The sequence below is a fragment of the Limanda limanda genome, chromosome 12 (genome assembly GCF_963576545.1).
Source record: "Limanda limanda chromosome 12, fLimLim1.1, whole genome shotgun sequence".
Lineage (NCBI taxonomy): Eukaryota > Metazoa > Chordata > Actinopteri > Pleuronectiformes > Pleuronectidae > Limanda > Limanda limanda.
The window spans coordinates 7,851,293-8,112,960 of record NC_083647.1 but is presented as its reverse complement, the minus strand read 5'-3'; the positions used below and the strand labels follow the sequence as shown (position 1 = coordinate 8,112,960).

Sequence of the window (261,668 nt, the reverse complement as noted above, 5' to 3'; positions counted from 1 at the left end):
AGCAGTCAATCATGATGGTTCCCCCCATTTTAGAGCATCATTATGTCCATTATGTCATGTCACGTGTGAACATGGGGAGGGCCTATGGGAGGAACTCACATTCACTCACATGCACGTGCACTAACATGAGCACTGGCTACAAAAACAAAGGACAGCTCAGGTCACAACACACACACACACGGAGGGAATGGGACTTCTTCTCTGTTTACGACGCCATTTCTCCACTTTATCTTCACACAGGAAGCAGTTGTTGCTTTTCAATTTATTCTTTAAAACCGTGCATGTAACCTTTTAATCCAAGTGGTCAAAATTGGCAAAATATTTACACCTATTGGCTTAACGATGAAAAGTGGCTGCATCTAAACCGGAGGGGCTGCACAAGTTCTCATGCACCCCCACAGTGTCACCCTCACTCATTCTTACCTGTATGGATATCGCACATTTCCCTCCTCGTCACGGTCACTGAAAGTGTCCATTCATCTGTCCTGGAGCTTTGTTCCACATGTGGACAGCATACCAGCTTCCAGCTTAAACTGCTCTATGATCAGACAGGAGCTGGTGAGAGGCACCAGTCCCCGGACACATACTGAGTCCTCATTGAACCGTGGCCAAACAGGTTCTTGTTGTACTACGGTCAAACTCCCATCTCTCCCACTCTTTTCCCCCTCATCCTTCCTATTATCCAGACTGTGGACTACAGCGGGAGCCAGGGGGAAGTTGCTCCTCTTTATAAGGACACATGACCATCCAATAAAAACATGATTTGATTTGATGATATTAACCGATTATTATATATCAGATGTCGTGAGATGAGCCTGCACCACCAGTCCTCTTTCTGACAAGCGACCTCTGGCCTTTGCAAATCAGAAAGTAAAATAATTCATTTATAAACTGTAGCACTCAGGAACTCAAAGGTGTATTTATTCCACGTGGGCGGGTGGATTAGTCAAAATTGCCTTTTTTTAAACCTTTATTACAGAAAATGAACACATCCGTCACGCTCCTTGTCGTTCTCTGTGCCTCTGTGCTTAAAAGTTGCGGCGACTACTTTTCTGTCTTCTTGTCATTTGGTTTATTATTAAGAGGAATAATGATGAATAAAAGCTGAGTCAAGTTATTTATAAATGTGACGTGAGCTCCCCATAACACCATGCTATAGTTTGCATACTGCTATAATCCATGGAGCAAGAAAACTTTTTACTGCTCTCAGGAATTTTGCACTTTCCCTCACACCCCCCCTCCATTTTTTTTGTTCAGCTATCCATCAATCGTTCCAGCACTTTCTCATTTTTCCATTCTCTTGTCCCTGCTGCTCGCCGTCTGTCTTTGTCATTCACTCCTCCACGGCCTCGTCTGACTTTCTCTCTGATATATGATCCTCAGGAGATGTTTGCAGCCCTGAGGACTTCGATGTGCAGTATGTGTGCAATTCTAGTGAGGGTCATTGTCAAAGGAGTAAAAAAGTTCATACAAATACACAACGAAAGAACTACTGAACACATTTCAATGAGGTCAGAAGTTCAAGAAATTCTATAATTCTATTTCATATTGTATGTATAAAGTATATTTCCTTTGAGTATGTGTTTCCATGATTACATCACTGTGTAATACACCGTGTGCCTGCTGCTTTGTGATTAGTTTGAAATGTTATTTTCGTCAGTGCTGATGCAGTAGCACCATCTAGTGGACATCAAGCTACTTGCAGCACAAATTAATCAGTTATGATGAACTAAAACGATGACACACATAAAAAAACAAAAAAGATCAACAAAATAACAAGTGCTTTAATATTTGTTACCTAAAAATAATAAATCAAATATAAAAACAGTAATCTCATTACATGACTTCCTCTGTTCTGCTTGAATGTTTTTCAGATTGAGTAAAAGTTTATCTGTTTCACAGATGTACTTCGTAATTTTACAATATTAATTGTTTACAGCTAGTGTTGAAACACCACTCAAAGGACCAACTATGCTGAATTTATAGGCACCTAGTGGTAAAGTAGCATATTGCAATCACCTTTAAACCCCCTTTCACTTAAAACTTGAAAACTTTTCCTTGAAAACCTAAAACCCCTCACTTAAGGCCCGCCTTCCAAGCGTGTACGAGAACAAACAGTGTTCATGTAGAGTAGAAACACAGAAGACCCCCTCTAACATGAAAAACAATTCCCACTATTTACATGTATTTGTGATTGCCTGTGATTTGGATTGCAAATGTCAGGTATTCACATCCCCTTCTATCGCTCAGATATCGGCTGCTAAATACCACTAAGTTGCTACATGGCTTTGGGGTTCATGATTGGCAGCAACTCAGTGAGAGGTCAAAGAGCAACAGATAGACTGACACAGATCACTGACCCACAGACATGGCACTAATCTCAAGGATTAAAAAAAAACTAAAAACAGTTGGATTACCAAGAGTCACTCAGAGAAGTGCTACGAGATCAAACAACATGACTCAACAAAAATGAGTCAGCATTTGTTTCACCCTTGATTACTCAGGTATTGGAGGCTTCTGGATCTCGTCTTCCTCCTCCACCTGAGATTCCGGGTTTTCAGGCTCTGCGCTGCCGGGCTCTTCCTCCGGCTGCTGCCCACCCCACCGCTGCTTGAAGTGGGTGTTGAGCCGCTCCAGGATGTCACTGGAGTGGTTGATGAGCAGGGCGAGCCAGGCCAGTCCGAAGAAGATCCACGAGGCCATGAGGACGCTGTACCAATCCGGGAATGCTTTGTCTGGATTACTGTCTGTGAGAGAGAGAGAATCATTTATTACAATGCATTGACATACGGTCTTAACACTTAGATCAGATCAGTGTTTTATTCCGACCTGCTACGAAGTCTCCAAAGCCGATGGTGCTGAGGGTGATGAAGCAGTAGTAGATGGCCTGGGCGAGGGTCCAGCCCTCATACTGCTGGAACACGAGCATGGGCATGATGAAGAAGAGAGCTGCTCCAGACAAGAAGGACACCAGGTGGACGGAGAAGCGGGTACACGTCTGCAGAGAGTGGTTGAAGGGAGTAGTGAGGACAGTCATTGAGACAAACGTTTCTAGAGTGCTCATAAGTCTTCTTTATGGAGCCCTCAGCAGGCAAGTGCAATTTCTCTTTCCAAACTCTTCAAGTTTTTAAAATCTTTTTCATATTAATCCTTGATAATGTGAAACCTGCCAAAACGCGTAGAGTTAAGTGTTATGTGTTTGTCGTTGTAATACTCCTTTCGGCCACAAAAGTATGATGTGCAACCCCGTTATTAATTTCTCCACGTATTTGAAACACAAGGTAGCGCATCTAACATTACTGTCTTTTGCTTTCAACTCAAACATCTTAGAAAGGTGTTAAAAGTGCTATATAAATAAAAAGGTATGATAATAATGATAATAATGGTGATTCAAATAATAATATTACATTAAAATAGTATAATTATTTCTTTTGGCTATAAATTTAATAATTTTAATAATGCTCTCTATCATAAATTTAGCCGAGATTGTATAAAGAATCCATATTCTGAGCAGGTTTCTGTGGATGAATGGTATTTCCACCCAGAAGAAGGGCTCCAAATGATCTCTTTTTACTAAACAAATGTATTGTTTTTCAGTTGTTTTTTCTTTTATTATATCTGGTAAAGAGGAAAATTAAATTTGAAAGTTATGTGTTTGATCTTGTCCTGCTAAATGTGTGAATGTGTGTAGAGTAAACAGAGAACAAAAAACATGAATGATTATTGTCCTGATCAAACCAACCAGGGGTTGCAGTTCACCCTCTAGTGGCTGAAATTATATTACAATGACAAACCCTAATAATCCAGAGTTAAAAAAAAAGATCACTGCCCTCTCAGGGCCTCCATTAACTCAGATATGAGATGAGATGATTAAAAATGTCCTCACCCTTCGCTTTGTCTTCCCCTCCAGGAAGCCAGAAATGTTCCTCTCTATAACCAGCATGTACTTGCCCACCCTGTTGAGCACCACCATGTTGAGCGGGATTCCAAACAATGCGAAGAACACACAGAAGATCTGTCCGGCCGTAGAGCTGGGACTCATGTTCCCATAACCTGCCAAACTGTAATCTGTTAGTGTCTTATGTCACTGAGGTGGAAGCAGAGGAAGAGGTGAACACTGAATAGGAGGGTGGATACGCACATCATAGAGTACAGCCCTGTTAAAGGTCCAGTGTGTAAGATTTAGGTGAAAGGGATCTATTGGCAGAAATTCAATGTAAAATAATCCTACTGATGTTTTCACTAGTGTGTTTCATCTAAATTGTACAAATTGTTGTTTTTTCTTTACCCTAGAATGGGCCCTTTATATTTAAATAATTTATATTTACATCAGGAGCGGGTCCTCTCTGCGGAGGCCACCATGTTTTTACAGTAGCCCAAACTGGACAAACTAAACATCTTTTGAGTTTTTATGACAACTGAAGGCTGCCACAAGTTTTCTTTCATGTTGGGAAGGGGAGGGTGGGGTGAGGGGGTATTCAGCTGCAACAAGCAACTTCACCACTAGATGACACCAAATGTTACACACTAAACCATTAAGACTATCAAACACATGGCAAGCATGGAAGAAAACAGCACCTGAGTTTTTAAATTATATTACCTTTATTTTGTACTAATACAAATATTTAGATGAAATGTATCTATTTGTGTTTCATACCTTTTTGAAGGATTTATCATCTATGTGCAAATTCATTTTTGGGACGAAATACCTTTTTTCTAAATTTGGTACCTACGATATTTCTCATCTTGTCTCACGTACCTTCCCTAATGTCCCATCTTAGGTTAAATAAGAGGCTTAGTCATGCTGAGAGGAAAACAAAAGGTAATGTCATTTTGGAATCAAAAATTGGTTTAAAACAATATGAAAATCCTGTTTAAGTTATTTCAGCATAAGAGTATAACTGGTTTTGTTAAAGCCTGACATTATCAAATCAAGTGTTTGTGTAACATGACCAGTCCTGTTGGAAATCTGTCAGGAAACATGAATAAAACTCTGTCGTCTTCTCACCTATGGTTGTGACCACAGTTGCAGCGAACACAGCTGAGCTGGTGAATTTCCAGAAGCCGTCTGATGTGTGGTTTCCTCTCAGACTCAGGCCCACCTTCGATGCATCTTGAACAACCTGAAAAGCATAAAACAATTACAAACTGGGCGAAAGTAGAGCTCAAACTTAAATGAAACAATGTCAGTTTCCATAGACGTGGGTCAGAGTCTCAGTTTTGTCCCTTTGGCAGTAGTCATCCTTGTTTTCAAGTTTGTTTTGGAGACCTTGAGGCCATTAAAGGTTCATACATGACGCACAAAATGCAACTTCTTGTGCCAACATCACTAAAAACAACTCAGTGGTTTCCAAGGAGACGACTGCAGGACAAGACACATACGCAAAGCAGAATAAGGATCAGTGGAAGGATGAGGAGGCTGATATTTGCATGGATGAAGAATGTTACATAAACACAAAACAAGCTTTCAAACAACACTCTTTGTTTTTCTCAGTGTGGCCCAATAGATGAACACCAATCTCCTGATTCCCTGCCTCGTTGGATGAATTAAGAATACAACATACAGACAAACAGTCATGCAATACATTTAAAACACTTCACAAGATGTGAAATCATCAGGCAGCTCTGATTTGTTCGCTACATATGATTTGGATATTTTGTTTCTTCGTAATCCTTTAAAAACAGTGTCTCAGTAAATCCATGAGGTTTTAACAAGTGCTACTGTAAAACGCTTCCCTCACATTTGCATATTTGATTGTCCATGACATAAGAAAAGTGTAACGCTGTGAAATCTCTGACTCAGTTTCCTGTGTTAACTGTTCATGGAACCGTTTCCTCTGATGGGCCTCACCTGAGCCACGGCCTCCAGGCCTTCTTGGTTCAGACACTTGTACGTCACGAGCAGCCTCTTTTTGTTCTGCAGTAGATCGCCGATGTCCTTCTCCCCGAGATCTCCCTCCAACTTCCAGAAAATCACCCCTCCGATCAGCACGTAGGTCACGTACAGCAGCCCGAGCATGAGGATGGAGGGTAAGCGGGACAAACACACTTCCATTAGTCTCATCATGGCTCCCACGTAGAACTCTGGACACCAGACTGGAACTCAGTGTCTCAGAGAGGGCTTCGTCTTTTACCTGCTCGGCTTCTTGTCTTTCAGTGCACTGCAGGCAAATGAAACTCCACCTACGCTACTGTTTTAATCACTGCAGTGGCCTGACATGCAAATCTGGTGGAAAAGAAGCAGAGGGAGAGACGCCAGCAGAGGTAAGGACTGAGGGTGAGGTCAGTTTTGTGAGTTTCTGTACAAAATGACGCATCATTTGAGTTCACGACAGGAGCCTTATCTCTATAAACCAGGTTCAGTCATTTGTATGTGGATTAAATAGCAGCTGCATGACCTTGAAAAACCCAACTACTCTCAGCGAGTCCACAAACCAAAGAGTTTCCTCATTTTAGTCTTTAGTGAGATATCATTTCACTTTCAATCCCACTTGTGTTTCATTCTTAAGGACAGTTTAGGTCAGTTTTGTTAAACATACAGAAAGAAGTCCTTCCCTGTTGGCTTCAGCTGCTGTTCAGAGATCAGTCAAGCGTGCTCTTTAGTGATGAATGAGTTTGTTTAAGATAACACTCTGTGCTCAAAGCACTGGAGTTTACCATCAGCACACACACACACACACACACACACACACACACACACACACACACACACACACACACACACACACACACAGAGAGATCATGTGTGCACACTGGCACGGTGTCAGATGATATTATTCTAAAAATAGAGTTTTATATAATACATCAAACACACGTGAAAAAGAAAAACATGGTAAAGTTCAGCAGTTATTTATAATTGTAAAATGTAAATTTTATGTAAATTAGTGATGTCATGTTATGTAAAATAATGTAAAAACAGGAGGACTATTCATAGATTTCCCTGAAGGACTTTTAGCCTGCGTCTGCACTTGTTAAAGTACGTGATTAGTACATTTTCAGAAAGATAAGTGTAAAAATCCTTCACTTTTATTCAATTTATGTATACAAATTATATTTATTAAGTTTCTCATGATTTACTCATGACCTCTGTGTTTTATTCTAAATAAAACACAGAGGTCTCTGATGACGGCTCATAATCTTGACAACTGCCGTGTAAAAATAGAGTTGAACACACACAGAATATCAGTGGTGATCACTAGTGTTATTCTTCATGACACTTGTTTCTAATCACTGTGTTTACTAAACCTTATTGTACTTAATGTTTTCCCTGATGTTCATTATCCAAGAACTTCACAATTTCACTCCAGTCGCTTGTCTGTTATAAATCTGTTTATTTATGCATCATAAATATATCCAGTTTATTTTAATTTCACATGTTAATTGCTGTTGAAAACAGTTTCACATTTAGAAGAAATGAAAATCATGTATTTGCAGAATGAGATAAAGGTTAAACCCTTGTTTCTAACTGCATTTTCCACTTCAGATCATACAGTCAATGTGAGTAAACACATATCAGTTCAGTTTAGGTGAATGAAAATGTCTTTGGCCACATTGTGATGAAATGTCTTCAGATTTCATCTCCAGAAATAAATTCAGGTTGTGACCTTCTGTACTGACTCTGGTGTAACTGAGGTAGAACTGTCAAACAAAAACCATGTCATGTATTTATGAGCCTAATGCATCAGGTAATACATCAAAACAATCATTGTCAGGTGAAACATGAAGCAAGGTATGTATAGGAAGGAATAAAAATGGAAACACAAATGTACAACAGTTTTGCTAATATATTAGATGATGCGACACCTGTTTTCTTATCACAATATGTACAGTAAACACAATCATACAAAATATGTTCTACCTAGTGAATATTACAGTCTCCTGTACAGTCCATAGTTAGATCTTTGACGTGTCCTCTAGTTTGCAGGACGACGCGTCCTCCTCCTCCTCCGGTTGCTTCTTAAACCCCGGGTGAGTCAGGACGACCACATGCTCCATCACTCTGGATCCCATGTTGAGGATGAGAGCGAGCCAAGCCAACGCAAAAATGATCCATATACCTGCGAGGCTCCGGTACAGAGAGATGTACTCCTTACCCGGGTCAGTCCCTATGAGAGAAGACATGTCAAATCCTGAAAACACATGGGTTACAGAGTCCAAAGGACATCTGGTGTGTAGAACTACAGAATACTGATTGTGTCAAAGCTAAAAGGAAGAAGAAACAGTATTTCCATGTGACAGCGGTGACCTCTGGGATCCTTCATTATCATCCGCATTAGTGCGTGTTTGCTCTCTCCACTCACCCACCACATAATCTCCAAAACCGATGGTGCTGAGTGTAATGAAGGTGAAATAGAAACCCTCGCCGAACGTCCAGCCTTCCACATAACTGAAGAGCAGGGGGGGGATGACCAGAAACAGCAGGCTGCCACTGATGAAGAAGAAACTCACTGCTAAAGCCTCCACTGTTTGCTGAGGGGGGAAAACAAACATGTTACAGTCGGTCACATTCACAGGCATTGCAAATTTTACATGACAATTAAAGAGTTTTTATTAACTTGTAGAACGCAGCTTTTACAAGTGAGACAAAACTAAATATGACCTAATGAAAGCACATACCAGAAAGGTTGAAGCAACGACAACAAAAGAGACAACACAACAGAAACGGACCAAAACTAAAACAAGAGCATGAAGCAAATGAGAAAAATGGGGGAAAACATGGATGTCAATAGGTAGCATTAATAAACAAGTTTCTCTGTCTCCAGAGAGCAACGTTTGCAGTTTTTAAAATCAGGTTGAAATATTTTTTAAGTACCATCATTGTATTTAATTGTATTTTATTATTTTACACAGTTATATCTACTTTGTTTGTGATCTGTGTGTTGTCATTGTACATTACCTTGAATCTACCTCTGTGTATGAAATGTGCTTATAAATGAAACTGCCATCCCACAAAAAAAACAGAAAAGATAGTTTCTTTTCTTAAAAAATAAATAAATTCTCCTCCAGTGTTTGCTGCAGTGATGTCAGTGGACCCCCATCATTACCTTGTGTGGAACAACTGAGATCATCCCCCTCTTCAGTCGACCCAGGTGGATGGTGAGACACTTCCCCATCTGCTTGAGGAAGGCCAGATTCAGCGGGATGCCACAGAGCGCGTAAAACACACAGAACACCTGACCGGACACGGTGCTGGGGGAGAGGTTACCATAGCCTGTGAAGTACATGATGAGGATGATGATGATGAAGATGTTGATGATGATGATGTGGATGATGATGATGCATCTTTAGCAGCAGCACAACCAGAATCAAACATGCAATGTTAATAATATATGTAAACATGCTCACCTATAGTTGTGACTACGGTGCCTGCAAAAAAGAAGGAGCTGCTGAAATCCCAGTTACTGGGGTTTGTAGAGTTGCCAGAAGGATTCACTCCTTTTTCCCAGGCATCCAAAATCACCTGCATACACATACACACACACATACACACACACACATACACACACGCACACACGCACACTCACGCACGCACACGCACACACACACACACACAGACAACACATTATATTTACTTGCTTTGATTTCCTGGACACGATGTAATGATTTACATTATAGGAACTTTTTTCACAAGGAAGACAAGTCCCCATAATAAAAGCATTTGCATCCCCACACACACACAATCACAAAAACACACACATACCCCGACACAAATATTAAAGGTCAAACTAACTTTATATTGAAACGTATAACAAAGGAAGTAAATGGATCATCACAAACTTGATATTGACCTATTAGGCCAGACTATGGTCATATCTTTTATTGCTCTGTCATAAAATTGATCTTTCAATTTCTCAGTATTGATGAGCTATTTCCATCAGTTTACTCAGTGATTTAAATCACATGTGTATATGTACACACATGTAACATGAGGGGCCTTTTGCCAACCATCACTGATAAAACCGGTATTATCAAACATGGATGAGGAAACTGGTGGTAAACCTTAACAAACTTCTCCAGGGCCGGTCCGTCCAGACACGTGTAATTGGCCAGGAAGTGCAGCTTCTCCAGCTGGAAGTGGTTGCGGTTCTTGCTCTCAGCCTCTCGCTCCAGAATCTGGAAGATGGTGGCCCCGACCAGCAGGTAGGTGAGGTGGGCCAGGGCCAGAAGCCCCGTCCAGCTCACTTTGACGTGGGCCAACTGGAACCTCGCCATCAACCCCCCAAAGCCCCACCAGCACCAGAGGCTGCTTACGTTCACACTCAGAGAAGAGAGAGCACTGGAGACGGAGCCATTCTTTTCCAAACCAAAGAAAGAGGAAAATGTCCAAAATTAGACCAAAATTTGAAATGTGTCGTTGAAATCACAGCAGCATCAGGAAAAGGTGGATGTTGGGTAAAGCGGTTTGTTGGGGTGACAGCCCGAACTTGGTAGGTTAAAAATGTCCCCACAATGCTCCGACTCTGATTGGCCAGACCGCCATAGATGCCAGCCATTGATTTACGGGTTGCTTAGGTAACGATCAAGCTCCTCTCCACCATTAGTGCGACATCTGGACACACACAAACACACACTTTCAACTGTTTGCACTAATAAGGAAGCGGTGGCAGCATCTTGTCAGCAGAACAAAAGTTAATGTTTTACCTGCACCGCTGTTGGTTGAGCGAACGCTTCTGCTGAATCTGGAAACCTGAGGAAAACCTAGTTCAGCCACAAATTATAAGGTTCCTGATGCACTGCCGTCTACATAAATAATAATTAAGTAATTGAATAATGACTGGTGCCCCAATCTGAGATCATGTCGAGAGGGGATACGTTTAATTCAATCAAGTACGAACACTTAAAAGTCTAAAAACTCAATCTCTCTCACCAAAAGGACGTCTGCTCAAACGCTCATCGGACGTTTTTACACCACAGCGAGGAGCCGAGCATATTTATGGTCAGGTGGAGAGGAAGGAGAGGACATTATGGAGAGGTGTGGAGAGCACTACTTGATCGTGGGCCATAAACCAAAGAGCTGCCGAAGCCTCAGGATAACAACCTAATGGAGTTCTAAGGTTTCAAGATAGCGTGTTAGCAACGGTCTGAAAGAAGAAACCATACTCAGGGTTACACATTATACTACATGCTGTGATATGTAATATGTGTCGTCAAGAATTATTCAACAAAAAGACATTTGAAGGTTTTATCTGCAAAAAAAAGTGGTGGAGGAAGTACTCATTTTACCAAGTAAAAGTACAAATAAATTGAAATGTACTCAAATAAAAGTACCACATTCACTTTTCTACTTGAGTAAAAGTACTTGGTTTTATATATTCCTAAAGTATTAAAAGTAAATCTTGCTGAGATGTTACATTTTGCCTGATGTGTCTACTGTATATTTTGTTTAATACAAGAATAATGGACTTTTTGAATATTAATAAAAATGCTGCAGATGATGCTACTGAATCAAATGCCGTATAATAGAATTATACATTAGAATATACTAATAATTATTTAATAAAATTGTATTATAATATTCTATACTATCCTGTAATTGATATAAATTGTCTTTTAATTAATAAATCCATTTCTGGTGTTTCGGAGGCGGAGTCTAATGTTACCTGCCCGCTCTGATTGGATAACAAAATCTTGTTATTGATCATTTAAAAAAATATAAAACATGTAAAGCAGTTGCTTTGTAAAAATGTACTGCAGTAGAAAGTAAAGATTTTTGCAAATATATGTAGAGGAGTAAAAGTACATGGAAAACATTTAAGTAAAGTACATATACATGACAATCACTGACTTTATTAACCTACAGTGAAGTGACCATCAAACATGAGCGGAGTCCATAATAAATGGATGAACTCTCTCTCTTATGCTTATCTACACACTCAACAGTTACAAAAGCAACATGATTGTTCCTGTGGAGCTTTGTTCCTGAGCACCTGCTGAAAGGTGAGTCCAATATTTACTCTCTTTAAGCTGCGTTTTGTCTTCTACCAACTCCCAAGAGACGTATCCTGCTCCTGCAACACTTCACTGGGTTTTTAGAGAGTGAACCAAATCAGGAAGCAGGAAACATTGTTTTCACATTGTTTTTTTATTATATTATATTGATCTCTCTCAGGTTACTGGCTCTCTGTGTTAAGCTACTGGGTTTAGGCTGGTAAGGAAAGTCACTGACAGAAATTACATTACATGTCATTTGGCGGACGATTGTATTTTTTCATTCAACATCTATGAGGGGCTCTTTATGGGTTCAGTATCTTGCCCAAGGACACTTTGGCTTGCAGATGGGGAAGACTGAGAAGTGAGTGAGGGGACAACCACTCCCCCCTCAGCCACAGCCGCCCTCATGAGGCAGAAAAAAGTGTGAGTCTGAGAAACGAAATATTACAACATCTCTGGAGAAGACACTTTCTACAAGGCAACTCCGGCTGGATGCAAATTGTGCAGCTGCTTGGCATCTGTCAAACAAATCAACTCAAAGTCATGCAAACAGGTTGCTCCTGCGTTTACAGGTCCTGTCTGTCGGGGTGGGTGTGTGGTGATGGATGGCAGGAGGACTGGATGGACCAGATTTAGATTTAAAATAATTATTTAGTCACAGAACACTGGGATGATTTCATTGCTGTCTGATGGAAGGAAATGATTATCCATGTAGTCAAGTATTGACTTAATGTCAATTAGTTTCACTGATATTATTTACACTAAAATATCAAATGAAAAACTAAATTGTGTGAGGATCACTAAACCATCATTCAGCTCAATAATCAATACTAAACGCAAAGAAATGCTCGAAACCCAATTTGAATTTCAAATATTGTATCTTGAGCAAGACCTGAACAGTCCTCTCTCGGGTGTTTCCCTGCATCTGCCCAGTGCATGCTGGGAAAAGCTCCACCTCCCTCTCTCCCTGGATGAGTGATTAGTTTAAGTAAAACCATTGGTGAAAACATTGCACGATCACAGATTTTGCTTATTCATTTAAAATACCTGCAAGTTTTAATCTAATATAATTTTACTTAATTGTCCTAATACCCTTAAAGTCTGTGAGGAATAACTGGAGGAAGTAGAGTTTCCTTGAATAATTTTTCTGTAGACTTCCATAGAAAAATTCACTAGCATACGCCTACTTCCATTTCCAAGAGCGTATCTGTAGAGAAAAGATCTATGAGAGAAATGTATCATTAGAAATTAAAGCAAAAAACATTTAAGTCGCTTGGCAACAGTTTCTTGCTGAGCACAGATGTAAAACACATGATATCACCTCACAATTCCTTTGGTTCTTTGTCATTAAGCAGCTTTATTTTTTTATTTTCAAATTTAGGAAAAAATTCAATTTTCTTTTACATTAAAGTCAGAATAAACATTTAAACTACTGTACATATATTAAATACAACTATTTACATTCATATCAAAAGTGTGACTGATCGTATGAAATAAAACCAGACAGAAATAGTCTTCATGTCGACCATTTGAAACGGTGTGATTCATTACATCCTTAAACACATACTGGAGCCAGATGGTTTCCTATTGTCTGCTCGGTCCTCTGATATCTTGAGACAACATTTGTTCAGCTCAAATGGCCGAGGCAGGCTGTGATTTATGTCGCTGTCCATTACATCAACGGCATCATCTTTGGGAGGTGGTCAACGTGTGTGTGTGTGTGTGTGTGTGTGTGTGTGTGTGTGTGTGTGAGGATTAGAGTTGCAAAATTCCGGGAATATTCAAAGTTGGAAATTTTCCATGGAAATTAACAGGAATTAACGGGAATATACGGGAATACACGGGAATTAACTGGAAATGTTGTGGGTAATTTATACTAACTGTATTTACCTTGTCATATACAGACATAAATATAAACATTTTGTTTTGTCATAAGCTGATTTGAGCCCTGAGGAAACTTTGGGCACTTGACTATATGCTTCTGCATCGTTGTGTCATTCTTAACATAGGTCTTTGTGTGATAGATAGTTAAAATGTATGAATAAAGTTAAAATGAATGAATGATTTCCATCTGCACTCTATTAGTATAGCCTGGTTGAATGATCTGCTGATCGATTAGTTTTACCTGCAGAGGCCGGATTAGGGGAGCTCTGAGCACGGGTGTCATTCTTGATGCAGCTACTGAAGCAGAAGCACCGTGTCTGAGTGACGTTATTAACATCTCCCCTTTTCAGGTAGGAAATTAATGTTTATGTGCTGTGAATACATTATTGACCTGTTTAGCAACAAGATTATAATGTTTGTATGGTTGAATTTGTGATTGTGTCCTGTTTGTGCAGTTAGTTCACACTTTTTATGTAGCTCTGCTCTGTGTAGTGTAGGCAGGTAGCACCACGTGGTGAGCATGAGTGCACCACATGTTGTGTGCATTGTTCACATGTTTAATTTAGCAAGACAGCTAAAAGAAAGTATTATATTGCTGATGTCTATGTGTATGATTAATGTTCAGTATGTTATGTTTGTAAATAATAAGAGATAAGGTATTTTGTTAATTATCAATAATTTAAGTTACTGTTCAAAGATTAATAGGCCATATATATATATATTGTTACCTGTTCATTTGTTGTAATGTTGTAAATTGATTTTGTGAATTATAAACGATTCTTGATGCAGCTACTGAAGCAGAAGCACCGTGTCTGAGTGACGTTATTAACATCTCCCCTTTTCAGGGCACAACATTTGCACAGTATTTGCAAATGTACACAGCCTTTCCTTCTACATTGGATGGGGTGAAATGTCTCCACACATGAGATAGTGCACGTGGCATTGTTCTGTAGAATAAGATGAGAAAAAAGTTTGTAGAAAAACACTAATGCAATGCCAGAGATATAAATAGTTAGCCAACCAATTGGAATCATCTGTAAACATATTTTACAATTGATGGATAAATGAATGGAAATAGGCTAGATGAACAGATGAACAATCCTCAATCAGCATGCTAATATATTTTCTCCAGTAATATCATCGAAACTTTCCTCTACTAGTCCTGCACACTACAGCAGGGCTATTGAGGCTGGGAATTATCTGTGCATGTGATGAAAGAATGCACAGTGGAGGGTTGAAATCCAACACGCAGTTTGTGCTGCATTCCATACATCTTTAAAATAGAGTTTTGAATGATGTTTTTATTGATCAACGTTTAATTTGCGTAGTTGTTTTTTTTTTCAAAATTCCCAAAATTCCCGAGCTAAACTTCCCATGGAAACTTTCTGCCCCTTTGCAACCCTAGTGAGGATGAGGCAGGATGTGTGGTGTGTGTTTGAGCCTTCACTGTCCATCGATACTCAAGGAAGTGTAAGGCACACATTTCCAGGATTATTTTAACACCTGACAGATGTGATGGTTGCACAAGTCGACGAATGACGATAACTTCAGGGCCTCATATCACTGCTGGGGGAAGCCTGAGAGAAATGAAAACACAAGACTGACTGATAATCTGGTATTGACCTTTGAAAAAGTAAAATATGACAAAAGGGTGTACTTTTCTTCATCTCAAAAACTCAAAGACATTTTCGTTTTCAGAGTAAGGACCTCCAGAATGAACTACAATAACAACCTCCACTCTGAATTTGTGTTGTGTTTGTATGTGCCAGGCTCCCTACACTTCCTAGCATGCACTGGTGACCTAAAAGCTGTTTAGATAGGAGGACTAGCACCACACAGGGGTTACCAAACAACCAAGGAGAGGGGCTCTCCTGTCAAAACAGAGTCCAGCTCAGTGATGCCAGACAGAAAGAGGCATGAAATGAGTTCTCTGTGCTCCGAGGAAAAGAAAAGAAAGATCTTAGTGGGAAAATGCAAATCCTCAGCCTGATTGTTTTTCTGCCTGATGTCTCTGCTCATTTCTCTCTCAGTCTTTCTGGATATCTAGTGGCAAACCACAAGATCACTAAGTCCACTTTACGTGTGTGCCAAAGAAAGCAGCTACACTCGGATCAGTGGAGGAAAAAAAGTGTGTGAGAGAGTGTTTCATGAGAGCTCTTCATGTGAAAAACACTGAGCTATAAATACATGTAGAAAAAGACATTCTCTACTTGGGACAGTAAAAAGCAAATTTGAAACTGAAATCACTGTCTACTTATCAAGTTTTATATTTTTCAGGTAAATTCTAATGTAAAACGTATCAAATATAAATTCAAAGCAAGTCTCAGAAGCTCAAAACATTTCTCAAAACAAGACATTTCAGCGAATATAAACCTTGTTGTTTGATGACATGGTGCAAGGCAGCAAACCACTAGAGGGCAGTGTTGATTGCAAAAAAGAAGTGTGTGTGTGTGTGTGTGTGTGTGTGTGTGTGTGTGTGTGTGTGTGTGTGTGTGTGTGTGTGTGTGTGTGTGTGTGTGTGTGTGTGTGTGTGTGTGTGTGTGTGTGTGTGTGTGTGTGTGTGTGTGTGTGTGTGTGTGTGTGTGTGTGTGTGTGTGTGTGTGTGTGTGTGTGTGTGTGTGTGTGTGTGTGTGTGTGTGTGTGTGTGTGTGTGTGTGTGTGTGTGTGTGTGTGTGTGTGTGTGTGTGTGTGTGTGTGTGTGTGTGTGTGTGTGTGTGTGTGTGTGTGTGTGTGTGTGTACCTGCTCTTTTGAACAGGTTTTGTCTGGCTCTGACAAAGGCCAGGATGTCAGCATCAGTCTGCTCATCTCCAGTCAGCGGAATAGAGGATGATGATGTGAGGTTGGTGGTAGAAAGGGCCCTGAAATGTATATAGATAGGTGCAATATTATCAGCATCAATTCAAATAATGACTTTTAAATACTCACATTCACAGCAAAAAAAAGGAGGTTATTTTGTGTGTGTATGTTGGGGGAATCCTTTTGAGCAAGACTCCAGTAAAATGTTTTAACTGTTCTAGTTCCATGAGCTTAAAGTTAAAATTGTAAAACCTTAACAAGTGGCCGTTGTATGACAACAGTATCTCTGTGCTGCTCGCACTCGGTAGAGATGAACAAAAGCAAACATATGTAACGCACTGGACGTTTAACTGCGCTTGTAAAAAGGTGGTTTAAGCAGGAGCACTCGACCGAGACTCTATGCCTTTGAGTTGTTAATAGAGTTTGGAGACATTACTTCACAAAGGAATAAAAATGTATGGCCACATTCATAAGTGGAGAGAAAACAGAGCTTGGCTGTAAAATCTACAGGTCCAGGCCGTATGTAAGGATTTAACAACTACTTCAGATTTATAAATAGGCTTCTGAATTATTTGTTTTTGGGCAAACACTTAAAAAATGTACACAGAGTACTAAACATACACAGAGATTACATTTTATTGAATCCATGTCCTGCTAAACCATATTGTGAGAATAAGAAATGATAAGTAGTTGATATAATGTTATGGATAAAATATTGATATTTTTTCAAGCCACTCATTCATTTCTAGTGAGTCTACATCATGTGTACCTCCACTCAGATGAAGGAGTAGATTCTGTTACTCTCCTGGCCCGTCCGGACGTATCATGCCAGGCGGGGACAGCTTTTAATGGAGGTACACTTATAGGGCTGAAGCTCCTGAAATACAAAACTCAATTGTTCGAATAACAAGACAAGTATCCTTTGGGAAACAAAAAGGAGATAAAGTGAGGCTGGACCGACCTGTGATCTTGAACAGAAGAAGTGGATCTGGTGGAACTGTCTGGATTATGGTCTCGGCCCGCTGGGTAGTCTCTCAGAGTACTGCTCAGACCAGGTGCACTGTTTGAGTTCAGAAAGCAGTTTAGGAGACTGTTCTGGCACAATCCCAAGCCTGTTTCTTGATTTGTTGGCGCAAGACAGCATAATGGCCACATAAAACCCATATGGTGGGTCTGCAGTAGGTGTCGCAGAGTTACGCTTTCATTGTTTTTTTTTTAGAATCATCAAAAACTGCACTTGTGAAATCACGAGAGAGCAATCAAACAGTTTATGTATGGGATTTCTGCAGAGTTCACAAAGTTAAATTTAAGACTTTAATATCACCGTTTAATACCTGTTTCAAACTCATACCATTCACAGCATGATAACATGGCGGAAAACCACAAGGGAAAATGTGGCCGGTAATAATCTATTAATGTTTCAGTAGTTCTCAGCAAAACCAATGATTCCTTATATTTAACAAAGTAAACTAATTCATCTAAACCCAGATAAGCAGGGGAAAGAAAGACCATCAGTCCCCTTTGTGAAACCATAATTAAATTCACTAGATCTGCACCAAATTACTTTCACAAATAAATATTGATATTTCATCAAGATCCACGAATCAATTTCTGAGAATTCAATGAAAATGTTGAAACATGCCCCATCTCACAATAAGTGAAACAACTCATGGATCCGCCCCCTGTCCTGGGTTTAATGGGTTCTTCCTTGACTCATGCCCCACCCCTCCAACAAAATTTTATGGAAATTGTTTCAGTACTTTTCTCTCAATCATAATGCTAAGAGAGAAAGAAACAGACACAGACAAAAACATTACCTTCTTGGCTGAGGTAACAATGAAAACGATTAAGTCAAGTTCATTCACGTTTTTGTCAAAAATAAACATAAACTTCTTCTGAGATGATGATGTTCTTGGACTCTGCAGCTGTAGTGACTATCCCACTTTAAAGTTTAGGGGTGTTTCTCCTTACATCCCACAATCACCTACAAAAACAGATTATAACTAACATTAAAGTATCTAACTATTGAAGTTTGCTCACAACCTGGACAAATATTCTGCTCTTTGTCTGTGAATATGTCATTGAAGCTGTTTGTGACAGGTTTGTGGTCGACATGAGATTGTCAAAATCCACCTCTACCATTGCTAAATGCTAAATGCTAAATAAGAGAGTTAATTAATATCATCAGGGTTGGTGAAGCAAAAGAACTGTTCCATGGAAACAGACCCTGAGGAGCTGCAGGGTGTTGGCCATTAATCAAGTGGCATCAAGCACAGATGGTGAAAGGGTAAAAATAACAGTAATGAATTCAGCAGGAATGAGTCACTGAGGAGAAGGTGTTTCTTGCTGTTGCATGTTACCAGTTGGCTGGGCTCAGCAGAGGCTCTAAATGAATTCTTTATGACATCCATTTTGACTACTCCTAAAATTAAGTGCCCAGTTTAATAGGTGTGCGTTTTCATATGCAGCAGCGATGGAGGGATGGACACAACACGGTCAATCACAGTGCCTCACCCGAAGCCAGGAGTGCAGGGTGAAGATGGCTGCAAGGTTCCTCCTGCGGACTCTGTGCGATGACATCTGGCTGCAGCCCCGGAATCTGATTCCTAGTCACAATTGTTAAAAAAATAAATAATAAAAATCTTCATCGACAGTTCAATGTTAATGACAGTGAGACACAATGAGGCCATGTGCAACTGCTAAGGGGAAGAGATAACCTTGTGTGTTTCACGTCTTCCAGCTTCATCATACCTCTTTCTCAAACTTTAATTCTTTGCACATGTGCTGTTTGCCAAAAACAGAACAATAAATACTCAAACCTGTTGCGTATGTACTGGCAAGGAAAACAGGCCTGCTTCCTGCTTGGAGGATCCAAACTGCACATGTAAGAGGTGTCTGTCAGACTTCCTCTTTGTCACTCAGTGATAAATTCCCAGGCCGTGCTCAGATGTGAGTGAGATATTGTTCTCCATTCATAAGATCAAACCCGTAGAGAAGAGGCCAGCAGTGTCTGTAGGTCAGATGTTGCTGCTTAACAACGTCTTTGTGGTTGGTTTTCCTGAAATGTGCACAACAGCCATCAACGCCAGGGTGAGTGTGTGAGGGTGAATCAGAGCCCTAGGTCTTTTTCAGACAGTGCTGTTCATAATTTGTGAATTTTACATACTCATCTCTTCCTCCCCAATTTTTTTACAAACATTGTCTTTCATCGTTCTGTAGAAGTCTCCTAAGTATTTGATTACAAACACAAAGTGTTATTTAGGACTGAAATAAACTCTGACTCACTTATTATTCCCCCACAGTGTTGCTGTGAAACCTCAACAACATGTTGGTCTTGTTAAGACTGTCTGCAGAGACCCTGTATTGATGCAGTTGCTGTGTTGCCTCTGAGCTGATCTCCAGGCTCTTGTTTGGGTCACATGGAAATCTTTGTTCCTGTGTATTTGCCTCCTACTTATCCTCCCACCTGGACCCATTCAGCGTGATGTTGAACAGAGGATACACGAGTCACACTGGTGCCATAAAAGCTCTAAAGCTGCAGACACATGTATGTCACCTTCCATCCAAGGTGTGGAACCTCATGCCTCTCTTCGCCGATGTGACAATTCATAAACTAATTCATAAACACCCAATCATTCTGCAGCAACTCTTTTTTTCTCTGATGAAACAAAAAAAAAGAAAAACATACCCTTCAGTGTAGCTTTCAAGCTGTTCAACAAACATAGTGGTGACTGCCAAGAAAAGTAAAGAGGAAATGTCACACTTCCCAAGAGAAATGGAAAAATGTTCTTTCTGTTGCAGCAAAAGAAAATCAGTGTTCCTCATTCAATGGGACACGCTCAAAGTTATAAAAGAAGTGAAATCTCAAGCGTCATTCCAGCTGTAAACATGCAGTTAGACTGGATGAGTTTCAAGGACAAAGGCACTTGGATAAAGTTAACGCTCTTCAGGGAAGCTTTCACAGAGACCACATTCTGACAGAGACAATGGTACTCAGGTACGTTTTGTGGTGAACGAGGTCATGCATCATTTTACTTTGTTTGCTGTGTACCAAACAAATTTAAATCATGCTTGACACCTGAATATGATGATGAGTCTGCAAACCTCCTTCAGACATTTGGTAAGAAGACTCAGGACATGAAAATTAAACAAACGGAACATATTTGTTAGGTGGTTTGATGTGGAACCAGCTGATGTGCCTCAAAAGCTACAACGTAAGAGCCATCGAGCTGGAAAGCAAAAACAAGCTTAACGCTCAGTACAACCAGATCTCTCTCTCAAGTTCTATAAACTGTATATACAGTAAATATTTTGGGTTCACTGGAGCAGGGCAAAGATAAGTCATATTGCACCCAATTGGAAGTCACCTGGCACTACAGCATTTAGACACTGAGCTAGAGAGTGTTTGGGTTTGGACAGAATCAGATATTCACATAAGGGTAAATCCAATATTTTTCTCCCCTTACAAAGCTTTTCTGGCAATGACTGATTTTTAACCTTTGTCCCCCATGGCTTTCATGTTTTTTTGTTGGACGAATTAACATTAAAAGTTATTTCATATGTAAATTAGTATAGTGTCCTTTTCATCTATGAGTGTTGGGGTGCTCCATCACACTTCCAGTTTGTGCCTCTGAGGGTATTGAGTGTATTGTATAACTGACCTGCTATATGATGATGTATATCATGTTTTTAAGTAAAGTCAGGACTCAAGACTGACTGAGCCATATCTGGAGAACCAGGTAATAATAACGGCACCATCATCACGACCATCTGACATCAGACGCCTCCACAGTGTGTTAGAGTGGGATATATGTTCAATAACTCTGTCCCATGACGAACATAGGTAATAAAATGGTAAATGGTCCTTGATATGAAAAAGGTCCCTCACAGTAACTTACACATGCTAACATGTCCATGGAGGCCAATATTTAGAAAACATACCTCGAATGAGAAGACAAGGCATCCTGTCTAATGTCAGAAACATATTTTGGACATGATCGCATGGCCATTATGTCAATATCACAGATGCTTTATGTGGTGTTGTTACATGATAGACAGAAGAAGATAAAGCCAGGCACCTGCACGCTGGAAGCCTCCTGGCTCCACCACTTATGAAAGTCCTTCTGCAGCTTGACCTTTGCCCTCTCCATCAACAGCTGCAGGTGCTCAATCTCTGTCCTCAGTGCCTTCAGACGGCCAATGATACTCTTGTACCTGACAGGAGATATTAACAGCATCAAATTCGTCTTTTGTTCACATTACACATCCTCTGCTGTGTCTCAACAATAAAAGCAGAGTCTTGGATAATACCATGAAAACATATGGTTGTACATTAAAATGCACTTTAACTTCACTTACGCCTTTTTTTCTTGCTCAATCTGTTTGCACAGATTTTCTTCCACTGGGTCCACCTCCTCCACAGCCTCTGGGTCATTCCCCATTACACCTACAGTAGAGTTGGACAAGCAGAGAGCATGGGTTCTTAACACAGATACAAATGTGGACATACTGTAGATAAAGACAAAAAACAAGGCATCATGTCCAGAAGCTGTAGGCCTGTGTTGTGCAGATGTGAGAACAATGACAGTGTTTTGAATATTGGCTCTGGATAATAGAAGCCAGTCTGCTGTGATGTGTTCTCTGATGCGGGACTCAAAACAACAAGAAAAGCCTTTTTGAGCCTGAAATAGAGGAAAATGTTTGTTTGTTTTACAACCAGATTTCCTCATGAAAGCATTTATGTCACTGATCAAAACAGTCAGGAACGAGTAAATGAAGGAGTCTTAAAGTTGTGCCGCCCAGTCTTTGGTCACCGAGCTTTAAGTCACTGAGGCCCACTCCAAAGACTTTGAAGTGGGCGCTGCTTCACAAGACTTAAGAGCGACCACAACGTGTTCACAGTGTTTACGGAGCCATTCTAAAGTGACCTCAGTATCAAAAGATGATAAAGAGTTTCCACTTGGGACAGCATTCATCATTTCATTTGATGTCGATGATGTGGAACGGATTGTCTGAATGAGGTAGAGATGAAACGTGGACTCGCAACTACTAAATGTGGAGATGTTGCATTTAATTGCTCACTGTTTGGCTGTTGGTGTGTGTAGATGGAGCTGGATATCATGCTGCTTTGCTGTGTGAATATTTATTGTCAGCTTGATCTTACCACAAGCTGCCCTCTGCTTCCTCCGCCTCCCTAACTGCTTCTTGAAATCATCTGAAAAAGTATAATGTATAAAATAAATAAAATGTCTTCATATTTTATTTTGCACAAGAAATATACATTTAAAATACAAATATGTTTTACTTTGAACAATGAAAACGTTTTTAGATAATATACTTTCTCCAGTAAAGTGCATTAAAGCAAATTCCAAAGTGTCATTTGACTGAATTATTGAGACTGATATTGATTTCTATTTTTTTTTTAATGTGACCTAAATACATTTAATGCGGAACATTTTGTGTCAAAATGTACTTGTCAGTGCTACACACTATGTGATGATGAAACTATTTCTAAATCTATATAGAATACCTAGCGTAACCTTTTGGCTGGTATACAGTATATACTAACACAGACATATTGAAATAAGCTAATATTAGAGAATATAATGGATTGGTTGATTCATTGGTCACAGCCCTGAGATTGTTCCTACAGGACACAACAAGAACTATGTGCAACAGCTGAACAGCTTTAACCATCCTTGTTGGGTGATGTTATAAATAAGCAGTTTCTTAGCAAAATACTGTCTTGTCCATAGGCCGTATATAAAAAGGTCTTGATATTAAATGTTATACTGCTGAGATACACAGCTGCATAGTTCTCACACCAGATGATCAAACTAATAAGAACATTCAGGACACATTAAGTATACAGCATAACAAAGGGAGATAATCTCTCATTCAGATCAAAGACAATGGTTGCAGTCAAATGATGAGTTAAGTGAATGACCAGGATAATTATGAGGCTATAAGTGACATTAAATGACAGCGTCTTCTGTGGTGAGTTCACATTACAACCCCCAGGTCTTACATGCATGTGTCTATTTCTGTAATACAATCCTGTCGCCAATCTAAAAGCTGAGATCCGAAAATGAGAAAGCCAGATGAAGTATCACTTTGCAGAGAATGTGGTGTGTGGAGAAACCATGCAACACCTAACATGGTGCCATACAACAGTGGTATTACAGCTTCTGCTTTGTCAGACAAGATGAAGACACTGAAAGTTAATAAGACAAACATCTTTCCTGCTGAAATATTATTAAAGATGTCAGACTTTCGCTGCTGAATGTTTTAAAACAGTTTGCAATTTGCCCTTGCAACAGGCCGGCTCGTTTTTTTCAAACATTCTTCTTTAAAAGTAGGCTATTATTTGAGGTTAGAGACGACAGTGGAGACGTGAATGGATGATCTGAAACGTAATAAATGACACACAGTGACATATTGGGCCCACGACGGCAGCGTTTTTCCTAATTCGATGGGATATGAACCAGGGTTTGGAAATCCCTCAAAAAACCATGTGTTTTCAGACAAAGTCAGTCGGTTGGGAAGCTGGAAATGTAAATGAACTGAGACGCCCTGTGGCTTCACATCGTGGTCAGGTGGGCAGGCCAAGTCTTCTCCAACAGAAACAATCCTCACATACGATGTGCAGTCACCAGCCGATGTAAAGTCTCTGTTGTTCATAGGATTAAGGATCATTTACACATGGGGACGGTGTTACCCATGTGGCTCACGTCAGTCACAGCCTGTAGGCAAAGCACTTGCACGGTATGAATGTTAGGGCAGTGCCCATTCTAAACCTGCATGTTTGGCCTGTGGTGATGCTGGTTGCAGCTTTCTTTCTGATAATGTATAAGTGACCCGCAGTAATTGAGCCACAGCAAGTGAAGAGCGCCTGCGGGAGTCAGTCCACAGAACCATGAAGCCACCGCTGCAGCTGCAGAAAGAACCATTCTCCTGTGTATTCAAAGTTCGGTGAAGGTCGACTCAGCACCCAGCAGTGATGTGCATGATCTTAAGTTTGTCTTTATCTAAATCATAATAATCATAACCAAGAAAACAGAACAAATGAACAAGTTCACGTTCATTGAAGTTCGAAGTTCTCAAAAATGAGCTAGGAACGTGAACTTATTCATTTTCATCACTATGAACTAGTTCTTTTAAAGTGTGAACTGGCACAACACTGGTACCCAGAACCTCTAATCAGCCAATTAGTTGTAAATGTTGATGTCATGAAGGCGCCCGTTGTTGTGAACCCGCTGTCATGATGCACGTTACTGATGAGTCCCAGCCAACATGGCTACAGAGCGCTGGGCCCCTGTTTACTCAAAGATTATTGTGGACTGTTGGAGAGGCGGTGGACTAGTGGCAGAAACTTGGACTACGGGCAGAAAAGGTCTCTGGTTCGACTCCACGGAAAAACAACAAAAAGACGAACCTGAATTGATCTGTCCAAAAATCCAAGAGGATTCTCCCTACCCTGTCTAGTGCCCCTGAGCAAGGCACCTTACTCCCTCAACATCTGTTCCCCGGGCGCCGTACATGGCTGTTCACTGCTCTGTGTGTCCTGCACCAGATGGGTTAAAAGCAGAGGTTAAATTTCCCTCCTTGCATGAGTGTGCTTGTGCATGTCATGTGTTTGGGACAAATAAATGTATCTTAATCGTATCTTAGTGTTTCCAATTAATTATCCAGACTGTGGTTTGCCCACCATTATGTATTTAGTGCAACCAAAGTTTTAAAAATCTCATAATAACATTAGTAAGTCAGTGAGTAACTAAGGACAATTAGCTTCAACAAAGCCAAACTACAGGTGCTACTTGTACAGTAAGTGCAATATATAATGCAAGTTTTTTTTAAATATATTTGAACACCAGAGATGACGATGGTTATTAGGCATCCTCTACCATTTAGGAGCCAGGACAGCAAAGAGACGCGATTTTGTTGAGTGGTTAGCTCGCAGTGAGGGAGAAGCAAGCCGATTGGCCGATGCAGAGCGGAGTGGACAGGCTGCGGTGTAAGGTGCGTGTGCACATGCACAATGTGACCGCTTTAGATTGCATTGATTCCGTGGGAACGCGTTAACATCCAAATTGTACAATATTCGACACTGCACTTCCATTGCACTTCTAACATTACACATACCAAGTGTAAGGCTGATAGAGATATTAGCCGGAAAGCATAATGACCTTTTGATGCATACAAGGTAATGTAGTGTGACATTTATAAATCACACGCACTCTGCGCTGCAAAATTTGAATCTAATAATCTAAAACATGAGTAATTGAGCAGACAATGTTTGTTGCTGTTGGACACACTATGACAAAATAACAAACCGAAGTGATGACTGAAGAGTTCAGACAACAGATCATTTGGTCACGACAGCCTGTTGCAGCCAAATCGGACTTCAACAGCTTCTCCGTTCTTCACTGACAAGAAGAATTCTGTTAAGATAAATTTGCATACGTGTCAAGTAATGGTGGTGTGCGGTGGGCTTGCTTCAATACTTCACTACACGTCAGTGCTCCAGGACAAGACAGCGGGCTCGACACCACAACTTCTTCCAAACCACGCAGGGTTTCACCCCACATCGTCAGGAGACATGCCGTCGTCTTTAAGGACCGGTTTCAAGCTACAAGCCTCAATAAATATTTGGTCATTTTTGTGGGCCGGCGGTTAAATGTGATATGCCGCACAAATACCACAGTGAGCTCCAGATCCAAGCATCATGCATGCTATCCAGCTTCTCAGTATCGGAGTGGGTGTCGATTCCAGTGTATATGACGAATTAATGCTTTGTTAAGTGTGGGAACTAATGTGAAAATCCGGGACAACAATAAAAACATTCACGAAGGTACGACTATGAAAGCTGCACATGGAAATCTATGAAAGGAGACTTATAAAAGGTTGTTAATTTGAAACAGAGAGTTGGACTCAGCATTGTGTGTTTTTATTGGACAGATGTGTTCAAAGACATTGTTGTCTGGGCCTATTAATCTATTATATTACATAAGCCCCTCTGATGAACAGCTGATACCATTAGCACTCAAAGTAAATCATTGAAAGAGTCATGTCAAATCTAGTGGCTGTTGGTTACAAATCCCACATTCAACACAGAAATGAGGCTACTGTGACATCTCCTCTCGAGTGCTATGGAACTATTTTCTAGCCAACAACAAACATTCCAGGCTCCAGACGATTTTTTTTGCAATCTATTTCGCTATCCCTGGGTCAATTCAGCAAAGGTGAGCAGATGAAAGTGTTCCGAAAGCAGATACCAGATGCTCCATCTCGGGCTGCACTGCATAAATCGCTGCACATCTGGCAGAGAAATCAAGAAATGTTGCTCATATCCAGCTGCCCTACACCTTTCATGCTCTAGAAGATGTGCATCGCTGATCCTTCTGAATAAATATATATGCTTGCGCTTTTTGGACCTAAGGGCTTGGAACATATGCTCCTCCAGTGGGATTGGATTCCAAAGCCATGTGCTGTGGCCAAAAACAAGACTGTAAACCAGGGAAATGTTTATACACTGATGTCTCCGTGGGCTACTGCCTCGCCTTTCTCTCATAGTGACCCTCATGCTGCGTACATCCATCAGAAAAAGCAGCACAACGCTTTGTGTCTATGTTATATGCTAACTGTTTCCATGTTCTACAATAAGCATGAGACGCACGTAGTGTAAAATTTCCAATCGTGGCTTCCAAGATGGCAAGGAGACCTACTGAGCTAAATATTATGGTACTGCTTTCCAGCCAGAAGAGGCAACCACCTTCCACTAAAAACACTGTCTCTCATCTCGGAAGAATGCAGATCCATGCACCTAACTATGTAATAATATTTGACAGCATCAAGATGTTTTTTAGGGATTTTTCCAGATTCGTATAGGCGGAGGAATTTGGTTTTCTGAATCTCATCGAAAAACTATGATGAATTAATGATCTAGTTCCACTAAACCCACATATAGTGCTGATGCCTGCAGAACACATTTTAAGAGTTAATATTAAACATGCTGTCAGGACGGATATTCACGTGTTGCATGACATGTCGGATTTATGGCTGTGTCAGCACATCACACGCTGACTCCTGAACGGGTGATAAATGCATGCTGGGATGTATGAGGGCTACAGGCAAACGTTACCAAACCACCAGGCGTGATCTGAGGCAGCTTTGATGCCAGGCACTGGTGGGAGGTAAACTTTTCAGTGGTGTGTGTAATGAGCCACAAACACACATAGTCCAGAGAAATTCATAAATGTCCCTTGCAATTGTAAAGGCAAACCAGATCGAGCTCTAAAAACACATTTTTTAACTTTACACTTGCGTGTCTTTTAGTATCTCTGTGGAAGAAAAAGATTATCGCACTTGATTATCCATTTTCAACTATGATGAGGCCTTTAGTAGGATCTTTTAAATCAAAATAATAAACTCAGAAATTCAAAAAACGTTTTACCAAAGCTGTAATCTCATTGTCTGAAGCTCAGGCTTATACCAGGCCTCATTTTGGCTTAGTCAGGGTACCTGTCAAGAACATTACCCAGAAGAACACAGGGGTGTGCTGAGGGAGTCGCTATAAAACAGCCTGAGACACGCCAGTAAAAAAGTGCAGGTTGGAGGACTAGGTGGGTGGAAATCAGAGTGCCTCTCTGTCCTGGAAAAGTTCAGGAATGTGCTGAACAACATTTCTACACTCCTGGGAAACTGAATATCCGACATTCGTTAACGTTTTCCAGGCAGGTACGTAGGCCGGTGTCATTTGGGACCCGGAAAAAAACTTTAATAAAAGTTGTCAGCATTCAATATTGGGCGTGTGCCACAGTCCTGTTCTGCCATTAGGATGATGATGTTGATAATGACAGTGATATGTAGAATTTATATGTGTTCACAGCTGCTATACGTGATGTGTTTTTTGGGAGACAACTTACTGATTCGGTTTCTGGCTTCATTCAGTTTCTCCCCGAGTCTTCTGCCCTCAGCTGACCTGTTCAAAAGGACGTAGGTGTTACTGGGCAATGGTAGCAAGAAAAATAAAATAAAGTAAAAGAATTTATGTGGTAACATAGCAAAAAGCATGCACAGATCCTTTTTTTTATTTTTGTAAGATATAGAACAAATGTATGTGTTTATGTATAATATATCATAACTATAATGGCAAAAAAACTCTACTATTATAATATTCATTGTTCCTAAAATAACATATTTCAAAGGTTTGTCATGGAAAAAAATCCCCTTATGTCATTAAATGGTTTAAATATAAATACTCAGCAATGGCGCTGACTGCATATTTCTCTCATTTATATGTCTTGTATAAAACGCACTAGGGGAACATGTTAACATGTATAATAAGGAGAGGTTATCCGAGGCTTTTGTTTTCTGAATGTAAACAAAGTCAATACACGTATGAAATCTAGCACCTCCCTCAGGTTCAATTCATCCTAATAGTAATTATCAGACTACAATATATTCTTCAGTAGCCAAGGGAGAATACATTCCAGCCTTATTGGCAGCTCTCACTGTAATGCAGCATTTCTGAAAAATGCTCAGAACTAGAAAGTTATTCTTTAACTTTATATATCATTTATTTGATTAATTCTATATTTTAGAAAAAGTTATGTTCTCATTGTGCTCGTTAAGGAATCTGCGTTATTGGATGTGTAGTTTATGTTTGTGTACGCAGGTTATTTGATTGGCTACTCAAATGTTCCTCTGAAATGTATGAGCGTATTGTACGGAGTGAGATATAAAACAAATATGTATTACAGCCTAAACATGCACAAACAATGTTCATTGCAAAACAAAAGTACCTTATTTTGCAAAATATAAAGATGTGAATTAATATCTATGTGTCCTGGTCTCTCACCTCTGTTTGAGCAGGCTCTTGTTGTCGTCAATGGTCAGATAGTCATCGTGATCTCTTATAAAGATCTCAAAGGCCTCCTGCTTGCCCATCGACAGCTGTGGACCTGACAGAGAAACATATACAGTACTGAGTGATTATTCTTTTATTCGTGTTTTTGCATTTCACAAAATTTTCAGGAAACCAGATGGCACTTAAATACAATAAACGGGCACAGTTCGGACAAATGCTGGATACAATTAAAACAACAAAAAAGATTTTGAATTTCCTAAAAAGAGAACCAGTTACTTGTTAATTTTTTAAATAAAGACAAAGTAATGTTTTTTTAAATAAAAACTTGAATAGTTGATAATCTATAGCTGAAACTGGAAACTAATAATCAGAGGCTACTGTTCAAATAATTTTGGTCAATCCTAAAATGAGCTAAAACAATTCTACCATCCCAACAAGACTGCATCATTATCATCCCTCTGAAATAAAACCACTATGTCCACTATCCTCATGCAGGTTTGAACAGATCTGAGCTGTTCCCACATGCACTGATACTCCACGTCTGGCAGCCAGATGTGATCTAGTGCCCCACTGATTTAGATGACCTCCCACCCATTCCTAATTACAAAACTGAACCACTATTATGCTGCCATAGAGTGAACATAACACAAATATAAACAGCAACTCTGAACGGGTCAGCATTACATAGTGGAAGCCCCCTACCTAACTTTGGCAACATGCCACATGTAAGTGCATCATTTTGGAGACAACATCCTGTTGTTTTTTTAACAGGCTAGGGATATTATCTAATAGGAATCTTTATATTCTCATTAAAAAGCTCTATACATCTGCTTCAACGAAACAAAAACATACAAAGGTTACATGTTTTCTCTTCTTTTGAACATACATTTTGGTAGAAAATGACCACATTTCGCGAACAATTAAAACATTACGTTAAATTCAGAAGACAACATTTAACTCCCTGCTGTGAAAATATTTTAAAGTACAAATACATTTCGTTGTATTTAGCTGATGCCCATATCCAAAGTGATATATACATGCTTTCAACCATGAGGGTACAAACCCTGAACAACAAGAATCAAGTAGGTTCAATTTGCTTCAAAAAACCCAAACTATAAAGTGCTACATGTAAGTGCAACATACAAGGGCAACTAAACAGATTATTTGTGTCTTTTCTTTTCTTTAATATAAACTCCAGAGTTGACTGTGGCAGTAAGGGAGCAACAAGCCGATTGGCCAATGCAGAGCGGAGTGGACGGGCTGAGGTGTAAGGTTTAACCATGTCCTGTATGTAGCTGGACCCGATCCGTTCACAGTACAGTACGCAAGTACTAGTGTCCTGTAACGGATTGGGGCAGCCACTGGTAGCCAATGCAGGAACAAGGAACGGAGTAGTTTGAGTAAACTTAGGTTAAATGCCAGTCGAGCTGCAGAGGTTTGATGCGCTTGTGTTTCTTTTTATTTCTTGGACTTATAAATAAAAAGATTGAGCCCCCTTGTAGATGATAGATATTTTCTCTCCATGTCCTGAGATATTCGAAGGCCATTCTTCTCACACAGCATGTTCAGGATCTAATCACAGATATTTACTAGATGTGAGGGTCGTTCCAAAAGCTTCAGCTTGTGTTTCTTGAATGAGTTGCTGATGTGTTGTGAGGTCTGCTTTAGATCATTGTCCTGATGTAGAACACAACAAACACAGCTTTTCTGATTGTGGCCAAAGAGATCAATTTTATCATTTGTCCACAGCAATCGTTTCCAAAACAACTCTGGCTTCTCCAGATGTTGCTTTGCAGGCTGCCGCTCCTGTTTCTTTTCAACCTGCAGGTCCTTTAGAGTCATACAGGATTTTTTCCCCTTTCTTTTTTGGCTAACTGTTTTCGTCATCTTCCACAGTTCACCTTAACTGCCTTTATTTAAGGACATGACCGGGACAGGGTAAAATTTAAACTTGAAAAAGCTTTAATATCTTCTTATAGCCTCCACCTGCTTCCTAGGCATTATGCATGCATCATTTTAAGATTCTCCTTCAGTTTCTTTTAGAAACCCATGAGGGTTGAGTATTAACACAAGCTTTAAAGAGTCAGAACAGTCATCTAGCTCTGAAGTTGTCAGCTGACAATATTTGCTTTATACAGCATGATATGTCCCACCAGGTCAATAGAATCCTAATGAGTCAGTGACGTATTTTACAAGTAGAGCCAAGTACAAACCTTTGAACATGCCACAATTACTGATTTATATTTAATTGTTTTAAGATCATGGAATAAAAGTAAGTGCATTAACATCTGAAAAAAACTCCATATAATGTTTTTACTAAATGGTACGTATATTTTCTTTCTTCTCCCTTCCATAATCTACTAAAAGTGTTGTCCAGACTACTTACATGCAACTGTCTCTGCTGTGAGTTAGATTGATTTAAAAAGAGGCCAACATTGTATATAGACCCTGAACTGCTGTGTGATGCTGCATATAATCAGGTTGTGTTGTCGTTTGTCACTTTTTGCATTCTCAGAGAAACATGTTTGATAAGTAGCATTGTCGTAAAGTGTGGATGTGCTTTTAGTATCTGGCGTTAAAAGCAACCACAGATATGTCTGGAGTTTTCTTTCTCTCTCACCCTGATAAATTCAATGTCCAGTAAAACTATTTTTAACACCCTTAACATTTTTCCCGTAAGCAAGACTCCACTGGATTGTGTCTTACCTAATCGTATAATGAAATAGTAACCATCATTGTTTTGTACGATTCCCTGAAACCCCGTGGCTTCACAAAGACTTTCAATGAATCCCATCCTTGTTAAAAATGAGTGTCGAAGATGTCCAAAGACACAAGGGATGGTAACTCATGTGAGATCAATTGTTGGACAGCCAGGAATGTTTTTTTTCTTTATTTTTGGAAAGTCCTGATTGAAACCAGCATCTCGCCGGCATGTGTTGCAAGAGCAAACCTCAACAAATCAGTCTGAGGGTTTCTAGGGGGAAATTCGCTCCATTCGCCTCATGTAAAGAGCAACATTCCGGAAATGTCTGAGAGTGATATGACATCATATTATGTTGTACTAAAATAATTTGTGGGGTAATGAGATCATAGACCTGAAGCCAGGTTTCCTAATTCTCCTTTTCCATGCAGACCACAGAGGTTTCACCGGGGAGGAATATGCTGTCAATATTGTTGCTGCTTCAACAAATTTTTGAAATCAAATACCGGCAAAGTGATGTATGACCACAGTGTTCCATCAATTTATTAGGAGAAGAAGAATGTCTTACTTCAGCTGTTGACAGAAGAAGTTACAATTTGTTAGCTTGATTGAAAAAGAGCAATACTTCAAGGTAACTGCATATGTGGCCTCCTACAGGGAGACGAGGGGGGGGGGGCAGTAGTATTTGACTTTCTGAGATGTCCCTATTGTCTCGGGCTTCTGGTGCGTTGACAGAAATGTGAGGAGTGCCTGCTAGAATCATCAGCGTCTCCTTACATGCAAGCAGGATTTATGTTAAGATCTAACTGTCCCTGTAAGTCTCAAGTCTCCTTCAGCCTGAATTACAACAGGAACACCTTGTCGATTCATTAGCCGTCTTTTAACACTGACAAAACAGTGGTAGAGAAAGAACACAGAGCATCTGTAACTGTGAAAACAGACGATAAATTGGCGTCCGAACAGCTCACAGAGGCATCGCAGACTCGGAGACGTCTGTTTGCAATTTACATTGCACATAGTAGAAAATCCACTATTAGGAAATCAAAATCCTGTAGCAGACAGTTTCAACAGAGACAGTGGTCATCAGAATGAGAAAAAAAACTCCCTCATGTCCACCGTTCACGTTGTTGGTGAAGCTAAAAGCCCAGTACTAAAAGACGTATGTGGAAAGAGTCTATCTGCCATTCAACGAACATGACTGGTTTCCATGGAAAGGTCATCATCATTACATTTACAGTTAATCTTCAGGGGACAGCGATTACCCTCACTGTAACCATAGAGGCTGCTGGCAACAGCAGGATGCTCAGATTAAACCTACATTTAAACATATATAAACATTCAGTGATCCATAAAGCATGAGGAAAATATACTTGTAGTGCATTTATTTTAAATTAGAGAGACTGAGAGAAATGATTCAATACATATATATTGTTTGGCTCTGAGTCTCCAAGTGGGTCACAGAAAATCGACACTCCAGATGTGAAACATATCAATGTAATGCTGTGCAGAGCACAAAACAACTGTGTCAGTTTTGTGATCCTACAACGTTTTGCACATTCAGAGTTTTTATGGGAAATTCAATATGTAATTGATTGTAATGGCTTGTCGCAATAAAAAAAGGTTGAAACCCCAGTATCAACTGAAAAGAATCCCTGACACCAGGTGTGCTTCAAAATTTCACATTGTTAAAGTCAGAGGCTCGTATAGTGTGTCCGCTGACCCTCTCTGATCTCTGGAACAGCTCGATAGGTTCTTAAAAGCTGTTGGTTCCTTGAGGGCATCGAGATTTCCCTGCTGGTTAACAGCTGATGGAGAAAGAGGCAGAAATATCTCATGAAGTATGAGAAAAGTGGAGAAACATTCCAGGGCAGACATGTAACAGCTCACAGGGGACACCAGGATCTGGGAGTTTAGAACGGGGAGAGCACATTTTCCACAACAAACTGGACAATAATATACAGCACCAACATTTTTGGCAAATGCACCTAATTATTGTATAGTCTGGTTCATGAGTGATGTCCTCCTCTGTTAACACCACCTCGGTTCATGACTCCAAAGCAATGTTGAAATTAGTGAAGCTGATTATCTCACATTTTTCTCAAGCACTTACGACCCAGCAACAAAGTCCAGTCATAAATACTTGGAGTTTGTCAGTGTCATATTTAAGGAATTTGCCTGTGTAACAGTCACATTCACACGCAGCCCAAGCAGACATCTTAATGACAACGCTGAACTGCCTTACATTATTATGTGTGGGAAAAGCGACCCAGTTGAGGAATTACCACAGTAAAAGCAAATGGGAGCAGACTGGAGTGATTCACTCACTGTGGGGTCAATGAGTCACTATGTTTAAAACTAATGGACTGGCACTATTTCAAACATTACAGTTTAGTATTTAGTCTTAAACAGAAGCTACTGGAGAAAAAAAGATGATTACATCATGAGCCTGTTTCCTAGTATAGACTGAGAGGAATCATCTCTGCTTCACAACTTGAAACTACTGTAAAGATTTGATCCTCAACATCTCTCTTTGACTAATTTCTCTTTGATTCTCCCTGCTCACACATGGATGTAATGGACCCCGTCTTTTTCATGATGGAAGGCAGCACAAAATGGTGCCAAAGTGTAACCGAAGTGTCTTTGATAGTTTTTTCATATTATGAATAAATGCTCTTGCACCCTGCTGAGCGATCTTAGGCTGGTTGCTCTTGAAGTAAGTTGTGGTCAGATGCATTGTTTGATGCACTGTTGTCTCGAGACAGTGAACAGCAAAGCTTTTTTAACCAGCAAAAACCTAGTCTGAAGGCGAAGGTGCAGTATTTCACTTTTCTTAGAGCACATTATTATGACGGGAAATGTTTCCTTTGCAGATGAGTGTTTTCTCCTCCTACCTAACAAATCCACTGTGGTACAGGTGCACCTGGCTTCTCAAAGAAGTGGGATATAGCACTCTGATTTGTTAGTTGCACGTTAAGCCCAACATACACCAGTGATGAAATATGTGATCCGATATTGACAAAGGTAATGAAAACGACTACATCACATGTGATGATACCTAGCGATAAAGTGACCCTCAAAGAACAAGGATAATGGATGGATGGTTGATGGATGGAAGGCTTATGATGATACAACTGGAAAACTCATCATCTCCACTGTTCCAGGTCTCAGAGTCTACAAATAAAATCTGTTTGGGAGGTGACATGCAATTGTTGCAAGCTCCACCTGCTATATTTCTCCATATGCTCTGGTATTGATCCAAACTTCACGTGGACTGGAATGTGACATTTGCAGGGAAATGGAAAAGGAAAAGAACAAAAAAAACAACTATTTTTGTTCATATTTTCTGCATGCAGTCAGCTGGGTATAGACAATTTAGCTGGCCAATGTCCAATCAGCGCCCGAGGGGCAGCTGGAGCCTGGACAGCTGCATGTGAGGACACAGATGGTCAAATGGAGTTAGAGCAGATTAAATGGACTGCATGCTAAGGTAGTGCTTATGCACTGCTCACATCTTCCTTTTGATGTGGCGTCTCCGTAACTCAAACTAATGGGTAAGTGATGATTCCAGAAACTCAAAGTGCAGTACTGAGATTTAAAAGACGATATCATACGTATGTGCTGTAGCTCTTCACTGGGAACACTGTCCATGTTGTTAGCAGTTCATACATCAAGTTGTGGTGATGAATATATGTCCAATTATCTCTTTTATACTAATATACAACCAAATATTTCAAATAAGATGTATATTTATATATGTAAAACTAAACTAAGCTAAGTCAGTGGATAATGATGTAGACTTAGCAGAGATTGTCCCTATGCCAAGATCATCTACGAGGCTATTTACCAGATCTTATTACAATTAATATCATATCATTTTGATCATTTAATTTGAGTGCAGTGTTACTAATTTATTAAGTGTTCTTGCCAACAATTTTCTGCATTATTTATTCAGGGAGTCAAGTTATAGGGTCAGAGCCCATACAATTATTCACAATAACGTTTTTGAGTTAGAGAGTAAAAGACTCGTGAAATCTCATTTGATTATTATCCAGCTGAATTATGAATACATGTGATATATATTATTATATTACATTATATAATAGTACATGTAATATTTCAATGCTTGGAGTGCATTTAGAAAATTGGAGAAATTCAACCTCCATAGATGGACATTCATTAATGTTTCTGGATTTGATTTGACAGATGCTCATTGTCATAATTTTCCACTAAATGTGCAGTAGAGTAAAGTATACCAAGGTAAACCATCTTTTAATATCATACTTTGGAGTGCACTATAATTGACTATATCTGTTTACAACTACTGTAAAAAAAAACACAGAAGCAGCTTTATCAAATTAGTCTCATCACTGTCTGAGCTTTCAGTGAATGTGGTCAAGAAGCATTAGATGTCTCACAACCACAGGTCAACAAGCAGAAGTTAACTCCATGAAATTAGAGAAACCTAATGATTCTTAATCTGGGTCATCATATTATATAACATATAACTCTGAGAGACTAATTCACATGGTGCATCATTTATCAGTTATTTTAGAAACCACAGCTTAATAGCCATCTATCACATTGCTCCTCATTGTCCCCTACGATGAGTGACTGATCCGCTTACTAATTCTGTCTGGACTGAGTTCAAACATGTGTTTGTTTTTTAATAGAATCTTCTTTCAGAGACCCTGTTTGCAATTACCGCTTCGCTGGCCTTATTACCACACTGGGCACCATTACGCAAAAATGTCGAGGAGGATGAGGGAGCTGTGGTTAGCGCAGACAGGAGTGCAGCCTCAGTCTGATGAGTAGCTGGCTCGTACTGCTGTGCCCGTTGGCTATGAGTGAGCTCGTTATGAGGGCTCAGGTTTATCATCACACTTTAGGCTCCACTTAACCAAAACTAAACAGGAAAAGCCAAATAAACACGGCTGCTTGCTAAAGGGGATATCATAAAGCTTGATTGGCTTGACTTTTACCAAACGCCACATTCAGGAACAGGAGTCCTGCGAGACCTGGATGTACCCACAGCCTGTGAAGGGGCGCATATACAACCTCAAACTCAGAAACCCAAAAGACCTGGATTGGACAGAGCATCCAAAACAAAGTCCAGCGTCATGTCTCTGCTACTAACTCAACAATCTCTGGGTCTTCGATTCTCCTTTAGTTCAGTGACTCATTAACTAAAACCTGCTGTGGCAAAACAACAAGATTATTTGACCAACTGCAACTAGTTTGCAATGATCACTTTGTAAGTAAGAAATCTTTAACCCCTTTCAGGGGTACTTTATCTCACAAAGATTCATGCAGGTGTAGATTTGTAACCATTAATAGGATAACAATGTGAAGCGGCTCTTGATATTGCAGAAAATTTCAAGAAAAACAACACAACAAATCATAAGTGCAAAAAGCCTTGAAACCTGAAAGATCAGCTTCTGGCTGAAAGCTGCAGTCAAGACAATGTGACTGTAGGAATAAGTGTCCACAGTTGATGTATCTGATAGTAGAAGTTTTGTTTCATATGGAGACGCTGCCATACGTGAAACCAACATTTTCGTAAACCTTGTGTACCCGAGTTAGTTATTCCAGAGACGAATGATGAATGGTGTCTTCTCTGTTTACTCTGCAACCTTCTTGGGCCCTGGTCCCTGCCTCACGTTCCACTGAGCATTAGAGGTTTTAAACTCATCAGCTTTTCATCAGCAACAACTAACAGGTTTAATTTACTTTACTGTCTTATGTGCTTGGCTGACATGACTATACTGGGCCACTTGAATGACCTCCAAAGAAATCTCCTAAACACATGCAATCCCACTGATGACATTGTTTAGAAATAAGCCAGAGAGCTCTGGGACGTAAGACTGTTCACCACTTAGTCAAATCCAGAAATCAAGGATTTGTCATAACCCCACAGGCGACCTCAACAGGCACACTGAAAATCAGCAGGACCACAATGAACTGCCCACATTCCAATCAAGAGAGATCACTCACTGTGCTCCTAGCACCTCATTTATCACAAACTCTTCCAGCTCATAGTGACGGACTGTCACGTTTAATAGAGACATGAAAATGTTTATGTTATTGGTACTTTATTATTCCCCATGCAATGTATTTGACCTAGTCTGAATAGCCTTACTTTTCAGTAGCAGTGAGAAGCCACAGTGCAGTATGATGGACAATGTAGGAGTATAAACCTTTACCTGAAACCAAGCACAGAGGGAGGAGATGCTTACTCCATACAGAGAGGCCATCAATAAAGTTCACAACTGGCATATTTCTGCTGTGAGATAAAAAAAACAACCACTGAGCCACCAAACTGCTAAATGCAATCGTTAAGAGGTTCTCATCCAAATTACAAAGAACAGTAGCAGCAGAAAAATATATGAAATAAGATAGAATCTGACCATTCCGATTGTTTCAGTTCTATGGGCCATGTGTTAGCCACCACCCTGGTCCAATAAAAGAGGGATCTGTGTTGCTCGACGACGAAATAGATTATATTTAATAGGCCTGCATTTTGGGGTTTCTGGCTTAGACAGCAGATAACCAGGCCAAGACTCCAAGACAAGTTTCTTTTAGAAAATAAGTTGGACGTTTACCCACACAAAACACAAACAGTGATGCAGGGCCAGGGAACATTTTGGCTAATCCCTGTTAACACCTATCTGCATATGAATGCAGAGAAATAAAAAAGCTGATATCCGATGCATTTCAGTCAATGTGTTTACTGCAGGCAACCAACGCCAGCTCACAATGTAATTGGTCAAACTAGAAATGGAAAGCAGAAGGATTCAGGCCTCAAAATTGTGTTCCTCATCTACAGATTATATGTATTCACATGCAGATCTGCTTATAAAGATTAGAAGTTTTGTAGAACAAGGGATGGAACAGGGATAGTTACCCCAAAATTAAACTTCATTCATTATCCACATACCACTATGCAAATGGAGGGGTGGGTGAAGTGTTTGAGTCCACAAAAAACTTCTTGAGTCTCAGAAGTAAACTTTGTAGCAGCTGAATCCGATACAATTGAAGTAACTGGTGACTGAAACTTAAGGCGTAATAAAACAATAGAAAAAACACAACATGCCTCCATACTGCTCGTGTGGTGTCATCTAAGTGTCCACAAGCCCTGACTTTCATATTGGATTCACAACAAGGTAATTTACCCCATGTTTTAAGCCTAAAAGTCCACTACCGGAAGAGGCTATGCTAGCGGACGTTGGTGCGTCTGATGGTCCGTGAATGCACCTCTTTGGAAGAGGTTGTAAACAAGGTGAAAGTAGTTTTTGAGTCGAATATGAAAGCCGGAGCTTGAAGTTTCATTTTAGGGTGAACTATCCCTTTAATGCAGTATTCTCATTGTGTGGCTACATACTCTAAAAACAACATCTGTTAACATCCTAGAGAGAGACACAACAATACAAATGGCAGCACCACATATCCGAAATATGTCATGATCCAATTTATAGAACATTTTGTATTGTTTTGAGTGATCCACCACATCCTCACTGCACCATCTGGAGCCTTTAAGAAATTGCTTTATATAATTTAAATTCAAAAAAGCAGACAAAAAGAGAAATCTTTGTATAGTACCTCTCTTCATGTACTGCACTGCTCGTCCTCCATGGTAGGTGGAAATGGAGTCTGTGCTGCCTTCACTGGACAATGGCCGTGTTGTCACGCTCGAGGCAATCTGGTAAGCCAGGGCCTGGCCACTGGTGATGTTAGCAAGCTGAGCAGCAGCATCCTGGGCCTTTTTCTTCTCCTTCTTCAACATCTTTACCAGGATACCTGTAGGCCATCAGTTAAGGCTTCTTCATGTCTTTCAACTGCACATGTCAATAATCAGGATGTACAATTAAATAATACTAAGCATTAATACTGGAGGACAATTTTCTCAATAAGATGAGGTAGCACAAAAGTAAGTAAGAAGGTCCATTGGCTTCCATAGTGATTTCCTACAAAAAACAGGTTTCATTGAGGTCTGTTAATAATAGTGGGGTGCTGACACAGCGTTTGACCTTACAGGCTCACGGAGATGACATGGTCTGTGATGGATCAGTGGAAAGAGGAGGAGCCAGGGGGGCTGCAGACACCGGGCCAAGATTCCAAGAAATCTTCTCCCACCCATGAGGTTGTATACTTGAGTCTGGCGCTTGTTCGTGTCTGACAGAGAGTAACTGAGTGGCTACAGTAGAAGCCTGACAAGAACTGCAGCTCAAATACTGTTCACACTTTTATTGCCATGACACGTCTCACTTCTCCATGCGCGACGTCTCCATGCATTAGGACAATTTACTATAATCGTTTCCTCTGCTCCACATACACTCTGCTTCCAACTCCACACAGTAATATTCTGTTTGATCAACTGCCTCCTGTTCAAACTGCTTTCAGCTGGACTCTCTTACATATTTTTTGGGCAATAACACAAAAGACCGAGCACAGCTTCGTTCAGCGCTTTCAAATTTGATTACCAAAAAGACGCATGGTTGCTATTCCTCAGCGCACCACTTGTAGAGTGACTTACCGGATAACAGAACCCACTGCTGCTGCCAACACTGATAGACAGGATAAGTCATTGCTGGCAAAGGTTTTTGGCTTAGGTGTTGAAGATTAGCGTAAATTCAATAAGTTAAATTCTCAATTCTCTTTCCTTCTCTCTACCTCATGTAATCAGCTGACTATTGGATGTTTACATTAATCCAATTTTGCCATACTCTCAATCAGCCAACCAGGTCTTTGCTGTATAACGTCCTCTTCATTCACCTACAGCCTCCATATTTAGAGCCCAACTAATCCCACACATCTCATCAGAATCTCAGCATTTTCTACATCCCATCAACTAGCACCAATGTCTCTGCACTAAATATCACTCTCGTCTCTTATTGTGCATGGCCATTGAAGAATTAATTATTCAATGGTAGCCTCTCCTGATCTGACTACCTACCAGAACTACTAAAAGGGGGAAATAGAATTGTAAGAAAAAGAATTTGATAACTGTACAAGAAAAACGTGATCAAAAGCTTAGTTGAAGTTATTCCTATAAGAAGCAGGCCTTTAAAAAAGTGGCCTTAACTTTTGATCATCATATACATGATATAAAACAATCCTCATACAATATTCATTCGGCTCCTGCCAGCTGTTTTTCCACTACCGATGGATGTGTGTTTAATGGCCTCATCATAACCCATAATTAAGAGTCAACACATTCGTCTGCTCATCGAGCATGGATCTATCATGAGATTCACAGACATTTGAGCTATGGCCAAAGAGAAACTTGGTGGTCAGCAGATAATTTGCTTAAAGAAAAAAGTCAGAGTCAGAATGTCATTATTTTGGATGATGAATGCACATCGTTTTGAAGGAGCTGGAGAAGTTAATTTATATTCCTGTTAGCCAGTACAAAGGAGATGTCAGTGGAAACAATAACATGAAGGAACCAGAGACTCCGATTACAAACCAACTATGCAGTCGTCTTAAAGCTGCCAAAATCTAAAACCTACACAGTTCCAAATAACCTACAGAGGCCAGGTCCTATGTCATTGTTTTATACAAGTCATTACTTCAGATTGTTGTCCAACAGGTTTTTCCATTATTGTAATTTCTGGCATCTGATATCTTCATTCATGCTGAACACAACCCTAGATCTGTATATAGTGCCTATTTTGTTCAGGGATGCATATTAGATCTGTAGACTGCTTCACATGCCATGTTCTCTTCTTTTGTCGTCCAACTCATGTGCATTCAATCTCTCCTTCTCATCCGTCTCGTCACTCTCTGTGACACTGTCCAATAAAGCAGACATCACAGCACAGAAAGAAAGTGTTGGTGAAATAAGCACAGCTGGCAAAGACACAATGTCCAACGTAGTGGTGCCACAAATGGGTCATTGTCCTCAATTTAAGAATTTAGATTAAAATTCAGCATAAGAGGAGAAATACAGTCTTAAAACCAAAAGGGGGGGGGGGGTCTTCAAGAGATGTGAAGTGTGGAGGTGGCTCAGTGAGCCATTTAAGTTATAGTTTATGAGTCTTGTTCTATATTAATAAAGATGCTGAAACTTTTTTGTCTCTGACTGCTGTGGTGAGAGACCCGTGGCATGGTCTATTGCCACATGCAGGTATCCATGGGTGGCTGGGCTTGAAGATGTTTCTTATGTGAAAAACTTAATTTTACACTAAATTTGTATGTAAAGTGCTTTGTAAATAAAGTCTAATTGGCTGAATGATTGATTGATTGGAGGGAAGCTACTATAAGCTACATTTTTGAGGATTTCTTTTATAACTAGTTATTAATAACTCCACCAGTGTGGATTGTAGGGTCACCAGATTAAGACGAGGCATACTGTTCAGTGAGAGTTATAGTCTAACCAGGAGGATTGTCTGAACCAGTATCTTTAAAGATCTTTAATGCTACATCTTTGCCTGTACTCTCAGGATTAAGGATCTGTGCTGGTCACTAAGTGCTGTTTTGACAATTTTTCCAACATTTTGGTTCACAACAAGAAATCTCCAAAACCACATGCCCGTTCACCAAACAAATTATCATCATTTGTCATTTCTGGAAAAAACATTAAATATATATACATATAATAATGTACAATAACATATATTTATGCTCAAAGCCCTCTATTGGTTGTAAGAATTCTGACCTCACAAGTTAGAAATGGACCCATCAACTTGACCTCAGTTCTATGGGCTCATGCTTCTTCTTCACAAAATGTTTACTTACATTCAACATAAACCACAATCCTTCCCCGAAGGGAGTTTTTGTTAACCAAGCCAAGACGTAGCTATCAATGTAAATCCCTGTCTGTGGTGTAGCAGCCGTGCACTTTCTACACCCGCCATACACCCCACCACCCCCACTGTCTCTGAAAACAACACTGAGTCGTACGTGCAGTATCGGGCTGTCCTCATCTCCAGCACTTCATTACACTGGGCTTATCAACACATCCACGTTTAACTGACAAGGCCATGAGGGCTGTAATCAGTGATCTCTGGCCAGCATCAGCTGTGGGCTTTACAGAGGTGATTACAAAAACACCTAATATTTTACAAGGACAGACGACAGAAGGCATTAACAAATCAACTTAATTTGAGCGCTCTATATTGTTTCCAAGAAAAAAACACCCCACTTATTTGGATGAAATACACATACAAGTCCAAGGCAGTTACTTGGACAATGCACAGAGATCTGAAAACACAAGACTAAAGCCAATTGTAAAGACCACTTTGGCATTCAGTAGCACAGATATAACTGCCAAGGCCCAACAATCCCCTTAAATTCAATCAAGCTGCACCAAATTTCACACACTCATTGATATAAATCCCTTAAATGTGTCTGAACTTCTCAAGATTGGCACATAATCAATCAGAGAAAATGTTGCCAAATGCCCTATCTCACAATGTTGAAAGAAAACCCTTGATCTGACCCCTGATTCCACCCCGAATCCATCAACATTAAATGGGTTCTTCCCTGTCCCATACCACATCCTTCCAACAAGATTCATGGAAATCTGTGTTTGTGAACTGCTGCACACTAACAAATGTCAATGAAACCATAACCTCTTTGGCTTAGGAAACTAACAAATGCCAATGCTAATGTCACCGTCTGAATCAACAGAGCACAAGTAAGTTTACAGCAGAAGTAATAATCAGTATTTTCAATCAAACTCAAAACACTTCACGCCATTTAAATTATTATTTGATTGTAACCAACAATTTCCGTCTGCAAAAAGACAGATTTGGGCAGTTTCGTTCAATCATCACTCATTTGCATACATGTAAACACTAATTGCAGCAGGCATCCGACCTTAATTATTGCCTGCACTGTTGTTTGCCAACATAAAATTATACAGATTTCTTCATGGATCTATGGCTCACAATCTGGATGAGCTACAAAGCTGATTCAAGTGATTTAATGGTGCATATTCATGATTACTATAATAGGTCCAGTGATGATGATTACATATCAAGTTTGTTGAATTTGTGTTGCATCAGACCAAGAGATGTATAAATTAATCTTTTAAAATTGTGAGGTTAGAAAGAGGACAGAATATATGAAAGGTGATTAAATATACTCAACATTTTATTCCTGCAAGAAATATTCTTTTTTTTCTGTAGAGGAAAATGTGGCATCGTTAAGAAATATTTTTGATGGTATACCTATAACTGAGTAGATTTTTTTTAAAGCATTTATTTCTCTATGTAAAAACCTACAATGAACAATGGTTTAAGTCATTAGGAGAACCCAGACAACTCTTTGCCACTGTGGTACTCACACTGTGAGTTACCTTGTGCACCAAATCAACTCTGCAATTGTGACTTGGTATTTCCCAAATCGTTCTTGAATACTTTCAACAGCCCGTGCAGGCCAAGAGGACATAAAACTGAATACTTAGCTAGTTGTGAATATGACCATTCATATTTTTCTACCTGAAAATTTCGTTTTTATGTCCTTCTTCCATCACTGCCATAAGAAAATATTTACATTTATGTTCTACTTCAGTCGTTAAATTAAATGAATGAACAGCTTAGTACAGTCGAGCCTCTTTATGTCACGACCGCAAAGCAAAGTCCAAGGTACTCAAATTGAAATGTATTCATCAAGACGTGAAATTTGGGCAAATCGTTTTTACGCAGCGTTACTAATGCACATGCAATGTAACTCCTTGAAGTCAGTAGAGCTCGTTAGTTCTCCGTGTTGCTCTACCAACCTGCGTGTGGATGTGCCATCACCCCAGCAGACTCCACTAAGTGTTACCAGCTGCCCCACTCCCGTGAGGAGTCAGCCATTAATGGGAACACACAGGGACAGGGGGTCGAGGTACACCCTTTTGTTTAACAGGGGACTCTCCCATAATTATCCCAGCGAGGACCCAGCGTCAGTCTGGCAGCAGCCGAACAGAAGCAGAGCTCCCAGTAAAGGTTTTAGCAGAGAGGAGCTGATGTGATTTAACTTGCAGATACAAACTGCAGTCAGAAATGATGTGATGCAGTTGTCAGGGATCTGTGTGGAAATGATGTCAGCCCTGAGAAGAGGGGGGGGGGGGGGGGGTCAACCCACACTATAGTGTTACATGCTATAGACAGACCACCTCCACCACCAGTTTAGGCTACTGCAACCTTATATACAAGCTTCACAGTGAAAGAACATAAAAGCGCTGCGGTGAGTGGAGTGTTTGCATTACGAGCTGAAATATGTGCTTTCAAACACGCACTATGGCAATTTTGGCAATTATATTTACATCATGTGAAAACCAGTGTATGACATTCTGAGAGGAAAAATCTGCAAAGTGCAGGATAATATTCAATTTATTTTGAAGAACTGAGGTTTTTGTGGCTGAATAAACAACCAGACGTCTCAATTTCCCAACTAATATGCCCCGATCTAATGACAAATCACAGCTAGAGGGGCCCATAAAGCCATTAGAAATATAATATGCAAATGCAACAAACATAATTATGATTAATAGTAATTATGATTTACTGCCGTCATTAGACGAAGACCTTGCACATTCAAACAAAATTTCATGTTTGCTTTGAATACAAGATTACTTGCACTTTCAAATGCATGTGTGTGAAGTGCTGAAATCCAACCATGCAATAACACAGGCGCTTTAGAATTAATACCTTTCTAAACAGTAAGTGTGATGAAAATGTGAGTGCAGACGCAAATTTGAGGTGAACCATACCCCACTCCATTTATTTTTGTAGATTTTTCTAAATTTTTCCCCTAATGTGGCATTTCAATCCCATGCTCACTGCATTCCTCATCCCTGGTAACTCCACCATTCATCTGGGGAGGTTGAGGCCTGAGCTGTGCTTCCACTGGTACACATGGCGTCTGTTGTTCTTTTAAATGTACCTTTTCACATTTGAGTTAAACACTTTTCACACTTGAGTTAAAAGCAATTACAATTTTTTCAAATATCTCATACAGCTACTGATATTTATTCTGATAAAAAATATAGACTAAACTATAAAAATGTATAAACAACTCTTAAAAATACTCAATTGATGGGACACAACATTTTCCAAATTGTATTAATATTAATTTTTCTTCATTAAAGTTGTTAAAAAACTATTCATTTGCGTTTTACCAATCAAAGTTGGTCCAACAATTTTAAAAAGAGAGCAAACCTCTACCAACCAAATTCTTACACCAATGGATCAGATCAGTTTCTTTGGGAAATTGGTGAAAACTATATTCCTGATATTCCAATGTTAGAGAAGGTTCAAATAAATCCTGGATCCTCCCCGATATGGATTCCACAACAATTTGTTACACTGCATCCTTTCACCATATTTAGTGGTAATCAGTCTTATAATTATTCTGACTAACTATATAACCCATTATATCAGTAGAAGCATGCAGAGATTTCCATGCCAATTATCACACCAAATGTCTAATCTGACCAGCAGATTAAACCTAAGAAAACAAAGCATCGTCAGCTGTACTATATCATCAAAGTTGACGAAGTTGTTTGCATGATGTCAAAGGATACTGATTTCATTATCACGCTGAGTCAGCATCTCCTTCAATTTGGTCACCTGTGTTGAACTGATGGGGGGGTTGTCTTGAATTACTTCTTCACTCACTGTTGCTGCTGGCGACGCTTTCCCATCACTGCGCTTGTTCCCGCCAAGCTGCTTGTCCAGAATCATTTCCTGTGCGAAAAATATAAAAGAAACTTTCACTCTTGGCCGGACCTTTGCCTCCTGGTTCACTTCCAATCTGTTCATGTGGAAGGACAAATAAAACATTTGCTTCCTGTGGTAAAGCAAATTGCAGCTTGTCCTTGCATGAGGTTCAACTGATGGTCGCTTCACATTCTTGTACATGTGACCAGATTGTAATATTTTAAAGAATTACATTTGGCCAAATTCACATTAAGTCTAATGATGGACTTAATATTACCAAAGATCTTTGCTCAATAACTTTTACAGGAAAAGAAAAGCCTGCTTTGAACTACAGGTGGATTTGCTCTAGGGAAAAACATCCAAACAACCATCAAATCTCAAGTATGTGCAGAAGCTGGAAAATGCAGCATGGTACCACCCTGAAAAGCAATGCTCTATGATATTCCATTAACATTCAATAAATCCCCCTCTTTTCCCTGTCTGCAATATAACTCAGTGATTTTCCATCTTTACACACAGGTGGGAAACGTGTTTAAAGAGTAGGTTTTTTTCCACGTGGAGCAGATACCACGGAGAAGAACGATACCGCTGAGCAGAGAGGATGGTCTCAGAAGTTTTAATGGGCATATATGGAAGCACTCTGACGCTCGAGTTTTGGGCTGACGTTTTCCAGGTTTGAAGATACATTTTCCGTTTCATGTCATCACTGCAGCTTGACAACTTTTTGTACGCACAGGGCTAAATGACAGAGGTCACACTACACATATAAGGTCACAGAAAGGAAGCGATACAACTGCCGGCGTGCACTCTGGTATTTGAACATCAGCCTGAAAAAAGGGACCAGCAGAGGACTGAGCGTGGAAGGACGAACCAGCACTGAGAACAAAGAAGAGGGAAATCAAATTTAAACCAGATCCAAATTCCTACAGAATCAGTGGAGTGTGATTGGGGTGATGCTCAGAGGAATGTAAACTGAACAGGAGATCATAACAAACTGAAGGAGAGATAAACAGGCTTTCTAGTGGGATCTGGAACTGCTTCTGGTGGAGGCTCCAACTTCAACCGAACCGTAGCCCAGGAGCAGTGGGAGCGCTGCAGTGTTTTCCCTACGCTCATTTAGCAGCAGTGGGTCGTTGGCTGCTGCACGAGAAACGCTGAATAAAATCTATAACCAATCAGACTTTGTCAAATAAACAAAAACTTTTAGGAACTGTTTTTTTCAACCAACATTCTGAAGACAACATGCAATTCCGAGGACCAACACTATTAAATACACCTGGACAAAACACGAACACAATGACCCTAATCAGCAGCATGTAATAATGTGTTTAAAAGTGACAAAATAAACTACACAACACTGACGTGATTACTAGAGTATTATTGCCAAATTATAAAACATTCATAATCAGACAAACACTCAAAATGCGTCTAAACCCTTTGCACATAATAGAGATACATGAATCTATGTATGTCTATCCACTCACCAAATCATAATGGATGAAAAAATCAGCTTACTTCCAGAATTATATATGTTGGGTTAACTATTATTTTTCTATTAATAAAACAATATTAACTCATCAATAAAATGAAAAAAATACACTCTCCACTCCGATGACTCAGCCTAATAAGTCAATAAACAGTTTGTTTACTCCGACACAGGTAGACTAAACTTTTTACGCTGTCATGCAAACTGTTGAGGAGATCTGTTTGAAATACGTGCATCAACAATAACTGTCAACATTACACCTTGCATCTAATTAGATGACACATAACTGCAAAACAACAAGTGTCTAGACTCAAGTCAGGCCGTGGGAAAATCAACAGCACTGGACAAAGCTGGGAATCAGTGGATCTTAAAATATGTCATTTTCTAGCCAAGCTACAGAGTAACACATATCTCTGAGATTTTGTCTGGACAAAAGTATGTTTTCACTGACTGGTAATGAATAACATCACACATATGATTTACAGTCATTTTAAGCTTAGGCCTGAGGATAGGATCATCAGCTTCTTCTGTGAAAGTAAAATAATACAAATGCATACTATCCATGCAATCTGACTAGACAGCAACTGGATATAATAGGATATAAGCACATTGAAAAAGGAAATATAAGTTAATTCAAAAGTGGAGTATCTCTCTGGAGAGCACAGTAGGGGGAGCTATTTAGAAGAAGTGATTGGTCAGCTGGTCACTGCTGAGCTGATGGATGGAGGGAAAGGAAAGAAATCAGCTCTGACACCTCAATGATCACATCTGTATATTTACTTGACTTCTTGTGATGCTGTTTTACAGTAAGAACAATCATGAACTAACCAACAGAACTAAGTATTTTTGATAAGCTAGCATAGCAACCTGTAGTGACGTCTGCTGTGATAGTAGCATAGTTGATCTTGTTATGAAGAGGTGAAGTAAGACCTGATATCAGGAAATATCTTCTAGATTGAGAGAATGAGTGAACGTGACTCTGAATGTCTGTCTCTGTATGTTGACCCTGTCCAAGTTGTTCCTATCCTCTCAACCAAGCTCAGCAAGACCCCCCCAGCACCTTAGAATATGCGGTATGGATAATGGATGGACAGACAGAAAGCATAGACACACAAAGAGCTATCCAGTGGGGACCTGCACACAAACCCTGTTTCATGAAAACACTGGAGTGAATGTTACCTTCAGCAGGGAGAAACAGTATTGGATTTTCCTCATGTCTGGTCCCAGTAACAGAGGCACGTCTGGTTCAGGGTCACCCAGAAAGGCCTTAGCAAGCTCCTCCAACCTAAACACACAGATATAGACAGACACACACACACACACAAACACACACACACACACACACACACACACACACACACACACACACACACACACACACACACACACACACACACACACACACACACACACACACACACACACAGACACACACACACACACACACACACACACACACACACACACACACACACACACACACACAGACTGTATAATAACACATCAAACCTTAAATTAATTACAAATTCTACACGACAATCCTTCTCCATCACACTTAAAACAGGCTAAACAGGCACTCACTCACTAAAATCTATATTTGAGAAGTGCTTCTAATGTTTGAAATGTGGCTCTGGTCAGAGAAAACTATTTACAAAAACATGTGTTCCAGCTCCACACGGACGGCCAGTTGATAAACTATCACTAGATGATAGTCCAAACATTGGTTCTTCACAATCTGGAACCAGCCACTGGAAAAGACCAGGAGGCAACCATCCAAATGGATCCAATGCACGCACAACAGCGTGCGGTTTTTATTTTCCGCTGTTACGTGTTCGTCGTAGAAACACGCTAGGTTTACATGACAAGGGGCAAAATACAAACATGGCATCTCGTTTCAAGCCCCTGAAAAAGGTTTGATTGTAGAGCATGCTGTGCAATGTCATGTTAAATATCTTCTAGAGAAAAACATTTTTTTTAATTCCACGTAGTTTTTCCAAAGTAAAACAATATGTAATGAAGCAAACCTATAAAACCAATATTTTAAACTTGAATTGACCTCAGCTTGCATGGTAACATATTGATCCAGCACCGAAGGCAGCAAGGTAATCTCCAGTAAAGAAAAAAATCTATATGCTCGAGGACATGCTGTATATGTGCTTGGACGTGAAACAATAAAATAAGCCAGGATATGGGCAATCACTCACTGGGGATGAGTCAAGACATAACATGGAGAGGAAACAGCAACAAAAAAATCAGCATGTCCAGTGAATGCGGTCACAACAGACATCATTAAAGGTTCCCTCCGGGAGTGTGACCACAAACAGGGGGGAGATCGAGGATAATCGCGCGGGTAGAGAGGAAATAATAAAAAGGCGGACTGAGGGGGCTGAGGCGTTGTAAATACATCATGCCTGGATGTGCCAAGTCCTCAGTGGAACCAGCTCTGGCCTGAACTCTGGCCCTGCTTGACAAATAAAGCTGGCTGAAGAGGAGCCCCGGGAAACTCCATTAGATCTGGTTAAGCTTCAGTGAAGGAGGTTTCAGCTCAGCAACGACGCATAGCCAACAGCAGAAGTTATAGAGGCGCTTTAAGTAACAGCCAAATACATCATAAATCACAAAATATATGGGCTCAATAAGAGACTCAGGGTTTTGAGTAGTGCTAAGGGGAGTCCACAAACGACTGCTCCGTTCCTGGGTCTGAGGTTCATTTAAACGTCCTAAGGCTGAAAAGGCCGACACAGCACTTTACACATCTGCACTGACCTGAGGTGACTGGCTCACTGAGGTCACAATACTATACTCAAATATACACACGTACATGCTATACAAATATACATGTTCCTGTGGCTGTGAGTTCCTCTAAAGCAGGGCTTCTTTGAGTCTGAAACTCGGGCCTCCTCTTAAACAAAGCTTGGAAAAGGCACACCCTCACACCAACTTTTGCTGAATTTCCCAAAACCTATAGAATTCAGACATGAAATAAACTCTCCTGATATCATCTGGAGGAACTGATTGTGAGAGCGCAAATGTCCGAGGGAGAGGCTCAAGAGGATTCACCATGAGTGGGTGGGCATGTTGAAGACATTTTTAACGCCAAGTTGCAAAACAGATGCAAAACTGAAAAATAATAAAATAATACACATATCTCAAGATGGAAAAGCTGAGCCACACTAATTGAAGACATGTGATTGTGAATTTATATGTTACAAGCTGCATGCATCAAGGAAGAAGAAGGGACGTACTTCTGAATCTCCTCCACAGTTAGCTGGCCATCTCTCTGCTGTCCTGTCACCATGGCCAGCTCCTCCTTCAGAGACTCGATCTCCCTTTTCAGACGTGCTATTAGCTGAAATAAACACACAACACAGGATTAGAGCTTCAACTCTTTGTACACACACATCGTGTAAATATGCACACATTTGAACAGTGCCCGACAGACACTCAGACACAAGCACGTGCAGACGGATACTATTTGGCTACTGCCAATTGGTGAGAGAATCCCTCTAAGAATGATTTTGTGGCTTATCTTGCAGATGCATCTTGAAGACAATTTTAAGTGGTTCCAGACAGCTGGATGCTCCAGTGAGAAAATGCAGGAAACAAAATATAAAATAGCATTAGCTACAGTGGCGGAAAAAAAGGAGCACATATAACCTTTCGCTGCTGTCTGTCTGCACGTGTTTGGTTGCAGCCCTGCACACTGAGCCAACAGGCTGGGTGCTCTTGGTAACCGCTGTCCGGATCTGGTTACTGTATATATTTATACAAAAATGAAAATATCCCAACAAGTCCAGACGCTCCTTTTTAGTACTAAGATAACTATATTTGCAGTAAGTAACATTAGCAACAGCAAGAGGTCAATCAAAGTCAAAAATCCTAATCAAGATAATAACAGGCTAAAGTATCATTGCACGGAATAATGTGCATGTAGTACTGTCTGCACCAGTGAAACACGTAGGTCTGAGACAGCCATTGTCACTGTACAGAGTATATGACCAGCTCTGGCCTTGTTTGACATTTCATTATATAAGCTAATCTTAAGAGGTTAAATGTGCCACAGCAGTGTGGGGATTTGTTATGACTGATTATCATCAATAAACGCTTTAGCTTGATTTCTCTGCAGGTTGTTGTTTGAGATGTTAACTGTGTATATGCCAAATCCAAATCTTCTTGGAACACTTTCCTTTTCTCCAAGAAGGGAACAATAAATATAAAAGAGAAATGTACAATTATATGTTAATGTCAGGGAAAAACAGGCCAACACCAAAATCAATGGTTGGTGTAGTTACTGAGCAGATGCCAGACCAGTTGTAATAAAAAAAATCACATCAAAAAAAAAATAACACACTCCACCACCAAGAAACAAGTGGCAATTGTTCTTTTTCTCACATGACCCACTTCTTCCTTCAGCTTAAATCCCACTTAACTATCACCTCTCAATTTGACCACATTGCGAAATACTAAAGCAGACTGATAGACTGGAACTGTCCCAGTAGGAAAGAGCAGATACAAAGGAAAATGGCGTCTGTGTGCTGGAGACACACAGTGACACTTCTGACACAAAGTTGCTAAGGAGCCAAAGGCCAGTGAAACCAAATCAAAGTCAACGTTGAGACCGAGTGATCCAACTGAGGAAAGCGCCGCCACTTCTAGCAGACAAATGGAAAGACAAAACCAGTCGTACAGTCAGACATTGTCAACTCGAGATGCTCTTGAGAAGAAACAGACCTACAGTGCGGTTTTGGGTGGGTGCCACTTAACTTAACAAAATTTCACCCTTAATCCGCCCTGTATCATATTTTTCAACATTGAGTATCATAGCTGACCATCCATCACCAGAGCCGCTCCCTGTATCTCTTTTTTGGAAGACACGGTCTGATGTAAGTCTCCCAGCTGCATCCTCCAGAGCTGACCACTAGTTGTTGGTCAGCAGAATGGTGCAGTCTATTTCAGAGCGCCAAGCCCAGACTGGTACCACAGCACCGCAACAGTCTCCCGACACTCTGAATAAAAACTGACTCAGGACATGTGACTGATGATGTCAGCATGTCCTATATGGAAAGCCATGTCAGTGCAACAATGCAACATGCAGATTGTTATAGTGATGGAAAACCAACACTGCTTGTTTGGTATGTAAACGTTCACTATAAACATGTTTCATCATTAACTTTGAAACATTGACCTATCTTGTAGAAACAGTCCTACCTTCAGATCATCCCTCTTTTTCTTGAAAACAGCATCCGCTCAATGCAATAAACAATCTACATTAAACTGTATACTCTGCTACTGACCACGGAAGCATACGGTCCATGTATGTTGAATGCCACCGACCAACATGCTGCTCTCGTGGAACCTTGAGTCTTATTTTTAAGCATAATTTCCCTTTACACTTTAACACATGGGCTATGTTCCATGCACGGAGGATTGCACTACACTGCAATACTTGCCAACTCCCTTCTTTCTTAAAGGAGACATATCGTGCTCAGGTTCGTAATTTAGTTTGGGTTTTTAATTAAAAAGGTTTACATTTTCTAATGATCAGGGAACTTATTAATAATTAACGTGGCGTTGTATGGGGGCATGCAAGACTAGCCACTAGGTGTGCTGTAGGCAAATGTAGTTTAACTTGGCAGAACGTCTAAAAATCTAAATAAAATACTAGAGGAAAGGGGGACACTGAAAAAGCACAATAGGTCTCCTTAAAAAACACTTAGATGAGATGTACAAAAACCAGCCTTCTATTACCCTCCACTTAACTGCATAATATCTTAAAATCAACTTGTCTGATGCCTTAAAGATTACAGAGACTTTGACAATAATAAAACTCAAATCAAAGCAAACTCCTGCACACAAACCTCAAGTTGATCAACTTGAAATAAATGCAAGGTGCTGAAAGTAAGGTGGAAGATGCAGTATCTGTTGACAGTTCTCCTCTGACGACTGCAGCCTGCTCTCACGGGAGGATTAAGATTGACCTCAGCGCTCTCAGAGGAGCTAGGAGACAGAACCATAAATGGTGTAGTCACTGTAGCTGAATTCCTTATGATCACAGGTCACTTTCAACACCTCATTCTTTCCACGAGAGTCTTGTTAAACGTTTCGTCCGGTCTGGCCGCTTTCCCATCAGGTTTGAAGAATTGCCATTTGTAGCCTGTAGGCTACAGCATTGGACCATTAAGGAAGTGTGTGGTCCGAATGATGTAGCAAATACTGACTGCAAGATTGTGAAAACCCAATTCCAGATTTCAAATCAATTACCACAGTCGGCGTGTCCAATAGAGAGTGTGCCTTTGGATGGCTAGGGCCAAAAGTAGGAGTCTAAGTGTCACTCCAAGCCACAAAAAATGACATCATTCTAATCTGTCGACTGCACTGCTGGCTTTGCCTTTTCTTAGCAAACCAGGGCGAGATATAGAAGGAGAGACAGAGAGACAGGAGCAATGAACAAAATGAGAAACACACTCAAAAGCCATAAACAGAGACAAGAAGTTTGCCCACGGAGTTTGGGTTTTCCTGAAGCTGTAACTGTGCCGGACCCAACTTGGAGCTACCAGACACTGTCACAATTACTGGGCCGGCCGCAGACTCTCTTAAAAATACCTCTGTGGGGTTTGCAAGTGGCCAGCCAAGTCTTAGTAGCAGTAATACAGTAGCAGTTGATCCTGAGGCAGATCTGGGTGTGAGGGGAGGAAGCGGATGTAAAGCTGTGATGGCTTATTACTATATCTCTCCCCAAGGGGCTGTAATAAAACCACCAGGTCTGATTTCTGGCATGCTTCAATACAGGAAGGTGATGGAGTTTATTTCCTATCATTATTAAAGTGTGTAGTCTTTCAATAGGAGATAAACTCCTTAGAGGATTTGACAAGAACTAAAGGCAGAAAGTGATGGAGGGAGGATATTGTTAAGGGATAATGTGGCTTAACTGCTAAGACATGAGATTTATGATATTATATGTAATAAAGAGGGAGATATGGAAACAATAAAAATAGGCCATAATAAGATTCGACCGATGTAAACAAGAAAGAGAACGCAAATAAAACCTGTGAGCAATCTAAGTAGCTCAAGACGGACAGAGGTCCATATTTCACAAGGTTGAAAACTGCTTGTCGCAGATTGTCTGACACTGGAAAAACTAACTAGGAATCTGAAACCTAAAGAGGACACTTGAGCACATGGTGGGTTACACTTAGTTACGTTTAGAAGCTGGATTCTCACTGCTATTCACTCGCTGATCAGTTTAAGGTCTGGAAGCTATGAGGAGGGTCTGGCTCTAATGAAACAGCACATTAAGTCATGCTCTTGCGGTGTGACTGTGGCTCAGCATTGGTATTTGTAGCCGTGTCTGGCTGTCTCACCAAGGCAGGATCCAGTTCTTCATTTAATATCGCCTCGTTCTTAATGACAGCCACGCGCTGAGCAAAGCGGCATGTAGAGATGGACTCCTAAGAAAAGAGATTAAAAAAAATGTCATTTTATACATTTTCCCCAGGGAATACAAATTTTGAATCAACTTCTAGCATGACATTTTTGGAATTTGCCCTTACATCAAGGTTCCTCCTGTCAACTGCCAGAGTGGCGATCATGGTGGTCATGCAGTTGCCCCCAAGGCTGTCTCTAAGCACAGATGTCAACATGGAGTTTCTGTAGGGGATGTGGGAGCGATGCTTCTCTGACAAAGCAATGATCACCTGAGGAAGAGAGGAATTAGAAGAGCAATGCCATGTAAATGAAGACAAAGGTGGTGTGAAAGAAATGAAAAGGAAACGATGCATTTATGCTTTCTAATAGCATCATTACCGTTAATACAGTAGTGGCAAGATGACCTTTTATCAATGATAAACATTGAACTTAAAGTGAATTCTGATTAACATGTGAGTTGAAGATATAAGGAAGCCTATATCAGCAGGGTATGCATCAAAATAAGTGTAATTTAATGTAGAGAAACATTCAGACGATCAAATAAAACATATTCAATGCCAAAACGTATTTCAGTCTTGCAATCAAAGCTTTAGAAGTATAGTACCTGCTCCAAGTAGTGAAGGGAGAGGTTGATGTACTTGGCCTCAGTGAGCTGCTGCCCATTCAGGCCAGTCTTGCTGACTCTATCTGATCCGGCCAGGTCCACCAGGTGGAGCTTGGAGCGGCGCACGGTGTCTGAGCCTGGCTCCCTTCTGCACACATGCACAGTGAAAATACAGTGGGAACGTGTCGATGCCTGGTTCATGGGAGTCTGGGGACGACAGAAATAGAGTAGAGGAGTGAGGGAACAGTCAGCAGAACAGGACAATACTGCAGATTTGTTGGGAGGCAATAAGGTTTGTGTTAGAGTCGTCTGAAATCCCCTGAAATTATGATACCCAAAAATAGGAAACAGGAATTTTATTATCCAGCTGCGGTGTCTCCATATTCAAACAACCAAAAACAGATTTCCTTTTAATCTTTTATTTTGGTGCTGTTTTGAAGATCAAAGCTGCACCATGTGTAGCTGATGAGCAGTAAACACATGGTGGCGGCTGAAAGCTGAGTTTGATTTTGACATGGTCACTGAAACAGCAGAAGTCAGGTTTGAGACCAGGAAGAGACAGAATTAGAGCATGAGTCATTCTGCACAAACAAACGATATTAGCTAGAGGAGGATGGATTGTTTACTCATTTGGTCCTCACTGAGAGAATAAACAGAGGAAATGACACTCAGTGAAAAAGCGCTGATCGTGGACTTCATTCTGTTTTCTTGCTTGTGCCACAGACGTACACACACCTGGTCACAAATAACACTTATCATGATGATACAGTACATGTATATATAAATAGGTTTTGGCGAGATTCTTTTCCCTTTTGTGGATTCGTAACTGATCAGATCTGGACATGTCTCACTTTTCCTGTCTGCAGGAAAACATCATCCTCATAGACATTCCTGGTCATTCATTCTACAAAGGTGCTCTGACCCTGACTTGTTGTTGGCATACATGTGCCAACACCTGCCTGTAAGGGTCATGACAGCTCTTGACAGATCTTTCACTATCTTAACCCACCGCTGTCATCTCTTTCCTCCATGTGTGCTCCACAGGGTAACTTAAAGTAATCTGAAGCAGCCCCCCTTAGACAGTAAAGGATCACATACCTAACAAGACTGCAAACAGGATCAAGTTTAGGGAAGATTCTATCCTATTAACACCGACTCACACCAAACACCATGAGAAAACCTTTGTAAATATTTTGACATCTTTAACATTAATCTGCTTAAGTGTGTTTTAACATTAAGAGATCCAGGTTGTACGCAATTCAGAATCTATTCATGCAAATATTTTTGTTGATCTTCCAAAAAACATTTAGAAAATGAACTGTAAACTGTGGCAGTAACATGACCCTATGACCCAAGTCGAAGTCAAGTGGTATTTCGAGAAATGTATACACTATGTACAGTCAGGAAAAGTAATACTAGTATATTGCTTGGTGGAAATACATGCACCAAGAAAATAAAGTCACATATTAAAATGCCAGTCTTTTCCCTGGGAAAAAATAGGGCCTATCTCGCAAAGTTCAGAGAGAAAACCCTGATAGAGATCTGCACCAAAATGTAATGGGTTCTTTCCTGACCGACACCACATCCTTCCATGGTAGTTTCATGGTAATGCATTCAGCAGTTTTGGCATAATCTTGATAACAAACAAACAAGCATACAAGCCAACTAAGAAATGGACAGGGGGGAAAGAATAACCTCCTTGGCGGCAGAATTCAGTGGGAATGCAAACCAGCACCCATTGATAACAGTCAAATACACACACAGTTGGCCTGTCAAAAGCCCAGATTTTAAGGGGTTAATGTGCACCAAAATAATTTCGTTTTGATATCACCAGAATGATAAGGATCTTTTAGGAGTCCTCGTATAACCCAAATAGCCAAGAGCAGATAAAATACAGTATGTATATTGAAAAGGTAAACATACTGTGTGCATGTCCACAGAGGGAACCGTATCCACAAAGGAGCATTAACATATGCCTTAGTTGTGGAAAACAACAGAACAAAACAACCTCCGTGGAGTCACTTCCTTCACTCTCGACACAATGCTGACCACACACAGTGATAAAGTGATGCAGCATAAAAGGGGCAATTTGTGCTACCGAAACTATTAGAGGTTTACTGATTCAAAAGATTTTGAGAGTGAATTTTCTGCCAAGAGGCTTTTAGGATGTAGAAGGAAGGGGAGAGGTCCAGGCTGTTCACCCGCAGATGTGAAGAGAAGAAACAAGGATGCAGACCTTAAACCAGATGAGGGGAACGTTTTCCCATGTGAGGCAAAAGGAAGGGTGAAGAGTTGAGAAGGTGCATTTTATTTCCTGTCCAATAAAAGTGCAGAGGGGATTGCCAGGTCTCCGAGTGAGTGAGCTCATGGTCTGCAGAGTGTGGTGTGAATGGATGTGTCATATTTTGTCCACATGGTTGTGAGCAGGAGAACAAAGAAAGTACTACTTTAACTTTATCGAAGGTCCATGAGGAGCAGGGACTTCTGGGAGGATTCTGGCAGTGCTAAATTATCCATCATGCTTCTTTGTTTGCTTTACGCTCGAGGGAAATCTACTTTTTTTGAGTTCACCAAAGTCTCTGAGTGGGTGGACTACGCTGGGGGCTCCCTGCTGAGCATTGCAACGCCTTGATAAACAAATGTAAGATCCAGGAATGTGTTTCTACTAAAACATTTTCTCTGGATTTTACAACAGTGGACTCTGTTGTAAAAGTGTATCCTCAAGGAAAAACAAAACAAGTGCAATGTTGTTTTGGTGATGGCCTGTGTTCGGTGGAATATGTGAATTACTTGTGATGCACGTTTTCATGCACTACAAGTACGGTGACAGGCTACTAGCTACTTAAACCATCTCCAAATTCCATCTTACATCCCACAACCACTTCTTTTGCACTGATTTTGTTTAATGGAAGAATCCTGCAGCCACAACAGAAACCGACTTGTCAGAAGTGAAAAAGCGAATCTCTGACTGAAACCTGATTATCCCGTTCACTTTTACTGTCTGCTATTTACATACAATCCGGCAACAAGAGTAAACAAGGTGAGCTCAGGCCTTTTGCTCCAAACCTCAGGTTGCAAAGCAAAAGCTGGCCCACCGCATGTCTCATCAGCATGGGGAGTCTGTGTGTCTGAGAGTAGAAAAAACCAACATAAACAGAAATTACAGAGAGAATGCTTGGTTTTACTAGAAAACACATGGTAAAAGGGACCACAGGGGACCAAAATAATATTTTAGAAGGGTCCTAAGGTAGCTTTTAGAATGTCCATTACATTCATGGCCAGAAACTAACCTTTATGCCATTTACCCTGGGAGTGGTTGCTGTTTAGGGTCCTGACTAAAACCACTGACGCATTGATGTAGTGCGACTTAAAAGCTGAGGTCATATTAAACATTTCTGTTGTGTAGAGAAGAAATTCTTACTTCTGCGATCATGCGATTGGTGTCTCCCAGGAAAAGTAGATTCAGAGCCTCCTCCTCATTGGATGACTGCTGCAGCGACAGGTTCCTTAGATGAACATTCTGGTCTGAATCCTCCATAATCATTACCCTTCTGGAAAAAGTAAGAAAAAAACCCAGAAACTTTACTACAGGAAATTCAAGCATAATAAATTAACTTCAGATTATGAAAACAAAAAGATGACAAATCACGACAAATCCAGTCAGAACCCAAATAATCCAACACCAAGGCAATTACAAGACTATTACTAATTATGTCTGTTATGTCATCTATTTTCCTCAAATTGACTTGGCCTCGCTCGGCTCTAAATCCAAACAAACCACATCTGCAATTCGGCGTGGGCTGCGACCCGGGCTGACACGTGCTTTATCTGTCCGGGGGTTCATAACGTGATAACAGACAGGGCTTGCTTTTAAAAACAAACAGGTGATTGAGTTGAAGCCGCAACAGGCCCCATGGAACACAGTGTGCTGGAAGGAGTTGGCTATGAATAGACTCCTGTGATCTTACCACATCACTTCTATCATACCACCAGGGTTGTGACAGTTTGGCTACTGGATGGAGATGTCAGAGAGGGCGGAGTGACTCGGGAACACATGTAGATAATTGTGTCAACATGTGTAGGTAATTGAGGTCGTTTGATAAAGCAGTATTAAGTCTCAGCGTGATTAAAGACTGTGTCCTAGGAGGATTATTTTCCCAAACAGCCCCATCAACCCTAAATAGGATCTAATTGTTGTATTTTTATACAAATGTAAAAAAATTATACAGATCCATTTAAATGTATTTACAAAACAGACTTTTGAACATACAGAGGGCGGAGTGCTGAACGCATTATGGAAATAGAGCACAGACGGAGACAATAAGTGAACCAGGGGGATAAAATGAATGCAAGAATATCAAAAAGAAGAGAATAGATTTTGAAGGCAGTGAAAGAGAGAAACTTTGTAACTGCCTCAGCTTCTCCTTGAATCAGCAAGTGTGGCCAGAGCATGGTTAACGACGGGCACTGTCTATTTGCAGCAGACTGTGATTTGTGGGCATCTAAACCTTGAGCTGGATTTTCTGTAAGAAGAGAGAGAAAACTGAAATGGAACTGGTACAAGAAACAGCAAACACCAAAAATGATGTACCGCGACGATGTCCTGCCTGGAGGTCCAAAGTCAGCTTTGAGATGAAAAAGCAATGAGTATGACAACAGGTAAGCTATGAATGACATCAAGATAATGGACTGACAAACCACCGGATAGATGAAATTTGTAGATGCAGAGATAGATTGATAAAAACAAAGAAAAAGCTGGAAATATAGCAGGATGACACAGAATGAACAGACAGACAGAGAAAGTGGCACAGACATGGGAAAGGCAAAGAGAGAATCAGAAAGAATGGCATGAAATTAGTAAAATAAGAGGTAGATGGATATAAAATTGAATTTCCCTCAGAGCAGCTGCAGCGGTGAGCGGCTATGAATATAAGCTATTTATCCACATGACCCATGCCCTCCACTCCAATGGCCTAGTCTGCCCAGGTTGACCACATCCATTGCTGTCCCACAGTCCCATTATGTCAGTTGGCAGTTCATAGTGGGGTGGTAAATACGAGAGTCTCCGTATTTCACCACACAGTGACTCTGGGCCAGGCTGACAAATGGCTGTGGGGGAAAAAGGCTCAACTAAACCCACAAGTGTTTGGGAGAATAATGGACCCAGTGCTGATTGGTCTCCTCAACTTTAAAATAACACACGCACCCGTGCATGAAATTATCAGAAGCGAAATATACACTGCACTGTAAGACTGTTGACATTTTCTGAGCTAATCGCATTCCTGAAGCGTCTGCAGCAAAAAAAGCAAAGAGAAAGAACACTGACGGTAGGTCTTCCAGTCGGGAGGCCTCCTGTCTGGAGTCCAGAAGGTCATATCCCGTGTCGTTGTAGATCTCCAGGTAGGAGATGTGTACGGTATAAACCATGCTGCTGTCCTGTGGAGCAAAAACATGCACATATAGATGAGACTAGGTATAACCAAATGTTTTTGATAATGAAATTATGGTAGAAAGAATCCAGTCAGATACTAATGTACAATTTGCTAGATTCACTGTATGTGGTCGGTTAATCAGTTAAACTGAAACATTCATTTTAAAACAACAGTCAAATCATGTTGCTGACCTGGCAGAAGCATTGATACAGGTACGAGAGGGTGCGTGGAATAATGCCTCGATCACTGTAACGCTCGGCCCCTCCTGTGATGGTGAAGGTCTTCCCACTGCCCGTCTGCCCGTAGGCAAATATGGTGCCATTATAACCAGCTAATACACTGTAGACCCACAAACACACACACACACACACACACACACAGAGAGACACAAAGAAACACATTAACACCTGATCGTTTATTTTAGGCGAATAATCCCATCGGTTGATTATGTTGTTGTGAGTTTTTCTGTATTTAAAGTCAAACATACCAATGACACAGATCTACATTTAGCACCTGCCTGAGATCAGTGGCTGATCCTTTTAGTCTACTACCTTTTCTACTGTAATGCTAGTGAACAAACATGCTTTTCCTGCTGTGTACCTGTTTCTTGTGGACATTAATTCTGGGAAATGGTTTCCTGCACTTCCCAGAATGCAAACTTTTGAGGGTGTTGTTCAAATTTAAAATACATACAGTAAATGTAGATAATCTAGCTCATGAACAATGAAAACATTACGTTCTTATGAATACAAACCACACCAAGAATATACATTGTATATCATTTATTTATCATATTTTATATAAACCAGATTTAATTATCTATAGATATATTCCTTATCTCTATACATTGTTCAAAATTACTATTTTCTCCTTCGTCCAATCTGTTCCTACTGCCAAGTTGACCATTGATAAAATAGAACATAGAATAAGAACCTTTTACAACTATGACATTTGATGTGCCTGGAACCGAACAGTGTATCACAACTGGTATTTAAAAGAAAATACTCACTATATGGAACCAGACAACAGTGAGCTTATAGATAAAAATCATTATCAAGAGTTCAAAGTAAAGCCCAGGATAAAATAAAGCATCAATATGTTATGACTTGCTGAAATACAGCATCAATATGTTATGACTTGCTGAGACAAAAATCCATCTGTCTGTAAATATAACCGTTGCTTGTTTGTATCATGTGCCTCCAATGACATCACTGTAATATAATTTGCCACAGTGCTCATGAGTGTCAAGTGTATCCCTGCGACGGTCTGAGTGAATTGAATCTGACACTTCAAATCCACAGGAATAAATGGCAGAGAGCGGAGAGCTGCTATGGCGACAGACGATCTGCCAGGGAGGAAGAAATGTCTCGGAGTGAAGGAAGGAGCCCAAACCCGCTCAAGGAGACAGGGGCCCGCTAAGTTTTGGTTTGGCAGTGGGCTGCCTTTCTGCACGTGCACCAGTCAATGGAAACCAATGGTATCTCGCTCCGATTGAACCTAAATCTAAAATGACAGTATTCCCGAGAGGCAGATTAAATTGGCATAGAAAAGCCCCTCTGTTGTGTAGCGTTGGAAACAAACCAGGAAGAAATATTAAAATAGTCTCACAGCCAAAATCTCCACAGGGCTGGAGTAGGTTCTCTGACACACAAGCTTGGATAAAAGGTAATAATAAAACTGAGCCGCCAACTGCAAGGAAAAGGATATCTCAACACTATATTTTTTAAGATGAATTATAAACAAATTTAAGCCTCTTGCTTATTCTAACGGAGCTGGCGACCCAGTATTTGAGCGGTGTGTGGGTTTGCCTTCCTGTGTGCTGTACAGCTCCACACCCTGCATGAGAACGGTGAGAGGAAAAATCGACTTATCCGTTTTTTTTAAGCACTACATCCACTCATGAGAACAGTGGTCAGTTAGCTTGCCATTGGCTGACCAGTTAATGTAGCATGAGTCATGGTACTGATTGGCGGCAGGATGGAAGGACACAGGCTCAGTGTTCGGTTTAAAATGTGTGCTAATGATGCGGGCTGGGCCTTTCCACCGAGGCTTGGGTGTTCCCCAGTGCTTGTTCCTGTTTACACCTCAATTTTCCTGGAGATTGGCAACTTGTCATCCAGAGGATCATTGGTCTCTGTATGAGAAGCAGTGTGTTCAACCTTTCTCAGGTAACACTGCTACAGATAAAACTAGACAGACCGAGTTTCTTCTTTAAATGTGGGCAGCAGGTTTCACAGCCTTGTGCAATGGAATTACACTGAAGATAGAGGGGTTGCTTTGCCAGGCCGACATCATTACATTGGCTCTTAGTCTCCTGGCGACATTAATGCTGGTTTGTTTTTGAACTACTGTTTTGGGGTAGAAATGACTGGTTTGGGTTACACCACAGCAGAGACAGAGACTAGTGCGTAAGTAAACGAGTTAGAGCTTTTGGCTAAACTGCGTAAAGTATGACTGAGAACCAACCAAAACAACAACCTGACAGTTATTGGTAGTTGAGAAGATAGGCGCCTGTGTGCATGAAGCGAAGTCTTTGTGCGGTGACTGCTCCGATCCAGAGTCACTCTTCGCTAAACCTGAATAAATGTTTCTCGAGTACAGGGGCTGGAGGAAAAACATTGTGTCAGTCCACATTTAATTCTGTTCAGGATTTCTGTACCAAGGCATGAGATTTATCCTTGGTCACCAATTACTCACTCAATGTGGAAATTGTTGTATTTCTCCCTATAATATTGACCTTAATCAAGCAGTCTGACACTGTATGTTGTTAATTAGCTCTATACGAATAAAATAGATTTGAATTTAAAAGCTTAAAACTTCAGTGACCAAACAGGGATCGAGGACCTGAGGTTTCAGTAAGAAATGTCTAATAGGGACAAAAGACGGGCCATGGCTACATTGGACTAGTGTCTTCAAGGCTGCAGACATTATGGTCATATCAAAGACTATAAGACGCCAAGCTCAAATTGAAATGCTAAGCTATAACCTGGTTGTGGCTGAAATTTTTTAACCTGATGTTTACCATCTGTCACAACAAAGGGGGGAAGTGTTGGCTGGGGAGGGCAACCGAATACCTAAGTCAGTGAACCCGTGTGAGCCTGTGTGAGTCAGGTCAATTCCAGACGTCTCACCATGTTGTTTATATGTCTCCTAACAACACTGATAATGCAAAGCACTTGTGAGGCTCCACAAATAGGCCGTAGTGTGACGAAGAAGCCTGGAGTGGAATGCTGTGAAGATGGTGGGGTGAACCTGAGACATGAGGACAGCATGGAGGCAGCGAGAGGAAGAACCTGGGTTACGTGACTCAATCAACACATCCCCAGTAAATCCTGCTCTGTTTGCTGTTTTCTCTTTTGGATGTCAGTCCTGATTTAAACTAGATGTTCAGGCAGGGTGGGACGATATGTTAGGGACAGTAAGAGTTTACTGTTTTTTAGTTTCAGGGGTGAGGCAGCATTGAATTGAATTTCCTCACTGAGACACAATTATGCTGATTAAGTGATGAAAAACATGAAATGTAAATGCAAAACATATTACCACAAGGGGTCCATAGTAAAAACATTTTTCGATTCAACAGAAGTTAGAGTTATTGATCTGGTAGAAATGGATGGCATGGGAATTTCTGCTTTATTCAATTAACCATCAAATAACTGGATCAATTGGCTATAGTGACCATTAGATAATAAGTGAGAAAATGTGCCTGATTTACCTGCAAATAAAATCAGTCCAATATATTGTTTGAATCCATTTATAGACATATTTAAGATTCTAAATTCAATTGAGACCCTTGTGTTCTACTTATTTGCAATAAATTCAGTGGTATTAATCAATTACTTTACACAGTTGATCTGATGGCCTGATGTTTCTGTAGGTTAATCTAATGAATCCTTGTGCATGACTAATTAAACAGCTCAAACTGAGTAAGCAGCTACAGCATCTTGTACAGCTCTGTGTTGTGGCTGGTACATGTTCTCACACTCACAATGCCACAGCGTGCCATCTTGCCTGCCAGCTCAGTCCACTTAGTGGTTTAAGTATGTAAAACATGCCAAAAATCACTGACACCCTCCATTTCCATCTTAAATGAAAGCTGAGCTTTACTGACTTCCTGTCAACAGGGCTGGGTAAAGCCTGTGTGGCCCGACCACAACATGAAAAGATGAGCACTGCTGGGCATAAGAGGTCAGTGATCATTTCTCATTTATAAGCAGGATAATGTGTTGACGTTGAGAGGGTTGACAAAGGGTTCATTATATATTACTTGGCATTCAAACAATCATGTGTTTGCATCTTTCAGTTTGAGTAGTACAATGTTATTAAGATCTTACCTGTCTGCAACTGGTTTGGCAATGTTTTGAAATATCTCTTCTTGTTTGACCGCTTGATCAAACACTTTTTGGTATCTGGACAAAAGAGAAAAGAACAAAGACAGGATCAACATCACATCTTTGACAGAACACAACAAGGAGGAGCATACATCTTTTACCTCATTTACAACCATGTAACATATAGTCAAAATATATGTTGCTGGTTAATCTCAAACATCCAAGGCTCACCACAGTTACCCGCAGCCGTACTGAATAGGCACAAAAAGAGTCGATTTCATTTCCCAAGTGAATAAGGAGGAGTTTAGTCATTCTGTTTTCTAAAGCAGTCTCAACCCCGACGTGCTTTTATCCCACAGAAAAAGATGAGAGAGATGCAAGAGAAATCCGCCCATGGAGATTGTTAAAAGTGGACATTTTATTTCTACAAGGGCACAAGGGAACCTCCACCGGCTATTATAAGACTCTGTGGTTTTCAAAGGCTCTCTGTGTCCGCTGCCGTCTGACTCCCTAACTGTGAATTTAGGGCTTGGAAGCGTGGCATGGGCCCTGCCAAGAGTGTATATAAGGCTGCAGCTTTCACCAACAGCGTTAAACAGATGTCCTGGCTCTGCACTGACAGAACTGCTGGATGAATTATTCATGGGAAAAAGTTTTTATGCAACCCTCAAATTCTGGTGGATGACATACCTTGCTTTATCTGTATTTGTTCTTTTTCCACATTTACATTACTCCTGTGGATTTCAACTTAACCGTGAGTGAAATCAAATGCCATTCATTGCTCTGGTGCTGTATATTCATTTAAGATTGTGGCTAATCATACAGATATAAAGACACTACATGTGGATATGTAGTTATATTTTTATTTGTCTATAATTAGTCTGGTGCTGGTGGAAAGAGGATATAGAGATCCCTCTAAGGTATGTAGAAAAGCAGATATAACAGTTTGCACTTCAATCACTACTAAGTATAGCCAGATATGAAAAACAATGTAAATCAGTATGGTGTACTTCAAAGACCCCAACAGTTAAATTTAGATAAAACAAATGATTTGGGAGATGAATCAAATATAAAGTGTACTATCAGTGTCAGCCTCTACCTGAACTTGTAGCACTCCCTCTTGTTGTTAACAAAGCCATCAGCTAAGTCTCTTGGCACTGTGAACTCCAGAGAGGCACCTGTCTTCTCCTCAATGGCCACAGAGTACACCTGAGGGAGCCAGAGACAACAGTACAGTCAAAACCACAGTGGGAGAATGCCTGTCAATAAAACAGGACAACATAAACGGCAACGAAAATCCATCCACAGTGCTGTATTTAAAGACTAGTCCACTACATGATCTATGATTTGTGTGTTGATATTATGTGGTACCATAGACGAAGTCCGAATTAAACACAGAGACGATACATGTCAGGTTTTAAATATGACTTGGTCACTTCTGGTATGTGTACTGCAGGCTCCAAAATGTAAAATAAGAAGTTTGCATATTTTTATGATCATAAATCTATGGCAAGAAAAATAACTGAACATCCAAAAATGCTCACTGAACAATGTAGACAAGCGCTGCAAATTCACCTCTGATACCAGAGCCAAACCCAAAGCCAAAGCCTTAGGGTAGACAGTAGAAACTGTAAACCAATATAGATTTCCCTATAGCAGGGAAGGACATTTAAAGTAAGGTTGGGTTGTTTAAACACCCCCCTGCTCGGGCTTGGACGCACAGTATGTTCTGACATACGTTTTCAGTGGACATTGATGCAGTTACAAGCCCCAGGGTAAGAGTGATAAAAGATACAATGAGACCTAAATGATCAGATTGTTTTTCATTGTCGGCCTACCTGCAGTATCGATTTCTCACCGCCTCTGCACTGCTTTCTTCACATCAAACATCAAACAGACCAAAAAAAAAAGAGTCAACTTCAAAAAGCCCGGAGGAGTTGGTAGCACATTGCATTTTGCTGTAATCTGTCGGCTAAAGCTAAAGTGCAACTGAAACCCTCAAAGTAATTTAATTATTGCTTCCATCAGCTGCTGTGCTCAGACAATAAACAGAGCTTCAGTGAGAAGAACGTACTTTGCCAGTGGTGTTTCAGTTTGGAAAATTTGCTTTTTGACATATGTGCCCAATGAGGAAATCTCATATCTGATAGCAAGTATTAAAAAAAAAGAGCAGGCTTGTGAGTATTTTATCAGAAAAATAACTACCAGTAGGTTGGTTTGTCACTGTTTGTGACTGACACTTACAGTGAATTTAACACCTGCTCAGCATAGTTTACCTTAATGTTTTTAACACATGGTTCCACACTATTTGTCAATAGAGGTGCTTACTTGAAATGGTTTTAATAGTAGATTGTATACAAAGATGGACGACATGACTGCTGGCCAAAAGCCACCTGGTGGCTGAATGTAGTAGGTGGATGTTAATTGACGCGATGGGACCTTGAACCACGGTGCTTTGTGACCGACAAGACCTCGTTTGTGTGACGCTATCACTTGCTGCACATCCTAGCAACACTAGCATTGATGTCAATAGAAACAGAGTTGTGTTCAAAAGTTGCATTTCAGCTGCGAACTCACCGCTGTCGTTCTCTTTGTGGGTTTAATGCGACCGAATATCTGTATCGTCTGTTTCACCATTTTCCGCTCAAATTAGGAAGACTGTTTTCAGCCTGGTTCCTTCCTCACATCCTGAGTTTGCCGCTAAGCTAACGTGAGCATGTCGGTGCTGAGTTCTCCGGAGTTTGTTGTGGCTGGTTGCTAGGCGACGGCTCCTGTCAAAGATCGTCTAGAGGTGTGACGATGACTCCTCGGTGTGACGATGACTCCTCGGTGTCGAATGACCACTTCCTCTTTTGCTCTCATTTCCCGCAAAATTCCTGATGTGATGAGATAATAGATGAAGCAACAGATGACAGTGTGTGTGTGTGTGTGTGTGTGTGTGTGTGTGTGTGTGTGCGTGCGTGTGTGTGTGTGTGTGTGTGCGTGTGTGTGTGTGTGTGCGTGTGTGTGAAGCAGGGATTATAATAACATTAAACACATTGTCAGGCACACGAATAAAACAGGGATTTTCTCCTGATGTTTTCATTCTTCTCGTCTCAGCAGGTGATTTGTAAATTAAAGACAAAAGACCACAGTAGGTTCAGTGACTCACATATTGACAGAGGGTTATTCTCAGTGCTGTAGAACACTCCCTGCACAGAAGACCCATGGCACTTACTCACCATGCAAATAGGTGCAACCAACTGCCAGATCTGGCAATATAATAAAAAAATGACATATCCAAATCATCTATAGCTCTTCTTCTTCTTCTTCTTCTTCTTCTTCTTCTTCTTCTTCTTCTTCTTCTTCTTCTTCTTCTTCTTCTTCTTCTTCTTCTTCTTCTTCTTCTTCTTTATTGGCGGGTGGCAGCCAATGTCAAGGTGCATTGCTGACCATTCTATAGATCTTGATCAAAATGTTGAATTATAAACAAAATATGACCAAAAGTAGCAAAGAGTATAGCTAAGAGTTTAGCCAATGCCCTAAATTCTATGTTTTAGAAATGACGGATCAGAGAAGCCAGAGTGTGTTAAAATGAGAAATGACAGAGTCCAAACCAGACCTGCATTTTTCTTCTATGTGTGTATGTGTTTTGCCTGTGATGTGGGGTAAAGACGGGGTAAATATATACTCAGTGGAAGAATCCTTAGGGCACATGCCACTTTGCATTCAACCACAAGCTCTCACACAATCACACAGTGCAATAAGGTATCATATTGCACCTGTTGCATCTGTAGTTTTTAGGCAACCTTATTTGTCATTGTGGTTGCAGTTTTATTTATACCACTTTAAATCTGCACCGTACAATATAAAGATCTCTGTAAGATTTAGTGTAAAAGTACACAAGTGATCGATCACAAGATATTTACCCAATCTATGCATCTCATGGAAACCCATGAGGAACACAAATTCACTATCAGCTGATTTACGCAGATCCATATGTGTTTGTGTTGGAGAGGGTCAGGGTGAGGTGGGGGGCTGGTGGCTTTGACCCCATCTCCAATTTCAGCGGATGAGTGTCACGCTGTTTCTGGTATTTCAACTGAACCCTGGACCCCCCCCCCCCCCTTCAAATATAGCCTATACCAGGAGGCCTACATCCCCAAAGCAGCTCAGACAGAGAAACAAGAAGGCCAACTGGTTTCATGGTGGCCTTCAGGAGAATGTATCATGTTTGTTCCAGTGCATTCCTTGATGCCACGGAAAATACTGGTTACTTGTTTGGAGTTGCACGTACGTGTGTGGTGTACATGATTATGCGTGCCGCCTCAAGAGGGTGGTTAGGTTTGAATTGAAGACTGAGTGGCATTATACAGGACAGTGGATGTTTTGAATGGGAAGAAAAGTAAGAAAAAAAAAACGAGCACTGAGGTTGTCAACATCAAAATGTAACTTGAAATCTAGCCAAGCAAAAAAGCCATGATCTTAATTTAACAAAAACAATTTAACCCCACATCTTAATACTCCCCCTGATACCCACTAGTCCTTGTTTACCCAGCAAACATTTTCACAACTTGTAAAATGCCATGCATAATAATATTAGGAGAGCCTCAACAGTTAGTCCACTCACACAGACACGAGCATTCATGAAGGGATCGTGTGAGGGTTTAGAAAGCATGTGTTTCAAATGGTATCCAAATGGTGTAACATGCAACCGTGCATTCCGTCAAGTAAGACTGTGTGTCTGTGTGTTTGTGCGTGTGCGTGTGCATGTGTGTGTGTTTTCGGATTTTAGTGTTATACAATGTGCAGGGGCTCATTGTATAACACGTGAGAAGGAAACACATCCGTTCAGACGATGGCCGCTGACAGTTTGGCGTTGGCGCTGTGCAACGAGCCACCAATCATTGGGTTCAAGCCGCCGTCAGGCAGGTACACTCCCAGGCACGCATGGCTGAGCGTTAGCTGCAGAACCCCTGCAGGATTTAGAGAACTTCAAAGAGGAAGCTTTTTTTTCTTTTAACATAGGTTTCAGGTGGTGTAACCTGCTCTCCAGCAGCCATATTGGAGGGTCGCAGCTCGTGGGCATTAAAATTATAGAAACTACAAGCTGTCTTAACAGAATTCAGCCCAGCTTTGATGCAAAAAAAAAGAAAAGCAGTTTTGTGCATCACCTTGAGCACCAGTTGTTATGTGTTGCATGTTAAGACAAATACACTAGGTCATTTGACTCAATTAGTCCAGACAATGGAAGATGAGCAGTAAAAGCTGTTCGGTCATGTTGCCTGTGAAGACTTATCAAGCTGCAACTGGCAGCACTTGGAAGCCAAGAGCAAAGGTTGTACAGAAACCAACATCTTTCTGTGCCACATATGTAGAATGAGGAAATGCTTTTCTGCTGTATTTCCTAGATAATACACACATTAGCCACTCATGACCTGACATTTGTCCAATATCGCCTCCTCTTTTCTGTTTATGATATTTTGATTCTGTTATGGGTTTATTTCGAAATACCAAAAAAGTCCATGGCAACTAGAAATTATGTCATTATATACTGACCAGAGGGTTTATATAGTTATGTGGTTTGTGTGGTTGTCTATATCTAACAGTATAAAGACACGCACTCCATTGAGGACTCTGGAGCTGGCAACAGTATGACAAATGGACTATTTCACGTGGGTTAACAGTAACAGAAACCTATGTTCATGATATCACATCCCTTTTCTTCTCTCAAAGGCAGGGACATTATCCAGCTGTAATCTTTCTTTCTTTTGTTATTTTATTTCATGGTATATGACACATAACGGTCATTGAAACTGAAATCCTGTTTGCTACTTCTGTTTCCCCCTCTCAAACTTTACAATGGAAATGCGGAGGAAACTTTTTCCCTTGAAGGCAATAACAACCATGATCTGTGAGGCGGAAACACATGCTTTCAGACGACTGTTGCTAGTGGCGATCTTTCACATTCTCATCTATTAGGGAAGCAGCCACGTCTTCTTTCAAACAGAAAAGTGCATTTAGTAAATATAAACCAAGGGTTGGACTGGGTTTATTTTGGAGCTGTGAACTCTTTTTCTTTTTTGAAAGCCCTGTTTTGGTCCATGTGTTGTCTTTAGCTCTAACTGACATAGCTGTGGTTTCAACCCGAAGGAAGCAACCGACTGTACTGCAGGAGTCCGACACATGGAAATGGACTTAAGATCTGCATGCAAGACATTTAAACTCTCACCAGTGAAGTCACAAACACTCTTTTTTCCTTCTCGCTCTTTTTCAACGGTTTGCATGCATGCGAACCTCATCGCATTCCTCCTTTTTTGCAAAGTGATGCTTTTAAAAGTGGTTCCTCGGGCTCCTGTCAATGATTTTCCCATAACTCTGTCACCACTGTCCTCCTTCATCTTGGATGGGTTCACAAGATCAGGTATGAATGAAAAAAAAGTGTCAGAGTGGAATTGTCATTTGCCGCGGTTGATGATGACACTTGCTGACATGTGCATGCATGCGCACACTCACACACACACATGCTTCATCAACTCTGAAAGCAGTGAGGTACAGTAAAATCCTGCTGTTTTGATACAGATAATTTTGCTGCAACCAAGCACATTTCAAAACGTGTAGAGTCAAAAAGGCAAACACAAATAGTGCTCCAGCGGCAAAGTAAAGAAACCTGTTTTTTCAGTAGTCTTTGCCAGCATTTGACACATTTGTCTCTAAGCGCCGGCCTGGCAGTTAATCAAAAAAGGTGTGCTCTGTGTCAGAGGAGTTCAGCCTGGATGCGGGTGGGTGCAGCGTTCTCCCTTGCAAACCTTTTTGGCTGGTGGTTGTAATTTTGTTGGAATGGTTGCAAGATGGACCGGTACCCACTTCAATGCATGTCTTATTAGGACAGAATCAAACCTGGGGCATTGTGCCAAAGTGCGTCATGTAGTGAAGACGCAAAACTGAAAAGTAAACAGAGGGAGAAGTTATTCCAGATAATGCATGAAAAATTATAATGTAGCTTATGCATTGAAGAAATATAATAAAATGCAACTCCTCAACATGGAACACTGGTCCTGACCAGGGTGACTAACTGCATTTCCTTAATAAGATAATCTCCAACATGCAACTTCTCAACTTGAAAAACCTGAACTACAGCACATTAAAAAAATGACCTCGTGAAGTAAGAATATTATGATGATTTAGAGTTGTGTCGTCCTTGTGATGAAGTCCGGTCCTATCAGATGAATGTACAGAAGTGGATGAGGCATCAACAGTATTTACCATTGCAAAAGAAAGCCTGACAATCAGTAGCACACAGTGTGTCGGGGTATATATGCTTTCCTGCACCTCTGTGTGCGATCATTTATTTGTAGGCATGGGTATGGACTATGTATGTGAGCATTATTTGTGAGAGCACACCCCCAGTCCATGCACTGGGGCCACTGTGCATACACTGTGCCCTCCACAGCTCCTGGCTAATCATTCCCGTACGATGGCATCTTGGCATCCGTTTCAAACAGAGTGGTTTCGACTCTGCCAGGCCGTTATTACAGACTAGAGGGAAGATGATGCTTCACTTAAGTAGCTGCTACTCAGTGGGTTAGTGTTTGGGGGAAGATGGATTCCATAGGATGATGTGTTTTCCTGTGACTGTGTGCGTTTGTGTGTGTGTTTGTGGGTTGGCGGTAACAAGCCGAGATGCTCCTTAAACCGAAGCGACAATTAGAGACAAGCTGCAGCTGCTGTGGTGCCTTGCTTTAACGGTAGGTTGCTGAATATCATCACACATACATGAAATAAGAGCAAACATGTTTATTTACACTGAAAACATGGTGATCATACTTATTATGTGGAAAACTAACGAACACAGAGATGCCATCAAAAAGATATACGCATAAGGCCACATTCAGAGTTCTTACAACAAAATAATCAAATAAGTAATTATAACTACAGTCATATTCAGGGCCTGAGTAACATCAGCATTTATTTGTGGTTGGGTGTCTGGAGTCTGATATAGTCTCACTGTCTCACTCTTCTTTTAGCTCTGTTTTGGTCTCCACTCACTCCTGAAGGAAATGTCTATCTCTTCTGAAGCCAACTATATTCACCAGCTAGTTACTAACTTTGTCTGTTTGCTGTCTGGTGAAGGGCTGGCACTGCACAGTGGGCACACTGGAAACAGCTGCCTGTTGCAGCTGGAAACTTTTATGGCACTAAGTGCAGCACCTACCCCCGCCAAGGCCCAACAGTCCCCTTAAATTGAATCAAGCTGAACCCCAAATTGCACACACTCATAGAAATCAGTCCCTTAAATATGCCTGATTCTTTATTTGAAGATCCATGCATTATCTCAAGAGAAATCCTCCAAAATGTCCAAAAACTGAATGTTAAAGAAAGTGAAGAAAAATCTATTGAATCTGCTATTATTTTTGTAAAATCGTGCTAATAGAGACAAACAGTAATAGAAGCAGAGGTTGTGCTACCTTTGGTGGAGTAATGAGGTAAATGCGTGTGGTGGGAGAAGACCAAAGCAGGAAAGCCACCAAACCAAAACAATACACAACGTACATCAACTGTCAGGTGATCACACTCTCACTGTATGAGTCCTCTTCACATGGTACATGGTCATTTAATTCATTGTTTATACAAAAATATTGACCTGTGCAGCTTTAATCTACAAAATTAAAGGCAAGTCTACCGTTAAATCATCCTACATAGAGACATCCCGTGAAGAGACTGCGTGAGTGAGTTATGCTAAAAATAATAATACACAGTCCAAAATCTTTAACTTATCTCTTTCATTATGAGGATGTTTTATATATGTATATTTCAGTCTATGGTCAGAAGTAGCACTAAGGAGAGTGCTGAGTGTCAAACTAATTCTGTCACAAGCAGCAGAGTCCATGCTATTTCAGTCTGGGCTTTCGGCAGCTCCCCTGTCTTCCCCTCCGCTGCACAGTTTTCTGGTCAGTAGCTTTGTCCAAGGGAATTCTTTAGGACTTTGGTTATGTGTTATTCTCTGAGGCTTTTGCCCTCTGTTATGCTTGCTAGGCCCAAGCATATCAGGCTTCAGTCTGCATTCCTGAAATACTGTATACAGATCTCTAAGACTCAAAGACCAGCAATATTGTTGGGGTGAATTTTGGGATGAGCAACAAATCACGGACAGGATGACATTTCGTTTTCTATAGCTCCTCCAGCATGTTTGTTTCTCTGTCAGAATGAGGAACAGCCGAGGAAATATAACACAGAGGAGTATGTGCTTCTGATTGATTTGTTTAGGAATGTTTTGCTGAGTTCAGTTTCTCTGCTGGCAGAATATTGTGTACTTTTTCCATGAGGCAATCTGTATGTATAAATGCAATCCAGAGTAGGGAGAGACAGGTTTATTTAATATTTGAGAACACCGCATATCATGAAAATGCATCTGCCAAACAATTTTTTTGTCATACTTTGGTTATTTAAATAAAGATGAAATATAAAGTGCAAAGACCAACTCTTGAAGAAATGAAATTGTTGGATATGAATATTCTCTCAATGAATATTATGAATATTCTCTCAAATCTCTCTCAAATCTCTCAATATGACCAAAATTCAATTAGAGAGTATTTTAACATTGTATTCTGCTCAGTGTTTTTGGTTTGCAATAAATAAGCCAGTCTGTTCTTCCCTCACAAGCATTTGCTCCTGTCCATTATATTTTGTTATCACACAACTCACAGGGCACGGTCACACATATTTGAAAGCAGGAGAATGCCGTGGGTCAAAGTGGAACTCCAGACAAAGCCACGCTGGAGATTAACTTCACCACAGGAAGCAAATGTTTCAATTGCTCGATTGGAAGTGAATGGGAGGCAAAGGTTCACCACTGAAGTGTCACTGTGCCCTTAAAGTGTGTAAAAGAGATGAATAGACGCAAAACTTGTGTCACTCGGACCGGGTAATGCTAATGATGCATCACGATAGATGAGAAGACCCGAAATTCATGCCATTTGCTTCATCCGCTCGAGATGAAATATTTCTACTCAAGTAATCATACTAGCCACGGGTGAGCCTCAGGAGGTTCAATTGTTGCAACGGGTCATGTTGACTCACGTTTAAGACGAATAAAGGCACATTCATACATTTGTTTCCTGTGGCAAAGCTAATCTGTGACACGGCTTCCCGAGGTCCTTGGGGGTCAAAGTTCTCAAAATCCTGTGGCCAGACTTTGGTGTGAATGCAGCATTATTGTTGGCCTCCTGGCAAAAGCTTGATGAATACTCATTGCAGCAGTTTTTTAACTAATCCTGGCATGTATAATACATTCTTTTTCCTGGAATTTCTGATGCATACCCTTTATTTCTAGCCCTTGTTTGTAATAACGGTCTTTGTGTCAAGAGCTTTCATTGATTGGGGCCCAAAAACATCTCTCTCGTCTCTTACCCTAGAGCCTTGGAATCTGTTCGGAGACATCTGTGTAAATAGCAACTGAACACACGTTATTTTCTCAACTGCTCCGACATTTGTGTACATATTTCTAGAAATATCCCTCTGAGAGGATGTTTCTCAACTTAATTTCATGGAAAAGGCTGTGATTCACCCCCAGGTACACGCCAGGTTTTGTTATTTGTCCTACAGCTTTTCATCAGTTCAAACAGTGCATGCTTGTCCGGTGACTCTCCCTGCCCTCTCCTCCCTCCTTGCCCATTCATTCCATCCTCTCCATCACTCCAGCCCAGCTGCATGTGGTCAGGAGTTTTGACAGTGGGCAGGGATGGGGCTGGGCGGTCGGTCAGTCGGTGCTGCTGGCCTGGCGGTGCTCGACGGTGGGGAAGGAAGGTGGATTAGGCCCTCCCTCCCTCCAAGGCAGAGCTAACCGCCCGTAACTGCACTGTATAAATAGAAAAAACTTGGGTTTCCAGAGAGCCCACAGATTCACTTCTCAACTGTCAAGCTGATACAAGAAGGCAAGAGCATGGAGAGGACAGGGAAGAAACAGGGACAGTGTGTGTGTGTTTGTTTAACAAAGACGTAAAGTTACAGTGGAGTGGAATATCCTCGTCAACTTTTGTAAGTAGCAGGAAAAAAAAGATATAGAGAGCAGAAATGGAGAGAGAAATAAAAGGATATGAAACGAGAGACAGGGTTGAAAGAGCACGAGAGTAATATCTGTAGCTGGAATGACAAATGTATCCGCTAACAGAACTGTAATGCATTGGAACTATTGGCTGAATTTCGACAGTAAATCCATTTTCTCCACCTTTTTTTTTCCAAGCAAGGACCAGCCGCAGCCAGAAACTTTCTGTCCAATTCCCCACTTCCAAAGACCGGCCAAGTGCAGGTGATGGTTCAGCACACATACAGTGTTATGTAAGAATTGCGGGGACGCTTTCCGGCCAACTGTAATGAGCTGAGGGGGAATTCGGCGAGAGAGTCCCTGCAGGTCCGCCGGATTCCTGCTGCCACAGAGGATTCTAGCATCCAAATTCCTACCCTCCGCAGTGTAGTAGAGTTACAATGAAATACCTTGCGGTGCTGAACTCGACGCTGTTTGAAGTCCTATTCACGGCTTTGCATCGGTGCTACCGCCATCGCATGCCATTCCTCACACAATAAGCCGTGTTATGTCACTGTTACCCCTGGCCAACCCCATGATGTGTCACACCAGACAAGGCCGATCCAGTTGAGAAAAAAAAGGAAAGTGCTGGAAAGTCAGATTGGATGCATGCGGCGAAAACCCACAAAGTGGTCATGAATGCTTTACCATGCAGATAATGTGTTTTGGTGGAAATATTACTGCAATGCATTATTGACCACTGGGTTACACAATGGTTTGTGACTCCAGCAGACATCATGTCTCACTGTGTCATTTAGCATCAGTTTCGCAGATAGAAACAGCGACAGATATTTCTGTGGAAACAATGGGTTTGTGTATTGATTACTTGGAACATGTCACAATCTACTAGGCCATGCCAGTGAGATCAGTGTACTCATTGTTTTACTTCTTCAGAACCTTTTACTGCATCAACACTGACCTCTTGAGGACCAGTTGACCTCCAGCCACCAAAGCCTGGTCCTAATGAAACAAAAGATAATTTCTGAGCTGCTGGTTAAGGTTAAGGGTAAGATGTAAATAGTGGTTGGTTAAGGTTTGTGTTAGTCATTAATTGGTCATGGTTAAGGTTAGGGATAAGGTTTTGGTTTTGGCTGTCCACAATGAATGGAGGTCAATGTTAAGTCCTATTAAGGATAGCTATGCAAATCTGTGTTTGTTATGTTATATATTTTCAGTCACCCAGAGGGCTTATTCAAATCCCATTTCTTCTTTACTCTTGTTGTGAGAAATCAATATGTCTGCCAACATATAATGGCTTTGCTCACACACACAGACAAGTGCACACACACGCTTACGCACACACACCCACACACACACACAGAGTCTATTGGACCGTAAATAGATCCACTGCTGTGCCACAAAGACAAATGTAAAGAGATGGCAGCAGGAAATGAAAGGGAACGTATCACCATGTGTGACAGGAATAGAACAGAATAGAACAGAGTGTTGTCTCATTGATCGTCAGATTTTGTACCATAGTCATCAGAATGCATAGAGGGCAGAGAGGAAGGGGCCAGAGGGCGAGGACGAACACATTCAAATGACTTTGCCTCCTTTCAATGTGAAGACTAATGTGCAAATTTTTTTTTTTAATGGGGTGACCGATCTGCGCTTTTTTCTTCAGTGTTTCAACCTCCATCAGAGAGTTACAGACACTTCACTATGAGTATGGGTGTGTGTTTTTGTGTGTGTTTGTCAGTGAAGAGCACACAAAAAGAAGCAGAGCATGCAGTTTAGTGGACAATAGAGGGTGTTTGTGTTGTGTTCGACAGGACAACCAGGTCAACTGCTCTGAACAGGTCATGTTAGGAGGAACAGGAAGCTTTCTCCACGTTGGGATCACCGTGATTTCCCAAATATTCAGTGTTTGAGGTTGTTCTTCAGCCTATTCTGTACTGAATCATATCAAATCACCGGCAGTACCTTGCAAAGGTCTGTCACTTTATATCCAACTCCTTCCGGATCACTTATACTGTACTTCATTGATTATAAGATTCATCTGTTGATTATGTGTTTATTTAAACCATTTCCATGTAAGGACACAATGTATACGGATGCTGCCATTATTACAAAATAAATATCAGTTTTATATAAACTACTGAAGCATGTAAAACCACAGCCACTATCGGTAATGTGAATTTGAATGTATTTAAGGAAGGAAATGCAAATGAAAATTGGATTATCTGATAAGAAATCAAACAACCTACCTCTGCTCTTTCACATTAGACATCAGAAACTTTTTGGGGGAGCAGTTCAGGTAACACATCAACACTGAACTTGTGTGTTAAGTTCTCTATTAGTATGTTTCTACATTATATAGCATTTATTGAGGCTTTTATTCATCCAGGGAAGTTACAGCGAGAACCAATCAATACTCTGCTGGGACACCTTGCTCAAATTGAAACAGTTGCAGCCATTCTCTCCTGCCTGGTGCCTGGTACAACCCCAGTCTGATCTGTGGGCCACTGAGCAGCTACTCAGTTAGGGTTGCGTGCATTTACATGCATCTGCAGTGGTAATTATAAGGGAGAGGCTGGGACTCTTTCAATTTCCCCGCCTAAATTGGTGTCATTAAAAAGCCACCAATAAGTGGTGATCTTTAATGTGGATGTGGACAAACTACTTTGGAGTCGGGGGGTTGGATCTACACATGTAGTCTCAGCCACAGCAATACCACATGGGGGCCACAAGACCTATAATAGACAAGCATCTGTAAACAGGAAAACTCCAATATCCAAGAGTCAAAGTGAACTACAGGTTTTGTTCTTGGTTCCCTGTTGTTTGTCTGTTTGTTTTAGGATTTTAACGAAATTAGTAGAATTGATATTCTCTAAATAATACAGTAGGCATTGAAGCTGCTTTCACAATGAGCATGTTTACAACTGAATTGGGGGGGGGGGCAGTCTTTCCTCAATGCTATACACACTTTGATGTTTGTTGCAGTTTAAGATGCACCATGTAAAAAACATTTTTCGCCGGATCGACTTGAATTTTTGTTTGTTTTTGAAAACAACACAAACTGATCAGAACTGATGAGCTTTCAGAAATGACTCATTCCCCACAATACATACAGTCCAATAATTACAGCAAATTAAGGTTGTGACTGACTCTTATATCTGTTGGCCAACATCATGACACATGACATCATAACACAATTCATCCTTTGTTCTGAAGTGATCGACCGCATATCTTCATGCTATTATTCTTTGTGTTAAATCCTAAGCAGATCTCTTTGTCAAACAACTGTGAATAAACACATCCGACGAAAACCTGCTCCAGACACATATTTGTCATTTGGATTGCATGAAGTCACCCCCCCCTCGCTGCAGCTCCCTGGTGTTTTCCATCATCACTCACATGGCTGACTGGACACACTTACAGGAGTAATTTTCACCATTTGCATTAAACGTTTCAGTAATTTGTTCAGCCGGCTCGTTATTCAGGCTATTTGAGGTAAGTGGCTTCGTTCCTCGGTCAAGGGCACTGACATATTTCCATCCCAGGAGGTAGATCTGACAAGGAGTCCTGTAGCTGCAACCCATAGTGTGAATGAGATATGGTTTCATCAGAGCTTTGTGAAGCTTGATTTACCAACATCTGATGGTAACAATCTGCTGGTTTTATGTTGACAACTGATTTAATACATACGATCTATGTGTTGATACTAACTTCTAACTTTGATATTAAACTTGAATGGCACTCAGGGGAGCTCCTACCTCTGCCAAGGCTTAAGAGTCACCTTATGACCTAATTATCTGGATCAGCACCAAGTTTCATAAATATCAGTCCTATGCCTATTTTTGGGTCACAATCAATGAATAATTCTCAGAAAGATCCAAACTATAGCAAAATGCCTTATCTCGCAATATTAAAAGAGGTGAAAAGAAATCCTGGATATGTACTAAAATGTTATGGATTCTACTCTGACCCCTACTGCATTCGAAAAAATATAACTCCTTTGGCGGATAAGCTTTTATGTGAAATCTTAGATCCTTACCTGTAGTTTACAAAATAAGTGGTCCCATGTTTAGAAAAGTCTACTCCACATATCCAATATTGCACTTTAATTAGGTTTAGGGAATAGTCAGTTAAAGTAAAAAAAAACAAAAGAACAGTTTGGATTGAAACCAGCCTGAGATATTCTGATCACAAATCCCTACACTTCCCTGTTCCATGTGCATCTGTTCCGTGTGTATGTGCACACTAAGTGGACATGTGTGAATTCAGTTAGCACCACTTCTTTCCTCCCAGACACCCCTGAGATCCTGAGGTGTTGACTGGACCTTTTCACATCCGCAGCTCCGTCAAATCGAGCCTGTCTACAAACAACCCGGCTCCTGTGTGATAGAGGCTGCGAGAGTCCTCCTGTAACTGGATCTGTTACTGTTGGCCCGGACTTGAGCCTGGATATAAAGGCAGCTATATGGTGTCAATTTATTTAAATGGTTTAAGGTGTGCTTGATTTGTCTGCCTGGACACGAGAGCAGCATGTCCCAGAAGCCTTTCCCTTTACAAGATCTGAAAATCCAAGATTTAAAAAGAATTCCAAATAGTCTCCCTGAAGAACCAGAGCAACTAACTCTGAGCCATGGATAGACATCCGCACTCACTGGTTTCACTGGAAAAATACTGGTAGCATCTAACACTGTTCACTTTGACATCATGTGCTAGATATGTGATGTTTCTGTATTTTGGACCCCAGCCAATATGTCTATTTGTCCCCCAACAACAGAAGGGTTAAGATAAGTGATCCTGGTAATACTCATGTTGTGAGGACTTGAATCTGTTTACACAGTCACTTTATGGGGACTTGTCTTCCTCATGGGGACAAAAGCAAGTTCATATAAAGGAAATCATTAAGTTTAAAGTGAAGACATGTTTTAGGTAATATTTAGGTTTAAGATTAGGTTTAGGTTTAGGTTTAGGTTTAGGTTTAGGTTTAGGTTTAGGTTTAGGTTAACCTTAACCTTAACCTTAACCTTAACCATAACCTAAACCTAATGTTTACCTAATTAAAGGTTTGGTTAAGGTTATATTATGTAAGGTAAGGTAAGGTGAGGTTGAGGTTGAGGTTGAGGATTAGGTTTAGGTTTAGTTTAAGGTTCAAACTTAAAGTTAAGGTTAAGGTTAGGGTTATGGTTAGGGTAAGATTAGGTTGAGGTCTAAATTAGGTTTATATAAGTTACGTAGTAACTATGGTTAAGGCTAGTGCAAGTTTCCTGAATGTAAGTCAATTTAATGTTAGAAACTGGAGTCATAGAGACAGAACTTTGTGTGTGCGTGTGTGTGAGTGTGTGTGTGTCTATAAGCTGACTGTGTGTTTTGGTGGTCAGGCTAAAAGTCTCAGGTTAAAGTTACTGACTGAGGATCATTATCTGACATATATCTACCTCCCCTATGATATAGTATCTGCTGTGGATTATAGATTTGACCTCCCGTCAGTTTTGCCAAATTGTGAAGATTAATAGAGGCCTGCGTCTTGGTTTTCTCCCATGGGCTGAATCACTGGCTTCCACTGGATAATATCATCCCGGCTTTGACAGGGTGAGCCGCCATCACTCCTAACATCTCAACTCTGTCTGAACTGCTCTTAATGTGTGCTTATGATGTGTAGCTTATATCTTAATGTGTGACCATGATGTTTATTTTATATTTTAGCTATTAACTTTTATTTGCTTCCTGTTTTTTACACTATGCAAAGTGTCTTTGAACATTGCTAGAAGTGCACACACACACACACACACACACACACACACACACACAATCTACTCAATGAAGAATCCTGAAATCACAAAGTATCCTTCAGTTTTATAAGTCACAAATACAATCGGTTTCAGAATATCCATGATGATTTGCGGGTCAATGGAACCCTCACCACACTGTTCTGTATGACAGTGTGAACGTGTCAGGTTTAAAACTGTGGAAATGCTGTTGGACCAACAGGTTAAAGGAATTTAAGGAATGTCAAACCATGCAGGTACAGCAGAAATGTGTCTGCTTTTATTTTGTCACCTCATAAATGCAACATTGCTACAGGCTCTTATTAACATCTAAAATCAGTGCCCAGAAATTTGTATTCAATTAAAACTCTATAGAGTCTATGATGTTTCATAATAAAAGATTTAAAAGAACCTGAGCAGTGATGACCTCTCAGGTCGTTTTCTACCGATATTTATGAAACAAGCTCCAAGAATGCTCGACCCTCCAGAGCCACAGATGTTATAAACTGTTTTCACAGGCTGTGTAGTGAAGGGAAGTGTGCTTGAACGGCTTCTGTTGCCAGTTTAGGTTGTTGTTGCTTGTTGTTAAAGTAAATTATGAGGTCATCATTTTCTTCTGTTGACAGGAAACATTGCTAGGTTTATGCCTTGGTGGCTTGCCATGCTCTAAACATTATTATTTTGTGACGTTAACACGTTTAACTGGCAGACATCTGTCTTACAATCTGTGGCCCCATTCCATTGAGAGAAGAAGTCTCCTGGGTGGGAATGATTCTGCACCTTCTCGGTTCGAGTGACGGATTGGGACGGGTTCAGTTCAGGCCACCAAGTTCTCTCCTTCAACACTCAACGTCCTGTTTACTGACCTTCGGCAAAGCAATTTCTAACTGAGGAATTATCTCGTACACTCATGCACCACACATCACAGCAGGGCTTGTTTCACTCTCAAACACATGTGATTAGTATTGATGTCCGTGTTTGAGCCCAGGTCAAAGTGGATGCCCAGAATTTGCAATTAATGAAGGATTATGGGCTGCGGAGAGATCAAAACACAGCCAGTCATACTGTTTCTTCATATTTCAGAGGATTAAATGCTAAGCAGCTGGGCCTTCCAGACCCTCACTTTATGTTTGAGAAAACTTTATTGGACCTTATTTCAGACGCAAACATGAAACCTGCAGTTCATTTAACCTGATAAAAACTAAATTGAACTAAAACTAAAAGTAAACACTAAATACTCAAATATATATTTATGGCTGTAGCAGGATTTGTGGCCATTATTTGACATGGTTGTTTACTGTGATATTACAATACTAATCAAAAATGAATTGCCAAAATGATATTCTGCTCTATAGGGTGCTTTAACTTCACTGGAGTTGGTTCAATCATTAGCAATGGAAGGGACAAAATAACCATCGAAAACCAGAGGTAAGGGTACAAGGTAGGTGTGGCTCCAGATCAGGGGGCAAATCCAAGAATATAAATTCCACTTTCTTTATCGTTCATCCTTCTATCTATATATAGCTAGATATATGGAAAGATAGATAGATAGTTAGATAGGTAGATAGATAGATGGATGGATGAATGGATGGACGGATAGATACATAGATAGATAGATAGATAGATAGATAGATAGATAGATAGATAGATAGATAGATAGATAGATAGATAGATAGATAGATAGATAGATAGATAGATAGATAGATAGATAGATAGATAGATAGATAGATAGATAGATAGATAGATAGATAGATAGATGGATGGATGGATGGATGGATGGATGGATGGATGGATGGATGGATGGATGGATGGATGGATGGATGGATGGATGAATGGATGGACGGACAGATAGATAGATAGATAGATAGATAGATAGATAGATAGATAGATAGATAGATAGATAGATAGATAGATAGATAGATAGATAGATAGATAGATAGATAGATAGATAGATAGATAGATGGATGGATGGATGGATGGATGGATGGATGGATGGATGGATGGATGGATGGATGGATGGATGGATGGATGGACGGACGGACGGACGGACGGACGGACGGACGGACGGACGGACGGACGGACGGACGGACGGACGGACGGACGGACGGACGGACGGACGGACGGACGGACGGACGGACGGACGGACGGACGGACGGACGGACGGACGGACGGACGGACGGACGGACGGACGGACGGACGGACGGACGGACGGACGGACGGACGGACGGACGGACGGACGGACGGACGGACGGACGGACGGACAGACAGACAGACAGACAGACAGACAGACAGACAGACAGACAGACAGACAGATAGATAGATAGATAGATAGATAGATAGATGGATGGATGGATGGATGGATGGATGGATGGATGGATGGATGGATGGATGGATGGACGGACGGACAGATAGATAGATAGATAGATAGATAGATAGATAGATAGATAGATAGATAGATAGATAGATAGATAGAAAGATAGATAGATAGATAGATAGATAGATAGATAGATAGATAGATAGATAGATAGATAGATAGATAGATAGATAGATAGATAGACCAGTAGACCAGTAGACCAGTAGACCAGTAGACCAGTAGACCAGTAGAGTGAAAACATGGGACCTGTCATGTCTGATGTATATACCTCACCAGGCAGACACACGCACACGCACACACACACGCTCACACGCACAGTGCACAATGAGTGAGTGCGCGGCAGCTTTAAGAGGGAGGCGTGGTGCCGCTGTTGTGAGCGACTCGTCAGTTCCTCCTCTCTCCACCATCACTCAGCTGAATGAACAGCCTCGCACAGCCACCGAGGGCCATCGGCTCTGTTCATCCAGAGACTCCGTCAGCGCTCGCCCGGTGACAGCGACAAGGGATTATTATCATCATCATCATCACCGCCGCCATCCGAGCTGTTTCTCTGTGACGACGCCGGAGGTGAGTGCATGTGTGTCCGCAGCAGATCCGATCAGGAGCGAGCGGTGGCGTGTGATGGTGCTCACCGGGTTTCTCTCTGCGGAGGGAGACATCCACTGGATGTTATATCACTGAGATCAGACGTAATAGAACTGTTCATCATCGGAATTAATCTAAGGGCTGTTGGTGTCGGCTGCCGTTGATAACGGTCAATTTAAAAATAACACAATTAAGGGCGAAACTGTGATGAGTGTGGCTGCTGCGTTTTTTACCCAATTAACAGGCAGCACCTGAGATGCAGCCTGACAGTGCTCCGAACGTGTTCACGTCACAGGAGGAAACGATCAGGAACCCAGTATCATCTAAAAAACGTGTTATTCACCGACATTTATTCACCATACGACGTGATTTAAACGCAGCTTTGCGCATGTCTGTGTTCCACCATCCTCTTCTGTGGATTCGACGCTTGATGACAAGATAAATCTAGGTTTTGGTTATTTCCCTTGAGTGTTTTTTCGGATGTTGACGGGTGTGTGTTCAGCCTTCACATGGTGCGCAATGCATTTGACCTCGGTGTCGGGCTGAAGGAAAAGACAGTAGTTCTTGCAGTTGTCCAAAGAGGGCGCTGCGTCCCCTCCGCAGCCCTGTCTTCAGTGGCTGCTTCACGCACGCTGCAAAAAACGAGAGAAGGAAAAAGCTCTGTAGTCTTACAATTTAAGTCTTTTTCAAATCAAGTCAAAGTTTTTTCAGTTGTATTGAGCTGCTGTCTAAGTAGTTTATCCTGTTTCCATGTTTTTTTTTAGTTGAAGTTAGAAAACAAAAGATTTATGGAAAAAAATTGCAGAATCAGGAGTAATTGGAAGTAATTGTATTTTTTGTGTAAATGTTCATGTTTACACAATATTAAAATTAAAATGTACACATGTTTAGTTTATATTTATAGGGCTTGGTAGATTGGGTCGTCCAGTATCCATTGGCAAAGCTGTGCTGTTAAGTGCTTGAAATGGTCATCAAGACTAGATAAAGTGCTATACAAATACAGACTATTAGCACAATATGAGATTAAACTACTCATGATGGTTGATACTTCTTGCAGTGGGCAGATATTCCTATTCTCTTGTGCTAAATATTGCTGGAACAAATGTTCATGTTGTGCTCTACATCCAGTCATCAACGTGTCAAAGTCTTTTCTCTGTGTAACAGGAGAGCACGTCTCTTCACAACTCGGCTGTCTAAACGCTGGAGAAAAATGTGGACAGTGCTGCCTGCTGAAGCCTGAGCTCTCACGTCAGTTTCCCAAATTGTTCTGTTCCACATAAAACACAATATTCCGCATTTCTAATCAGGAGAATTGAGGTAAATGCTTGTAGTCTTCAGGGCATCCATAGCTCTTAAAACCCACGCTGCTGGGAAGGCATCAAGAGCTATTTAGCTCAACATCTGGCAGAGATGCGGTATTGGGTCCTCTTGGCCAGTTGTTGAGGCTTTACAAGCACAGCACCATGCTAAGCACAAAATCATCCCCTCCTCCACACCCACACAGCTTTGCCCAAAGGAGGACTCTGCATCTGCTACATTCCTCCTACTGGATCAAGACTGTGCTGCTTGGGAGCATCAAGTAAAGCCACAGTGATCCTGGGCTATTTGGCCGCAGTTCAGAGATATAAGAAAAAATAAAAGCGACGATTATGGGTGAAAGGATTGGAATGGAATAGAAACGACACTTTAATCATGCTAATCCATTGGGAGTAAGTGGCTTGCAGGATTTGTCCATGTAAGGCCGCTGGGGGAATTTTGAACAATGTGTAATGCACATACTTTACATGCTGCCCACTGAACCCCAGACTGGTGTTAATGGATGTCAGCGTTGGATGGATTTATTGAAAAGCCCCCCCACTGGAGTCAGCTGTATGTCTCTAAGCAGAGCTTCACTCCACTGAGCTTTTAATACGCTTTAAGCTTTTTCAAAGACTCAGCTTCTAGCATGTAAAATCATAAATATAAAACAGTGTTATTTGTCTGTTGACTCTCAAGTCTGACCAGAGCAGCTGCTCCAGCAATTTGGCTGGAGTATTTTTAAGCCCCCTGTTTTGACTATAGTGCATAATCCTTGTCCAGCTACCTGTGTGTTCTCAGAGGGGAGGGGGGATAAAAAAAATAAGTCTGGTATCCAAGAGCTACAAGGCCACTGGGTTGAGGTGTTCGGCTCCTGGCCGTGGCCCTGCTGACTGGGCGGAAGGTGAAGAACCGCTGGTTGTGTGCCTGTGGGCGGAAGGATGCCTGGAAACCCTGCTCAGCTCTGCGTGTGTGAGACCAGGTAGCTGAGCGGCCACACATGGTTTTGGTCTGTGCCCAGTCAAAGGTTTAAGAGGGGTTGCCAGCAGGGAGAAAGACGGGAGCCATTGTTCTTGACCAGTCACCGAGGTAGAGGTTTACTGACTTCCAGCAAGTTCAGATGTTTTGGTTGGCGGAGGCCTCTGTCTGCTGGGGCCACAAGGTGAGAAGGCTGTGGGCAGTACTGGGCAGGAACTGAGGTGGGCCGGAGGCATGTGTTTGCTGCAGGGACGACATGTTGCTCCGTTTTTTCTTTTTGCAGTCTTTAATGTTAATGCATATCTGCAGCCAAGTCACAGATTCTGTGCATGATTTGCCAGAGGCTCTTTGGACTCAGATTTACATTGTATGTGGTCCAAATGTGACTTTTAAAACCACAGCCAAGTAATCATCACATCGTCTTGACGCCACATCGTGCAGCACTTGCAACCTTACAATTCACCTAATAACGCTCTTCTGTTTCTTCTTCCTTCCTCTCTGAAGCCATCACTGACACGCAGAGTGGCCACAGCACAGGCCCACCGCCTCCTGCCTGTCTCCGCTGCAGCCCACTCTTCCCTTCGTGCGGTGGATAGGCAGGCAGCGTGCTGACTTACTGTATCTGTGCAGGGCTTCTGGCACACAGCGAAGGCGTCTGGGAGTAATTAGCTGTGTGAGGGTATAATCCTACACCAGACACAGTGTTGCATCTGTTAAAAGCCCTCCTCCTCCTCCTCGCATCCCCGTCCTCAGTCACAAGTGGTCACGCAGCACTTTAATAGCACTTTCATTTATGAGTACAGTATGTCAAAAGAAGTGAAACCAGTGTGGTGTGTGCATATTTGTTTTTGCAGCAGGAGGCAACTGTATTTTTGAGCCATGAATTGCACTTATGCTGCGTGCATATGCAGAGCCATATCTCAGAAAAGAAAGGTTTAAAATGGAACATAAACAGTGTGTTTACTGCTGCCTGTCGTCCTCTGGAACTATAAACTGTACATGTGCACAGAAGCACCCTAAAAACTGCAAGGATAGTTAGGGGGTCATCCAATGCCCGAAAAGAGTCACTGTGAAACAACTTGGATCATAAACTTGATTTATATATTTGAATAACTGGCTTTTTCTAGAAGAATGGAAAGGTTTTAAAGTTTGGACGCTGGAAGTTGGAAAATACACAAAGATCTTAACACTGCACCGCATGTTCTCCTCTGTAACATTCCTGGAGAGTATGATATGGTTGATTTTATGGGAACGTGGTTAAAGACAGATTTGGCCATGCTTATTTCAGGTTTAGTCAAAAATACCTCCAACATTTAACATTTATTCTATTTTGTCCGCAAGTAAAAAAATATTATAATGAAATCTTTCTAACTCCATACAGTGGCCTGAAGTGAACTCCTGTAGAACACGTCCTGTCTACAGGTATTCATTGAGCAGGACCTGTTGATGAGTGGTTGCAAAAAGTTCTGCTTGGTTTCTTCGATATAGACGTGAGGTTGTTGTCTGCTGTGAAGAACCTGAGTTGGAGAGGAAGTGCAGCGTGGCAGGAATGCCCAGGTTTGCTGGAACCCATTTGCATCAGATCAGTCTGGGCTTTACCCAGGTGTGAAGAAGCCAGTGATATCATCTGAGTGTACATGTGCTGGCACCTCATCCTATTAATCTGAATATCTGCAAGGGTTTTATTTTTTCTCTGCCGCTTCACGTAGCTCTTGCATCGTACGCTGGGGCCATAGGATGTGTGATGTGGGCAACACGTTCACAAAGCAGCGTTGGAGTTCCATTTGTGTTTACACAGGAAACGTTCAGACTCAGCATTGAGTTGTAGGTCACCTGCTGCGGAAGCAATTACGGATGTGTACTTTGAGTAAAATGTCAACAGTTGCTTGGCCTGGGTCGACCTCTGGACAGATGGATAGAAGCATAAACTTTCATGGGACGAACAACCCCTAGTGGTAGCACACTGTTAGTGTGGCGATTGTACAGTACTAGACACTTTGCATTCATCCACCATCCCTCCTTCTTTTTCCTCCTCTTCAATATGTCCCTGTTATCGAATTTCCTCTCACCACACACGCACTGTTTAAAGAAACCACACAGTCATTCGGTTAATTAACATCTCATCGACCTCAGATACTTAATCATAGAATAAACACCTCAAGTTCAGTTCTCTACAATATATCATTGTTAAGTGGGCTTTGACAATGGCTCCATGCCATTGTAGTGTTTTTGGAAACAGTAGCTCAGTGCCTTCCTGATTAGGCTTGCGTGTTTCCACCACTGGTATGAATTGGGAAGTAATTTCACCATGCCCTGTTCTCATTCTATTAGGGAAGCTTGTGGTGTTTGCATTGAGTGTGTGTATGATGACTGGTTGATAGGTTCTTCAGTCATATCAGGGAGAAACACGCAGGGAGCAGATGCAAGATTACCTCTTTAAAGTCTTGAGGAATTATTTCCCCATCACTGCAAGAGATTGTTGCACGGGGGGGTTAATGGAGGTAGAGAGTATCACAATGTGTCTTCACCTCCTGACTGCTCGCTCCCCCCTACATCACCCTGCTTTTCCCCCAATCTTGTCCCTTTTACCCTCATCCCTCCTCTAACCTCCAGACATCTAACTCAATGCAATGGTTGTTTCAGGCCCACGTTTCCATGAAGTCACAGGCAATTAGCTCCTGTCAAAATAGGCTGCAGGATGGAGGGTTGGGACTCGGGCATCCAAACCCCTTACTCTTGCCCCCTACACTTGGCCAGTATTATCCTGAGCTACCGAGAAAAGGCCAGATAGGTTTTTGTTAATAGATGGAAGGGAAAGGGAAAGAGGGGGTGCACTTGGGACTTGGGAGTGTGCTACCTCGCTGAGCACAAAGCGGCTCTTTCACTTGGGATGTAGAGCGCATATGGAATCGTTTATCAAATCTCCAGTGCGTCAGTCCCCTGTGTTCTCCCGGCTGCAGGTTTCCCCCTCACCTCCGCATCTCAGATTCACTGTGCGTCTGACTTAATGTTGGAAAGCTGAACCTGGAGATGTTCCTCCGTCAGTCCTCGCTCACCGGCACTCCTCAAACCATAAATAAACCTTGAGGTCTACTCATTTAAGTACCCTTGAAAATGTCTGTCAATTTCTTAGAAGATCTGTTTGGACCTTGTGGCCTGTCTACACCATTCCAGTGGACATGACTGACCACTGTGACTGAACCTCAAATTACCAGCTAGACACGTCTATGTAGGTAGATCATTCCCTGGATATGCCTGTAGTCACAGCGGGCCAGTTGAGTTTGCTATGGATTCACTGATACTCTCACCACGGGACAGTTGGCATTCATTGCATTTAGTGCTTTGAAGGTTATGTGACCTTTATTCAAAAGCTGTATTTACTAGAGTCTGCTTGCCATTCACTGAATGAATTACAGAAATTATAGGAAAACTATTTTAACAGTAAAGCAATGCCAGCATGACATCATCTCCAAGGATTGGCCCCTGAACTGCACAGCTGGGTGCAGATAAAGGAGCAGCTCGGATGTTTATTTTTTTCCCCTTCTGCATTCCAGCTTCTTATTTATAATGGCTATGATATCCAGCTTAGAGGGGGTTACTTCTATAAAAGGAAGTTTGAAGACTTTTGCCGACCCACTCGAAAGGAGGCTCGCATGCCACATTTTCTCAAGATGTAACCTTTAGATTTCCAGTGGAGGGACATCAATCACACAGCAAAACACTGAGAAATTTTGGCTCGTGTTAAAGACAGTGAAATATGTGATTGAACACTTGACTGCAGAAACGGCACAATCCAAACGGGAAGCCATCAGATCCCTCTGAGGGATTCTGCTTTTGGATCAACCAGGTGTGTTAAAGATTTGAGGGTCCTAGTGAATGACGTTTTGGGTTATTCTGTGCTCTAAATTGCCAAAACTCCAACAAGGAATTGTGGAAAGAAGCTTTGTAAAATGTAAAGCCATTTTTCAAAGAGTTTGCCTTTTCACTTATGACGAACATAGCAGGATATTGTCTGAGTCAGACATCTTCAAAACAACAGAAAGTTTGAGGCGAGGGGTGGCATAGGGGTATAGCATGCAGGGGGCAGGAATTTACTTAGAAACGCTGCTGCTAAAGGCAATGTTTATTTTCCTGCTGTATTCTCATGTCGGCTCACTGAAAGCAGCCTTAAAGATGTAGCTATCAGACCTATGTTTTTGTTAAGATTAGACTCCACGTATCGTTAGCTGTGGTGAAAGGTGACCTTTGACCTGCGACCGTAATCAACTGCCCAACTGACCCTCCAGGAAATAGATTTTGTTAACAAAGAGCTCGTCATTATGCTTTAGATTGAATTATCTTGACATGTTGGGTTGGGCAGCTAGTGGTTTTCAATAGCTATGTCTGGAGTCATGGGGCTTTGTTTTGACAAATTTCACCCATCTTCTCTTTAACAAGAGAACCTCTCTTGCTTGAAAACTGAGTAGAATTTGTCCCCATTGCCAAACTGACAACAAATCTCTTGGCTTTTTAGGGCCCGAGCACCTACGGTGGGAGGCTCTTTTGTATTTCTAAGGACTTGTATTTCCCTTTTGGGCTTTTTCAGGGCCTAGACATGCTCAAATTCTTACCAAAGTTTGCAGGAAATTCAAAACCCCAAAAAGTAATTGTATTCTGGAGTAATTTGAAATGGGCGTGGCAAAATGGCTCAACAGCGCCATCTAAGGAAAAGCCCCTCAGTTAGCTTTCACCGATCTTCACAAAAATCGTAGCCCAGGTGTATCATGACTAGACAAAAAAAAAAGTCTAGTCATGATACACCTGGCGTAAAAGTTTGATCACAGGCCATCAAACACGATGTTCTGTATCTCAGACATACATGGTGCAATCGACTCCAAACTAGACATGTAAGACTAGAGTCCCGGCCTGATGTCATCTACACAGAAATTATAATAAGAATCACAGCGCCCCCTTGTGGCAACAGGAATTGTCTTGTTTTTGGAACATCTTACACTTGGAAGTATTCCTCCTCATCATTGACTGCAACAATGTAGAACTGTGTCAAAAGTGTCTCAAGACATTGATAATGGCATAAGATTAATGTGACTTTTCGTCAAACGCCATATTAGTGGCGTGGCATCAAAGTTCATCAATTTGCCATTAACACGAAATTGCTGTAACTTCAGTATTCATGCTTCAGTCTCCCTCAAAATACATTTGTGTAACAACAGCACCTCCCTGAAGATATATATATGGTTTTAAGGAATGGGCGTGACAAAATAACTGACTAGCGCCCCCTAAAGTGAAGCCCCGGCACTAAGATTGGCCGACATGTACAAAAATCGATAGGGACATTTGTCTTTTCATGACAAACAAATAAGTCCGATGAACTTGTCCTTGGGCTTTCATTAGATCAACTTCAAGTTCTGTGAATATCATCTCAACAAGATGGAGATATCTACCTCGGTATATATGATTTCATCACACGGTGTGAATGTGGTGTGGCATGACATTTCGATGATTCGCTAAAAAAAGAGGGATTTATTATAACTCCTCTGTGCTTTGTTCTTTCAGCCTCAAAGCTCATTCACATGCCCTGATCAGATCCATATCAGTATTGACTCATCATTACAGCGCCACTTGCTGGCTACAGGAAGTGACATGTTTTAAACTTTGATGAACTGTTCTTGGCTGCTTTACATATAAACAGCTCAAATGAGTTTCTGTAAAATAACACTTCAAAGGATTCATTAAGCAAATAATTATTTGTTGTCAGTTTGCTTTAATGTCAGTTTGCTTTAATGTCAGTGTCAGTGATGATAGAATCCTTTGATGAAATTTATACGACCTGAAGAGAGAAAAGTGTTTTTGACCTGAACAGATTAGTCTAGTATAGTGATAGCACCACCTACTGCCAAAAGGAGGTAAGCCTCGTTTTAAAACTAAATTCGATTTAGATAAAGTTTTCAGTATGGGGTCTCCAAAAGGATCAAGTCTTCAGTAAATTATGCTAACCTCTTCTACGCTAACAGTCCAGATGTCCTCAGCGGCCTGACACCCTGTTTAATGCCTAGCAGATGGTATTTGTAGTGGTGGATTGTGCTGAAAACAGATTACCTTAATGTGGTCATTTACCATTGAACTATGTTGGTCTGGTCAAATGATTTGGTGGAGCTCTACAACAGCCTCCTGGGTTCCTAACAATTTACTTTAGGTTATTTACAGGGTAAACATGGAAGAATGTTGAGCCCCAACCGGCCCCACTTTAAAGAGCAGTGTTTGTCAATAGAGTGCATTCACCATAAGGGGCCTCCTCACTAGAGATATGGCAACATTTACTTCTTTGGCTGTGTTATTGTAACTATCAGATCTTCCTCCTCTTTCCCTCCCTCCCTCCCTCCCTCAGTCTCCGTGGTGGACAGGGGTCCCTTTCGCTGCCCTGTGTGACTCTGTTTGTGTGTTTGATTGTGGGAAAGTTTCTCGACTGTCCGTGAGAGTCCCCCGCTCTCTGGAATGGCTTTTCCCTGGGGGTCCTCCAGGCTCATGGAGGCTGAGCCCCACCACTGCACTGGGCCCACCTCTCATGCCAGCAAACCTTAGTTGTAGAAGAATTTCTCTGCCGTGTCTTTGACTCCCAAAACCACTAACGCCATCGGTGTCCCTTCTTTAATAGTCTCAATTATACAGTTGATCTTTTCAGAGGAAGGAGATCCTCAGGGTTTTCTTTACACCGATGAAGTCACATCAGACGGGATGAGATTGAGATATGGATCTTGATTCGACACAGACTTTTGAAAATGGGGTGTGTGTTTACTTTAGCTACTGCAGAGAATGTTTAGACGCCAAAGCTGGATATTTAACCTACATACGTAAAGTTTATAACTTTGAGTTTGTTGTTCTGCTACTGAGACTTGTTCTGGTTCAGTACTGTGTCATTCGGCAGAGGAAATTACTTCATTACACTAAGCTTGTGGCTTTGTATATCAGGGGGTGGTTTCCAGTTTTCCCTTTAATGCATTTAGTTGCCACTGCATTTATTTGTCACCATGTCAAGGTTTGGATACCAGTAGATACTGTTTCACATTTGTTTCATGGGATTCCCCTGAAATACAGGTTTTGTGTCATTCCCACAGCACAGTCAACAGTTCAGTATGTGATCCATTTTGTAATCCTGTACTAAATATACAGTATGACAGGCTTTCCGATAACTAAGCCTCCCAGCACCAAGCAACTGTAATTCATTCGAGTGGTATGACAAATGTGTGTGGTTTACTATTTTGGCACACATTATTATGCTGTAAACTTAATTGAAATAAAAAATCAAAGATCATTATTGGAAATCCTTTGAAAAGGTGAACCTCTGTGATAAACATAGTTGCGAGGCAAAGATCATGGTAAAGGTATAACACCAGGTTTTCTCTGGAGCACAGTGGCCTCAATCACTTTGTCTCATGGAAGAAGTTTGGAACAACCAGGTCCTTCTGTCTCACTGTCTGTTCCAACAGTCCTCTGCAGAAATGGGAGAACTTGCCAAAAGGACGACCATCTGAGCAGCACTGCATCAATCAGGCCTTTATGGTAGATTGCCACTTTGAGTGAAAAGCATATGACGGGTTGCTTGGTGGTTTCCAAATGGCATTTAAAGGAATCTTGAGATCATGAGGAGAAGAAGGATCCTCTGGTCTGATGACAATAAGTGAACTATTTTTAGGGACCTTTTCATCAGAGTGATCCGAATTGAGGGAAGGATGAGTGTACTCAAATACAGTGAGGTCCTTGAATAAAACCTGCTCCAGCTTGCATGCAGCCTGAGACAGTATGACAGTGACTCAAAGGTTAGAGCCAAGACAACAGCAGACAGCAGTTCCCAAACTCGTCCCATCCAATCTGATCGCATTTAAGTCGATTTGCCAGGAAGAATGGAATAAAGTGCTCGAATCCAGGTGTGGAAAGCTTGCAGACACTTTACCAGAAAAGTATCGCAGGTGTGCCAAAGTATATCTATTCTATAAACTTCAGTTTTTGACTTTCAATAAATTTGAAAACATTTCAAAAAATACATTTTCACAGGTCGGTATTTACCATTTAGTGCAAATTGATAGTCAAAATGGCAATTTATATATTGACCTGAATATTCTTAAATATAATTCACCTTGTTTTCACCAGTAATCCATCATAAAGTTATTTTATCCTCACCTGCAGGGTTTGGAAACCATTCGACCATAAATTGTTTGACCTGAAGAATAAAATATTGTTTAAAACGTACAGGGTCCTACAAAACCTCCCTAGTGATCTTGCTTCGTTTAAAACCAAAGGCCCTTACTAAACAGTAAAACATTCTGTGAGATAAACACCATCATAACTCTTGTCCAGACATTGGGATTACAAAGTTTGGCATATGTAGCTTCTCTTGCATTTCTTTGCAATCATGTCATGACTTTATGGGGCTCATAAGTAGATCAAAAAGCTGTGACAGGCACTTTAACTGTACTCTGCAGGGCTCTAATGCATCTTCTGAGCTAACGGCCATCTCACTCTGTTTGAGCTCTGAGATGGATGAGTGAGCTGCAGTTAAGCATCCAGGAAGGATGACGAACAGTTTTGTCTCTTTGCTATCAAGTGGCTAAACAGACGAACACCATCCGTACAGTGGAGTCGAGCCATAATTCCTTCATCCCTTGCAACTTCTTTTCAAAAACTCCCTTTTCACGGAGTGACAGACCGCATGTTGGCAACAACTAAAGCATTCAGTGATCCCATGAATAGGGGTCTGTCCCTGGAGAGGCTTGTTGAAATGGGGCCTTTTGCTTTTATCCCCCCGGAGAGAGGCAGATTGATCTTGCCCAGGTTTGCACTGGCAGTGAACTTCAAATGGACTGTTGAAAGGCGAGGCGTTTATTTGTGCTACATTATAAACTGTCCTCTTTTCCAGATTTAGCCTCTGTTAATGCTCTCCATCATAACTAAGCTCGACCAGCCCCCTTCTTCTCCTCTCTACGTCTGTTATTCTTACATTCAACTTCAACGGTAGCCCCAACTTTCCCTCTTGACCTGCTCTTTGGGGTTTTCCTGTGTGCATGGCACGATCAATACTGATGTGAAACACAGGTACTCATGTAGAGTCAAGCTTTCCTTTGGACGGGGTGGGGAGGAAGCCTGCTAAAATAGTCGTCATCCTCCTCCGACATGCGCTCCATCACTCCCTCGTGGCGTATATCACATGTAGACATCAGGTGACTCCCTTTGTGCTGTTCCCTTGGTTACCAAAATACTGCCCGGCTTCCTATCCTCCTCCTCCTCTTCATCCTCCTTCGCATCGTACGGTAGCCTCTTGGAGCACTGTGCTGTTTTCCTTCTCCTTCAGCTTGTATAAACCAGAAGACTATCTGCCATCAGCATTCAGGAAGTGTGGGGGTAAACAAATCACAGAAGCCAGCAGGAGAAACTCAGATGACCCGAGCATTTCCTAGCAACCATGGAGAGCAGGTTATTTTTGGATAGTGTCTGTATAACTCTGCATTGTGTTTATGAGGATTATTTATGTTTGTGTGTTAGAGAAGACTTGCTTGTGCAAAATGTGAGATTGCATTGTTTGGAAATATCAAGCAAGGCCTCATCTTTTTTTTGATTTCAAACCCCATATAATTACTAACTCGACTCCAATTGTGCTTTTGACGAATTAGTCATTGAGTTAGATGTAGCACCAATGTCCTGGGGTTTATACGGTGCTGCAGTGGTCAGCAATGTTTCCTCAAAGCAAGTTTTCTGGTTCAAATCCCAGTTTGGCAGGGGTCTTTCCCCGTTTGCATGTTCTCTCAATGGAATTTTCTCTGGGAACTCCAGCTTCCTTGGGGTTAGGTTAATTGACCATAAGTGTGAGTGTGAATGGTTTTGTTTCTGTATGTTGGCCCTGACCAGGTGTATCCCGCCTCTTGCCGAATGTCAGATGGAATTGACTCCAGTTACCCTCAAAGGATAAACGGTTTAGATAATTGAGAGAAGACCAAATGTGCTTTTTGCACCGGTTTCTGTGACCTGTATTTACATTTCTGTTGTGAAGTTAAAAGTCAAGAGTGTATTTTCCTTTTTAAGACAGTTCTCAATAGGAAATGCCAGGAATACAGAAATAAGAATCTCTGCACAATATCCGCTTGCACGTGTGCGGATAGGTCCTCAGCCTGTCAGTAATGGAGTGATGGATAGAGAAACTAAAGGCCATTGACCTGTGCACCAAATCATCTGAGTCTTTAAGGCACACGCTGAATGCAGGGAATGACATCCTCATTGTCTTCAAAAGCCCCTTTTCATGCCGTATCGGAGCCCTCAGGCAGTGATCCATCTCAGAAATGGCTTCTTAATGTCCCGTCTACCTCCATCATCATTGTTCAGCCCCCTCTTTCTTTACCCCCTACTGTCCCATTGTCCAGCAGCCAGAGGAATTAGCTGTGCCATGTAGGAGACCGATCATCAGGGGAAGGGGAACAACAACACAGTGGCAGAGTGTAACCATGCTCTTGACCACATCTACACACGCAGCAGGGGGTGGATTAGAGGTATTAGAGAGACTGGACCCTCGGTGCAGACATTAATGCTGCTGTATCAAATGATGCACACTTCACCCCCACCACACAAAATCCCTGAAATGCACAATTAACTGCTTGAGTGATCCGGGCTATTACACTCGCATGAGATCAGCTTTATTATGGACAGTGATTTAATTATTTGTTTTTTTATAGTGGTTCTTGAATGTCAGGAGGCAGAGGAAGTGACAGAAGTTAATTTGTTTATATCAACTTAAAGGCCTCGGTGAAATATTGGGGGAATAATGACTCAAATCCAATTAGTCAATGAGAATTAAAGGAGATTTTCCATAAGACTCCTGTTAAGTCAATTAAAAGACAAAGCTTGGACTTAAGCAACACAGTATCACCATGATTGAGAGCAACGAGGGAAAGAATGATGCAGCTCCAAATACAAAGATGAAAACATGAGGTTAATATATTTCAAAGTGTGTTGTATGAATCATTTTCCTTATAAAAATCGCTTTTTCAAAAATTACACCAGGTCTGTTTCTAAAACTGCCTCAGCTCCTTCTCTCTCTGTCTCTCTCACTCTTTTGGATCACACCCACTCTTGCACTGCGCCCCGATTCACTGCCAGGTTACCTTGGCGACAGGCCGCAGTACATAAACCGGGCGATGCTCGGGGAGAGCTGTGCCGCGAGGCAGGAAATCTAGTGCATTCTTTATCTCTCACCCTTTGGATGGCGCTCCCGCAGTTCCTCAGTAGGGCGCAGGAGCCACATAAGCAAGAGGGAGCCGTATTTTTCTATCTGGTCCATTTTTCCACCTTTTCAGCCAGAGACAAATACAACCGTTGAGGTCTGTGAGCAGCCCACACAAGTGTTGGTTCGAAATATGGAGCAGTAATGCTACGGAAACACTGAGATCCAATGAATGTCAATGAATTTTCTCAACATTGGCTGAATTATATGCAGAAATCAGACGTCTTACATTGTTCTACGACAATAACTCACTGTTACATGAACACACGTCCTCCACTTCCTCAAGTCTTACACTGGTTTCCCGCTGGTGTCAGACTTTTGAACCCCAGTCTGAATGGAAACACGTGCATTTAGAACACATGAATGAAAAGGATCACACACACCCTAACCGTCATTACCTTGCCTTCCTGACATTCCATCCAGGATCCTGAGGAAGAGGAAAATCGCTGTTCTGATCAGAGGCCCGGCCCAGGAAAGAACGGAGGAAGCTAAGAAACCCCCGCTGTGATTCATTTGTGTCTTGCATAGATTTGAACTCACACGTACGTAGCAAACTCACTTAGAGCCCAGTTGACAAATTATTAAAACAGATGCCGGTCATAAATCTGTCTCGTCCTTTTGGCCACTGGTCAGCAATGTGCAGTACATTTCCCAGACTTATCTTCGCCTCCTTTTTCTCATTAGATTTCACTTCTACTTAAAATCTTCAAAAGTAATGGCGTATCAACTGTCAGAGCTCCTACTGTAGTGTATTTTTAGCTGCGGTGTTGGAGTTCGGATGAACAGTTGCAGACACCTCTCCAGCTCGGCTTTGCTTCCCTTTCTTCACAGTTGCCTCAGATGAAAGTAGAACACGAGGCTGAGTAAGCCGGTTTGTCTCCCCTGGAGAACAGTGCCACTCAAAAGCAGAGGCTGCTGACGGCAGAAGGCCATCGAGTTGCTTTTGAGCCCTTTTTCCTGTTCTTCATCGATCCGCTCCCTCGTTCCTTCCAATCAATGCTCATGGTTATTGAAATGGCTGCTTTGAGCGGTGTATAAAAGGAAGACATGGGGGTTATGAAGCAAGGTCAGTGAGTTCCAGACTTCATATCAACACCATGCATCTTGGAGGGCGGGTGCGTTAACTGACTCCGTGCACCACAGTGACCATTGTGGTCATAATAATGCCAGCTCTCACTACAGCTCTTTCGGTCTCAGGAGGTAAAAAAAAAAATGTCAGACTCATTGTTCTACGAAGGAAATTAAGATGCAGGGAGAGGAAAAGCAACAGAGGGGAAACAAATTTGCTGACCCACATTTTTGTTGCAGCGTGCAATGGGACAACAATTTAGAGGCCCAACCTGACCATTTAACTTAAATAGCATGTAATCGAAACAATGTGTGTTGATTGTGCATCGCCAGAGCAGATGTGATTAAGCCAGATTTGTACTACGGAGGTCAAGGCTTTCAATTTTTTTTATTTTTCCGGTCAGGTTTTCATCCTGTTTAGGATTTACAAATGGGACAGCTGCTCATAGTGTGACAGCGTTTCTCCGCCCTTAACCTGCACTCATATTTCTGCACCGCTCTGCATTTTTGAAGCATGGGTATGGAAACATCTGCACTGCATTTGAATGAATACAGTATATAGTGACTACATGATGTCTATAGGAATTGGCCTGGACGATGCTGGATGCTACACATGAATGCAGTTAAAACGTCCTTGAGGATACAGAGCTCACGATGGTGGGCAGAGGTTGTACTACGAGTACTCCTGATCCAATACAAATACGTGTGTGTTTGTGTTGTAGTTGTGAGGACCAGATTAACGCAGAGCTAAAACTGAAGGCGTGTTGTTACTCCTTAAGGGCCTTTTAGACTGGGGTATGTTGCGTAAAGTGCGGTCTAACCACGTCTGAAGTAAAAAAGTGTAAGGAGGCGTCCCGTCCTAATTCCCAACAGCACATATTTATGCATTTGGCAAGTCTAAAATATGTTGATGCAAACTGCATCAGTGAAACGTTCACAGAGTACTTACTGTCTGCCAAAATATCCGATCTTCCAATACATTATCCACATGTAGTTGCTGCCGCAGTATTTACGTTTTTAATGTTCATGTTTAGGCTCTCACAGCACGTGGTTAATGTTTGGGAAAGGCTGTGGTCTGGTTTGATACAGAAAAAGTTCTTAATGTTTTCATGCTCATGTTTATTCACAATCCTTACCTGACCTGAACTAGACTTTGTTTCCCATACAACCACAGAAGAACAGTAAAACAGCAAAGGTGGATGCCTTGTGTAATGTACTGGTACGACACGCATGAAAGTGTTGAAACATGATCCATAAAGTCCAGTCACAGATTAATTTGATGAAAGGATTATCAGATGCCACAACACTGGGCAAGGTCTTGCATCTCTCACTGAAAGGATTTTAAACACACGCTGAGCTACTGGTCTGTCTGAAAGCAGCTTTACTTTGTCAAGAGACAAAAGGATCGGCCTCTGGTTTACAGGAATAATATTAGTCAGAGGAAAGTATGTAGTGTAGCGAGTATGGTTTTAGAGAGTTAAGATTTTAGTTAATGAGCATTGGCATAACCTCACTGAGGAGAGACGTGCTTGTGAGCCTGGCTCCACAAGCTTTATAGGTGTGTGTTTATCAGCAGAAAAGGCTGAGAGAATGAAGTATGCAGGAGCGGCCTGTCAGCGTGTGTCATCGAGAGGCCAGATGCATTTCAGCGGCACGTGTGCCTGCCGCTCCAGGAGCCCGCCCTGGGCTCAGCTGGATTTAATCAACACCATCATTTACCCCTCTTGTGGGTAATCAGCGCACAATGGCCGCCCTCAGCAGCGATCCCCTCCACCTCTGCCGGCCCGGCACGCCTCCATGCAGCAGGGAGCTATATGTATTCACACTGTCACTCAGAGCAGACACGGGTGAAGATGATACACGTGTGCTCCCACAGTCACATCATTCACTCAATCACTCAATTACACAAACACAAACCTCACAGCATGTTGAAGCAATGTAAACTCTAACCCTAACCCTTAATTTTCATAGTTTGCCTATTAACTATCAGTCATAATGACAATATCCTTGCCAAAATATTAGCTTATTCATTTTGAGGTCAAAGAAAAGGTGTGTTTAACAGAAAAACTGTGCACAACTAAACTGCAATAGTTCTTTTGGCGATAATTGCACCATTTCTAATGAGTTTACCTCAAAGTCTTATCGTGAGAGAGTATCAGCTGTCAATCCTGACTTTTCATCCGGTTGTCATAGTATCAAATAAATAATAAAAAACAAACTTAATGGAAGTATTAGCAGTTTAACAAATATCAGTGTGATTAGAACTACCTAAATTGACAGAAACCGAAAAAAATATTTTGTGTGTTCTTTGAGTTTTTAGTTTGGGCCATATCTCATCCACTAACATAGAAAAGGCAGGGTTTATAACCTATACACTTTGGCTTCACTTTTGGGGAACAGTCATGTCGTCCATCTAGTTGTAGTATCCAGTATCCAAGTATCTAATAGTACTAGTTGTTCTTCTAATGTTTTATCTACATATGGTTTAGACAGTTAAACAGTGCAGAACAGGAGCAGATGTGAAGGACAGGTTGTTCTACAGATGTGATATCTCTTTGTGCACTCTGAGATAGATGGGAAAGAATGAACGGAAAAATTAAGATCGGGTTCTTATCAATTATTGGGTGTAATCTCCCCTCACAAAGTGTTTCTACATATGTTCTTACAGCTTCCTGCAGACAGAGCGGAGTGTTGCTTATCAGCATCTCAAGGACCCTTCAGTTCCTCTCAAGCTACTGAGGGGGCATGTTGACCCAGCGGACAGCAGCCTAGTCCATGGAACTGTCTAATGTAGTATAACTTTTTAGGGAGCCCCTCTCTCAGCTGGGGAACAGGATGTGGCAAAGAGCTACTTAACTGAGGGTGATGGTAAATCAGTGTAACAGCATGTCTGTATCTTCCCACCAAATAAGAGGCAGCTGGACACACAAACAAACTCGCTGTGTGGTTGGACGGGACACGAGGCATGTGTGCTTAGCGAGGCTGTCGGGTCAAAGGTCGACTGTTACCTTGGTGTTGCTTAAATTAGCAGTATGTCCCTGTTGCTGTCAGAATTGGAGAATGCTGCTTACGACGTTAAGGTTTTGATAACCACTGGATTTTGCTTTGGAATGAACAGCGGCTCTGGACAGACTGTTCTGACCCACTGTTGAGATAAACAGGAAGCGTTTGTTATTATTCTGTCATCTCTGGAGGGCTCATGAGACAGTTTCGGTGCAGTTCAGTGCAACACCCAGCGAGGTCATCATTCCAAGCATTTCATGTACCAAGAAAGAGAAACAGAGGGATTAAGTTTGATATATATTTTCAGCAGCGGAGCTCGGTGTAGAGTGTGGCTTTAGCTCGGGCGGTTGCACCCATTATGGTCGAGCTGGAGCGAAGCATCTGTGAGCAGAATTGGTTGTCTATTTTTTGAGAATCCACTTCCTCTGGTTTGTGATAAAAATCTTTTGAAAGAGGACCGAATCGTTTTTTTTTTGTTACACTTGTTTCAAAGGTTAGCTTGCCTCTTGCTGGCACTGCCTTTATAAATACATAATTACAAGTCTGTTTTGTTTATTTCTGCACGTCATGACATCAGCTAATCCTCGTAGCTCCATGGCCTTGGCCTATCATTACCTGATCAAAAATCAGAGCGAATGTTTGTTTGAAGCTGTAATTAGAGAGCAGCGAATATACCCCCAGATGACCGCCACCATCAGTCTCAGGTTACATGACCTTGGTTATTCAGACAGAACCGTCTGTGTCCAATGGAGCCACTGGGTTCAACAAGTTCCCCAACCATAGCAAGAGCTCAAGGGTCAAGTCAAAGGGCCATAGGGCCATGGATGCAGACACGCACCTGTTCAAAGGGGGGCCTCCTTTAGCACGACAGATGACTCCCAGATGTTTTCATAGACACCAAGACCGCCATGACCATGTGTGTGTGTGTGTGTGTCCGATACAAGTTGGGTGTACCCCCTGCAACTGCACTGTTTAGAATGGGACTTTCAATCAGACGTCCCTGACACACTCCACCATACATGGGCATGTGCAATGCTTCCTAGGGACGTAAAAGTTTGATTTACATTGTTATGAATGGACTTTAAGAAGGTACATTCTTACACCTGGAAAAAGCTCAGCTGGAGAACTCGGTCTGGGGTTGAGTCTGTGTTCGCCAAAGACGGATCTCGCTGTCAGTCCAGGTGCTTTTGAGCAGTTTCTTTTGAATGGCAGGATAGAAGTGGTGATAAATCTTACCGTCAGCTGTACAGCTGAAGTTGCACTCTGTGGAGAGCAGTCCCCATGTCGTCAGTGTAATAACAACTGGAATATATAGACCTTGCTTTTGAATGGGAGCGTTTGGGAAAAGAGCAATGCCCTTCCATTTCAGTTTTCTTTTTTTTCCCAGGAGTATTCTCTGTCCGTCTCTGTTCTCCCTTTTACAGTTTACACACCTGGACTCACTGTAGCTTAAAAACAGAGCTGAGAAGTGACGTGTTGTACTGAGAGCATGGTTTTCATCTAGGCCCTTTTCTTTACTTTGGATTTCATATTTCCAAAATCTGAAGGTGTCTGTTCTCAGGGCAAAGCTGAGCGTTTGCAAAGTTATTCTGACATAATCCAAAGACCAAATAGTAACAGCGTTAATGCCCAAAGATCAATGCCATTACATCATTGGTCAACATGATGAAGCTGTCGTGAGTCAGTCAGCAGAAAGTTGGACCATTGTCCAAACATGACAGCATTTAGATGGCACATATCCAGGCAGACAGCAGAGGTACTGTGGGAGCAGGCTGGTAGGTGACCTCTGACCCTGCCCAGTCTGCCTTGAGGACAAAAGAACCATTCAGATACCCAGTACTTTTGCAAACCACCCCAAAAGCTCTTCCCACTCAGCACAAATTAGTGCTAATCCTGTTAAAGCACTTGTTTCTGAAAACGCTGTTGGGTTGATGCATATTTGTAATAGAAGAGAGGAAAGAGGAATAGTTAGTGAAGCAATAGTGGATTCTAGAAGTAGAAAATAGAAATTCTAAGGCAAGTGAGTAAATCTGAGACTGGAAGGAATGTCCCGATAAGAACTAGATTTATGGGTCATGGCTTTACTGTCATTGGGTTATTTTTCTGCTGCACGCCTCTGAAAAATGGATAGTATACCCCACTATCATGATATCTAGCTAACATACAATTAGAGCGTGTATAAAAGAAATATGCCCTCGTGTTTATGCTGTCAAGAGTTCAGGCGTTGTATGGTGGCGGTGTTTTTCTCAGTGGCAATTTATCTCTGTGCGGGCGTGAAAGAAATGCTTGTGTGCAAAGTGCTGTCACAAGGAATTCCTCGCCTAAACAAAACAAACTTAAATAAGAGCTGCCTGGTCAAAAGAAACCCCTAAATAATACAGTATGGAACAACATGTCGTAAAACATGACTGTTTGCCATGTTAGCTCTGGCAGCTGCCGGTTCCGAGGAGGACTTCTCTTCAGTCACAACACTGGAAAGACAGATTCACATGCCAATATCTGGAGGTCTAAACCCTTCTTTACGGCCTCTCCTCCAGCTGTTTGTCTGTCTGTTATCACGTCCACTGTTTATGAGAGGTCTAAAGGAGAAAGTGTTCTTCATGAACCTGAAGGAGACCACCTTGGGTGTCCCAAATCTTCTGGTCCAGTATTCCATTCACCTTTTGTCCAACTCTGCACCAAGTGCCAAGTTCCTTTCAGCTGCTCCCCCTTGACTAAACTTAGCCCTTGTTATCCACCCGGTTGTTGGTCCTGTACTTTTTCCTGTCGAGGTGCATTTTGGTTTTGTTTTTGAAAGATCACTGCCAGGAGTTCTCAACAGATTCTTGAATCTGCTTCCTCTGTGGATAAAGGAGGGTTTTGGATGGGCAGCTCAGTGAGCTTCACCCAGCTGACTGACAAGTGCCTGGGAGATAGTCTGAAGCCTCGTGTCTATCGTGCATGGCTCTGAGAGGAAAGGGAAAGCACACTACCTAGAGTGTCATCCTCACTTAACATGCTCTGCAGCTGGTTAATCAGACATGACATCTGCCATGCAGTGTGATTCACTGTGGGTAAATACCAGCCTCACTGTTTTAAAGGAATTACCCGAGGGCAGTGGGAGTTCACCGAGACAAGTCTGTGAAGGCCGTGACCCGTGGTCCTCTCCTTGGCATACTGAGTGATAATGTGGAGTTGAAAATGAGTGTCTAACCTCTTACTTGCTTTCTCTCTGTAAAAACGCATGTTGTCCAAGACAAGTGAAAACAAACATACCCTCTGAATCCTTTTTCCCCCCTTTTTTAAAAGGAGGCATGATGTTTATCCCAAGCACGGCTAGCCCACTCAATTTGCGTCAGTTAGCCGTAATTACCAGGCTGTGATGGAAGATACAGGGCTAGCTGAAGAGCACTTTGCTCCACTGGAGCATGAGCTCAGCCCATTCCTCAGGAATCCTTCCTTTGTTTTAGAAATGAAGACATTACACCGGAGAAGGTGAGAGAAGTGATGCTAACTTTACTGTGATGCTGCACAGAAAGAGAAAGAAAGAGGTTGTAAGGAGATAAGGTGGTTTCGGGCTAAATGTATTTGTCCTGAGGGCTCGCTCAGGAATGCACCCTGGCATTACCGCCAGCGCCTTGGTGTCATCTGTCTTCTGTCCCTAGAGAAAAATGACAAATGTTATTATGACTCCTCCTTACTCTTTGTCATATCGGTAGCTGCAGTTCTTTGTGTGTGAGTTGAAATGCCTGAGAATGGACGGTGGTTTGGGTCCTCGTTTATGGGCTATGTTTTTCTGAATGTGGTATTTTTATGGACATGAAGCTCCATTAAAATGTGCATATACAACCATTTGGAGAGTGTGTTAGGTAAAATCTCAGATGCATGTGAGTGCATTAATATCATGAAGCTGTTTTTTGTGCCCTTTTCAGCAGGAGTACTTGGTTCACCGATGTGGTTGAAATTGCTCAGCCGGTCCTTCCATACCTGCACTTTTCATGTGCACATGATGCTGGTAAAACAATCTGTTTAGCTGCTACCATCATCCAAAGCTGCCTATACCCAATTATTTAAAAATAAATGAGGAGGAAGAACAGGAGACTGGTGGAAGGGGAAAGCCAACAAGAGGTCCAGACTCGCATACAACTGATGACCTACTGACTTGAGTCGGACGAGAAGGAAAAAAATAACCTTGTACTATTTGTTACTATTAGCTAACACAGCACCTGTAGTTGCAGTGCAAAGATGCAACACTACAGCTCCCCAACTCTTTTCTGTGTTTTAATGAGAGTAGTCGCTAATGGAAGATTATAAAAATGTATGGGTTCAATTGGAATTCCACCTTTGCCAACGAAAAAAACAGTGGAAGGGAGTGATATAAGGCTGTCTCCGGGTAAAGATTGGTGATAAAATGACCTTTGCCCATTACCAATTTGTTATGATAGATGGTGCCACCAATGTATCCATCAACAGATGTGAGGTGGTCTATTCCTGGCCATATTGGTTAAACAAGTGCATGCTGAACATAAGGTGTGTTCTTCTGTCTGCTTTCTGTTTAATGTACTGTGTAATTTCTGTGTTGCCCCAGCTCTGCCAGAGGAAGAGTGAGTCTGAGGCCGTGGTTTGGTTGGAGTGTTTGGACATTATGCATTGTGTAAAGTATGCATTAAATATGCATTATGACATAATTTTAAACCACCGTCATTACATATTTATAAAAACACACCTTGTGTTGCTTGTCACAGAAATACTCAGACATTAGTGAGAGGGAAAGTGAACCAAATACACTCACCGATGAATTGAGTGCTTTTTGTGAGTGATCACACTGATTTATTTTTCTCTCACAACCATCTGACAGTGTAACAGCATTTGGCTGTTTTCCAAAATCTTTGTTCGAGTTCGACGTCTGTCAACAGCTCACTCTCCTGGCTGCTGAATCTCTGTACTGAGCCGATCGATCTGTCATTCACATTCCTAATTATTTTCTCAGACAGTCAACAGTCTTGACACCTCAGTAGTCTTGAGCTCATTATCTGTGACAGGCCTCATTCTTGGCTGTCTGACAGATTTCCTGTGAAGTTTCTGAATCATCGAGAGAAGCTAAAAACTTGTTTTCACTCGTCATGAATTTATTTCCTCGGAAGCAGCACATGTTAAACTGGACTTACCAAACACTTTAAAGGCCGATTAACTCTGAAAGGCTCTCTTGAGACAGACTAGTAAACACTTGCAAACATATTGAGACTTCAAAAAAACGCAACACACTTTCTTATTGCAACCAGGGCAGTTGCCCTCTGCTGGTCATTTGAGAGAATACAGGTTTCAGCCAATTCTGTATTGGCTTCACTTTCCGGACTTAATTCTAAAAACAATATCTGTCATAATCATTAAACACCTTATTGTTAAATCTGGAAATATATGACCACCTCCATTTTTATTGTCTTATTTAAGGGTCCTATCTTAGCATAGTAAATGTCCATTAATTTGTTTTATGTGCTAATCTGAAATGTGTAGACACTTTGCCTAAGTCTCATAATGATGGGGGAAACCCTGCAGACAACGGAGAGTAAACTTCTGCTATAACTTTATTGTGATACCCTGATACTGATATTGTCCTTCAGGTTAAATTCCGTAGCTAAAATACGGTTTGGAGCTCCTTATCTACAGCAAATGCACATTATACAAGCAAAGCAGGAATCAATAGTGTAGCGTGAGGCTCTTTAAAATCAATTCACATTTGACCCTTGTCTTCAAAGTGTTCATCAGTAAAGAGAAAAGATAAACGTCATGGAATTTGCATTGATCCATCAGCTTTGGGTTCAGAGATTGCCGGTGATGTCTTAAGGTCTCTGTGTTTGACGTGTAGACCTTTTGTCCACACACAGTTATGTAAGTTAAAAAAGCTGCAGGTGTTTAAATTCCTCAATAACCTTTGGGTAGTGCAGTGCTCGGAAATGTTGCACTTCCGTTTTTCTTCACAACGTCTTGTTTTTCATTTCACGGTGTTGATTTTCTCATCTGTTTGGAGCTCTGTGGGGTCAGGGGTCATATCTGCGTCCAGGTCAGTGCAGCAGGACTCTTGACATTTTTATGCTAATGTTTGCACTTGAAGACCCCTCATTATGTCGTGGTAACATACTTGAATTCCACTTCACAGATCCTGTGGTGTGGCCTTTTCTGCTGACCACCCCCCACTCGAACACACATACACACACACAAACACACGCAGCTCATGGTGTGAAGTTGACAAGGCCATCAGAACTTTATACAATCGAGCATCCCGTCTCAACCTCTTCTCAATGAAAACTGATTGGACTTCAGGGAAATCCTTTTCCTGTGTGGGTCACAGGGTAATTCCTAATGGAGGAACCCATATTTGGTTTGTGTGCGCTTGCATGGGCGTGTGTGCTTTTATGCATGTTGGCGATGAAAAGGCATGACAGGAAAAGGGGTTTCCTTTTTGGGCGTTGTGTCTGATATCCACCCCATGAACAGTCTGCCCAGTGAGGGAATGCACTGGGTGGAGTAGGGATTGCAGACAGGGGTGTGAGGCACAGGTTGCTGTGGGTCACTTCCTCTCATCTTGCCCTCTTCCATGGCCCTGACGCAGCAGGCAGACACACGTACTGTACACATGCGTGTATTTCCACAGAAAATCCATCGCTCTCTCGTCGGAATCCAGAACGGGAGGGTGGGCAGGCAAGTGATCTAAAGACAGAACATGAGAGTGAGCACGAGAGGGATGGGGTAAGAGAGAGCGGGGGAGAGAGAGAGAGAGAGAGAGAGCGAGCGATAGAGAGAGAGCGAGAGCTGTGACAGTGTCAACAGCTCGGCTCCCAGCACAGTCAGCTGAAATCCTGAGCACGGCTCAGAAGCTCAGAGAGGGGAAGCAGAAAAAATGCAGCAGCTTTAGCCGGGAAACATCAGACTTTTTTTAAATGGCCAAATGAGAGGTTAAAATCCAGAGGATGTAGGAACACTTTCAAACCTTTTTTCTAAACCTGCTTTACTGAGAGAATCCTTATTTTTCCATCGCTGGTGACGTTTCTCAGGGACAATCCATTTCTCAGGGCAGCCCGTCTGAAGTGGGTAAGTAGAGAGATATTTGATCTTGATACTGATACGGTGTTGCACTGTTCACCTTGCAGGAGCTCCCTCCACACGACAGGCTACAGATGTTTATGTGCGAACACAGTTTGCCCATGCACCGCGTCCTCCTGCTCTGCTCAGCCAGGAAAACACAGACTACTGCAGCCAATAAAATAAACATTAGTCAGTAGACTCTGTAGAAAGCTGTGCAAGAGAGGAGCTGGTGGGCAACAGGGGAAACTAATCCCACTAAAATGATAAAGTTTCCACATATTTCCTGCGGTTGTAATTGGTGTGAACGTCTGTATTTTATTGTCCGTTTTTTTTTTTTACTACGGTGGCTTTATAGGTCATAAACAGAATGTGTGCAGTCTTTATATTTGGGCTGTTGCTCTGGCTGTGTTGACAGCGTGCCTTGCTTTACCCCTGAGTGTGCTGGTGCATTATATGAGCAGAGCTTTTTTGCATATTGGTGCTAGTCTTGGATACGGTTTTAGCTGAGGCTGTTCAGAGGTTCATTTTCTTTGGAAGAGATTGTGATTTCATGATCCATCCATGAGTTCAAGGATGGATCAGGGTTTGGCAGTGCCGGAGGAGGGAGTTAGAGGCGAGTGAAATCCACATTTGGTTTACACCCAAAAAAACATGTGATGTCTTGGACCAAACCTTAAGGAAATGCACGGCATGTCAGGAATTGAAGGCGTCAAGCTTATTTAGTTTTCGTCGTCATGGGCCAATCATACATGTTCATCAATCACACAGAAGGCCCACTGGTCTAAGTTGTGGTCCGGCAGCCAGACATTCCATATATGCTTTACATTTCCTCCCAGCAACAACTCAACCCTATAAGGAACTGGGGGAATCAGACTTAAACTTACCCCTAAATACAGTCTGCTTTTGCTTGGGATGCTGGCAGCACTTTTTTTTAAATAGACCTTCCACATTTTCCTCAAGGGAAGCCAATACTCAGCGGCAGCTCAGACCAACATAAACACCCTGTTCTTATCTCCTTGGCTTCCTCATTTGAAGGAATCATGAAGCCCTCCTTTCCTGTGTGGAAGCATTGCCTATATCCTGGTTGAGAGGCTGTCATCCAAACTGTAAATCCTTTGCATGTGTTGAAACCATGGTGGCGAAAGTTCAAGCACCACCCCTCCAAATTTCCACCTGTGAAATTGGTTTTGGGTGCCTGCTTAAGGGTTTGCCTGATGGTTTATGGGTGGAAAATGTTCCAAAGGGATGCCTCATCTTTTGTGAAAAAGCTCCTACAGTCATGGTGCCGTGTAGTTTCTTTTGATGTCTTTTTGTGATGTGAACAAGATAGTATCCATTTCCGCCACATTAAAGGCTTACCCTCCGGTCTGCTGGAAATGCTCAAACACTCACGTGCACTAGGGGTCAAGCAGAGTGACATTGCTAAATTTCAGTGCAATTTCAGTTCAGGCATTAACAAAAGCTGTGGACTCACACACACAAACTGTGTGTGAGTCCACACACACCCACCCTCTGCTGCCGTCAGCGCTCTCAGGGCTTTTCATATTTTATCGACCATTACGGATGCATGAACTGCTCTCTCAGGATTAGAGGGAGTGCGAGGCCGAGTTGGTGAGCGACGGTCGGCCTTTTATCGCTTCAGCCCTGCTGCTGACTGGCAGCTCAAATGCTTCCTCATTAGAATAGGGACGGAGAGGGGGAAAATGGGGATGAGGTCTATAAAGCTGCTTAAATTCAACTATCTGATCTTTTTGATGGGATTATCATCATGTAGTATTTAGCAGTAGAGTAGTTACAGTGTCTGACGGACACAACTCTGGGAGACTGTGGGAGAGAAGCTGCTGTTCCTCTCCTTTACTGGAAGTCCACACACTGAGCGTGTGTCAAATGGCACCATTGTATTTGTGCCAGTGACACACTTTCTGGGCTTATGATGTGTAAGCATATCTTTTTTGTTTTTTACAGTGCCTCAGTTCAATGCAGTATTACTGGAGGCTATTTAGAAAAAAATATTGGTCATGTCACAGGGCTGCCCCTATCTGAGTTGCTATAACTGTCCCCGAAGAGCATTCCAGACATTACCCAGAAGCCCTCTGTCCTCTCCGCTGCAGCTGTTGACCTCTCACCCAGGCAAGATTAATAGCTTAACAATGCACAATATGGAGCGCCCTGGTCGGCTTGCTGACATTGATGGACATATTCAAACCTCGGTGCAAAGCATGAGAAGCTAAACAATAGCGAGCTGACAAACACATCTCCCGCTGAACTGCTGAGCTAACCAGTGAGTTTTGTTGTTAGCACCAGAGCGTATGGAAGCGCAGCCGTGAGTCAGTGTTTTTGTTTTTAAAGTGCAAAAGTTGCCACTTTCACCACTCAGATAAAATATCCAGCATCAGTTTAAGTGTACTGCACTAATGGTGACGGTCTATCCCCTCCTTAGGGAAGCTTTCAAAGGTGTTATAAAGAATGTGGAGTCTCTGGGAAGACCAGCATCCCTTCCCTCTCGAGAGTCATTGTATTGAGCTCTGAGGTTGTGCTCGTGCCAAAAGTTTTTTTTCCACACATATAATAACATGTCTTCCATTAGACTAAGAGCTTGCGACTCTGGCACGACCCTCCCATATGAAATAAGAACAAGATTTGACACGGCAGGGTAGCGTTTTTGGGTTTGAGCAAAAGGGATGCCAAGTATTGGATTTCGTTCTGAGGCCCTGTTAATATGTGGGATTTTTGGGGCCTGTGGAATGTGGCAAGGCCGACTTTCTTCTTATTCCCAATATTAATAGCGTAGTTATCCCAGTGATCCGGTCTGTTTGATGAGCCGAGATGTGACTCGTGGAGATGCGCCTCTTGGCCAGTGGGAAAGTGGGTCAGCAGTGGGTCTGTGCTTCTGGTGTTATGGTCTCTACTTGATACAACCTCCTTCCTGAGCCAACATTAACATCTCTATTGTTGAGGTTCCAAACAGCAACATGTGGATGACCTATACTGAGTACTACTGAAAAAAAGAAATGAAATGCACTGCTTAAAAACAACACAGAAGAGTCTCACAAACAGCTTTTTACCGCACCAGGCCTCCCAAATGTTTCCCGGCAAACTTTTGCTAATCCCTCCACCCAAGTCGTCTGCTTCTGCTCGGGTTCTTATTTCAACCATTGTTCATGCAACTCGTGTCTGTGGTCCGTGGCTTGTATGAAGGGGTTTAACATGTTTATAATAGTTTGCTTCAAACTGCAGCTGTGCATGGATGGCAACTTGGGGCTTTCACTGCAGTGTGGAACTGCTGCATGTGTTTGATCACGGCAAAATAACACTCAGTCTAAAAGCAGAGTTGTAACAACCCCTGGGTTCTTCATATGGACTGTGCCATTATGAATGTTCCTCGCATCAGGAAGTTGCTTATTGTAATGAATCAAACTAAATGAAATGGCTATTAATGACATCCCCAGAGGTTTGGAAACACCACCCCCCCTCCTCTTTTTCCAGTGGTTTAGTCAAGGCATTTCCCCCTTTATGGGTGTTGTGGGTTTCTATGCCTCATGGTCCCATTAAAACCAATAGTGCTTATATGTTTGCTTTGAATGAAGCTATAAGCCTATGAGATTTCTGAGAATTCTCAAATGTTGGCTGTGAGAGAGTTGACAGTTTAAAAGGTTTTAATGTGATATTGAGAGACTGACATTTATAGCTGGTAGAGATCTGGCTGCTCTGTGTTATTTAAACAAAAGTTGATTTGCAAGAATTTACACAATGTGGACATCTTAGACAGTTTGAAGAGATTGTCTAGAATTACCGATGCATAGCAAGTGAGTCCCCAGTGTTGGAATAACAACAGACGCTAGACGGATATGAAGAGCATTTAACAACCTGAGCCGTTTTTGTTCTGAAGAGAATATCTGTGTTCTTCCTGTGCAAGATCAGTAACCATGGTGCAAACCCAGGGCGACGTGACCGTCCTTGCATTTACTAAACTGTTTGTAAACAAAAGAAAATGAAAAATACTTCTTTGTCCAAATGTGATTGCATTTGCCTCAGAGAAAGTCTGGAAATATTTAAGCAAGAGTATTAACCATGAACTATTAAAGTAATTAATAGTAATTGTTGCTGTGGTCATTTAAATTGAGGTAGTCTGACTTACTAATTTCTTTCTTATGATAAGCACAGTGATGGATCTCTATTATATGGCAGCTTAATGGAACCAACTCAGCAACACATCTTTCACATTGTTTAGTTAAAGCTTGGTATAAACAGCAACAAGAAATGTAAGGTTATTTTTTAAACATGTACTTTAAAGTCATGCTCATGTTTTAAAAGTATCATTTCACTTCAATTGTCTGTCCCATACATAGACTGTATATAGCAACGTTAGTCGCCTTATGGGATCCCACAGGTTTATATGGTAGTAGACCAGGGGTGTCCAAACTACGGCCCGCGGGCCATCTGCGGCCCGCCATCCATTTTAAATTGGCCCGCCTCAAAAAATTAAAAAAAAAAAATTAAGAAAAAAAAAAAAAAATTATTATTATTATTATTATTTTTTTAAACTAACAATTAAGTAGCACTGAAATGGTACTTACTTATACACACTTATTGTAGTTTTGCTCTATTTTTGAAGAAATTGTACTTTCTTGATTCTTGTTGTTCTGGGTTTGTACCCTCGGGTACCCTTGAATGCACTTAATATAAGTAGCTTTGGATAAAAGCGTCAGCTAAATGTAATGTACTGTGGACTATGGCCCACTGTATTGTATTTCTCAGTTAACACCGTTACGCCCCCCGCCCTGAGCGACGCGATTGTCATCAGTCCGCTCCAGTGCAGGGGGGCGTGGCGGCGTGAGTGGCCCAGACCTTCGTATTTTTTTCTGTATGTGGCCCTCGGGATAAAAAGTTTGGACACCCCTGTAGTAGACCTTTGTCATCATTAGGGGTCTCACCTGTTATTCGAAATTTGCTCATTCCAAAGTGTATGTAGGTGTAATGACCTGTTTGAATTCAAATTATACAGTCTACAATCATATCCGACTGTCTGAAGTAGTTTGCATTTTGATCCAGCAGAGGATGCTTACTATCAGCTTGACCAATTGCATGCCCTCTTGACCTATCAGTAAAGAAATTCTGTAATGTTTTGTTGTTTTGCTACAAAAATGGTTAACACATGGTTAGGTTTATGTAGCAGTCATGGTTTGGGTTGACAAAGAACTGAAGCAGCCGCTTGGATGAGGTGAAACGTCTTGTTTCTATAACCAAGTCCAGTTACCCATGATTCAGCTTGAGCAGGATGACTGAGAATCTTCTCAGACATTAAAACAAGTCATTCCTAATGGTAAGAGGACCAGGTTGGCATGGCTACAGTAATAAACACACAGTTAAGGTTATGGAGAGGTCAAGGAAACTGTTGGTTTCAGACAGGAAACAGTGCGGTCTCTCTTGTGATCGTCTTGTGCTTTATGGAACCATCCTTCCACCTCCTCTGAATGAGGACTTTGATGCTTGCTACTATACTATGGCACTTTACTTCCTTCTTGATAACATCAAAATTATTACAGCCTCTAGGGGTCAACTAAAAATAAATGTAACTATGGTCGTAATGAGCTGTTTGCACTGATGACCTCTGGCAGACAGTCTTGCTCCTGATTACACCAACTGAAGGCATGCTCCTAGAGCACCAGTTGAATACTTTTTGGCTGTTTCCTCTTCACAGCTTCCCCTATCTGATTTCAGGACACCAAGAAAAGGATCGAGGGTGAACACAGGCAAAGGAATGAGGGAGGACTGGCTGAATGGTAGAAAGGGAAGGGTGGGTTTCCGATCTTCTGATTCTGGGCTCTTTTGATTCATTTCCTGGAAGATGCGTGAAGGCATACGAGCACAGACGACTTCTTTATCTTCGTTACTCACCCATAACTTGTGAGTTGACATCGATTTTGTAGAAATGGCACACAAAGAAAATAAAAATTCTACTCCTGTTCCTGTGACAGTCAAGTAAGCCATGAATATTTTGGAGTGACCATGCTGTCATAGCTAAAAATAACTGTCCCCTTGAAGATCAGATGCACATGCTGTCCAGTGCTGGGGGAAGTCCAGCATTGCAGGGACTGAAAGGACTATCCTAGCCTGCATTGGCCAACCCTCTCAGGCCATAGCAGAATTGTCCAAGCCAAATCCTCTGGCCCATTGTCCAGGTCTGCACAGGGAAGCCAGTATAGGCCATGTTGGGAAGACAGACAGTTTCTCATGAAATCTCCCGACCGGAGTGTGTGTGCTTTAGAAGGAGTGCAGGAATGCATCACATGCAAATGTAGTGTGAAATGATATCAGCTCTGGTCATTTGTCAGTTAAGGTTGTAACTCACTGTTAACCACGGCGAACTGAGCTGGAATAGATGGGTGATGTCATCGGATAGGATTCCATGTGTGTGTTTCTATTGCACAGTGCGTTTTACGTGTTTATATCAATATGATTGACTATGTAGTTTGTCTATTAGTCATGTCAGTTGTTTCAGACCAATCACATATTGTATTTATTAACATCAATCTCATGGTGCTAGCCCTGGCGACTGAAGAAGTATTCAATGAATACAATGATTTAATTAGTGTGAGACAAACAATTACGTGTGTGTTTGTACGACTGTGTGTGTCAGAGTAACTGATTAGCAGTCCAGTGTGGCCTCTGACCCTAACAGGGTAAGATGTATGATGTGTACATGGCCTCCCCAAGGAAGAAGCATGATTGTGGGTGGGCCAAGGATCCTATGGGATCCATGAGAGAATGTTTTTTTTCAGGGTCCCAGGTGATTGGCCCAAAGCCAGTGGTTTTGCAGGGAGGAAAAATAATTGAAGAGAAGGTCCATTATTCATTGGACAGACAGGCAGTCAGTAGAAAGGGAGGGCATGTTGGAGAGGGCATGTCTGGGGCAACACTATCCAAAGGCTGGCATGTCTCCAGTGTGTCCAATGGCTGGGTTGAATAGCAACTTTATGTCAAATTAATGAGTGTGAGTAGTTCACTTCCCAGTCAAAGGACACATGAGATCTTTACATTCCAGTACACAACCATGGCTACCTAAAATATGGGGAGATGTGCCAAAACGAGACAGTTGAGATCTTTTTCGGGCAAGTTTATCCTGAATGTTGGCATCTCCAGAGGACTTTTGTCTTCAGTTACCAAAAATCCTGTACAGGGACTCATGTTTGCCAGTAAAAGAGGTTTTTGATCCAAAAAACGGTCAGGGTATTACTATTATATTGTGTTTTTCATCCAGTGTTACCTGTTATAATTTGAGGAAATGAGGATTGAGGATCCTACTCCCGACTTGCCTTAATGGAGAGTTTATTTGAGGATGTACACAACTAACAGAATTGCAATTTGCTCTTCTTTCTTACAGATAAGCTCCTTAGGCAGTGTTTTTTTAATTCACCTGAATGACACTGGTAGCGCTATAATTAAAATGCACCTGCTGTTCCAATGTTTTCATAGGTGTTACCATATCAACAAAGCCTGATATCTTAAGGATTATTGTGGTCTGGTGCTTGTTTTGACATTCGACACTGGTATTGGCTCAACCAGTTGTGAGCCCACCCTCACCATGCACTCTGGCAGGCAGTGTAGCACTGCTGCCCCATCTCCGTTGCCAGGTGGTTATGTTAGCCTGCCTGTGCCCTCCTCCATTATCCAGCACCATTGAGGAATGGTTCCCACTTGTGGGACCCTGAAACAAAACATAATTGTCGTGAAGGATCTAATCTTTTATCTGGTGCCTCTTGTCTGTGTTCTCTACTTGTTTTATAATTGCTTCTTATTTTTCTTGACTTCCTTTCTTTCCATGTCTGAATCCAGCTGGCAGCATTTGGTCAAAAAGAGCCAGGATGCATTTATCCATCCGTGTATTATTAAAAGATGAGAAAAGTAGTTTGAATGGCGAAGGTAAGGCGGGGAGGACAGATTGAAAGGTGAGCTAGAGCAGAAAGCAAGCTAGCTGTAGTTGGAGGAGAAACAAGGAGGATAGTGCGCTGGATAGAAAAGTAGTGGAGAGATGGTGGATGGATGATGTAGGGTTATTTTTATCCCATGTGTGTGTATTGTGTTTTAAGTGTAGTGCATGTATTCAGGAGGGATTGGGGAAACACAGGCGCTCAATTTCTATCCGATTCTGTATTTGGTTCTAAAAGCATTGCTTTCTTTTGGCAGATGTTGGGGAGAGTATTGAAATTACACAGGCACAGATGTTTGAGAGGCTGATCTGCACATTGCTGTATTATTCCTTCAGTCTATTCTGCTGTCTTTTGCCTGTACACACTCACGTACACACATCAGCAGCAGCAGCAGCCTTTCCCTCCTCACTGCCGCCCCCATCTCCTCCTCCTCCTCCTCCACTGACCTACTTCCCGGCGCTGGGGATGAAGCGATGAGGTAGTGGGCTGAATGAGAAGTGGCAGCAGTATCTCCTTTTATCCCTGCCTCCCTCCTTTGCCTCCTTCTCATTTCCCTGTCTCTCTTTCTGTACTCGGCTGCTCTGCACACTCTTCAAACACGGAGCAGCCTGCAGGCTCCTCTCTCTGCTTCAGGGCTCTTGAGTAAGTGTGAGTCTGACAACACTGGTGTGTGCTCACATCTGACTGTGGGTGTGTCCGAATCTTGAAACCTGTGAGCATGCGACATTGTGTGGCTGTGCACACAAAATGCAGTGTGTTTGTGGCGACTGCATGTAACCAGGGACTTATCTGAATGTGTGCCTTCACAGAGATTCTCGTCTGTCATTATAAGCAGTTAGCATTGACAAATGTCTGCCCACTTCCTCCTGCATCTCCCAGTGTGACATGCACGAGGATGGTTTTAATAAGCGTTAGCCTATAGAAGTCTGCGAACTTTCACTCCTCAAGTGATGGTCCCTTTTCCTGCAGCTGATAATGTCATCATACGTACATCTGTTAGCCAGTGATGAGCAGGGGAAAATAAGTCTGTGTGTGTCTGTGAGTGCACATGTGTTCAGCAAATCATGTGTGTTGACTGAAAACATGCTTTACCAGAACCTTGTGATGAAGTCTCTTTTACAGAATATATGGTAATTGATAGCCCAAGTATGACTCGTGCAATTACGTCTAGAATGCCATGACGTTGGATGTTTTACGATACCATTTTTTCCTTCTACTATAGCAAAAGCTACAACTCCTTTTGAATTTTCCATCCTGTTTCCACCCATGTGTCATCGCATTTATCCAAATAGGGCACAAGATACTTCACATGTCCTAATGGCGTATTCCTAGTATTACCTGGTTTAGATGAAGGAAATCTGAAAATACTGTTTACATGGCAGTATCTTATTGAAACCATGCCATAATTGGGTAAATATCACAATATTGCAGTCCATGTAAACATAGTCATTGTATGGGGAGGTTATATTTTGGAGCAGTTTCTTGACCTTATTAATTCTCCCAGTATTTAAGTGTAGGATTTAGAGCTCTAATGCAACTTTAGTGATAGGGCTGTTGAGCACAGGTTTTGGGTTTGCTCTCTTTTATTGCAAGATTGCACTTAACCTGGCACCGACTGTGATGGCAAGAAGGAAGCTGTGCCTAGGCCAGGCCGTTGCCAGCTAAGAAATGGTACTCTTACCTAACTCCATTGCATTATATTTGTGTTTATTTAAAGTTAGTTTAGATTTAATTTTTTAGTCTCCTTTCCATTAATGATTGTGATGGCAAGAAGGCAGCTGTGCTGAGTCACTAGGCCAGGCCGTTGCCAGTTAAGAAATGGTTCTCTTACCTAACTCATTTGCATTATATTTGTGTTTATTTAAAGTTAGTTTAGATTTAATTTTTTAGTCTCCTTTCCATTAATGAAGACGACAGAAAGGAAGTACAATTTCTTGACCAGGAAAACCATGAGTGCCCTTTAGGGAAGGGAGAAAAGAATTAGAAAATGGGGAATGAAGATGATAGGGGGAGGTGGCAAGGAGAATGACAGATGTTACTGTCAGAGGGGGGTGGATGGAGACAAGAAAGAGGAATAATGAGGGATGACAGTAAATCGGAGAGAGAGGGGGATGACAGGATGGCAGATAAGAGCGGCCACATATGGCAGGGGACATGGTCATTTGGGGTTGTGTTTGGATAGTGACTCCACCAAAAAGACTATGATAAAGGTTACATATGCACAAACTTAATACTGTTCTTACTTCCTCTTATTTCCCTGTATACACTATATTACTATATTTCAGTGTTTATACTTCTCAGTTCTTTGGCCTACTTTCCATTGGCATTGACTGGACGCAGGCCACCAGAGGTGGTGTTGAGTGAGGACTGGCCGCATGTGGGGCTCTGTGGGAGAGTGAAGATAGAAGCTCACACACACACACACACACTCACACACGCACACACACACACTCAGGCGTATATACACACACTGGACAGGAGGTTTAGGTTGTATATTCTGCTGAATAGCTTTAAAACCCCTGCAGAGCGGCCTCTTTTCCATTAGGCTGCACCAGCTGTCCACAAAGAAATCACCAGCATAAAGATTTGGCACCAGCTTATACTTTATCTTATAGCAATAAAGATGATGAAACACTGTCACTGTTAATGGCACGAGTACAGAACTTTTTTCAAGTGTAAATGTATGGGGTGGGGGGGGCATATCCATAAGTTACCTCCCTTTGGAGTAAGCTTCATCTATTCTGTCATATCGTTGTTTTACAGTGCTTTACTGTTTCTTCTCTCCCACTGACCCACCACAGTGACTTCTCATCCGTGCCATGCTCGGGAACATCTGGTTTTATAAAAGTTAATGCAGAATCTCTACAACTTGTTCGAGCGCAACACCCTTCACATCTTTGATTATTACCACTATATGCCTCTGTAGGAGAACCAACTGGATAGGAAATATTTTTGCAAAATCTTAAAACTGTGACCGTTGTCGAACCACGTAACACTAGGTGAGACATAATTGTATCACAAATAAGTCAATGAGAAACAAGTGTAAACTTGTTGGGTAAGATGACCGCACACACCCAATATAACACACCACATTGCTGCAGAGTAGTCCGTCTTAAATCACCCCTTTCATGTTCATATAGCAACAGATAGTGGACTAGATTTAAAATCCTCATTCTTAACAAAAATACATTCCTATCTTCACCCAAAACTTATATGAGGTCTATTGCAGAGAATTGGAGACTCAGACTTTTCACAGGAAATGTGCACAGCTCTTTTTTTCATCCCGGGGGGGTTGGCTTTATTCAGGGATTGTCACCTCGGCTATTAAGACACACGCTGGTGCAGTATTGAATAACCGCCACACACATATACAAGATGCCGCACAAGCTATAAGTGACATTCAGCACACTGACGCAATGCCCATGAAACAGTCCCCGTGTTTGAAGGTGATGATACAGAATAATTTAAGTTAGAATACAAAATAAGTTCACTGGTAGTTGCACAAGAATTTCCCTTATTCCAAAAAAATACCAAAGAAAACTGTGGTTGCTTTTCATTTAGCATACCCTCCAGTTGGTTTGTAGCTGTGCAGCGCTCTGCGTCTATACCGCCTTAAGTGGGATGGCAGATTCAAGGAAGCGGAAAAAGCAAATGAGCAAAAGAAGAGATGGCAAAATGGAAATGTGGTGTTTTCTCTCTTCGCTTCCCCCCCCTTTAAGTTGCTGCTGAGGGCCCGGCTCGTTCATAAAGAATTTAACATCCGGCTATTTTTAGACGGCGTAGTGAGAACTCCTACGCCGAACAAGCGTGTGACAGAGCGATGGCGGAGAGCTGTGCTCAGTCAAGATGTAGTAGATTGTGGCTTCATGTGGAAACTGAAGTCGTAAACCTTTGCAGTCTCATTAAGCTGACGAGTGCAAAGCTCCAGCCATTACTTAATGCTCGTTCGATTATGTCCCCATATCAGACGAGGCATAACATTTTGCATTTGCTGTTTTTAAAATCTATACGTGTTTTTATTCTATCATTGTATCAAACATAAATGGATCCAAAATTTATATCTTGGTGAAATCTTTCTGCTTGATGTTCCACGTCCATGGTATTAGCATAACAGGCTTGAAGTCCATTCATTCACAAATGCGGAAATCTGTTGCATAAAGAAGAGCTTTGGCATCTGTGCCAGCCATTGTGGGTGTACGGTCACATTCTGTAAGTGGGTGTATGCCCGATAGGACGTAATCTAGTGTAGAGGGTGTATTGTTCATACAGTGAAGACCACCCATATCCCTTCGGTAGCACCGAGGAAATCCTCCTGGGTGTCTTGGCCCATTCAGCTGTTGCAGTGGGTGTCATTCATTACACAAACACATATACAGCTTCTGGGAGTGAGGACACTGCTGGGGCAGCTCTCACAGCGTTTCTACATAAACAACACACACAGACACACACACACACTGCAGGGCACCATTGTACCTCACGGACAAGAGGTTTCTTTGTCGAGGCACAAGAGCGACCGATGTCAAGACAAGGATATGATGCTGCCGTCTCTGTTCTCTCTGGTCTCACAGCAAGAACATCTCTACCCCTGGCACATAAATATAGACACAATATAAGGGGACAAAGGACCAGAAAGGACCAGGTGTTAACAGTCTTGCACTTGCTACTTCCTTCCTGTAGAATTTAGTGTCATCTGTATTGGTAGGCCCTCATTGACAGAGGATTTTTGCTGCGCACTTTCCATTTCCAGTACTGTAACGTCTTGCTGCTTGTTATTTTCTGTTGATGAAGATTCTTGAGGGAGCAGTTTTCCTTTTGTTTGGCCTGGTTGGCTGTTGCTGCTCATGTTCCTGTATTTCTTCCAAACAAACTGCGGGTGCTGGAAACGTAAATTGCTTTGCTTCCTGTGCACTGCAAATAATTCATTCCAAGGAATCATCGACCTGACTTTGAATCTCTGTTGTGCTGCGCATGGAAGTGTAATGCATTCTGACATTAAACATTCATGTCTAAATCATTGCAAGTAATTCTTAATAATACTTGGCATATCAATCATGGGTCCGATTGCATTTCCTCTGAGTAACATGTTTCTCTCTTTCTCCTCTCCTTTCCAGATCATGCCCCCTAGATAGCAGGCTCGTCCTCCTCTCCACTCCCCATCCCTGCCCTTGGCCCCTTCCTTTACCATCCTGGTCCAGCGCCACCACTGCCACGTGTGTCACCACAGCCATCATGCCCCCCAGGAAGAGGACGCGGCCGGGCCTGGGCTTCCTGTGCTGCTTCGGCACCAGCGAGCCCCCAGAGATCAACTTGAAGGACACTGTTCCCTTACAACTGCTGGAGTTCAGCGCCCCCATGCCACTCGCTGAGGAGCTGCATGCACGTTTCTCGGAATTGGTGGTGAGTAGACACGACATAATATAAATGCATAGCTAAAACCGCTAGGCCTGGACTTCATTCGTCTTAAAGGGATAGTTCGTCCAGAAATGAAATTTCTGTCATTATCTACTCAACCCTGTGCCGATGTAGGGGCAGGTTAAGGGTTTGATTCCACAAAACACTTGTTGAGCTTCTGTTGTTTTTTTACGACTGATGATTGTTCACTTATTCCTTCAATTGAAGTGGATGTGGCTGCAGCACTGTTTACCCCTGAATCTCCAGCAGTGTGTTGTGCACTCAATTACTGACCCCTTCGGCATAAGGGTGAGGAGATAATGAGTGAATATTCCTTTAAAACAAAAACATTTCGGGAATTTGATTTATGATGACGCTGTGACTTATTGGTTTTAAGCTTTGGACCCATAAACCCTTCAGTTATTTCAGTAATGGATCAGAATCAAATCAAACAAAAGCATCACTTTTCAAACATCTAGGCACCCTCTTCATGCAATAGAAACCAGAGAGCGATTCCCTCTGCCAAGGCTAACACTCTATCTCGCAATCCACTTCAAAAGTTAACGGGTTCTTCCTTGGCTTATAACCCACCCTTTTTGCATAATCGTGCAAACAGTCTAACTTCAATGTAAACAGGTAACCAGATAAAGTTCTTTGTTTGTTTTATGTCTATATGTACTGCACCTGTCATCATTGGAATTTAAATTAATCTGTTATTTAACAAACTAATTTAGGTGACTCATTTTTATAAAAAAGGGAAAACCAGAGGAAAAATATATGAAGTTGGCTCATAGCCGTGTATTGGCACATTATAGTTCTTGGAGTTTTTTCTTCTTTTTTTTCTACACTAATGCAGAGTAGCCCAACTATTTCCCTTGCGTGTCACTCATTGTCCCGACTAAACAGGATTAGCGACAGGAATTGGAAGGGATTGGGTAATGCAGACGGCGTCTTGATGGTTGGGTGAGGCCAATCCAACCAAACCCCACCACTTACACTCCATTAAACTAATTCAGGAGCTCATCTATCGCCCTACAAGCAGCCCATCCTCTTCATACGGTTCCCATCTCATGCACAGAACACACTTGTTAGCAAAGGTTGTTGGTCTGTTGCGGTGCCAAACTGGCTTGTCTGTGTTGGCATGTGTCCATGGTGTGCCGAGGGATCAGGGCACAGCTGTCAGAACGGAGAAGTCCTCTGTGGGTTTCAGCTGCCATGCAAGCTGGTTCTTGGTTTGCTGGAAGAACAGGGCTTTGCTGTTTCTGTCTCTGTTTTTTCAGTGTCTGTCTCTTGGTGTTTTTCAGACCTGTCCGTCTGCATCACAGTGTTTCTGTCGTTCTCCCGCAATCTCAGATTTCCAGCTTCTTTCTGTCTCCGTCTCTCTCAACATTACTTTCAGCGGCACTGTTACAGGAAAGCCTCTGACCCATATGAGTTTAAGTCTCTGTGGATGTCGAACTTCACTGCCTGCAGGATACATCACTTTAAAAACTGTCAAAATCAACTCAAGAGATTAAGTGAAATTCCATATAATAGGAAATTATTTATTCTTATCAATGCAGATTTTCCCCAAATGAGCATTTCCCCCTTTTCCATCTAAATAACCCAATTTGACCCTAAATTAGCTGTTTGCAATCTTTTTATACTCCCTGCTAACACACCAGCCATTAAGCATAGGAAGTTCCAACAAATTTATAGGCTTGATTAGAGAACATTAAATGGTAGGATTGTAGCAATCAAACATTAATTGCCTTAATCAGTACTCTTCGACTGGAATGACATAATGCTCCTTAAGCTGTTCCAAAGCTTAGTTCTGAAGGACCTGCGGGTTGCTATTTGACCCACTTGATGCCCTTTTGTGTCTGTGCAGAGATGAACTTAGATGAATCTGGTTTTGATATGGAGAAAACTTTCAGAAAGCTCACAGAGTCAGTGTATTGCTGTAATAAACAGAAACATGTTTTTCATATGGAAGCGCTTACACAAATTACGGCAGTCCTCACGGTTGAGAGGACCAAATGACCCACAGCTTATTCTGAGGTAAATATCGGAGCATGCGATGGAGTTTACACAGATGCATGAGCTAAGGAAGAAGCAGAGCAGAGAGGATTCGTCCCTGATTTCAAAACGTCTTGACTTGCAGCTTTTCGGCCCTAGAGAGACAGAGGATTTGGCATTTTCTTGCTGGATCTGGGCCCTTGCACATGTTGTGAATAGATTATTCTGAAGATGGCTGTTGGACGGCTGCATCTGACAGCGTCGCTCTCGAGCTTAGAGAGTCTTTGGAGCAATGTCTTGGTTGGGCTTCATCTTGTGTTTGCTCAACTGTGGAATTCCGGCATTAAATGTAACATTTAAAAGTAAAAATTAGAGCCTGACCATTATATTGTTGGCCATTTTTATTGGCAGATAGTTGACAATCATTGAATTGTTGTTTACGATATAATTTTCCAAACACAATGCAGAAAAAGATTCATCCATCCATTATCTATAACGCTTATCCTTTGAGGGTTGTGGGGGAGCTGAGTTGAAGAAAATTATGCTTGGGGTCACTTTTGAAATGGTTAAAAATACATTACATCAAAACCTATTCTCTTCCACGTCAAATAGACCAACAACCTATATAGAAGAATAAATTAGACTTTTATTACGACATTAAATCAGTTTCACCATCGGCCCAAAAAAATCCAGTATTGGTCAGGCTCTAGTTAAAATATCATGCTAGAAAGTTGGAAAAATAAATTGTGATGTTCCAGTGAGATGATCACTCAACCTGTGACAGTTTGACTCATGTCTGCTTTGATTGGACGACCGAACAACTTCTACCTAACGATGGTCATCTGGCCAAGCCATTGGTTCTCCACATCTGTTTTATTGATCCTCCAGCCGACATGCTGACATATGTGACCATGTCTCCAAGTATCTGTACATGCAGACCACGGCAGTCACACAGTCTGGACACACTGCTTGTAATGCAAGCAGGGTAGATGAGAGAGGCAAGGACCTGCACCACAGGGGAGGGAATTAAGAAAAAAATAGGAAATAACATAACATGGTGTGTTTCCATGGAAATGGCGGATGGGGATTATTGTTATGAAAGCCTTTTTCTGAGGAGGAGAATGAGACTCAATGGAGCCTCTGTTGTGGGAGCGACAGATCTGGGCCAGACGGAGGAGTAAACCACCTCCACGTGTCCTCAGGTCCATAATGGGGTCTTCCACTGTGTCTAGAGACTCCACGGAGCGCACTCATCTTACACTGTTTGTGGAGGAAAAGACTTGTCTCAGGAATATTATATGTAAAATTGTGAGCCAGAAAATCCTTAGCTGTAACTTGCCTCCCTGCTCTTTGCTGGTGCTTGGAATAGTAAATGGAACATGTGATTTGATGCGTCTCTCCCTTGCGCTTGTTCAGCGGATAACCTACTTTGGATAATATAGAGGTGAACATAACACAGGCATATTGCCATGGCGATGAATATATAATCATTATATAACGAATGTAATAATGCAAAAGAGATTACTTGTCGTCTTTGGTCTTTAACTTGCATATATAACCTAATATTCCAGAATAAGCATCTCATCCTAGAGAACGTCTGAGGAATAAACACGCTTCCAAGTCTGTCGTAAACCATATGAAAGCCTTCTGCCTGGTAATGAACTCCACAAACCCATGGAAATGAACCTGGAAGCAATCGCCCCTGATTTGGACACAATGAAGAATCACCACATCAGAGGGGCTAATGGATCGTATCAATTAAACTAAACATTTGCTATCAGGAAATTCTGCGGTCAGATGCAAATGTGCCGCAGTTCGGGAGTCTGTTCCTCAGATCTGAGTGCTGCAGTTTCTTTCCACCCGTGTTTCAAGGCTTGCACGCACAGTTGATATTTATATATACAACATGTGTGAAGTTTGGCCGTGCTTCAAGAACGATGACAGCTTTATCTTGTTAGTCGAAGCAATTCCATGCTAATAACATTTCATCATCAGATGTGGAGTCGCTCTCATATGTTGGTAATTAAAAAGTGGGTTCTGCTCAGTTACTTGGCAACGTTTTGCACTGGTGGCAGTTTGGTAAACCGAACGCAGTATTTGTTTCTCAAAGAGAAACCAAAGATTGAGGTTGCTTGGGGACAACTAGATGAGCATTTACTAGTTTCAACTCATGGCAATAAACAACCCTCAATGGAAAGATCAACATACCGTAGAATATACAAATATCTGTGCTAACCACTGTATATAAACAACAAGCTCCCCAAAAGTGAAAACAAAGCGTCCTTTCGGTTTGCTGCAGGTTAGGTCATAAACCCAACCTCCACCTTGTCTACAGATTGGACATGGACCAAACTAAAAAAGTGAAAGCACACATCATATGTTATTGTTTGTGTGTTTATTTTGATAAGTTTATTTATATGATGCTAAGTAAACAGTGAGGGATGTAATGATTGACAGCTTAGCCTCATGATTTGTCAACACTTTAATACCACAGATCCCTCCCCTGATCACTACTCCACAGACTCTGGCTCTGGATAGTGGGAGGAAGTAGAGAGGCATTGTCCATCTTTATGTACAGTCTATGTTGTCAACACATTTGACACAGGGGTCTGAACTCAACGAAACAGTTCCTCTGAAGAAAAGCAAATGCATAAGAAGACATTGCAACAGATAAAGAAGCTTAGTGGCTCAGTTTAGATTGTAGTTGTAAATGGAAATATGCCGAGCCTCACTCAGCATCTGTATGGCATTATTTGTTTGCATGCAGTAAAATGCAGCAAATGCATCCATGTGTTTCTCTTATTAGGTAAAGGGAAGACCCGGTCTTTTACCCTCTGCACCAAGTTGAAAGGAGAGAAGTTATAATGTACAGCATATGAAGCCAAACTGGCACAACTGAGTCGGGTCTATTGAGCCAACATTTGGCAAGTAAAGTACTGGCAGATATCATATGAATGAGTGTTGCTCTGCCCTCTTTTTCTATCTGCTTTATCTATTTCTCTATGTGGGAGCCTTGTTCTTCTTTTCTCTGTCTCGTTATTTGGGACAGTTTTAATCCAACCACTCTGGGCCCTGGTCCAGCTGTCCAGTGTCAGGCACTGCATCTGTGCGCCACAACCTCTCATAGCTTCCACTCCATATAACTCCCCGGCGCTGTTTTTAGAAGCACGTAAATTACGATCTCAAAGCTGCGAAGGTAAAATTATACTCTCATTTGAAACCTCCACTTGTGTTTCCAGGAAAACTGGACTCTTTAAAACATAAATCTCATACTAATGTTCCCTTCAGTGTGACTCTCAAGCCGGACGCAAATCAATGTGTGGCGTAACAAGAGGGAATGGAAATGTTCTCCACCCTCTGCCTCATTGGGAGTGGGTTTCCTCCAGTGTACACCCTGGGGTGCACCCTCTCTTTCTTGTTCCCACCTCCCTCTTTTCCATTTGTAATATTCTTGTCTGAACTATGTGTAGACGCCAGCTCTCACTGTCCTCAATGACTTACAGTCAAACCTATTTGAAGGGACAAAGATGCAGTAGGTTAGCAGCGGCTAATGGCTGACTCATCAAAGAGAGGATACTCTGACTCATCTGAACGCTGCAAAGTAGTTTGAGAGCAGCCACCGTGCGTTTGTTTGTGATTTGTCGGGTGATGTTAAGTAGCTAAATTCGTTCTCACCATATCGTCAGAATAAGAAGTCTGTCTTTTTTTGGTTGTGGCCAATGATTCAGAGCCTGACTTTGGCAAACACACACTGATTGAATCTCGTTTGGGTCAATAATGGAAGCTACAGCTTCCTGTGGGTCCCCTTGAGGCCTCATATGACTTCCTGCCAACTTGCCTGTCTTTCCTCTGCCTTCCTGTCTCTTCAAGAGACTCCTGCAGGATACTTGTGTGTATTTATACTTATATATGTGTGTGTGTGTGTGTGTGTGTGTATATAGTATAATGTGTGCCACACTGACCCTCCCAGCTAGGGCTGTGACACTTCACATAATTTATCGACATTCATATTCTGTGTTGAAACGCCACATCATAATTGCATATGCATGCTAAAGGCTGTCATTCATGGACCACACACTTTAAATTCAGCGATGGTGATACTCAGCAATCTCACCTTTAGTCATTCGGTGACACCCTGTTTATCTAGCGCATATTTTTGTCAGCCTTTAAAGAAAAATTGTCCTTCCTGAAAAAATGACCCCATAGGTTTTGAGTGTAAGCATCTGGTTACGACCAATAGTGGTGTCGGGCCACGTGATGCAATAGAAGAGCGTCAATGTCTGAGTTGGGAGGTGCTTGAGCCAGATGAATGGGTCCAACTGAAAACCCAAGAGTTTAATATGATCAGGGTGTGTTTTACCCATGACTGGTCCACAACCTTAACTGTGTGTTATTATTGTAACCATGACAACAAAGGTCCTTTTAAACTTGAAGTACCATCCACCCAAACAGATCTGGAGTAGATCTGTAGTCTGAACAGCACTCCCATGTTTCATTGCAACTCAACACTTTTTACCATAACAATCTTTGCATGTGGTGTAGATTCACATGTTTAATTTATCGATGTTTTGTCATCGACTCCTGTTATGTCAACTGAAGAAGTATTTAGCCATATTAGGTATGATTCATAGCATAATCAGATAGGGGTGATATACTTCATTATGTTCATGTATTTTTAAAATACGCTAACTTTCACCTGTAAGATCTCAGGTCAAAGATAAATGTTGGCATGTGGAGGATTAAAATATCACTTTCGCCAATACACATATTTTCTCTGATTCCAAGAGCAACTAGAGAAGATGGATCAGTCTCTTGTTTGTGCATGAATTATAGATGTAGTGTAGTGTTTTCAGGAATTCATATGGAAAGAACTCAAGTGGGCCCAAATTCAGAATGTGGGCTTTTGCTTGGAATTTAGGAATCTATTTAATAAACAGAGATGACGCCAAAGAGGAGAGACTGGGGGAAATGAATGGTTGGTTATTAAGTTGTTTTTTAAATGATTCAGTTACAGTTCATGCATGAACAGTTAAAGTGCCATATAATTGCTAAGTACACAAAGATCCCAGTGAGCAAGAGGGGGCAAATAGGAATAAATACATACAAAATTACAATTTCTAATAAACAAGGTTCCAATATGTACCAATCAATGGAGAGTATGACAATAAATTCATAAAGTCTTTTATATTGTATTAATTCATTAAAGCTTCTCACACAGAATTAATCTGGAGACTAAATCTATAAGTATTGCTTTCCAAACTCCATCTCTCTCCACCACATCTTTTCTATTATCCCAGCTCAGCTGATGTAGCCCGCCCGTCTCCAGAAACAGGAAATTGAGCGACAGAGAAGGTCAGTGAGTCTGGAGCGGACGTGACAGTCACAGACTCACAGCCACGACACCCTTTTTAATTTGTAATATTATTCGATAGGCAGTGCTGTATGAAATATGAAAGAAAGGGTTCAGGAGCCTTAGGTATGTGTGTTTTTTCCCCCTCTGGAGCAACAGGTGTAACAATATTAGCTTTGGTTTATGTGAATTCCCAACTGGAGCGTGCTGCTGTAGGAGGACGGGGGCACATCAAGGGAAGGGTTTTACGCAGCAAAGTGGTTTTGTTTTGTTTTGGAAAACCGAGAGGGAGCGGGTGTTTTTTTGGGTGTTGCTACGGTCGTGAGGACAGACCATGTGACACGGATGTGGTATTGGAGCAAGGTTTTGATGGCGTGGGGGGGGAAGCAGGGATAGAAGGTGGAAGATATTGCATAACTGGAAAAGTGAAAAGTAAAAAGTCCTCTGGCTGGCATGACAGGAACATTCCTCCACCCACCCAATGTCCTCATCCCCGACTTCATCTCTCTTTTCCATCCTCTCTGATTCAAACTGGTGCCTCTTCTTTTTGAAAATAACTAAGTGAAACAGGCAGTCCTCATTTTGAGCCCTCAACATGCATTAGGCCATAGTCCACCCTGCCACTCCTTTCCTGTTTTCTCCTCTTTGATTTTGTTCTTGATTGTGACAACATTCTATTAATACAACTTATGTAATTATGTATCCATTTCTAAATGGAATTCTTTTAAAAAAACATCTTAAATCCTCTATTTCATTGCTGACGTATATTGCCTCCTCACATAACTCCCCCACCATATAAGACCTTAAATTGAGAGGCTTGAGGGGTTGTTGGACAGAGAGAACGTGAAGCGTGGAGATCAGCTACCGGGCTCAGCTCCCATCTGGTTCAAATCCAGAGGGTCTCAATCTCACTGATTTCCCCACCAGCTCTCAATATCAGCTCCTCCAAACAGCAGCAGCTTATATGGGAGGGCTTTGACCCAGCGAGCAGGCCACAGGCCAGAGACGAGGTCGCTTTGAGTCCTCTGTTTCCAAGCTGGAGGATGTGGAGAAAGGATTGAGATCCAGGCCAAATCTGAAATCTGTAATGATTGAAGTGCAGAGAGTGATGATGTTCAGTCGGCACGTGGCGACTGGTTTCCTTCTTGACAGTCAAGAACGTACAGACTGTATATAAAGATGCATGACGTGTCTCCACTGCCTCCCAGTATCCAGAAATGAAGACAAAGTATCCTAGATATGAATGCGGCCATCTTTCTCATTTGGAGCCAGACTGTGCAGTAGCAATTGGAGGATAGAGTAGAGAGTGCCCGCCCGTACACACACACATAACCAATCGTGTGTCAGTCTCAGCTGTCTATAATAAGGTTTCACCCCATTTTTACTGTATCAAATAATTAACACTAAACTTCCTGAAAAAACACTGTGATAAAAACTCTAAAACAGACACTAGACACCATCTTTGAGAACGATTCATTTTATTTGTGCTTTTGGTCCTTGTTGAATCAATAGCATGGAGAAGATGGTATTCATAAGCTATACTGCAGCCAGCCCCTAGAGGGTAATCAAGACACTTTGGCTTCAAGAGAGTAGACATGTCCATCTTTATGTGAAGTCAATGCTCAAGACCATACGGTGTCACATACACAGCAGCCATTATGGTAAGTTAACGTAGACTCCGGATGATCGGCTCGGTTCGTGAGTCACAGACAATCAGTGAAAAGAGAGTTAAGATGAAACGTTTTTAAATCAAAGAGTCCAAAGCTTTATAGTGGTTTCTGTCCGCATTAGCCTCCATGAAGTTCACACCCTTGGAATTTTAGCCTTTTTTTCCAAACCACTGTAAAGCTGCTACTGGCTGTCCCATTGAAAGGACTGGGTGAGAGATGATGTCATTCTTCACAGTGTAGTGTCAGACACTTGGAATGTGGGCCACCTTAGCCCACCCTGTCCAGCTGAATGGCTGAAAACAAATCCTGTGAATCTACTGGCCGGCTTTGAGGGGCCCCAGCTCTGGCACCGGTAGCCATCTTCACTCTGGGGGGCCCTGGGGGCCCAGCACTTCTGGCTGACGTCATGGTAGCAAAACCATTATGATGAGATTAGTGTGAGCTTGTACACAATGCTCGGGTGCTCTAGCATCTCACCCTCTCCACTATGTTTTTGTGCATATCCATTTCCAGAACCTCATAGCTTATTTTCTCTCCTTTATTCAACACCTTCCTCGTTTTTTATCAATGCATCTCTTTTTTTCTACCCTGGTTTATCCATTTCTCTCTCCCAAGAATACACTTTTCCTTTCTGGCACACAGAGACTCATTTCCTGGGTTCATATGCATTTCAAAAGGTGCAGGAGGCTCCTTGTACCAAGCTGAAGAATTGAGACGAGCAGCAGGGTGAATATCAAAACACTCCTCTGTAGTCTGTGGAGACCGGTCCCTGGTTAGGCAGTGGGAAGGGTGGACAATCAAATGACACTGTGTAAACTTCACTCCCCTGGTCATCTGTAGTCATTTATTTGTCTGTATTGCTGCAGGGACAAGAAAACAACATGGACTGAGGGATAGTTATATTATCTTCTCTTCTCTCATAAGCTGTATTTAGACATACTCACTGTATGTGAGAATGCAAATGTCTGAGTTAGTTTCAGCCAACATTTTCAAGAACTTTTCCTGCCAGTCCCGTTGTAAAGTGTCAGCATTTTGAAAAAGAAATGTTGTACACGTAGAAGACGCTGATGAAGATGTCAAATTGGAAAGACAATGTGATTTGAGACCTTAAGGTGGTAATATCTGACAGCAGTGTTTATGTACTGTAAACAAAAACATTTGATTTTTGTCCTGTCGTGCCTCCTACATGTTCAACCCAAATACCACTCCTGTACAAGGGGTTTCTGGGTGTTTGGAACGTGTCGGAATCGGACAATCTCTTGCGTCTACTCTTCTAAAAAACAAACACTGAAAAATGTCTGAAATATTTTTTCTGGAGATTATGTCTGGAAACTGCTGTTGTAATTACTTAAAATGGTCCTCAACTATTTTGTTTGTTTGTTCAGTTTTTTTTGTTGAATGTATAATTTTTCCTGTGTCGATAAAACAACCTCCCTTCTTGTTGTAGGATGAGCTGGACCTGACTGATAAGAACAGGGAGGCCATGTTCGCTCTGCCTGATGAGAAGAAATGGCAAATCTACTGCAGCAAGAAGAAGGTGAGTCTGCCTCTGCTGTACTTTACCATACATCAGCCCCAAGCTCTGGCTGGCCCTCTTTTGACTGGCTGCCTCAACCCACAGTTCATAGCTTAACTGTCAGCAGTGAATATTATTGAAGGGCAGTCTCTTTCCGGAACCCATTTGCAAGGCTCTAATATGTGGGATACTCTAAATGCATGTACACGACACATATACAAACAACTCGGTGTATAAAAGGCACTCCCATAGCTCCTGTTTCTTTCTGCAAGCCCCCAATTATCAAATCTCCTCCTCACGTCAGAGAAAGCAATTTCCTCACGCTGCTTAAGGAATTGTCAACATACCATGGGAGGACTAGAACATTCTGGTTAGCCCTCTCTTTCACCCCTCTGCACTCGCCAAAATGTCTCTCTCTGTCTTCGTACCCTTTGGCGTGTAGCTCCACAACAACCCTTGTCTCTGGTCTTTGTGGTCGAATATCCCCCAGGAAATGACATTGTACTTGAAGAAAAGGGGGATTTCACCCCCCCTTTTTTCTGTCTTCCCTCTGTCTCTTACCTTCTCTCTCTCTCTTTTTCTATATAAAATTGAACAAATAGTCATAAACCCACACTTGTGTCTCTTTGCTAATTTGTTTATTTGGCTGAAGGTCTTGTTTTGGAAGGAGGACGAGTATCTATCCCTGACCCTCCTTCCACTTTCCGAGGCATGCAGGCCCGGCTTAGCTGATGTGATATGCTCTGACAACCTTTTTAAAGAAGGAGCAAATGCACACTGCTTGGTTTGTGTGTGTGCTTGTGTGCTTTTGTGCGAGTGTGTGTGTGTTTGTGTGTGTGTGGTCTGGTGTATGCACACCTGCATGTGTAAAAGTTTGTACTTGTACTCGGGCCAGTATTGAGTTACGAGGAAAAAGACGAGCAGCGCAGTCGTGTTGTTTAGAGGGATGTCAAGGCGAGGATGGAAGCTGGAGCCCCACAACAGTTTATAATAAAATGGAATACGGGTCAAAAATAATAGAAGAGGGACATATAGTCTTTCTTTTAACACACTATGATAACCATTGGCCTTGCAATGTGGTATTGGCCTTGAATAAATTACTTTGTATCATAGGGGACTGAATTGTTGGCAGAATCCACATTTGCACATGTAAACCAACATGAAAGCCTCTAGTTCAATAATACTCAAATATCACTTATTGAATATCTCAATAAAGCGACCACAGACATTGAGGACTCTTCGTGCCGTCGTTAAAGGAAGCGGAAACAGAGTTTTGACTGTGGCTTGGGCATATGAGAACCAAACCGGGTTGCAGTGTGCACATATGCCAGGTTCAAAGGTAGGATAGAAATGTGTTGTTCCCCCTCCATCTCTTAGTCAGAAATAATTTTCTCTAAGACTAAGGTGAAAAAAACAGACGTGTGCCCACCCAAGGAAATGTAGAGCAAAACTGGGGTAATAGTGCACAGCGGAAAGCTGGAGGAAAAACCAAACAAACTCCTTATTCATGGATACATGTAATAGAGAATGAGGGAAGCAACAACTGGTGTGCAACATCAGATAATATTCTGAATTCCTGTGTGTGAATATGGAAATAAAAAGGCCTGAATAATGTCCTCAAATGCAAATACCCACACAGACATGAGAGACGTAGACTAAGGAAAGACCTGCAGGTTATTCAGACACATCAACAGTACTTGCACTGTGTTCCCTAGAATAACAGCATGAGAGTGATTGGAATGGAGAGCCGGGGACAGCAGAATTTCCCTTTCGCCGTTCCTGTCCACGACAAACACTGGTCTCCTTGTTTCCTCCAGCCAAGCAACTGCTCCAGTTGTTAGGGTTAGATAACACTTGGAGGGTGCCACTGGACGCACGACAAAGGGACAAACTAAGTTTTTGTTCACCTGCAAAACAAACTGTACAACACATTTACCGCTAAATTGTTGCCAATGGCCAATCTGTTTCAGTCCAGTGAAAACCGCATATTACAATCATTATCAAATGTTTTTCGTGTTCACCTCAAGTGAAGACTAAATGCTTCTTTCTAGCCAGGGAAAGTTCTCTTACTTCTTATGCTAATAAAAAAACTCAAACCACCCTTATTTACTTTTTGGCATTTCATACACAGTTTTTGGACATGTAACCAAAACTGGCCTCCAAGTTTTTTTATATGAGTCTAGAAACTGCTTTAGCATAATTGTAGTTTTTTTTTAACCAATAGGACTTAGAAAACCACACACAAACAAACACAACGTTGTATTCTTAGTTTTTGTGGCTAACATAGCTATCACATGCTACATACAGAGAGACAGAGCAGTATTTTCATTGAATCGGACTCAGGCTTTTGGCCATCTGATGAATAAACCATCATCTAAACTCAGTTCTTACAAGTGGTTTGGTCTCTTTGAAGTACTGCGAAGAATATCTCAGGGGTCTTTAGACTTTCATCTCTAGCTACTTGCTAATTTTGTCTGACTGCTTTTCGCTTCTCGACACAGACGTTTTATCAAGCCTCGTTTGCTGAAAAACTTGTTCTGCTGCTGCTGGGAACAAGGTTGATGAGAAGTCTGACAAAATCACACATTAAGTAACATTAGTGTTTCACCGGGACCAAAACAATAAGCTGCAAGACGCCTATAAGCCCCATAGACCAGCTAACTGCTTATTCAATAACTCTCGATAAATGTATAACTTCAAGATACATTTTTGACATGACAGGGAATCATATAAGTCAATAGGCCTCTTACAAACATATTCATTCTTAAGATATATGTAGCACTTTAAGACAAATTTGTGGCAATATCACCAAATGTCTTATACTTAGAATTTTCTTGCAGGTATAGAAATAAGACTCATGAATCTTAATAATAATTGACTGCCCTTCCTAGTGATATTGTCTTAATCCATAAAAATTGGATAATTTTGTAACGGTGAACACCTTTACCAAATTGATACATAAAAACAAACTTGCTGCAAAACAAACATTTTGTCTCTATATCATCATCACCCTTATGGCTCGCCAAGTTTTTTATTGGCACATTTTTTTACAGCAGCATCTACATTTCAGCTGTTCTCTCACTCTGACAGCTGCTTCAGGGACTTTTTACACAGGTCACTGTCCAGAGTCATCCTCTGTTATAACATCTGACAGTGTAACATCCCCTACGGTCTGCTGTAATATTCTACTGTCTAATGTCTCACTGCCTGTCCTCCTCTTGACCATTTCACGCACGTGTGAAATTTACTTTGAAAAGACAGGTTTCTTTACTGTCGAACATACTATCATGTGGGTTCAACCATTCACTCTTTAGATCACAGTATTGGCCTGCTCTAACAACATACCCTTGACAGATGTGCTGTTAACATTTCCTAGTTTTTTTCTCATACAACCCTGACATTTATTTTTTCCCTATGATTTCTGAGAGCAGGACTGAAGGTCCATAGAGGGAAATTTGCTCATTAAGTCAATAGGCAGCCTCACATATATATTTTAGACGTTTTGATTATTCAAATTTTCAAGTTTCACATTTCTTAACCTCCTCATGAACAGGTGATATTTACCAGTAAGTGATTTCAGCTTGGTTTGACGTTCAAAGTCTTTTGAACATATAAGTTTTATATCCCATATGAGTTTATGCTCCGACATCAACTTGCGTTTTTGTTTAAATAAAGCTGTTTGTTTAGTTTATTGGACACAGGTCCTTTTAGGGTGTTCAGCCAATATCAGTCAGCAGAGCTGTAAGAGAATTAGAGTTAATATGGTCTCTGTGTACCATGACTAACTCGAACATCTTGTGGAGGCCTTCAGACTAAACATAACCCAACTGATCTGCACTGATGTTAGCCACCGTGTGTGTGTGTGTGTGTGTGTGTGTGTGTGTGTGTGTGTGTGTGTGTGTGTGTGTGTGTGTGTGTGTGTGTGTGTGTGTGTGTGTGTGTGTGTGTGTGTGTGTGTGTGTGTGTGTGTGTGTGTGTGTGTGTGTGTGTGTGTGTGTGTGTGTGTGTGGACTTAATTTATGGTAAGCATGAGATGGTTATACACAGTATATGTGCAGCATACATCAACAGAGATGGATAACTTAAATGTTTTACTCACATTCCTATGTTTTTTTGTGTGTGTTTGTGTATACTTGTTTTTGCTAGCGTGACTCTTATCCAGCAGCCTCCAGGTAGAGAACACGATGTAACATCTAATAACGTCTGATAATCGTTCAGTGCCGGGAGCCAAACAGGGTCTCCTGACTCATATTTGTAGCGCTCCACTGACCACACACACACACAAAGAGAGAGAGACACACACATACACTGTTTTCAGCCCCTGATCACACAACACGATTCTTCACCAGCATCTAAACACTGGAAAAACTAGCACAGATCTGTTTTATACTGTACTCAATGTAGCTTAAATAGGATTATACTATTTTCTGCAGTATTTGTTTGGCTGTCTAAAATCACCCAACGTTAGCCTCATCTCATATGCTTCAATGGGAAAGCCATCGCTTAACACAAGCTGGCTGATGCCGTTCTCCCTTCCCAAAGAAGCCAAAGCACATTTCTTCAATTATCAGCCACATGTGCTTTATCCCCATCACCTAAACTAATGTGACCCCGAGCTAAGATTTCTGCTTGAGCGCGTGCTATAACTTTTGTAATGTTAGCTACCTGTCAGAGATGCCGAGCGTTACATAATCTTCCAGAATTCAATATCCTGTCCATTTCCTGCCTCTCTAGGTGAGACTCTATATCCCGGCTTCTGTAGATAAATATTCCCTGCAGAGGGATTGGCTCTTTGGAATGTTGGACAATCCCCCTCGTTGCGCAAACGGGAATATTTGTGGGGACAGCTGGAGCAGAGAATATGAGGAAAATATTGACTTAAATGACAGCTAATGCATCCCAATGGTTTGCTATAAAAAAGTCCTGCAGTAGTTGCTGGACGGCCCATGTACTTTATCTTAGACAGGAGCTATGATTAATTTGCACATGGAATATATTTCACATCATTTACTTTTGTTTGTGGACAAATTCAAATATGTTTCACTGGAGAATCCAATGGGCTCCATTTCTGCCTCAATATTGAACTCTGGTACATTCGATATTGCCAAAGAGATGATTACATTTTCAACTAGCATTATTCTCAGTCTCTGTGTTACAATATTTAGTTATCTGCCGTACTCCAAGTTCTCCAAGATGCCTGGATCAAAAATTAAATGATTTAATAAAAAAAAATCTTGGCATTATTTTTTAAAGCATCCTCACTTTACTTGTAGTGCCTAAAACTCTTTGTATATAAAGGCATGCCTATGGAATAGTTGGCAGAGTTTGGGCTGCAGTTCATCTCCTTTGAGGGTCGCAGTGGTATCTAGAGCCAATCCCAGCTGACATTGGGCGAGAGGCAGGTGGACCCTGGACAGATTGCCAGCGTATAGCAGGGCCAACATATGGAGACAAACAATGTTTTACACAGTCAGACAATTTAGAGTCTCCAATTAACCTTCCTTGCATGTTTTTGGACTGTGGGAGTAAGCAGGAGAACCTGGAAAAAAAAACGTTGTATGTCTTTGTTTTGGTCTACAAATTAACCTCTGTGTTGTATTTTAGAAGTGATTACACAACATTCAGGTCTTTTTTTAAATTTCTTGCCAAGGACAAATTCTTTTTGCAGGGCTTTTTTCCTCCTTTATATGCAGGCTTTTGCAGTTCTATCTTTTTGTCCATGAAGTGCTCTTTGAATATAGGGTATTTCACTCTGTATTGTGCTGCTTGCCTTTGCTGTCATGATTTTGGACGGCTCATGAAAGTCCCCACATCGCAGCCAGGGTCCCCCCGGGCCTCTCTGAACACATGGGAACAGAGTGTTTGAAGCCCGATGAGAACTCCCATTACCAGAGAAACTGGAGACCTTGTGGAAACATTTCGCTGATCGCCAATGTATAGATCAGAAGCCTGTCTGAGACATAGAGCGGTTGAAAAGCTTTCGGAGGATGGATGAGAACAAGTTGGGCTGCCAAAGTACAGAGTCTGGAAGAAGTGAAGGTGAAAATGTGCTGATGTGCAGAAGATGCTTACATGGGTGTAAATGGGGGTTACGACAAAGCACATGTTGGTGTTAGAAGGAGTGTGGAGTCATCAGCCAGTCAGTGACATACCATCATTTTTTGGACTATTTCATATACTCCTACACATCATCCATCCATCCTCTATACCCCTTATCCCTTTGAGAGTTGCTAGGAAAGCTGGAGCCAATCCCTGCTGACATTAAGTGGGTGTTTGGTTAATTGGACGGCTGGAGGATGCCAGAGTACCAGGAGAAAACCTATGGGGAGAACACGAATGAGAACAAGGAGAAACTTTAGGCAGAATTCAAACCAGGAACCTTCCTTGCTGTGACTTGCTACTCACTGCACCACAGTGCAGACATTTTGCTCATTATTAAGAGTATAAGTGACTGAACGTTTTAGAGTTGAACAAGTGAACCAAATTCTTAATGTGCAACTATGGCTTTCTTTCCCCTGTTGCTCCTAGAGTCGTGACTTAAAATGTATTCTCTATGTGTGTAGGACTCTTAAAGTGTCTGAGCTCAGTTATCGTCTCAGTGAAAACATTCGAGGAAGTTTGAAATCTTTTAGGCGGCTTGTTACAAGACAGCAGGGGTGCGGAAATATGTAATTCCATCTGCTCTTTCAACAGGTGCCCCCCCCCCGTGATGTAGGCGTCTGCCAAATACACGGGGACGTATTCTTGAACTATGTATTTTAGTCAGGTATTTGAGTCTTCACAGAAACAATATATATCCCTCAACAGATGCTTGTAACAAGAGGAGCACCTTAAGCAAATATAGCTGATACACTGTTGGGGATTCCTGTCCTCCTGTAAATCATATTTAATGTCACCAGACACAAGGAATGTACGGTGTAGTGAAAGTGTGTAATTGCTGTAATAGAGTGATGGGCTTGACCTTAAACTGTCGCAGTGGAGCACGCGACGGGGATGTTTTCACCCAGAAAACCAAAAGCAGAAGAGCTCTCCGAACATGAGTGTTCAGCACTTTCATTCAAATGTGTGCACTTACAGCACAAACTCCACATCCAACGTTGTCTGGTGTTTGCACTTTTGTTTTAATCCAGGCTCCACTCTATGGAAACTGGCGTCTTATCAGAAGATTTTAATACCAGTCATCAAATGTGATTAACTCCCAGAAGGGTCTGATCATGCAAGCAGTGCACGAGAACAAACTTAGCATCACTGCAGCTCCTGGAATTTCCATTTAAAGGGTAAATATTCAGGAAATGTGCCTACGACCCCCAAAACAAACCTTACATTGTCGGGATTTTTTCATTTGCCCCAAAACGAGACGATAATTACAGTATTTTGCTTTTCATTTGGGCTCGTGAAACTGCCAGAGTAAATGTTGCATTGGACTCAACATGTTTTTGAGGGTGTGTCGGCGGCTGTAATTTGGCTGAAGGGCCAGAGAGCGAGGCAGTTAAGTTGTTAATCTCAGCGTCAGGATCTGTCTGGCATTGTGTCCTGAGTGTGTCAGCAGCATGGTGGAAAACACAAGCTGAGTGGTACAGTGAGCCCTATTGTTTTTGTTTCAGTTGAGCGATTTAGCTTGCGCTCAAATTCTGGCACAGAATGCTGCAGATCAGAAACGCTGGTCAAGGACCGCAATCCACATACACCCACCCAGCCATATACATTTAAGCTTTACTGTTTCTGCTGCTCAGTTTAGCTCTTTTAGTTTATTTGGGTTACTGGAGGAAATAGAAGGATTTTATGTCCTGGCACAATCAAAGAGTTCACCTGCTTTAATCAACACAAAATGTTATTTGCTTTTGTCTGTCGTGCCACAATGCAAATTATTAATTAGCGTTTTAGAAATGAAGGTGTTTGTTGGCACAAAATATAGATTTTCCATATAAAGAGGGAACAGAAAAGGACATGATGAGCTCTTGCTCCAACATGGATGCCCTTTAAGCCCCCTGCATACTGTAGTTTAATGACCTCCTCAAGAATAATCTGTTGGTGGAATGGCATAATAATTAACTTTTATAGTATCCTTGTTACTCTAAACAGATGTACTGCCATTGAATGATTGTTTCTTTTTAATATGGCCTAACATAAAGTAACTTAAGTTGAACTCAAGTTTTCCGCAGCTTTGGAAAGGGATCTGAACGTATGTAATATGGCTTTCACACTCAATACATGACAGAGCAAGAAGAAAACAAAGTCTTTTCCACCTTGAATACAGCCAAGAGCCTGAATTCCCACTGAGTGTATTGAAGAAAAGGCCTTTGAAGAAACCTACACTTAAAGCATTGGTATAGGATTACTCTTGTATATTACAAAACCAGTTTAACACGAATGTGGCGTTCTATGCGTTTCAAACTCTTGCTGACATGCACACAGAGCAACCAGTATGTTCCACCAGCGCTCCAAGCTAAACAGGACCAGATGTGAACAAGGAACGTGGCCTCGTTATTCCCCTGTGCCTTGGTTTGCTCGTGGCATCACGCTTCCTTGGATTCTTCTGGACAAACTATATCTTTGACAGGCTATTTGAAAATGATTTTGGAGTGCACTTTGTTCCTCAAGGCAGATCTTCCCTTTCCATCTTTTTCTACCTCTGTGCAATACAAGACCAGAGAGCAGTGTTATGAGCTGCACTGGTCGACTCATTTAGGCTTCATGTGGATATTGAGGTATGGAGTTAAGGTAGAAAGCAGAAAGTAAAATAGTATGACATTAAAGTAGCTCCCTTGCAGAAGTGCCACTGCAACCCAAAGAGGCTGCAGGGTTCATCACTGTCAACCCGTATGTTGGATGTAATGAACATGATTGTGTTCAGAATGGAAAGTCTTGGCCACCTGAACAGCATACGTCTAGTTGGCCCATCTTCCTGGTGCACAAGGAGTAGTTTTGGGCTGATGTTGCATCTTATGGAAAAGTCACTGGGTTACATGAATATCAAACATGAATACTCTCATCAAATTCCATGTAAAGCCTTCATTTTGTCCTTTAGGTATCTGGTCATGGTCTAAAATCTCAGTAAGGTTCTACAGGAAAGGTCATCATCATAATCATTAGGAATAGACTGTTTCCAGACCTCTAACACACTGTATGTCAAAAGCATTCAAAAACTGCCTTATTCAGAATATGGCCAGAGGTCAGAATATTGGTGTCCATGTAAACATATTCAACGACAGCTTTTTTTCCCTGTTAGACAAAAGATCAGTCAAAGTTTAGATGGTGGGATTGGAAAGAAATCGAAATCATATTTAGGTATCTATCTAAGCTACATTCAAACGGCAACAGAGAAATGTTGTTCATTGTGGATGTGTAAGAGCTGATTTAATGTTGCTGTGTTTGATTCAGTCTGTCTTTGTGTCCACTCACAGGAGCAAGAGGACCCCAACAAGCTGGCCACCAGCTGGCCCGACTACTACATTGACCGCATCAACTCCATGGCTGCTGTAAGTCAAACTCATTGTCTGAATGTCTGCCTCCCTCTATTTGAAGAGAGCGTGTTTAACTTTACTTCAGGTTTCTGACTTGCACGTCTGAGAGGTCACTGTTCACTCAGCCATTCTTTCTCAGATTTCTCTCTTGGCTCGCTTTTTATCATCTCCCCGCTGACTGCTTGTTATAAGTGCATGACCACATTCCTTCGCTGTGACCCCAGCATTCACACACACTGTGATGACAAACAGGCTATTTAGACACTCAGCAGTCGAGTCAGTGGGAATGACTGTCAAAGACACGGAGCAAAGCCAGGATGACCAGATTCATTATTTTTGGCCTTCGTAGCTGCCAATATAAACAACACGATACCACTTAAAAAACTGTCTTCTTCCATGATCTCCGTTATACTTTATACAGTTACTGCTGTTGTGTAAGATTATCTTATGTGGCCATTGACTGGTCCGTGCCAGTGGCCTCTGACCCTGAGACCTTATGTACGAGTTGACTCCAAAATGTTTGGAAATCGTAAAACATGACATTTTTTACTCTTGAAAGATGACAAGTAAATGTGAAACTTGGAGACTTACAAGTTAACAGTGGAGACTGTCTAGCAGGAGCCTCTTGTTTCAGTAATGCATTTTTCAGCATTTCAGTTGGTTGAATTTGTTGTTGAATTTTTCTTCTTTCCACTTAATGTAGTCTAGTATTTCCCAGACTTTCCAGGCCATGGGTCAGATAAACTGTTCAACAATAGCTTATATAGACCACCTTAAACGTAGGGCCAAAATGTAATTGCAAATTGGACAAATATCTGTTTATTGCTATTTTGTTTGCTGTTCTGGCAAACACGCCTGGGCCAACAACCCACATTGCATGTTGCTATTTTAACAGCTGTTTTTGTTTATGGGACGAGAAGGAGTTACCTCTGAACGGAGCACCGCTACCTGAGCTCTGGAGAAAGTATTTTTCTGCCATTTTCTTAAAGCCTAGACTGCACATACGCACAAACACAGACTCACATAGACATAAACTGTATTTTAAGTGAAGTAAAGGGAAAGCACTGATTTGTAAGTTGCCAAGAACTTAAAATCCGCAGGGACTGTAGCGGTGCCTCTGTGCTATTAGATGTCAGACACACTGTCAGAGTTATGTTTGAGCATTTCTTTTTCTTTATTTTTGCCATACTACTGTAAAGCAGGTCTTTGCACTCTGCAAATCATTTGTTTATAGTATGCTGTATGGTATGTGTAGAGTTTTAAAATGTTGGCATTGCTTTAAAGCTAGTGTACAATTTTGCCGGTATAAGATATTTCAATTTTATTCAACTGGTTTAAAAAATTGTCAGTATAAGTAATTGCACTGATACTCTAGAGGAGGTGGGGGAAACTTGTTTGAAGAAAAAGAAAGAAAAACAAGTTGATTCACATTGGAAACACCTGAAATTAAGTCCTTGACAGACTTGGTTTTCCTTTCAAAAAGATGATTCCAACTTTACGACTCTGTAACAGATGAAAGAACTTGATGAAGATATTTTTTATGGTCCCTATTCCCTTTTGTTGCACAAGTAGTCTCTTGTTCAAGCCCCACTTCAGCAACGTCTCCTGTATTCACCATAACTCCAACCAATTTCCTCGCCTTCCTGAGTCACTTTTTCACCCCCACTTACAGTCCTCCATTTGCAGCACCACTGTGCTCCAGACAGAATCTTGACAAGAGAGCATTTTTCAAATTTGGAGGTGCTCCACTTGTCCATGACTTCATATCTTGGCTCACAGATACAAGCTCACTCACCAGGGACAGCCCCTTCCACAGTAGCCGAGGTTACTGGATGAGCTCATTTTCGCTTTGCCGCCCAGAGAGATTAGTGTACAACCAGCATCTTGGATGTTCATTCATAAAGGCATGTCAGAGCCCTGGGGCTTCTTGTTGGCCACTGAGTGATGAGTGAAATGTCCTTGTGACTCCGACAAGAGTTTCTGCAGCCCTGCTGTGTCCACGCTCGTGTGCCTCACAACGCCCACCTGGATGGGCTTTATTGAAGATGGACAGAAAAAGAGATCCAAAACAGTTGCAAGGAGAATGGCCTGTAATTTATCAGTGATGTGAAGAAATGCACAGAAATCACAATTGCAACTCACAGCCTCAAAATAGGGATGCAAACGAGCATTGCAAAATGCTAAAACAACCTTGGAGACATTGATCAGTCAGTTAGTTAGTGCAGAATAACCTGACTTTGTGTTATTGACACAAGTAAATTTAATGTTCTACATTAAAATAACACACGCTTTTCTCAACTCTTTAGCACTTAGTCAAACAATTTCTTACACTTGAATACTGAAAATTCTGGTGTTTCTAAAAAAGCTATCAAACAAAAACAGCTTGGAAGGATAAAAAAAGATATTGGTAATTTTTACCACATTAGAATTAATTGTCTTTCAACAGGACAGTTAAACCCACTTGTTTCCAGTCACATCATTACACTCAATTTCAGTTGTTAGTTTTTAGCCACAGGGGAACAACAGGATATTAGTTTGGTTACAGCCAGTACTTTCTTAGCCTAATTCGGTTTTGTGCCTATGTCTGACTTTGCATGGCAATTTCAGTGAATAAACAATGTTGTTTTGCCTTCATTTATTTTGAACAAATGCTTTTTATACTGGAAGCATTAGTAAGGCACATGGATGAAATTAAGGTTTTGATGAGCTGCACTCACCACTCACTCAGTTAACAACGCACTGACGACTAGCTTGAAGGTGCAGTTCTGGCTCTAGGGGGCCTTTCCCATAATAAGGATTTAGGGAAGTGCCTTCTGCTGGTTTACCAACCAGCTATAATAATATCCTTATGTGCATGTTGGCCACAGGTTAGATTGAGCTTACAAATAACAGATGTAGGAAGGAGTCATTTGGCCAGACTCATTGACATGGTGAACTGGCTCGCAGCACGACCAAATCATTCACTCTCTCCAACACTTGTTGTGTCCAACTTCCCATTGACTACGAGCATATTCGTTGAGAGAAACCGGAGCCAGAGCTTTTACTTCTTGGCACAGGGTCCCTGAACCATCTGGAGTTGAGGCTAAGTTGACACGATGGATGTTTTGACTGCGCTGTTTCTAGATTAAACACTCTCGCTCACTGGACAGACCAGGGCTGCTGTTAGGTAGTCAAACATGGGGTGGCTCCAGTTTGCCATGTGGGTGCAGTTTGTCCAAAGCAGTCATATTGAGAATATTTCCACCCTGTTTTTGACCCGCATGTCTTCTTTTTTTTCAAGGGTTTAAAGGCTGGAAAACAGGGTGACATTTAAGCAAATCAATGGGCTGCCACTGTGACTAGATCTCTCCACTGCTGAACCACTCATTGTTTGAACCTTAGCACTTGGCAGTGGGCTGACATGGAAAAAATCCTGGAGAGGCTAAACAGTAGCCCTATGGCCCTGACTAATGGGAGCACAGTAGCTCTTTAATGTTGATGAGGGAAGCCTTTAAGTGATGTAGAAATGCATTACACTATACCCCTGGTCTAGGTGTATTTTTATTAATCACCTTTTTTGTTGAAAGCGTGATTGGAGCTAATTGTCTGCAAGGCTTGTTTTGGCATGTGTCTATAACTTCAAACAGTTCTTTCAAAGAAATATTAAAGTATACACTTGATCTGTTGATTCGTGGTGCCTGAAACATCAGCCTACTGATGAGGCTCTGATTGTGTGCTGCTAGGACTAATTGAAAGAAGCACATTTACTTCTTAAGAAGAGGGAGCGTGTACTGGTGCTGTCATATTGCTGCCAAGTTATGATTAAGGTTGACCTAGTAGAAACAACAAAAAGCTTTTCTTAAAAGTGAAAAATTCAGAATGCATGCCAATAAGTAATGCATCCAGTGGGGGCTATGGTAAAGCTAGAATTCAGGAACATGAATCAAATTTTCTTTTTTTTTGCAGATGCAGACCCTGTTTGCTTTTGATGAGGAGGAAATGGAAATGAGGAACAAGGTGGTGGAAGATCTGAAGACAGCCCTTCGCACTCAGCCAATGAGGTGAGTGAATCTCCAAATCTACCAAAACTCTTTGCACTTTTCCTCTGCTGCCAGACCATTCTGAGAATTGCACGGTGCGATCCTTATCCGAAATCCACTCCTACTGTTTGACTTGTTGAGGAAATTTCTCACACATTAAATCCAGTTAGTACCATGGTACAGGAAAGATATAACTGTCTGTTGTGAGGGCAAAGGGTCCTACGTACTTACAACTGAAATACCAGCAATTAAATATATTTTTAGATTATATATATATATATATATATATCTAGACTCAAGTTTGTCTACCCCTACACTGCAGCTGTTAGGCTCACTCATCACCAATAAGACACATTCAAGGACGCTGGACAGCCCACTAATACAAACTGCCCCTGTCTCTCCATGTCACGTCAGCAGCTACTTTGGAGTTGTCAATCGTGCCAGTTGTGTGATACCGAACTAGGGTTGTTGAGTTTTCTCAAGGGGAGCTATTAAGTGACAGAGCTAATGTGCAGAAGGACAAAAAACTCAGGACAGTTTAATTGTCTGGGTCATGTCTGGGTTGTGTATGTTTTAAAACACGCCTGTAACCATAATTGTGTTTGTATCTGTGTACGTATGGGCTTTCAAACCACTCATCCTGTAAAAACAAGGTTGGCCAGAGGCTGCTTCTAGAGTTAACATTGAAGTCATTAGAAAGGTTGCTGCTTCTGTCCCTTCACAGTAAACCATTTATTATGATAATTGTATATAAAGCTGATCTTTGAATGTATTCTATACAGTGGAGAGTAATCACCTCTTACTGATGTTGCAGTATATGCTTTCATCATGGATGGAAGTGTTATTTATACTGGTCCAAATAATTTACCAAAAGTCCCAACGGTTAAGTATAGGTATGGAAAAGCTCTCACTAATTGCTTTAGCTATATTTAATATTTTAACACTATGCACAAAGCTATGTTATAACAACACCCTTCACAAACTAGAAATACTGCACAGTGGTTGTATGTCTCTGCCAACCAGTGCAGTTTCAGTCTACATAAATATCTTTTCCAGACTCGTATAAGGTTACTGTGACCTTTACCTGAGACCAATGAGATCCTATTTGGTAATCATTGAATCCTAGTACAATTCCCTCAACATGTTGATGTTTTTCAGATATTGGGTTCCCAAGAATGGGATGGATGGACAACCTGAAAACATAATGCCTCTAAAACAGCTAAAACAAGACAAAGGATTAGCCCAATATTGGAACACTGCCTAGAGTGTTTAGAATCAACCTCAGAGGATATATGTCATATTTACTTAAAGTAATACAACACATAACGTGCAGTCTGAAAGGTATAAGGTTTAATGTTAAGAGGGAGTGTTGTGCACAACTACTTGTTATGTCTATCAAGGTGTGATGGACTCAGTCAAAAACTGTTTGCTGAGTTATGGCAGCGTGTCAGAAAGGAGCATAATACAACCTTGTTTCCAGGTTCTACTTTCACTCCCTCTATTATATTCAACTGTACTTAATTTACCTAATCAAAGGTGGCTGAAGTGACTCGGTCAACACCATTCAGTAATGCATTTGCACCCGTTCTGTGAGTTATAGCTCATTAGCCCGCAGATGTTTTTAAGTACTGTAGCAGTGATGGGGGTAGCAGGTGTGTCCCACAGAATATGAGTGTTCAGGGAAAGCCTGGGCAGTGTGTTCATGTCCCGCCAAGTCTAAGCTTTGTGACAAATTGGTGAAAAGATGTCTGGCTGACATCTGAGCACCTCACCTAAGCAGCCTCTTTATGTATCACACACAAAGAGACACAGTGTGACCCTTTTGTGGGAAAGGGACACTTCTGTATCCCCTTTGTGTACGCATATTGTCTTTATGGCGGCATTTTGTGAGACATGGTGGTGTCCATCCGTATTGAGCCTTGATTCATGCCTGCCTTTGGATGACTGCCTGAAACAGCCCCCACCCTCCTTCCTTCTGGCATTTCACAGAGGCAGCTGGGTCTGGTTGTGAAGAGGTGTCCTTGTGCCCTCAGGCCGCTCTGCAGGGCCACAGGACCCAAGCACATCGTTGGCGTGCAGGGTGCCAGGCGGAGGGCACAAAGGCAGCACATTGTCAACAAGCCACCCACTGATGTCACTTTCACTCACAGGCAGATTGTAAGCCATTGAAATGACAAGGTGACAAGGTTTTGCTCTTGTGGTCTCTTGCAAGTTACCCTCTATGGAATGTGATGTGAACAATGACCACAAAGTTATTTAAATGTGTGCATGTTCATTTCCAACAAATTCAAACTGAAGTGGTACTGCACCTTTTTGATTTGTGATGCTGTAACTTCATGGCCTACTTGTGATCCTCATCACATGTTACTCTGTGTCTGTAGTGTTCTGGATCTAAATCCTTTCAGGTTATTTAATTATAAAGGTCAATAGAGGCTTTAAGAGGTGAGCAGTAAATCATTAAGTATTACGCAAGCAGGAATAAGTCAAACTAAAACATGTTATACATCTGCTTAGAGGAGAGCTTTGTTCACTTGTATCAGTCCTTTTGTGTTTTAACAGCAACTAATGCAGGAACTGAACTGATGAGGGCAGGCTAACTTGGTACAACACAACTGAAATCGTATCACTATTTCAGCGAACCCTGACTGTGTGTAAGCAGGCAGATCTTATTCCTACCATGAGTGATGCCATACTTTACCATTTACCAGAAATCAGCTTTTGATAGCTATAATTGTTCATCTAATTTAATGGCCCAGATGTGATAAACAGCCATAAAAAATTAGACACTCGGAAAACTGGCTGAATTATTCTTCCACTTGAAATTACAGCTGAACATTTTCCCCTGCCAGCAGTTATTGCTTTGTTTATCAGCTGTCAAACGGCGCTTGAACGCTCACAACAGCAATGTATGTTTACTCACAGACGACTGAGTGTGCATGTGAGGGCAGAGTACGTGAAGACAAACTGCCGCAGCCAGCTGTGTAGTCGACTCACATCTGCATGCCCTGGTGTGCATTTCACTTTCGCTTCCAGATATTGAAATACATAGGAGCTCAGTGGGTTTTAACTACGCTGTTAAGTGCACTTACACGAGCACTGTTGACCTACTGAGTCATCTGCACATCTGCTCTATGTCTGCGTTGATGAGCGTGCTGTGTGGGCATTCTTCTATCCAATGCCCCTCAATCACTGTCATGTCGTCGGTGGAACGACTGGGACGATTTTCACGGAGGTCACGGAGGCTGCGCTGGCCCACGATGCACTGCAGCCCCAGGCTCACGTCAGCGGAGCATTGCGATTCTTCCCAGAACGGCTCTCGTGCACATTGTGTCCGCAGATCTCTTCCAGCAAGAATATTGACTCGAGTCGACTGCAGCCGTTCCCCTTGCTCCTGTGTCAATAACCCTTTGGACGATTCGCGACCACCACATGCAAATATTATCCCTCAAAACATTTTGCCGCCGGATCTCTCAAAGGTTCTGTTAGAAGAGGGTGAACTTTATATCTGTTTATACATATTACTATTCACATTAGCAGGGGGAGTTGAGTATCGCACCTTGAAGGGGTCTTGGATGGATCCATGTTTTTGCTTCTCTCAGAGCGCAGATTTCTCACCCTTTTCTCCTAAGGGGAGAAGTGGAGAGAAGAGAGGGCCGGGTGGGTAGATACAGGCAGAGTTTAAAGAGACTGATCCTGCTGCTGAGCCAGGTTTGTGTCTACAGATGGAGGGTGGGGGGGGAATAATGGCGTGAGGCACAGGGGTTATAATCTGCCTTTACTGTAATCCCTATTACATTTGGCTTTTCATCTAACTACATGCATTTAAGTTAAGAGCCACATGCATAGAGTCAAAGCACTAGAGTTACAGGGAGGTAAACTGTTCATCTACTTTCTCAGCTAATGTTTGATGAAGTGAAAATCCTCAGAAGTGTGTTTACAGGTGTCGGTGAGTTGTACTGCATTGTAGACAACTCACTTTTGAAATGACTTCAGCAACCGCAGATCCTAGAAGTTTGCCGCCAAGGGTCTGACTTCATCACCCCTTCAGATATGATTTCATTGATGTAATACAAAGTGATGAGTGTATATTTTTAACCCAATTGGAGCCTACATGTGGAGACTGGGGTGGTGAAGGGGCTGAATGGACAGGCATTTTAAAGCAAAGGGTGAGATGGGAAATCTTTGCAGCTTAAATAGAGCGCCTCAAGTGATGTCACTAGAGTCAATGTTATCTGTGGCTAGTTTTAGCTAGCCATTACTAGCATAGTACACCCGAATCTCCAAACAAACTGTCTGCAATGCATTCAAGTTGCATTGTGGGTAAGACAGATGGAAGGTTTTTATTAGAAAAAACAATATGTGGTACAAAAAGTTGATTTTTTTAGTTTTGATCCTTTTTTACTGTCCATCTAGAGTCCAACAGCCTTATGCTATTGTTATAAGAGTGCAATAGTAAATCAGTGGTGTATTTAAGTGCGTATTTAAGTGTTTGATTAACGGCTCTGTATGTGTGCTCTTGGCTTCGTTAAGTTACAGAAGCCAGAGCTTGCGTCCTACACATATACAGTATAAACATATATAAACTGCTCCTTGTGGATTCAGTGATAAACCCAGTCCATTAAAACATCTTGTCCATGCCATGCAACTTTACTACACGTTACAGATGTGCATGGTGTCCAGGGCTTTTATTGTTAGCTCTACATATGCGTCCATGTGTGTCAGTTTTCTGTTTATTACCCTTTGTTCGGCCCTTTTATTTTATTACAGTTACACACTGGGCTTCACATCAAGTAACATTTATTTGAGTGAGAGTGGTGGTGATATTGTGTGACTCGATCATCTAGTTTTTACCAGCACCTCTGTAGAATTTCCTGGGCTCTTGTCCACATTCTGACCCTTTTATAGTAGAATAGAAGTGTTAGTGTGTGTGTATGTTCCTGTTCCTTGGGTTAGGTAAGTGGATGTTTGAAGGAGACGTAAAGTGTCTGTGTGTGTGAACGTGGTGATTACATGCAGGACAGAGGAGAGGCATGAGAGCACATGGTCACTTGAGTTTGTGCGTGTGTGTTTGGAGGTGTGTGGTCAGGCTTTGACGGCGCAGGGTGAACTCTTGACCGACTGTCTGCCACACAGGGGTCATCCTTAGTTTGAAGAGCCAGACTGTTTTGTCTGTGTAGCTCAAACCCCAAACATACCATTTTGTTGGAATGAATTTCTGAACTTATTTCTGAGCATCTGGATTAGTTTTTAACATTGTCCTACTCATTTTGATTATCGTCTGCCTCTGGTTGAGGGGGTTTTACGCTTTACTGATAAACAGAGATTAATGGTCTCTATAAAGATGGATCACATTCAACATAGTAGTTATTTAATAATATAATAAAAAGTAAATATCTCTGGGTTCCATCAGAATTTGGATCTGCAGCTAACCTTACATTACCTGCGACCAGCCTTGGCCCTGACTCAACGCACATAGCAGTCATTTTTTGTTCACTTGTGTTTAGTCTTGTCTCATTCCAAGTGTTAGTCCTCACGTCTTCCTTTTGTCTGTCTGGAGAACTTTGTGTGTGTATTTGTGTGAAGTTGGCTCGGCCTGCGTATTGTTCAGCTCTGCCTAAGCTCATATCGTATGCAGCAGTTGTCTTGAACGCAACCCCAGCGGGTTTTCAAGAACGCAGTGGTTGTTCCAAAAACCAAAAAAAGAGAGAGGGAGAAAAGAAAAGAGGGAAAAAAAGAGGAGGCCTGCACGCCAGTCGACTGAGCGTGAATGTCAGTGGAACGGAGGAGACGAGAGGAGACTCCAAAGTCGGAGGAGATGGGATCCATTGATTGAAGTGCTCACTGGAGGGAGAATGAAAGACAAGGAGGAGAGAGAGTGGCTGGATGTCAGCTTCCTGGGTTTAGTTAACAGTGCAGGTTATTGACCCTGTTGAATATCATTGGATTGTCACATGTATGTTTGCATGCATGCATCTGCCTTTCCACTTCCACTGTATATTCAAGCACATGCTTTTGGTGATGATGCACGTGTGTGTGTTTTTCTGGCGAGCTCCTTGCAAACCAACAGAGTGAGGAAGCCAACGAGCGTAGCTTTGATTCCCGACCACCTCTTTGAATCCAGGATCCAAGAACAGCACCTCTCCCCCTCTGCTTTCCATACATTAATCACAAGGATGTTCGGCTAATTTCTCCTGAACTCAGGAGACTCTGAGGTGGCCCCGTAATTCATGGACAGGCGTATGACTATCCCCTGACTCGTCTGACAGGCCAAAGACTTGTCACTGCTCCGAGATGAGAATATTTTAACAGCTGGATCGGTCTCACCTTGCCTTGATTCTAATGTCTGTTTTACATCTGAATCAAGCCACATCTAATATATTGGAAATGTATTTTTCGTCCCCTTGGTGTCGAGTGGAGTCCAAGACATCTTCTTAAACAAGAAGCCCAGTGTCTGCTGAAAGCCTGTGTGTGTTCTCTATGATTTGGGTTCTCTGTCAAGGACAAGGCTGTCTGTATGCATGCATGCAGTATGATCTTCTTGATCTCATCCATGCGCCTCCGGGAATGAGTGGATTATCTCTGAGAGATTTACTGGTCATGCCAGGTAACGTCTGTGTGTGTGTTTGTGTGTGTGCGTGTGTGAGTGCTTACGTGAGTACTGGAAATCTGGGATTGATCATGTGTGGTTGGGAGTATAGGAAAATAATTGGATGATTTACATTTTTGTTCATGTTTTTTTATGCATGCTTGCCTGAGCAAAGACTGCAGAGGGAGGCGATGAAGCTTTTGACATCAAAACAACATATCTGTTAACATGAGTGGCGATAAATCTCTACTCTCAGACCGTCTCCGTCCTTCCTCCGTTTGTCCTTGTCTCCTCTTTCTCATTTGGTCTTACAAGCCCTCATTTTTTTGAAATAATTTATGAGGCCTATCTGGAATCTCAGCAAGTGGGAAGGTCAGCCCATAGTGTACTCAGTAGATGTGACATCCCTCAATGTTTACATGTCCCCTCTGTCATTCAGCAGATCTTCTTCTTTCCCAGAGAGGCCCTGGACCTTTAATTGGTTCAGCTATTAAGGGCTTTCAGCAGAAATTTGGATAACCTTTGTGTTTCAAATCTTTGTTGAAATATATAATAACAGGCATCCCATGAAACCATTCATCCTCACCAAGAGTGCTTTACAGGCTCAGGTTTTCGGGCCTGGCTACCCGAGCCTTCCCACTATGACAGTAGATGACTGGTATGAACAGCACAGGAAACATGGAGTACTGCCTGATCAGGCAATATCCAAGAGGGATCACGTGGATGACGATGCTAATGAAACAGAGAGGGAAGAAGAAGAAAAAGAGAAAAAAGCTGAACAGGATGATGAAGAGTCTCTGCTGAAAGCCAGAAACTGGGATGAGTGGAGAGACGCTCATCGCAGAGGTTATGGAAATCGCCACAACATGGGCTAACTGTTCCCAGCATTGTGTGTCCATCATTGTTCAACCCGCTCTCAATAAAAATCTACAGTGTGAATGTACTGAATCGAGCCCAGTCATGATGCCTGTGTATCCCCCTCACAATGTAACTGGAGAATAAAGAATGATCAAACTAAAAACTTGTGCCTTTCAACTATTATACTTGTCTTATAGACTCTTTGTTCTCCATGTCTCCATTAGGTTTGTCACACGCTTCATCGAGCTGGATGGCCTCACCTGCCTCCTCAACTTCCTGCGCAGCATGGACTACGAGACGTCTGAGAGCCGCGTCCACACCTCGGTCATTGGCTGCATCAAGGCCCTGATGAACAACTCGCAGGGCCGAGCTCACGTCCTGGCCCACCCGCAGAGCATCAACACCATCTCACAGAGCCTGCGGACGGAGAACATCAAGACCAAAGTGGCGGTGCTGGAGATTCTCGGGGCGGTGTGCCTGGTGCCTGACGGACACAAGAAGGTGCTGCAGGCCATGGCACACTACCAGAAATACGCTGCTGAGAGGACTCGGTTCCAGGTGAGAGGAGCTGAGGCAATCTTTATCTAAAGAGGAGAAAACAGCTCTATCATTCCACGCATACTTGGAGAGCCTTTGCTGGAGACATGGGGCAGACTATGTGACTATGAGAAAGGGCAGACAAAATATTTGAGTGCAACGCTCCAATGAATCAAGCTGTGGTCATTTTGATTAGTTGGAGACTCGTGCTCTAGCGCCTCAGACTGTTGACCGTAGGTTAAGTCAACACCCAGGCCATATTAAAGCCAGGTGAGGACATCCAGAGTTATGGAGGTCAGGGAATGTGTGATGCTTTAGTGACTAGCAGGACTGAGTCAACAAACCACATCTAACACATCCCCAGGGCTTTGTGGTAAATCACACCACCTCGTGCTAAGCTAACACCACAGGAGCTGAGTGATCCCGAACCTAAGAGGCTTTTTAATTGTGATTGGAGTTATGATTAAGCTGTGGAAGTATGCTGGGGGCCAGAATGAGCTAAAGGTGTGAGAAGCTACCAGCTTTTCCAGCATGTTGTGTCACAGCAGTTCATGGACTAATATTCCCGTCAATCTTCATCATTTAGACTCTACTGAATGAACTGGACAAGAGCACAGGCCGCTACAGAGACGAGGTCAACCTGAAGACGGCTATCATGTCCTTCATCAATGCTGTGCTGAACGCTGGAGCTGGGGAGGTCAGTACAAACATCTTATCTTAAATACACAATGTCAGTAAGCATTGAGAAAAACTTAATTGAATGTAGCAGTAAAATAAGTCATGGTAATTATTTAGATCAGATCAGATTTCCTGCAAAAGTTCTATTCCACTGTTTTTGTTTGTACAGCAAAGATGAAGCAACGGCTAGCAGGCCAGCTGCCAGTTAGTTTTAATTCATTAGGGGTTGTTCGGTGACTGTAATATTATATATCTACATAAATCATTTTAATCCTATAGTGCTTATTGATCACTGCCATTGTTTGTCCTCTATTAATTTGTCATCCTTCTAAACCGACTGTATCTCCTGTAAAACTCAGTATTTTGCAGATAAGATTCATAACAATCTCCTGTCTTGTTAACTCTTTCCAGGACAACCTGGAGTTTCGCCTCCACCTAAGGTACGAGTTCCTGATGTTGGGCATCCAGCCGGTCATCGACAAGCTCAGAGAACATGAAAACGCCACTCTGGATAGGTGAGTGAGACCTAATGAGCAATGACCAATGAAGTATCATCAGCGATTACTCTGCGACCAGACAACAAATAATTTCACCCATGTGTTTCCCATACACCTCACTGATTTATGTATATAAAAATTGATGGCGCAATGGTTAGTTCTGTTGCCTCAGAGATGAAAAGGTTCTGGGTTCAAACCTCTTGGTCAGCTAGAGGCTTTCTCTGCCTTGTTAAAGGTTTTAGAAAAGTACTGGAAGTGGTAACACTTACCTTTGACTGGTGTTTATGGTGAAGGCGAAGGAATAAGTAACCATTATAGCATTGTTATTGCACAACATTTTACTGGGATACACATGAACTTATGTACTGTATATATATATCATTTTTTAATTTGCATACAGAAATGCAAATTATCCTTTTTTTTTAATGATGGCACTTATATCTGAGAGGTCAAACTAAGATCTATTTTTAGTATATTTGAACTTCATTGACTGACGTCCAAATAGACTTACTGGAGACTTTGGAGGGACCGTTCTGTTTAAGAAGTTCTATCAATCATCATTGTATTTAACAAAGCTTTAGATATGGAGTTTCTGAAACTCCAAGCATTGTAACTTGGAAAGAGTTGAGGAATAACCAGTATTAAGATGATAAAGTTAAGTGCAGGCTTGGGCTGTCAGCAGGGGTGGACTGGGACAAAAATTCAGCCCTGGCATTGTCTGTCCAGACCAGCCCACGACATTATCAGCGGACACTACATAGAAGTCCACAAATCTCGCGGCGTCTTCTCTCATGCATACTACTGTTACCACCTATCCAAAGATGGCAACAAGAAGGGAGGCCACACACAAACCTCTCAAGCCAAAAATAAATTTATTTAACTCCAAATCAAGATAGCTCTAACTACGTAGTGGGATGTGTAAAATATGTTACGCGTCAGTGGTGTTAACAGTGTTTGGATGTGTGAAAATAAGGTGTGATGTATGTTGTAAGGTGCAGAAGCAAAGAAAAACAAAGGCTGAGGGCCCCATGCCCCTGGAAGCAGCCTTTAGATCTGCAGCTGAAGCCCAGCCCAAAAGGGCAGGCCCACGGTGACGCCCCTGCCAGCTCCACCTGTGTCTTGAAAACAACTCCTCAGGCTCTCACATGTCAAGTGGTCAACCTGAGAAGGACATGGATACATTATAATGTCTCTAATCATCAAAAAAAATGATAAACTCACCAGACTAGAGGAGACTCAACAGACAAATTTTGGTACAGTGAAGACAGAGAGTGGAGCAGTGGTGTACAAAGTACTTGAAGGCCATGCTTGAGTAAAAGTACAGATGTACTTAAGTATCAAAAGTAAAAGTACAAGTACCAAGTGCTTTTTATAGTAGGCCTATACAGACAGAAAACAACCTAAAATGTTTCTCCTCAAGATTGATCTCAACTGACTGAAAAATTATAACAACAATATGAATATAATGTATGTAATGTATAATTTTACCAATTTTGAACCCTTGACAGCCAAATCTGAACTTCTAGAGACAACAAATAATCAACTATAAACAAGTGCCTCTTGTGCCCAAGAACATTAATAAACCACAGTATAACCACTAAAACATTCTGTAAATATCACTTAACATGGACCTCTCATCAGTAGGAGTGATACACAATGCCCCTTATGATAACTCAGCAAAGGGAAACAAGGCACACAAAATAAGATAGTTTCTCTTTTGTAAACAGCCTGCACATGCAGGGCTAGTACAGAGAAGAAAAAATCATTGGACACAGTCTCGTTTTGCTGCCAAATTTCAGACAGAATACTAAAGATGAACTGAACCGAGCTCCTGCATGAGCACCTGGATCATTCTAAAGGGAATAGATGGATGGGGAGTGTGCATGCGTTGATTAAGTCCCTGCCCACACACATCGCTAGTCCCCATTGGATGGTTTAGTGAGGTCCTCCGACCGGCCCCTCCAGAGTCGGTCACGGCCCTGGCGGAGCCGAGAAGACGATCAAACTGGACTATTCTAGAGGAAGTAAAACTTAACAAGACAAGCGCTGCCCCCCCCCCCCCCCCCCGACGGCAAACACGCCCCCGGACCTGCACATCTCCAGAGGGAGGGGGCAGCGAGTGAGAGAGAGAGATGCTTTTCCGATGCTTCTCAGCGCCACCCGGGCGTTTTTTACTCTTATTATCCATTTTAAGTTTCTGTCTTAGCAGCAGCTAGTCCCGCGACTCCCCCCGCCAATGCCATGAGGTCCCGCCCACCCTGGTTTGTGTTGTGATTGACAGCACTGTCAGGGCTCTCTGAGCCTGTCAGCCCATGATTGATTGACAATGACAAACAATAGACCAATAATATGTGTCGATGCTGGCAACACACTGCTAGCCCTCTGTAGCCAATTGGCCGGCCCAATTGGAGGGAATTTAGAGAGGAAGAAGAGAAAAAAAAATTTAAAAAAAAAATAGCGGAGCAGAACGGCCCACATTGGGTCAACGGCCCACCGGGACGATGCCCGGTATACCAGATGGCCAGTCCACCCCTGGCTGTCAGAGACTGCTTCAGGTCTCTTGGCCTTCAAATGCAGCATTAGGGTTAAACGAAGGCATAGAAAATTCTTTAATCACCGGCTGTTTCTTCTCTCTCCCCAGGCATTTGGACTTCTTTGAGATGGTGCGGAATGAGGATGACTCAGAGCTGGCCAAGCGATTTGATATGGTGAGTAATCTACAATTACCCTTAGACAACAGTCTATTATGTTGTCAGGTTATCCTGTCAGACACGACACAGTTTTGTCTGTGTGACTCAATTTGCCAAAATAGATATCAGATTTAAAATCCATTTACGAGTGTTTATCTTCTTATTCCTTTAACAGAGCCACGTAGATACCAAGAGTGCCGGTGCCATGTTTGAGCTGATCAAGAAGAAGCTGAGCCACTCAGACTCCTACCCCCACCTCATCTCCATCCTACAACACTGCCTGCAGATGCCATGTGAGTAGCTACATTTATTCTTGTACCTGAGGTGTGAAAAACATGCTCATCAGATCAACTTTTGATAATGAGTTAATTGGCCTTACCTCACTGGTTCTGCCTGTGACCTCACATCCAGATAAGCGCGGTGGTGGCAGCCTGCAGCACTGGCAGCTCTTAGACAGGATCCTCCAGCAGATTGTTCTACAGGACGAGAAGGGAGAGGATCCAGACATCTCTCCTCTGGACAACTTCAGTGTTAAGAACATCGTTCGCCTGTAAGTGGAATCTTGTAATACGCAACCAAAGCACATACAAAAATCACAGTTGCTATGTGGTTAACATAATGAATCACTGAACTAATTGTATGGGACATACTTTTTGTGTTTGTGGTAAACATTTACATGGTAAAGGCTACCTCCACCACTCAGAGGCTATTACAACTGAATGTTTGGATTGTGGGTAGTGTAGTACATCGCAGCAGTTGATATTATTCAGACTTGTAGCTTCTACAGGAGCATATAACATTGTTTCACAATCTCGTAGTCTGTGTTGAGTCTACCTTGGATGGTTAAAACATTATGGCTGATACTCTCTATTCAGAAAATGTATTAGATTTTCCCTTCTGGAACCACACTGTGTACTTACTATACAGCAGTGAACAAAATGACCACATAGCTTGAAGGTGGTCACACACTATATTCTGATGCATTTACATGACAACTGTTAGTAATCTTTATCATGTGTTTACTTAGCATTGTAAGACAATGCTGTGCTGTTAATGGTGATCCAGGCCTAAAATGTTAGTGTTATCCACTGGAGTTCCGGTGCTTCCCTCCAATTCGATTTTAAAGTCTCTCATTATCCTTTTGAAGCTGTAAACACACTCTCATTTATGGAAAGTTCCTGTGGTTAATGCGTCCAATCAGCATAATTTCTAACTTGGATCAAACACAAGCCCGATAGCAGCATTATGCACTTTTATGTCAGAATGATTGAGGCTCTGCTCGAGGGCAAAGAGGCCGTGGAATAAATGAGTGATGCATCAGAGCTTCGTTGTCAGGAAACATTTACAGTAAAACTGTAATCAAGTGTAGATTTACCGCTCTCAGTCTGTAGTTTTTTAATTTCAAGCTGTTTTACTTATGACAGAGGTGGAGAATGGGATTGTGCAGCAAGGTGGAGGTTTAGTGAACGTGGCAGCAAGGAATCGTGTGTAGAATCTGAGTAAGCAATGCTGCAACGTGAAGTAGGAGGACTGTGCACCGTTCACAGCCCAAGTCAAACGATTCTCCACATTAAACATTCAACTTTTTCTATGTGTTTTGGGTCCAGACACAGTTGGCTAATCTCTATTTACAGTTATCTGTATATTAATGCAGATAAAAGAAAAAAGTCAGAGCTTTGTCCATAAAAACACATTGAGTTAGTGTTTCTTCTACCAGTGGACCTCAGTTTCTTTTTGTCAACATGCTGTCATTCTTCATTCTTTCACCATCTTCTTTCTCCTCCACTCTGCTCATTCTTGTTATTTCTGCTCCACTTCTCAGATCAGTGATGAATGTGTCTAGTCTCAGTGGTGAAATCACCATAAAATATGTAGCCTGGTCAAACTTGGCACCAGCAAACTCATACTTTGTTCGCTAATTCATTCCTCTATTGTTTGTGCAATCAGCACACTCCAGTGTAATTCTTTCCACAGCGCGCAGGAAGCAAACCTGCATCTACACCCGCCCGGACGTCCATTAGTGTCCATCGCAGATCCATCACAGCAGTCAAAACCTAGCCCTCGCTTTACATTACTGCCAAGCAATGGCTGTGTTTCCATAAACTCTCCTTGACTATATTGTGCCTGGAAAAATAGTGCATAAACTGAGATTTCCTCATTGTGTTGGCCCTGTGCCGGAGGCCTAGACTGTTAACGGGTGAAAACGTACAGTCTCGTGCCGCAGCTGAATGTAGGTGGGTGGGTGGGTGGAGGGCCCTAAAACAACTGTTAAAACAACTGGGAGACAAAGTCATTCATCATCTGCGGTTACCATGACAACGACTCTGAATATTCACACGTGTGCGTGACCCAAAATTAACACTCTTGCACAAATCATATGTTTTCCAAAGCTATGTGAAGGTATTTATTTGACTATTCAACAATAAAGTCATTGTGTCTTTTAGTTTTAATGAGCTGGATCCATTGATCGTTGCTGGAGCTCTAATTAAAACAGTTCTGACTATGCAATCACGTTCAAACTGTCCTGTTCAATAACACAAGCACTTAGAGCACCGACAATTGATTAATGACCAATTTACCTTTTAAATGGCCTTGTGGATTTCCTCGTGTAACTTGATCCTCATTGGCATCCTACTCAGCTGTGTTCCTTCTAAGTAGTTCTGCCTCTCAGTCTCTTTCTTATTGTTTGTTTACGCTCTCTGCTTAGTGACACTGAAACATGTCTATTCTCTCTACTCCAGCTATGGCAACGGCCGAGGCTCAAGGTTTTCACTTTCCACTATATTCCTCTAAATTAATTTCTCCCATTTTTCACTTTTCAGCTTTTATATGGCCTTCATGGTTTTCCCTTTCTGATTACTTCATTATCAAAAACACTCATTTGTCACTACTACATTTCAGCAATAACACAACGGCAGCGTAACCCTGTTTAACTTCAAGCCTCTGGCAGAACTAAATGCCAGACTTCATAACTGAATTGATTCCAGCCACACAGGATTAATGTTATCACTAATGTTACACTGTGCAGATTAAAAGAGCAATCTGTACCAACCCAGTCAATACTGCAAATGAATCTGACCCTCTCTTACCAAAATAAAGTCCAATTACTGTCAGGGACCAATGGTTCTCAAATCCAATGATTACATTTCCTTTTAAAAAGTGGAGGCTTGACTTGGTTGGACTGCAGTTGCGAGCATTGTGTGCAAGGCTGCACTTTGATTATCTGTTCCTGCTTCTTATTTGCGTCCGCCTGCTCCACAGGTTGGTCAATGAGAATGAGGTGAAACAGTGGCGAGACCAGGCAGAAAAGTTCAGGAAAGGTAAACTGTCTTTGATACACTGCACTCTACATTGCACATTTTATCTCCATAAGTCAAGTTTTCAAATACATTTGCCTCTAAATCATTACCTGCCTATCTGTGTGTACAGTACCTATATGAATCTGCATCACATGATCACATTTCTGTGCCATTGCTTCCTTTCAGATCATGTAGAGCTGCTGGCTAAATTAGAGAAGAAGGAGCGGGAGTGTGATACCAAGACCCAAGAAAAGGATGATATGATGAAGACGTTGAACAAGATGAAGGACAAGCTGCTGCGTGAGGGTGTGGAGCTGCGCTCAGCCAAGGAACAAGTCCAGGATCTATCGTCACGCATCCATGACATAGCTGTGAGCAGTTCTGCTTTTTACAATATTGCCTTACAATATGACACACGAAACAATGTACAAGCCACTAATATATTGATCTGTAATCATATATATGCTCTTTTTTAAGTGTTCATTTTATTAATAACCATTGATAATGAATGTAATTGATTAAATATATCATAAATTATTATTATTATATTTAGAATTTCTCCACTTCTCCAAAGTTTACCCAAGAGAATCCATCTTCTTACCTAATTTGTACTAACTTGCTTTGAGCTGTTTATTAACATAACATTACTTTCCATTTCATTCAGCTGAGGCTTTTGTCCATGGCGATATAATTGCATTTAACCATGAGGGTACAAACCCAGAACTACAAGAATCAAGAAAGTACAATTTTCTTCAAGAAAGCACATTTAGGAGGGGATACTCTTAGATTTGATGCCATCTTCCTTTTTTCCCCAAAAGCACTTGTTGAAAGTTGCAATATACATAAGTGTCTGCAAATAAATGGCCAGTAATGTTTTTAAAATATAAATTTGTTATAACTAAAAGATTTATTTTTTTTCGTTTCCCATGCTATAGGGTGGCAGCGTGTCTTTCCCGCCTCCCCCCCCCCCTGGCGGGCCCGTCCCACCCCCTCCACCACCCATGACTGGTGGCTTCCCTCCGCCGCCGCCTCCTCCTCTACCGTTCAGCTGCCCGCCTCCTCCACCGCCTCCGCCGCCACCCGGGGGCCCACCTCCTCCACCGGGAGCCCCTCCTATGTTCGGAGCCCCGCCTCCTCCTCTTCTTTCCTCCTTCAACTCAGCGTCCACACTGCACTCCAAGTCCATCCCTCAGCCTTCTCACCCACTGAAGTCCTTCAACTGGTCCAAACTGGGAGAGGTGAGATGGAACGTCTATATTACGAAGGAAAACATTTCATTTTGCAGCCAACTGTATTAAAGACTTGATTGTACAAAACACAAGATAATTGCGTTAAAAAAAAAAAATCCACTCAACATAAAGGGTTATTTGAGTTTAACATCAGAGCATTAGGACTCAACAGATGTTATAATTGCATGGTTATATATAGATATGTTCTCGTAGCTGATTTAACTTGATTACGCAACAAAGTCAAAGCATCTGTTCATCCCTGATATGAATAAATAAACGTTTTTCTTCAGTGTGAATCAGTGATTGAATGTTAATCTCTTTTGTCCCTTTTCCAGAATCTGATCAATGGCACCATCTGGAATGACATTGATGACGTGAGAGCTTACAAGATTCTCGACCTCAAGGACATTGAGAAGATGTTTTCAGCCTATCAGAGACAGCAGGTTCGGATCTGTTACTCTATTGTGGAATATAGTTTCATGACTTGACGTTGTTTTGGCGAGCATTAACAGTAGAGAAACAGAAATCCATTATAATGGCTGTTTGTTTGTAGAGCTGCATTTCAAGTTTGAATTTCAATATGTTTTTATTTTGATTATTTTAATGTGTGTGTGTATGTGTGACTGGGTTTACATGTGCACTCGTATCCTTTTTAATATCCTGTTTTTTGAAGTAACCCCGTTTTTAGGTTTAAGCATGTAAATGTCATATCCCTATTTCAGTATCCCAGTTAAGCCCTCATCTCAGTTACAAGAAACCAGATTTTAAGGTTCTGTACTCTGGGGTTATTTTGCATCTACACATCTTATCCTGATTTCTGACCACTGCCGACTATCAGCGCAGGCGTGACTTCAGCCAAGTCCCCCCACTGCCCAGTTTGTACAACACTGTGACCACATGGTAACGGACCTGATGCTCAGACTGTTGTTTTCCTTCAGGCTCATGAACGGGTCAACTGTGACACACAGCTCGTTAAAGGATGCACTACTCACACAGACATTTTGTCACCATTTGTTGTCACCCAAAACTGAACTGAACCCAATTAACCCCACCTGCATGTCTGCACACGGTGGGAGGGAGCTAGGGTATCCAGAGAAAACCCAAGCAGACACATGGAGAACAGGAACCTTCTTGTTTTAACGCTAACCACCGTGCTGCCCTGTGTTGACATTGACGGTAACATTAAACATCATAGGCGCCTGCTCAAACAACAGACAGTATTAAGTAACCAGGATATGTATAACCATAACACCATATCCTGAATATGATCAAAACCGGGATAAGCCTCACAACCAGGATAGTAGTGCTCATGTAAACACAGTGAGTGATTGAGTGAGTGTGTGTGTGTGTGTGTGTGGGCAGATGGGATGGGAGGTGGAGGGCCAGGGGGTCCAGCTCTGGGCTAACACGAGCAGCTGTTCACTGCTAAGTGCTTCACTGTAGAGATGCCACAGAGCTCAAGCTTTGCCCTCGTATCTGCACAGCTTTGTGTGTGAGAGCTGGTGAACTGCCCGGGTCTTCATGGGGCTCATGAGTCAAAGCAACAACACAGCTGAAAGTCACGAGTATCGCGATACAGGAAACCTCGTCCTGAAGCGTGTGCATTAATAGGAGAATTATGGTATGACTGCCTTTGGGGTAACACCATACAGCACATAGCAATTACATATCCCTGTGCTACAAACTAATTACACACCACTTGTCGTACGATTATCTTGGGTGCGATTGCATGAATTGATGTATTTTACAAGTGGGCTTAATTGGAATATTAATGCACCCAAGTGTATTCCTAGTAAACTCCGATTGAGGAGCAATACATAATAATAATCCCTGTAATAGTATTGAACCTGTTGAATTCCTGTATAAAGTATTTACTGCCTTGCTTAGAAGTCCCCTGACAGCTGAAAGAACAACTGTTTTTTACAGGCTTTTATTTAAGAGTAATGGCTCATTTGAGGCAGTTGCTGACAGTGATCTACTGCAGCTATTTATTTATACGGGGCAGGTTTTTATTGGCACAGGCCGAGCGGTTAAATGCAGATCTTTGTGGATGTCGCCACATAAAAACCCAAGATCTTCCTGGCTTTGACATGTCAGTTCCATTTGGCAAGAGCGACATTCAGTTGAACAGGACATTATTGCAGTGTTTATACATGTCATCTCCCCCCTCATCATTTTTTTAAAGCCCGTCGTTGGTCTTACTTTCGAAAAATAGGCTTTTTGTTTACATTTGGCCTCTGTAGGATTAGTTACATCGCTCATTTTTCATGCTCTTGTTTTTTCATGTCAAGACAGACGTAGATGCAATCAGTAGAATAAATCATAACAGGGCAGAAAGCTATTTCACCTCTGCAACACAGAGATATTTGAGTGCAAGTTTCATGAGCTCCTGATGACTTGGACGGCACATGATTATTGTTTTTCTCACAGAGGGCTTCCCAGCCTCAGCTTGTAGTGTGCAGAGTTATTCTTCTTTGCTCTATAGCCACCACTTTTTCTGCTTGAAGTGCTAATCTTTGCATGTGTTTTCAATTTTTTTTCGTGTCTCTGCGCTCGCTCCGACTGCCCTGGTAGGACCTGCTCACTAACCAATCCTTCAAACAGGTAAGTTAAAGGTCTTCTGGCAACGTTTCTTATTGTCTGTTATCTTCTCCTCTGCAATGTCAGCCAGCAATTCTGTTATTCTTTCTTTATGAATCAGCAGTTTCTCCTCAGCTCTACAGAGCTTCTTAGCATCTTTCAGCTCATAATGTCCTGGTTTTACATCTCACTGCTTCCAGCACATTCATCTATTTGGCTTCACACTTAGCCTGTGCATTGTGAAGGGCCCAAGGAAGTGTAGTGTCCAATTTTGTGTGCAATTTGGAATTGCAATTCGCTCAGTATTATTAACTCAGGTGATCACTGAGGCCATGTACTGACTGGAGCTCCGCTGAACTTTGAATCAACAGCTGACCAGCTCTTTGTGCAGCGTCAGGATTCTGTCATGCAGCCGTTGCTCAACTACTGCAGGAGTAGAAAGCAAATGAACGAAGGCTTACAGCTTGTTGGCAGCTAGACTTAGACACTTTGCCTTTGTTTAGGTTCAGAAAATCCAAATGTAAATGGAGCATTAATCATCATCATCTAATTTTTCATTATCATCTCCATTTCAAAGTTAGTTATGATGTTGATTCCACCATTACATCATTATCTTTCATTGCTTTTAATTGTCATAATTAATCATCATGAACTAAGTCAAAGGATGGGATGAAAGTGCTAGTCTTTGGTTATATTGAATTAAGTTAACATGCAACACACAAGCTGGCAAAGTTGCCTTTAGTGCCTTGGCAGAGTTTGGCTTTGGCTGGCACAGTGAACAGGAGTTGCCCCCCCCCCCCTTAACCAGTGCCAACCCCCCCAACGGAAAAACGACACTTTCTTTACAAGCCGCATCTGTTTTACATACGTCATACCCAGCAACCTCAAAATTGACTTTTTCTGGCAGGCAGCAGCTCGCACCATAAATAGAATGTGTTTAACGTGCAGCTCCAGACATTTTTTTTTCTCAGACGTGTATACTTTCCCCTTGTGGATTTGAAATTTACTACATTTGTGTGCAGCTTGCCTGCCTGCCTTGTTTTGCTGAGGTGACTCACCAAAAAAAAACTCCTCTCCGAAAACCTGCTTTAGTTCTTCTTCTTGCACCGTTTTTTTTTTCTAATTTCCACGAATTTTTAAAATGTGTTTTCCTATAAACCCAGTCCAGGGTTTATAACTTGTAATGAGACGTGCATTGTGGCCTCTGAGAATTGATGCATAGCAGTTGACAGTCGCATTCAGTGCAAAAACAGGTCAGGGAACTTGACCTGAGGCCAAGTGAAGTCTTTGGCTGCATCCTAGGCTTTTTGTCTGCACTTTATATCGACTGTGAGGCAGTGATCAAACTGTAACCACTGGCCATGGTTCTGTTTGAGTTTGTTTTTTATTTAATCTGCTCCAAATTAACACGATGGTAAATGCTTAGAAGGAGGTCATGTCAGCTCTCATCGAGGTAAAGATGCCAAACAGATGTGAGGAGGATAGCTCTTGCTGTGCTGGCTATGCATTTTATAAGAACACATAAATGCAGCTGTTTCGCAAAGTGAATGTGTCTCTTTCTTTTTTCTTTTTCTGCAGAAGGAGACGGGCTCTATGGACGACTTATACGTCAGCACGCGGAAGGTCAAGGAGTTGTCAGTCATCGACGGGAGACGTGCACAGAATTGTGTCATCCTGCTTTCAAAGTAAGGCTCCCGGTCAGGAGGATTGACGATGCTGCATCGTATGCACAGTGGACAGCTGGAGGGATGCTAGTAGGCTGTTCATCTACTTTCTTATTCCACAAACGTTCGAACACATCCTGCAAACCGTTGATCTTACTGGCTTCACACTTGGCATGTGGGAGGTGCAGTGCTGAATTTGATGCAGTAGGGCACATGAATAAACAGGCCACCAGCGATCTGTAGCAGTTATTGGGGGCGGAGCAGCGTGCCTTCAGTCTGTGGACCAAGTTGAACATGTCATCTTCTATGTCCTCGGATGAACTACAGCATTTGTCTGCAGCTCATTCAAACCACAGGTCAAAATAGCCGTGACATTGTTTTTATTTCACCATATCAGACTGACACAGACATTCACAAGGGTTGATGGTGATGATCTCCATCATGGCAGAAACTTTCATGGAATCCCTTTGTAGCAAGTTGTTTTCCGAGTAAAACCACAATGTTAATTTTGTTACTGCAATGTTTTCTATTAAGCTGAATTAGAGAGCTTTTATTTTGAAAAGCTGTGAACTTGGGTCCGAAGATTGTGTCAATTGCTTAACAGACATCAGAAAGGGCTGGCATGCAATGTATGAAAAAATAACAGTAGTGCAGTAAATCATTCAAACTTATTTATGAGCCACACAGGTAATACAGCAAATTCATTGACTATAAAATCATCACCTCAAATGAACCAGGTAGGATGAACACAAAGGTTTGTAGCTTCTCTCTGCACCATAGACTGTTTATAAAAACCTCTGCACACAACATCCAGCACACAAACAATAAAAAGGGACAGTATATTGTGGAACTGTTTGAGAAGGACTCACTAATGACAAGGAATAATTCTGAAGTTGCTCCACAGCATTAACAATAACACAGCCTATTCCCAACAGGCAGGTTTAGATTGAGCACTAGTTGGAATATAACTCTGGTGAAGCTGCCTCAGCACAGGCTGTTACCAAACATGTGGCACTGCAGTGTGGGTCACGAGGCTGAGTGGAAGCTGGATGTGGAGCTGCTTGAGGCAGGTGTTCAGTGCGTCTGGTACAGGAAATGGGTTTTTAATAGACACACGAGGACATCTGTCAGTGTAAGTGAATTACCATCCTGCCTCTGTCTTATAGCAGACACAAAACATGGCCCAGGAGAGAGGCTGCATCTCAGGAAGTTCAGTGCTCAGATTTCCTCAAGGCTTTTGTCTGTTTTCGAAGTTTCCCATTTTCAACATGAAGCCATATGAAATCAATTAAGACGCATCAAATTGACCCCTTTCCAGAGGGACGTCGAGTTCCACTATATCTGAAGTGGAATCAATTGTCCCCATTTGCCCGACAACGTACCATCTCCGACCAGCTGACGGTCCAAAGAGGCCCCCCCCCCTCATACAGATCAATAAACAGGCGTTCTGAGACCTCTCTGATACGTGGTCCCTCAACTCACTTTCCAATCAATAGAAAATGACCCGGGGGTGCACACCAGACCCTAATGGGGTCAGTGGTATGTCAATAGGACTCCAATGTTGTTATTGATCACAACCCAGCACACTTAACACTGAACAGATGCATGGATAACAGCTGGCAGGGCTCCCGGGGCTTGACAATGGGCCAGAGCAGCTGATCAGAGTATTAGAATGCTGCTCATCGTGTTCGATGATTCAGAATCTGTTGTTGGGTGGTAATGATTCACATTTAAAAGAACGATTGTAATTGAAAAAACTTTTAATAAACAGTTTTCTCTCCTTTGCAGGTTAAAAATGAGCAATGAAGAGATTAAGAGGGCGATCCTGGAGATGGATGAGAGAGAGGAGCTGGCCAAAGATATGCTGGAGCAGGTACGGTTCAGTGTTTGATGGATGATAGTGGACATATGGGAGGTAGCAATGTAGCAGCAGGCAGGAGCAGGTCTATTATTACTGGCGGACAGTGCGTATGGATTTAATTAAATAAAGGACAAGAAACTAGAATTTTTAGTGTTCATGCAGGAGGGCTCAAGCGTCTGTATATGGGGCATCCGCTCTACCAGGTGAACTAGCGGGCATCACATATGTATATACCCCTGATGCAATTTACACCAAGTCCAATTAAAGTGACAGTTTAGGTGCCATTATTCCTGGCAAGGAAACGGAGAAATGTTTCAGGGGTTTGAATTTATTTCTGTGTGTAATTTTGTATAATTTATATAGATTTCAATAATTACTCACACTTAAAGTAATAGAGCTAATCAAATACAGTGAAAACTCATTCAGAATGTCCTGGGAAGAAAACAGTTTGACATCAGACACTTACATGTGTATTAAGAGTATCTTTGTGTATTTGCAGCTGCTGAAGTTTATCCCTGAGAAAAGCGACATCGACCTGCTGGAGGAGCACAAACATGAGTTGGAGCGCATGGCCCGGGCTGATCGCTTCCTCTTTGAGATGAGCAGGTACGAGTTTCCCACAGGATTGATTTGTAAGATTCTTTTGTAAGATAACTCCATTGATGACACTTGAAGGGTTTGTACACAGCTGCAGCTGAAACTATGAGTTCTGACTGTCTGCGTGGATGGTAAAAACTTGAGCGTGGCTAGCAGCTAGCTTGCAGAAAACTCTATAAGGACTCAATAGAGAAAAACAATTACTTAAAGATCTGTTATGTCATTATTAGAGGTGTTCTTTTTCAAAAAATGTTTATTGTGAAAGATTATGAAACTCTGGCAGGACAAATTAGAATATGGTGGGACACAACAGTCCAGCTAATTATTTGGAAACACTGATGGTCTATGAAGCTGCACAGAAACTATATAAACTCTTATGGTGTTGGATTTGTAAGAAAGGGAGACATGGTGATGATAAAAATGATGAATCGGCTACATAAAGTCAGTATCTGCATCGGTGTCCAACAGTCTTATGGCTTGTAGTTAAACGAACGAGTCCAACACTGAGAATTTTGATGGTCCTCCCAAATCAGGACATCAAGCAGTCGAGCAAAAATAGTTCCTGAAATGTTGAAGAGGGTGACGTCTGTTCGATAAGATTGAGCCTTTGAAGCAGCGAGGGGAGTTTGGAGCTGAGAGCAAGCCTCCAACTTCAGGGTGATTCATCATTAAGCTGATAAAAGAAGTTGTGGCTGCAGTCACATCAGAGAGCAGAGGCATTTTAACTCAAACCATCTCTGAATCTGCTGTATCTGCAAGATAATTAAACCTTTTCATTTCCTTTTCTGAAATATGACCTTGTCCCCTTCCTTTCCTTTTGACCACATCTCCTTTGGTCTGGGGGAATGCATTTGGGAATTAGTTATTTCCTTATTTTTTTTTAACTCAATTTAATATCCCTGGTCCCTTTTTGAAATTTCCCACTTCCTCTTTGGTGAACTTTTGAACAAGTTTAACAAACCCATTTGTCAACTTTCCAGCTTGATGGCAGCATATTGGACGATAAAAGCCCTGTGAAAACAGGGAGAGGGAATTTTGTACGCCTGATTGACTTCGAGCTTTGAACCGACACTCCCCTGGAGACAAATGTATCTAACCTCCCTTCATGTTTCCCCCTTTTCTCCTTCCTCAGAATTGACCACTACCAGCAGAGACTGCAGGCTCTGTTCTTTAAGAAGAAGTTCGCAGAGCGTCTGGGTGAAACCAAGCCTAAAGTTGAAGGTAAGGACAAAGACTTTAGACGCCACTGAAAAAGACAGAAGAAGCAAAGGTGAACTCTCTGTGACTTTAATGTCAACATATCCAAGAACAGACCAAAACCAAAAGCTAATTGATTAGAATAACAAGTATTTTATGCCAAAGCCTGATATAGCTTACATCCCTGTGACATAGAGCTTTATTTTTGTTTAAGAAGAACTGCTAAAAACATATCATGACGACAACCGCTTTCACTTATTTTCACTCACTCATACAGTGCAACAAATGCACATAATTCCCCTTCACAAGATGAAGATTTGTGACCAATGGTAAAAATGTATTTGAGTAGGAGTCGGTGGGCAAATGCTTGCCTTGGGGGCTGACAGGAAAAGTTCAGGAAAAAGTCTGGAGGAACTGACTCGTACATTTATGTTCTCAAGTACAGGCTCTCTGGAAAATGTCAGGAAAATGTCCTGACTTCGGTGCATGTCTAACAGCAGCTGTACATGCTGTTGGAGCAAGAAGATAAGAACATGTTCAGAGGTCACACCACACCAGTTCTGCTCACAGTTACACATCCAGAAACAAAGATAACAAACAAACAAAGAGAAGACGTCTCAAACACTAAAAATGTCATCACCTTCGAACACTCTGACCAATGCTTTTCCCAGTGCCTCGTGAAATCTCTTCTGTGTGTAAAGTGTGTAAGTGTTTGTGCACGTGCATGTGTGCGTGTGCACGGAGAGAGCTGCAGTGGCCAACTGTATATTGGGCTTCTGCACTATTTCCCTCGCGCCAGAGCAGCTTCCAGGTTACCAGGGAGGCTGTTTTGGAAAGCTGGCCCACGTTGAGAGGGGGAGAGCCTCTCTCGTAAACACTGCTGCTCACTTCAAAGTCTGAGGGGAAAATGCTTCCAGTGAGACATGTGTGCATTACACTTGTGTTCCCCCGAGCTGTCGAAGTGTCTCTCTGAGCCACAGCTACTTGAAAGTCACGTCTCTGGTGGGGTTAATGTCTTTCTGGGCACTGATGAGCACAACACATTTTGTCTTGTGCCAGCGTAATCCAGTGAGTATTGATTCCAGAAACCGTGTAGTTGGATTCAAAATGTTCCCAGACTCCTCATCAGTGCCCCTAATACAGAAGAGTTCTCATCTTCATCTATTATTCATCTTACTTTGAAATACCCTCTGGATGTTTCTCTGGACCACCCAACATGTTCAGAAAGACGTATTTCAGTAGAGGGTCCGGCCAAGCCTGTCCACATCCAACAGAATACGGACGGCAGAGCCAGGAGACTAGTTCCCATGTTTTATTACAGCAGAAAGGACTGTAACAATAACAATATGGATTCTGTTAATGATTTTCACATTCACGCCGCGATTTCCCTCCGCGGAGAGCGGGAAGCACCTGCGCTCTGCCAGACGAGTGCGTTCTCAGGGGGTGAAGGAGTGGACAGCAGGGGATTGCGTTTGGAATATTGCCCCCCCCTGCTGTTTAATGGGTGGATGGAAGAACTTGATGGGTTTCCCCAGTGAGCTGCCCAGTCGTTGTGGGAAATATTGATCAATCATTACAGGGGTGTTTTAAAAATGAAGGATGAGAAGTTTAAGGCCACAGACCACTGAGCCTTAAGTTTCATGAGTCCATGATGGGTTGAAACCATGACAGGGAATGGAGAGAGGCCAGCTTGTTATGCAAGATGAAAGTTTAATTGACGGGCTACTCAAAGTGCATAAATATACTTCACTAACTATATGGTCTTTCCAGCTGTTTCACACTCTCCATTGTTTTTTGCAGCCATCCTGAACGCATCCAAGGAGGTGGTTCAGAGCAAGCGGCTGACTCAGATCCTGGAGGTGGTGCTGGCCTTCGGCAACTTCATGAACAAGGGCCAGAGAGGCAATGCCTTCGGCTTCAAGGTCTCCAGCCTTAACAAGATCGCAGACACAAAGTCCAGCATAGACAGGTGGGTCACAGGGGGACTGTACACTTCAGCACCTCATCAATATATTCGGTACTATAAAATATAAAATAAGATACTATTTACAGTGCTAGTTTCTCAGTTTCCTTAACCTCTGTTGTAGACAGCAGCTGCCGGCACATTTAAAAACATCAAAAACTAGAAATAGACATTCAGTAGAGGTCATATCCCCCCTTAAAGTGTTCTTAGCTTGATTCATTCACTGAGAAATCTGTCAATGTTTAGTTAATTATAAGTGAAAATAAATCATGGATCCACTTCCTGATCGAAATCCGCATCATTATCTAATGGGTTTTCCCTGACCCATACCACATCCTTCCTCTAGGTTTCCTGTCAATCCATTCAATATGCTTTGCATAATCCAGTTTACAAACTGACAAACACAACCAAATGAAAACATAACCTCATTGATAGAGTTAAAAACTCCCCTTTTACTGTCATGACTCAAATCTAAATCTTCCCACAAAATCAGGAAATACATTTTTATAAATCCAATGAATTGCAGTCTATACATTCGTGGTTTGAGTGGTCACAGGTACTTCCAGCAGGGTTTATTTCTGCTAAAATCTGCCAAAATGTAAATAATGAAACGGGCTGCCACTCAATCATTCAATCATTGATCAGTGTCATTTCAACTGTTACTAGAGGTAAAGAGGAAGTCACTGCTGAGACATGTAGTGTCTTTGTCATAAGCCCATAAATAAAGAGACGGACAACAACTACAAATCAAAATCAACATATTTAAAGAAAGAATACTGTTTTCTTTGCAGCTCTTCATGAAGTAATGTTACCAAGATTACTCTCTAGTTAAAGTTTGCTTGACTCTGCGTTGACGTCTTTACTTGTGATTGACCAGGAACATCACCATGTTGCACTACCTGATCATGATCTTTGAGAAGAACTACCCGGACACGCTGCAAATCCAGCAGGACCTCTGCAGCCTATCAGAGGCGGCCAAAGTCAAGTGAGTACAGTGCACAGCATTCCACTGTAGAGATGAGGGGATAATGAACTTTCACTATACCTGTGTGTATCTCTCAGTGCAACTTTTGCTGTATTGCCAATAGTTTATACATGATTAGACGTGTATTAATGGCAGAACTCAAAGGGAAGTGCATTAGAATATAATATAGTTCAGTAAATATTGTCTCAACATCTTCTTTTCTGTCTTTCTCTTAGTTTGTCTGAGTTGGAAAAAGAAGTGCACAATATTAAAAGTGGACTAAAGGCTCTGGAAGCGGTGAGTTGTTGTGTGTTTGTGTCATGTTCCCTCCCTGTGGCTCTTCTGTCGTCTGTCATTATGTTTCGGAGCTGGGCAGAGGCAGACGGCAGAGTGAAGTGTTTTAAACGCTGGTATCGTTCCACGCACCGTGACATGGAACAGCAAATTGGCACATTGGCATTGCCGCCACACACAGAAACAAATGTGCACACATTGCACTTCACAGAAAACTGAGATGAATAAGATGCTCATATGTTTTTTTTCTGTGTTTGCTTGTCCACCTCCAGGAGCTGCTCTACCAGCAGAACAGGACAAGGGAACGTGGGGATAAGTTTGTGGCTGTGATCGGTGACTTCATCACGGTGGCGGGCTTCAGTTTCTCTGAACTGGAGGACCAGCTGAGTGAAGCTAAAGACAAGGTAGGTGCCAGTGTAACCAGCCAAGTGTAAGAGGCTGTATCCACACCACTACGTGTTAGTTTAAAAACACATTCTATCTGGTACGGCTACGACTTGTGTCCGCACTACTCTGGAGTTTTAGAGCTGCTTTGAAAATTCTGGATCACCATTTAAATCTGGAAGGGCAGTAACGGCGACATTTGAAAACTATGATGCAGACACAATAACTTGCTGATCGGGTCGTTTCGGTCATGATGTAGTCTTTGACGATTTGTCAGGGTCCTATCATATGACTTCCCATCAGCCTGGGCTTCCACTGGAGAACCAAACATGGATAATCAATTACAAGCGTAGCTGACCCTGTTGTCTTTGCTAACAGCTGTTGTGCAGTTAAATTCCATATCTTACAATGATACAACTATTTACATGTGTAGGAGAGGAGCTGTTATTTGAGCAATCCACGACAATTGTGTCGAAACGGGACATGCAAACCTTCCTGTTCACAACAGCACGTGCATGCCCAGTGTACGTGAAATAATGTGATGTGCGTTTTCAGGTGTGTTTGTGCTGACATGAATTAAAACAGATATTGAGCCAAAATGCTGTTTTCATATGAAAGGTATGGATTTAGCCTGACAGAAAATCATATGTCCATGTGGGTGGCATTAATGCATCGTCCCTACCTCCATGTGGGAGTGACAGGAGTGATAAAGTACTGAAGGGGAAACCTCTGTATGTTCTTCTTTGCATGTTGTGATTAGTTCAGCAGCACTGGTGAAACCCAGCACTGACAGATCACCCTGGATTGCCGCCCACATTTTCTTTTTCTGTTTTAAAAGTAACCGTTTTAAATCGGCGCTCTTCTTTTACGCCCAACTGGGACAAAACCTTTGAACCCTGCTGGCTCATGTGCTGACGTATTATAGGAAGCATGTCAGCTGAAGACATCATTGGGACTGTGGGAATCCCAAAGTAAGACAGCGATGAAAAGATTTATGCAAACATGTTATTGAGCATCCAAGTCTTCGTTGCTCTGTTGCACATTCAGCATTGTGATGCTGACGCAGTAGAAGCTTTTGGAATCCTGCAGGCTGAGTTCAATAGTTGCACTTCTGCAGTAATAAATTCTTTATTATGAGGCATGTCCTGTTTCCAAAATAATTGACATAACGATGCTGCACGCCCCAAACTGCTCTACAGGATCAACGGGTTGTGAGAGAGAGACGGGAGGACAGGGCCATTGGTTTTCTGTGCAGAGCCTCCCCTCTTCTTAATTATTTGTTCAAGGAGGAGGTCGGTGAAAATATGGAGGGAAAACAGGTCAGTCGGGACGTCACGGGAAAAAGAGCTGGAGGAGCGGGCCACCGGTTGCTGCTGTAAAACAAAAGAACCTGTGTTCGCCGGCCCAGACTCCCAACACGCACTTTTCTTTAGCACAACTCTGTGTGTGTGTGTGTGGGTGTGTGGTTGGTAAATGGGCAGCGTGACGCATTAACTCAGTGCTTGTCGAGGTTTGACGCTCTGTCAGGTTTCCAGTGGAATACAAATATGAAAGTGTGGGTGTGCACCAGGCAGAATGGAGGAGGAGGATGACTAAACAGAGCAGGCAGTCTGCTGAGGCTCATGAAGCTCCATGGCAACTCAAATCTGTGTGCGTGTGTGTGTAAGAACAGACACACACACACACACACACACACACACACACACACACACCCTTGCCAGACACTACATACATTACTAAGGATTACAGTTGTCCGGGGTCAGGGGGGTTATTGGGACAGAGATTTCCAGAGGCGTGAGGGGATTTCTTTCTTCTTTCATCCAGAGAGATTGGTTGGATTTACTCTTAACAGCACATTCACACACATTCATCACATCGGCACGTTCACAGACAACACAGGATTTTTATTTTCCTCTATCCATGAGCAACACAGCTGAGCTCCAAACAGAACAGGGAGCGCTTCATGATCCCACATGTGCTGATCAAGGAGAAATATGAAGATGGGAGGGAGAAATATGAGCAGCAGTGCTAAATGCTACATTAGTAAAAAATAATTTACTTAATATGAAACACCTTCAAGAGGTGTATTATCGATCTGTCTGTGCGATTTGATCAGTCAGACAAGTGTCCCTGCATGTTTTAGCCCATTTGCTGTTCACATCACAGCATTGAGGTGTTGTTTGTGTTTTTCATCCTTACAGGCACATTATTTTACTTTAATTATGATCACAATACTTGTTTTAAAAAAGCAGACGGGGTAATGTAAATATCAGAACGATGACATTGACATCGGTCACTGTTGGAGCTAATATGGGTGCGTTTTAGTTTTGGTTAGATGTTTTTTTTGTGGGTATTGCTATGCCATGCCACAAGGGGGCGGTAACACGTTGGTCATGGGTTACGTAACTAAAGGGATGAAATTAATAGGCACAGGTGTGTGAGCTCTGTTAGTTTGGATCACGGGGATGATCTTGTTCTTACTGCACATGGAGCAACAGTTAAAGGCACAAACAAAGGTCATTTTTGAATGCAACACATTCACACTAGCATCCTGGCAACTGCAACGTAGCAGCAAGACGAGTTACGAGGACAAAACAAATGGTTTGCGCGTCAAGAACTCTGAACCATTTACCACCGTGGCTATTGGTATTGTGCCAGTTGTTCACTACAGTCACTTTATCTACTCACCACTATACCGAGGTAGGGGTGGGTAAAGTGCTTCAAACGTAAACGAAACAAACATTGAATGTCAGAGGACAAGATTTCTGCACTTCTAAATATTGTACTTCCCTAGATCTATCTCCAGCCTCCTTTCTTCAGTGCGGGTAAAAATCAACACTGCTGTGGTTTTGCTTTGGCAAATCCGTTATGGAACTTGTCATACAGCAAATGGGCAGTGTGCAGAATTTTCATTTCACCTTAATGGAATATCAGATTTTTAACCTTTAATCAGCATGTGGAGACTAGTATTTTGTTTGATAAAAGGATCTTTGCTATAAAATACAATTTAAAAATGTATTGCATCCTTTTCTACATCAGCATCTGAGCAAATCTCCACAGGAACTGACTCCACTGCTGTTTTTTTTTCCCCCAAATATGAAATGTTCATGTGTGTATTTGTAGCTCAGCAGCAATTTCCAAGGGTTATTTCCCACTTGCCCACTATCATTGAACCGTTCACCTCACAGGTGTGGGGCTAAGAAGAGCTTTATTTGCTTTGGCTGCTCTTCACTGGAGTAGTGTCTATGGATGATGAGGGATCACATTTAATGAAAAAACACAGTGATTGTCTGAGGACAGCTGGTCTTTATACTGGATTTAAAAAAAGAACGAGCTCCGTGTTGTTTATAAAAAGATCGTAATTTAGTTTAATAGATCTAAAAAATTGAAATGTTATGCAATTTAAATAACTTTGGGAAGATTTCACATTCACAATCTGCATAGTAATTAATGTGATTTAAATAAGACAGTTTTCTTCTTCTTCAGGTTTTCTCTGCTTTAGTGTTAAATAGTTTTTGAAAAGTTCTACAAATTTAAAGCCCAACATGGGATGAAGGCAGCTCCTCTTCTCAACAGAAAACATGGAACGCCTCACTAGTCTGGCCTGTACCGTTGTGATGTCACATGGTTCACATTTGAATAATTCCTGCCTAGCGGCTAGTTTGGCGCGTCCCCTTAGGAAACCAGATAAAGCGATTTCCTACACAAGCTGGCAACAGTTGACCAATCACAACACAGTAAACAAGCTGGCCGATCAGAGCAGGCCTGGCTTTATCAGAAGGGGACCCTTAAAGGGACAGCATCTTAAACCAAGTGTTTCAGTCAGAGGCTGAAAAGAGGAGCTGCAGCAATGGACAGAATAAGGAAAGGGATGTTGTTGTTTTCTTCCTGAACATTAGAGCATACAAACCTTTTCAAGTCATAACTCAATTTGAAACGATGATGATGAACCTGAACACATATGCCAAGTGAGTCCATGATCCACGATGAGTTGATCTGAAACAGTTTTTCAGATCAAAAAAATCAGTAGATTTCGGATCACTTTAAATCTTAAGTGTCTGAAAATGTTTCACCTCAACTTTAATAGTTAAAAAATATGCGAACTGTTGAACTCAAACTGTCAGAACCCAAGAAACTCTCCACGGAGGTTAGGAGAAAATGTAATTAGCCTCTCAGAGAGCGCTGCAGTGTGTGTGTCTGTCTGTGTGAGGTGAGCTCAATGTGTGTGACTTCTTATTTCCCGTTCCACTTTGTGTGTAGTATGTTTGTGTGTGTGTCTGTGTGTGTGTTTTTACTCATTTAGCACAGACCCGAGGGGACGAGAGGAAACAGATTTGACCAGACACATAATTACAGGAGAGAGAGAGAGGGATGATGATGGTGGAGGTTGCCGGGGTGACCAGCCTATAATAACAGGATGGTTTTGATTCCTCAGAAAAGAGCGAGCCCCAACTCCTTCATATCACAACACGAGGACCACATAGAGTTTACTCTCCTCATATAAACTGGAGTGATATGATGTTTTCTGTCACTTTAATCCCACATACGATGAGAAATGTTGTCACATTTCATTTATTCACTGTGTGTTGCACTTGTGATATTTTCAGCTTCACTGAAAGCTCCAGTGTATCTGTCTGATCACAACCTTATAAAGAGCAACATCCAAAGTAAAAGTGAACATAAAGAAGCAGACAATAGTGTAGGGGATATTTATAGATATAGATTTATAGATAATATTTCATTCAACTTATGTAAATGTTGTATTAAATACATCACAATAAATTAAATCTGCATGAATGATATTCTAGGTAGTGCTTTTAGTAATAATAGCAGTTAATAGAGAATTACCACCCAGTGGCAGATTTAGGATTTTTCTAAAAGAGATGTGATAGAGGCGGCAACAATTTACACAGAGGGCCCAATTATATGTCCAACCTCCATGCACAATTCCTGATTTAGTAAGGCGCATATTTAAGTCATTCCTTGTTTACTGCTAGCTCTATAACTTTGAGCAAAGACACACATCACCTTCTCGAGCGTACTGACAAGACAGGGGAACTTAAGGGTCCAATCACCTTTCAGCTAGGGGCAAGTCCCCCCTTGCCCCTGCCCCTGGATCCGCCCCTGTTATCATCAGAGTTAGCAGGTTCTACTTCACAGCTGCCATTGCACAGCACTGAACAGTTGACCAATGTTACAAAGTATCTGTTGAACTAATTCTTTAGTGGAGACCAAGACAGAGCTAAAGTAAAACCGGATTTAGATCCATCACATAAAAGCTAATGTTCTTGTCGGTCTGCTAGATTGTTTACCACCATATCAACTTTATTGATGATAATATGACAGTGTTGTTCCCTTAGATTGTTTCTCTGTCGCACCCACATAGCCAAAATATATACAACATATACATGTTGCTGATTATACCATCACGTAGGCTTTAATAATAGTTTTTTAAGGAGTACATTTTTTTTTTTTCACCGACCTCATTTGTTAATTTAGAAAATAAGAGCTGCAATAAGGAGAAAACTAATGAAGTTGCTGCTTCTAATAGAAATAATGATTGAAGCTGTTTGACAGATTTTTCCCGAAGCCAGTATTATGAGCATCAATAATAATTTTTAGCACTCAGCAGAATTTTTTCAGCCACTTGTATCGAATTGCAAATCTGTCCTCATGTCCTGCAGGTGTCTTTTAATGAGACAGTGAAACTAACTTGGACCTTTTTAATTTAAGTAACAATATTCTACTTGTTGTGTTATATTGTTTTATATTATATAAGGATATTGACTGGGTCCATCTGTGTGTTGTGCTGTATACTGCAGTACAAAGCTTGGCGTGTTGGAATGTAGAGGAGGTTTGGCTGCAGGCGTCGTCCTGGCACAGAACACTGAGCAGCTTGAAGAGAGGAGGGTGGACATACGGTGGTCAAATCATGCAGTCAGTTTCTCACCTTCTGTGTGTGCGTGCGTGCTTGCGTGCGTGTGTGTGTCTCTACTGTTTTTTCGGGGGAGCATCAAGTATGCATGCCAGCATATGAGTTTGCGCAAAGACATAGTTATGCAGTACAGACTTGAAAAGAGATCTAGTAAAGCACAGAGTCAAATACAACAAAAGTGGTTGTGTATGTACCCTAAGTTTCTCTACCAATAGGTGTGTACAAGTCACTTTAAAATTAGGGCTGGGCAAGTTAACTCGTTTTAATCGAGTTAACTCATCACTTATTCAACTCAGACAATTATTTTATCTCGCATTAACTCCGGTTTGATTATTTATTGTTTTATTGTGAAAGTCAGGCTTTTATTTTGTGAAAGTCTGCTGCTGACTGCTGCGGAACGGGAAAAAAGAAAATAATTGGCGGATAAACAACCATGGATAAGGGTACGGAGCTTTTACATGGCCATTTTCATTTTAAAGTTCTTTCAGACGGCGGAGTCGACAGAACCAAAGTAATTTGTAGCCACTGCCAAGGTGAATTTTCTTATCACAGGAGTACTTCGTCTAAAATATCACCTAAATGCAAAACACACAGTTGATATCAGCAAATCACTCAACGAAACAGCGAGTGGAGCGAGGCTTTGGCAGACTACGTTAGACGCAGGGAGGAGTATAGATTTTTCATAACGAAGAGAATAACATTAATGGCAGTGGCATTGAGCTTTAATTTTGTATTTGCTTTGATAACATTGTTAAGTTGAGATTTACACTGAATATTTTATTTAACTACTACTGTATTAAATGCTGATGTTAAAAGTGTTTGCACAACAAATGTTATGGCACTTTTGTTCATATGGCAGAACATTGAAAAGAAAATTGCGCCATACACTACTTTTTAATTCATTATTGGATTTTGCGTATACAAATGCGATTAATCGTGATTAAAACTTTTAATCGTTGCCCAGCCCTATTTAAAATATAATATTAAAATACATTTCGTTTGTTTTTTCTGCGTAGTTCTCCAAATCTCTGAAGCACTTTGGGGAGGACGAAGGCAGGATGCAGCCTGATGAGTTCTTCGGGATCTTCGACACTTTCCTGCAGTCGTTCAGCGAAGCACGGCAAGACCTGGAGAACATGCAGCGGCGCAAGGACGAGGAGGAGCGGCGGGTACGGATGGAGGCCATGGTGAGATACGCACACACATGCTAGACCTGAGGCATTCTTACGATGTACATTGCGTTGGTTGTGCATCAGGTTGTTTTGCATCACGTTTTTTGGCGTTCTGCTGTTGTACGTCAGGTTGTTGTTACATTTTCATGATAGCTTTTGGTGCTGAAAGCTCAAACTGAAACGTGTGACATGTGTTTACCTTTTCCAGCTCAAGGAGCAGAGGGAGCGGGAGCGACGGGCCAAGAAGACCGGAGCCTCAGACGAGGTCGGCGGCGAGTTCGACGACCTGGTGTCGGCCCTGCGTTCAGGCGAGGTCTTCGACAAGGACCTGAACAAGTTCAAGCGCAACCGCAAGCGTTCCGTACCCCAGCTGGTGGAGGGAGGTGGCCGTGAGCGAGCCGTCACCAAGGTCAACTACTAGGCTGGGAAAAAGAAGGGGACAAAAAAAAAACACTAGACACCTAAATTCTGCCGTGGTGTAGATCTGTTAGCACCTTTAGTCCAGGTCCTCTGAACAGTGATGCTGGAGAGGATGTAAATAAAGGCTGGACTGGACGTGGATGGACGGCCACGCCATTGATTGAAGGATCTCCTCTTATTGGTTAGTCCTGGAAGTTGTGTGATCTCCTGAGCTGGACGAAGGACAATGGACATGGATGGAATGGACGGACAACCACTGTGACACATTATCCCCTGTCTTATGACCATATCCTTTAACACTGTGTCCATCACCCCACTCTTCCTTTACTTTTCCCTTTGCAAACCCTGCAGAGTTCCTCAGTAAGATCTTTGGAGCTGGACCTGCCCCGTCTTTTTGCTACCTGTCTCTTAAACATTGGGATCCGCTAGTCACACTGTACATAGACACGAGACAAAGAGAAAAGGACTGGGAGGAGTCCTAGAAGTCCTCGAGTCCTCGAGTCAGAAAGAAAGAGAGAACAAGAAGGTGGAAGAAAGGGGGAATAAACCTCCACAGTCATGGCTGCTTCAAGTGTCCCCCGGAAAAGAGAGTTTTTGCCACAGAATGGATTTTCATGGACTTCATTTTCTACAAAGAAGGACATGCAGGTGTCCAAAGGCCAGAATGCTTGGTAGGCTTCTAAAAGAGTGGAGAATGGACACGAGTTGTTGAGGTGATGGCTCTAAAACAGAGGATTCAACCCAGCACACAGCATTCCCAGGCAGGATGTGCTGCACAAATCATCCCCAGGTTGCCACTTCTGAGGAGGAGACTCTTTGTCGCTTGATCCACCCGAAGAAAAATAAAAATCATGACTGTGCCACGAGGGTCGAGTCTCGCCCAACACTCTTCAGTGATTCACCGTTTGTTCTGGCATGATGCAGTGCCAAAGCAAAGAGAAAAAACACGTGTAAATGTATTAATACGAAAACATACTGCAATTAGACCTTGATATATATATTTATATTTAGATGCAGACAAGCTAATTGCAAAGATGTAGAGGTTTTTTATGTTTTTCATGGCATTTTCTGGGGTTTTGTACACACGATGCATTATTTGTTGGTGTTGCAAGTTCACATTGCTGTTGAAGTGAATTTCTATACATTTTTGCGCTTTATGTAAAAAAAAAAACAGAAAGATAATCGCTCGTCCTTTTCACACACGTACGTCTTGTTTGCACTGTAGCTTTTCCACATGCCGACCCACCGTGTCCCCTCTTTACTTAAATTAACTTGATCCACAACAAGGTTTATGAAGGAACGCCATCATTTAGTCTCACGGGATCAATCTGCAGTGAGATCACGATGCTCTCTGCCTGCTGCGCTGTCTGATTCACATCGGACTGTGTGTACACAGCCGTTCTCATGTACAGTATGTGGGATCTGTTTCACTGGTGCTAAAACATGTGGTCTCTGCACAGAGCCACGAGTCCAGTTCAGGATTTTCACCCTCACTTTTAAGGAGTGCATGATCGCTCAGTCATCCTCACACAGTATCTGTGTTTGTATTTGAGTTGACGTTGTGATATCGGACCGCCCTGCGTATTCAGTCTGTTACTGCGAAGTCAGGGATCAACGAAAAGCACTTGCAGCCTGTTGACATTCTTCATTGAGGCTTGTTGCCGTGTTCAGGGTTCTTCGGCCTCAGAGAACATTACAGGAAACATCTGTCCTTCCAGCTTCTCTCACATGTTTGTTTACATCGGGTGAGACGCTCTTTCTAGGATGCGTTCATTTCTACAATAACTGAGGAAAAGCCTCACATGCTACTTCCAACTTTACATAGCTAAATATGCTTATTTACAGCAGTAAGACTTTAGCAGCAGGCATGAAGGAGGCTGGAATGTATGTGGTTACCTCAGTAAAGTATTGAAATGGACATAAGAGTATCGTGCTGCAGAGAAGGGCTGGAAGCTTCCCCACAGAGCGGCGTCTGAACCGTGGGGCGAGCCCACTGCTGTGGCTCGGACGTCTTCCTGCTCCCGGTGCTTAGGAGGATAAGTAAGCTGATGGGCTCAGACTGCACTAAGGGACATGGAATGAAAGGAAGGATCAGATTAAAACCAGAAACATACACCACGTATGAGCCTACATCTACATGTAAGCCGTTAGAGAGTTTAAGTTCAAATGAAAGATAGTGATTGTCACCTTTTTTAGTTTTGGATGAACTATTTGTGTTTCATCCTCATGGCGAAATGTATGTTTAATGTAGTCCGAATAGGGCTAAACACGAGATGTCAGAGTCTCCTCTGGTGTCTCTGTCCTACGTGTTATAATAATAATCTATAACACGCTTAAATCCTAATGTTTCTTTATGTTTTTGCTTGTCACCGTTTGTCATATAGATTCATCTAAAGTGACTAGGATTTTCAGAACAATCCCTGGTTCAGTTTATTTGAATAATAAAATTGATTTTAATCTCGTAGGTTTGAAAGATTACAGTAAACACAGTAAAACCCACCCACTACCATCTCAAAATAGAATTTTTTCCCACTGCACTTCATTCAACAATCACATTTTGCATTTTCAGAAGTGTTACAAGACACAAGAACAAGAGATTTCCAAAGAAATGCAGTTGTTTTTTTTCCTTTGTAGCATTTCTGAATGAACTGACGGACTTCATCCTTATCACCCATTTTCCTTATATATTTATATGTATCTCTCATAATGACTATCCCATTTATTTTCTGTGCTTTGTCATTTTTTTCACCTTTAAGTGCCTCTGACGCTGTTTTCACGTTCCATTCCCTTTTGTTTAAGTGCTAGTGGCTTTTAAATACACATTCATGAACTGGCGCCATCTTGTGGCTTCCACAGAGTGCAACACTTGACCCTGGCTCTAGGAAACTAAAACTCCCAAATAACCCATGTGGTGTTCTTCAGTGTGGCTGCCCTTTCATCCATTACCCGTTCAGAGAAAACCCAACTCACTGCACTTAAGCTTTAACTGAGTCATGTCCCATAGATGCAGCATCAGGAGCTAACTCTCATCACAAGTTAATTCTTCAGATTTTAGTCAAACTGCACCAGAGAGAAACTGATGTGAGGCTGTCAAGATGATGTGAGACACTGCTAAGAGGATCTTTGAGCTGCCGTGTCCCCCACACACTTTAAGATTAACCAGGAAACCAAAAAAGACTGAAACTCTCCGACACTTTAAAAAGAAATCAGAAAAGCCCCTGTAGGGTCCGAAGGGGGGAAATGTGGTATGAATGCTAATTCTTTAACCAGCATCTCATGTATATTCGAGCTCTTCTATTTTCTAACCTCTACTCCTATGTCTTTTTCCGAGTTAATCAGAGTTCGTATACCAGGCCCTTTAAACTCCCTAATCCAGAGCTTTAACCCGTATCCTAGTGCAGACTATTTACTGAGGGGTATCGCAACATTGTCAGTATTATTTCATGTTTGTGTTGTTACATGTTTGGATGTTTAATTTGGCCATTGACTGGCTGATTATTGTTTTTTTTTGGAGTGTAAAGATGGAAATCAGAGGAATGAAATTAGTAGCTTGTTCAATGCACTTTTTTATTATGGGACATTTCCATTTGCGGCGCCTTGTTGAGGGCTGAGACTCCTCGGAAAGAATGAAGGGTGCAACTGAAGAGCGGGGCTAGGAAAAACGGAAAAGGGCACGTGAGGTGTAGGGGACCCCGGCTGGGCCGCTGGAAACACATCAGTAGTCTGTCAGATGGCAGAGATGGGATTTGTGGGAAGAGGTGACACTCCTACGTTAAGTTTAAAATCCTCGCCTGTCTGTCACCCACTTTGTAGACTAAAAAGAAAATGGCGGGTGGGCGTCGGTCTCTGTCACCTCCACATTTCTGTCCACTCCTACACTTGGCATTGACCTGCATGCCTGAGAAAACGTGATTGTGACGTGTGGACTCTGGTCGAGGATTGCCTAGACATGGAACGCACCCGTTACACAATCTGTTCTGCCTGAGAAAAAAGTTGCACCCACTTTCTAGAGGTTGTATAGTTGTGAGGAGTCAGTATTTTTATGGTTGGGAAAAAAATGATCCTCCACAGAAAGATGTTTAGTTGGAAAAAAACATTTTGTACACCATGCTTGATGTTTGAGATACGATTGATAAAAAAAAAATTTAAAAAAAGATATTAAAATGTTGAGGAATGTTCCATTTTCCTGTATATTGTACCTCTATTTATTTGCCTTATTTAGTTTGCTATATTTTGTATGTACACACAGCATTACAGCAAAATGTTATATTAAAAATATGAATATGAATAATTAAACTGTGGTCCGTGTATGATGGATAGTTTTGAGACTTGTATAAGAATGAGAATCTTTTTTTTTCTTTTTCGTTTCCATAATTTTATTTTTGTTTTGTATTTTTTTCTCACCCTGTGTCTTTTTGTAGGGTTACAATAAAGTTTTGTCCCTTACAAGTGATTGTTTATTTTTTCAGTCACTCTCACCAGAACTCACAGAGAATAATGCTTACATGCGTTAAGTACAAGTATATACAATATATTGTACTGTAAAGCTGGATTCAGTGCTCCATGTAATACAATTAGTATCACTGATCCTGTTTGGTGCATTAAAAACAAATATATTTAAAGAAACATATTAAAAAACAACATAAAAACATACTTAAGTATAAACTTAGACATTCTGTGTTATGGAAATAAATAGCATTGATATGATGTTGCACATGAATGGTGATGGTATTGAGTGTTGGAATCAATTCAAATAATTTAATAACATATTGGTTAATGTCAATTATAAATGCAGTGGAATCGAACCTTGAGACTTTGAGACATTGTGGCAGTAAAATTTGTTTGATAAATTGATCATATGATCTAACAATACTGTACATTAAGTTATCTTACAAATGTTTTAAATATATGCTAATGTTGAAAGACCTCACATATAATGAAGAATAGACTAGTCTCAAGCCTCAGGTGAGATGTGTTTGATGTTGCATACTTTAAGATCCAATAACCTTAAGTTTATTCTTCAATATATGAGGTCCTTTACATTAGCATATATATGCTAATGTAAAATTACCTTATATATAACTAAAGCTGTTTAAATATATGCTAATGTCAAAGGACCTATAATAAAGAATAGTATCAAGATTATTGGATCTTAAAGTATTCAACTTCAGACAGGTCTGTCCTGACTCCAGAGCTGAGGCTTGAGTATCGAGACTGGTGCATTTCTTTATCTACATGTCTTACTTACTGTATTTACTCCAGATGATATTTAATCATACCTATAGTCAGTTAAGAAGTTGATAGTTCAGAGAATGACAAACTGTTATATTACATGTGTACTGGAAGACATGGTTGGATAAACCTCCACCATGGACAACAGAGGGATTAACAGCATGAGAAGTTACTTAATAATATGCATATAAAGCGCAACGGTGGTATAATCCCAGGAAAATGAGAACAAGCAGCAACCGATTGTTCGAATGAAGAATCACCAGAGAGGACAACAGAACACCACTGTCTTTCTCCTCCAGCCAGGGGACTTCACCTATAGTGGCAAATAGTCTGTGATTCAGGAGGTGAAGGATTAACTGTCAACTAGTCTTCAAAATATATTTTCTCACAAAAATCATGATTTTTCAGCTGAAAGACTTCATGATGTCCTTTGTTGATAAACCAAAAATTCTGTCCTTTGTGACTTCTATGGTTAATTCCAGGTGAGTATGGGACACGCTGGACACTCGTGGAGTCACAAAACTCTCATCTTCGAAGCTAAGACATCATATGTGAAACAGGAGAAAGCTTGATGTTAGAAAATGGTGCATAAATGCTCAACAAGCCTCCAGTGACTCAGTTTGTATTTAATTCTTTCAAAACAGAGCGGTGCATTTCAGTGAACTGGAAGCAATAAAGCTACAATACAAAAATGGCAATACAGAGTTCTTCAAAGACAACATGTTAGAACTGCTGCTCTAGAGTTTCTAACTGTGAAATACGCTGTATTAGGCTGTTCATTCATGCTGATTTAATAATACTATATATATTAAGCTAATATTAAATCAACAAATAATATTAATTACACTCTTTTAGACAGTGTATTTGGTTATTTGTCATTTTAGTCGTTCACATTTTACATCAGAGGTAGAATGAAACTAAGATATAGAATGAAAGTCAATTAAATGCTCAAGTTGAGACAATATCTTCACCAATTATGTCACTGACAAAAATTTAGAAGGTTCATGTTTCATACAAATGAATTAAAATCACAAAAAACTTCTGTTAATTAAGCAGGTACTGAGAGGAAGACATAGGTTTGACACAAACCTGATAAAAACAGCCAGGACACAGAAGCACGCACTTCTCTGACCTCATCACTCTGTTGATACTTCATTCTGTGTCGACCTTCATAATTTATTCAATCATCTTTAACATTCATGTCGTTTGCCCTTCACTGAAAACCTCCCCGAGGCTTTTTAAAGGAATACTAGGCTGCCCTCTAGAGGCAAAAATAAACATTGCAGCTCTAAGTCTATTCCAAACCCTCCACTTGTTGATCGTACTGTTAATGTATTAAAATAAATAAATTCTCTTGTATGACACTGTAATTATTTGCTTAACACTGCTGGATACATGATAAAATGTTGTGCTGTTCAAATATCATGATTCATTTAGTGTAAGAGAAGCATAGACTGTATATAAATGTGGACAACGTCACAGCCAAAGCAGCTTGATCGCCCTCTAGTGGCTGGCTGCACTTTAAGTCATAAACCATGCCTCCTCCATGTTAGTTAATGGGGCATGAACCAAACTTAAGTTAAAGTAAATTTCTAATTTACATTGATGTTTGCTAAGTTTGTTTGAAATTAGTTTTTTGAAGACATGATAACAGGGCAACATCATGACTGACAGCTGGTACTGACCCGTGATTGGTCGAGTTCGGTTATCAGCCAGACCTTGCAACTGTCCCGATTTGTTCTGCACAGACTGTGGCTACAAATGTGCCCCATGGCGTTCGTATCGGTGATATTTTAAGTTCATTTCTGGATATCGGGAAGAAGTGGTGACGCGTTGTCCATCTTTAGATACGGTCCATAGAGATAAGTGCGGTTTTTGTAACTAAACAGGTCAAATATCACTGGTTATAAAGTGAGCTACAGGCAGAGTTTAGCAGACGCAGGCAAAAACACTTAATGTGGCATTTCTTTGAGATTGTTACATCTTTTAAATAATTTTCATGGCATTCATTTGTTTTAGTAGAAAAATATTAAGATCCGAGTGAAAATTCAAACAATCAGTTTTGAAGCTTCTCAGTTTTCCTGCTTCAGATTCACTGTTGGAGGATGTGCTCATGGGTGTCGATGGAAGTCCCTCTTCCCGCCCGTCTTACTGACCAGTTTCACATCCGTGATGATGATGTCATGGCTCACTGCCTTGCACATGTCATAGACGGTCAGCGCTGCCACGGACACAGCCGTCAGAGCCTCCATCTCGACCCCGGTCCTGCCCGTGGTGCTACACGTTGCCGTTATGACCGCGGCGTGCTGCAGCTCCTCCAGGTCAAAGGTGACAGAGGTGTGGTCCAAAGGGAGCGGGTGGCAGAGCGGGATGAGGGCCGAGGTCTGCTTGGAAGCCATGATGCCGGCCAACTGCGCCACTGACAAGGCGTCACCCTTCGCCAGCTGGTTGTCTCGAAGCAGCTGGAAAGCGGTGGGACCCAAGACGACAGTGGCGCGTGCTGTGGCCGTCCGACGTGTGGGAGGTTTCCCCCCGACGTTCACCATGGTGGCTCGGCCCTGGGCGTCTGTGTGTGTCAGCTGGACCTCGGTGGTTCCATTCTGGTGAGTGTTGTTCTGATCACTCACGGATTGTCTGAGTTTGGCGCCGGAGTCTTGGCTGGAGCTGTGGTTGAAGCACAGTCGAACGCTGCGATGGTTAAGATATATTTTGGGATTCATCAATGTGCAAAAAATCGATACTCCTGGGGTCCTGTGTAGGTGGCTCCTGAAAGCTTTAGGACCCCTGGCTTGTGCGTCCCTGAGACAGTCTTCATTAATGTGGCCTGTGACATTTGTGCATGTTGTGCGGGGGGGCGGTGCTACACTGTGGAGGTCGGCCGTCACATTAGGTTTTTCTTCCTTCCTCCACAGATGGGTTCCCCCGCTCGTTAAGGTTCTAGAGCAGCCAACGATGTCTGCTGGTGTTGAAGCGATGGGATCTGGAAGGCACAGAAACCGCTCTCTACTCAGGACTCTGCTGCTTGAAAGACCTGCGTGAGGAGCCGTCGCTTGAGAGGGGAATGTGTCGTTTGCGAGCTGGGGACCAATGGAGGAAGCCCTCTGACTGTCATGTGAGTTTGTCAGAGAAGCTGTCAAAGACTCTGTTGGCAAAAGAACATCAGTCACTGAAACTGCTCGACAAAAACAAACAACATTCATGTTAAAATGTACAGTGGCGCTGCGATGACAATGATACAATAAATCATGAGTAGAGATCCGGTGCCACTCAACATATTGTTAGCCTTCAAAATCAGATTTCTTTTCGCATCTGTTGCATGTTTAAAGCATCATCAATTTTAAATATTCCTATTTCTATATTTAATTTAAGTAAACTTTAAACTGTTAACTGTTTAATCGTCAACTTCCAATTTACCCTAGTAATCAAAAAGCAGTTCTTATGAATTGTCGTGTTCTGACACGGTTTAGGTATCGCTGCTGTTTTAAACGTATCATCTTAGCACTGGTATTGAAGTGAGCAGTGAGAGAACAGAGTGAGTGTGTGACATTTGTACGTACAGCCATGTCACCCACCAATGAGGATCATAGGCCTGTTCTTCATCTGGGAGATACTCATCATGCCTAATAGGACAAACAGGGAGAGATCACTTCACACTCTTCAGTAATCACTATCGAGGTGCCGTGTATGAATGAACTTCACACAAATCTACCTGCGTGCTGTTTCTTCTTCCTGCCCACTGCTGCTCCGATGATTTGCAGTAGCTCTTCATCTGGTGCTCCAGAACGCAGGACGTCTCTGAGAGACACCTCAGAGTTGCCAAACAAGCAAACCTTAGGGAAGACACAGAGCTAGGAGTGAGATCCTTAAATAGAAAAACCAACCTTACTATCAGCTCATTGGAAGAGCACTGTAGCTTTACCTTGAGGTTCCCGTCTGCGGTGATGCGCAGGCGGTTGCAGGAGCCACAGAAATGCTCGGACATGGAGGTGATGAAGCCCACCTGACCTTTGAAGCCCTGCACTTTAAATATCTGAAACAAGACACAGAAACGTGGTTGACAATTATTCTCGTGTCAGCTGATAAAATACAGAATATATTCTGAAAGCAGATTCTCAAAGGAAATATTTCTAACATCTTTTGGAATTCGTGCCTTGATGAACTGAATTCCTACTAATCTGCATTACAGTTGTATTCTCTGACCTTGGCTGTGTCGGTGGGTTCAGTTTGAAGCGGTTCCAGTTTGGGCCACTGCTGCTTAATGCGGTCCAGCATCTCCTGGTAACTCACCATCTTCTTAAAGTTCCACTTGTTGCCTGCAGTGAGGAGACAAACCAGTGGGGGTCAGTGTAGCATGCAGCATAGCACAAGCTGTGGTATCTTACAATAACTTTACAACCAGCACCAAAGTGACTTCTGCATGAGCAGCACGTTAATAATGTAAATACAAGCACAAATAAAGAAAACCACATTTTCGTCACAGACGAGGAAACACATTTAACTATTAAAAAAATACACAATAAGAACAAACTGTAGCAAAAATTCAAGCTATGCTGAGTCACCAGAAACCAACCAGAATAGAACACTGTGAACACTGTGAACAAGTCTGCTGTAGAAGCTATGGGCAGTGTAGGCAAAATTATTCAATATTTTTCGTTGCAAAATTCCCATATTTAAATTACCTTGGATGTCAAGGCAGTAAATCATGTTCAGCCTGGTAATAGAAGCCTATATACAAATTCTGACCTGTAGAGTAAAACACAGACTGAAGTGAGCACCCACCATCGAAGGGCATGTACTCGATGAAGCGAACCTCCAGAGGCTTCTTTTCTGTCAGCGCCACGAAATCTAGTAGCTCGTCCTCATTGAAGCCTCGCATGATCACAACGTTGACCTGCAGGGGGCAGCACACAACAATATAATCACTCAGCTGCTCAGACACTGCTCAGAAACCTTTTGTTCCTCAGCTACAAGGATAAGTCCCACAGTGGTGAGATACTTTAGCACCCACAGGTAAAATTACTTAATGGAAATGAAAGAATCAATTAGTTCAAACGGCCTGTAGGTTTGACAAGACTTTGCCAAAATACACCCCACAGATTAATGATGTCCCTGATATTTCATTTAGTCTTTTTTTTTTGCAGTCAAGAAAGATGTGAGCAACAAGCCGACAATTTTGATCTTATACATAAATTAACCTCATATATTTTTTAATGAATGCTTTTTTCATAGATTTTGTATAAACTGAAATTGTTGCTAGATATGAATGAAAGTTCAATGGGGAAAGTTCACCACTGACAGAGAAGTGATGCTATCTGCTAGAAAGAAGATGTCTCACTCTGCTGGATTTATTGGACAGAGAGAAACACTTGTGGTTGTACAGTGATGTTAGAGTGTGAAGAATCTTCCCTCACAAACTATGATTTATGAACTCTGACAGTGGTGAGCTGAGATCACACAAACACTCACCAGGTTTACTTTAGGCCAGTCGTCAACTTATTGACAGAATTAACATTAATAACCTCATTCCTGGTATAAAATGAGAAGCTGCTCGCTGAATGTTTCCTCCACTGCTTTATAGTCAGTGAGGGATTTTCAAAGGCTGATGCTTATGCAGATGATGTTTAGATGTAAATTTGTTCATTAGTGTGTTTGTCATAACATTTTTTCAATGCACAGTGCAATATTGTCGAGATATTAGTTGTGATATATAGTAAATCAGGAAGCAGACAAGTAACTCTAAGGTTTGAGGGCAAAGTGTTGGATGAAATGTTACATCAGCACTATTTTCAACCACACTCTGCTGCCACAGCAGTTTACAATCAAGAGGAAGTAACAGCCAGTGTTTTCCTCAAGACAACTTATACTAATCTATAATTCGGATTATAAAGAGCTTCACTGTTGCTTCTGACAATAATCAAGACAGCATTAGGGAACTTTTCACGAAATATGGTTCTTGCTCACATTTGTTTTCGAAAAAGTGCTTCTGTGATACTGATACATTTGTTTATGTTGTGAAAATGATGGGGGGAAAAATCATTAAAGACAGCATTAAGAAAAGGACAGATTGTCCTGCCCCCCCCCCCCCCTGCAACTCCCAACAACGTATCACACTAATCATCTGAGACTATCTAATACTGAGGCTGCGGTTGGAGAAGTCAGATAATCTCCTTTCCTAACCACTATTCGTTGTCCCCGATGGAATACGTCAAAAGGTAAAGGAAAGATGTGAGGGACTAGCCGTAAGGAATTAGGAAAGGAGAACCACATGGCGGGGAAGAAAATTGTACCACCAGCTTCCTGTTTCCTCCCTGTCTCCTGTCGATCACTCTGTGACCTCCAGGGCTTCATCCACAACAACGCAAAGCATGACGACCGTGCCAGAGACTTCCTATAACCATTCACCGTATAACCACTCTTATTAAACTTTTATTCACAGGATTACTGTTTTCTGAGTTGTGTGTTTGTCTCCACTTACTGCTCTATTCTTTACTCAAATACAGATTTTAAACAAGTCAAATCATTTGCAAAAGTTAATAATGTGGGGAAGGTAAAAAGTAAACAGGTGCAAGCATAGCCGAATGAGATACCTTGACAGGGTTGTAGCCCATTTCAATGGCCTTATCAATGCCCTCCATCACCTTGTGGAACCCTGAGGAAAAAAACTGAAATTAGCTCAGACAAGAAATCAACACTTTGAATCCAACATATCGGCATAGTTTGGCAACTTCAAATTCAGAGCTATCATTTCAAATGAAAGATGGACATGGTGTGTGATTAATCGGGATCTTTTATCTTTTAGGTAAAAGTGTATTTTAGAAGGAGCAGCATACTGGTGCAAGTGGTTTGCACTGTCACCTCTCAGCATGGGCTTCTTGGTTAGAACCTAATAGACCCCAACTAATTGGTAACTGCTATGTTCCTACTGTGCAAGATAAAACGTCTGCTATTATGTCTGAATATGCTGGGGAGTTTACAAAACTCAAGCAACAACTAGGTTAGAGGTCAGTGCAAAAAGCCCCCTTCTGTTCAAATGCTCTGAACTGTACGTCAGAGGAGACATAAATTGGAGTTTGTACCTCTGTGAGCACTTCTTTGCAAAACAGACACTTACAGGTCCTAGGACTGAGCCTCGTGGGACCCCTTTTGAATTTGAACAATGTTCACAAAAACACCTGGATATAATTATATACAATTATGCAACTTTTGAGCGTTGATTTTTCACTGCCTTTTATGCAAAGGAGTAACTCAACCATCCAAACCATGGGAAACATAACAAATAAGACGAAAAAGTATTCTTGACAGCTAAATATTATAGATCATGACGTGACTTTGGCTTTGGTATCACCTCAGAGTCACCATCAATAGAGGGCAGAGGAGGACCTGTATGAGTCGTTGCCAACAGCTAGAAAATGTATATTAAAAGCAACAAATGTTTTTATGATTTTACAACCCTGAGGTTGTGTGAGATGTCCTGTGCATAGGTGTATGTACTTTGATCTAACGTGTCTGTGGTGTGGATCTCTCTCCCTGCGCTAGTGCCTGTGTGTGATGTGTTGCAGGTGTGTTTGGCTCAATGACTGACTGAGTGGATGATTGACTGGGAGTGTGTAGGTTCATCCCCAGCGAGCTGATTGGTTCCAGCCTCCCAGCTCGCAGGTTAAGAGGACGGCTTTCCCAAGCTCCTGCGAGCACGACTTGTAACTTGTGAAATGTGTTAAGACCTGACCCTTGGTTTTTCCTGTTTTTTTGATTAGGAGTAAGGTTAGTAACTTCTCTTTTTGTTTCTTTCAATTGAGTAGGTAAGTTTAAGCTGTTGGCCCAGCCTGATGAAAAAAGAGTTTTAATTAGCCTGTAAACGTGCTGTAATAATTTGTTGATGGTGGTTCTTGGGAGCTGAGAAGAAGGGAGACTCATTCATCATGTTGCAAATGGGTTTTCTACTGGACTGAGTTGTAACAATGATCTCATTAAGGATTAACTGAAGTGAGAAAAGGAACTGAAATGAAAGACTCCTCACTGCATTCAGAAATATTGATAGATTTGAATAATACTAATTTGCTTTAGCCTTCCATATTGTGGCTGGGCATTTGTTTCTAGAAAAATTAAAAATCAGATGTTAGAGAAAAGGACTGGCTCAGAAAGCTGCTTCTTTTTACCAATGTTGCCACTGCTCTATTTTCTCTCTCCATCATTTCCCTAATCTCTGCCTGTCCATCTGTGTCTGCCTCCTACAAGCCAACCACCCAGCGCTCTCACCTGCTGTTACCTCCACACCATGAGTGTTCAGAGCTAACAGGCTCATGCTGTAACTTAATAGAACCACAACTATAGCCACATATAGTATTAATTTAGGTGAAACAGCATATTAAGGATTAGAGAATCAGAAGAGTAAGATGATGATATTGCATCATATACTAGAGGTAAAGCTGGAATGTGTTGAAGAAACTGCAGACTGAATCAAATTAAATATTGACAGCAATAACAACTTTACACTGACCTTCTGTACTTTATGTGTCCTATATTCATCCCTGTTTTAAATGCCATTACATTTCCTATTGCATTGTAAACTTCACCGTTTCTAATGTCTTTCAGCTGATATTATGGATCAAAAAGTTTCCTCTACCTTTTCGCCTGACAATGAACTCAAATTTGACGGGGACCAGTGAATCCAGGCTGATGTTAATAAGGTCAAGGCCGGCATCTTTCAGCTTGGGCAGAAGTCTGGCCAGGTTCATGCCGTTGGTTGTTACCGCTACGGTTTTCAGGCCCTTCAGCTTCTTCAGTTCTGCTGTAGAGGGAAACATGGGAACGAGAGAAGAACAGGAGAGTGAGTATGAGACCCAAAGCGAGAGAACTGTGGTGGAGGATGAGGACGTGAGTAAAGAACTCTCCAGGAAAGTTATCCAGGTCAAACTTAACCTAATCTCAATACTGGTCTTAACTAAGTTGAGAAGAATGCGTTAATAAATTGAAAATAATTTAACCATACATGAGAGGACTGATGGTGTGTTTAGACCAAACACAAAGCGCAATAAGATTGAATACAAAGTCGATGTGAATAGATGCGTCACTTGCTTGATTCGAAACCTTTAGCAAATGTCATGGATGATCTCAAGATTCTCAGCATGGCTCTTAACTATTTTTTTTCCAGGAAACAAACACTGTGTTAGATCTACAATTTGAGATACTGGTTCCACTTAATCAAAATGATCCACTCCACTAAACTTAATGGGGGTTATGTGAGGCCAGTCACATGATGGGTCATAATTGCTTAGCTTTACGAGGCCGTGCTCGTCTTTCTACAAACACATTAGCTACCGGTCACACTGCTTTGCTTTGGCTGAGCCTGACCCCGTTCATCGCTGAATCAGCCTGTTACAGTAGAATTAAGTGACAATGGTCATTCGGTGAATCACATAGCTAAGCTGTGAAAACTAATTTTCTCCTGCATCGTGTCTCTACACAAAGTCTTGCATTGACAAATCGGTCTCCTCTCTTGTTCTCTGCTCACGTCACAAAAACTCTAATCTTGTCAAGAGGCTTAAAATGATATTGAATCTTCAGTCTTAAACCAAATGCTGAATCCTTCCTCTGAAAAGACTGTCACCACATCTGCTTATACTGTATTATGAAAAGTGTCAGCCACAATCATTTGAGGTATCGGGGGGATCCCCTTTCAACCAAAAATGTGTTTTGTTTCTTACAAATGATTTCCACGATATCAGGTCTAATGAGGGGCTCCCCTCCGGTGAGGCGGATTTTGTCCACCCCCTCCTGGACGAAGAGGCGAGCCAGGGTCAGGACCTCCGAGGTGGACAGCAGCTGGCTCCGTGGGGTAAGCTTCACCCCGTCCTCTGGCATACAGTACTGACCTGATAATAGAAAGGAGTCAAATATTTAAAAATCTACAAAATATGTGCTTTGACACTCAGCAGATACCTTTAACCCATAATATTAAGACCATTCAACCAAGTATATTCTCTCATTTTGTTGTTTTGAAGATGGTGTTTTAGAGCACTGACTAACATCGGTCTGTTCCAATCATTTTCATACTCGTCAAACAATTCTGTGGATAATCTTCTACTTCCCCTCATCTCTCTTACCTGGCCTACTACTTCCTCCTGTGGCTCCACCTACAGAAGCCATATGAGAAGTCAGCTGACCTGGCTCACTCCTTAGTGAACAAAGAGACCTGGCTGGCCACATGGTGAAGGCCTCACCCTTTCAGGTTTAAACTGTGTACATGGCAGCTGTGAGTTAGCCTTGTTTGATGGTCCCATAGTGAACAGATTTGATTTTGTATTTTTGATAATTGTGCTGATGTTATTGTAAAGTCTTTTTACATTAGTAGTAGATTTCAGGTGGATTAACGTGATTTGCAGGTAACGTGAAAAATATTAAACCCGATCTAAATTTTGATACATCCTACATTGTAGTGATATTTGAGTACAAGTAGAGCATCAGATGTAAGTGCATTTTGTTTGCATACAGGATTACACAACACTGAATATTTTTTACGAAACTAATGTTATTGCTACACACAAAATACAAAATTGCATTCCATTTATGATGCAGGGAAATTATATCAAATAACATGCCTTGAGCAAAAATTTGGCGTTACGAAAAGAGACATGGCTTTTTGAAAACTATAACGGCACTTCCCCTCTTCCGCTGCCTCTTCTTCTTTGTAACAGACTCCCAATATGTTTGGACGCATGGAGTTGTTTTTCAGTAAGATGACAAAGATCCAAGTTCTACAGCCTGGTCAACAAATATCTGTCTGCTGAAGCATTTTGGAATTTGACAACTGACACTGCCAGCAGTCTTCCCATGACAATTACATGAGGCTCTGTAGCAGTAGCAGCTGTAGATACATTCTTCATTAAATGACGCCTTTAATACATCTCAGCAAGTACATGTACTCACAGCGCAGGTTGCATTTCTCGGTCAGGGAGATCCGTAGGTAACTGTGCCTCCGGCCAAAGTTGTCGGTCAAGAACGCTGAGAAGGGAAGTAAACTGTCGTCTCGCAGTCGTTTCTGGAGATGAAGACAACAGGGAAGATATAAGCTGATCTAACACAGAAACCCGGTGGAAATGAGGCTACACTAGCCTTGCTGTGTATTTTTTTTTCGTCAACCACAAGAATTTCTACTGTTGACACACTAGTATGTTTATTTTCTCCTTATCCGTATCTTGTCGGGGAATATTTGTGCCTCAGTCTAGTGCTGAGTGATTTCCCTGCAGAGTATGAAACAGCAGTTGTGTGTGTTATAACATGGAACAGGTGACTATCCTGATTTTGTGACATTAGAATGAATGCCTCCACACATTAAAAGGCTTGATAGGATCAGTCACACTGTGAGTTGCTCCAGACCTTTGACGGCCAACAGTGAGCTGCTGTTGTGTCAGCATGGGCCTCAGCAGCAGGTTAGATATTTAACTTGAGTGCATCCCTCCTGTTTCATTCTTAGTTTCTTGTGTGGGAAGCTAGTAACAACACAACACATTTCCTGTTTTTATTATTTATACTTCATTTCTATCAGTATTTATTTGTTTGCATTTCTAAACTTTAAATGCTGATTTTATTATCTAAAATTTAAATTATTGATCTTTAGTATTAATTAGTAACTATCTGCATGTTTTTAACAACTTTTCAATTCATTTTTTTAATGGAGCTCTGCTGGTTTTTCCCAGATTAGAACATTTACCTATTAAGATGAGACAAACACGCTTTTGACATTATGTGTTTATCTTTTTGAGTGTAACCACATTTTACTTTTCTGTCTGTTATGAACTGGTTATTCAATTGCAGATATTCTTTCAATTTTCTCTTTCTCTCTCTCTGTTAAGCACCAATAAACTCTGGAGGAGCTATACAAAGAATATTATATCACATCACCCTAAAACACAAATGCTGTTATTCACGTCTCCATTTATATATTTTTGTTTGAACATAAAATACTTTTTAACCCTGAGATCACATACATTGAGTCTAATAGGTTATACAGTATAATAACCACTTTAAGATTACATTATTAACCAATAGTTTAGTGGCTGTGAAACGATGCACATCTAGTTGCATACATGAGTTCCGGGGCCTGTGCTGGTGCTTGAGGGATCTCCAGTTGACCAGAGGATGTTCTGAGTGAAGCTGACTCTTTCTCCACACACTATTCACAGGCTCGACTTACTGACCTTTCACGGTGGTGCGAGTGAGGACTGTGTCGCAATCGCTATTGCTGGTTTACCGTGTTGGCCTGTGACAACCCGAGCCCCCCCACGTCAGCTCGCATGTCACAGCCCCATGTTCAGAACCAGTCCTGCGTGTTTACCATAGACTGTACGGTGTTTACCTGTCTATCGTTGCTCTTCACACTTGGACCGAAGTTGGCGGCGGCGGCTTCACGCGGCTCCCCAAGTTCAGCTCCGGTCTCCTGGTGGGAGTATGGCCGCCGGGCGCCGCCGCTCAGGAGCCTCGGGTAGAGAGTCCTCAGAGGAGAAGAAGAGTTGTGCCTGTTTAATAAGCGACAGAAGACTCTGCTGGGAGCCGCCATGCTGCTGACTGGTTGTAATGGTCACTGCAGCTCTGCAGGCTGCTTCAGAATCCTCAGTTAGCAGCCGAGCAGCAGCACGCTGTCAGGGGCGTGGGCACGTCAGCCAATAGAGCCAGCGGACGTAAGTGCTGCTGCATGCTGGGTAGTGTAGTCTGGAAGCTAAACGCAGCTTCGGCTCCCCACAAGCAGTTCAGAAAGATGTATTTTATACACAGTCTATTAATTTTTCACCTGTATGTGACTCAAATAAATAAATAATAATATATAAACTGTAATAATTACAGACCAAACATTAAAGATGTGCAGACGTCTTAGAATACTTAATATGTAATACATCAAGTAGAACGACATGGCCTAATATAACAATACAATATCTAATAATATATAAACTGTAATAACTAAAGACAAGCCTATAATAAAAATACAATATCTAATATATATAAACTGTTATAAGTACAGACCAAACATTAAAGATGTGCAGACGTCTTAGAATACTTAATATGTAATACATCAAGTAAAACGACATGGCCTAATATAACAATACAATATCTAATAATATATAAACTGTAATAATTACAGACAAGCCTATAAAAAAATACAATATCTAATAATTTATAAACTAATAATTACAGACCAAACATTAAAGAGGTTCAGACGTCTTAGTTTACTTAATATGTAAACACAATAATTAACATTATGAAAATACATCAAAAGTAAAACGACATAGCCTATAATAACCACATAATATGTAGCAACAAGAATATAAAAACTGTAATAATTACAGACCAAAAATGTAAATCAATCCAGGGGCGCAGACTGTTTTATATTATTTAGTATGTCATTTACCCTTTTTGGACCAATAGTCAGCTGAAATCTGACACCCCTCCACAGTCGGATAGAACAATGACTTTTCAGTTAGCATTAAAGACAAAGACTGGGGCAGCTGAGGCCTTCACTCTTTGCTGAGGCTCTTGTGACAGTTGACCCCCTGACCATCCAGATCCTGTATACAACTCTCTGTTATCATGTGACTATGTCCTTTCGGTCACAGTATCGCAGCACTTGAGGCAGGTAAATTCTTTATAAACGTGACTGTAAGAAGCAAGTCAAATCTAAAATGATTGTAATTCAACTTTTGGGTTGAGATTATTGTGACATATCTTTTCCAATTACAAGAATGCAACATGTGTTTCTAGTACCACACGCAACACTTTTCTATCCACACAAATCTCTATCTGTAATCTCCCACAAGGGCATTTTTAAAAGAAATGTGTAAAAATATATTCATCATTTGCAATAAATATAACCACACTGATTTGTTTATGCAGTAAATCACAATTACATTTAGGTACAGTAATAAAAGGCCCTACAGAAATACAGGAAACTATTAATCTACTGTTGCTGATGGTCCCACAGAAGGCGTATGACCCATGTGCTTTCTTACACAACCCATCATTCACCTTGTCTAATTTCAACAGCACAAAACAAGTGGTGAAATGATCCTGACATGTGAATGAAATTTCAAACTTAAGTAACACGTTATAACACAACCATCTCCATGACATTATTATTTTTGTCAAAGCTCAAACGCTTGTGCTCACTGTGAAGTGGTTTGGAATTGTCTCACAATGTCCGTGCAGTGCTCTGTGACAAATAGAACAAAAACATGTTCACATGATTGATTTGGGCCATATTTCAAAAATCTTTTTGACAAATGGTAACCGACAAAAACCAGGGAGTTATGATTATGGAGCAGAGGAAGCCACTTCATGAAGTGATCAATCAAAAATATAAAGTAAGGAGAGTGGAAAACATGTCTACTTCATCACCTAACATTCTTTCTATGAGAAACACTTACAAACACTGCTTCTCAGATATCTAACATTGGTTCAACATATATTTGATTGATTGGAAAGCCTGTGATGCAGGTTGTATTGTCCTCGGTCATGCTGCTGTCAAACACTTACATTTCCTCACTAATTCGAATGCTGTCACACCAACTTTGCAATGTGCAGCTATAACAGGAGGGGAAATTTAAAAAATACGACACAAAACATGTATTAATTCAGATTTGGTGTTCTTTATCAAAGGGACATATGTAATTTGATTGAGCCCTGTCAGTGCAGGTCACGTGTTCATGCACACTGTCAAAATAATCTTTCGCCAGTATGCCGATTCCATCAGAAATTAGTTTAGAAATACATTAAATGTTTCCCTGTGTAATATTTGATTTGTCCTTTTCATACTAGTTTAAACAAACAAAAAATATTACAGATGCAAGACTGCTTTATCTTGATGTGTGTCATTTATCCACTAGAGGGCAGTACAATCTTGACATTCTGTGGGGAGTGGAGATTTTTATTTTGGAGTCATTCTTTCTTGAAAATCTCTCTGCATAACCAACTTGCTCATGTATGAAATGACATCAAATGACAAACTGTTTGCTGTGTAGAGTCTACATTAAGTAGAGGAGGGGTGAATGGTTGTAAAGTGCTAATATGCTGCTTCAGTATTCACCTTTGTGATCATTCTATTCTCTTGTTCACCTGCAGCCGAGTCCATGAAGATAAAAAGCAATAATTTCTCCCAAAGCTATAAATAGGACCCAAGTGTCAGAGGGGCTGTGTTTTCTGATGAGGGCATTGTGTTCTAATCAACACAGCTCTGTGACTGAAAAGCTGTCGTGTGTGTGTTGCAGGGCTGAACTCTTCTGAGTTCAGCCCTGCCAGTACAGACCTGTTTCTACATGATTTTATAAATTAACTTTATTTATAAATGTGCCTCAGTGTGGAAAATGGTGTCTTTAAGCCCTTAAAACCTGTGAGGAGTATTGTAGAAAAACTACAGTGCCCCTTATGTCTTGAAATGTGTGATATATTTTTTTCTCATGTGCATGAGGTGATAACTTGTGTACATACGATAAAAATATAATGGAATAATTTTCTCCCTAATGAAAAATGAAAAATGTGGCATTTGGTGCCTCTATTTCCTATAATTTACCCCACATCTGTCAGAATTCTAGAAATATAATATTTATCAAAGGGAAAAAGTTAAAATTTTCCAAAAATAAAAAATAAACTCCACAGGGATCATTACAGATTTCACTGAATCTTCCCTGCTCACCAACACGAGGCCAAAGCACGGTGACCACATATAAGAAAGCTAAAATATGGTTCATCATGGCCAGAGGAAACTGCAGTTAGCCTTTAATCTCCTTAGTGTATAGGTGCACAGGTTATTGAGTATGCAGGTTATTGACTTATTAATTATGGAGCAGGTTTTGTCTCCACGTTGCGCTGCACAGCACAGTCAATAATCCCTCTCTTATCACCTATGCCTTTTTCTTTCTCTCTCCTCCATAGCACCTGAAATGCATCCAGCTCCCCCACCTGCTCCAGCTTGCCAAGAAAATCACAGCTAAGAATCCTGTGAAATTCACTCGGCATGACTTTTCACATCTCTTTACATCCATGAAACTGACTGTTGTCCTTTTGTCTCTTGTCCTGGGAGTGGTCAGCCATGTGACAGCAGCGCTGGAGACAGCTGATGTTGATCTTATGAGCTCATGCTGAGTGTCACCCTGTCTCAGCAATCACAGTTAAAATGCAGGTTTCACGCCCTGAATTTAGGAGTGGAAGTTTCTTCGTGTATAAATGAAAAATGATGATACACATTGAGCATGTGTGTTGAGTTACATTATGTTATACAATAAGAGGAAAGAAGCCAAGTACCACAAGTCTGGCTCTGACTGTGGCAGTCAGTCATCATTGGTACATCAGTGTTGAAGTGTATTTTTAGCCTCTTAAAGAGCTAGCTACTTCCTTTAAAACACTCTCACACACACACACACACACACACACACACACACACACACACACACACCCACACACATTTTTGGTTAAAAACATTCTGTCCTTGAACACTCAGTTCTCTTGAGATAAAGATAAATATGCTGCTCACCTAGGAAAGGAAAAGATTCAGTCTAGGAAACCTACAGTTCATAAAGTCAGATTTCGACATAAATGATCAAAGTGGCAATAAACAAGTTTTTTTTTTTCAATCATCTAGCCCTTATTGTTAAAGTCATAAGATAAAAACATTTTTGACATAACACAGATATAAAACAAGTATACTAAATTGGAACAGAGTAACTGACAGCTGTTTATAAATTCCAAACCCACGAATTACCATCAATGGTGATTTGGAGAACACTGAGGACTTCCCATATCTCAGTGGCCTAAAGAGCAGTGACAATGGTGCACGAATGTCACAATTCTGCTCCAGCTCAGCACATTTGTGAGACTTTTGTTGGTGGACGTGACCTTTTGTTATTTCCTAGGACTTTGAATAGGCCATGGAGTTATTTTATATATTTTTTGGTCATCTTTTGTGGACTTAATGTTTTCTTGAAAGACTCTTTGGATTATTCTAATGGACCCTTGTGATAATAAGTGAAGAAGATACATATATTTTGAAACGTCGCAAGGGCTTCCAGATTTAAATCAAAACTGACCTATGACTTACCTGACTAAGCAACGGACCCTTCCTCAGACGAGTGGAGAGAAATAAGCATGCATAAATGCTTTGTTACTGTTCGTTTAACTGTATTTTCAGAGTTAAATAATAAATGTCCATCTATCTGTAATTTCAGAATATTATAACCGTACTCTCAGCTTAGGAGCACCACCTGAGGTCCTTGGATGGCCCGTGCATTACAGCGGCCCTGGATATTATCGTGCAAACCTAACCCTAACCCTAACCCATTTTGCCTCAAAGATAAGTGACGAGAAGTGTCCGGCTCATTCTGATTGGTCGGGACATTTCTAGGCATTTTTGCTATAATGTTAAGTGCCTACAAGTGTCCCACATAATGTACATCCCTATCCACAAGTGTGGGACAATTTAAGGCATTTTGCTATAATGATAAGTTCCAACAAGTGTCCCAAGTATTGCTCTTCGGTAACCACTAGTGTGGGACATTTCTAGGCATTTTGCTTTAATGTAAAGTACCTACAAGTTTCCCACGTATTGTACTTCCCTAACACCAAGAGTAATTTCTTGTCTTTTTTTTAACCTTTTGTGTGTTTCACCTGTATTCAGTTATCTCTGCAGCCTCCCTTGTGTATATCTGCTTGCAGTATTCTGTGTCAGTTTGTCTGCTCAATTCGCGTTCTATTCTGTGAGTCATTGTTTCCCTGTGATGTGTCTTTTTCCAGTGTTTCTGTGTTTCTGACCTTGTTTCAGGTTTTTTCCTGTGTTGATGGACTCAAAGTCTTATAACTGAACGGCCTCTGCTGGCCTTGGCGCCTGCAATAGTATTAACAGTATTAACATCAAAACAAAGATTGGGCTTTATAACAGCAATGTTGAGTCAGTGTTCCTTTCCAGCTCCGATTGGTGGAGAGCAGTACAGACAGTCAACAACCTCCACAACATCAGCCTGAGAATCATTATCTACTGGCCATACTAAATATCCAATGAGGACATGTACACGAATATGGTTGTTTTCCCCTATCTTTATTCAAGGGCGCGTTCAGTTTGACAGCAGGACTTATTGATTTCATGTTCAGATTTTATGATGCACTCAAAACCATGCATTCACAGTCAAATATCCCCTGTTTGTGCTTAGATTTGCTCTGCTTGCATTAAAACGACACACTTGCACCCAGCTTCAGTTCATGCCCACGTTGATTGTAGTTCTCCTCTGCTCTTCTTTTATATTCGGGCAACACGTCTGTCAAAAACGAGATTGATGCCTTTCTGTTTCTTCTTTGCGCTTGAATTTCTTGGGAACAGAACCAACAGCGAAAGTAACCAGCTAGAAAGCACAAGTAAATTCGACTAACACACCCTCACGAGCAAGAAGAAAATCATTGCAGACAGATGTCCCACAGGGGTTAATAAGTAAGTACATTTATAAGCCCCCATTTGAGTGTTAGAGTTTCTTCAATGGCCATGGCAGAAGGCAGTTAAGGTGAGGTGGAACTTTTGAAGGTTTCGACTCAATGCAAATATGGCAACTGTCCCTCAAAATATGTGTTAAAGCCCTCAGATGTCTGACACATGGATGGTGTTGCTGTGGCTGTGTGAAGTGTGAAGAGGCTACATTAGCACAAAATGAAAACGAGTCAACCTGAGGTGGAATTCAAGTTGTACATCTGATGTTCACACGCACTAATCCTGAAACTCACCTTGACTCTTATGTTAATTTCTCTTCTGCTGTTGTTTTGCCGCCAATGAGCCCCCACAGTTCCCTGCAGGACCATGCAAACAGCCGAGGAGCATTGGGTAGTGTGAAGTTCTGTCAGTCGCTGTGAATGGTTGGATCGACAGTGGTAGTTATCCCGTCATGACACAGCAATTAAGCAGAGGTATTTAAGTCGGCGCCTGCCGATTGAGAGAGAGATTACTCAAATCATAGGCTCACTCCCACTCTTGTCCAGCAGTCTCCTCTAACTCTCTGTGAGGGGGCGTGATTTACTATTGAAATGGAAGGAACATGAATTTGCATATGGCGATCTCTGAGTGTCATGCAGAAAAGATGATCTCTGGAGTTGTTCTTCTGTGTAATTAAGAGACTAAATATATTCATCTCTAACTTGATTAAAAACTTGAAACCTATCGCGCGTTATTAATATCTTGTGTTGCCTTCTGTTATTGATGTACCCACGTTTTGAGTTATTATATGGGACAAACGATGAGAAAGAAGACGCCAGAGATTTCCAGAAGTACATGCTGTTTGGTGCGGGCAGGAACCAAATAGTGACATTTTAGCACCTTTTTTGACGATATGTCCAAGAAGAACAGTGAGATTGAATCATCATCTATGTTGATGGCCCTAATAATTAAGGATTAGCTAAAACTTAGATTAACACCACTTTGGATTGAAGATGCTTACTTGTGTATATTATATTTTTATTTATCAAGATCCAAGCATTCTTCATTGGGAAATCAGTGTCAATGTAGTTTTTTGCGTAATCTTGTTGGCAAACCGACTAACGAACAGAGAGGCTTGAAAACATAGGATCCTTAGCAGGTAGCTTAATAAGTGAGTTTCACTACAGATAAATCATGCATTTGTTATGTGGAAGCACTGCACTGGAAATAAGCCATGATATTAATAGGATTTGCAGATCAGGTTGATTCAAATCATTCCTACCCTCATTTCGATACTCAGTAAGCAGGTGGTGCAGGTCCATGAGGCTGCCTAGACGTTAGTCACCAGGATGTGTCATGCAGTTTGGGGTACATGGAGCCCTCCACATTTGTTATGTATCTATGCTGGTGCTGGTTGTCCATTTCATCTATCAATACCATTCCTGTGAAAGCAAACTATCAGTAATACACTCAAGGATGAACTAATTATAATTTGTCGGTCAAAGGTTATGTTTGAGTGAAATGCTTCACTCTGACTTTTTGGCTACAACTCTGGAATTCGCATTCTAATTCTGACAAAGTATCTCACCAAGATCTATCTATGAAGAAGTGATGAAATGTTGTATCCTAAGGGTCAACGGTCACCTTCACTGTGATATAATTAAAACACAAAACAACTTTTCTCACCACGATTTAACACCATAACTCAGCAGCAGAAGCGAAGATGGGACCATATTTCTTGCAACTTGTCAGGTTGGCGGAGGCGGAGGTTTGGGCGTCCTCCTGTTCCCCTGCTGAGTGAATCTTCACAGCTTTGTAGTGTTAATGCATTTATCACATGTCTCAGTTACGGAGAATTTGTTGTTTATTGGTGCAAATTTTGAATAATAATGCAGACTGATAATATTGCTGTTCTTTCAGACAGTTTTGAAAGAACATAGGTCTTTAACTAACTCTGTCAGGGTGAACCAGTTTGATCCAGGGTATTGGGGCCTCTTTGTCTTCAGTTCAAACGCTCAGATGGAAAGAAAGAAATCCATTGATATCTGATTTTTTCTTTGCACTTACCTTAGGTAACACTGGATATATGTGGCCAATTTACTTACAGACATAATTCTCGTGAAAATCCTGGAAATGGTTAAATTATTTGATGTAAGATCAGTGGAATTTAGCGTGTACATGATTAAGTTTTGCAAAAGTGAAGCATAGGTTAACTTCATGCACAATTACTGGCATCTGTAGAAACAACTGAGAAACAAAATATGCATTTCCTTGACAGGAATCTGCAGGAAAAAAAAAACCTTGTGATTCATCACTGCAGTCTCTCTGGCTGATTTTTCACCTAACATGCCCACGTAAGTATCTTAAATTACTGTGTGTGGTGTTATCTTGGCAGCAACAACTGTGGGCATTTACCATTTGCCGGTAACACCAGGAAAAATTATGAATCCTCATTTTGAAGGGACCGCTGTTCCATCTGTTTGTATTAACCACATATGAAAGAGACACTAATGACAACCTTCTTAATCTTTACATGCTTTACATACATACTCTCCCCTGCTAAGATGCTATAATGTTAACATAATTACAAGCAGCTGAATGAAAAAAAAAACACTCACATCTGACTCCTACTTGTAATTCCAGGTAAAACATGGTGTAGCACAAGAGTCATGAAGACGATTGGCAGAAACAAATATCGCTTTTGTATCACGGCAGTTCAAGGGCCGGTCAGGAGCCAGTGCCTCATCTCAAACCAGCTCTTTGGGTACAAGAAAATAAATTCAGCCCACTTGTATAATTCTAGACGTCCGCTTGGCCATCATTGGCTGCAGCTGATCACGCCACATTATTTGAATCTTTCAATCCCTTCATACTTACTATGACGAGCAAAAAAAGAAAGTGGTTGGACGAATACGTACAATATGGATTCACGTGTATAGGGGAACGTGATGGGAGTAGGCGTCCTCAATGCATGATTTGCAATGCCAAGTTGACAATTTTATAAAACGTTGTATCTTTGCAATCTTTGCGAGCAATCTTTTTCGAGGATGGTAGACATGAAAATTAAGAAAAGGAACAGACTTTGTTGCGAAAATGATATGAGAGTGGCACATGCCAAGGTGAAGACGCGCATTTCTGACCTTGTATCTGAAAGGCAACAGCAAAAGTCACATTGATTTGAAGTAAATATTCATTGAGTTATGCTTTTGTGTGAAATTCATGTTTTGTTGGTTTTGTTCTTTGAACACAGTGATTTTGTGTGAACTGATGCATCGTTCATTTTGTGCACTAATAAAATATATACCTATATGTTTTGAAGAAATCATATTTTATTTTTCCAATTACGAAGGGTTCGGTGAATGCACTGATGAAGCTTGCAGGGTTCAGTACCTCCAATAAGGTTAAGAACCACTGTTCTAGCAGCTTGCCATTGTGTCTGTTGATCGTCTGCCCGTCTTTTCTTTACACTGGGCATTGTCTAGTGGCAAAATGAACCCTTCCTTGTGGATTTTCATAGCTTGGATAAACAGAACCATCCAGGGAGATACACTAACAATATTCAATATCCCCTATAGCAGGTTCTCTGACATCCAGCATCCCTGAGGAACAAAACACTGTCCTTTGTTGCCTTCAAGCTTTTAGCCAAGGGACTAGGGGACCCTCCAGCACACGTCCTGCATCTCTGAAGTTAAACCTCAAGCTGTTATCAATCCTCTTGCCCCAAGAGACTGCTCAGAAAACGCTGGGTTAGGGTCAGATGTTGAGGAACTAGAGGACAACAGCCTAAAAATAACTTTGAACTTTGGATAATATAAAGCACCTCTGTGGTTTGGGACAAAGGATTTTCCCAATGATTCAGCGCTGCACATACACATTGATTATAGCCATTGATTCTATAATCACAGTGTACTGATTCCCAGGCAGTGGGGAGGCTAATGTGATCAAGCCAATGAAGTGTTGAAGTGATTAAACATTTAGATTGACCTCCATGTCAGTGGAGATATGTTCCTTCAAAATTATCTAATTGTCAAAATGAAACCAACTCCTTCTTTTCTTTCTTTCATTTTTTGTTCTTTCTTATCCTTATGCTGCTGTATTGGTAATAACAGTTGACTGAAAGACTGACTTTAGACCTAGTCCTCTTTATCCCTTGAAGGGCGTAAGTTATCCACAATCGGCATCCATGTGAGCCTGTCTTCATGGGCTATGTGTTGGGTCTCTCCCTGTCAGACCCCTCTCTTTCATGGCCTTCAGGTCTGCAGTCCTGGTCCATTCTGAGCACATGCCCAAGCAATTGTATATGCAAGCATCTGATCTCTAGCAACACACTCTCTTCTTGTGAAGTTCTTAATTTGAGATCGTTTCAGGTGAGAAGATGCAGCATGTTTTCCTGAGGCATCCATCGTTTAAGGTGATTATCTTGTTCATGTCACGCGCCAGCATTTCTGAGCCATTAAGTAGACCATGTTTGACATGGATGTTGTAGAGTTTGACCTTTGTTCTCAGGCTGTACTGACTTTGTCTTCCAGATTGACTGGAGTCTTGCCAATGCTCTGCTTGCTTTCCCAAGCCTTGCTCTGATGTCTAAAAATGCTAAAAAGAAAACAAATATCTCCAAGTGGAAATGTGGTGAGACACAAGTAGAAGACACAGACGAAGAAGTCAGGAGAGTTTAAGGTGATATGAGCTTATGACGGTGTCTTTGTGTTGTAAACAAAATCACGTTACCTCCGCAGTGGAGTTATTACGTCACTTCCTGCCTCTGTCTGCTGCAACCGCCTGCTCCACCTGTCGCCTGAATAATGGCAAGGATTTGTTGCTGATGGGAAAGTGTCTGTGCAGAAAACCTCCCACTGGGTTGTGCATGTGTGAAAGGGAAACTCTGGGTAAACTCCATAGTCAATGCTTTGAATTTTACCCCGTAGGTCTGAAAACGGCTTTTAATGAAACAGGTCGCAGAGTAAAATTCTGTGTGAACTGATGACTGTTCTGCAAACAATCCGACAACCTAACACTTTCAATGCATTGCAACGTTAAAACGAATTAAAATCACTGGGCTTTTGTTCAAATAAATGTATATGAAGATAAAGAAATAACTTACAAATAAGCATTTCTATAAATTCTATTAAGTTATAGTATAAAGAGAGAATTTGTGAGACAAATCTCAAATGATGATTTCCCCAACAGCTCTTTGTGAACTGCTGAGGCTTAACAATTTGAAATTTTCACATTATCATAGATTCCTGTTTGTGTTCACGGTGGACATATGATCATAATCCTGAGATGAAATCTGTCTTTCTGCAAACCCTACAGTCGCATAATGAAAATCTCAACAGCAGAAAGAAAGATCTTGAGTAGATTTCAGCTAAAGGAGGAGAAAGTGTTGGGTGAAGAGGGTATATGAGCCCGATTTCAGCCATGAATGAGGAGGACCAGCCTGAATTATTCATGTGCTGACTACCTTTTCATTAATGTCTGAGAGCCAGAAAGTGCTTCACCTCTGCAGGAAAGTTAATAATAGCTCCATTTAAGAAGTTAAAGAACGGGACCAAGAACGTCTGCGGCTCGGGGTAACATTTGTCAGGATCAACCTTAAGATACTGCAAATAATCATCTATGTGTATGTGGTTATCCAGGTGTCTGCTCTTTTCAGGTCATCCTGGTCGATGAAGAGGAAAATATTACATCACTGAATACCCTAGCAGAACTTTTTTACCATCTCCTCTTCTCTGTGCGTCTCATCTAGATTTAATCTATTATCTTTAATACATCACATACAGAATAACAGTACCACAGGGTTCAAAGCTGTCTATCCCTGCTGTCTCCCCACAGTCAACCCTCATCATAAAAATAACAATTAAAATGTGTTTGTCTATTACAAGACATTTTCTCGGAAATTCAATTTGCAATTAAAGTAGCACGACTCAATTTTTCAATAATCTTAGCACTTAACAACTGATAAATGTGCTGATATGCAACATTAAAACAATATGTAACTGGTTTTAATTTTGTGGTTGATCGGTGCAAGGTGCTGATGAGTTTTGAGTTTGTTGGCAGGGTTAGAGAGCCGCTGTGTCAAAATTACTGTGAAATCTGCTGGATCCTGAGATACGGCTGTTCATACATCCACTCCATTTTTGGGGAAACCGGTGTATCATTGTCAAAAAACATGTGAATTGTAAATTTTAATAGTATATATGGACGTTTTCCAGAGAATTTCAGTAATCAGCTATCCATCTTGACAAGCTCTGTCCTAGGTATTCATATGGTCTAAGTGAGACAATTGGTTGAAGGTAGGATATGTAATAAATATGAGGAAATTAAAATATAATAATGTGATAGGAATATACTAAATGTATATAATTATATTATCATTACAGGTGATTATTGATATTACATGGTTACTGAGAAGTAATGATGACATTATTACATGCAAACTTTAGATGTGATGTACCTATACATTATATCCTTAGAGTTGCCAACTGGTTGAGTCCATGGAGCAAAGGACTCAGTCATAGAGGCTTTATTTTTATTTTTTTTTAACCTCAAAAGACCTTAGCAGTAGAGACCCGTGCCAGGGATTCTGGAGATGGGGTCGTTGGGTTCCCTTTTTCTTCTTTGGGCTTTATCTTTCTATTTTATAATTTGTGTATTCTGCATGTTTTGTGTAGGTGTATTTCTTTGTGTTTTCTGTATACAAAAAAAGAGTATTAAGAAGTCATTATTACATTTCATCAGCAGTGCAATGAGTACATTGGGTAAAGATAGTTACCAACTACACACCAAAGTTTCATGACTGTATCTTGCATGGGTAAGACAATATTGCTGGGACAAAACTGACAGAAATGCTACAACAACACACACACACACAACCACACACACACACTGAACACACAACTGGAATTGAAAGAACATTGATGTGACATTCACTCTCTCAGTCCTTCTATTATGAACCACAGTAATGTTGGAAAGAGAATATGTTGTATCTCTGTCCTTCCTGGTCAGTTTTACATTTACATGTGTGTCCCCGGGCGTTCAGAGTGTTACTACCACAGTTATGAACCTGTGGCCCAAACTACACCGTGGACAACAGTTCTATTCCCGTCCTTCCCTCCAGGAGTGACTGCCTGCCTGTGGCAGCTCTGCAGCCTGTGACCTTTTAAAGAGCAAATAGGAAGAAATTAATGTGAAAAAGAAGCGAGCTCAACCATATGATTGAGTTCCCCTCCGTGATATTTACAAAAGCGAGGAGCCCAGAATAGAGTTATGAACACATTATCCTCAGTTGGGCTTTCTCAAGTTTCCCAAGTTGCTCGGGCTGAAGGGAACACATTTTTTTACGGGATGATTAACATTAGTATTTTATTCATTGAACTATGTTTGATCAAATCCAAAAGTTGGTGATTGCTCATCAGCTTTAAAAATGTATCATTCTGAGGATTATTAGCAAAATAAATTGCCAGAATGTGCAAGCCAGTTATTGTGTTTTCACTTACTTCTGGTGTCTGATTTTATAATGTGTGTACGTTTTGAGATTGTTTTGCCTCAACCCAAACATTGTAAAGTTGACTGGAATGTTGTACGTTGTACGAAATGTTGTATGTTTGCCCTCCCCCTACATATGAAGTGTCCCCTCCAAACAGAGCCACAAGGGAGAGGGCAAGGAAATGTTTCCGTAGGAGTTGGGACGCCATTCGCTACATCAGCAGCAGCAAACCGACATTATTACAGTGACAAACAATATCAACTAACGTTATTATATTAACAACTGTTATCAACCAACATTATCATGGTGACACGTCGGACAGACAGGACAGACAGAACAAATTGATTTATTGAACAACACATATTCAGTCAGTACGTCGGCTATTTCAATGAAGCATTAGTCCTGACCAAATAACTTCTGAAACCGCACTGAAAACTGATGTATGTACAAAATTTCTAGTAGCTAAATAGTCAAATTAGTGGACTAGAGCCATAACACAACAAAGGCTAAACAATTATCCTGGATAATCCACAGACCTCAATGTTAGTACTGCTAGTTATCATTGATTTGAGAGGAAGATTTTCCATTCTAATTGTTTAATTTACAAAAAAAACATGATATCTCCACAAATTATTCATAAAAAAAATATAAGTTTGGTTGGATTTTGGTGTATTGTCTTAAACACTTACATCTTACAATGTTCTAATGACAAACCACCAATTTAATTCAATTCATATATTTATATTTAATATACTTCTTCATTGCATTTGAATGCATCCAAAACAGAGTGATGTAGAGACAACCACCCACCAATCAATTGACTATAAAGTTTTGTAAGAGTGCAGACACTGAGCTCTTATATATAGACTCACCGTCTGATACAGTATTTGTACCATAAATTAGAACATACACATAGGTCAGTGCATGTTTGCTCAGCACGCCAACAAAAACACAGAATAACTTCTGCACCCCCTGCCAGTGTAGTGGCCTTTACAGGGGGAACATGCATTATTTACCTAGAAGTGCTTTACAAAACTGAACAGTGAGACACAAAGAGTCTCCAGTGATGCCATTTGAAAACAAATTCTCTGAAAGATGTGAGCTGCTGGGGGCCCAGGAGGAGCACAAAGCAATCATGGAGCAGGCTGAGTGCTCGCCCTGCATCGGAGCGGCAGAATGAAAAAAACTAATGTCTGAAAGGACACCTTCCTGCTGCTTTTACAGATTAATTGTCGGGATCAATAATTTAGCTGTCAGAGGGACTGTCGTATCTAAAGCGCAGAGACAAAAGGGTTTCTCACTCCACTCATCAAGATTGTCGTCTCCCACTTTTGAGATAAACTGGGGCCGAATCCAGAGCCTTTCTTGGAATCAAGGAAGTGAAGTGTTTTTCAGACTTTTTCGGGTCACACTGAACAAGACGGCGCCAAGATGTCGCCAGCATCAGAGTCCGATGCAGAAAACAAGAGAAAATTCTGTGAAATCACAAAAACAACACACTCAGCCTGTGTGTGTTTGTCAGACAGAAGCTGCCAGAAATACATTAACAGCCTGAGTCACTGCTCAAATCCTCCTGGCCTTGAAGCACATATCACATGAAAACACCAGATACATAACTTCATTCCTCTTTGACAAACACAACTACACAACACAGGACTGACTTTTACAATTTTTTTTTCAAAAGAATGTCTTATAGGTGCTGCGGATCAGCAGCTCAACGTGGATGCACTTAAGCCTTTGTCTATCAGGTCACCCCACAGGATCCTCTTGTTTGGTCCACATGCACAAGCTAGTTTTTTGACACTATACTATTAATATTAATTAATGTTAGTTCACTGATCAACAGGTTGTGTTTATGTGCCCAGAAACGTATCACTGCTCCAGAATATCCAGGGAAAAAAACTCCAGACGAGCAAACATGAGCGTAAACTTTGTGTATTCCAAAAAAGTATTTTTTGAATGTTTTAATTGAAAAAAGGCAATCCAGTTTAAATATAAAATCCATTTCAGTACAATTCTTTCAACTCAAGAAATTTAAACTTTTTCTTTAAAATAGCAGGCATTCAGACAGAAAACAGGTTAGTATGGAAATAATTTCATTTTTCAAAGCAACAACAAAGAAATGAGACAGCTTGTTTTTTCAAGGAGGGCTAAAGCAGGTTCTGCACACATCCTGATACACCTCTTTATGCAAATGTATGTGTGTGAAAGTGTATCTATGCATCCACTTCTCTCTTGAGGCTCACGAGGGGGCTGCAGCCAATTCCAGCTGACATTGGGCAAGATGTGTGGTCCACTCTGGACAGGTCTCCATCACAGGACTGACATACAGAAACGAAAAAACTATAACACACACACAACACACCAACCACTCAGATTCTCCCCACCTGAATGTCTCTGGGCTGTGGGAAGTTGGAGGACCCAGACAAAAGGGGCTCGAGGAGAACTCAAAGCACTTTGTTGGCTGGCAGGTTTATACCCAGAACCTTCTTGCAGCACGGTCTAGTGCTTGAATAATTTACAGAAACATTCATGGTGGCACAATGGCAATTATAATTGGGTTGTATTTAATAGGTTCTCTTTAACACCTCCATCACAGCAAAAGTCTGATTGAATGGCATCAACAGTATTGGGTACTCAAAATTTGTAATCAATTACTCAGTTATTAGTATGCATGGAAAAGGTAATGTCATTACTTTATAGTTGCTCAGCAGTAAAACTAATATGCTACACTAGCCACTTTTTTTTTCATTCATCGGCAATCACCTCCACGAAAGGTGCCTACTGAAAAAGTCATCACATTACTGTAACGCTTTAATAAGTAATGAGTTAATGACAAAAACTGGTCTCTAAAAAGGATTTGACAGATTTAACAGATCCGCTGTCTCTTACTTTGAACTTTTATCCATATCATCTGCATTGACTATTTCCAATGAATTCTTTCCATACAGCATGTGCCTGAATGAAGCTGAGAGAAACGTCACTTTAACAGACTGATAAAACCTGTAAATGTATGTAAGTGCTAAAGAAGTTAATAAAATATCATATATTCACCTTTACATGTAAATCAGGAAGAAATGACTCATCCCCGCCCACAGACTCTGGTACTGTGTAAGCATTGCACTGAATCAGAAAGGTAAATTACACATGGCAATTTGAATGCGAGTGTGAATAGGTGTTGCTCTTCAGTCAGTAATCTATCCCAGGTGCGCTGCTGATATGGATAGAGCATTATTATATATCAGGTAATTCAACTCCTTTCCTGTCGAACTCAGCAACACCCTAAAATATCAGTCATGATTCAGACGTATGACGTGCTTTGGACTTCAAGGAAATAATGTGTTGCGCAAATAAATCTATTACAGTGAACTGCAGCATGCATTCAATGTGGGAGTCCAGACTAAAAGCAAAAAGGCTTCGTTGAGGCAGAATAATGAGAGAGACTGTTATTTAAAGACTGGAGCCATGACAACAGGACCACTGCTGGTGAGGGACATTAGCTGTATTCATTTGACACGGAATAAAAAGCTGACGGGGAAATGTTGCTATAATGACACCTAATTCATGACTTCAGATAAAGGAGACATGGTCTGGCTCCATGTTGAGGACATTGACTTTGACTTACTAATGTTCGAATCTGAAGAATTGGCTGCCTGCCCTGCTAATTGCTGCGAACACCAGACTGTCACCATTGTCTATTACCAGAGAGTCTTTTATCTGGAGGGGGGCCTTAAAGAGACAGCAGCAAGAAACAAGTTCTTCTGACAGAGGCTGAAAGGAGGAGCTGCAGCATTGGACAGTTCGAGGAAAGTGATTTTCTGAATATTAGTGCATGTAAAACATTTTCAAGTCATAACACAAATTAAAAGTAGGAACCCAAATATGAGCATAATATGTCACCTTCAATGTTTTCATTCTCACCAACATTAGTTGTGATGGTTTCTCCGGCTAATTGAAAATGTGTGATAATGACAGAGGGAAAGACAAAAACTAAACGCACATCACAAGCTACCAGGTGGTCGGAACCAATTCAACGAAAACAAAGAAGAGCCTGCACAAGTAGAGTGGCATTAGTGTAAAGGCTCTTCTTTGTTACTGATACAGGAACATCAAGGTTATGTGGCTACAAGCTAAATAAGTACTCTGTCCAGTTAACAGGCTAACCTTGCAAATTCAAATGAGTCATGGCTGATATAAATGTCTATGGGGCCCATAGAAGTTGCTATGGGACCAGGTTGTAAGCAGCTTCTTGATGGCAACAACACAAAACTGTCTCATTATCACATTGCACTGCTTGTTATGGATCATTTTGACTGTTCTTGTATATTGTCTGGCCATCCTGATTGTTGTCCTTTTTAGTTTTCTGTACTACTCACTCATAGCATAGGTGAAAGAATGTAATTCCATGTGAGTGACTGATCTTTGTTCACATGAACAATGTGATTCCAGATGTAATTTTCATTCACTCTGGGCTTTTTGTCATATGTACAGTCACTGTCTTTTTTTTATCATTGTTGTTGTTTTAGCTTCATCACTTTACACTTTGAATGTATATGTTTCTTTGCTTCTTTGTGATATTTCTCTGTCTATTTTTTTGTAATAAAATCAGGTTATGTTTGATCTCAGCAAAGATTTCTTTTTTTTCTTTATATAATTTTTCATAATTTGTTCTGTGGTGTGTTTGCTGCAATAATTACTATTATAATCCATCTACAATAAGCCATTACACAAATGAATACCTCATCAACCAAGAGTACAGAGATCATTCACTTAATCAATGAGTCACTCTGATTCTCCATTACAGCGTTTGTGTGATGTTTTAAACAAATACGCTACATATTTGATGGATTCAGCTTCTCAGATGTGAAAATGTAATGCGTTAAATTGTCTTAACACAATAGTGAATTTAATACCTTTTGGTTTGAGTCTGTTCAATAGATTTTTAGGTTTATGAAAAAATGCATTGACTTGCGGTCCATAATCTGGTGTCTTCAGATTTCTACAAACCCAACTGTCAGACTTAGATTAAAAAACAAACAGAGTGGTGGTTATGAACAGCATTTGCCATTTTAGAAATGTCACTGTGTGTTTGCTGCAGAGCGGCTGCATCAGTACTAACTATACATCCCAAAAGACCTGAAAAAACTAAAGAAAAACAGGCTGAATGTGTGTGCGTGTCTGTGTGTGAAACTTTTCGTACCTGAACCCAAAGCAACCTATTCACACGCCCACGCTACAATGTCACTATTACCTGTGGGAACTAATTAAAAATGACTAATCATTCGTTTTAAGTCTTCCTTCAATCAAAAGCTATTTACTGTCAAATCCTCTTCCGGATGCTGATGTGCACTCTGGGACTAAAAGGATTGTGGGAGACGTCTCGTGTGAAGCATCAAAGCACACGTGTGGAAGCCAGGTATTGACAAAGAGCCTCTTAACGTCTTTGATGCATCGGTTTACAGGTTGTCATTGATCAAACATTAGCAGGAGAGCCACAGAGAGAAGTGAATTGTACTTTCGAGCGTTGACCTGTTCATACATTAGCCGCCCATTCTGAGCCGAGGTCAGTGGGTCTGTTTGGCTTTTAAAGGTCAGTACAGTGCAGCAACATGTTATTTCAACCTGTGTGTTTGCCACGGGAGTGAGATTGAGTCATCTGTAACATATGAAGTGCTATATTTAGTTGAAGTCAATGTCAGATAATGTCTCTCAAATCCCTCCTCATCCTCACACAGATCCCCCTCTCTTTCATTTTTCTCAACGTTCAGGGTGCAAACACAGTTTTTACATTTGAATATTTATATGGTTTGCATCACGACCCACCCCTTGAAAAAAACATGACAGCACCAGCGCTTTACATGTCGCTGCATCTGATTGCTGCTCTCTCAGCCGGTGAAGCTGACAGATAATCATCCGAGGCTGGGAGGGGGGCGAGGAGGGGGAGAGACGAGGGAGTGAGAATTCAGACATGGAGAGAAACAGCGGGTGGGGTGGTGGTGGTGGGAGAGAGATGGAGTTGAGGGAGCCAGGGTTTTTCTGAGTGTTCAGCGTGTGTGGGTGTGTACATAGCCTCACTTTGAAGTGTTTTCCCGAAGGGGGACAGCTCCACTTCTCACAGACCACCAACACGGATCATGTCACACACATGATTCACAGGCTGGAGAAAAGAGAAACTCATACGGCAACATGCAGATGAAGGTATATACACAAATATGGTTACACACACACACGCACACAGTTCTGTCGGCATCATAGATTGTTTTACATTGATTTCCTAAACCCTAACCCTAACCCTAACCCTAAACCCTAACCCTAACCCTAATCCTAACCCTAACCCTAACCCTAACCCTAACTCTTACCCTAACCCTAACCCTAACCCCTAACCCTAACCCTTACCCTAACTCTAACCCAAACATTAACCTTACATTAACCTGACCATAGTTACTATGTGCCTTACCTTAACCCTAACCTTAAAAAACATCTTCACCTTAAAGTGTCATGATTTAATTATTTACATTGTGTGGACTTTTTGTTCCCACAAAGAAGACAAGTCCCCTGTGTAAACTTGAACAGTACGTGACTGTGTAAACAGAGTTAGATCACCATAACATTATACCTGGACAACACAAACACACACACAAACACACCTAACCCTAACCTGAACCTAAAACTAAACCTAACCTTGTATCATTTCTATAAAATGGCTGAAAAATTAACGCATTAAACTACTTTTTTTCAAACACAGTTGTGGTACACAAATCAATGGTGTATCAACAAAAGGCACACCGCCTCTTGAGTCTCAAGGTTAAACGGATCCCAGACCTTTAGTGGTCAAATGTTAATACAAAAAGACAGAACTGTATTGAATCCTATAGAAATGGTAAATACAAAACCATTTTTTAAAATCTTTGAATATAAATTTCCATTTTCTTGTAACCACTGAACTGTGCAGTTTCATGGACATTTGATTGAGGTGAACAAATATGGAAATGAGAATAGCTATTAAACAAATAAACAAATAGTTTGTCACGGACATGCACAGACAAGGACTTGTCCTAGAACATAGGACAAGAGGCAAAGCATACAAGGGGAATTCTCTATCTTGTCCTATGTTCTAAAATGTAGGCTCTGAGACCCAAAAACAAAGGTAATGCACGGTTTTCTGACAGACTTCTGAAAAATGTCATCAGTTTATAATCAAATTCAAAGGTAAAAATAAGGAAAAGCACACAAAGTGACTATTTAATTCAACAATGTATAGTACATTTTGACCGTTGAAAAGGATCCAACATTACATACACGCACATACACACCAACTGTTGCTCCTGTTTTTGGAGGACACATATTGACATTATGCAGTCTCTAGCCCCTGACTTTCACAAATAAATTTAAACTCAACCTCAGCTCTAACTCATAATTAAACCTAATTTATCCTGAAGTTTCAAACCAAGTTTTAACGAACAAAAAGCCAGGTGAAGCTGTTTCACAAAAAGTGAGGTAAATATCCTCTCTCCCCAAGGTCTGTAAGTCAAGCTCGTCCAGAAGTACAAAATACACACACACACACACAAACACACGGTTCTGAGTCAAACACAACTTGCACAGACGCCTAAAAAAAATATATATATATTTTGACATCCTATTCACATCACTAGAGGAGTGGATGGAAGTCTTCAGCCACCTGTGGTGATGGTCTGGCTGGGTTAGATGTCTCCAGGGCCAATATAAATTAGAATAGCTTCCCCTTTTTAATCAAGTTTAGAAAGTATAATGAAAGCACATGTACTGTCATGGTCTTGGTTTATTTAGCTTGATTATTTTTTGTTCTGTCACACACTATCTTTCACTATCTGCTCCATACGACTCACCATTCGGATAAGTGTTACTTTCCCCTACAAACAATTCTGGAGTAATCTGATCTGAAGAAATGAATCTCTTTTATTTACATAGCTTTTTTCTGGGGGTTGCATTGTAAGGCTCAGTTTTAGATTTTTTTAAATACCCCAATTTGTGGCATGTGACAATATAAACACTGAAATAGGTTTTGTTTGCTGAAATAACCCTTTTTCCAACATCTCCCTAATTTAAGTGATGAGGGACAAAATCCAGAGTTTTGGGCTAATATGAGTCCTTTTTGATCTGAGTCAGAAATTCTGTTTCTCTTTACTCCTGTCCCTCTATTTTAAGTTCAACAAGAAAACATGTCTGGGAACACAGAGAGAACATTTTACTCGGCCGTTCTTGACTACGAAGATTGCGGGTTCATATACCTCCTCGTTAGTATAGTGGATAGTATCCCCGCCTGTCACGCGGGAGACCGGGGTTCAATTCCCCGACGGGGAGAAAACAACTTTTGGAGAGGCGGTGGACTAGTGGCAGAAACTACGGGCAGTCGTGTCTGGTTCGACTCCACGACAAAAAGACGAACCTGGATTGATCTGTCCAAAAATCCAAGAGGATTCTCCCTACCCTGTCTAGTGCCCCTGAGCAAGGCACCTTGCTCCCCGGGCGCAGTACATGGCTGCTCACTGCTCTGTGTGTCCTGCACCAGATGGGTTAAAAGCAGAGGTTAAATTTCCCTACAATTGCATCAGTGTGCTTGTGCATGTCTGTGCATGTGTTTGGGACAAATAAATGTATCTTAATCTTCTTTTTTCATGCACACGTTTTACTCTCATAATAACAACAGTCTTCACAATGACAAGAGCTAGAGATAACTGGAACAGAGGCAGAAGCAGAACATCACATATTTCCAAATGAAAGCAACAGCAGAGTAAATACAACATTTTCACCATGGCTCTTTGTACAGATGTCTCTGTGCTCGCAGGTCCCAAAGGCTTCTTTTCAATTTGTACACGTAAACGTTATCTTTACATGTTTCAAATTTGGTGGATTTGATGATTGACAGTGATTTTCTGCAATACAATAAAAAGTTACAGAGAGTCTCAGCTTGTTCAAACTGTTAATCCCTACTTTCCCTGCGCGCCTCCCTGCCAGACTTCAGCTCCATCAGCTCCACCTCATGTTTTGCTGCGGTCTCCAGCACTTTCTGCTTATTATAGAAAACCACAAAGTTGTTAATGATGGGGTGGATGGGCAGAGCGATGGCTATCACCCCGCACAGAAAGCTCACGGCTGCGTTGCACTTGCCGAGCGTGGTCTTGGGGTAGATGTCTCCATAGCCCACGGTGGTCATGGTGATGATGGCCCACCAGAAAGACTGAGGGATGCTCTTGAAAAGAGTCTCCGGGTGGCTCTGCTCCATGGTGTAGGCCAGCGCAGAGAACACGAAGATCCCCACGCTCATGTACATGAGGAGCAGCCCCAGCTCTTTGAGGCTCTGCTTCAGCGCTTGGGTCAGAGTCTGCAGTCCGGAGGAGTGGCGCGCCAGCTTGAAGATACGCGCGATACGCATGATGCGGAGCGCCTGCACAGCCTGCTGCACGTTCCCAAGCTCCATCATGGACGAGGTGCCGAGGTGGGTGAGGGACAGCACCACGTAGAAGGGTATAATGGCCATGAAGTCGATGACGTTCATGAAGGAGAACGCGAAGTTCAGCTTGTTCGGAGAGGAGGCGAGACGCAGCAGGTACTCCGCCGTGAACCACAGCATGCACACGGTCTCGATCCCCTCCAATACAGGGTGTTCTACGAGCTTCCCCTCGGAGTCCGACACCTGCAGCTCCGGGATGGTTCCCACGCACATCACCACCGCCGACACCAGGATGGAGAGGAAGGATGCGATGGCGATGACGCGCGCCGCCAGGGAGGAACCCGGCTTCTCCATCAGCCGCCACAGGAACCTCTGGCACCGCTGGGCGCGCGTAAAGCACTGGTCCACCTCCATGTCCTCCAATATTACCTTCACCTTGTTTGAGATCTCCGTCAGCTCCTCCTCCTTCTCACTCAGGTAACTTTTACAACACTCATCTAAAACGCTTTTGTCTATCTTCCAGAACTCCATCTCCTTGATGAAGCAGATGGGGCAGATGCCGTTTTTGATGTGGATTTCATCGAAGTAGTAAACGTTGATGATGCACTTGAAGGCATCGGGGTCTCGGTCAAAGTAGAACTCCTTCCTACTCGGATCGAAGTCATCACACAGCGAGGAGATGACTTCGTGATTTTGAATTGGACATTTCACTAACTCCGCCAGTCTGCTCTCCGGGTAGCGGTTCAACACGTCCCCGAACAGCACCACCCGGACTCCGCCGATGTTCACAGCAACCTCCCCCTCTGCGCAGAAACCCCTCCTGTAGTTGGGCTTCGGGGTTGTCCACATTGTAGTTAATAATTGTCATTTAATACAAAATAAATTTAAAAAACCGTTTGTGTTTAACAAGAATGAATGACCATTATTTCCGTGCGTAAAATGTTTCCTCCTCAGATTGTGCCATGCGCTGAATGCCACAGTTTGATCGGCCAGCTTTTCTTAACACTTCCCACCTTTCTCTCTCTCTCTCTCTCTCTCTCTCTCTCTCTCTCTCTCTCTCTCTCTCTCTCTCTCTCTCTCTCTCTCTCTCTCTCTCTCTCTCTCTCTCTCTCTCCCCTCCCTCTCTCTCTCTTCCCTCCCTCTCTCTCTCTTTCTGAGCTGCTAATATCTAAAGGAAACCTTCCAAAAAAAAAAAAACTAAACATTTCTAACAGCAGTGACACATGTTGTGATGCTAGTTGTCCCACAGAACAGAGACAGTGCACTATCTGGTGATCATGTAACGCACAATCACATGAAGATCAAGACTTTACCCAAGTGCAATTTACTTATACTCCACTACATTTTTCTGACAATTAAGTTAGTGCTTAGTTTTCAGAGTATGATTCTACACCCACATACTCTTGACCCTTATTAAAAACGTTGTGTTCTTGGGGCCCTTGTCATGTTTCAAATGTCCAAGAGTCCTTAAAAAGAAAAAAACAAGGTAAGAACCCACTGGACTTAGCAAAACTTTAGTTAAAAGTGTGTTCAACTGGTTTTTATCATTGTTGTAATGAGAATAAACAGATTTAATGTTCATGCAGCAAAACCAGAAATATAGGCTTCTTCTTCGAACCTGGCTGGAGCATATTTCCCACAGTGCAACGCCACTGCCCACACTTCAGTTGGAGTTTTACGAGGCGTTTTCAGCTATTTGGACATGTCACGGTAGGAAAAGCATGCGTAAATGATCAAATGAATGATTGGCTCCCCGGTGACTCTCAAAAGGATAAACGATATTGATACAGATGGATGGATGTATCTGGGGTTTCCTATGTCTCTATTGATACCATCTCATCTTTTTGAGTGATGTACAACAGTGCATGCAGAAATCCACTTTATTACTGTGATGGTTCAAAAAGTTCTTGTGCGCTTACAGTACATGTTTGTCAAAGGAAAACACTGACCAACATTTTTAAATCGTTCTATAATTCCATGAGCAGCACATCACACGGTTTCCTCTGTGTGTAGACGACACTGTAGTGAAGAGAAGCCAAATCCATCCACGGTTAACCTGACTGGATTATTGACATCTCTGTCTGAAGCAGCCACTTCCTTCTGCCTCAGGAGAAATATTGAAAAGACATTCTTGGATACACTCTTTACCAGATTCGTTTTCTTTTAGTGTTGAGGGCTTTCACACTCCTGGCTCTGAGTGTGAGGGACTGGTCTGGAACAAGTGCATGAGCCACAGGGTCTCTCATTACTCATCATGGGTCCTCTCTTTGCTGTCCGTGTTGATGTCGCGCTCGGGGCCCCTCCCTCCACGGGCGACAGGGCCCGTCACTGCTTGGTCACTGTGTGGGTCCCCTCTTTGCCAACTGCTAGCTGATCTCCAGCATGCTGGTGTTGATGTCGAAACAGATGTAGGAGAAGTACTCCTGCTGGCAGAGTCCTGGGATGTCACAGTTCACCTGTTTGGCAGGAGTTAGACAAAGAAAACCCTTGAGCGTTACACTTATCTAGTACCAATCAAACCTCCTTTATTCTCCTGTACTGGAGCGTCTGTTCACCATGCAAATGATGTTCATTTCACAGATTGTTCTGTCTTGTATGTTGTGCACCATAGTTCCACTGTCCTTATTTGCCTGCAGTGAATGTGTGTGTAGTGCAGCAGCCCACACACATTCACTCTCCTCCCTGCAGTCTGGCAAGGCCATGGGTACATTTGCATGAGACAGATGTCATTTTGTGTAGGCCGGACAGCAGATGGCTGACAGTGCTCCTCTCCATTCTGACATTATCATGAAATTGGGATGAACACTCAACTTCCCGGACTCTCAGTGCTTTTATGACAATGGAAAAACATTGTCAAGTTCCAGCTTAATTATTCACAACAAGCAGTTTCTGAATAAAATCGATTTCAGTTGTTTTTTGCCTGAGAATCTACCTTAATAGCAAATAGTCTAAATGGTAATTTAATGCACATTTAAGTACAAGTAACAACTAGAAAAATGCAACTAGAAATGCAGCACTGCCGTTGTATTCCTTGACCACTGAAATCGTATCAGGTAATCTTTGAGTCCATGCGACCACTGGTCAAAATCTTAAAATACTTCGTAAAGGCAGATTTGAGATATCATGTATATGAGGCCAAATAGTTTGGAGTCCACTGTGCTCTTAACCTTTGACATTTGACCATAGAAATCGAATGAGTTATATTTCAAGTCCAAGTGAACATTTTTACCAAATATGAAGAAATTCTCAAGTGTTCTTGAGATATTATGTTCACTAGAATCGGACAGATGTCAGAGGATTTTCACGTTTTGGAGGAAACAGAAACAATTGTCAACTGACACAAACAGAAAAATATGATCTGTGGAGCTGACAGAAAAAAACTATGCACTCTAGAGAGCATGAGACCTGAGTTGGGGTGACAGGGTCACTTTTCACTGTCACAGTGACAGACAGCACTGGACTGGCTCAGAGACAAGTCTCTGACTGTCAATAAGTGGCTTAGCCAAAGCCCCAGAGTTTGAGAGGGTCTTCCAGGAAGACTGAGATAAACTGCCAGAATCCACCTGAATAAAGTGATAAAGACTTAGAGCTGTAGCTGCTGACAAAGCCCCAAAACTTCTGAATTAAGGGTATGAACACTTTTAGAGATTTTTGTTAGTCATGGATTTAAGAGTTTTTGGGTTTGAACTGGGTAAACTTCGTGGTTGGTTCACATCTGCTCCATCTTTTTGTTCTTTTTGGCCAGGCCTCCGAACTCCCATAGTTTAATTAAATGGCTTTTTTTTCTGTTAATGAAACTACTCTTTGTTCAAATGTTACTCTTATTGGTTGCGGCCCCTGGGTTGTGGGTGTGTAAATATACAATGATCTTAATAATATGATATTTTTGTGTCGCCTTTAAAAGGTGCCCATGGATGCTTTACATATGTAGGGGAAAAGGGCATATTTAAGGTGACAAAGACAAGATGGTGCACAGAAGAGGGAGTGATATATAATTTTTGGGATTATATTATATTATAATATATTATATCATTTTGGACAGATTGCATTAAGTCAGATCATATGCAGATAGATAAATATGAGTTTTGAATGTCCAGAGGGATGTGGCATTGTGAATCTCCGTTGGCAGAGCAGTCCAGAGGATGGGGGCCGCCACGCTGAAAGCTCTGTACCCAAAAGTCACCAATCGGGTGTTGATGGTGAGAAGTTGAAGGTTTGCAGATTCCTGTAAGGGGTGTAGGGTCGAAGTAGGTCTGATATGTACTGCATGCTGTACACTGTAAACTGTTTTTATTCTATCTTCCATTCCTTTCTTACTTTTATTTTTTCATATTTTTTTTGGACGATTCCTTTTTTTCCTTCACCAAAAATACATAAATATTGTAAGACTGCTTTATGTATAATTAATATTATGCAAGTAAATGTATAATGTTGTGAACTCTGCCACTTCACAATAACACAATATGAAAAAAATTGGATGCACATGTCTGAAAGGATAAAATGATGTAGTAGTGCTGACACTTTATATCCAAAGGGTCAAAGGTCAACTTCACAGTGACGTCATGGTGTTCTGCAAAAACAGTTTTCTGTCTGTTATCTAACACAATGTAGCAGGAGAAGGGGAGGTTTGCTACCATGTTTCATGAAGCTTGACTCGATGTGGCTTTGGAAAAAATATGAACGTAACAGTGTTGTCGTTACAAGCAGCATTAGAATAGGTGAAGTTTAATGTGACCTCTTACGTCTGTTTTGCTTGAAGTGGCTGTGGGATCCAGGTGCATGAAGAGCGAAGCCAGTTCTCCTCTGAATTTCTTCGAGCGCTTGCTATCGGTGAGCAGCAGAAGAGCCTGATAGTTTACAGGTAGTCCATACCTGGGAGTGAGATATCATCATGAGTCTACTCGCACATGCTCTACATGCCAATGGTTTACTAAAGTTGAGAGTACATGATATCACCACTGACCTGAGGACTGATTCCACAAACACCCTCAACGCTTTCAAGTGGATCCAGGCTGTAAATAACTCTCTGAAATTAACCTTCAGCCAGCGCACAAAGATTCCCTGTGGAGGAGCAGAGCACAAATATCTACACAACACACACACACACACCAGAATTCAACTCTACAGAGAGACTACATGATGTTTGACTCACGCATTGTTCCTTCTTGTGAACGCTCAGCTGCTTCCTCTCCTGCTGTTTCTCCTCCTCCTGATCAAAGCGGTACTCACGCACAGTGAACCTGTGGATCAGAGGCTACGCTGTGGTAACTGACACAGACAACACGTCTTTGACCTGATGACGGATTGTTTTTTGGAAATCCCTCCTGCTTACCTGCTCTCCTGGGCTCTGGCTTTAAATTCACTCACGGCCCTTTTGAAAAGTGTGACTGAGAAAACTCCCCCCTCTCTGTCTTCATGCAGCTTCCTGATGGTCACACAAAACCATAATAGAGAAATGGAATGAAAAATCAAAGCCGGTTGATACTGATGTAATGTAATGTAATAACTATACTTTATATCAAGCATTGTGAAAGTTATATTGTTTTATTCTATGTATGATAAGGGGAATAACCATCATTTTGGTATTGTTGATGCATGTTTTCTAGCTATATACCAGCTAATTGGTATTTACTGTTGTTCCCCTCTGGATGACTTTGTAACATTTTGGTGATCTGGTAATTTGGAAATCCTTCCTCTGGCCCAAGTTTGTTGATTTAAAAACATTCTTCTGGACAATAGGTTGCGTGAGAGGTTGAGGATGAATCACATGTTCTAGTGTATTGCCCTTACTAAGAAGAGTTAAGAATAATCTATATTACATGAAATGTCATGTTCAAAATCCTGAAATGTGTGTGCAGATGATGACAGGTGCTGCAACTTTGCTTTTTTCCTTTCCTTTTTTGTCCTTTTTCTTTTTCTTAACAGTGGAGAGTCTTGTTAGCTTGTTTTAGGCTGGGCTCATAAAGTGCATGACACACTAATAAAAATCAATTTTTACGATACTGAAAAATGAACAACCTTTTTATTTCTTTATGATTCAAAAATCTATTGTTTTTCATGGTGAAATTAGTTTTTCATGCCACATTAAACTCAGTGAGGATATGTTTCTTGGTTTTCCCAGTTGGCTCAGCAGAGGGCAGCAAAGACCTACCAACATTAAATCCATGACAGTGTTTCTTTAGTTTTCATGAGTAGGTGTGATGCATCTTTTTTTTTCTTTTAATGAGATGGAGACAGACTGAAAAACAATCAACTGTATATCACAACTTGTCTGGGGCATAATGATCGCTTCTCACGTTACAGTTTCCTGTGGACTAGACTGCCCTCTGCTGGGCAACACTGACAATAAATACATTTATTTTCTTGTATTTCACTCATCCATTCATTCATCAATTAATTTATCCATCAGCTGTAGTGTTTATCCTTTGAGGGTTGTTGGGGGGCTGAAGCCAATCCAATCAGACATTGGAAGAGAGCTGGGTGCACCCTGGAAGAGGACTGCATACATATATACAATGTAAAAAAGTAGGTAATTTAATATTTTTTTTTTTTGTTTGTTGTTGTGATGGGAACCACTCTGCAGTAATACTCTAACATGTTATTGACTTGTTCCCTTCCCAAGCAGAAACCAACCGTGACGTAAACAATTGATTTGTGTTAACAATTGATTTGTGAGCTGCTGCTTTGAAGCCTCAGGTTTGGCATTTCGGTCGGAGTTCAAGGAAACTGCACGCCCACCTACACCTGCACCCATTGGATAGTATCATCTGTCAATCACATAGTATTCATGCCCCAATGCAAATCATCATATTGTTTGTTCTACTCTAAATGGGATACAAATTTACAAAATGGACATAATGCTGTACTGAAGAAGACTTGAAACATGATGTTATAACTCAAGTGAGAATTAGGGTCTTTGTCTTATGGACATCTGTAGAAACTAACTTATTATTGGAACCAATGGAGTCGCCTTCTGTTGGTCATTCGATACAATATGGGTTTCAGTCTACTTCCATTTTAATGAACAATATAGGCTCTGTTGGCTCAGTTGTTTCTAATGTGCATCTTTACCATTGGATGTCATTTAATCATACACTCTTAACATTTAAATGCCCTGGTTTGTCCTCTCATCAGGGGGAGATGAGCGATGATGGTGGTATTGCATGATTTTGGTCATTTACTAATACGTGGTTTTTATTGAGGGCACTTTCACACTTTGCTTTAGGAAAAGCCCCTGGTTTAAGTAATAAGACTCGCTACTCAGAACTCTCCCTTTCTGCAGGTAATAGAACACTAGTGGTTACTGAGCCTGACCCTGTGGATGTTGAGCTTAGCCAATGCACCTGCGCCTAGATCAAGTGGTGTGGTTTCCTCTCAAGGTCAACGGCGACTACAGGCGACTCACCTGCTCGACCGGGGAACCACAAACTGTGACCAAGACTCATAGGTCCTCTCCCACTGCAGGTAGCTCCCTCTGGGACCAAAACACATTCAAACACATCAGGAATATCACAATATACAGTTATACACTAACACTCCTGTTTTATCACTGACCTGGGCACCACTACCAGTAGAGTGGTGAGGTACTCTGAGACCAGCAGGTCTTCTCTCCTCACAATGTCATTCAGACTGCGAGTTTGCAAATTCCCCCTGGAAAGAACGCCACTTTAAAATGTAGATTATACACATCATTATGTGGGTTACTTCATCTTTAATGGATGTTACTCACTCTAGTTTGCGCTCAAGGCTCTGCAAGCTGGTTTTCACACTGTTGTACGTCGAAGCTCGACATTTCAATTCCGTCTCCACCTGAGAAACTTCCTGGCACACATGCAGATATAAGGTGAGGAAGTTGTGAGTGCAAGTGAAAGGTTCTATCACTGGAGCTCAGCCCACTTCTGAGGGGTCCAATCACATTTGAAGACTATATATAAGTTAATGACGATGTGATTTCTATTTCAATGTTTCAATGTTCAATGTTTCAATGTTTTTTTGGGGTCTTGTTACTTTGTGGAAGTGCAGTTATTCATTGCTGGAGATCTCCTGCAGCTGGTTCTGACTGTAATAAATATATTTATACAACACTTATTAAACCCTCATTTTCAGCAGTCTGTACCTTGTTGATGATATCTGCCAGGCTGGAGAGAGGCAGTGCTGTGGGATACTTGGCTTTGTCCCACTGAAACTTTGTCACATAGCTCATTAGGTCCACTGAGAAACACACACACACACAGTCAAAAGTCGTGACCTGACTCCAAACCAAACATTTGCACAGTTGTAAAATAAATCACACCACCACACAGGGAAATTTATCGTTCAGGAAACAAAAGGGCATGAGCACACACTTTGCACAAGAAGGCTCACACATCATTGCACTGCAGCTCAAAGAGCAGATAAAATACCCCTCAGAGACTTGAGGTAAGCTTTCAGGGGCGACAGGACGGATCTCTGAGGCACGCCGTGGTCTGAGGGAGGAACGGGACCAGAGACAGCGGTTAGCCTGGTTTTTGTTTTCCTGCTGCTTCTGTGGGTTTGCATATGGAGCATGATTTAAGCAGCTCTTAGTTTCATTGCAATATACATGCACCCTGTGGTTACTATGCACTTACTTGATGAGTTTGTAAACAATGTAATCAACACCCTCATGGTTGTGTGTGTGTGTGTGTGTGTGTGTGTGTGTGTGTGTGTGTGTGTGTGTGTGTGTGTGTGTGTGTGTGTGTGTGAGAGAGAGAGAGAGCGAGAGCGAGAGAGAGAGAGAGACTCACCTCCATTGGCTAAGGCGTTTTCCAGCACTTTGTCAGTAGAATGCTCCATCACCTCCCTCATACACTGACATGTTTTTTTGATCACACTGAGCAGACAAAGGGGAAGAATATACAAAATGTCATATATCATATTATATTATATAATATAAACACTCACAGATATCTGTGAATTCAAAGAAGCATTAATTATTTCGTCTCGAAATGTCGGCAAATCACCCTATCTGGCAATGTCAGCAGACCAATATGCCTTTTGAAATAAAAAAGTGGAACTGGGCTTTTATTTTAGTGAAGACATACAACTGACGACAGAAACAGAAAACAATGAGTCAAACTTATTTAAAGGTATTACGAGTAAACTAACAAATAAATCTGTCTGGTTTGATATCGTTAGGCCACATTTTGATGTCGTAAATAGGCCTCCCCACTTACACTGCGTCCGCTCAGCAACAATGAATTTAAAATCAGAAGGGAAAACTAACCGTCAGCTGCCCCTGACCATCAATTAATCATGGGGCAGGCCGCACACAGGCTTAGAGTTACTGGTCTTGATTAAGGACACATTAAGCTGCACATTAAGCTGCAAACGTGACCACTGGGGACAGTGTTGGGAAGGATACTTTCAAAACGTATTCCGTTACAGAATACAGAATACATGCCCAAAAATGTAATCTGTAACGTATTCCATTACATTAACTAATCTGAGTAACGTATTCTGAATACTTGGAATACTTCCGGTTTGTATTGCATTTTTTAAGTGTATGATTGCGGCGTTGTTATAGTCAGTGGAGAAGCAGCAGTTTAAACTCTCTCTCCAGCTGGATGTCCGGCTCCCATCCACTCCCACCTCTGTGCCGGCCCCACCGGAGGCTGAAGGACCCCCCCCCCTGCGCCAAGGCTGCCTCGCGCCGTGCTACGATCGTTTCGGCGTCGAGTTTATTTTTTTTTGCGCTTGACGCGAGCGTATCGCTCCATGAAACACACTGAAAAATGATTTTAAACGATATTGATGACATTTTATATGATATAAATGATAAAGTATGCATCCCATAGTTTGCATTCCCCTTCTGTTGTCCTGGAGTTTTAATTTTACCAATTTTACCGATCACATTATTAAATGCCCCCCTCTCCCCATCCACTACAGACACACAAGCAGTCATAAAGATAAAAAGAGAGGGGGGGGCGGAGAATACGTAATTTACCCTCGACACCCGACATTGAACGGAGAGAACAGCGGAGAAGTTCTTGAAGATGGATGAAATTAAATTGGGACGCGGTTGCAGTTAATGTTGGAGCAACAAGTGACTAAATGCTTTTATACTACTTGGTCAACGGGTGATATTATTAGCGCTGCCCGGCGCTTCAGCGTCCGGTGTGAACCCGGCGTGCCTCGCTGGTCTCCTGCAGAGCCATGACAGCGGAGCTCTGGAAGCGCAGGTCGGTCTTCTCTCACCAGGTGCTGGAAGGGCAGCTTGCGGATCAGCAGCTCCGTAGATTTCTGGTAGCGACGGAACTCTCTCAGAGCCTCGGTCCCGGGCCTGTAACGGTCCCGAGCGGGTAGCGGTGAGGCTCCTTCACGCCGCCGGGGGCCCGGGCGCTCTTACGGCAGCCCTGGTCTCCAGCTGCTTCCTGGGGGCTTTGCCGCCGGTGGATTTACGAGAGAGTGAATAAACTCGAGAAGTACCGTCATGTAATCCACTGATTTCAACAATGTAACTGTATTCTGAATACCATCTATTTAATCTGTAACTGTAACGGAATACAGTTACTCATAATTTGTATTCTAAATACGTAACGCCGTTACATGTATTCCGTTACTCCCCAACACTGACTGGGGAACACCAGGATGCTTTAACAGGTTTTTTACCTCTCAGTCAGTATGTCCAGTTGGGAAAGATCATCTGACATAGTGAGCAGACTGTCCAGTATTCCCACCTGAAGTCACAGCATAGACAGTTAGTGGTGGAAGTGTTACACGGGCTGAGGCCTCATCCACCCGACATCGTCTAGAGCTCAAATCACTAAACACGAGCGATCAGTGTGTACAATTTAGGTGAAAGGGATCTATTTGCAGAATAGAAAATAATCCTAGTGATGTGTGTGTTTCATCTAAATTGTAAGAATAGTTTTTTTCTTTATCCTAGAATGGGGCCATTTTATATTTAAATACTTCATATTTACAGCGGGAGCGGATCCTCTATACGGACGCTGCCATGTTTTTTTATAGTCGCCCAAAATGGACAAACTAAACGGCTTTTGGGTTTCATGACCACTGAAGGCCACCACGGGTTTTCTTTCATGTTTGGAAGGGGAGGTTGAGGTGAGGGGTATTCAGCTGCAACATGCAACTTCACCACTAGATATCACTAAATTCTACACACTGATCCTTTAACTAGTGATATTAAAAATTAAACCCGAGGAAACAGTTAAAAAACTATTTAAAGATCACACAGGAATAGAGAACAGAAATTAAAAATGTTACAGATTAGAAAAGAGTAACACTAAATAAATTAAATGATTAAAATAGTTGCTAAACAACACACCTATAAAAATGTGTCTTTGAGAGAGAATTAAAAGAGGATTAAGAGTTTGCAACGCAGATCTCCTCAGGGAGATTGTTTCAAAGAGTGGGAGCCCTGACAGAAAAGGCCCTGTCACCTCTGGTCCTCAGATGGAACTGTGGAATGGCGAACAAGGCCTTCACAGAGAACCTCAGGTTGCGACCGGACACATATGGTGTCAAAAGATCTTAAATATAATCAGGTCCAAGTCCAGAATGGGCCCTAGAAGTCAGCAATAAAATCTCAAAATCTAAATTTTACTTGAAGACAATAAAATGAAGCTAAAATCAGAGTAATATGTTCCTTTAGCAGATTATAAGGGTTCTATATTTTTGAACGGGTTTGAACGGCAGTTCAAACGTGACCCCTGTCAACTGAGGTGAACAGTGATCTCGCTCAGTTAAATAGGTCAGATGGAATTTTGCCTCAAACTGTAGAGAGCAACCTGAGCCTTCATCCCATCACCTGAGAAGGACACCAAACACCATCATCCTCCTCAGCAGTGCACTACTGTACTTGAATAAACACAGAACTAATACACATTTGCAATTATTCTTCTCTTTAATTCCTACAACTTTCATGTCTGTCTATGTGTTCTGTATAATGTATCTGACTCCGTCAGGCAGACGACAAACAGCCTCACCTTGAGATCTGGGATGGAGAACTTGCAGCAGGAGGCCCGGCTGGTTTTGGCAATGGTGCGCTTGAGTTGCTCTACACTGTTTAAACTAGTCTTGTCCAGTGGGACAGAAATCAACCACAAGTCTGTCATAACTCCTGCGGTGTTTCACATAGAGACCCTCAGTCTAGTCCTCCCCACGTGAATAGGATTTGGCAACAAACAGTCTGTGACCCAGAAAAAACAAACACACAATAACATTAAAATCATAGTCTCTCATGCTAACATTACATGCAACACATTTTACAGATATTTATAAGTGTAAAATTTCATATTTTATCATTTTTTTCACTAGATTATTGAATTATTGAATGTCCTGTTATCATAATAATGTCTCTCTTTGGTTATGGCAACACACAGTTAAACAAAAGTTTAAAAAATGGAAGATGAATAAGGTATTAAAGCTTCTTACCGTCAGGTCATCCTCATGACTGTCCTGTGTTAGTCCCTCTGGGAGAATGTGAGCAGCAGCTCCACCTGGGACTGACTGACTGACGGACACTGTCATCAGAGGATGTCACCAAGCTGGTACATCACTCCAAGTCATTTGAACAAGTACAGGTGTTATAGTCAAGTTATCAACACTAATTTCCCTAATGCTATGATTTGATTTTTACTTTTGAACACATGTGCAATAAAAGAGGATACAGGTGATCAATTTAAATAACTTTCATACTGCCACACTTTGGAAAGTCAGGAAACCACACATAGAATGATGTCAACTCCTTTTGGGTTGTTTCTATGCATTTATTTGTATTTTGTCGTTCTTATAGAGGTGTGGTCTAGATGGATGTATTATAACCATTCTCAGTTGTTTGATCCATGTGATTAAAGTTGTGTTTTGCAAAACTCAACAGCAACATAAATAGCTTTAGCAAGTAAAAAATCAATTGCTAATTTCTTAATGACTTATTTCTTATAATTTTCCAAAAAAGCGTAAGAGCTTCATTAAAAAAAATAATTACTGTAACAAAAACTTTAAGAGAACTCCTCGGACAAAGATTTAACTTTAATAATAACAAGAATACGTTTTTTAAATAATTTTTTTATGTGATGAAGAAATCAACACTACACACACGTTTTCACTCAGGCCTTACAGCAACACACATTGGTGTGATATGTACGATTGGGTGGAACCTAAACTCTAATAAAGTAAAATTTAGAATCACGATGGAGGATCAACATTATGATTTACTGTTAAACATACAGATTTTAAACCATTTGGGTGTGACTCTATTTACAGTCTTGATGAGAGAGTTTGCACTGTACAACAAATCCTTGATGTATATGAAGTAGAAAAAGGCCAAAATAACCTGGAATTACTAGAAGCCCCTTGACTATGACAATGTTATCTTAATTAGTTGATCATCTTCTGTGTATTTAAGTTATACCGTCGAAAGATCCGTTCTATTTAGATCTTATGACACTATTGAACTTCCATATTGTATTGTACAATTTAAAGAAAAAGAGGAGCTAGGCAACTCGGTTGACCTGGCAATATAGAAATATAATAAGGCGATATAATTCACTTGTAGCTTTATATTTTGAAGTTATATTATTTTACTTATCCACTGATTATTTTAGAAATAATTTCCTTAACGTTTAAACTAAAAAATAACTGCGAAGAGGAAGAGGACCGTGTGCGGTGAGTGTTGTTTCCACCCGGACACGTGTCCCAAAACACAGCTCCACTTCCTGTTTTTACGCCGTGGTAACAACGTGGATCCGCTCCGGTTCACCACGGTGCAGTGAGATTGTGAGTGAGTGAGTCCGGAGCCGCTGTCACCGGCATCATGCAGATCTCAAGTGTGAACGACGTGAAGATTTATAACTTGAGTCACGGGAAGTCTCTTCCTGAGGTAAGAAACAACGTGACTCAATCCATGAAGTTTAACTTTAGCTAAGAAGCTAACAGCGCTAACGAGCCCGGCGAACGTGTCAGGAGCAGCCCCAACATTACGTGTGGAGGAAAATAACACTAAACATGAACTCACCACGCTAATGTAACATTTCATGTAACTCTAGGAACTCGTGGATGTGTTTGGTCATCATTTGAGATTCCTCAGTTAAGCCTCCATCCCTCATTCTGTTCATTCATATCACAAAATGCTGCAAAAGTAATAGAAACTACCTAAACTAGAATAAACGACACACATATTAGAGATGGGAGCATTGCTGTTGTCAAGCACTGTTTTTATTATGGATCGCCTCATTGTTCACACAGGTGTAATTTCATACAAACCATCAATATCTCTTTATACTCATGCACATATACAGTATACATCTTCGTGCAATCACCATGTGCCACTGCTCTTTACCCATTTCTCTACAAATAATATCTCCATCTTATCCTGATACTTTGGGTAATTTCAATACCTTTCTTTGCCCGATTTGATCTGAGTTTCCTTATCTTTATATCTGCAATCATATCTAATTTTATATAACTATATGTCTGATGTTTATATTGTATATTTACTTCTTTATCACCTTTTTTAACTGATGCTTCTTTACGAGCTTAACAGAGTCTTTTTTTAATGCAGTGGCTTTCAGATCGTAAGAAAAGACAGCTACAAAAGAACGATGCAGGTGAGTTCAGCATTACACACAGGCTCATTCCCCCCCCCCCCCCCCAAAATGCACGTAATTATTTTTGACTGATTTTTGTATTTATCGTTTCTTTTTCCAGACATCCAGCGCAGGATCGAGCTCATCCAGGACTTTGAGATGCCCACAGTGTGCAACTCCATCAAAGTGTCGCGAGACGGGCAGTTCATCCTGGCAGTTGGTGAGATGAGCTGTGGATAAAATGTTCCCATCATGCCGATCATTTCATTATTTTATTTTATTTGACTTTTTTATCTGTTGATTTCAGGCACTTACAAGCCAAGGGTTCGCTGTTACGACACCTATCATCTGTCCCTGAAGTTCGAACGCTGTCTGGATTCTGACGGTAAGTCAGGAGACGTTCCCACTTGTTCACTGGCCTTCATGTCACCAATGACTTAATTTAACAAGGTTCTTTTTTTCTCCCTCAAAGTTTTGGCCTTTGACATCCTTTCTGATGACTACTCTAAGGTAAGCCATCAGTGGCCTGCAGCGCCAACACTTAAAAACAATGCTGTTAGACTTGCTGGTTTTTATACATGATCTGTGTATAGCTGCTTTCAGACATGAAAACAGGAGAATGTCAGAAAAGGCAGATGTGAGAAAACAGTAGATCCTGTACAGGATTCAAGAGCCAGCAGGCGTGTTGATGTTTCTTACACGTGACAGACATAAAAATGACAACGGTTCGAAAATATGTCAGTAAGACTCAAAGACAAATACACGTGATCTCTGCAGCAGAATTGATATGTCACGTCCTGCCTCTTTATAGATGCATATACTTAGAGGTCCTCAGAAACTGACAATGAAGTTTGAGTCGAATCATTTGTAACATCATGAGAAGACAGACATCAAAATCAGCCATGTGAGGATTCGTAATTGTAAAATTAGGACTTTTGTTGTTAGCAACATATTGATTACTTTCATTGGCCACTTTATTAGGTACAACCTGTACAATCCAATTGTATCCATATCTTTACCAAGCACCTATTACGCAGCTTTGGTGACATTGTTGAAAATTTATAAATTCAGAAATATATCTATTGCCGAGGTAAAGGTGGTGTTGTGCTGGACAACAATAGCACCAGTGAAATTGCTTGTTCTAAACCTGCCTGTTTGGAATAAGTTCTTTGCTTTTGCCTGTGGTAGAGAAGGTTAAGCTTTCTTTCTGAAACTGTAAAAGTGACCTGCAGTGATTGAACCACATTAAGTTAGGACCGGGGCTGATTCCACAGAACCTTGAACTGAAGAATCAGATCTCATTGCTCTGAACGTGCTCTTGTCACGACTGACAACGTCAATTACCGTAATGTGTCCCAGCCGCCGATGCTACAGGGCGCTGGAGTACTTCCTTAGGCCCTTAACAATCATAACAAGTCTTGAGAGGTACGAGCCATAGACAGACACAGATTTCTGGAATAAGCAGTTACATATATTACCATATATTACAGTCCAATACATCACCACCACTATCTATGACAATCAATGTTGAATCATACAATATAAAAGTAACATCATAGGTGTAAACATGGACTTCCTGGCAACAAAACATACGTTTACCAAATAAATTGCCTATATATATCTTACCAATGTTCCCACTCCAGCTTTATTCACTTCCACAGAGAAAACTGTCCCTGCTTACTATGATTCCACAGCACACTTCAGTTAGCACTATTTACAATCCACGACCAGATCTATCCACATATTAGAAATATAAAAGTTATATTTTAGGGATATTCTGTTAAAGACTGTGAAATCCTTGTAGTGTCATCCTTTATAGCACAGTTACGGCTTTAACTTATTTATTTGTCCCGTATGTGAAAATATGTCTGTCTGTGTGTCACACCAAACTCTCTGAAATCCCTTGTGTTTTTCAGCATTTTTGACGAACCTTGCTTTTAAAGTCAATCTGTGATGTTTGCTGTGTGTCTGTGCAGTTGGTGTTTTTGCATGCTGACCGCTACGTAGAGATCCACTCTCAGCACGGACAGTACTACAAGACGCGTATTCCAAAGTTCGGACGAGACTTTTCTTACCACTACCCTTCCTGTGACCTCTTCTTTGTGGGGACAAGGTGAATACGTGATTGAATGATGGAGGATGAGCGCCTCTGTCATTCTTCATTCAAAATGTATCCTGAGCGTGTCCTATAAACAAGCCTGTTGGTGACACCGGAATCTTCTTTTACAGTTCAGAGGTTTTCAGGCTGAATCTGGAACAAGGGCGCTTTCTCAGCTCACTCCAGACTGATGCTGTGTAAGTATCACCATGGGTAGTATGTGACTGTTGATGTGTACAATGATATGCATATGATCCAATAAAAGCAGTTGTTAACTCTAAATTCATCCAAGTGTAAATATTGATATTGTTGTTCCACTCTACCACTAGTGCAGTTGGACATACATATTTTGCTGTGATCGCTCTCTGATGTTCACAATGCCTCTTTTTTTCTTGACTTCTCCACCAGGGAGAACAATGTGTGTGACATCAACCCCGTCCATCATTTGCTTGCCGCAGGGACCTCAGAGGTACGTGCCATGGCAGAATGTGTTTGAAGTGATGCACTAGTTAGTAGTAGACTCAAGTAAAACAGTGTTTGGCTGTTTCTTGCTAATTGCATTTGAGACTAGATCAATCAGTAGAGCACATACCGCTGCCACAGTCCCCTTAAATCCAAACTATCTTCATAGTTCAGGACACATTATGTTATTTCTGCAACCAGTTGTGGTTCTTACACACACAAAACCCACATTCTATCTGCTGGTTCCAGATTTACATTTGGATATGCACCAGATTGCACATACCCATAAATATCACTTCCTTAAATTTGCCAAACTGTTTTTTCTTTAAAAAAAACCAAGATGAATTAATTACTTCCTGGGAAACGCCTAACTCCAAGTCGGGGCTAATGACCTATACTACAGCCAGCCACCAGGAAATTATCAAGATATTTTGGCTTCATTTTAGGAAGCAGTCATGTCCTTCATCTGTATTGTCTATGGTCTGACCTCTGTAAAAACTTTAGACTTTCATTTTATTATATTCATTGTACTTTATACATACTGTACATTTCATATTAAGCTCAACTATTTCGAACCCTCACCTGGCACTTTTCATCAGGAAAGCAGCTCGTAATGTTCCAGCAGTTACATACTGCACTTCTAGGCCTCCAGGGAACACTGTGGCAATTAATGACCTGCCAGTCTCCCTAATATAACTTAATGTATCATCAAGTCATTTTGAAGTTGTTATTTGAAGTGATTAAATCTACCAAGTGTTGCTTTGAATTCTGTCGCAGTCAGTTTTGGGAAGCCTTGAGGTGTAAGGTAAAAACCCACATTCCCTGTTTTTAACTGACTGGTTCATCTGTTGGGTCACCAGGGAAGGGTGGAATGCTGGGACCCTCGTGTGCGGAACAGAGTGGGCATACTGGACTGTGCCCTGAGCAGCCTCACTGAGGGAACAGAGTAAGTGCCAAGCTGTCGCATTGACATGTCGAATGGTTTCAGCTGACATCAGCCTGACGATGCATATGAAGCCTAATGACCACTGTCTGTACAGGGCGCCACACTGCGACCATTTCGTCACTTTTTGCAACTATGTTTGGGGACTACATTTTATAACTAGTCGCATATATATATTGATCCGACACCATCGATAAATCATAATCCTGCCATCCTGTTTATCGAGCTGGTTACACATACTCTGGGCCAAATGCTTAATATTTATCCAAGAGCAATTTTTGTTAACAGAGCCAGAGAGTCAATATCATTGATAATATTGGTTGTATGTGAGGTCTTTTTTATTTATGGTTTATTTATTGAGGATAATATAATATTTTAAATTCTAATTCAACTGTCAGACTGAATATTCTTAAGAATTGAAAGTCCATTGCTCTTTGAAAGGGTGTACTTGCAGGATTATGATCTAATATTTTTATTTTTTCAGTGAGAAAATAATAGTATTTATCCAGTAATTTCTGGGACATGGATATTGTCCAACTAAATTTGTTGTCATGACAGGCCTACCTTCATATTTTAAATAATGCATCAAGTGAGAGGCTTCCTTTCACAGTTTACAGCTTAAGTTATATCATATCCAAGCAAAATTGGTATTGTACACTGAAATATCCCTAACTGAATCGATATTGAATCGAATCGAGACCCTGTGAGTCGTAATCAAATCGATTTGGGAAATCAGTGGTGATAACCAGCCCTAATCAGCATGTACTTAGAGTAAAAGTGCAAAATAGCCAATTTCAGAATAATATGTGACAGGATTCTTGGCACAAGAGTGGATTTAATGTGATGTCCGAGGCTCCCTGCATGTGGAGACAGTGGAGCTCCTGATTAGAATAAGTCTTGAGGGAACTAGCTTGGAGGAGGTTGATGCCAAGGAGGCTGAACAGATGAGGTTCAGTCAGGGCAAAGGGCTAAAAGGCCCAAATATAAGGTTTGGGCCTTTTTATAGGTGCCTCAGGGGGATGTGCTCTAAAGGGAGGGGAGGGAGAGACGCTCTGTCAGAGGAAGGTCTTCACTTACTTGTTTTGTTGTAATATTTATATTTATTACCAAAACATTTATCAGTAAAACAGTTAAGATGGGAAAAAATATGAAGTTGTTGCGTCAGATGTCGTTGTAAGTGGTGCAACTACATTTTGTGCTGGTGCTCGTAAAACCAGTGCTACTAGTGGAAAAATTGTCTGGATCCCTGACATTGTCATTTTTGTAAGTTTTCTATTTATGTGGGAAAATCTGAATAGTTGCTTTGCAGGTCGATTTAAGGTGTGTGCACCTAAATGTTCTGCTAGTGCTCCTGACATTTTCAGTAAGGGGCTAAAGTGCTCCTAGTAAAAAAAGTTAGTCTGGAGCCCTACTGTATCTGAGCTGCATGAACAATAAGTGCAAGCTCCATCCAAATATCCAGCTATTCTATGATCCCAGTCGGTTTATTTTCCTGTCTCCGCAAAGGTATATTTTCTCTGTCATTATATCTTATGTTTGCTGCTGTGTCTCACTTTGACATTTATTATTCTGTTGATGTTTTTCTCAACAGAGTTCAAGGTTTGCCTTCAATCAGTGCTCTTAAGTTTAATGGCTCCCTCACCATGGCAGTCGGCACCAGCACAGGACAGGTGAGCTGAAACACTCTTATGATATCCTGCTTTTTACTCCATCCATCCACTTTGTTTTGGTGTTAAAAATTCAAATCAGTGTACAACACAAGATTTTCACGATGGCAAACATCAGTCTCAGGCTCTTTAACTATCTGTTTATACGCTTACGCTTGTCTTTCATGCCACTATTTCGGGTGCCTAACGGAGAAGTTTGGAAATGTTGCTGATAACATTTGAGGTGGAAAACCCAGGACTAAGTTAAGTCTGAACAGGCAGAATCTCAGATGTTGGGGGAAATGATACAGTCACCAGCAGAGTGGACCACTAGTGGAGAATGCAAAGCACTGCTAACACTTGAAATGCTTTCAGACATGAACTGAACTACAATATCCTCCAATTATCTGGACGCAAATGGCCGAGTCAGAGGCTCCGGACTTTCTCCAGAGATTTTCCTGCCAGCCCTCTTAGTAAAAGCTCCAGATAATGTCCTAAGGATTCCATATGAGAACACAGAAGGAGATCCTCTGGAGCCTTCTCTGTGAGCGAGTGGACAAGAATTGATCTCCGGCTGCGTTCTTCATATGTGACAGGAATAAACTCCAGAGTTCATGTCTGAAAATGGTTTTAATGTCAGTAAGAGTTCCACCTCATCTTCTGTCCACGAAAGGAATCCCCTGCTCTTAACTTTTCACAAATGCCGTTTCTCATTCGCACAATTTTCTTTATGTATGTTGGTATGGACGGAGTTTACTTCTGATAAAAAGTTTGTCTGGATGGAGATCGCTTTAGATTTAAAGGGTGTTTTAAACTGAAGACATATTTGTTCGGATGTAACGTCAGTATCAGAGATCTGTGGCTACATTGTTATCTTCCCCTCTGTTTGATGTCATTGCAAACCCTCAGCTGCCTGCCTGGTGTGAAATTTCACTTCTTCCCCGCAATTTGTTAACTTGTTATGAATATACTGAAGTGAGCCGGACTCCCCTACAATTTGACAGTTCTCATAAAAGCTTTCTGGAGTGAAAATGTTCAGCCAGGTGACGTTGACTCTGTTGGCGTAATTTAGCTTTAACTTTATATTATTGATTTAGAGTTTGGTGGAATCTTTTATTCTCTTGGAATACAATACATTTCTGAATGTCGTTGGTGTTATCCCCCCTGTGCTGTCTTCTGAAGGTTCTGCTGTACGACCTGCGCTCCAACCAACCGCTGCTGGTTAAAGACCACTTCTACAACCTGCCAATCAAGGCGCTCAACTTCCACGATCAGCTCGACCTGGTTGTGTCTGCTGACTCCAAGATTATAAAATTCTGGAACAAAGACAACGTAAGACCTGACTTGAGCTGCACATGAATGATGATGAAGTGTGTGACTTTTTGTTTTCATATTTACATATTGGCAGCTTTTAGCATCCTTCCACTCATACATCAAATCAGTTCTTGTTCTAGTGTTTTTTTGTCATAACTATGACTATTCAAAATTTACCGAAATTAGACTCCACATGATGCTACGCTGTGATTTCCTTCATCACAGAAAGCAAATGTTTTAGATTAGTAAACATAATCACAGGAAGGAAATCAGTATGCACACTTGATAATATGTTTGATCATCAGATCGCAATATTGAATTTTGTCACTTTGAGATTCTTCATAATGCAGGCTTTGCTTATGTGTATTTTCAAAAGTTGAACACAAACAAAACAGAACTGTCTGATTATCTGTCTTGACTCTTTCTGACACCATTCATGATCTCTTACCTATTCTGTCTGTCCTCCACAGGGCAAGGTGTTCTCCTCCATACAGCCTCAGGCCAACATTAATGATGTGTGCATGTACCCTAATTCAGGTGAGAATTACCTCAGCAACATCACAGGATAAGATAAAGCTAACTGGTCCCGATGTAGAGAAACTACCAGTGTCGCAGGACCAAAAACATAAGAACAGGTTGATCAAAATGTAGCTTTAAAATGATACAAAGTAAAATAATTAGAAAATAATACTAAAACATTATATAAATTATATTTGATGCGGAAAATATAAATGATAAATTATAAAATTTCATAAAATGAGAATTGCAAGATTTATTCTAATCATTGCTTTAAAAACCACAAGATGGTCTAAATGTCACAACCTCTAGCTTTCCTGCAGCTCTCTTCAACCAACAGGTGGCGCTGTCCCACAGTCGGTTTCTCACACGTGCTTGACTGCTGTTTAATCTTGTAGGTCACTTCATGCCAGTCAGTATACACAAGATAAAAAGCTGAGGGTGACATTCACATTAAAGTCATTGTTTAGTTTTAGATAAGCCATTTTTTTAAAAAGTTTTCCTCCTTTGGTCTGTTATAGAGGAATGAAGTAAAGACCATTCCTGAAATTCCTTTTCTGTTGTCTATCAAAGTTCAAAACTTAAACAGCAACTTTTACGTTTTTAAATACCAGTCCCTATACTTGACTACTACTAAATTCAATATTTACACCTAGGGCTCTTAAAGTCGAGTACTTGGGGGTTTCCAAGGGAAACGAGCAAAAAGGGGAATCATTTATTTTCAGTATAATTTCATCCACAAGAAACACATTGAGAGAATGTACAACTATTTTTGTCGTAAATTTCATACACTTAACTGACTCAAACATCGAAAACCAAATATCTTGTCAAATGGGGGTCCGGGGTCTAGTTTGTGTCAGTTAAAGGGTCCATGAAGTGCAAAAGTTGGTGGTACTAGTTTACACCAGATATGATCTCCATTAATATTTTCTCTTTGCTTTTTGTTTTGCGTTTATCCTCCATGTCATTGACAGGTATGCTCTTCACTGCCAATGAAGATCCCAAGATGAACACCTTCTACATCCCGGTGAGTGCGCAGGCTTTTACATTCCCTAACCATGAAGTCAACAGGCGCTCCGATCTCAAGGTTATATCTGAGAAAAAAGCCATGTGGAGCAATAAAGAATATTTGGCGTGTTAACAAGCCCCTGTGACTCAGCCGATCTTCATGGACATGTGGGAGTTAACAAAACAGGGTGTGGGCCGTCAACTTTTTCTGGCAGTTATCTGATACTGTCAAAGCTGCTCCATGATATATAAAGGCTTGACTTTGAACTCAGTATTTCAGCCTGTTCTGTGCAATCTTCTCAGTCCAAAGAGATGATGATGTCACGCTGTGTCACACACTGAGGACAAAGTCAATAGAATCCGGCCTCCAGCACCTTGTCATTGTTTAGCTCGATCAATGAGCCGATACCTGATACCTCTAAGCTTTCCTACACAGATAGACTGTGTTGTGTCAGGAGGTGACGTCTGAGCGTAGGACGTTAGAAAAGCATTATCGACATAAATGCCAGGTTCCGCAAACATGTCTGAATGTACATCCTGACATTTCGACTGACTTAATACTAAGAGGCCAGGCGGAGAAAGTCTGCAGAGAGTGCGGTGCATCTCACTTGGCTCTTTCCGCAGCTAACAAACAAAAGGTTTCTGTTTACACAGGCACGTGCATGGTTAGTGTACATAATTGTCCATGTGATGTGTGTTTCCGGTTTTATAGCATGGACAGGGATTAAAATTGATACAGAGTCAAAACGCTCATGTGGACAGAGATCGCTTTAGTTTGGATGAAAACGCCGTACAGATGTAGCTTGAGACAGGTAATAAAGTTAATTGCAGTCGGCATGATGGGATAAAACAAAGGCCTGAATAATCGTCTGTAGCCCCGTTGATAAAACAAAAGGTGCTGAGGTTGGCAGTATTTTTTAAATGGAAAAATCCACTACAGGTTAATGATTTGATATAATGGTCAAAGACCATCACTGATTTTGTATATCACCAGGTTTTTCTAAGATTAGACTCTACATGAGAAGAAAGTCCACCAATACATTGAGTAACTGGGGAAGCTGTCTGAATCAATAATGAGGACCTAAGTCTAATTTGCATTTAGTTTGAAAAAATCATTTTTTTGGCACCCAGTCCTTTATAATCAGGCTCATTGAGTCTAAGAGCGAACGCAGAAATCTGAGAGCTGAAGTTTCACATGCTCACAGAAGCAGTCAGGGCGCGAGGAGACGGATTCAAACTGAAGCACAAGACATTTGTGCTGAAAAATATAAATCTGATTTCGGACAAAGTTCTGAAAAGGAACTGAGAAAATGTGTACGTGAGCAGAGGCTGTGAAGGTGAAAAGAAGTACTGCTCTCAAAATGAACGTCCATAAACACTCCAAAGATAAGGAGAAAGTCCATATTCGTCTCTACTCTGATGGACAGGTCTGTTGTCCATGTTGTCAAAGCTACTGCATGATGGGCAAAGGCTGTTTTCTTCAGCATTTTGTACTACGACTTTGAACTCAGTATTTCAGCCTGTTCTTTGCAATCTACTCATTCCACAGAGATGATAATGTCACGCTGTGTCACACACTGGGGACAAAGTCAAAAGAATCCGGCCTCCCGCACCTTGTCACGGTTTAGCTTCCTCAATGAGCTGATACCTGATCCGTCTAAGCTTTCCTACGCAGTTAGACTGTGTTGTATCAGGAGGTGACGTCTGACCGTAGGACGTTAGACAAAGCAATATCAACATAAATGCCAGGTTCCACAAACATGTCTGAATGTAAATCCTGATTAGGAGGTTTTTTTAGGCGGATTATTTCCAGAGATCATATTCTATTAAATATAAAGTGTCTGTGTTTGACATTTATTATCATCATTGACATTTTTGTAAATGGCAGTTCAGCTTGCTCTTGAGAATCCAAAAATGTTTAAGTGACCTCACCTGTTGGCTCAAAGTTTGGTGAAGCTCCACTAGGTTTGCAAAACCACGAACAAGATCAAATCATTTGTTTTTGCTGTTGTTGTGATCGACAACATCACTTGTGTTGATTTGTCCTTGCCGCTGCTGCTACAGAGCACCGGTCGCCTGTTTATTCAAATGTCATCAATATTAAACGTGTTCCGTGTCCGAATCGCACCAAATTCAACATTGCAATTCTTTGAGCCCTCAATAATAAAATGGTTTGCGAGAGGCACGTTCCACAGTCAGACAGACGGAGATCTTTTGGAATTAGATAGAAGATAATTGAAGTGATTAATCTCAAACATCCCGATAAGAGACAAATAACACATGTTACTCATAGTATGTGGGTCACTTTATTGTAACAGTGCTTACTCCACCTGGGGTCCCTACAGGTTTTTAGAGAATGCTTCAGTAACAGGATACATCATTACAAATCCATATCGTTTATACTAATAAATGTCTATTTCAACACCTAACAACCAACATCAAACTAAAACCTCTGTAATGCAATATCTCAATCTAAGAGGATTAATCTTTATTATAATATTATAAAGAAAAATCATGTCGGAAGCTACTGATAGTGCTGTATGAAGACAGACTTAGATTAGCCGAAAGCCACTGGCAACGCCTCCTCACACCTGATGTGTCCATGGGTTTTTACCTCTTTATATACAGTCTATGGTTTAAACCAGCTCAACAACAAACTGATTATACCTCCTCAGTGTTTATCATTTGAATGATTTAATGGATTTAAATGTCAAATTATCCAGTAATTTACACAGATCCCAAAGAGACACAGAGTTGTGTAGCGCTCTGTATTTTTATTTTCTGCTGTGTATTATCGTGCTGATCTTATAAGAACCCCACGCGATCTCCACAGCGGAGGTAAGAGTCACTCCCTGCTTCGCCCGGCTACTCCACCTCTTGCCTGATCTGTTTTCAGACATGATAAAACCTGCAGAGAGTTGGTTTTAGGGCTGTGACAAACAATCCTTTTCATTATTGATTAATCGATCTTGGTTTATCAATGAACTGTTTAAAATATCAGAAAGTTGGTAATAGCTTATTTGATCCAAACAGAGAGACAAAAATCCAAAGATATTGACTTTACTATCGCTTAGTACAAAGAATAGAAGCAGATGGTCACAGTGGACAAGCTGGAACGAGAGACTGTCTGGAATTTTGTTTAAACAAGTTTAATGATTAATACCTTTTCAGAATGTTAACTATAACTTCCTGTTAATCGCTCTGTATGAGATTGTGACACTGACATAATGAAATACCTGGTTTGGTGATTATATACGACTGTGTTTCTAAACATGAGCATATGCGGATTTCAAGCACACAGTGTAAAGGGAGTGGAATCAAACTGTTAATGTGCACACTGTGAAAAAAACTGCTCATCAATGATTGCAGTCGAAACTTAGCTGATGCTTCTGCTCTATCACCAGTGTTGGCTCAGCACAAGTCCACAGAAGCAGCTGAGTCATTTCTAACTGAAACTGAATCTTGTTCAGTAAAGACTATTTTTGTTTCCCTAAATACACGACAGGTTTAGTACTTACTCAGTATTCTAAATCTGAACTTTGTGTGTGTGTGTTTAGGCTCTGGGCCCTGCACCTCGGTGGTGCTCCTTCCTCGACAACCTGACAGAGGAGCTGGAGGAGAGTCCAGAGAGCACAGTGTACGATGACTACAAGTTTGTCACCCGCAAGGACCTGGACAATCTGGGTGAGACCTTGCTGCCTCCATTCCTCATCACTGCATCTGCAAATCAATTTGAACAAACAGCTTTACAGTTTAATCTTTTCTAAAGGCAATGCATGCAGACAAGGTAAAATTCAGAGGATTGGTTACAGAGTTTACCTTTAGTCGCGATTTCACAACAGCAACAAATCCTCCCCATTATTCAGGCGCGAGGTGGTGCAACACAGAAGCAGGAATTGGCATTTTACCTCTGATGCGGAGATCACATGATTTTATTTTTACAACACAAAGACACAGCAGTCTTCTTCTGTGTCTTTTATGTTTCACCGCTTTTTCACTCGTTCATGGAGATTCCAGTGGGCGATCCCCCTGGATTTCTACTGACTTAATACTAAGAGGCCAGGCGGAGAAAGTCCGCAGAGACTGCGGTGCATCTCACTTGGCTCTTTCTGCAGCTAACAAACAAAAGGTTTCTGTTTACACAGGCACGTGCATGGTTAGTGTAAATAATTTTCCATGTGATGTGTGTTTCCGGTTTTATAGCATGGACAGGGATTAAAAGTGATACAGAGCCAAAACGCTCATGTGGACAGAGATCGCTTTAGTTTGGATGAAACCGCCATAGTATGGATGTAGCCTGATACAGAGAGGTAATAAAGTTAATTGCAGTCGGTCAAATGGGATAAAACAAAGGCCTGAATAATCGTGTGTAGCCCCGTTGATGAAACAAAAGTTGCTGAGGTTGGCAGTATTTTTTAAATGGAAAATGCACTACAGGTTAATGATTTGATATAATGGTCAAAGACCATCACTGATTTTGTATATCACCAGGTTTTTCTAAGATTAGACTCTACATGAGAAGAAAGTCCACCAATACATTGAGTAACTGGGGAAGCTGTCTGAATCAATAATGAGGACCTAAGTCCTATTTGATTTAGTTAGAAAAAAATAATCAGTCCTTTATAATCAGGCTTATTGAGTCTAAGAGCGAACGCAGAAATCTGAGAGCTGAAGTTTCACATGCTCACAGAAGCAGTCAGGGCGCGAGGAAACAGACTCAAACTGAAGCACAAGACATTTGCGCTGAAAAATATGTATCTGATTGCAGATAAAGTTCTGTAAAGGAACTGAGAAAATGTGTACATGAGGAGAGGCTGTTTAAGAGGGAGGGGGACTTTTACTAATTCTGAAAGTGAAAAGAAGTACTGCTCTCAAAATGAAAGTCCATAAATACTCCCAAGATAAGGAGAAAGTCCAAATTCTTCTTGACTCTGATGGACAGGTCTGTTGTCCATGTGTGTTAGAGAAATAGAGCCAGAGCAGGCCAGCTGTGTGATAGAATAAGATTTTACTTGTGTGAAAATAAAAGTAGAGAATGAACATGTGGCGCAGTTTAGATATGAAATAAATAAATCGATTGGAAACACCAAGAAGTGTAAAATATTTTTGGTTCGTTATGTAACTGTAGCATGTCAGACGTCATTCGAGTAGGCGGCCCTTCAATGTGGCCCCGACACAGAAAGCTCAAAGAATTTGGCCACATGTGTCGCAGACCACGTCCGAATGTTTGATCGAATCTCAAACCTTTCCTCAATGTGTCTCTGGTGCTTTCATACATGAACTGAAAGCTGCCGACACGTGATCAGATCAGGACACGTATATAAAAACCAGACGTAGACAGGGCTCTGGTGAACGACTGAGAGGCTTGTGGGGGTGGGAGAAAGAAGGGCCGGGGGGGTGGACACTTGAAGGGTTGAATGAACATTGGAATGCAGGCTCAGCACTAAAGAGATCAAATGACAAGAAGCAGAAAGGTGGTTGGCTAATGTGGAATAAATGGAGAGGAGGGGGCAGGCGGGTGGGGGGGACAGCGGTGTTGATTTACAGGAGCTGCGTATCGTGGCCCTGTTGTGTAACCCGGAGTCAGCTCAGTCTATCTGGTGTAAGTTCCTGGGAAGAGTAACTTACTCCACTTTCTCTGTGCCCGGTTTAACTTCATGCACCTACACTCTGGCTAACATATATTTGTGTATAGTCACCACAACTGAATCCTGCAGTTTCAGTACACAGTGTGTGACCTCACTAACCCAGTTTTTCTCAGTACTCAACACATTTTCTCAGAACTGATTTGTATATTATCTATGCTATAGGTCAATGAAGCTGGTTTTCCTCTACCATTTGCATTGATAGACTAAATACTGCTGAAATATTTGACAAAGTGTAGCTCCTCATTGAAAACACATACAAATACTAGTTTCACATACTTTTGGGGCCATAAGTATTTGGACAGTCACACAATTTTTTATAATGTTGCCTCACTGCAACACCACAATGTATTTAGTGGTAGATGTGGTTGAAGTTGAGATTCAACTTTGATTCAAGGGGGTTGAACACAAAGATTGACCCTTATGTTTAGGAATTACAGCCATTATTGTACACAATCCCTCAGTTTCCAGAGGCCCACTAGCAATTGCGCAACTGGTTCAGTTTCTTGGCAAAGTTTGAACTCTTCTCTCATCATTTTATCTTAATTCAAGCAAATAAAAGCCCTTAAGCCCTTCATTAGCTGTTGTTAGATTTGCAGTACAACAGCTAATCTAACAACAGCTGTTACTTTCAGTAGCTGGTAATGGGAACTCTAAGAGGAAATGTAGATGCAAATTAATGGCACCTAGATAGACTGAAAAAAGACAAATAACAGGGACTCAAGTGTGCAACAATTTCATACATTCTTAAAAATACATAAAGCAATTCTAGCTCCGCAGAAACAAAAGGCCTGGAAGAGCATGTAAGACGACTAAAGGTAATGATTGCCAAATTCTTTGTGAATGAAACAATTTTGGCCAGATGGCCAGATAGAGAACAATCCCAACCTGGTCAGAGTGTCACTTTCAGCAAATAGAATCTGGAGACACCTTTATAAATGTAAATATAAAGTGTTCAACATAAGCTGGGAACCACAGGTTAAGAATGAAGAAAATGATCAGAACATCATTAGACTTTGCTTGAAAACCTCTGAAAAAGATCACCCAAGAATTAAGATTCTTTGCCAGTGGGATTCGTCTGTAAAAAATCTCTGAAATATCGCAAAAATGATTCAATCTTGACCTGTAGACTTTTACCCCCCCCGGTGCATCATGTTCAAAGTCACAAACGCACCGAAAACTGAGGAGCCCTGTCTCATTCACCGGGGTATCATGTTTCCATCACTATCAAATGGAGCTGGAGTCGATACAAAAATCTGTCTACTGCCGAGTCATTTGAGCCGAGAGGGAATGTCGGATGTATTCATTCCCATTGCAGACAAAAGCCAGATGTTAGTGGGTGATAGTCGATTCTTTGCCCAGCGGTAAATGGGCAGAGCATCATTGCCCCCATAGAGCTATACTGCTAGCACAATTCAAACTGATCTATCTCTGCTTCATATTCATTTACTTATCTTTCTGTTTATTACTTTGTGTCAGGTTTGTCTCATCTGGTGGGATCATCTCTCCTGAGAGCCTACATGCACGGCTATTTCATGGACATACGGCTTTATCACAAGGTATGGTGTTAATGCTGTATAAATGTTTCTTTTACATACGTTGACTATTTAGCTGAGTTGTGGAGTTCAGGCTGAACAGACAAAACTTACTGTAAAAGTGTTGTTGTTGTTATTGCGGAAGTGGATTGTTCAGATTTCACAGTTTTGCTGTTTGGTTTTACCGCAGGTCAAAAGCATGGCTAATCCTTTTGCATATGAGGAGTATCGCAAGGATAAGATCCGCCAGAAGATTGACGAGTCCAGGACTCAGAGAGTGCAAGTTACGGTGAGTGTATTTTTCATTTCCAAAGTGAAAAACAAATAACCTCTCAAGACTGTTTGATGTAAGTAAAAACTTGCTTCATAATTCAAACTGGTTCAATCGTGTTTCCTGCTTCCTGTGTGTTTTTAATGAAATATTTGACTGTCCTTGACCGAAACAGAAGCTGCCCAAGGTGAACAAAGATCTGGCTCTCAAGCTGATGGAGGAGGGTGATGACCAAGCAGAGCTGGCTTCTAGGAAAAAGAAGGGCAAGGTAAGATAACTGAGTTTGCAACGACAGAAATAAAGATGTTTGTGTCTGTTTGTGCTTAATTGTTAAGAAGCTGTCTCCATCACAATAATACTGTAATGCATTTATGTTTATCGTGCACAGTTTGGCACCTTCATAAAAGTGTCATCTTTGTGTTTTATAAAATGGGACTCAGTTGAAACTTTTATCAAACAAATTGAATGAAATTAAGATTAAGGTTTTATACTTCTTTCTGTACCTCATGAGCTGCGTGTCCTAACCTGTTCCACCATTTCAACTTCTCATAACTGCAGGCTATCCCCAGCATCCTGGGCGACGACCGCTTCAAGATGATGTTCGAAAACCCTGAGTACCAGGTAGACGAGCAGAGCGAAGAGTTCCGCCTGCTCAACCCCATCGTCTCCAAGGTCGGGCTGAAGAGGAAGAAGAAGCTGCGTCTACTGGCTCAGCAGGCTGCAGATTCCGAACAGGTAATATTCTCAGCACACGTACGACTGTGATTTTTGGAAATGAGAAGTATGAGTAAAGAACACTTTTTGAACTGCTTCTATGTGGCAAAGGAAGGAAGTCTTGTGAGGGGTTTTAATTAGTTTGAGCCGGAGGGAAGTGGCATAGTAACCAAATCGTGGCTTTCCACATTCACTTCTTGTCCTGGAAGTAGAGTATTAAGTGTGATACCAGCTTGCGGTGCTCCATAATCCTCCCAGACACGGTCATCTGTTTCTGTCCTGTTCACAAGCCTCTGGGAGCGTGCTATGTTTAGTCATACTGTGTTTTCTAGACACGATTTGGGATGAATGGTCAGGCCTGTGTCTAGAGCCCTGAAAGAATATTACAATATCTCATTAAATGTTTTTAAACTTTTCAATGTCTTTGTCCAGGCGGCTGACAACGAGGAGGAGCCTGAGGGGCGAGCAAGCTCCGAGGAGGAGAGCTCAGACGACGACAAGAGCTGGGTGGAGGAGGTGAGGGAGCAGCGGAGGTTGCTGTGGCAGGAGGGCCGAGACCGCCGGCGGCAGGAGAGGAAGGATGCTGACCGCAACACCAGCTTGCTGCGGAAGGAACAGAAAGGAGGAGAGAAAACCTCAAACATGGCCGAGAGCAAGAAGACAAATCAGCCTCAGTTTTATCAAATCAAAGCCGGGGAGGAGTTCAGAAGTTTTAACGACATGGCCCGCAAGCAGAAACTACAGAAGTACGTCTTTGGAAATGTATTAAATGGAACTCTTACACAAGTGATGGTTTATTGTTTACTTTAGGGTTTGCATCTGTTGATGGCCAATGTTCACTTTATTTTGTATCGGGGTAAAAGAAGCTTTGAGCTGCAGGTTTTGCTGAATGAATACATTAACAAACTTATAGAAATAACATTCATAGCAATTTTAACAGCTGTAGGTTAGCACATTAAATAACCTAACTCTGACTGTGTACCTGGATGTATACTGTGTGCGTTATGTGGCATTAACATGTGCATGTTCTTGCAGGGCTTCACTTGAGGACCGTCTGAAGCTAGAGGAAAATTCTGGAACCAGCAACGTGACCGACGCTGCAGTTGGCAGCAAACAGTTAACGTTCACGCTCAAAAAGGTAATGTGTACTGTTGCTTGATTGTTCAAAGCAAAAGACAAAATATGTGAACAAGACGCTCACTTCCAGTAAAAAAAAAAAAGTTTCATCAGTGACAGATCAACTAAAAAAAATCTGCACCAATATTAGCTCCTGTTAAAGGACATTTCGAGCACAAGGCTCTTCCTCAGACGCATCCTGAGACAAAGGAAGTCAAATTAATCCCTTAGCAGATGGATCTTCTCCTATTCTCCAAAGCAATGAAGAACAAAAACAATTCAGGTCACTAACTGCTGTAAACCAACGGATGCCACAATTTTCCAAGGCAACTCTATTTGTCATCCATGATAAATTCAATAAAAAGTTAGGCCTTGGCCAAAGTGGCCTTTATCCTGCGTTCCCATAACAAGCCAAAATAGCATGATAAAAATATTCCAAGGTGGAGTCATGTCAGCAATTCAACAGGAAGAGCAGAATATGATAACAGTAATTGCCAAAATATAAAGGCACAACAATCTAATTGAACTGTAGGAGAAGTTCTCACTACAGTACAGAGACGGAATAGTAAAGAGCATAAAACCTCAAAATACCTTTACAAATCTTAAATCTACACTGAACACACAATATTCGATTATGTTAGAAAATATTAATATATACTAGGTCTAAGTAAACTTTCATGCACTCAGTCAGTGTAAAAAACTCCAATTAGGGCCTAGACACTGACGGTGCGAGGACCCTATTGCTTTTGCTTCAATTATATTTGAATTAAATAACATTTTTGTAAATGTCGTATTTAACAGCTGTTGATTTGAGTAGGTTATTGCTTATTCCCCTGAGTGTGCATATTCCTCTGATCTTGTCTGGAAGTCATCAGTCTACAGCAGAGGTAACAATAAGTATTAATAATTCTGTCCTACTCTGCAGTCGGAGCAGCAGAGGAAGCAGCTGCAGGCGGAGCGGGAACACCACGAGGAGAGGAAGAAGCTGCGGCGCTCGGCAGGACACCTGAGCAGTGACCGGGGAAGAGGCTGGGGTGGCGGCAGAGGAAGAGGAGGAAGAGGAGGAGGAGGAAGAGGAGGAGGAGGGGGGAGAGGGGGAGGAGGAGGAAGAGGAGGAGGTGGAGGAGGGGGAAGAGGAGGAGGGGGAAGAGGAAGAGGGGGAAGAGGAAGAGGCCACTTCTGAGGCGGGAAACATAGTCCACTGTCAGAGGCTTCATCCTGGATGGACAACAGAGGCATTCCTTGCAAAAGCCCTCACATTCAAATCAAAGTTTAGTAGTTTCAGCTCTGAGTTGTGTTAAAGAAAACTGCTCTTATGCTCTATGGACATATTGGAGACATTGTGCACAAAGCTGAGACAGACAATGATGAACGGGTGAGGTTGTCTTGCTCCTGGGTGGTCTGAGCCATGTGTTTAGCTGCTCTCTGCAAGTTCAAAGCACATTTAAAAAGATCAGCGATGTGTCTGCCTTTGTACATATAATTCTTATGCCATTATCCAAAAGTACCTTGACTGCATATTTTTGGAGCAGGGTGGACCCAGGAGTAGTCAAAGACACGAAGAGCTGAAAGGACTTGACTTGACCTGCCTTGTCTGAGGCATCTAGTTTCTTACTACTGCTCCTCAGTGGAGCCTATTATTTCATTGAAATGATTGGAGAAAAGATCTGTCCAATTATAATTTTCTTATTATTGTATTTTGTTGAGCCAACAATGTATGTGAATTTGGCGCATTGATCTTCTGCTTTTTTAATTGTTGAAAATTAAAATGTGCCAGAATGATGTAAAATGTTTTACTACTCAGTAGAGAATGTTTCCTTTGCAGCGGATTACAAGCGACTTGCGTCAGAAGTAATGTGAGAGGAGGAAACAAATGTGAACGAGTTGAGGTTTTTTTTTTTCCCCAAGCCAACAACTGCAGTTCTTGGAAGAGGGACTGCTTGGGTGTCCTTCCCATCCCCCAATGTGCTGATGGTGTGCAAACCCCCTCTGCTTCTGCATTGGCCCGTTTCAAATGGGAGGGAGGTGCGTTTTGGCGCTCAGCATGCCAAACCGGCCCCCAGGCCTATTTGAGCTAATTTGATGTCCCCTTGCTATTTCAGCGTGACCCATCAGTTGGTTTTTGTGACCGTATGAACAACACATCTCTGAAGAGGGGTTTAACATATTAGACACAAAAATCGTCGTTATGCTTTGCTGCAAGAGTCTAGCATGCTATCAGCACTGTAAGCATTAAAATGAAAGTACACTGTCATGGGAAAAAGGCTTTCTTTTCTTCCGTGCAGAGAGTTAGATGGTGTATAAAACTATCTGTACGGCAAATTTGAAGCTTGAGCTAGCCTCTTGGCTTAGCACAAAACTGGAAGCGGGAATAAAGCTAGCCTCATTCAGTTCTTATTCATCAGTGACAGTGTATAAAGGTGGACAACATGATTGCTTCCCATAAGTGAAGCCAAAGCGAGTAGATCGCTATCTGGTCGCTGGCTGCAGTATTCATCATAAATCTTGCCTCCATGTTTGTGGATGGGACATTGTCAAAATGTCCAAAGCATTTTCCCCAAATATTGTGTCTTGGTATGTGAAATACTTCTTATCGCAATGATCTTTGTTCGTGTGCTACTTTTTAAGCTAAGCTATAAGCCAACCATCTGCTAGCTAGCCTCCAGCTGCATATTTACCCATTTATCGTACAGATATAAGAGGGGATATTATTTAACTTATCTAAATGCTAAAGGAAATTCATGCAATTCCACAACCTTAAACCGTGTTTATTAATTGGCTTTACCTCATTTGACCCTTTCACTTTGTACCCAATAGATCAGGGTCATTGTTTCAAGGAGGAAATCCAACGGTATAAAGCCTAACTGGTATGAAAAGGGAGCTTTTTACCCAAGTATCTAAAGAGTGATTTCTATCGGAAGAAACTGTGTTGCTGAGGCTAGACGACAGAGCTCTATCCTAGTTTAGTCCTTTGTGTTGAGAAACCAGTGACGGAGTCCCACTGTAAGAAGAAAAACATCATTTAGCAAAGTGTCATCTGGTATAGTTGTTTAATCCTGGTTCCAGGCAATTTGGCCCCTTTTCCTCTCAGTGCTTTGACTTCACCATGACAACTGGCAATCAGGCCACAGGAAGTGGGTCAACCAGGGCCGTCACAAAGAATAAGGAAAGAAACTGAATTTCCACAGGCACAAGGAAGCGCTATTTGATATACCTTGTAAGACAAACCATTGGGTAGACCCATGGTATGCCTTGTGGTAGATTTCTCCTTTTTGGACTTTATATACGCCTGTTTTCACTTGAAATAAAACCATCTAAGTTATGCTTTACTATAATCAGTGCAAATCGGAACACGGTCGAAGTGGGACACCGGGATAGAGCATAATTGAAAATCATACTGTTTCATAATGAAGTATAAACAGAGTCAGAAACTGGCATCCTTTAATGTGACAATCACAGTATGTGATGAAGCTTTGTGCTTTTATTTCCTACAGTAAGAAAGTGGCTTGATTGGAAACTGTTCATAGTGAGGACTATCCAGAGTTACCAGAACATTGTCTCAGGAAAAGCCTTGTACTTTGGTTTCCTGTTATACTTGCAGCTGTGTTTTGTGTTAACACTAATTATAAAATATTAACATTAGCTGGTTTTAGCATTTAAATGCTTAAAAATCCAGCTGCTGAGCCTGGCCAGCATGGCTGTGAGGTCTACTAAAAAATTTAGAGGCCAAAGAAATTGTTGAACTTATTTTGGATGCTTATATGAATGTGCTTGAACACTATGAACTCCACTCTGTGCCTTGAGTAAATATTAACATGCTAATTATACGCTAGCTTGTTAATATGCTGGTTTTCACATTTAAATACCTAAAATATCGAGGCCACAGTAGAGCCTTGCTGAATCTACTTAAAAACCATGTTGGACAAATCATTTTATGAATAGATAGAGTACTATATTCATCCCCGAAGGAAAATTAAGTACCTGTACCTTATCTATGACCTCCAATCTGTTCCTTACCACTGTTAACTGTTATACCTGCATTTTGTGTTCATGTGCTGGTTTAAGCATTCAAATACAAACGTGTACAAATCCAGCCCCAAAGAGCCTGGCTCACAAGGCTGTGATGTCTACTTTAAATAAGACATGCCCAACAATGTGGTTTATATGAATGTGCTTGTACATTATCTGAACTCCTGTGAGATAACTTTTGTGTGTTAAAGGCTTCAGAGCATGAAACTCGGATTTTAGAGGTCATCAAGCCCTCTGACTTCGATTAGGTCAACAACTTTTTTGGGACTTTTTTTTGCAGGCAAACTTGCTGCCACTGTGCATCATGGGAAGGTAGAGGTATAGATATAAACACTGGCATGCCCTGTCGCTTATTCTCCTTACATTTTTTATTTCATAGATCAAATACGACCGTGTGAACGCTAGAACCATGACACCTCACACACGTGAAGCAGCGAAGCCTTCTCTTCAGCCTTTTTTTTTTTTTCTCCAAAAGGATCAAAAGAGTGAAATGTGCTGATGCAGCCCTGTCCTGCTTCAGGCCAATCCAGGAGAGCACAATAGAACTTCTAGTGAAAATATGATCACACTTTTTTTCTTTTTTTACCGAGGTCTCTGGACTAACTCTGGGCAACTCAACCTTGAAAGAAGAAGAAGTGATGAGTCAGCGCAGAGCCAGATTAAACAAACCCCGTTCTCATCACTTCAGGGACAGAGCTGTCAAGTGGAGCAGCTACATTGTCAAAGGCTAATTTCATTATGAAGACTTTTTGTTATCATATGGATTGTGATTAGGCTAAATTTAAATAATCTATTTTGACGCATGTATAGCATTCATTTAATTTGCAAAGTCATAATATTTGAGCATTTTTGTGAAAATGTCTGTGTTAAACTTTAATGCAACACTGCACATAATTTTTTGCTACTAGAGGTTGTTGGCAACACCTGTAAAATGTACTTGTTGATCCATCTCTTGTTTTTGAGCGTGTGCAGATTGTATCACAGGTGAGATGGTGTTTCCTGCATTTGGCATATTAGCACCACATCGTTGCCATGGGCATCGTTTTGTGTATGGTCTGAAATCAAATAATTTATTTGATAACTTTATTGAAAAAAATATCAAATTGTTTCTTTAGCTGACATTTCTGACTTGGTGTCTGAGCCAGCCAACATCTGGAACAAGCACTTTAAGTTTCAGCGTTATTTGAAGTACAGGCCCTAATCTTAACCCTGTGGGTTACATGGGCCACGGCTGCCACTGGGGACTGAGACTTTACATAAGAAGCAACACATAAAACTTCCTTTTACAAATTGAGTTCATTGATAACTTATCATTCACCCCAAATTACAACTTGCGGCTCACTTGACACTGTTAAACGAAAGATACCATGGCAAGCCTTAAAGAGTGTTTCCTTTATTGAGTAGTGTGTCATCCTTCTTATGAATGAACTAACTATGGATGAACCTAGTCATCCAAGTTCACTTTTTGTTCTAGGTATTGTGCTGTGCTCATATGGGCCTGAGGCCATAAAAGAGAAACAGTGAGATTTGTGGTGTCATAAGTAGCTGTCTGGGCCAGTCAGACATACTAAGGTATATTGAGATCAAGCCTTCTTGTGAAGACTAAACACTTGCAATCCCGCAGTGCTGAGCCCATAGAAATGTAGCTCTTTGAATCAAAGACTGTGTGAACATGAATGAAAGAATCGTCTGCTGCTGTGGGCAACAGGTTATACTTTATGTGTGTGACTGTGTTACTGTGTTATGTAACTGCCAGGCACTGTTTACAAGCAGTATATATCGTCACATGATAACTAATGGGTGCCACTAAAACGGTAGCTCGGTAGATGGAACCATTTAAATCATGATGTCTCACCAAAACACAGCATGAAGCAGAACCAATGTGTTTAGAAGAATCTCCCTTGAGTGTTGAAATTATTTGTTCCAAACATCAGGGTTTTTTCCTTCATCTTGATACAAAT

The 261,668-nt window shown here is 41.4% G+C and overlaps 8 protein-coding genes across 9 annotated transcripts; 2 read left to right on the top strand and 6 right to left on the bottom strand.

Annotated features, from left to right (window-relative positions):
* Positions 1-2,496: 2,496 nt before the first annotated feature.
* Positions 2,497-6,064, bottom strand: kcnk17 (potassium channel, subfamily K, member 17). The gene is made up of 5 exons (XM_061083301.1): positions 5,852-6,064; positions 5,009-5,123; positions 3,887-4,053; positions 2,830-2,998; positions 2,497-2,747 (listed from the first exon to the last, which is right to left on the bottom strand). The coding sequence occupies exons 1-5, from the start codon at positions 6,062-6,064 to the stop codon at positions 2,497-2,499; spliced, it is 915 nt and encodes a 304-aa protein (XP_060939284.1).
* Positions 6,065-7,893: 1,829 nt separating this feature from the next.
* LOC133016006 (potassium channel subfamily K member 16-like) lies at positions 7,894-10,212 on the bottom strand. The gene is made up of 5 exons (XM_061083302.1): positions 10,000-10,212; positions 9,346-9,460; positions 9,045-9,211; positions 8,301-8,469; positions 7,894-8,105 (listed from the first exon to the last, which is right to left on the bottom strand). Exons 1-5 carry the CDS (start codon positions 10,210-10,212, stop codon positions 7,894-7,896), a joined length of 876 nt encoding a protein of 291 aa, XP_060939285.1.
* Positions 10,213-15,534: 5,322 nt separating this feature from the next.
* Positions 15,535-68,741, bottom strand: kif6 (kinesin family member 6). Its single transcript, XM_061083297.1, has 23 exons — positions 68,682-68,741; positions 67,204-67,313; positions 66,108-66,182; positions 61,968-62,115; positions 61,671-61,780; positions 59,766-59,895; positions 56,345-56,551; positions 55,866-56,009; positions 55,677-55,763; positions 51,561-51,664; positions 49,495-49,600; positions 46,694-46,856; positions 39,778-39,975; positions 29,472-29,574; positions 28,537-28,592; positions 22,776-22,826; positions 21,971-22,058; positions 21,691-21,826; positions 19,127-19,218; positions 17,574-17,672; positions 17,382-17,489; positions 16,556-16,674; positions 15,535-15,623 (listed from the first exon to the last, which is right to left on the bottom strand). Exons 1-23 carry the CDS (start codon positions 68,739-68,741, stop codon positions 15,535-15,537), a joined length of 2,583 nt encoding a protein of 860 aa, XP_060939280.1.
* Positions 68,742-110,303: 41,562 nt separating this feature from the next.
* On the top strand, positions 110,304-187,702 carry daam2 (dishevelled associated activator of morphogenesis 2). The gene is made up of 26 exons (XM_061083281.1): positions 110,304-110,521; positions 123,558-123,843; positions 134,303-134,392; positions 143,776-143,850; positions 147,781-147,875; positions 155,523-155,856; positions 156,422-156,532; positions 156,925-157,028; positions 159,652-159,718; positions 159,876-159,993; positions 160,112-160,250; positions 162,962-163,020; positions 163,186-163,370; positions 163,935-164,237; positions 164,564-164,671; positions 166,803-166,832; positions 168,387-168,493; positions 170,261-170,345; positions 170,833-170,939; positions 172,063-172,151; positions 173,928-174,096; positions 174,968-175,075; positions 175,291-175,351; positions 175,621-175,752; positions 182,684-182,854; positions 183,048-187,702. Exons 2-26 carry the CDS (start codon positions 123,676-123,678, stop codon positions 183,258-183,260), a joined length of 3,228 nt encoding a protein of 1,075 aa, XP_060939264.1. The 5' UTR covers positions 110,304-110,521; positions 123,558-123,675; the 3' UTR covers positions 183,261-187,702.
* A 1,397-nt stretch (positions 187,703-189,099) lies between these two features.
* Positions 189,100-201,108, bottom strand: mocs1 (molybdenum cofactor synthesis 1). 2 transcript variants are annotated; one of them, XM_061082357.1, is made up of 11 exons: positions 200,847-201,108; positions 199,418-199,529; positions 198,196-198,363; positions 197,115-197,279; positions 195,079-195,140; positions 193,271-193,382; positions 192,692-192,804; positions 192,411-192,521; positions 192,201-192,321; positions 192,064-192,111; positions 189,100-191,633 (listed from the first exon to the last, which is right to left on the bottom strand). In XM_061082357.1, exons 1-11 carry the CDS (start codon positions 201,045-201,047, stop codon positions 190,603-190,605), a joined length of 2,244 nt encoding a protein of 747 aa, XP_060938340.1. In that variant the 5' UTR covers positions 201,048-201,108; the 3' UTR covers positions 189,100-190,602. The 2 variants fall into 2 exon arrangements, with proteins under 2 accessions (XP_060938340.1, XP_060938341.1); XM_061082358.1 differs by having other exon boundaries at positions 191,565-191,633; positions 192,049-192,111.
* A 22,264-nt stretch (positions 201,109-223,372) lies between these two features.
* kcnf1b (potassium voltage-gated channel, subfamily F, member 1b) lies at positions 223,373-224,692 on the bottom strand. The gene has a single exon (XM_061083387.1). The coding sequence runs from the start codon at positions 224,690-224,692 to the stop codon at positions 223,373-223,375; it is 1,320 nt and encodes a 439-aa protein (XP_060939370.1).
* Positions 224,693-226,209: 1,517 nt separating this feature from the next.
* atp6v1c2 (ATPase H+ transporting V1 subunit C2) lies at positions 226,210-235,938 on the bottom strand. The gene is given in 12 exon segments (XM_061083066.1): positions 226,210-226,299; positions 228,586-228,715; positions 228,807-228,904; positions 228,996-229,083; positions 229,176-229,268; positions 231,249-231,317; positions 231,398-231,493; positions 231,573-231,738; positions 231,960-232,054; positions 232,246-232,308; positions 232,609-232,694; positions 235,810-235,938. Coding segments are annotated over 12 exon segments (1,203 nt in total).
* Positions 235,939-237,569: 1,631 nt separating this feature from the next.
* nol10 (nucleolar protein 10) lies at positions 237,570-259,955 on the top strand. Its single transcript, XM_061082966.1, has 22 exons — positions 237,570-237,704; positions 238,386-238,431; positions 238,532-238,630; positions 238,718-238,795; positions 238,883-238,920; positions 240,387-240,523; positions 240,640-240,705; positions 240,917-240,977; positions 241,831-241,916; positions 243,505-243,583; positions 244,742-244,891; positions 245,344-245,410; positions 246,364-246,416; positions 249,955-250,081; positions 253,522-253,601; positions 253,768-253,866; positions 254,024-254,116; positions 254,407-254,583; positions 254,995-255,308; positions 255,598-255,700; positions 256,604-256,786; positions 259,899-259,955. Exons 1-22 carry the CDS (start codon positions 237,639-237,641, stop codon positions 259,953-259,955), a joined length of 2,259 nt encoding a protein of 752 aa, XP_060938949.1. The 5' UTR covers positions 237,570-237,638.
* Positions 259,956-261,668: the final 1,713 nt, after the last annotated feature.

Bases quoted from the DNA above. Each gene is read 5' to 3' on its own strand.
- kcnk17 (XM_061083301.1), bottom strand. From the start codon at position 6,064: ATGAGACTAATGGAAGTGTGTTTGTCCCGCTTACCCTCCATCCTCATG. The intron at 2,999-3,886 runs GTGAGGACATTT...CACTCTCTGCAG, and splicing joins AGGGGAAGACAAAGCGAAGG to ACGTGTACCCGCTTCTCCGT. The intron at 2,748-2,829 runs GTCGGAATAAAA...TCTCTCTCACAG, and splicing joins CTTTGGAGACTTCGTAGCAG to ACAGTAATCCAGACAAAGCA.
- LOC133016006 (XM_061083302.1), bottom strand. From the start codon at position 10,212: ATGGCGAGGTTCCAGTTGGCCCACGTCAAAGTGAGCTGGACGGGGCTT. The intron at 9,212-9,345 runs GTGAGCATGTTT...TGTACTTCACAG, and splicing joins CACCGTAGTCACAACTATAG to GCTATGGTAACCTCTCCCCC. The intron at 8,470-9,044 runs GTAATGATGGGG...TTCCCCCCTCAG, and splicing joins TCTCAGTTGTTCCACACAAG to CAAACAGTGGAGGCTTTAGC.
- kif6 (XM_061083297.1), bottom strand. From the start codon at position 68,741: ATGGTGAAACAGACGATACAGATATTCGGTCGCATTAAACCCACAAAG. The intron at 46,857-49,494 runs GTAACATTCACT...TTTTTCGCACAG, and splicing joins ACTGTTTCTCCCTGCTGAAG to GAAATGATTCTGGACAAGCA. The intron at 39,976-46,693 runs GTATCCTTTGAC...GATGGCCTACAG, and splicing joins TCAGCGTGATAATGAAATCA to GTATCCTGGTAAAGATGTTG.
- daam2 (XM_061083281.1), top strand. From the start codon at position 123,676: ATGCCCCCCAGGAAGAGGACGCGGCCGGGCCTGGGCTTCCTGTGCTGC. The intron at 164,238-164,563 runs GTGAGATGGAAC...TCCCTTTTCCAG, and splicing joins ACTGGTCCAAACTGGGAGAG to AATCTGATCAATGGCACCAT. The intron at 166,833-168,386 runs GTAAGTTAAAGG...CTTTTTCTGCAG, and splicing joins CTAACCAATCCTTCAAACAG to AAGGAGACGGGCTCTATGGA.
- mocs1 (XM_061082357.1), bottom strand. From the start codon at position 201,047: ATGGCGGCTCCCAGCAGAGTCTTCTGTCGCTTATTAAACAGGCACAAC. The intron at 197,280-198,195 runs GTAAGAAACAAA...TTCCCTCTACAG, and splicing joins TGATATCGTGGAAATCATTT to CAGAACTGAAGAAGCTGAAG. The intron at 192,322-192,410 runs GTAAAGCTACAG...GTCTTCCCTAAG, and splicing joins CCGCAGACGGGAACCTCAAG to GTTTGCTTGTTTGGCAACTC.
- kcnf1b (XM_061083387.1), bottom strand. From the start codon at position 224,692: ATGTGGACAACCCCGAAGCCCAACTACAGGAGGGGTTTCTGCGCAGAG.
- nol10 (XM_061082966.1), top strand. From the start codon at position 237,639: ATGCAGATCTCAAGTGTGAACGACGTGAAGATTTATAACTTGAGTCAC. The intron at 238,432-238,531 runs GTGAGTTCAGCA...TTCTTTTTCCAG, and splicing joins GCTACAAAAGAACGATGCAG to ACATCCAGCGCAGGATCGAG. The intron at 238,796-238,882 runs GTAAGTCAGGAG...TCTCCCTCAAAG, and splicing joins ACGCTGTCTGGATTCTGACG to TTTTGGCCTTTGACATCCTT.